Source organism: Capricornis sumatraensis, chromosome 3 (genome assembly GCF_032405125.1).
Source record: "Capricornis sumatraensis isolate serow.1 chromosome 3, serow.2, whole genome shotgun sequence".
NCBI classification, from domain to species: Eukaryota; Metazoa; Chordata; class Mammalia; order Artiodactyla; family Bovidae; genus Capricornis; species Capricornis sumatraensis.
The window spans coordinates 20,898,496-21,178,631 of NC_091071.1; the positions used below are offsets into that span (position 1 = coordinate 20,898,496).

Sequence of the window (280,136 nt, forward strand, 5' to 3'; positions counted from 1 at the left end):
TGCAAATTAACTCTGAGCTGCTTTTGTGTCTATTTGCATATCTGTTGCAACACTCCTTTATTCTGTATAAATTTGCCCATTTCCTGACTTCTCTTGAACAGATTATAATATCTGCTTGGTTCCCTCATTTAATTAGTGTTAAATACTTAACGTGTTCATTTTATAATGTGTGATAATCATGACTTTTTTTTTGTTGGGGGGTGGCGATTATCCTTTGACACAATGAGTAAGCGCCTAGCACCCTCATAGTGTAACGTATTATGGAGAAAATAGAGCAGAGTATAGAGGTAGGTGGTGGTCCGGAAAGCCCGTCCGGAATAAAAATGCTAGAGAATTCATTATCTGAGACTCAAATTAACGGGGCGTCGTCTATTTTATCTGGTAAGCCTTGTGAGGTTGACTTGACGAATGCTGACCTGGTTGCGGGTCTGGATGACCAGCCGCGAAGCCGCCTAGCGCTGAGTGGAAGGCTCTCGGCGAGGCTGAGCCCACCTGCCCGGGCCTGCGCGGAGGCGGGACGTGATCGGTGGGCGTGGCCACACCGGCCCCGCCCCGTCACGTGCCGGCCCTCGCCTGCCGCGTCGGCAGCCCAGGAACGCTGCAGACGCCGGCGGCTGAAGCGCAGGGGCGGCCGCGGCTTCGGCGGCGGGGGCTGGGCCATGGCGACGGCGACGGCGGTGGCGGCGGGGGCCGGCGCCGCGGCGGGCGCTGAGTCGGCCGAGGGCCCCCGGGTGCCGGCAGCGGCGCTGGAGCTGTGGCTCAGTGAGTAGCCGGGGCTGCCTCTCGGCTCGGGCGCAGCGCTCCACGTGAGGCCTCGCTTCCCGCCTCCCCGGGCCTTTCTTCTGAGGCTGGCGGGTGGGCAGGTGGCCGCGGGAAGGCTGGCGCCCGAGGAGGCAGGCAGGGCCCGGCACGGGTGGGAGGATCTCTTCGGCGGGCCTGGAGAGGAACCCCAGGAATCTGCCGCGGCTGCGGGCCCGAAGCTAGGCGCTCTGCGCCCCCCTGCCCGCATCGCGGTGCATAAACACTGTTAACAACATAATGGCTACGGTTTATTGAGCTTCGCTTATATGCCAAATACTGCTAAAGGGCATTTCAGCCGTTAATCCGTATTACGACCCCTAGAGACAGCTTCGGTTACTAAGCTCGTTTTGGAGAAGGGCACTTTTAGACTTAGCTGTGCAACACACCCATCCTCTGGGAAAGAACTCTTTCTGGCTCCCGACTTTAATGTCAAAAGAAGCCCTGTAAACCTTTTGTGCGAGTTCCTTCTATTGTCTCATGTAAGAGTCATGGCAGTCCTAGGGGTAGTTACGGTCCCTGCGTTACTGATTGGGGTCTTGAAATTCCAAGAGAACAAAGCATATACTCCTTGTATTGGGCTGTTGGGTGCTGGGAGTACTAAGATGCTCACAAAGATATATTTCAGTAGGTGATGGAAGCCGATAGGAGCAGCACTTTGCTACGTTAAGGCAAATGGGAGGGATACTGGGCTTGTTTAAGGTGCAGTGGTGGGAGTTGGTTTGTTTACGAGGGGATTGTCTCAGGGGACATAGCATTTGAGTGGACAATGGAGGCGACAACATTTCAGATGCAGGAAGCTGGGGGAAAGGAGAGTGTGGAGCATTCTGGGAGGAAGGAAGTCTGCCGCAGGAGTGCAAAGCCTAAAGAGACTGCATGGCTAACTGGGGCGAGATCCTACAGGGTCTTGTGGGCTGCAGAAAGGAGTTCAGAGTTTATCCTTGATGTAGTCGGGGAGATGTCAGGGCCTGGAACTCTGATCAAGTGTGCATGCGTGCTCAGTCTTGTCTCACTCTTTAGCGACCCCGTGGACTGTAGCCCGCTGGGCTCCTCTGTCCATGGGATTTCCCGGGCAAGAATACTGGAGTGGGTTGCTATTTCCTACTCCAGAGGATCTTCCTGACTGCCTCCTGCACAAGCAGGCGGATTCTTTACCGCTGTGCCCCCTGGGAAGCCACTCTGATCAAGTACCTCTGTTAAAAGCATCACCTGCAGCTGTGTGAAGAGCTGAATTGGTTCGGGATGGGAGAGTCCAGGCAGAGAGTAAATGAAAAGCTCTTCTGGTAGTGTGTCGGGACTGAAGTACAAAGGTATTGGGATGGAGAGTAGAAATAATTAGCTAATTCAATCAGCAGCCTTACTGCATGAGAATAGAGGCAGGGGACCAGAGGGATCAAGGTTAGATTGCAGGGTTCAGGCTCAGGTAACTGATCGGTTACAGATGCTTCACTTGTGGAGTTTGAGGTGCTTGTGGCACAAAGAAGCTCTCTGGGCAGTTGGTTGACTTCAGAGAGGGTAACAACTGGAGGTCAACTTGAGACCTTCAGTTCATTAGCAGTGAGCTTGTCTGTGCACATTAGGAAGAACAGAGTTTGCGCATGGAGCATCTCAACATGGAAGAAGCAGGGTTGGGGGGCGTGGGTGCTGAGGTGGCAGTGCTGAGAGAGAAGGTGGAGCCTACAGGCTGCTGGGAGGGGGTGAGCTGCAGGTCTGTAAGGAAGCTGTAGTTGGTAGGTTGTTTTGCTGCTGAGAAAGAGAGAAGGAGGATGGGGGAACTTTGCATTTGGCAACTGAAAGATTACTGAATTATCTCAGTGTCAAATGGTGGGGACAGAAAGAAGGTGGTTGACTAGAAGGCAGTGGAGTTGCAGAAGTCAAGTGGGCTGGGTTAGAGACCAGCTGACCGCTGACCCAGGTGGGGGAGAAAAAGGGAACCAAGGCTGTTTAGGAGGGGATCCTTAAGCTCCAGCTGTTTTAGGCCATTGTGGTCCTAAAGTTCTGAGATCTTCCAGTCGTTCGGGTAGGGCTAGAACCTATCCCAACAGCACAGACCCCCTTCCCAGTCCAGCAACCAAAAATGCCTCCAGATGTGCCCTGGGACAGAGGCCCCAGCTCTTCCCCTCTGCACCTGAGATCCTCTGAGTTTGGGCTTTGGAGTGTTGAGTGGACTGCAGAAATGTATCTTGTAGTCTTTGTGGTTGTGCGGTTTCCACCTCCCTGCCCCTGCCTGCCATAGGAGCAGAGAAAGTAACTGTTGAACCAGACTTGTGGGGGCTGGGGCCCAGTGGAGGTGGTACGTGGATGGACGTGCGCTGGAGAGGCTGGTGGTGGGGCAAGGCCTGGAGTGTAGTTGAAGAAAGTCCCTGAGTCTAGGCTGGATGGAGAAGGAAGTCACTCCAGGGGCACATGAAGACCCCAGAGCTCATCTAACTGACGGATCTTACCTCAGCAAGCAAGGCAGCTGTGTCCCTAAGGCTGGAATGTAATAGCCCCACTGGGGCTCAGATGGTAAAGAATCTGCCTGCAATGCATAAGACCCAGGTTCGACCCCTGGGTCAGAAATATCCCCTGGAAAAGGAAATGGCAACCCACTCCGGTATTCTTGCCTAGAGAACCCTATGGAGAGAGGACCCTGATGGGCTACAGTTCATGGGGTCTTAAAGAGTCAGACTCAACTGAGCGACTGGCGCCTTGGGGTTGTGAGGATCAGGGAAGTTCATGCGTCTCAAGCACATGGAACAGTGCCTGTGCACAGTGCTAGCTATTATCATCTCTAGTCTTCTTAGTAGAGAGTGGAAGAAACGAACTCATACTGTTTGCCAGAAAAGGAAAAACACTGGACCTAGAATTGGGAAGGAGTAGTTCCTGAAAGGAATGCCAGGAACCTGTTTCACCAGAAGCTCAAGCTTTAAAAATACAAGTAGCAGCTTCTGGGCGTTTTGCAGCTGACCCCACCACCGCCACCACCACTTAGTTTATTTTGGGTGTTGTTCCACATGACTGCATTTAGAGCTGCCTCCTCCTCCTTGTTAATGAAAAGCCTCCTGAGCCTGGTGGCATGGGGTGCTATACTCGATTTAACCAGTGGAGTCTTGACTATTAACAGCAGCGCTGGAGCCTCATGGTCTCAGCTCTGCTAGTGCTGCGAGGGAGGCATTGGCTTAGTTGGATGCTCTGTAATCTTTCTTCCATCTGCTTGGACCTACTCCCAGGTGATAAGTCCTGTCCTCCAGCCTCACTTTTCTGCCTCCCTTGGGGATGAGAGTGGTCTGGATTTCGATCTATTTATGTTCTCCCAGCTTCTCTAGAACTGAGCTGATTCTTTATCTTGGACCCATCACTCCTGTGGTGGATCTTGGCCTTTCAGCACTGCTTGCTGTCCGGGTTGGTGTGTGTCTGCCCCACGCAGTGCATACTCACTGCCGCAGGATTGAGTTCTAAGTGTTCTCACGGTGACTGCTTCCCCACAGCCCCAGGGCTCCCCTGACTAGCACTGGCTGCTCTTAATGTCAGGGTCATGGCCCTGGGGGTGGGGGTGGGGTGGCTGATGTGAGATGATTTGGCTTTTGAATTAGTCACTGTTAGATGAACCATTCAGGGAATTCCCTGGCAGTCCAGTGGTTGGGATTTAGTGCTTTCTCCGCTGTGACCTGGGTTCAGTCCCTGGTCGGGGAACTAAGATTCTGCAGACTCGCAGCAGGCCCCCTAAACACCCCCCACCGCCCCGGGGGAGAAAAAAGCTATTTCACTCACAGCGGGAGGGCTCGGCTGTGTTCTTTTTTTTTTTTAATTTAAAAAAATTTTCAAATTTTTAAAAATCCTCTGGGAGTTACTGTCTCTGGACCTGCTCAAGGCCACTGAAATAGCTTGGCAGGATGGGATTAGGTGTTTGGAGACCCAGTTATTTCAGAACTGGAGTAGCCATCTCCTGGTGTCATCAGTATGTCCAGCCAACTGGTCAGACTTTGAATAGTGAAAGATGAATCATTCATTCATTAGTAGGTATCCTTGCTGATGACTGTCTAGGTGCTGGAGGGTTTTGGAGGTGAATGAGAGACAGGCCTCCTTCCTGCTTAGGGAGCTGATAACTTAGTGGTAAAAAGGTCAAAGAACCTAGTTCCCGAAAGAGGCCCTGTCTTTGTCAGAGATCTGAAGACTGACATTTGGGCCGTGGAATTGGGCAGACCTGAGATTTTTTTTGTCATTTTCCAGTTTTGTGACTGGGCAGATTTCTTCATCTATAAAATGCTGAGCTAACATTAGTACCAGCTTCAGTTTTCTGAGGATTACAGGAAAGGGATGCTAGGAAGGCACCCAGCGTCATGTCTGACACAAAGCAAGTTCTTAAAAAACAAAGTTGGGGGGCCGGGCAGCAGCTATGACTATTATTGCAGTTATTTGGGAGCTGTGAAAAACCTTCAGGGAATCCTTATGATATAGATATAGCAAATTTTAAAACTTACTTACTTTTTAGATCTTTTTGCTGCTTTGCCCTGGTTATGGGTTTAGAACATTATTTAAGCTTGTAGAGTTTTTTTTTTCCCTTCCTTTCTTTGGAAAACCTGGTGACTTGGTGGTAGGGGAGGAGGGAGAGAGCTGGATTCTGCTTGATGAACAGGGTCCTACCTGCTCTTCTCTGCCTCTGGGTCACAGAGCACGGCTCCCCAAACCCCCGGGCCACAAACTGGTACTGGTCAGGTTGCAGCAAGTAAGGAATCAGGCTGCACAGCAGGAGGTGAGCGGCAGGTGAGCGAGCGAAGCTTCATCTGTTAATATATTTACAGCCGCTCCGCATCATCATTACTGCTTGAGCTCCACCTCCTGTTGGATTAGTGGTGGCATTAGATTCTCATATGAGAGCCGACGGTAAATGTAATGTGTTTGAATTATCCTGAAACCACCTCCCCCACGCCACCCCCTCCTCATCTGTGGAAAAATTATTTTCCATGAAACTGGCCCCTGGTGTCCAAAAGGTTGGAGAACTGCTGTCACACAGTCATGTGTTGAGGTCTGAAAGTCTTTTAGGTGTCAAGCTTGACCTTGTGAACTGAAGCTTTGTGAAGTTTTAATGATACAGAAAGAAGTAGTTCAGATGAGTCAGGTCTCCTTTTTTCATTAATTTTTATTGCAGTATCGTTGCTTTACAGTGTCGTGTTAGTTTCTGCTCTACAGCTACGTGAATCAGTTATGCATATACGTATATCCACTTCTTTTTGGATTTCCTTCCCCTTTAGGTCACCACGGAGCATTGAGTAGAGGTCCCTGTACAGTACAGTCAGATCTCCTTAATCAGACTCTCTTGAGTATTTCAGCTTTCAGTTTATTTCCTGAGTAATTATTTTGTGCCTGTGCCTAAGGCACTGTACCAAGCATTATAGGGAAAATAGTGGTTCTACCTTAGTTTTGAAGAGACTTTTGAAGTTTAAGTGTACTAAGTCGTGTACATATTTTTAAAGGAAAACACAAAGACGGTTACAAGATTGTCTGTCTTTTATTGATTACTGTTTGCTGCTATACTAAGTATTTCAGACACTGTCTTCTTCTAAGATTCATTCATTTGTTTGCAGTGGGTCTTCGTTGCTGCTTGCAGGCTGTCTCTAGTTGTGGCGAGCGGGAGCTACTCTGGTCGCGGTGCATGGACCTCTCACTGCAGTGGGTTCCCTTGTTGCGGGGCATGGACTCGAGGTGCACAGGCTTCGGTGGTTGCAGGACGTGGACTCTGTAGTTGTAGTTCACAGGCAGATGGAGTCCTAACCAGTAGACCACCAGGGAAGCCTTAGACAGTATCTTTTGAGAATCTCATGATATCCCACGAGGAAGGTACCATTTTCCTTATTTAATAGTTGAGGAAACTAGGGCTCTGAGAGTCCAATAACATGTAACTAATAAAGGATGGAGCTGGAGATTCCTGTCCTAGAAGAGCAGGTAGGATGTGGGTCTTCTGAGATGGAAGAGATGGCTTCTGTTTTGTGGGGGTGGGTGATAGATTAAGAAAGTCCTTATGAAGTGGCATTTGAATTGGGATTCGAAGGGTGAATAGCGTTTTGAAAGGTGGGACATAGAGAAAGAACTTTGAGGAGGAAAAAGGCGAGGAGCATGGGGAAACTGATAACCTGATTGCTTTGCTCTTCTTTGTTGTCTCTGTTCACTTAGGATGGGGCTGATGGGTGGGAAGGTGGGGGATTGAATACCTGTCCTTTGAATCTGATGGTGGAGCTAGGGGCACGCGACTTCCACGTGACATAAAAGTGACTGCCGTCTGGAAAGTTAAATTCTAGTTGACTGTGGAGTCTTTTTTGTTTTTAATTATTTATTAATTTTTGGCTGCGCTGGGTCTTCATTGCTGCATGAGCGCTTTTACTAGTTGCAATGAGTGGGGGCTGCGCTTCAGTTGCAGCGTGCAGACTTCTCATTGCGGTGACTTCTCTTGTTGTGGAGAACAGGCTTTAAGTACATGGGCTTCAGTAGCTGTGGTTCCTGGGCTCTAGAGCACAGGCTCAGTGGTTGCTAAGGCTTAGTTGCTTTGCAGCATGCGGAATCTTCCCGGACCAGGGATCGAACCTGTTTCCCCTCCACTGGGAGGTAGATTCTTAACCACTGGACCACCAGGAAAGCCCCTGTAGACTTTTAAGTGATCAGAAGGGAGGAGAATTAGTTGGGGCTGGAGCAGTGGAGGAGGCTTTTAGGAGCAGATGGAAATTCAGAATGACCTCGAGAATGGATAGAGAAGAGAGAAGTGGACATTCAGGCAAAAGGGATAGTGTCAGAAGTATGGCCATAAAAATTACTTACTTGCAGAATTTGAAAGAGCTTCTCTGTCAGGACCAATAGGAAGTTTCATTGGAGAGCTGGGTAGTCCAGGATAAGCTGGACAGTGGGGAGTAGGGGAAGTGTTATGAAAGGGCAGGACAAAGACAGTCTCGGCAACTACTTTATGAGAATGTGGCTTGTTTCAGTTGGAAAGCCGGGCCTGTGGAATGGGCATCCTTGCTGGGGCAGGGATTCTAGGCGGCCGCAGTGGGAAGGGAAGACGCTGCTACCATCTAGCACCAGGAAGGAGTCACACAAAGATTCCAGGAAGTCAGGGATGGCTCCACCCCTCAGTGGAGCGTGGGCTTACATTAGGCCTTCTGATAAGCCCCCTTTCTCCAGGTGTTTCCTGCTGTGGGCTGTGCCCTGGTCCCTTCATGCTGCATGTTCTCAGATTACATACAAATAAGAATGTTCGGGGCGGGGGGGGAGACCCTAGTGTGACTGGATCTGGGTTCCTTGGGCATATGTGTATGGTAGCAGAGAGAAACAGCATTCTGAGGAGTGAAGGCAAAGAGGTCCTCTTGTCAGACAGGATAAGCCACTGATGTGGAGAAGCTGCTTAGGTAGGACAGAGGATTTCAATAAGCGGAGGCTCAGGTTTCGGCCTGTTACTTCGGGGACATGCTGGGAGCTGCTCAGGGCTTCACTGTAAGTTCTAGTCTTCCTGTCACATGGCTGAGAAGCTTCCAGGTTCTTGGTGTGTTATGCCGAAGTCGCGAAATCTCCCAGTGACCACCAGGGAGCCGATATCCAATTCAAAAGCAAGAGAGTTTTTATTACCAAGTTCGAGCTGGAGCCCCACCGTTACTGACGCAGTGGCTATAGGGAGGAGCCCCGGGTTTTGGATTACATTGCTTATATAGGGAGTGTTCATGAAGAAAAGAATTTCTAGGTAGGGGGACGTCGGATTGGTCACTTTCTTTCGAAGGGTTGTGTGTTGGTCCCTATTACCTAGGTAGACCACAAGTTCCTGAACGTTAAGTCAGGAGATTCTGGTCTGGGGTCCGATTGGCTCGTGGGTGGTGGGGTGAGGTCAGGGGATTTCCAAAGGCTCTTTTCCCGGAACCTTACAAAATGGAGTTTTTCTGTTAACAAAATGGAGTAGCTTAGATACTTCAGGTGGTCCCTGGTGGTCCAGTGATTAAGAATCCGCCTGCCAGTACAGGGAACATGAGTTCAATCCTTGCTCCAGAAAGATTCCACGTGCTGTGGAGCAACCAAGCCTACACCCTGCATCTTGAGAAAGCCCAGTGCAGCCAAAAAAATAAAAATAAAAAAGAAGTTTGCAGGTTGTGACCTATGCATAGATGCTGGCCTGTACCCATCCTTGTTGCAGGGCCACGGTGGGGGGTCAGCATGGGGATGAAGAAGGTACACATAAGCCAAGCCTTGCCCTGGGAATGGAGCCCCTTTCAGGATAGCAGCTGGGGAACCAGTTTGCTCGTTCATGCAGTCAGCAGTCCCTGAGGCATGGGCCATACCCGTGCCTGAGTGATGAGCATGGTCGACCCCTGACCCCCCCAGCTGTCTGCTTGCCGGGTGCTGTCCTCGGGAGGTGTGATCCACACAGCCCTTGGCTGTTGTCCTATTTTGAGGGGTGGAGATATAGAGCGGTGTGTATGTTTCCCTTTATTATACTTCAATTTTACTTTTTATTTCCTTGACAGATAAAGCCACAGACCCAAGCATGTCAGAACAGGATTGGTCAGCTATCCAGAATTTCTGTGACCAAGTGAACACTGATCCCAATGGGTAAGGTGACGTCACACACATGCCCGACTTCTACAGGCACCTCAGACTGTGTGTGCCTGCCTGTGTGTCTCAGGATTGTTTTACGTAGCTTGGGCTTTGTTTCCTTTTTTCCTCCTTCCATGATCTACTGAGTATGTTATTTTTTTAAAAATAGCAAATTCATGTAGTTTTCTTAAAAAAAAAAAAAAAGTTTGTAACTGGCAATTATTTTAAAAATTTTAAATAATTTTTATGAAACACTACTGCTGAGGAGCTCTCTGAATGTTAGGGATAGAGTGTAACTAGGGTACATAGTAATATGAAAGATCAATGTGCTCCTATTAAAAAAAATTTTTTTATTTGCAGATTATATTATATTTAGCAGCATATTTCTGAATGTCCATTTCAGAGCCGCAGTAGATGCTTTTGTTGTTGTTTAGTCACTAGGTTGTGTCTGACTCTTTTTTGACCCCATGTAGCTCACCAGGCTCCTCTGTCTATAGGATTTCCCAGGCAAGAATACTGGAGTGGATTGCCATTTTTTTTCTCCAGGGAATCTTCCCAACCCACAGATTAAACCTGGGTCTCCTGCATTGGCACCCCACTCCAGTCCTCTTGCCTGGAAAATCCCATGGGTGGAGGAGCCTGGTAGGCTGCAGTCCATGGGGTCGCTAAGAGTCAGACACGACTGCGTGACTTTACTTTCTCTTTTCACTTTCCTGCATTGGAGAAGGAAATGGCAACCCATTCCAGTGTTCTTGCCTGGAGAATCCCAGGGACAGAGGAGCCTAGTGGGCTGCCGTCTATGGGGTCGCACAGAGTCAGACAAGACTGAAGCGACTTAGCAGCAGCAGCAGCTCCTGCATTGCACGCGAGTTCTTTACTACTGAGCCACCAGGGAAGCTTGTTAAGCTAATTTAAATACAGTCTTTTTTTTTGTTTTTTTTTTTTTTAAGAAAAAGCAGAGGAAGAGAGGTTAAGATTTTATTGCATTTGATTTCTGAAGTGTCTGAATGGGAACTTTTTTCCACACCTAATTTTTGGCCGTGAAGCACGGCCTGCAGGATCTCAGTTTCCCAACCAGGTATCAAACTGCCTCCTGCAGTGGAGGTGTGGTGTCTTAACCATTGGACCACCAGGGAAGTCCCCTGGATAGCAACTTGAGGAATGAGTCTGTTATCCAGATATTTTATCTCCATGTTGCTGAATATTCATTTTGAAAGGAACAAGAAGTTTGATTACATTTTCTGCTCCAAGGTTGACTGAGCAGTTCTCAGATAACAAATAAGATCTGTGCTGCTCTAGACCAAGTTACATACAGGTCTGGGAGCTGTAGGGGCGGGTGGACTGGGGAGAGGATGGTATGTTCTGGAAGCGTAGCTGTGAGACGTGGGGGTGTCTGGGAGCCGACCTCCTTCGGGGGCTCGTGCATGGTCGTGTGCAGTCACATCCGGCCTCTGCTCTGGGACCCAAGCTCCTGGGGGAGAGGGGACTTGACCGAGCATGCTCAGCCAGATCAGTTGGTGTGTTCCTCTCCGCCCAGAGTCTTTGTTTTCCCTTAGCTCAACCCATGCGCCCTGGCTGCTGGCCCACAAGATCCAGTCTCCGCAAGAGAAAGAAGCTCTTTATGCCTTAACGGTGAGTTTGGCTTACCCCTTAGCCTTAGCTCTCCTGTCCCAAGGCTAGCATTTCAGTGTGGGAAAGAGCCTCTGAGAGGTTCACCACCTCTGGCCTTCAGAACGCAGGCTAGAGGGAGTTCTGAGCTCAGATTGCCCCACTGTAGATCTGTTCCTGGAGAGTAGCATTGAGGCTGCCTTGCAGGAAGGAAAGGAAGGCTTTATTTCCTTTTGCCCTTGTTAGACCAGGACTGGCAAGGTCAAGTGTCCACAGGGCCAGACTGGTAACATAAGTGAGTGAGCCACCTACGGGCGGAACCAAAGAACTAGAGAGACCACGTCCAGTCTAAAGAGGGCCGCTACATAGCAGGACCCGCTGGCTATTGCCAGGGATGAGTGTGGGCCCAGTGTTGCTAGAACTTCCTGTTTAAGAGAAACGGGAAATCCAGATAAAGTCTCAGGATTTTTCAGTATTTGTGACTGATTTGAAATGTTAATGGTGTGGACCCAAGAAAACATTTACAGGCCCAGTTTGTCACTTGAATGCCAGCAGGTAACCCGTAGTTTGACACTTCTTGAATATTCCATGTCTGATTTCTGCCTCTGAGGAGAAAGAAGGAAGTGATTCTCTGACCAGTTTCATCTGCTCAGAGGGTCTCCATAACAGGTGGGGTGACCTCAGAGTCCCCCACCGAGCGGTTTCCTGGACACAAACTTGTCAGTTACAAGAGCAAACAAGTGCTTTTTTACTTAATCTGAAAGTCTCACCCTTTCTCCCAAACTTTGGTGACTGCAGTCTTGGGCCATGGTCCCAACCAATGCTTAACAGGTTTGGAGCGAGCTGTGGAGCCAGTGGCTTCACCTTCTCGTGGGGGTCCTGTGTCTGTGCAGGTGCTGGAGACGTGTGTGAACCACTGTGGGGAGAAGTTCCACAATGAGGTGGCCAAGTTCCGCTTCCTGAACGAGCTCATCAAAGTGCTGTCCCCAAAGGTGAGCGCCCGGGGCCTGGCCCCTCTCTGTGCCACTCGCTGTGGGTGTCACTAAGACCTTACAGGTTAAGAGCTCAGTTCTACCTAGACTACGTCCACTTCAGACACCCGTCATAAGTCTCGGGGATCCCCAAGCTACATGCACTTCTGCCCGACCAGCCACTAGTTCAGAGGTTCCTCTGACCCCCTCTGCCAGGTTGCCTAATTCACTGGATGGATTCACAGAACACAGAGAAGCACTATACTTAATAATATCCTTTTATTTTAAAGGGTGTAAATGAGATACATAGTTCCAGTCCTCTGATCACATGGTAAGCCCCTCCCTTGAAGCTAGGTGTCCACCAGCAATATTCAGCATAAACTGGGGTATGGTCCCTGGGGAGGACTTGTAAATAACAAAGACCTTCCTGTCACTTAGGAAATTCCAAAGGTCTTTGAAGTTCTGTGCCACGAGGAACTGAGGAGAAAGGTCAAATATTTTGGAAATTATATCTATCACATATATAATTTCCAAAATTCTTTTATTTATGAGGATTAATAAATCCTTTTATTTATTTTAAGAGGATCTTTTATTAGCAACTTCACTTTCACGCATTGGAGAAGGGAATGGCAACCCACCCCAGTGTTCTTGCCTGGAGAATCCCAGGGACGGGGGAGCCTGGTGGGCTGCCGTCTATGGGGTCGAACAGAGTCGGACACGACTGAAGCGACTTAGCAGCAGCAGCAGCAGCAGTATTGATTTCTGACCATGCTGTGTCTTGGTTGCGGCAAGCAGGGGCTCCTCTCTACTTCCAGTGTGTGCACGTCTCGTTGTGGGGCTTCTCTCATTGCAGACCACGGGCCCTAGGACACACAGACTTCAGTAGTTGCATCGTGTGAGCTCAGTCATTGGCGGCTCACAGGCTTAGTTGCCCCCACGGTATTTGGGATCTTCCCTGAGCAGGGATCAAACCTATGTCCCTGCATTGGCGGGCAGATTCTTAACCACTGGACCACCAGGGATTTCCTAAGAGGATCTTTTAAGAAATAATGATTTAAAACATTTGAGTTTCAGCAATTCCTTTCACTTTACCTTATTTTCGTTCCACACTAAAAAAAAAAAAAATGAGTGCCCCCAGCAGCTCTAACCTAGGCCAGTACATGGTGGGATTGAATTTTCATGGCTTTGGAGGTTGACTCCTTGAAACTCAGAAGGAGTGCTGGGATCGGATGCCAGATAATTTGTTCCCTCACTCAACCAACCTTGAGCAGCTTGCTTCTTAGCTGCCATCTCTTCAGTGATACTGTGGGCTGGGCCATCTACTAATGAAACTGCCCAACTCGGATGGGATTTGAACCCAGCCAAAACTTAGGTTGAGACTTGAACCTGTGGGCTGGGATTAACACCTACTATCTCTCTCTCTTTTTTTTTTTAATTTTTAAATTTGACTGCACCAGGTCTTAGTTGCAGCATGTGGGATCTAGTTCCCTGACTAGGGATCAAACTCAGGCCCCTCGCACTGGGAGCGTGGCGTCTTCACTGCTGGACCACCAAAGAAGTCCCCACTGTGTTTTAATTAAAAGCAGGACTTACTGAAGCTCAGGTTCTTTTGTTTTGTTTTGTTTTAATTTTTTATTAACACCTAAAACATTTTGTATTGAGGTATACCCAATTAACAATTTTGTGATAGTCTCAGGTGAATAGCAAAGGGGCTCAGCTATACATACACATACATCCACTCTCCCCCAAAACCCCACTCTCATCCGAGCTGCTACATGACATTGTGAAGCTCACGTTCTTTATGTCTCAGCACAGAAGGGATTCAGCAAGAGGCAGAATATAGATAAGTAGATTTATTAATACAGAATGCTTGTGAGGGTTGCAAGTGGGCTGGCAAGGGGGCTCTGTCCTGAGAACTAAGTGGGAAAACAGATTTGTTTGTAGAGGGATACATTGCATAGATGGAATGTAAGCTGTCTCAGAAGATGAGAGTGGCCCTGAAATACGGGGTAGTTTTTGTGGGCTCAGTAATTTCATAGGGTAACAAGTAGGAGGATTAGTCCAACTATTTTATGGAAGGCGGGGTGGAGATTTCCAGGAATCGGGCCACTGTTCTCTCTTTGGCCTCTCATGGTCAGACTTGGGACTGTCGTGGCTGTGTGTGTGTCTTTAGCTGATGTATTGCAGTGAGTGTGTAATGAGGCTCCAGGTCTACTAGAAATCGAATCGCACCACCATCTTGCACCTATTCGGTTCTGACTAGGTTATGTTGTATCCTCAACATCTGTGTCATTCTTTGAAGGTTATGTCCTCCAGCCCTTTCTCCTGTCTCGCTAAGGCCCTTCAGCTCAGTAATTCCCTTTCCTTTTTATCTTTAGTACCTAGGCTCCTGGAGTACAGAAAAAGTTAAGGGAAGAATCATTGAAATACTCTTCAGTTGGACAGTCTGGTTTCCAGAGGACATCAAGATCCGAGATGCTTATCAGATGCTAAAGAAACAAGGTCTGACTACATTGCATTCGCTTCCCACAGTGGCGGTTCCTTCTTGCTTTTCTGTACAGTTTGTCATTTTGGGGTGAAAGCTGGAGATCTTGTGTCCAGTAGACACCGTAATCGAGGCTGATGGAAGTAATTTCAGTCCCTGAAAGTGGGCAGACCTTTCCTTCTGGTTAGCAGGAATTGGGGCTTCCCTGATAGCTCAGTTGGTAAAGAATCTGCCTGCAGTGCAGGAGATCCCGGTTTGATTCCTAGGTCAGGAAGATCTGCTGGAGAAAGATAGTCTACCCACTCCAGTGTCCTTGGGCTTCCCTTGTCGCTCAGATGGTAAAGAATTCAGCAGGAATTGAGCAGGGTTTGAGATGGTTGTTGCTATAGTTACCCTTACTATACCAGGTTTCGGATTCCTCTGGTGTTGGCTTGTGTTTGAGGTGGGGGCTGATCGCCTAGAGAGTTTCTCGCAGTATCTACTCTGCTCTCAGCTTTGGGTCTTCCTCTTGCTCTACATCTCAGAAGAGTTCTTATTCCATTGCCTATGCTGACAGTAGACCCTTATTACTTGTTCCCTGATGCCCTTCGCCTGGCGCTAGTGGCGGTTCTATTCTGATTAAGCCTCGGTCGTAGGAAGGCATGTGTCCCTGGTCTTGGAGGGACCTGTTTGTGATCCTGTTCCACCCCATCTCGGGCTGGGGCCAGGACACATTGCAACCAGGGGTGCAGGCTTTTCTGTTCTTTTTTTCCAGCTGCCTTAGGTTTTCACCACTCTTCTAAGGACCGCAGGTACATTGTCCTTCCCCCAGCAGTGTGAGGCTTCTCTCTGGGGAGAGGAGTTCGGTGGACCATTGAGCCTTTCCCATTCTCTTTTTGTGAGGCCCTTGGAGAATGAGCCTGTTCCTCTTGTGAAGTGAGCTCCAGAGTGTGTCCTGTGTCGAAGCTGGGAGTCCATGTTCCTTTTCTCTCAGGCTCTGTGGGAGGAACCAGATTTAGGATGGGCTATTTTTTTTCCCTGTCACATGCACTCAGTATTTTTATGAGTATCAAAGATCCTACACTAATTTCTGGGCCCTGAGAGGTTGTGTACCTGCATAAAATGGTCAGTATTTGTATAGTGTAGGGACGGTAGGCTGCTACCGTCTTAGGGACTGCCTCTGCTCTGATTTAGTTGGCTCTGACCATCCCCGACTTGGGATTCTCCCAAGGGAGGATACAGAGCCTTGATCTTGCCCTGGGTGTTTCCCTTTAAGGTCGCTGACAGTGTCTTCCTGGTGGGAGATCAGGAACCAGGGGTTTCTGGACTTTATACTGGATCCTGCTGATGTCAGCAGGTATTTATATCAGCATATCCATGAATTGCATTTTTTAGGTATAATAAAGCAAGACCCTAAACTTCCAGTGGATAAAATCTTGCCCCCACCTTCTCCCTGGCCCAAGAGCTCCATCTTCGATGCTGATGAAGAAAAGTCAAAGGTAAGAAGCTTCTCCCTAACCGTGGAGGCCAACGTGGAGTCTGAGCCGACCTCTTCTTTGAGGGACTCCCCTCCAGTACCCTCTGATCTGAACTGGCACGTGGGGAGGTGGGGTGAGTTCTCTCTGGAGCAGAGAGAGGTGTCTTAGGGTCTGTATGTTGTCTTCGTGGAGAGGTCAAATAAGTGACCTATTCTTTGGGTCTTCCACCTTATCTGTTCGGTGTTCCCGGGGGAAAGAAGGTACAAAAGGCCAACCCTAGTGGGTAGTGTGGGGGGTCAGTCGTATCCAAAGTGTGTGCAGTGTTTGGGGAAGGAGAGTGGGGAGGAAAGCATGGGTTGCACATTGGTTCAGATCAAAAGAGAAAGTATCAGTAAGCCCGATCTTGCCCGTTTTCCTTCCTTTCCTGCCTCCAGTATTGCTGCTCCTCAGACATCATTAAGAAGAGGGGAGGGAGAAGCAAGGTGGTCCAAACCTAGGCCACGACTCGGGGATAACTCCAGGGTACCTCTGAAAGGTGGCAGTGCTTTTGGTCATTACTGTTCTCGGTTGCTCACAAGGTCTGATGAGTGTAGGACCAGGAAGACTCCAGTCCAAGGATGGGTCTCTTCTGGTGCCCTGTGCCTTCCAGCCGCACCTGTCAGCTGTCCTCCTCCCTTGGATCTGGGTGCTCGCTGTGGGCAGGATGAACAGAGCTGTGCTGGGCTCTGGGCGGCTTTCCCTCGGCTCCTCTCCTGCGGGGTCCTCAGGAGGAGCAGGGGAAGAGGTGTGGCATGGACTCCTGAGAAAGTCAGTCTGGTGTCAGCTTGGGCCAGCTGCTTAGACACTGCAGTGCTCAGAAAGATGGCTCTCCATCTTTCCTGCCATCTATCCAATGAAGAGTGAGTGACTGCACGTGTCAGGCATTCCACTAGGCATTGGGAACAAAGTGGACGAGATTCCCGAGGTCTCTCACATCAGAGTATGTGGTCTAAGACTGCCTCAGTACTGTTGACATTTTGGGCCAGTTAACTTCCTTGTTGAGGGCTGTCATGCACTGTGAGGTGGGGTGTATAGGTGTCCCTGACCTCTACCCACTGGATGTCAGTACTGCCCCCAGTTGTGACCACCGACAATGTCTCCAGACTTGGCTGGATGTCTCCTGGACATCCATCTCCATTCCCTGTTGAAACACCAGCGTTCTGTGGGGAATGTCATGATGGTCGCGATCGTTAAATTATTGCGTCATCGTGAGGATTTAGTAAGGTCATGCATTTAATGTGCGAGCTGTTGTGGCGGGTAATTCTGCTGTTGCTGGTGCTATTGCTCTGAGCCGCTTGACACAGGGAATTAGTTTCACTGAGTCATGTTCCCTTTCCAGCTTCTGACAAGGCTTCTGAAAAGCAACCATCCTGAGGATCTTCAGGCTGCAAACCGGCTGATCAAGAATTTGGTCAAGGAGGTGGGCATTTTCCAGGGGGTTCTGCAGAACCAGCATTTGACAGGGGCTGGACAGTGTAGGGAGATCCCCTGGAGGAGGGCATGGGAACCCACTCCAGTATTCTTGCCTGGACAGTTCCATGCGTGGACAGAGGAGCCTGATGGGCTATAGTCCATGGGGTTGTAAAGAGTTGGACACAACTGAAGCAAATTGGCAGCAGGGACAGTATGTGTGTGTGTGGGGAGGGTGGGTACAGTTAGCTGGAAGAAGAGACAGCCGCCTAGCCCTGAACCAGGGAACAGCTGTGATCTCCCTGAAGGGTAGCAAGGTGGTGCCTGGAAGCAGAAACTTCTGTGTGCTTCCAAGTACTTCTGTCCAAGAGCTCAAAGCATTTCACAGACCCCGGTTTCTGTCTCAGTGATCAGTGTTGGTGTGGGAATCCAGGTATGGGATTTTCCTTTCCAGAGGGATGGAGGCTGGTAATACAGTGGACACATGCTCCCCCTTGTCTGTCCCAGGAATTCCAGACCAGGAGCATCTTCTTGCCCGCTGAGTGAACACTCCACCCACTCAGTGTTTCAGTGGCTTCCCTGAGCTCTGCACAGCACAGCATGCCTCTCCCGGCGCACATTCAAGCTTTATCCACAGCGTCTGTCCCTCACTTCATCATCTTTCTCCCGAAAGGAACAAGAAAAATCGGAGAAGGTGTCCAAGAGGGTCAGTGCTGTGGAGGAAGTTCGGAGCCACGTGAAGGTGCTGCAGGAGATGCTGAGCACGTACCGCAAGCCGGGACAGGCCCCGCCAGACCAGGCGGCCTTGCAGGTACTCTTTTCAAAAACAAAGGCAGGAAGGACTCAGTATGACTGACATATTAAGAATATGCACAGGTTTCAAGAGGCCCTCACACAGTCAAAATAACAAGCATGTTCCTCACCCCCTCAAACTTCTCATTCTCCTCCTCCTGTTCCTCCCTCTCTCCCAAGCAACCACTGATAGGTGTTTCCCCTTCTAGTTAGTTTGGGGCTTCCCAGGTGGCACTAGTGGTGAAGAATCCCCCTACCAGTGCAAGAGATGCCAGGGACACATGCTCCGTCCCTAGGTCGGGAAGATCCCCTCGAGGAGGAAGTGGCAACCCACTCCAGTATTCTTACCTGGAACATTCCACAGACAGTAGAACCTGGCAGGCTGCAGGCTGTGGGGCTGCAAAGAGTTGGACATGACTGAGAAAGACTTCTGATTAATTTACGTTTCTTAGACTCTTTTATAAAGGGAATGATCCAGTATTCCTCCCCTGCCCTTTTTGGGGGGGATGATTAGGCTTCTCTCCTTTGGAGAAACTGTGGTGTGCATGTACCACAATATGCGTATCCGTTCGTCTGTTGATGGATATTTGGGTTGCTTGCAGCTTCAGGTGATTATGAAATACGCTGCTCTGAACACTTGTGTTCAGGACCGTTTTGTGTGAACATATTTTCTCTTGGGTAAACGCCTCAATGTGGGATTGCTAGGTCATATGCTGGGTGTATAGTCAACTTTTTAAAAAGTGCCAGAGTGATTGTATCATGTTATGTTTGTGATAGCAGTGTTTCAGAGTTCCCATTTCTCCACATTTACACATCTTGAGAGCTTTCTTTTTTTATAACGCACTTAGTGAGAATTTTATGTAACAAACTACTTTCTAGGTCGTGTATGAGAGGTGTGAAAAGCTGCGGCCCACCCTGTTCCGGCTGGCGAGTGACACCACCGACGACGATGAGGCACTCGGTATGGTCTTATTCTCCAGGTGTAGGCAGCGCACACCCCAGAGTGTAGGACCCGCATGGGGCTCTCTGCCTGCCGTGGGGCTTCCTCTGTGCTGCTGACACAGAAACTCGACGGTGGCTTCTAGGTGTTCCAGTGGTTGCACTTGGGGATGGCATTGATTGAGTTGATTCTTACAATTTTCAGAGAAATCTGGGCTTGAACAAGAAATGAGCAGCAGGTCTGCAAGCTTAGAAAAGGGTGGAGGTTTACCATGTGAGTTGGGTGTGAAGAGGGTAGATGGAAGAGCAGCTCCCACTGAAGACTTGCAGAAAAACTGAAGCTCTGAGAGGTCTGAGAAGCAGCTGCGAGGGGCACGTCTGGGAGGCCTCACACCCAGAGTGCCTTCAGGGGCTGGGTTGGGGAGCCTCGTCGAGGTGGCCAGTGTGGAGTGAAAGGCACATGGGAGAACTGAAATCCTGGACACAACTATAGAAATGGCTGAAGCTTTTTATCTTATGGAAGATCTCAAAACACGTAAAAGGGATTCTGTCTCTGTGTCCTCTTCACCTTCCGATCACAATTACCAGCTCACAGTCAGCCTTGATCGTGTTTTTCTTGTACCGCACAGTCCCTCTGTCCTCCCCCTCCCCACACTCCCGGTTCTGTTTTTAAGCAAATTCCAAACATTTCGGAGTAATCTATCAGTGTTCAGATTTCCTGGGCATTTCTCTCTCTAATCATCTCTTGCTGACCCTTTTTTTCTTTTTTAAAGTTTGTTATAAATCAGAACCAGAAAGGAAAACCATGCTTGGTGTTTAAGTCTCTTTTGGTGGCTAGCCTCCTGTTTTGTTTTATTTTTTTTTAATTTCATTCATGAAAAACGTGTCCTTTTTCTTGGTCTCACTTTTCTGATGGCATCTCCCCTGGTGTTTAATGTTTCTCTGTTCCTGATATTTCTGAAATTCTTGATTTCTTATAAATTGAATCAGGAAGGTTGTTCAGATTCAGGTTCAAATGAGGGTGTGTCAGGGAGGAACAAGAAGACATCATAGGTGATGTTACGAGGCCCCATGGTATCTGGTTTTCTGGGTTTTTTTTAATGACGTAATTATTCTAAGCCTGTTATTTTCTCTGGTTGCAGTGAAGTCAAAATGAATGAAATTTAAAACACCTTGCACATGCCAAATACAACATTCAACCTCTTGTTTGTTCACTTCCATTTAGTTTAAAAATTGACATTAAATTAATAGTTGGTCACTCTTGAAGGCTTCTCCTAGCACAGTGGCCTGCAGTGTTACATACAGCCCCTGCCCCTGTTGCTATTCTCTCTCTCCCAGGAGAGATTTTCTTGCAGGTAAACCAGACCATGAGATACCCTTGAAATTTTTGAAATCTACTACATTTTTTTATTTGGATATTTCAATTTGGATGTCCAGTTTTCATCAGGAATGCTTGATCTGTATTTAGATCTTATGAAATTTACAGATGAAAAAGTAGATTCATGTACCAAATTGTTCCTTACACACTTTCCAATGACTGAATAAAGTCCCAGAAATGTCTTTTAATATTTGCGCCCACATTGACGAAAAAGCTTTAAGTTTAAATTTTAATTAAAACTAAGTTAAAGATTTAGTTCCTCATTTGAAAGGACATATTTCAAGTGTTGGCCGTCATACTGGGCAGTGCAGACCAAGCAGGTGAAAAGATTTGGTTCCTCCAACCTGAGAAGGAAGTGTTGAGGTTCAGCGATTGAGTGACTGGGTCTGCCAGGGGCCTGATCTTGTGACCTGGGGGCAGGAGGCATGGCCATACTGAACATGGTAGAGCTGTGTGGTTGCTGCTTTGTGGATGGCTTTAAAAAGACTGAGAATGTTGGTTGCTAAACGGGGGATTCTGATTTTTCTCTCGTTCTTCAGCGGAGATTCTCCAGGCAAATGACCTCCTCACCCAGGGAGTTCTGCTGTACAAACAGGTGATGGAGGGCCGCGTCACCTTTGGGAACACAGTGGCCAGCTCTGTGGAAGACATACCTGTGTCCAGAGGTATGTGCAGAGAGCATCTTCCACTCCTTGTCGTGGGGCAGCCTGCAAATCCCGGGAAAGAACTGACTCCTCAGAACATTCTGGGTTATGGTATAGAAATGAGAGCACACACTCTCTTTTCCCTTTCCCTTGAGAATTGGTTTTATGTAGCCAGCCTCTGCCGCATGTGCCATCACGGATTGACTGCTGGGCAGCAGCTAGCTTTGTAAACAGAAGTGTGTGGCTATTCTGGTACCAGATTCAGATTGTGCCTCTTGTGAGTGCTTACTTAGGGGAGCTGTGCACCAAAGAAGATTGACCATCAGTGGTTCCTAGTGCCAGGCTAGCTAAATCAGAATCGGTCTAAAATAGTGCTTGAAATGCAGATTCTTAGACCTTTTTGGACCTAGATTACCTGGAGCTGGGCCCCAAATTTTTATCAAGCACTTGAGATGATTCTGATAAGCTGTGGTCAGAACCTCAAAGGCCTCTGAGCTGGAGCAATCTGCTCTGCTACTGTCCTGGTTGGATGGAGTGTAAGAGGATTCTGTGATGGCAGGGATGGGAAGGCAGTTCCTCTGGCTGCTTCGTATTTCAGATGCCACTCAAGGCTGTGAATCAAGCCAATCAACAGCAGTGGAAGGTTCTTCAGGGGTGTGCTAACGGGACCGTGTGATGTCTTTTGATTGGGAGGAGGCCTGAGGGAAGTGGAGCTTTCACTCATATTTACTTTCCTATCTGTTTTCTAGTCTTTCAGAATCCAACAGGCTGCGTGAAGAACTGCCCCCTGATTGACTTGGAGGACAGCGGGTCTGAGCAGGCTGGGGCTGTGACGCCGTCTTTACTGCATCAGGACCTGGCAGCCTTAGGTAAGGGTGGTGTCTGAGGGGAGCCAGCACAGAGCGGTCCTGACTTCCAGGGAGAAAGTAGGCCCATTCCCTTGGGGAGTGTGTGCCTGTTTTTAGAAAGAATCGGGTTATACTGGGAAATTCGGAGAGGTCTTCCTTGTCCCCAGTCTCAGATTTGCCAGGACGGAGTTGAATGAATTCCAGTAATTTGCTTTGTTTTTTTTTTTTTTTTCCGGTAATTTGCTTTGTCTAGGCTTTCCGAGGGCTCTAGAAAGGGTGGCATCAGTCTCCGGCTTGTATCAGGTAGTTACTGATGTGCACCTCCACTGTGTTCCTTCCTTGCAGGAATCAGTGATGCCCCAGTTCCCAGCAAGGTAAGGAGGCTCTTCCTGGGGGCTGGAGAGGAGAGGGGAGGTCCCTCAAACCTGCCTTCCTGAAGGCAGCACTGCCCCGGGGAGGGCGGAGGGTGACAGCATGGCCTGGTGGCTCTTGTGGACTTGGAGGTCCAAAGCCTTTTCTTTTCTTCCACTGTCTGGCTTGAACCCCTGAAGGGAGACGTGTTTTTGCTCTTCTATCCCTGCCCTCTTCCATTGTATCCAGACTCTTGCTTACTTACCAAAGGTCTGCTCAGGAGTCAGGCCCTCTCGCCCTTTCTCCACCTGCCCTAGGAAACGTGGTTAGCCTGCTCTGCGGTGGCTTTGGGGTCAGGAGAGCTGTGCCCTGGTGTGACCGCGGCTCTCATTCATACGCTGCCCTTACTTCAGCCATTCCTGGTTTGACAGGTTGCAGGTCAGAATTGCTGTCAGGAAAAGAAGAACCCCACCACCAGCACGCTGCCAGCTGCCGGTGCTCAGAGCCCTTCTACAGAAGGGAACTTGCTAGACCTCCTCTCCCCACAGCCGCCTCCAGGATCTCGGTGAGTCTTGTGGGCAGGGAGCCGAGAAGAGTCGCTCCTGTGTGCAGTTGCTGGGCTGCCACTCTCCCTGAAGGGCTGCACTGCATGCCGCCCCTTTATCTCCCCATCCACCCCGGGTCAGGAGAGCACACGTTTTGGCCAGGACCTCTGGAAAGGGGTTTCAGGAGTAACATCAGCGGTAGCTGATGATGATGTTCTTGGTCTTTATAGGTTGGTTTTCTGTTTTCCTGATTTCACTGTAGTTTGCAGCAATGTTTAATCGCTAGAGAAATAGATTGTATAGAAAATCCTAAATACCATTCCCTAAAGACGAAGTTGAATGCGCCTTCTTTGCTTTTTTCCTGCACATATAGTAATATGTGGCTTGTTTTACACAAGTGAGGTTATAATTTACAGATTGTACTCTGCTGTGGGTTTTTTTTTTTACTTTTTAAAAATAATTTTATTTTTGGCTGCGCTGGGTCTTCGTTGCTCCTCTGGTTTTTTTCTAGCTGCAGTGCACAGGCTTCTTGTGGTGGCTTCTCTTATTGCAGAGCATGGGCCCTAGGCCGAGAAGGCAGGTAGATTCTTTACCACTGAGCCACGAGGGGAACCCCACTCTGGTTTTTTATATCACACATCTTTGATACATTTTCATCAGTTTATGTAAATTTGCCTCATTCTGATAGTTGAATAATATTCATATGGGCTTCCCTGGTGGTTCAGAGGTTAGAGTCTGCCTCCAATGTGGGAAACCTGGGTTTGATCCCTGGGTCGGGAAGATCCCCTGGAGAAGGAAATGGCAACCCACTCCAGTATTCTTGCCTGGAGGATCCCATGGACAAAGGAGCTTGGTAGGCTACAGTCCACAGGGTCGCAAAGAGTCAGACACAACTGAGTGACTTTGCTTTCGCTTTCACGCTTTCATGTACATATAATGTATACTTAGTCATTTCCCTCTTGCGGATATTTACATAACTTCCAGTGTGGAGGCACCTGGAAAGTTTCTGTAGTACAGATTTATATAAAGAGAGGTGCTCTAAGGTGTGAATGTAAACACATTTTCATAGATCCTGTCCATTTGCCTCTGGCAAGGCTGGAGCACTTTACCTTCCCCAGACAGCTCCCTGAGAGCCTGTGTGCCTGGTGAAGGCCTCCGAACTGGGTGGAGATGGAGCTGTGCTGGGAGGTCATTCTTGTTTGTATCTAATGGATTTCTTCCCAGTTTGCTGTTTGTCACCGCTTGACATTCTAATTTTGGTGGGTCACTTCTCTCTGGACTTAGGTTTTACAAAAGTGTTTTTGATTTGTGTTCCAAAGGGACAAAATAATGAAGTATGAATGATGTGGCCAGTGTAACATGACTGCCTGACAACATTAATTAGTTTATTGGGTTCTTATTGTGTGCATGCAGATACACTTCATACACTTTCTCATTTAATTCTTGTTATAACCCTATGAGGTAAACATTAAGATGTCTCCATTTTGCAGATAAGAAAACTGAAGCATGGGTTATTTAGATTACTTTTCTAAACTCATACACCCTGAAAATATGTACATACACACATATGCACACACATTTACATTTATTTTTTCCCTTTTTCTTCAGAAAGTCTAATCAGATTCCCAGATTTCTCTACAGTTTTTTCCAGTCTTATTATTTCTTTGCAGGAATTATATTCCACAGAAAAGTATCCCCAAGGAAGTACCACCAGGTACCAAGTCCTCACCAGGTTGGTCCTGGGAGGCTGGCCCTTTGGCTCCTTCCCCATCTTCCCAGAACACTCCTCTGGCTCAAGTGTTTGTCCCTTTGGAGTCTGTTAAGCCCAGTAAGTACAGTTTCACTCTTTTTTCCCTCTCTATTAGACACCCAGCTTTATCCACTCTGGATTGATAGGAGTGGCTCTTAAATTGGGGAAGGTACATGGGGGTTTATACTGTTCTATATCCTGCTTTATTTACTATTAAAAGCCATAGCAGCCCTTAATCTTCAGAATCTCGCCTGCAGGCAAAGGATAAGGCAGGTGGCTTCATGGTCTCTTTGCTGATATTTTTCTTAGTTTTCTGTCATGGGGTTGACTCTGAAGCATATTGGCAGGCAGAATTTAATTAGGGATCTTGAGTCCACGTAGGGACATGATCTTCATTTGGAATTCAGGAAGGGAATGTTCAGTGTGACCTGAGATAAATAGGGAGAGCTGGAATTAGAAGGAAAGGAAGAATTTGACTGGTGAGCATCTTCCTCTAAGGATCCTCATTAAAGCAGGAAACATAGATATTAACCTCCCTTATTACAAAGGGAAGGAGACTGAAGGCCCAGCTAAGTAAGGTGACTCCCTGTGGTCAGCACCCTGATACATGAGCAGGAAACAGTGAACAACTCGTTGCAATAAATGGAGACCCATTTTTAAAACTTCCCTGATTATTTCATTAGGAAATATACTTAAAAGAGGAAATGTTGGGTGTAGACTTTTAAAATTTTGACCTTCACTACCAAGTTGCCTTCTAGAAAGGTTGCCTTTTGCCCATAACCTCACCACCATACCTCATGAATATTTTCAGTCTTTTAAATCTTTGGCAGTTTCATTGTTAAAGTATATTTTTATAATGTGCATTTTGATAAGTGATATTTGGCATGAGATAATGATCTTCATTAAATTTTTAAAAAGATGTTTAGCCATTTGTCTACCACTTACTGAATTAGCCAATGATTTTCAAAAGTACTTTCTTGACATGTTAAATTCTCAAGTTTGGGTCTGTTTTACTTGCTGTTTTGAGTTGCAGTTTTGTCCATATCTGAGTATTTGTTCATGCAGATAGCCCTACTCCCCCTCCTTTTCTTATAGTCTCATGTATCTTTCTCCCCAAATTAACTTTGAAATTATTTCTTAGCTAAATTAGGACAATCCCTTTAGTGTTTCCAATACCTGATTAATTTAGAAAGCTCTGCTGTCTTTACTGCTTTGTCAAATTAAATATAAGGGATGTGTATGTGTATATAGTCATACAAAGAGACCAGACGGACAGAGGCCCGGATGTTTGCGGTGCTTATTTCTGGGGAGCAGTAAAGGTGTTTTCTGTTTCATCCTTTATGATATCCTGTATTTTTTGTGGTGTTCACACATTATTTTTTAATATTTATTTACTTGGCTCTTTTGGATCTTAGTTTTGGCATGTGGCATACAGGATCTTTTTTCTTTTGATTAAGTTGCACCATATGAGATCTCTGGATCTCTGACTAGGGACCGAACGCACGCCTCCTGCATTGGGAGCATGGACTCTTGGCCACTGGACCACCAGGGAAGTCCCCATATGCTATTTTAATCATCCAATCATTTCTTGCTCAAAAAAAGTTATTTTCTGAATTTTTTTATTATTATTATTATTATTATTATTTTTTTTTTAACTGGTAATGGATGGTTGGATGGTGGGGAGAGATCAGTTTGGAATGTCACAGGAGTCCCCTGGAGCTAATGAGGACGTGGGTTATGGAGGTGCAGAGGGTTGAGCCCAGGAGCTGTGCTGAGTGGAGAAGAGGAGGATTTGGTGACAGGTGTGCGTCTGTTTCAAGCGTGGCCGCTCTTCAGGGGAGTTTGTAGTAGCACTGATCCTCTTGGTTGGGTCCTTCTCTGCCAGGCAGCCTGCCGCCTCTTATCGTGTACGACCGGAATGGATTCAGAATTCTGCTCCACTTTTCTCAGACTGGAGCTCCTGGCCACCCAGAGGTGCAGGTGCTCCTGTTGACCATGATGAGCACGGCCACCCAGCCAGTCTGGGACATCATGTTTCAAGTGGCTGTGCCAAAGGTGAGTCAGCGGCTGGCCCGCTCCCTGGAATTCTTCAATAAAGGCTGTCATTTTTGAGCATCAGGTCCTTTGTGGGGACATTATCTATGAGATGGAAAGGTCAGAATCTTCACTTAAAGTAGATTAAGATAAAACGGGAATTTTGTTGGCTCAGTTAACTGGGGATTCCTGAATGTGTGCCTTCACAGATGGCTGGATTCGGGTAGGTTCGTAAACAGTTCCTTAAGAGCCTGCCACTTTCCCTCTCTTGACTTTGATTTTCCCTTCTGGAGCCTGTTCTCTCACGGACAGTCTCCGCAAAGCAGGAAATGGCCGCCAGCAGCTCCAGAGTTACATGGGCCTTAACTCTTTTTATCTCAGAATAAACTGGCATGAGGCATTGTATATGTTACTGGTATACCTCAGGCCAGTAACTCGTGTTCAGGGATGTGAGGTACTCTGGCCAAGTAGGACATTACATCCCTTTCTCAAGGGAAGTCAGTACCCACAGGTTAACAGCCAGACTAGAATCACAAGAAATGGGCAAGGGCCCTGTCCTGAAAGGAAGGATTCAAGGCAGACAAAAATAAAACTCTGCATTTTCTTTTTTTTTTTTTAAGGTTTATTTATTTTTAGTTTATTATTATTTTGTAGTTTATTTATGGCTGCGCTGGGTCTTTGTTGCTCCACGCGGGCCTTCTCTAGTTGTGGCAAGTGGGGACTATTTTTTTTTAAACTTTTTATTTTGTATTGGGGTATAGCAGCGTAACAATGTTGTGATAGTTTCAGGTGAACAGCGAAGGGGCTCAGCCATACATACGCATGTATCCATTCTCCTCTAAACGGCCCTTCCATCCAGGCTGGCAGGGTGCACTCTCCAGCTGCAGTGTTTGGGCTTCTCGTTACTGTGACTTCTCTTGTTGGGGAGCTGGGGCTCAGCAGCTGTGGCACACGGGCTTAGTTGTTCCCTGCGTTGGCACTGCAATGGCAGGTGGATTCTTTACCACCCGGCCACCAGGGATGCCCCAAACCATGCACTTTCTAACACTGATGGTAATTTTGTAGGGCATGGACTCTCATTACCTCTATCTTAAAATTATCAGTCCAGGGTTCAGAAAGGTTAAGTATTTTGCCCAGAGTCACGGAGCTAGTGAGAGGCAGTTAGAATTCAGTGCAGGATGTGCTTGCTTTCATCATGTTCTGCCTCTCAGAAGCTGACCTTTGACCACACAACTACAGATACACTTTGTGTATGGGTGGGGTGGGAGGGTCTTCCATATTCTTTCAGCCATTGGTGGGGTGGAGGCCAGGCTCTGCTGTTCACCAGATATCCCTCATTAAAGCTGTAGTTTGTTAGGAATGAGTTATATGTTGGATTTCTTCCCCCAATAGTCAATGAGAGTGAAACTGCAGCCAGCGTCCAGCTCTAAGCTTCCTGCTTTCAGTCCTTTGACGCCTCCAGCTGTGATCTCTCAGATGCTGCTGCTGGACAATCCACACAAAGTATGTTCTGGTACTGGTGCTAGCAGGGAAATGGGGGCCCTTGAACTCCAGGGAGGCAGCCTGGCAGGTCAAGAGAACTGTATTGAGGTCTTAGTTTGTTTGGGATGCTGGTGGAATGTCCCTTGCTGGAGTCTGTTTTCCTCTGGGGCTGATTGGAAGATCTGTGTCCAGATTGTCATAGCTGTGGACCAAGGGAGTGGTCCATACACTCTCTAGCTCCATGGAATCCTCTGGAAAGGTGAGGCCAGCCTGTCGTCTTAGCTGGGCTCCACCTCAGGGCTGCTAAAGCGTGGGAAGACACCCAGGGTGTCTTCCTGGCTCCCCTTGTGTTTGTAGTCCCAGAGGGTCGAGGCCAGGGTATGCCTCACTTGGGTGGAGTTAACATATGCATACTGTTACTTGGTGACTACTGGGTGGGTAAAGGCTTTGACTCTGGGCCCATCTCTCTGTCACTCCCCACTAATTTAAGGTCTTTTATCTTTGCCCAGGAGCCCATTCGGTTACGGTATAAGCTGACATTCAACCAGGGTGGACAGCCTTTCAGCGAAGTAGGAGAAGTGAAAGACTTTCCCGACCTGGCAGTCTTGGGTGCAGCCTGACTCCTCCCAGGACAGATCCTGCCATTCAAGCTTAGGCCAATGTTCCTTTGCTGTCTAGATAAGACTGATCATGGTGATTTAGTGCAGAGTGCCAAGAGTTCTGTCCTGACATCAGGCTCTGGATGCCAGCCTCTGACTTATTCTGCAGGTGTATGTGTGTGTGTGTGTGTGTGTGTGTGTGTGTGTGTGTGTGTGTGTGTGTGTGTTTGTAGGGGGAGGGATGAAGGCAGTGTGGGAAATGCTAAAACATTTCTGATAACCATCTGCTACGGTCATGTCTGGTTCTGCATGTTGGTAGACACTGATGTCCCTGCCTCAGGTTGGAGGTTTTATAAGCCAAAGTTGTCACTGTTGTTTTCCATGTATTATTACCTTTTCATTCATCCACTCTGTGCCTTGTCAGCCTCTGAAAGTCTTGGTTGCTCCCAGGCTGCTGTTCTCAGGGACGCGTAAGGGACCTGGTTGGTTCTTGGGGCAGAGTGTCTTCTGGGATGCTCTCTTCCAAGAGGGACCTTGTCTCCACTTCCATTAGCGAATGCTGCTTGCATGTGTCCAGGAAGATCTTCTGAATGGGATGCTTGTTGCACTGTGTCCTAGGCGAGGGGTTGCCACTGGACCAGAGGACCGCGCTTGGTGGGCCAGTCATGTCCTTTACCACTGTGCCTTAGAATCGCCCATAGATGGACCCTTCAGGGCAGAGGGGAAAGCAGATCCCAGGCCTTCTTCAGGCCTCAGGTTCCATGGGCTGGGCAGCCTGTCTGGACCCTTCCTCAGGACCTTCATCTCCATCCTCCTCCTCTTTCTCTGCAACCATTTACCCGAAACTCTTTGATGGTGGCACCATGCCAGTCGTTGTAAGTCATAACTGACAGGTTCACCCTGGCCTGTTGACTTCACAATCCACGGTGAAGAGCTGTGATGCAGATGAGATACGAAAAGAGTTTAGCAATGATTCAAGTGGTGACTAAATCTAGAAAGTCGTTATTGAATAAATACCTGTGTAACAAATACACGTTGTGGAGTTTTGAGTAAGTAGGAGATGCGGTGCCCGTTGCACCTGGAGATGATAGGCCTGCAGGGATCGCTCGTCTGTTGAAGTGAGGAAGACTTCCCGAGGAATGTGGAGCCTTAAGAACTGCTTCAGGGAAGAGAAGCCCTGAAGGTCTGAATGAAGCTGAAAGAGATGGATTTTTGTTACAGTCATGGTGTGAAGGGAAAATTGCAGGCTTGTTATCAGTTACTCCTTAGCACCTACTAGGTTCTAGGCATTTGTGCATGTTTTCCAAGTCCTGCTTGGCCTGATGAGTGAAAAGAGCTCAGCCTGGCTGAGGTGGCCTGATGTAGGATATATGCTCACCTTTCTGGGCAGGAGTCCACCTCAGAAATTGCATGGCTTTCGGGGGCTCTTTGTCACAAAATCGGGTACTTTGTGGTCTGATCTTTTACTTCCTGCACATAACTGAAAATCTGCCCAGACTGTGTTGTGGATGGGAGCTGTTAAAAAAAAAAAAAAAGTATGCTTGATGTGAAAACTCATAACAGGTAAGTGATGGGGTGATTTCTTCATTTGTCATAACTCATAAGATTCATTTGACTCTAAAGTCTTGTGTTCAGATATTCTTTAGAGCCTTTATAGGCTCAAGTTTATTTTCATAAAGTCTTCTAGAGTGCCTGTTGTAAAGACGATGCCTGGCTATGAAGAACGTCCATCCAAAATGGGTAAATGAAACTGACGCGTGAAAAGACCTTTATCCCATAGTTAAAAGGTAGAGTCTGTGTGTGTGAACATACATCTGTTGTCTAGGAGACAGCTTGCCAGTAGTTCTCTGCTTGGGGAGAGTTGGACAGGGCATGGAGGTGGGGGATGGGTGTCCTGAAAGTGGCCAGCAGTGCCTTCTAATTCTAAGTTCAGTGACCACTTAAGACATAGCCCTTATCCTTTATTCACTCAAGTAGTAATCGACTATCTGCTGTGAGCCAGCCACGTTGTAGGCGCTGCAGACAAAGCAGTGATAGAAGGTCCCTGCCCTTGTGGGTCTTCCGTTCTGATGGGAAATCCATCATGTGTCTGGCGGAGGTTTGGCACTGATGACCCCGCGTTTCCCCTCTCCTGAATGCCTGCTCCAGGATCCTGCTCATCCCTGTCTTCCGGCCTACCTCTGACTGTTCCTTTTCGTCTTTTCTTTAAATGTGTTTTCAGAGGATTTAGTCCTGAGGGCTCTTCTAAGCGTTCTGGGCAGTTCACCACTAGGTGGGTGGTAGACTTCTTGCTGTCCTCAGGTCCGTATTTCAAGCCGCATAGAGGATGTCTTTATCTGGAGGTTCCCACTGTTGCCTCCAAGTGCGTAAAATGGAACACAGCCGCCTCCCTCTCTTTCTCTCTGTTCATTTATTTGAAAGCACCTTTCTAAGCCTTCATGGATCCTTGATTCCTACTGCATCTCCATTCCTTCAGTACTGTTTTCTCATCTAGTCTATTTCTTTTTTAAAAAATTTGGCCACACCATACAGCATGCAGGATCTTAGTTCCCTGACCAGGGATCGAACCAGTGCCCAGTGCATTGGAGGGTAAAGTCTTAACCACTGTACCGTCAGTCTGTTTCTAAATAGTACCACATTTTGGCCTCCCTGCTGCATTGTCACTGCCTTGGTTTAGCTTTTTTTTTTTTTGGACAGTGCAGTAGGCTGCCTCTCAGTTCTCTGAGCCATTATACATTATAGTTGGCCACCATCAGATTTCTGATCTGGGTACCTGATCCCTGCTGAAAAATTCCAAATGGGTCATTAATGCTCTAAAAGTGTACACAGCTGAATTCAGGTTGCTTACTTGGGGCATTGAGTGCCCTCTAACTGTGTGCTCCCTACCCTTCTGGCATCATCTGTCAAGAATAGAGCACACTTTGCCAGAGCCACAAGAAAGTCCCTTCATAATGCCATGTTTTCTCATAATCTCTGGCTACCACCTGCAGTTAACTCCTTTTATCTCCAGTGAATTTAAGTTTGGGCTAAAATGCTGCTCCATCTGCAAGCCACTCTGGGAGGGTAGATGGGCTGTGGAGATAGTAAAGGTTGAAAGAAGGATAAAAAACTTAACACCAAACACATGAATACTACTCATTAAAAATTAGATAGTGTAGATTGAGAGATCAAACATGAAAAGTTGAAAGCAAAGGTGATATTCTCATACAAATAGTGTTTACTAAAGTGTTTGTAAATCACAAATTCTTTAAATATATCTAATACAGAAGATGCTTACTCAATCCCAAAATATAAAATTCCGTCAACTAGTTTGTTTGGTTTTTACACTAAGAGCACGCACAATAGGGTGCTGGCCATGGTTTGTTTTGTGTTTTTTTAAGGTAACCCCTGACCTCTCACTGGGAAGAAGTGGAGTCAAGTAGATGAAGTAGGGTGAGCCCGAAGTCCAGAGAGTGTGCCACACGTTTAATTTCAGCTGGCATGAAAAACTCCAGGCCTTTCTGCCCCTTGCCCAACGCATTCCCAGGTATACCCTGTTCCCTCTGAGAAAGCTTGCATCTAAAAATATGTAAACATTCTGCTTCTTTGACTTTTATTTTTAAATACATTATTCCATGGCTAGAGGTAATACTTTTTATACTGTTGAAAATACATACATACATTACAAAATATATACATGTTGAAAATACATACATATATGCTGCATGGTGGCATGCTGCAGTCCATGGAGTCGCAAAGAGTCAGACACAGCTGACTGAACTAAAGTCAGGGGTAATACTATTATTTTAGAAGTTGAAAAACCTACCACAGTGTTACAGGCTCCAGGTAACATAGGTTTTTAAAGTTTGAGGTTTTCTGAAGCCCCAGCAGTTTAAAGTAATTAATCAACCCTTAGTTGTAATTCTGTTCTTCAGCTTCACACACTGCCTCTAGCCATGTGACCTGGGACAAGTAATTTGTCCTCTTCCCCTTCCTTGCTTGTAAAGAACACAACAGGATTGTTTTGAGAAGTGAGTTATATATGAAGTGACTCCAGTCCTGCATAGTAATAAGCTAAGACTCATTTCATTTACTGTATGTTTGTCCATCTGGTTTCCAGTACATGAACTGACTTGACTTACCCGTAACTTTTTGTTTTTTTTTGCTGCACCGTGGTATGCGGGATCTTAGTTCCCTAACCAGGGATTGAACCTGTGCTTCCTGCAGTGTAAGCTTGGAGTCTCAACCACTGGGCTGCCAGTGAAGTTCCCATAACTGAAATTTACCTCATGAGATAAATGTAAGCAAATATTTAAAATTTTGGCAGGGTTCAAATTAATACTGAGATGCAGTAAATATCAGGGATAGATAAAAATATTGGAAACCACACACCTAAATCTGGCCAAAAGCAGAAAGCCATAACAATATACTCGGAAACTAATGAACACACTTCCTATAAAATACTTAAATTTTGTAAACAGGCTATGTAATTCTAAAGTTTACAACCCTGAGACTCAAAGAACAAAGTTATGATTGCAGGCAGGGGGTATGGGGGAAGGGATAGTTAGGGAGTTTAGGATGGACTTGTACACACTGTTAAAAAAAATTCCTTAAACTGCCTCATAAATTGTGCATGTTTCAATAAAAATTTCAAAAATTAGAGAAAATTAAAATTTATAATCCTGTCTCCAAAATCTGAAACAGATAACTGTTATTAGTTTATTCTTGTTTTTTGAGTGCATAACCAAAATACTATCTTTAAAGCTAGTGGCATATTGATAGAATACACTCTGTAGAGCCTTTGGGAATGCACTTAGCCACGTTAATAACGCAAATGGACTGTTTGATCATCTGAGTAGATGAAGAAATGGCATTTTCTCTCATTCACTGTTTATTCCTAATAGAATCAAAGTACTAGCATCATGTTTAATAAGGAAATAACTACAGTGGCTTAAACACAGAGGCTTGTTTTCTTATTGAGGGCTTCCTTGGTGGTCCTGTGGTTAAGAATCAACCTTGCAAAGTAGGGAAAACCAGATTGATCCCTGGTCTAGGAGAATCCCACATGCCCTGCAGCAGCTAAGCCAGTGAGCCGCAACCCACATGCTGAGGGACTGTTGCTAAGCTAAGAGCCAGGATATGTAGGAGTTTCTGCTGCAAAAACAAAAACACCCCTCCCCTCCAAGTACATCAAGAGATTACTTCTAATCACAAAAGCAGACATCTCAAGTTAATGATTTTAGTGCTTTTCTATGTATGGGAAAGGTGCCAGAGTCTGGACTCTGAAATAATTCCTGATATACATCTTAAGTATCAAGGACCAGTATCCTGTGTTTTTTTTTCTTTTTCAACTTAGAATTCCCCTCACCATAGGGGCAGCTGCATTGGTTGATGGCTTTATCACTGCAACATCGTTTGTTTATGGAAGTGGCAAGTGACAGCCTTAGTCCACAGTGGTATAAGCATCACAAAGTTATTAGGGACCTAAGCTCCAACCAGTGCTAAGTCACCACCCAAGGATGTACTCAACATTATGTTATGAGCTTTAGGTGCTGAAGTTCTAGGCAACAGAAAGGGAGTGGGGGGAGGAAGGAATAAAGGAAAACTGCCGAGTTCTTAAGGTTTCCTGGAAGTTTTCTGTGATATTTTAATTCACATCCTATTGGCTATTTAGTAACATGGGCACACCTAGGCCACACCTAGGTGCAATTTATTTTAATTCTCAATGTTAGCTTTTCAGAATTCAAACAACAGAAGGTGGAAAGTCTTTCCACCAGCCCTTCTAAGAGATACTAGTTCCTTGGAGATACTCTAGACATTTTAAAGCAAATGAACAGTCCATACTTCCCTTTTTCATTGTTTAATGTAATTTGATGGCAAAAGGAGAAGCGGGTGATAGAGGATGAGATGGTTAGATAGCATCACTGACTCAAGGGACATGAATTTGAGCAAACTCTGGGAGATAGTGGAGGACAGAGCTAGTAAACAATAGATGACTTGGTGATAGTGCCATTATCAGTATGAACTGAACAGAAAAAAAGAACAGCCTCCGCTCGCCTCTCTGACAGCAGATGGTATCAATCACATGTTGAAAGTGCTTTGTATTAAAACTGACATGTGAACTTCCTGATGACTTCCATGTACCTCCAGCCTCTCCCTTCCACTGACCCCATTCCTGTGGGCAACAGAGGTTGAGATGGTTGGATGACATCACTGACTCAATGGACATGAGTCTGAGCAAACTCCAGGAGATAGTGAAGGACAGGAAGCCTGGTGTGCTGCAGTCCATGGGGTCGCAAATAGACGCGACTGAACAACAGACAGCAACAAAGACTGCTGAAGTCTTCCCTGCAGCTCTCCCTTGCATGGGAGAGAGAAACAAGGATGGGTTTTGGAGTCAGGTTCAGTTTCTAGTTTCTTGCCATCTTGGGCAAGTTACTTAACAACTAGGCCTCAGTTTTTATATTCTAAATGATAAAAATGTTAAAAATGTACTTCATAGTTTTTGGCGAGTATTTAATAACAAAATACCAGACCTGATAGGTACCCTTTATATGTGTGTATGTGGGCTCAGTCGAATCCGACTCTCTGCGACCGCATGGACTGTACCTGCTAGGGTCCTCTGTCCATGGAATTTTCCAGTCAAAAATACTGGAGCAGGTTGCCATTTCCTCCTCCCAAGGGATCTTCCCGACCCAGGGATCAAACTGGAGTCTCTAGTGCCTCCTGCATTTCACTTCAAATCGCCTCATCTAAGATTTCTCCTTTTTTAATTTACTACCTTAACTTGTGGTTACTTCCATTTTGTCACTATATTCATTTCAAAACCTCCCCTGCTCTTATGGAAACCAATGAAATTTTGCTAAGGATACTAATAACCTAATATTTGCAGAGACAGCAAAAAAAGATTGCATTTAATAAAAGCTGACCATCTCTATATCAAGATTATCAGCTGCAGGAAATCGAAAAAACTCAAAGTAACAGCGGCTTAAGCAATATTTAGATCTATTAGCTTCCTGACACCCTTGAACAAGGTTGGATGACTCAACAGAAATGTATTGTCTGGCGGTTCTGGAGGCTAGAAGTCTAAAATGAGGACCATGCTCTTTCTGAAACCAGTAGGAGAACCCTCGGGGTCTGTGACAGTCTTTGGCCTTCCCTAGCTTGTAGCTGCATCACTGCAGTCTCTGCCTTCATTGTCACTGTTCTCCCTGTGTGTGTCTCCCACGATTGTCCTGTAAGGATGCCGATCTTACTGGATTAAGGACTCACCCAACTTCAGTATGATCTCATCCTAACCTGTTACATCTGCAGTGATGCCATTGCCAATTAAAGTCACATTCAGAAGGACTAGGGGTTAGGATTTGTACCTCCCTTGGGGGGTGGGGGGTGGGGTGTGGGGGGAGACACAGTTCAATCCATACGACTTGCAAATTCAAGAACTGCAAAACTTGCAAATTCAAGAACCGCAAAGGTAGTGGACCTAGGACTGGTGTGCAGTCCATGGTCAGGTCCCTGCTGCTGCTGAGTCGCTTCAGTCGTGTCCGACTCTGCCACTCCAAGACGGCAGCCCACCAGGCTCCCCCGTCCCTGGGATTCCCCAGGCAAGAACACGAGTGGGTTGCCATTTCCTTCTCCCGTGCATGAAAGTGACAAGTGAAAGTGAAGTTGCTCAGTCATGTCCGACTCAGCGACCCCGTGGACTGCAGCCTACTCCTCCGTCCATGGGACTCTCCAGGCAAGAGTACTGGAGTGGGGTGCCATTGCCTTCTCCAGGTCAGGTACCTAGATGTCTTCAATCTTGTCCTGCCATGAGTGACTTCATTCCTAAGAACACTCAGTGAGCCTGAAGATAGGTCAATAGAAGTTACCCAATCTGAATAACAGAAAAAAACAAGAAAAATATAAAGCTGCAGAGATCTGTGAGACACAATTAGGTGTATGGTGACCAAACACACACCAACATATACATAATGGGAGTCCCCAAAGGACAAGTGGAAAAAAGGGGCAGAAAAGAAGTTGGTTGAAGAAATAATATCCAAAGCCTTCCCAAATTTGCTGAAAAACATTAATCTACACATCCATAAAACTCAACAAGCTTCACGTAGCATAAAGTCAAAGAAACCCAGACCTAGACACATTGTAGCCAAATTTAAAAGTCAAAGATAAAATTGTGAAAGCCTTTAGAGAAAAATGACTTACCACAGACAATAAGCTCATAATAGATTAAGAGCTGACTTCTCACTGGAGACAATAGAGAAGGCAGTGGGGTGACATTCAGTGGTCTGAGTAGGAAAGAATTCTCTATCCAGCATTACTGTCTTTCAGAACTGAAGGTATAATAAAGATATCCCCAACTAAAGGCAGGTAATTTGATGCAAGCAGATATGTCCTGTGAAAAAAAGCTTTCTTAAAGTTCAAGTTGCAATGAAGTGAACAATAATAAGTCTACATGAAGAAGCAAAAAATACTGGTGAAGGTACTTTTAATTAAGAGACAATTGCACAAAACAATAAGAAATGTGTTTACAACAAAGAAACATACTATGCATGATAACAGGAGCTCAACAGAGAGGGCAGGGAGTAGAACTATACTGAAGCAGGGTGGTGGTGGTTCATGTTGCTCACTAAGTCATGTCCGACTCTGTGACCCCATGAACTGCAGAAAAGACAAATATTGCCAAAGTCAAGAAATAAAGAGGGGCAATTACTACCAATTCTACAGAAGTTAAAAAGGATTATAAGGGAATGTTGTAATTTTTTGCCAACAAATTTCACAGATTAGATGAAATAGACAAATTTGTAGAATTTCTCAACATACCAACGGATTTAAGAAGAAACAAAATCTTAATAGAACTATAAGAAGTAAAGAAGTTGAATTAATAATTTAAAATCTTCGCACAAAGGAAAGTCCAGGCCTAGATGGCTTCACTTTGAATTCTGTCAGCTATTTAAAGAAGAGACGTTACAATCTTTACAAACTCAGAAAATGGAGAAGGAAGGATCACATCCCAGACCATTCTATGAGACCAGTGATACCCTTAAACCAAAATTAGACAAAGATCACAAAACGATATTACAGGCCAATTTCCCCCATGAACATAGACATGAAAATCCTCAACAAAATATTAGCAAAGCAAATCTGGTAACATATAGTAATACCCCATGACTAAGTAGAATTTATCCCAGGAATGCAAGATTGGTTTACCATCCAAAAAACTACTGCTGTATAGTTATACATCATATGAATAAAACAAAACCACACAATTTATAAAATACAATATTTTAACATACTGATAAAAGATAGGAACAGAACGAAACTTTCTCGACTTAAAAAAAGGGCAACTATGAAAAATGTACAACTAGTATTGTACTTCATGGTTAAAGACTGGATGCTAAAGACAGATCCTTAGAAGGATGTCTGTTGCCACTTCTATTCAACACTGCACTGAAGATTCTAACCAGCACATTTAGTAGTTGGAAAAAAGAAAGACATCCAACCTTGAGAGGAAAAAGGAAGATTTTTCATTTTTTCATGATTCTGTATGTAGACAAATCACACACACACATACAGAAAGACAAAAGAAAAGACAGTGCTAAGTCATGTCTGACTCACGCGACCCTGTGGACTGTAGCCTGCCAGGCTCCTCTGTCCATGGGATTCTTCAGGCAAGAATACTGCAGTGGGTTACCATTTCCGTCTCCAGGGGATCTTCCCAACCCAAGAATCGAACTCAGTTCTCCAGCATACATATAGACACACACATACAGACACACAAACTAGAACTGAATTTAGATGTTCAAGAGGTACAAGAGAATCATACAAAGATCAAGTGTGTTTCTAACACAAGAAACAATATGAAAATCAAATTAAGAAAATTTCATTCACGATAGTATTAAAATGAATACTTTGGAATACATTTAGCAAAAGAAGTAGAAGACATTTACAATGTACAATGTTTACTACTGTTCTTACTAGGGGACAGCTGTAATGTGGAGACATTTTTGGTTGTCACAGTTTGGGGGAGGGGATGCTATTGGCATTTAGTGAGTAAAGGCCAGGAATGCAGTTAAACATTTTACAATGCATCAGACAGCCCTCCACAGCAAAAATTATCTGGTGCCAAATGTCAATAGCACCAAGGTTGGAAATTCTGCTCTAAATAAATGGAGAGGCATTTCATGTTCATGGATTTGAAGACTCAACCCTGTCAAGATGCCAGTTCTCAAATGGATCTATAAATTCAATATGATCTCTATTCCAGCAACTTCTGCAGTAGAAATTGATAAGCTGACTATAAGATGTATATGGAAATGCAAAGGGTGTGGAGTAGCAAAACAATTTTTTACAAGAATAAAATGAGAGGACTTACATGACCAGATTTCAAAACTTACTGTAAACTACAGAATCAAGACAGTTTGGTATTGGTACAAGAATAGGAGTATAGATGATGGAACAGAATTAAAGTGCAGAAACCCTTATATTTATGTCATTTGATTTTGACGAAGATCTAAAGGCAATTCAGAGGAGAAAGAAAAGTCTATTCAACAAATGGTCCTGAGATAGTTGGAGTTGTATCTGTGTGTCAGTCACTCAGTTGTGTCCAACTCTTCGTAAACCTGTGGACTACAGCCCGCCAGGCTCCTCTGTCCGTGGGATTTTCCAGGCAAGAATACTGGAGTGGATTGCCGTTTCCTTTTCCAGGGAATCTTCCCAACTCAGGGATCAAACCTGGGTCTCCTGCATTGCAGGCAGGGAGAATTGTATATCTGCATGCAAAAAAAAAAAAAAAAAAGAACTTAGACCTTTACCTCATATCATACACAAAAAATGAATTCAAACTGGATCATAGATCTAAACGTAAGAGCTAAAATTTTTAAACTTCTAGAGAAAAATGTAAAAGTTTATGATTTCTGGTTAAGTGAAGATTTCTTACATATAATATCAAAAGTATAATTCATAAAATAGAAAAAGATAATGGAATTTATCAAAATTAAAAACGTATGCCCCTCAAAAGACATCATTAAGAAAATGAAAAGACAAGCTATAGATTGAGAGAAAATACTTACAAACCACACCTCTAATTCAAGAGTTACATACAGAATACATAAATAGCTTTGCAGTTCAATAATATGAAGACAGACCTTCCCCAGTGGCTCAGAGGTAAAGAATCTGCCTACAGTGCAGGAGACTCAGGAAGACAGGTTTCAATCCCCGGATTGGGAAGACCTCCTGGAGGAGGACATGGCAATCCCTCCAGTAGTCTTGCCGGGAAAAGCCCACGGACAGAGGAGCCTGGCAGGCTACTGTCCATTGGGTCACACACAGTCGGACACGACTGAAGCGACTGAGGATGCACACAATATGAAGATGCTGCTACTGCTGCTGCTAAGTCACTTCAGTCGTGTCTGACTCTGTGCGACCCCATAGATGGCAGCCCACCAGGCTCCCCTGACCCTGGGATTCTCCAGGCAAGAACACTGGAGTGGGTTGCCATTTCCTTCTCCAATGTATGAAAGTGAAAAGTGAAAGTGAAGTCACTCAGTCGTGTGCGACTCTTAGTGACCCCATGGACTGCAGCCTACCAGGCTCCTCCGTCCATGGGATTTTCCAGGCAAGAATACTAGAGTGAGATGCCATTGCCTTCTCTGAATAAGAAGATAAGCAATGCCAATTGAAAATGGGCAAAAATTTTGAAAAGATAGTTCACCAAAGAGGAGGTAAGAACCGCTAATAAGCACATGAAAATGTGTTCAATATCATTAGCTGTTAGGGAAATGCAAGTTAAGGCAACAATGACTTACTACTACATACCAAATGGAACTGGAACCCTCATACCTCATTGACTGTAATGTAAAGTGGTATGCGGGATAAGTTTGGCAGTTTCTTTAAAAATTAAACATAAATCTGTCTTATCATTTAGCAGTTCCACACCTAGGAATCTATTCAAAAGAAATGAAAACATGTCCACACAAAGACATGTAGTGAACGTTCGCAGCAGCATTATTTCTAATAGCCTTATTTAATTGGCTGCCAGGTCTTAGTTGTCATATATGGGATCTAGTTCCCTGACCAGGGATTGAACCCGGACCCCCTGCATTGGGAGCACAAAGTCTTAGCCACTGGACTGCCAGGAAAACTGCTCTAATAGCCTTAAACTGGAAACAGCATAAATGTCCATCTACTAGTGCATGAATAAGCAAAATATGTCATATCCACACAATGAAATACAACTCAGCAACATAAGGGGACAAATTTTATGCTTGGTGAAAGAAGCCAGATGCAGAAGACTACATAATGCATGATTTCACGTGTCTGAAATGTCCAGAAAAGGTAAAAATATAAAGACAGAAAGCACATCAGTGGCTTCCTAGGGCTTGGGGTGGGAGCAGAGATTAAACAAGCAGGGAGGAATTTTTTGGCTGATGGAAATGTCGTTGTGAAGGTAGCACACCTTGTTCAATTTGCTAAAAATCATTGGATTGTATATTTGAAGTGAGTGAACTGTATGCCCTCTAAGTTATTAAGCAATAAAGCTTTTTTTTTTTTTTTAACTTCATCTCCCTGGGGAGGAGAGGGGCATACGGCAATTACAGGCACCCAAGGCTTCTGAGCATGCCGCGGGACTAGATCAGTTTGCTTCAGGCGAGCGTATCACCTTTCCTATTAATAATTTGCAGATTTAGGTTCTTAGCTATATAGTCTTCAGGAACTACTGTATGCACTGAATTGGAGTATGCCTGGGTGAGAACAGATAAATGGCAAAATTAAGCACAGTGTGACCAAAGGATGCTTTTGTTTGTTTGCTTTTTAAATTTTGAATCCTATGACAAAGGAGGCCTTCCCAGATATCTCTTTTCCGAGGTATCACATTGCTTTAAGCTAGAGAAAACAGTACCGAATGGGGAATTCCAGACCTTTGTGTCTCAGGCCACGGACAGGAGGCCAGCGTGGCTAGAACAGTGAGACAGGAGCTGGAAGCGTGGTGGGGAGAGACCAGGTCATGTAAATTCGTCTGCCCGCTTTGGGAAGGCACTGATGGACGGCAAAGAATTCAGGTTTCAGTAGCAGGCTTCGGTTCGGTTCGGTTCACTCGCTCAGTCGTGTCCGACTCTTTGCGACCCCATGAATCGCAGCACGCCAAGCCTCCCTGTCCATCACCAACTCCCAGAGTTCACTCAGACTCGCGTTCATCGAGTCAGTGATGCCATCCAGCCATCTCATCCTCTGTCGTCCCCTTCTGCCCCCAATCCCTCCCAGCATCAAAGTCTTTTCCAATGAATCAACTCTTTGCCTGAGGTGACCAAAGTACTGGAGTTTCAGCTTTAGCATGAAACTTCCAAAGAAATCCCAGGGCTGATCTCCTTCAGAATGGACTGGTTGGATCTCCTTGCAGTTCAAGGGACCCACAAGAGTCTTCTCCAACACCACTTCGGCGCTCAGCCTTCTTCACAGTCCAACTCTCACATCCATACATGACTACTGGAAAAACTATAACCTTGACTTAAGTGAAGTGAAGCCACTCAGTCGTGTCCGACTCTTTGCGACTCCATGGACACCAGGCTCCTCCATCCATGGTATTTTCTAGGCAAGAGTACTGGAGAACTTCCCGACCCAAGGATCGAACCCAGGTCTCCCACATTATAGACAGACGCTTTACCGTCTGAGGCACCAGGGAAGCCTTGACTTGCCTGAATTCAAATCCCACTGCGCTACAATCTAGCTACGTGATACTGAACAACTTGCTTAAACTGCCTCAGTTCTTCCACTTTAAGTTGGGGGAGAACAATAGCACTGAAAGGATTGTGAGGACTAAGTGTGCTAATAAAAGTAAGGGCTTTAGAGTAAGCACGTATTTAAGCGCCCAGCTGGCATTTAAATTAGCAGAAGAAAAGGGACGCTCCTTCTGTTGAACGCTCTCAGCTCGCCGCGTTTCCCGGAATGCCTGCAATCACTATAGTAACGGCTACCTACTTCCGGAAGAAGTACGGCGCGCGGCGAGGGTCAATCCCGGGCGTACACATCAGCGCGCTGACCCAGGGGCTGTGGAGGGTTCTGTCTCCGGCGCTGTCGATCCCCGGCCGCTGCTTCCCAGGCTGCCGCGGGCGCTCTCGCAGGGCCACCCGCTTCTGCAGCCGAGTGGCCGTCCGGAGCCAGGTCTTCAGGCTTGGACGCCGAGCTGCGACGGTGCAGCCATGGACTTCTCCAAGTTCCTGGCGGAAGACTTCGACGTGAAGGAGTGGATCAATGCGGCCTTCAGGGCTGGCCCCAAGGAGGCGGCGGCCGGGAAGGCGGACAGCCACGCAGCCACCCTGGTGATGAAGCTGCAGCTGTTCATCCAAGAGGTGAACCACGCCGTGGAGGGTGAGCGGCCGGGCAGAGCTCCCAGACGGGCCCGGGGTCCGCGGGGGTGCACGTAGTGGGCAGTAAATGTCAGCGCCTCGCGTGGAGAGCGAGCGAGCGCGGGTCCGGTTCCCGCGCAGTCCTCGTGGGGACATCCAGGTCTCAGCCCGCTGCTCGTCTCTCTGCAACACTTGCAGATTTGGGATCTTGCTTTCCACTTCCGGCGGTTTAAAACTTACTGGACTGAATTTTAAGAATATGAAATAACTAGTCAACAGATTCTTACATTTGGCAAAAAGCATATAGAAGATGTATAGGAAAGACACAAATAGGGAAGACATTGTTTTAATGGATTTAAAAAAAAAGATCGTTACCTGTAGTTGATTTACAATGTTGTGTTAATTTCTACTGTACAGTAAAGTGATTCAGTTATATATGTTATATATATATGTATTCAGTAAGTTGAAACTCCCAATCCTTTGGCCACCTGATGCGAAGAGCTGACTCGTTTGAAAAGACCCTGATGCTGGGAAAGAATGAAGGCGGGAGGAGAAGGGGGCAACAGAGGATGAGATGGTTGGATGGCATCACCGACTCAGTGGACATGAGTTAGAGTAAACTCCAGGAGTTGGTGATGGACAGGGAGGCCTGGCTTATTGCAGTCAATGGGGTTGCAAAGAGTTGGACACGACTAAGTGACTGGACTGACAGACTGACTGTATATACTTACATATATACATTCTTTACCACATTCTTTTCCATTATGGTTTGTCACAGCATATTGAATATAGATCATTTCCTGTGCTGTACACCAAGTAGGAGCTTGTTTATCCATTCTATATATAATTGTCCGCGTCTGCTAACTTAAGACTCCCACTCCATCCTTCCCCCACACCCCTCTTATAGTGGATCTCTATGTCAGTGAGGAAGATGGGCTGTCTTGATTGGAGACTTTTTATTCCCCACATTTGTCTGTGCTGGGTCTTTATTGCTGCACTTGGACTTTCTCTAGTTGTAGAGAGTGGAGGGCTACTCTCTAGTTGCTGTTCGTGGTCTCATTGTGGTATTTCTCTTGCTTTAGAGCACAGGATCTAGGATTCATGGGCTCAGTAGTTGTGACATACGAGCTGAGTTGCTCTGCAGCCTGTGGGGATTTTCCTGGACCAGGGATTGAACCAGTGTCCTGTGCATTGGCAGGTGGATTCTTAACCACTGGACCACCAGGGAAGTACTAATGGGAGACTTTAAAGTATCAAATTAACTAACCAGAATAGTTGAGTTAATAATAATTTAATGTATCTACCGTGCACCTGTCAAGAAATGAGCACCGGGGGTGAAAAGTTTATCTTTCTGGAGTTTGCTGCCTTGTGGGGAAGACAGGTGAACAATTTAATTACAATGAGGGGTAGATTTACTGAGAACAGAACTGGAAGCTGAGAGTTAGATGAAGGCAGCAGTTGTCTCTTGTCTGGGAGGTTCATAAAGGGCTTTCCCTTTGTTAGGCCTTGAATGAAAGCTCCACAGGGCAGAGATGAGGAGGGCATTGTGTTTAGTCTCTCAGCCGTGTCTGACTCTCTGTGAGCCCATGGACTGTTATCGCCCACCAGGCTCCTCTGTCCATGGGATTCTCCAGGGAAGAATACTGGAGTGGGTTGCCATTCCTTTCTCCAGAGGATCTTCCTGACCCAGGGATCAAAGCCAGGTCTGCATTGCAAGCAGATTCTTTACTGTATGAGCTACAGGGAAGTTCAGGGAGAATTTTAATAATAATAATATGATGGCAAATATCTGAGTCCTTGATATACGTCAGGCACTGTTTTAAGGGCTTTGTATGTACTTTTGTAAAAAGAGCTACTTAATACTTAGTAATCCGTGGTCTTTTTAAAACAAATCATTTTAATTACTTTATTTGGCTGCACTGGGTGTTTAGCTGTGGCATAAGGGGTCTTCAGTCTTCATTAGGGCCTGTGGGATCTTCAGCTGTGGCATTCAAACTCTGTTATAGCATGCAGGATCTAGTTGCCTGACCAGGGATTGAACCTGGGCCCTGTGCATTGGGAGCACAGAGTCTTAGCAACTGAACCACCAGGGTATTGCCTTGGAGAGCCTTATGCTATCATAGACACAGCATAAATATCCATCAGCTGGTGAGTGGATAAACAAAATATGGAATACAACTCAGCAACATAAGGGAACAAGTGTTATCCTTGGTGAAAGAAGCAAAATGCAGAAGACTACATAATGCATGATTTCATGTGTCTGAAATGTCCAGAAAAGGTAAATTCTTAGAGACAGAAAGCAGATTAGTGGTTTCCCAGGGCTTGGGGTGGAAGCAGAGATTAAGTGCAAAGTGGCAGGAAGGAATTTTTTGGTTGATGTCAGTGTTCTTGTGGAGATAACACAGCTTGTTAAATTTGCTAAAAATCATTGAGTTGTATATTTGAAGTGAGTGAATTGTATGCCAGCTAAATTATTCATCAATAAAGCTGTTTTTAAAAAGCTTCAGCTTGTTGGGGAGGAGAGGGACATATCATAGAGGCTCCCAGACTTAATGTCCTACAGTTCTTGGGACAGCCCTGTGCAATGAAGAAGTGTCCTGGAGAAAATGTTAATAGTGCCGCCCCCTCCCCCAGCATGATTGTCTTATTTAGACATGGCAGTAATCCTTAGAGGTAGGCACAGTTATTATTCCCACTTTATAGTTGTAGAAACTGCAGCCAAAGGTAGTAACTTGCCCAGCATTGTGTTGCTAATGAATGGGGAGACTGGATTTGAACCCAAGCGACTGGTCCCAGATCCCAGGCTCTTATCCATTGTACTTTACTACCTTTCTGGTATTAAAGGGAGAGGGAACACTTGTAGAGGTAGGTGGGTATAAAGAGACCTACCCAGTCCAGAAGAAAAGTGAGAAGTTCAAATAGAGCTTCATCAATAGCATCAATACATATTAGTCCTTATTATTATTGGAGGATTACACTTCCATGAGGGGGAATTTCTGCTGGAAATAAGGTAGAAAAGTAGATGAGGATCAGACTGTGAAAGGCTTTTCTGGCCATCCTAAAGTTTTGATTTTCATCCTATAAGGCAGGGGTTCCCAAGCCCTGGGAACTATTAGGAACCAGGCCACAGTAGGTGAGCGGTGGGCAAGAGAGAGAAGTTTCATCTGTAATTTACAGCCACCTCCCATTGCTCACTTTTACAGGAAGCTCCACTTCTTGCTCAAGGAACTCAATAAATTCAATGCTCTTGAATCATCCCAAAACCATCCTCTGCCCCGCCCCTTTCCAGCTTCCCAGGTCCGTGGAAATTTTGGTCCCTGGTGCCAAAAATGTTGAGGACCGCTTCTGTAGGTAGTGAGAAGCCATAGAAGGTTTAAAGCTTTATTTTTAGGGACAGTGAGACAAGGTCCCAAGTCTGTGGTGAGAAGAAGTTACTGCAGAGGTTGAAACTGGAGTTGTTGAGGATCCCTAATAGGGTGGATTGATTCATTATTCATTCAGTCAGCAAATATTTTTTGGGCTCAGACTTCTTCAGGGTCCAGAGATGCAGTGTTAAACAAGGTCCGTTCTTAGGTTGGAAATGTTGGCAGGGTCCAGATCATGCAGGGAGGGATTTTACTGTCACATTAAAGAGTCTGGATTTGATTTAAAATGTGTATAGTGGGAAGGTACTGGAGGATTTTTAAGCAGGACAATGAGATGATTTAAGTCGCCATTCAGGAGACCATTGCTCTAGTCCAGAAGAGAGGTGACCGTGGCTTCACTTGGGTTTCTGGCAGTAGAGATGGGGAGAGAAGCGTAGCTTTAAGGTATTCTCAGGAGAAAGGGGAGAATTTGCTGATGGATTGGAATGAGGGATAAGGGGAGGAAATCAAGAAGGATGGCAGATCCTTGTTCTGAGCAACCGTGAATGGGGGTGCCAAACGTGCCACAATGCTGCGGGAATTTGTAGTGAAATTCCAAGCAGCCATTGCCTAGATTCTGCAGCGAGCAGTGGCTAGTCTTGCTTTATGGCAAGTCTGTCCATCCCTCTATCCATCCATCCATCTTATTTTTTGATGTGTTTAAAAATAAATCGCAGATAACAGTAGACTTCGCCCTTTAAACATTTCGTTTAGAACCCTAAACATTATAGAGTTCAGTTCGTGTTTATAGCTCTTGTTTTTCACTAGGTAAAATTTATGTAAGGTGGAATGGAGGGACCTTATCTGATCCGTTTGACGGGTTTTGACAGGTGTGTACGGCTAATACAACTCACCCCCCATCACCTTAGGTGTTCCCCTAGTCCCCCCTCCGATGGAGATTTGGCCCTTACCCTTCCAGAGGCATCCACGGGAGGTGACAGTTTTAAAATAGATTCTAGAAAGAACTAAATTTGAGGGTGCTGTGGAGTGGGGTGGGGGGGCGGGGGGGTGAAGAAGTTCACAAGGAACCAACCAGACCTGAAGAGTGACTCTGAGGTTTAGTAGGCAAGGGCCATAACAGCCTGTTAAAAATCAGGAAGCCTCTGTGCTTTGAAGAAATCTTTGTGTGTTCTGCCTTTGTTTCGTTAGTCATAAAACTTTACTTAAGGTCAGTGCTGGAGACAGAATGTTGTTTTATGGCAGAGCAGGGTGAACAGATTCTTTAAGTGTGTTTTCGATGTTAAAGTTCCATTCAATGTACTGGTACCAGGAGCAGAAGGCTCTGAACTTCTTTGGTTGATTCCCCGGTGAATTGCTCTTTAGAGGACAAAAGGATTATGCCTTTTCCAGATAACACCTCCTGATCTGCAAGGATTTTCAGATTTTATTGTACACTTAGGATGTCTGTTAAAAAAAAAAAAATACAAGTTCCTTGATCTCCTACTAGGATTCCTAAATAAGAATCTCTGGCAGGTGACCTGGGGACCTGCATTTTAACTGCATTCCAGCTGATACCAGTGGTCTGTGGACTGCATTTTGAAGACCATGGAAGCAGAGGTTGGGTCCAGACACTCCTTGGCTTCAGCTCTGTGAAATCTTGGGCAACTTACTTAACCTTTCTGAGCGTTAGTTTTCTCATCTGTAAGAGGCCGCTGCTAATGACTGCTGTGTATGCTAAGTGATGTATGGAAAGCTTGGGGTGCAGAGTTGGCATTCACCAGTGTCAGATTCCTCCCTTCTCCTTCCTGGAAAAGGGAGTTTCATGTGAATTCCCTGCCTGTCCAGTGGTTAGGACTCTTTTCTTTCACTACTAGGGGGGCCTGGGTTCGTCGGGGATCCTGCAAGCAGCGTGGCACAACCAAAAAAAAAAAGAAGTTGCGCTTCAGCTCAGTGGTGGTGGGTCAGGTTGATGGTTTATCAGGGCTTTCACCATCATCCTGGGGAAGACAGGGTCCCAGCAGAGACCAGCTCCCCCACCCTCCGCGCCCCCGCCCCCGCCCTCGCCCCCGCCCAACACAGGCTCAGAAAACTGCATGGTTCATAGAGCCTTAGGGAAGATTTGCTTCCTGTCGTCTGATTTTTCATATTGTTCACTGGTGAGTGGTCCAGTGTTCACCTTTGGTTCTTGGGTTCTTGCTGCAGAAACAAGTCACCAGGCCCTCCAGAACATGCCCAAAGTGCTCCGTGATGTCGAAGCCCTTAAACAGGAGGCGTCTTTTCTGAAAGAACAAATGATTCTTGTCAAGGAGGACATTAAAAAGTTTGAACAGGACACATCTCAGTCGATGCAGGTATCTTGGTTCCTAATTGTTGACTCTTGTTTTTGGAAGATGTTTGCCTTCCCAGCAGGAGGCCACCCCTCAGAATTCTGCCAAACACTCGAACTACTCTTTTGTTTAGTACTTTTAGCTTATTCATCTCTTCAGCGTCACTGAACGTTTAACCATGTGATCAGTGTTGTGCCGGGTACAGAGTTTCCTAAGGCAGGACCATATCATGATACTTATGTTTCGAGTTACTTGCGGAAGGCAGAGAAAATGGAACTGCCGCTTCCTTAGTGTCTGAGACCCTCATTTCTCTTCTAGGTGTTGGTAGAAATCGACCAGGTCAAGTCCAGAATGCAGCTTGCTGCAGAATCTCTTCAAGAAGCCGACAAATGGAGCACGTTGAGTGCTGATATCGAGGAAACTTTTAAGACTCAGGTAGGTTTCTTGTTTAGGGGATGGTGGATTGGTTTGTTGTTGTTAGGCTTCCCTGGTGCCTCAGATGGTAAAGAATCTGCCTGCCAAGCAGGAGACTTGGGTTCGATCCCTGGGTTAGGAAGATCCCCTGGAGAAGGGAATGGCAACCCGCTCCAGTATTCTTGCCTGGAGAAGTCCATGGACAGAGGAGCCTGGTGGGCTACAAAGAAGTTACAAAGAGTCAGACAGGATTTAGCAACTGAACAGCAGCAACAAAGCTAAAAGTTACATCTTGTTTTTTCTTTTCCCGACCCTCTTGATATTCAGAAATCACTGCCTACAAGATCCAAAGCATCTAGCTGAACTCTTCCAGGCTCATAAAAACAGAATTAACTATTTCTGACCAAAGCCCCTCTCCATTTGCTCCACTGCCTCCTCTCTTGGGTTAATGCATCCTTTTCCGTATAGGTTTACCTACCTGGAAACCTCAGCGGCCCTTCAGCGCCCCCTTCCCCCTGCCCCTCCCCTCTTTCTCCTCTGTTGGCTGTTCTTTCTGTCCCTCTGCCGCCCCCTGAGCTGGCTTTGTAGTCATTTTGCTCCTAGACCGTTTCAGCAGCCGTCCACTCGCCTCCTTGCCATCAAGGCCCTCCCCGATCCCAGGTTATGCCCACCCACCACGTGTCCAGGGCATCTTCTAAAGCACAGATTGGCATGTGGCATTTCCCTGTCCCTCGTACCCCCAGCCCAACCCCATCCTAACCTCTACCAGCTTCCCATTTTCCGTCTGATAAATTCTATGCTCCTTACAAGCCACAACCTGTCCTTCCGCACAGGGCTCTGGGCAGCCTGTGTTTACAGCTGTTTCTCCGGCCACTCCCTCTGTGTGATTTCAGCCTCTGCCTGCTCCAGACTGAGAACACCCCGTCCCTTTCATGCCTGTTCCCTGTTCCCTGCCTGAGCTGTCCCCCCTACTTTTCTTGATAGGACAGTAGCCTCCGCTTGTCCCTCAAGGCAGTTGAGTGTCACCTCTTTTTACATCTCTCCTTGCTGGCTCCTGGCCTCTCCAGTGCATGGAACTCATGGCCCCCTCCCCTCTGCTCCTGTGACCCTTGAGCCAACCTCTCTTTATTTTATCTAGTGGCCACCCCACGTGTGATGTGCGGTCTTAGTTCCCTGACCAAGGGTCAGACCTGCACCCCCTGCTTTGGAAGTATGGGGTCTTAACCACAGCACCACCAGGGCAGCCCATAAGCCATCCTCTTAAAGTGTCTCATAATCTTTCTCCCCCAAGTCATTCATGCACTGTGACCTTCATCATCTTTTTGTCTCAACTGTCTTTAAGATGGTGTCTGAGGCATCGCGGGCACCTGTCGAATACTGCAATGAGATACATTTCCTTACTCTCTTCATTCTTTCTTTAAATAGCGTTTAGTTTTTTCTATTTATAAACATAACTTATGTGTGTCTTACAAGATTTGGAAAATTGAGAAAAATGCAAGGAAGAAAACAAAATGATCCTATTCTGTGCCCTAATAGTATTTTTTTTTTATGTCTGTTAGGTATTTTTCTAGGTTTTTGTAAAAATTTATACTTTTGTATTATCTTATATGGATGCATATATTGTAGGCATATGTTGGGTTGGCCAGAAAGTTCATTTGGGTTTCCCATAAGATATTATGGGATATTATTGGGATATTATGGAATAACCCAAATGTGCTTTTTGGCCAACCCAGTGTATACATGTCTCTGTATATTCTAGTGTTTGTGTGTCCTTTTTGTGGTTTATTTCACCTAATGATACGTTGTAGAGACTGTGCTGTGTAATTAATACTTTTCAAAACGTGCTTTTTAAAAACATTTAAACCTATTTACATACTTTTGGCTGTGCTGGGTCTTTGCTGCTGCTTGGACTTTTCCCTGGTTGCGAGGAGCAGGGCCTCCTCTCTAGGTGCGGTGCACGGGCTTCTCATTGCAGTGGCTTCTCTTGCTGCGGAGCACGGGCTCGAGGGCATTCATGCTTCAGTAGTTGTGTCTCCTGGGCTCTAGAGCGCTGGCTCGGCAGCTGTGGTACCTGGGCCAAGCTGCTCTGTGGCGTGTGGGATCTTCCCAAACTGGAAATCGGACCCTTGTCTCCTGCATTGGCAGGTGGATTCTTTACCACTGAGCCAGCAAGGAAAACCCCAAACGTGATTTTTAACGACTGTGCGATATTTCACATGCCATTATGAGTCTCCTAATCTATATTTTATTTGTTATTATGGAAGATTTAGGTTCCTTCCAGGTCTTTGTTATTACAATTCTAAAATCACATTAATCAATTTTAATGCATTAATATTTCTTTGTCCCTCTGATTTTTTTCCATAGATTTCTAGAACAGAAAATACCAAGTTCTAAGGATGTAAATATTTTTAAGGCTCTTGATGCATATTGCGAATTTTCCCCCCAGAAAAAATATAATAAATTTAGACAAACTTTTTCTTTGCACCCTTCCCAAAGATAGCTGTTATAATTTTTCAGAAGTTTTTCCAGTTTGTTAGGAGGAAAATGGCACTTCCTTGTTTTAATTTGCTTTTATTTGAAGACTAGTAATACTGAACGTGAAGTGTTTATGAGCCATGTTCTCTTAATTGGAGAGTCTTAACATAAATATTCTCTTTTCTGGTCTTCTTATAGGATATAGCTGTGATTTCAGCCAAGCTCACAGGTATGCAGAACAGCCTAATGATGCTCGTTGATACACCAGACTACTCAGAAAAATGTGTTCACTTGGAGGCGTTGAAGAACCGGCTGGAGGCCTTGGCCAGCCCCCAGATTGTAGCAACATTCACATCTCAGTCTATAGGTGAGTGCTGGCTGCTTCCCATCTCTCTGTATACATCTTTAAACAGATAAGGCTTTCCACGTCTTCAGTCTTGAAAATGTCTTAATTTTGATTAAATTATGTACATTGGAAGTCAGTCTGTACCTTCATGGTGGTTGCCTTTTCTTCAACATTCTATATGAACTCTTTCAAAATACAGACAGGCTGTAGTAACACACCAGTGAGCGTATCATCTAGATCCTAGCGTTAGCATTTGCCACATTTGCTTTATCACATATCTGTTCACCTACCCACCTCTGTATCCATCCGTCTTATTTTTATCATGCAAGTCAAAGTAAGCTGCAGACATCGGTACGCTTCACTGCTAAACACTTCAGCATTCATGTAATAGCTAGAGTTCAGGGTTAGTTTAGGAGCCTTTCTTTTTGGGAGGTGAAATTTACATTTAGTGTTAGTTGCTCAGTCACGTCTGGCTCTTTGTGACCCCATGGTCTGTACCCCACCAGGCTCCTCTGTCCATGGAGTTCTCCAGGCAAGAATACTGGAGTGAGTAGTCATCCCCTTCTCCAGGGGATCTTCCTGACCCAGGGATCGAACCTGGGTCTCTTACATTGCAGGTGGATTCCTTACCACCTGAGCCACCAGGGAGACCATTTAGAAAAATGTACACATATTAAGCCATTTAGAAAAATGTACAAATCTTGAGTTTTGAGCCTGATCAAGACCATTATAATGCTATGTTATTTTCCAGTGATTTTTTTTAACACATAAGTTTACCTAGCTCTCCCTCTCCATTTCATCCACAAAACTATTGGTTAAACAGGAAGCAGCAGCCGCAGTAAAGCTGCTTTCTTACCTTGTTGTTGGTGATCAGTCTCCCAGTTGTGTTCGACTCTTTGCGACCCCATGGACCACAGTACGCCAGACCTCCCTGTCCCTCACCATCTCCTGGAGCTTGCCCAAGTTCATGTTCATTGCATCGGTGATGCCATCCAGCCATCTCATCCTCTGATGCCCTCTTCTGCCCTTGATCTTTCCCAGCTTCAGGGACTTTTCCCATGAGTCGTCTGTTCACATCAGATGACCAAAATACTGGAGCTTCACCTTCAGCATTAGTCCTTCCAGTGAATATTCAGGGTTGATCTCCCTTAAGATTGACTGGTTTGACCTCCTTGCTGTGCAAGGGACTTTCAGGATTCTTCTCCAGCACCACCAGTTCGAAAGCATCAGTTCTTTGGTGTTCTGCCTTCTCTACAGTCCAGCTCTTACAACTGTACATGATCACTGGGAAGACCATAGCTTTGACTGTAATACCTTTGTTGGCAGAGTAATGTCTCTGCTTTTCAACACACTCTCTAGGTTTGTCATAGCTTTCCTGCCAAGAAGCAGTTGTCTTCTGATTTCATGGTTAAAGTCACCGTTCGCAGTGATTTTAGAGCCCAAGAAGAGGAAATCTGTCACTACTTCCACCTTTTCCCCTTCTATTTGCCATGTAGTAATGGGGTTGGATGCCATGATCTTAGTTTTTTTAATATTTAGTCCTAAGCCTGCTCTTTCACTCTCTTTCTATACCCTCATCGAGAGGTTCTTTAGTTTCCTCTTCACTTTCTGCCATTATAGTAGTATCGTCTGCATGTCTGAAGTTGTTGATGTTTCTCCTGCCTATCCTGATTCCAGCTTTGTAACTCATCCAGCTGGGCATTTCTCATGATGTGCTCAGCATATAGGTTAAACAAACAGGGTGACAGCAGACAGCCCTGTCGTACTCCTTTCTCAAGCTTGAACCAATCTGTTGTTCCACACAGGGTTCTGCTGTTCTTACCTGAGCATCTGTTTATTGATATATTGGCAGAATGTAGTCTCTGTCCACTGCACTGCTTCCTGCACTCTTGGTCATACATCACGCAAGCCCTTCTGCTCTGGGGTTAGTGTTCTCCTAAACCTGTTCTGTTGAAGGTCACCAACAACCATGTCATCAGCAAACCTGAAAGCCTAATACCATTTTATACTTTTCTGTTTCTCATTGTCAACAACACTTAACGATGTTTTCTACTCCCTCCTGCTCTGAAAATGCTTTCTTCTTTTGACTCCTGAGATGTAGCACCAGTTTTATGTATGTGAAGTCTCTCAGTCGTATCTGACTGTTTGTGACCCCATGGACTGTAGCTCGCCAGGCTCCTCCATCCATGGGATTTTCCAGGCAAGAATACTGGAGTGGGTTGCCATTGCCTTCTCCAGGGCATCTTCCCCACCCAGGGATCAAACCTTGGTCTCCCGCACTGCAGGCAGACGCTTTACCATCTGAGCCACCAGGGAAGTTTTATGTATATGATGGTACATTTTCAGTGATGAAATGAAACCATAAATAGTTCTGATATATTTGTTCTGTTTGCTTTTTTTTAAGATTTATTTAATTTTTGGCTGCACTGGGTCATCATTGCTGCATGTGGGCTTTCTCTAGTTGTGGTGAGTGGGGTCTACCCTTCACTGCGCTCTGCAGACTTCTCATTGCGATGGCTTCTTTTGTTGCAAATACAGGCTCTAGGCACTGGGGCTCAGTACTTGTGGCATATGGACTTGGTTGCCCAATGGCATGTGGAATCTTCCTGGAACAGGGATTGAACAAGTGTCCCCTGCATTGACAGGTCAATTCTTAACTACTGGACCACCAGAGAAGTTCAAAATGTACTCTCTTTAAAAATATATATTTTTTAAAAAATTTCAAATTTAAATCCAAGGTCATGAGGCTTTCCCCGATATATATTTTTTTTTCTAAGAGTTTTATAGTTTTAGCTCTTACATTTAGGTCTTTGATACATTATAAGTTAATTTTTATATATGGTACAAGGTAAGCGTCCACTTTCTTTTGCATGTGGACATCCTGTTTTCTGAGCATCGTTGTTTCTGAGTGTAGTTGTTAAAGGACTCTCCTTTCCCCCAGTGAATGATCATGACTTCTTTGTTGAAAATCTTTTGACCATGTGTGTGAAGGTTTATTTCTGGGCTCTCTATTCTCTCTATATACAGAGGCATATCTTAATCCTTATGCCAGTACCACATTGCTTTGATTATTGTAGCTTTGTGGTAACTTTTGAAATCATGGATTGTGAACCCACCAATGTTGTCCTTCTTTTTCAAGATTGTTTTGGCTTTTTGGAGGTCCCTTGAAATTCCATATGAATTTTAGGGTGAATTTTTTCTGTTTTTCCAGAGAACACCTTTGAACACCATTTTGGAAGGGATAACTTTGAATCTGCAGGTGATTTGGGTAGTATTATCATCTTTTAAAACATTTTTATTAATTTTTTAATTGGTGGAAAATTGCTTTACAATTTTGTGTTGGTTTCTGCTGTACAACACGAATCAGTCATAATTTTAATTTTGTATATCAGTCATAATCAGAGATATATATATCTCCCTCTCTTCCCTCCCCCTGTCCCGCCCTCTAGGTCATCACAGAGTGCTAGGCTGGGCTTCCTGTGTTATTTAGCAACTTCCCACTAACCATCTGTTTCACACATGATAGTGGATATGTGTTAATGCTGCTTTCTCCATGCATCTTACCCTCACCTTCTCCCGTTGGAAATTTTCTAATTCATGAGCACAGTATACCTTTTCATTTATTTATATCTTTTAAAATTTCTTTCAGTGGTGTTTTTTGACTTTCAGTGTACAAGATTGTTCATTGTTACTGTATAGAAATGCAGGTGAGTTTTGGTGTGTTGATTTTGTATCCTGCTGCATTAACGTAATAGTTCTAACAGTTTTTGTGTGTGTGTGTGTGTGTGTGTGTGTGTGTGTAATCTTTAGCACTTTCTATATATGAGATCATATTATCTGCAAACAAAGATATTTTTACTTCTTCCTTCCCTTTTGGATGCTTTTTATGTGTGTGTGTGTGTGTGTGTGTGTGTGTAATCTTTAGCACTTTCTATATATGAGATCATATTATCTGCAAACAAAGATATTTTTACTTCTTCCTTCCCTTTTGGATGCTTTTTATATCTTCATCTTACATAATTGTTCTGACTGTAACTTCTAGTACTGAATTGAATAGAAGTTGCAAAAGTGGGCATCCTTGTCTCATTCCTGATCTCAGAGGAAAAGTTTGAAATGGTCTTTCATATCAAGTATTATGTTAGTTGGGGGCTTTTCATATATGACCTTTATTATGTTGAGGTTGTTTGCTTCTAGTCCTACTTTTTTGGAGTGTTTTTAATCATGAAAAAGTCTTACATTTTATCACATGGCTTTTTTGCATCAGTTGAAATGATCATGTGAACATTTTCCCTTTGTTAATGTGGTGTGTTACATTTATTGATTTTCATGTGTTGAGCCTTCTTTGTGTCCCAGAGTAAATCCCACGTGGTCAAGGTATATGATCCTTTTAATATGCTCTTGAATTTGGCTTGCTGGTATTTTGTTGATGATTTTTGCATCTATATTTATCAGGAATATTGATCTGTAGGTTTCTTTTCTTGCAGTGTCTTTGTTGGCTTTGGGATTAAGGTAATGCTGACCTCATAGAATAGGCTGGGAAGTCTTCAGCACTCTTCAGTTTGGAGGAGAGTTTGAGAAGTATTAGTATTAATTAAACTTTTTTTTTTTCCTTTTGTGCTTGGTCTTTGTTGCTGCACATGGGCTTTCTCTAGTTGTGGTGTGGGCTTTCTCACTGAGGTAGCTTCTCTTGCTGCAGAGCATTGGCTCTAGATATGTGGACTTCAGTAGTTGTGGGTTTAGTTGCCCTGAGGCATGTGGAATCTTCCTGGGCCGGACGGAGATTGAACTTGTGTCTCCTGCATTTGCAGGTGAATTCTTAATCACTGGGCCATCAGGGAAGTCCAAGTATTAATTCTTAATTAATCACTGAAGCCATCTGATATACTTTTCTTTGTTGAGAGGTTTTTGATTACAGATTCAGTAAATAGTTTTATGTCCATTCAGAGTTTCTATTTCTTCGTGATTTAGTCTTGGTACACTGACTATTTCTAGCAACTTGTTCATTTTACCTAGTGTATCCAATTTGTTAGCATATAATTATCCATAGTACTTTCTCATAATTCTGTTACCTTTAGTAAAATTGGTAGTGATGTCCTCCCTTTCATTTCTGATTTTATTTATTTGAGTCCTCTTCCTTTTCCTTGGTGAACCTAAGTAAAGGTATGTCAATTTTGTTCACTTTTTCAAAGACTTTTTTCAACCCTTCGTTTCATTGATTTTAATGTTTTGTTTCTGATATTCTCTGTTTTACTTATTTTTGCTCTTTATTATTGCTTCCCTTTTACTAACTTTGGGTTTAGCTTTCTTCCCCCTAGTTTTGTAAGATTAGAGTTTAGGTTGTTGATTTGAGATCTTTCTTCTTTTTTAACGTAAGCATGTACAGCTATAAACTAACTCTTAGGATTGCTTTTGTGGCATCTCCTAAGTTCTGGTCTGTTAGGTTTTTGTTTTCGTCATTTTTAAAATTTCTCTTGTGGTATCTTTTTGACTCATTTGTTGTTTTGGAGTCCACATTATTTGTGAATTTTTCAGTTTTCTTTTTTTTAGTTGATTTTCAGTTTTATTCCATGGTGATCAGAAAAGATATTAGATGATTTATATGACTGTAGTCTTTAGAAATTTAGCAAGACTGGTTTTGTGGCCTATGATATGGTCTGTCCTGGAGAGTGTTTTATGAGTACTTCAGAATGCGTATTCTGCCATTGTTGGATGTATTGTTTGTTAGGTCTAACTGGCTTGTGATGTTTGTTTAAGTCCCTGCTTCTTTTTTATCTTCTCTCTGGTTGTCTTAATGTGCTCTCTGAATGCACCTTCTGCAAGCTCTGTTCCTTTTCTTTTTTTTACCCCCTGTGGTGCTTTTGCAAAGGTCACATGGTAGAATTTTTTTTGTTTGTATTTATTTCTATTTATTCATATTTGTATGTGGGTGCTTTTTTTCTGGGTCCACTGTTTCACTGAAAAATAATGAGCGTGGGATCTCCATGGAAGCCCCTCCGTGTTTTGCTGTTGTTTGGTCGCTTAGTTGTGTCCAGCTCTTTGCAACCCTATGGACTATAGTACACCAGCCTTCCCTGTCCTTCACTATCTCCCAGAGTTTGTTTAAACTCATGTCCATTGAGTCGGTGATGCCATCCAGCCATCTCATCCTCTGTGATACCCTTCTCCTTCTGCCCTCAGTCTTTCCCAGCATCAGGGTCTTCCAATGAGTCAGCTGTTTGCATCAGGTGGCCAAAGTATTGGAGCTTCAGCTTCAGTATCAGTCCTTCCAATGAATATTCAGGGTTAATTTCCTTTGGGATTGACTAGTTTGATCTCGGAGTCCAAGCGACTCTCAAGAGTCTTTTAGGGCACCACAGTTCAAAAGCATCCGTTCTTTGGCATTCAGCCTTCATTATGGTCCAACTCTCACATCTGTGCATGATTACTGGAAAACGTAGGTTTGACTAGGTGGACCTTTGTTGGCAAAGTGATGTATCTGCTTTTTAATACACTGTCTAGGTTTGTCATAGCTTTTCTTCCCAGGATCAAGCCTCCTTGTTTACCTGGACTTAATTGAAAGCTTTCCTCTTGCCCTTGATTTAAAGGCTACATTCTCTGATGTGCCCAAAGAGAATGGATTCAGGACTCTTCTCCAGCCTCTTCATTCCATGTCCTCCCCATTTGTCAATTCTTTATTTTGCATCTTCTCTTCATTAGCATGATTCCAGGACGAGAGCTGGACCTTTGGAAAATCACCATCTGGCAGTTTTATTCCTCATGTTTTCTAGTGAATTTGGTGCAGCTGTTGACCACGGAGCTCACTTGTGTGGTTGGGGTATGCATCCATTTGATAGGGGATTAGTGAAGTAGGAGTGGGGACTGGGACTCCATGAATTTTAAGTTTTTTTCCTTTCCTTCTGTGTGAATTGGCTACTTGGTGCTGGAATCAGGTTTGAAGAATGCCCTGTGGATCAGGATCACAGGCTTTGGTTTTGGAGTAAGCTGTATTTGACAGCTTTCATTCACAAGTTTGAATCAGGGTTGATTCTAGATTCTGCTGTTTGTAGGCAGGATGCTGATTCAGAAGGGGGAAATGGGTCCTGCAGTTGTCCCACGGCCTAGCTGGGGTGGAAGCAGACCCTCTCCTGCCTGCCCAGGCCTCCTTGGCCCCTGGTGCTCCATGCTAATGTCCAGTTTTTCCCAGCATACCCACTCGTTGGCCAAAATGATTGAATATCTGATTGGTATTCTCTGAAGTGTGTAGTATGGATGTTTTCCTGGCATCAACACAGATGGATGAACTGTGTTTTTCTTTGGTGGTTAATTTTGGTGAACGTCGGGAAGGGTTTTTTCCTGCCACAAAAGTAATATGCTCTTTAATCAATTATCTTTCCAAGAAGGCAAAGGTGCTTCTTTATCTAACAGTTTTTAGAGGGAAATCTGATAAATTAGTACATCCCCGACATAATACCCACAATCTTCAAGTATACATGCCTCATTCATTTTATAAACTAGTGGATTCATTACATAAATTGAAGCAACTTTTTGGAGCCTAACTTTACATATGGCAGGGATATTCATTTATCTACGTGATCTTATGAAAATAATAAGCATTTTAAAAGCACATAGTTATTTTTAAACTCATGGAGTCCTGCCCATTACAATGAGAACTACTGTCTAGTCTCTGGAGTTTAGCTGAGTTATATCCACAGTGGTTGCTATTACAGCTTTTCCTTCTCAGCAGTTTATTGGACTTACAAGAAATGGAGGAAAACAGAACAGGTATAAAGAGGTTTTGCACCTGATAGCCCAGGGTTTTTTCCCCCATTCTTTCTTTTACATTTTATTCTAAGGCTGTGGCATCTGTGTTTTGCCCAGAAGGGGGCAGATGGGAGCTAGAGATGCTGCATGCATGGGAGGCCACTGAAACTGTATGTTTTTTCATCAGTAGACCTGGAACCAAGTGTTGTGTTTAGCACTTCCTCTGCCCTTAGCGAAAAATATAAGAAAGTACTTGATATTAGACCCATAGAGTCCATTGCTATCTGTTGAATGCTGGTGTTTACCAGATAATTTTCTTATTCCTCAAACCATTAAATATATGAAGTTCTAGGAGTTTAGTTTGTTTGCTTAGTTCCTGTCTAATATAATCAGAGTAGGAGTTTTCAGAGGGATTACTAACTTGTAAATAGTGTTTAAAATATTAATTACATGAGTAATGGCAGGGAATACAAAAATGAAAAAGACTGCTGTCCTTCAAGGACTTTATACCTTGGTTGAGGGTGAGGCTGGGAGAAAACAAGTACACAGATAATTTTATTACATAATGCAATGTGAAAACTGTCTTAGGCCTCCCCAAGACGAAGGAAAATTGAGGAAGCTTTTATGAAAGAGCTAGTATATGCACAGAACCTTGAAAGGGATGAATTTTTAAAAATTTAAATTGCTTCTGATTATAAAATAATACATATGCAAGTTATTAAAATTTGAAAAAGTAGAGAAAAATGTAAAAAAGAAAATGATATATCAGTAAACTCACCACCCAGAGATGACTGCTAGTATTTTTTTTAATTAAAAAATTTTTTTAAATTAATTTATTTTTTGGCTGTGCCCTGTGGCATGTGGGATCTTAGTTCCCTGACCAGGGATCAAACTCTCGCCTCCTACAGTGGAAGCACAGAGTCTTAACCACTGGACCACTAGGGAAGTCCCTTTACTATTATTACTGAAACATTTTTTGACCATTAGTATTTTTTCCAGTTTTTTTTTCCTTTGTGTACATAAATCTTTTAAGGAAAGTACATACATTGAGTATAGGCAATTTTGTATCTTTTTTGCTCCCTTTAGCAATATAGCATGAGCTTTTTCTCAGGGATATAGGGATTTGATAGGTGAGGAAAAGCATTTAGGGCAGAAGGAATAATGTATATTTGGATGGTATAGAAAGGAGAAAATTCAGGCTCTGTTTAGGGAGTAACAATTAAACCCATTTTAGTGGAATGAACATTGGGAAATGGTCAAAGGTGAGGCTGGAAAGGAAGGTGGGGACAGAGCATAGTTTGCCTTGAACAAATTAAGGAGCTTCTGTTGAGGGAATGACTTCATTGCTTCTGGCAATTTATTAGTCTGCTGAGGAATGTGGCAAGAATGGAAGGACTAATAAATTGTCAGCAGCAATGAAATCATTCCCTCAATAGAAACTCCTTAATTTGGAGATGGGCAGACCTAGTTTCAAATCTTTGGGCCGCCGCATATTAGCAGAGACCGCCACTTCCTGCTCAGTGAAATGAGTGTAGAATACGCACTATGTTCTTGGGAGGATTAAACAAGACAGGCGTGCGTGCAGCTCCTGATCCAGAGGAGGCCTCCAGGGAATATTGCTTCCTCTTTCTCTGGAACCTCTCATTCAAGACTTGTAGCCCTTAGCAGCCTAAAGGGAATAATTCCAAGAGGCCAGTAAAGAACTCCTGAGCACTCTCTTGGAATGAGAGGTGCTTCATTTCCAAAAAGCTGTGCAGCTCAGCAGATTTAACTAAACTGTCAATACATTTTGGAAGCCCAGGCCCACACATAAGTTAGTTGGGTTTTATTCTTGAATTTGGGCTTCCCTGGTGGCTCAGACAGTAAAGAATGTGCCTGCAGGGCCGGAAACCTGGCTTCAACCCCTGGGTCAGGAAGATCCCCTGGAGAAGGGAATGGCAACCCACTCTAGTATTCTTGCCTGGAGAATTCCATGGATAGAGGAGCCTGGCAGGCTCCATAGGGTTGCAAAGAGTTAGACACGACTGAGTGACTAACACTTTCTCTTCTACTTTCTTGAATTTAGTTAAATGTTTTCCCATCACCTACAGGGCTGAAAAATTAAGTAGTACTGAAAGGTCTAAAAGGGAAAAGTAACATCTTCTTTCTCTACCTAGTCCTTATCCAAGAAGGCCACCACTTTTAGAGCTGTTTTTCTGTGGTCTTTTACTTTATCTTTCTGCATGATAAATGTATTAGTTTATTTCTTCATGTTTCAATTTTAGCCATTGTCTGTTGACTTCTGTTGTTCCAGCTAAGGATTTAGCTTTCATACCACTCCTCTTTCTCTTTCCCATTATCCTCCTGTCTCCTTATTTTAATTGAATCAGTAAATAATATTTATATTATCACAACTTTATAAATTATTAATTTTTGCTGAGTCAAGCCCAGGTACTATGATTTCGTTCCCTTTCCTGCTCAGCTTCATGTTTATCCTGAAATTTCTGATCACCTTTTTATCCCCTTCTCATTCTTCCAGCCCTCCATACTCCCTGTTTTTTTCCAATTGGGTTCTTGGGGATAATGCTTTGTTTCAAGTACCCCCTGTTCCCCAGAAACTCTCCTTTTGGAATGCTGCCTCTGCTCTGGACATGCAAATCCCAGGATTCTTTACTGGTGCTCAGATTTAAAGTCTTGTTTCTGTCAGTTGTCAATCTGGACAAGTCATAGGAGTTAGATGATGTCTCAGGAACCTGGCCAAGACATATCTGGGCCCTTCTAGTTGTGTGATCTCGACGAACTTACTTATTTCAGTGTCTTACCTCATGCGGTTGCCTTGAGATTATAAGTGAGCTTGCATAAATGGAGAAGCTTTGGAAGTTCTGTGAATGAAAAGTAGACTAGCTTATCCACAGTGACTTTGTCTCAGTGTTACTACCTACTCTGCATTTCAAAGGGCTTAGATATTATCCTTGCTGCTGTTTATATTTGCCTGTACATTCAACCAGGTATCCTCTTTCTCCAGGAAAAATGAGCATCAGAGAGTGGGAGAAGTGAAGGACAGCTCTCAGCACATGCCTAGAAGGGTGGTGCTTGCTGTTTACACCTAGGCAGAAATGGGGGTGGGGTGGGATAAGTTCTGCAGACTGATATAGTGGGAGAACTATTTTAGGAAGAGATTTAAGAGCATAATTTCTATATATTTATTTTATTTAACATGTAATTATGACATATAGCCTATGTGAAAAGTACTTTCTTATGTTTAAATAGCATGCAAAATCATTTGCAGAAGCAACAATAAACGAATTTTGGGGGACTCTTTGCTTTTTAATGTCAGTGTCCAGGTTGCTTCCTATTGGTGCCATAAGGTTTTTCTACTGTTTGTTTATAATTAAAAGTCAATTACTGATGTGAAATGGTAACCCATTTACCATATATTATTACACTTTGGGTACGTGAGGTAGAGACTTGGGGACTGCGTGAATATTTTATTCACATGATACCTGCATCAGTATGAGATTCTCTTGGTATCAAGTGATGAAAACCTATTTCAAAGTGGCTTAAAGGAAAAAGAGATTGTATTGGTTTATGGAACTGAGAAGTTCAGGGATAAACTTGCTGCAGGCCTGGCTTGATTCAGGAGCACAAACTATGTCTTTAGAACCCAGAGTCTCTCTCTTGGCGTTTCTTGGCTCTGTCTTCCTATGTGTTGGCTTTACTTGCAGGCACATTCTTTGGGTGGTGGCCATTGCAGTTCTAGGCCTCCTTTCAGGCAGTTCAAGAAGGGGTGTCAGGATTAATCTTGATCTTGTTTCACATGCAGCTTTGGCACCTCTGAGTCAGTTACTTTGATTATGTGGACTCAAGACCCTGGTTGGCCAGGCCTGAGTATCATCCCAGAGCTGCGGGTGGAGTTGTTCCACTGGAAACATTTAGATCTTAGGAGAATGGGAGGCAGGGATATCGTTCCCCAGAGGAAGACCATAGTTGTTTCTTTTTTTAAAAATTTATTTATTTATTTTAATTGGAGGCTAATTACTTTACAATATTGTAGTGGTTTTTGCCATACATTGACATGAATCAGCCATGGGTGTACATGTGTCCCCATCCTGACCCCCCTCCCCTCTCCTTCCCCATCCCATCCCTCAGGGTCATGCCAGGTGCACCAGCCCTGAGCGCTCTGCCTCGTGCATTGAACCTGGACTGGCGGTCTGTTTCACATATGGTAATATACATGTTTCAATGCTATTCTCTCCAATCATCCCACCCTCACCTTCTCCCACAGAGTCCAAAAGTCTGTTCTTTGTCTCTGGGTCGCTTTTGCTGTGTCACGTATAGGGTCATTCATTACCATCTTTCTAAATTCCATATAAATGTGTTAATGTACTGTATTGGTGTTTTTCTTTCTGACTTACTTCACTCTGTATAATAGGCTCTGGTTCCGTCTACTTTATTAGAACTGATTCAAATGCATTCTTTTTAGTAGCTGAGTAATATTCCACTGTGTATATGTACCACAGCTTTCTTATCCATTCATCTGCCGATGAACATCTAGGTTGTTTCCATGTCCTAGCTCTTGTAAACAGTGCTGTGATGAACATTGGGGTACACGTGTGTCTTTCAGTTCTGGTTTCTTCCATATGTGTGCCCAGCAGTGGGATTGCTGGGTTGTATGGCAGTTCTATTTCCAGTTTTTTAAGGCATCTCCACACTGTCCTCCATAGTGGCTGTCAAAATATGCATAGAAACAAATGAAAATGAAAACACAACAATTCAAAACCTACGGGATTCAGTAAAAGCAGTGCCAAGCGGAGGGTTCATAGCAGTACAAGCTTACCTCAAGAAACAAGAGAAAAATAAAATAAATAACCTAGCTTTACACCTAAAACAACTAGAAAAAGAAGAAATGAAGAACCCTAGGGCTAATAGAAGGAAAGAAATCATAAAAATTAGGGCAGAAATAAATGAAAAAGAAACAAAGGAGACTATAGCAAAAGTCAACAAAACTAAAAGCTGGTTCTTTGAGAAGATAGACAAACGATTAGCCAGACTCATCAAGAAAAAAAGGGAGAAGAATCAAATCAACAAAATTAGAAATGAAATTGGAGAAATCACAACAGATAACACAGAAATGCAAAGAATCAATAGAGACTACTATCAGCAACTATATGACAATAAAATGAACAACTTGGAAGAAATGGATGAATTCTTAGAAAAGTATAACCTTCCAAAACTGAACCAGGAAGAAATAGAAAATCATAACAGACCCATCACAAGCACAGAAATCGAAACTGTAATAAAAAATCTTCCAACAAACAAAAGCCCAGGACCAGATGGCTTCACAGGTGAATTCTACCAAAAATTTAGAGAAGAGCTATTGAGTTGAACACCTATTCAACTTAAACTCTTCCAGAAAATTACAGAGGAAGGTAAACTGCCATACTCATTCTATGAGGCCACCATCACCCTAATTCCAAAACCAGACAAAGATGCCACAAAAAAAGAAAACTATAGGCCAATATCACTGATGAACGTAGATTATAAAATCCTCAACAAAATACTAGCAAACAGAATCAAACAATTTATTTAAAAGATCATACATCATGATCAAGTGGGCTTTATCCCAGGGATGCAAGGATTCTTCGATTCTTCTATATTTGCAAATCAATCAATGTGATACAACACATTAACAAATTAAAAGATAAAAACCTTTTGATTATCTCAATAGAGGCAGAGAAAGCTTTTGACAAAATTCAGCATCCATTTATGATAAAAAACCTTCCAGAAAGCAGGCATGGAAGGAACATACCTCAACATAATAAAAGCCATATATGATAAACCCACAGCAAACATTATCCTCAATGATGAAAAATTGAAAGCATTTTCTCTAAAGTCAGGAACAAGACAAGGGTGCCCACTCTCACCACTGCTGTTCAACATAGTTTTGAAAGTTTAGCCACAATAATCAGGGAAGAAAAAGAAATAAAAAGAATCCAGATTGGAAAAGAGGAAGTAAAACTCTCACTGTTTGCAGATGACATGATCCTCTACATAGAAAACCCTAAAGACACCACCAGAAAATTACTAGAGCTAATCAATGAATATAGTAAAGTTGCAGGATATAAAATTAATATACAGATATCCCTTGCATTCCTATACACTAACAATGAGAAAACAGAAAGAGAAATTGAGGAAACAATTCCATTCACCATTGCAACAAAAGAATAAAATACTTAGGAATAAATCTACCTAAACAAAAGACCTATATATAGAAAACTATAAGACACTCATGAAAGAAATCAAAGAGGACACAAATAGATGGAGAAATATACCATGTTCATGGATTGTAAGAATCAATATAGTGAAAATGAGTGTACTACCCAAAACAATCTATAGATTCAGTACAATCCCTATCAAGCTACCAACAGTATTTTTCACAGAATCAAATAATTTCACAATTTGTATGGAAATACAAAAAACCTCAAATAGCCTAAGCAATCTTGAGAAAGAAGAGTGGAACTGGAGGAATCAACCTGCCTGACTTCAGACTATACTACAAAGCTACAGTCATCAAGACAGTATGGTACTGGCACAAAGACAGAAATATAGATCAATGGAACAAAATAGAAAGCCCAGAGATAAATCCACACACCTATGGACACCTTATTTTTGACAAAGGAGGCAAGAATATACAATGGAGGAAAGGCAATCTCTTTAACAAGTGGTGCCAGGAAAACTGGTCAACCACTTTTTGTAAAAGAGGGAAACTAGAACACTTTCTAACACCATACCCAAAAATAAACTCAAAATGGATTGAAGATCTAAATGTAAGACCAGAAACGGTAAAACTCCTAGAGGAAAACGTAGGGAAAACACTCTGACAGAAATCACAGCAGGATCCTCTGTGACCCACCTCCTTGAGTAATGGAAATAAAAGCAAAAATAAACAAATGGGACCTAATTAAACTTAAAAGCTTTTGCACAATGAAGGAAACTATAAGCAAGCTGAAAAGAGCCTTCAGAATGGGAGAAAATAATAGCAAATGAAGCAACTGACAAAGAATTAATCTCAAAAATATACAAGCAGCTCATATAGCTCAATACCAGAAAAATAAACAACCCAATCAAAAAAATGGGCCAAAGAACAAAACAGACATTTCTCCAAAGAAGACATACAGATGGCTAACAAACACATGAAAAGATGCTCAACATCACTCATTATCAGAGAAATGCAAATCAAAACTACAGTGAGGTACCATCTCACGCCAGTCAGAATGGCTGCTATCAAAAAGTCTACAAACAATAAATGCTGGAGAGGGTGCAGAAAAAAGGGAATCTTGTTGCACTGTTGATGGGAATGCAAACTAGTCCAGCTGCTATGAAGACTATGGTTCTTTTAGAAGAAGGACAGTAGATGTGGGGTGGCTAGAATGTCAGGTCCACAAAGAGACCTGGCAGGGGCCCCTGCCAGCAGGTGCTCACTGGTCTTTTTGAATTGAATTGGTTATGTGCTAAGAGCCTAGAATTCCTCTGGTTGCCAAAGCAGACTTTCTTTTTCTCTCTGTTGTTCAAATCAGGAACTTGTTAAACTCAGGTTTACAAATTTGTCTGTTTAATGTATTGATCTTGAAAACTTGGATTCCTCTGTAAGGGCAAAGAAAGAAAGAAAGTGAAGTCGTGAAGTCACTCAGTCGTGTCTAGCTCTTTGCCACCTTGTGGACTTGTAGCCCGCCAGGCTCCTCCATCCATGGGATTTCTCAGGCAAGAATACTGGAATGGGTTGCCATTTCCTTCTCCGGGGGATCTTCCCAACTCAGGGATTGAACCCAGGTTTCCCGCAATGCAGACAGACTCCTTGCCATCTGAGCCACGGGCTTCCCCTTTATAAGGGCAAAAGACCCACATATTGTTAATTTTAAGGTTTTACAGTGCTTTTGCTAAATGGATTTTCTGTTGGCCAATTCTGCTTTATTATTTGTTTCAAGAAATAACAAATTCTACTCTGTTGGGTAGAAATTTCTTAACATTGGATTATATATTTAGACCAGTGCTCATTGTAGCATTTTCTTTCTAAAAATATTTTTTTTGACAGTCCACTAAAATGATGACAGTGTTTAACAGGAATGATAGGATTGCGGGCAGTTTCTCCTTCATACTTACAGTCAGTTGGGGCTTCCTGGGTGGCTCTAGTGGTAAAGAATCCACCTGCCAATGCAGGGGACACAAGAGACGTGGGTTTGATCCCTGGGTTGGAAAGATCCCCTGGAGGACGGCGTGGCAACCCTCTTTAGTATTCTTGTCTGGAGAACTCTGTGGACAGGGGAGCCTGGTGAGCTACAGTCCACGGGGCCACAAGAGTCAGACACGACTGAAGCAACGTAGCACAGATGGATGCACACACACTGTCAGTTGCTAACAGTGTTCTCAACAAGCCAGGGCTTGTGGTATCCGATTGAGTCACATGTTCTACCCTTAACTTGACTTGTTTTTCACGTGTGTGATCTCCACACATGAGTTGATTCATTGTCTGGGTAGGAACTTCTGAATATTAGCTCACAATTAATCTGCATTCATCCTGCTGAATTCTTGCTCTTGGCTGCAACAGAAAACCTGGTAACAGTATGTACCTGTTTTCTGTTGTTCCCTCCCCACAGAGGGAGGGCCAGCAGAGCATCCAGACACAGGAAGTACAGAGGCCCTGGAGCAGCAAAGAGCATGATTTCTTCCTGGCACCTGTCAGAAGGTCTGCTCGTGCCAGTAATTTTTAGATCCTGTGAATACTAGCTTGGGTCCCATGAAATGCCTGTTGTTGTAGGTCGGAAGTGGTTAAGTAGCAGCAGCAGCGTACGGTTCAGCCTGTCCCTCCATCAGCGGTCCTGCTGTTGACCTGCAGGCAGCTGAAGTTCTCTGGGCTGCAGTTTCCTCACCCCGATGTGGTTGGTTGATGGTTATTTTAGACAACTTTTTACCCCTGACATTTTACGGCTCTAGTCAGGGCCAGGACGAGGTGAGGCAGGTGAGATGCCAAAAACACCAAGTTGAAGGAGATACTCATCCTGCCCTTGTACAACCTGCAGAGTGAGAGCTCAGCCCCAGCCCCTAGTGCCAGCCCTGATTCTAATTCATTTTTCCATTCCATTCATTTTTCCACATGAGAGGTTTGCTTTGCTGTTGTATAACCTGAGCTCTATCAATGATGCCCTTTTTTTTTGTTTCTTTAAATGAGCAAGGTTGTGTTGTTTTTTAAATTTTTATCTCTGTATTTTTGACTGCAATGGATCTTCATTGCTGCGCCTGGGCTTTCTCTAGTTGCGGCAAGTGGGAGCTATCCTCTAGTTGTGGCGTGCAGGCTTCTCATTGCGGTGACTTCTCTAGTCGCAGAGCATGGGCTCTAAGGTACACAGGCTTAGTTGCCCCATGGCATGTGGAATCCTGCCAGACCAGGGATGGAACCCATGTCCTCTGCATTGGCAGGTGGATTCTTAGCCACCAGACCACCAGAAAAGTTCAGTGACGCTTACTGATGCACTGTTCTCAACAAACCAGGGCTTGTGGTATCTCGTTGAGTCACGTGTTCTACCCTTAATTTTACTTGTTTTTCACGTTTTTGATCTCAACGCATGAGTTAATTCATTGTCTAGGTAGAAACTTCACAATTAATCCACATTTATCCTGCTGAATTCTTGCTCTTGGCTGCAACTGAAAACTTAGTAACAGTATGTACACATTTTCCATTTTCCGTTGTTTTTCTTTAGATCAGTCCAAAATGTTTGTGAAGGTTTTTAGTGAAATTGACCGGATGCCCCAACTTCTTGCATACTACTACAAGTGCCACAAGGTGAGAAGCTGTGAGTGATTGCCCCTGTGGAATGTTTGTAGAACCGGGCCATGGAGTCCCAGTTTCAAATCTCAGATTCTTGCTTAAAGGTAAAAATGTTTGCCTCCATGCTTTCTGGCTTTTTTCTTTTAATTAGCCAGTAGGGGGTGCCCTTGGTCCAGCCTCTGGATTCATTTAATTGTAAGTTGGGAAAAAGAGTCATTGGTTTTCAGCCTTTGTTTTTGTAGCTGGATTTCCTTTACAATGGAGGAGTTTTTAGTTTTTCCCATTTTTGTGTTTTGAGATTCCTTTAAAGCTTAATCACTAAAGAATCTGCCTGCAATGCAGGAGACCCAGGTTTGATTCCTGGATGGGAAAGAGGCCCTGGAGAAGGAAATGGGAACCCACTGCAGTATTCTTGCCTGGAGAATCCCATGAACAGAGGAGCCTGGCAGGCTATACAGTCCATAGGGTTGCAAGAGTCAGACATGACTTAACGACTAAGCCGCCACATTTTTGCCTTTTAAGGGAGATTCTCATCATAAGGTTTATTATGCTTTCAGTAAACCTTGAGAATTTTATCTGCTGTCTAGGTTTGTTGAGATTAGTTTGCTGAAAATCTTGACAGCTTCCTGGGCTAACTTAATTCCTGCAAATCCAATGCTCACATGTCTTTTAAGCAGTGGAGTTAGGACATGAAGCTAAAATACATCTTCATGGCCACCCCTGAGGTCTATTCAGAAGAATGGGGGCATGCTGAGTACATTGGCATGCTTTGGGAGAAAGATAAAAGGAGAAAGGATCACTTAGAGGGCAACAGATTCAAGCTCTAGATGACAACAGAGCAGGTGTTTCTCCTGCCTTTTGAAAAAATTATTCATTTATTTATTTGGCTGCATTGGATCTTGGTTGCAGCATGTGGGGTCTTCATTATGACCCATGGGCTTAGTTGCCCCATGGCACGTGGGATATAAGGTCCCCAACCAAGGACTGAACCCACATCCCCTCCATTGGAAGGTGGATTCCTAACCGCTGGACCACCAGGGAAGTCCCTTTTCTGCCTTTTTTTAAGCCAGCGGTCATCCGTGGGTACCTGCTTGCCCAGGAGAGTGGGCAGTGGTGGATCTCTTGCCGAGGTCGGGGGGCAGGAGGGCAGCAGGCAGTGTATCCTGGCGGACCCAGTAAGGCCTCATTTCTTCTGCCTCCACAGGTGCAGCTTTTAGCGGCCTGGCAGGAGCTGTGCCAAACCGACCTGCCCCTGGACCGGCAGCTCGCTGGACTGTACGACGCCTTGCTCGGTGCTTGGCACACACAAATCCAGTGGGCTTCGCAGGTAACAGCTCATCTGGGTTTTCGGGAGGACAGAGCCCGTGGTGCCAAGGGAGAGGCTAATGACCTTGACACCCTCAGCTCCGCGTGAAGAACTTCCCCTTATGCTGCCGTCACCAGAAGGGTTAAAAGATAAGCTTTGAAACCCAAGGCAGGCAAAGCTTCAGGTCTCCATTCAAACTCTTCTTATCGCTCTTATCTGTATCTTAAATAGGATCTAATGTGACAGTGTTGCTTGTTGTTCAGCCAGGCAGCCCATGGAATTCCTGGAGGCCGTTATCTTCTGATCTAAAAGCAGGAGGCCCTTAGTCAGGTTGTGCTTGAGTGAACCAGACCTTTTTATCTTAACTTGGGGTAAAATTTTCCTGGTCTAAAGTGAGTTTCCCTTGTTTTCACAATACACCAGGAGTTACAGGAGCAGTATAGAGTTTTAAAGGTGCCCTCTGACTTAGGGCAGAGGTGAGGCAGAGGAACTGCATTTCGTTGACTTTCAGGAACTTTCCATCCTTTACCTTCTTGAATATTCAGCCTTAAAGGGTATAAATCACTGGTCCCACGTCTTCGTGCCAGGAAGTGCCCTGGATCTTCTTTTTTTGTCTGAGTAATGACTGACTGGGCCTGTTCATGGTGTGGCTTATTATATTTTTTTCAAAATTCATTGTGAATCACCCTTCAAGTGCTGGTCAGTCATTCGCAGGCATGAACTTGATGGTGGTTGGAGATGATTCCTCATACAGGGTCACGTCGCTCAAGATCGTTGAAGCAGTCTTCTCCATCCTTGTTTCTTTCTTCTTGAACCGTTCAGTCTTTTAAAAAAAAAAAAACAAGCAAAACAAAAAACAACCCCCTGTGGAAGTTTCATGGTTTTTATGTCATTGTCAGTTTTCAGTGACCCTGTCCATCCACACTCATTTCTGTGTCCTTGTCTGCTGCTTCTATCAGGAGGAGTACAACAGTTCATGCGCATATGTACAGATGCCACTCAGTGTCTGAGTAAAAGGACTTCGACTTCTCACACTTCTATTCAGGCCTCACCCCAAGTTTTGTAAGATGTGATGTGTGTCCTTGTGTGCATGCTCAGTCCTGTCTGACTCTTTGCGACTGTGTGGACTGTAGCCCGCCAGGCTCCTCTGTCCATGGAAAATTCCAGGTAAGAATACTGGAGTGGGTTGCCACTTCTACTCCAAGGGGTCTTTCCAACCAAGGGATCGAACCCTTGTCTCTTGGTCTCTTGTGTCTCCTACATTGACAGGTGGGTTCTTTACCACTGAGCCAGCTGGGAAGTCCCTGTAAGATACAAGTTTATGCTAATTTACACTTTTGTCCCAGGGGCCATTTTCTTTTCAAAATGTGAGCATGGTACGTGACTGTTACCTTCTAAAGCTCAGTATAGCACAGAAGAAAACCAAAGGTGCCGGGGTGAATATGTCTCTGAAGACTTTTTATCCTCAGTATTTTGATATGAAAATTTCCCAACGTACAAAAGATTTGAAAGAATTGTACAGTGAACACCCATGTACCCACACCTCCTGTGTTCTACAATGAACATTTTGCTGTTTGCTTTACCACAGAGCTAGCCATCTCTCCATGTGTCTATCTGTTCACCAACTCGTCTTAGTTTTTGACTCATTTCAAAGTAAGTTGCAAACATCATTCACTTCCACACATACATATCATTGACTAGAGTTCAATATTTGTTTACTGAGATTTTTTTAGGTAAATTGTGAACTGTGATGATCTTAAATATGCCATTTGATTAGTTTTGACAAATGTTGTTTAACCTAGTCCCCTACCAAGGTACAGAATGCAGCTGTCATCCTAGAAAGTTCTCTTGCATTCCTTCTCAGTTGGGCTTTGTGCCACCATCACCGAGGGCAACCGCTGTGCTGTTTTTTTCCACCATAAATCAGTTCAGCCCGTTGTAGAATTTCATGCAAATGGAATTTTACGGTGTATGTTCTTTTGTGGAGTGTTCTTTTATTCAGCCTGGTTTTGAAGCTTCATTCCTGTTGTCGTGTGCATCAGTAGTTCCTTTTCATTACTGAACGCTCTTACATGGTGTGAATATATCTCGGTTTTGTTTATTCAGCCTTTTCTTGATGGACACTTGGACTGTTTCTGGTTTGGTGCGATTGTAAGTGGAGCTGCTCTGAACCTTGTTCTAGAAGTCTTTTTGTGGAGACCACAGGTTCATGTCTCTTGGGTAAACACATGGGAGAGGTACTGCTGGGTTATAGAGTGGGTCTATATCTAGATATATAAGAAATGAGCACTTTGCAAAGTGGTTGTGCTTTTTCACACTCCCACACACAAGTACGCGAGAGTTCCGATTGCTCCACATCCTCGCCATCATTAGATGTTGTCAGTCTTTTTAATCTTAGCCATTCTGGTGGGTGTAGTATCTCACTGTGGTTTTAATTTGCATTTCCCTGATGACTAAGGGTGTTGAACTCCTTTTCTCATGCTTATCGGCCACTTGTATATCTTCCTTTGTGAAGTATCTGTTCTGGTGTTCTGCCTATTTAAAAAAACAATTGGGTAACTTGCTTTTTTAATTATTAAGTTATAGAAGTTCTTTGTATATTCTGGATATAAGTTCTTGATCAGATATATGCTGTAGATATTTCCTTCCAGTCTGAAAAGAAGTGTTGATTTTATCATAGTTTTCTTGTATGGTTATTCTTTCTTTGTCCTCAGAAACTATCACCAGCCCCCAAGCTGCAAAGACATTCTTCTGTGTTTTCTTCCAGATGCTTGTTGAGCTTTTACATTTAGTTCTATGGCCCATCTAGAATCAATTTTTGTATGTAGTGTAAGGTGGGGCTTCCCTGGTGGCTCAGACAGTAAAGAATAAAGAAGCTGCCTGCAATGCAGGAGACCTGGGTTCGATCCCTGGGTTGGGACGATCCCTTGGAGAAGGGAATGGCTGCCCACTCCAGTATTCTGGCCTGGAGAATTGCAGTGTAAGATAATGCCACATTGTTTCTGCATGTGTTGTTTGGGTTAATTCCATGCCCCTTGTTGTTAAGTCTGATCTTGTAGTCTTTTGAACCTTTTGGTGGTTCTTTAACCAATGGCCATCCCTTGTGCCAGATCACTCAAAAGGAAAAGGGACACCTTTGAGCGTGAGAGACCTGTTGGTTGGTCAGCTGAAACTGTCAGCTGTAAACATTATAGTTCCAGCTGCCCAACCAATTAGAAGGCTTTGGTTTAGAGTAGTTTAGTTTAATTCTTCCCCCGCCTCAAGTCATTTAAGTAGGAGATAAAAGTGAAGTAGATATTCATTGCCTAGTCCTTTCTCACAATACCAGGAGAAGAGCCAGGATTTCTTTTTCTAGATAAGAATACTTTTCATTGTCTCCATTGGTTCCATCCTTTCTTGTAGTAAAATGTTTCTTTTGTCAAATCAGGAAGTTGGACTGGGTGATATCTAAAGATCTCTGTGATTCTCTTATGTTTGGGGGATCGTGGAGGGAATATTAATACTTTGGATAGAGACAGAGGAGGGTGTGTATTGGTGCAGTTTTGTGTGGAGGCAGTGGGAATATATGATGGAGAAACACTGAATGCAAGACAGGAGTTTGGCTTTCTCTAGAAGGCAGTGAGCATCTGGAGTAGTAGTGTGAATGATGTTACTGTTCTAAGAATCACTTTGGTGTTGGACCATCACCTATGTAGTTCCTCTGCCAAAAAGTCTCACCAAGAGGAAGCATGCAGATAAATCGAAGACCATTTTTTGAAACAACTGTCCTGGGCTCTTCAAAAATGTCAGTGTCATGAAAGAAAAACAGTCAGGGAGTTAATAAGATTAAAGGAGACAAAAAGGCAACTGAATGTAATTTCATGATCTTGGATGGGATTCTGCATGATGACAAAAAAAGCTATTCAAAAGAACATTAAAAGGACAGTTGAGGAGATTTGAACATGGACAGGTATAAGTATTACATCAAAGTTAAGTTTGATTAGTTGCAGTGTTGTGGTGATAAGGCTGGCCTTACTCTTAGGCGATAATATGCCGAAGTATTTAGCGGTAACATGTCATGATACCTGTGATTACCTTTCCAATGGTTTAGGAAGTAAAGCATTTGTGGCAAAATATTAATTGTTGAATCTTGCAATATTTAAACATTTAAAGCATAAGAAAAATTCTAAATAACCTTTAAAAATAGTGAATTTGGTAATGGTAAATAGGGTGAATTGATGAAGAAAGACTGAAGACAGGTAGGAAGCTATGTTTGGTCTAGGATAGTGATGGTAACGTAACAAAGGCATCCAGTTAAAAAATGGGCAATTGTTAGAACCTGGTAAGTGACAAAGGACCTGAAAGAAAGGAAAGTGGAAAGAGAGATTTTTATTCTGGTCGAATGGAGATGCTACTGACAGAAATAAGAAAGTTGAGAGAAACAGGTCTGAGGAGGTCAGCAGGAAAAGAATGAATTCCAATCTGGGACACTTTAAAATTCCAAGAGAGAGTGGCTCAGCTCAATGGTGACACCTAGTAGATGGCTGGAAGCTGTCATTCAGGAAATATAAATTGGTTGTTTCGGTATTTGTTGGGTTAAATGCAAATTTCCTCTGTCTCTTTCTCTCAGACTCCAGCAATGATATTTATTAAACTAAATAGGTGCTCATTGAATTCGCTATGAGAATTAAAAAATTTGATCTTCTCTTTTCATAATAATCTAAGAAAGGATATTAGCATATTTTGGACGATGTGCATGACCACCTTATAACCAGTTGCGGCCGTATGATTTCAGTGGGTGCATTCGTGTTGGTAGACACGTTGGTACCCGTCTTCTCTTGCGGGCGAATGAAAAAAGAGGTAATACTTACATGACATAAGTGCTGGTGTCAAGTGAGTGCTGTTTTATGTACGTTGCATAATGTTTTCTAGGCTCCTTCCCTTTTTATGGCTGAATAATCTGTTGTGTGTATTTATCGAATTTTGTTTATCCATTCATTTGTAGATAAACACTTGAATTGCTTCTGACTTTTGGCTATTCGGAATAATGATGCTGTGAACAGGGGTGTACAAACATCTGTTTGGGTCCCTGTTTTCAATTTTTGGGGGTGTATACCTACAAGTGGAATTGCTGGATCATATAATCCTATGTTTAACATTTTGAGGAACTGCCAAATGTTTTCCATAGCAACTGCAACGTTTTACATTCCCATCAGCCATGCATAAGAATCCAAGATCATGAGAAATTTGCCCTATGTTTTCTTCTAAGAATTTTATAGTTCACTCTTTAACATGTAGGTCTTAACATTTGAGTTAATTTTTATATATGGTATAAGGTAAGGATCCAACTTTTTTTTTTTTGTCATGTGGATTTCCAGTTTTCTGAGTGCCATTTGTCAAAAAGACTGTCCTTTTTCGATTGAATGATTTTTGGCACCCTTGTTTAAAATCATTTAACCATGCATGTGTTTTTCTGGGCTCTCTTATTCTATGCCATTGGGCCATTTGTCTATTCTTACTCAGATGCCACACTGTTTTGACTATTATAGCTTTGTTGTAAATTTTGAAAATAGGAAGCATGAGATAGTCAGTGTTCTTCTTTTTCAATATTGTTTTTGCTATTTGAGGTTCCCTGAAATTCCATGTGAATTTTAGAATGAGTTTTCCTGTTTCTCCAGAAAATACTTTGGGGATTTTAATGGCGAGTACACTGAATATATAGATGGCCTTGGGTAGTATTATTATCTAGCTCAGTGGGTAAAGAATCTGCCTGCAATGCAGGAGATCCAGGTTTGATCCCTGGGTTGGGAAGATCCCTTGTAAAAGGAAATGACAACCCACTCCAGTATTCTTGCCTGGAGAATCCCATGGACAGAGGATTTGCAGGCTGGTCTACAAATGCGCTTCCAGATCCTCTAATTGATTCAGTGAATTGCTCTTCCTTAGTTCTGTTTGTTCCCTGCCACCCACACCCTCCCCGTTTCTGCATTTCATTTTCACAGTCCTGTCTCTAGCCAGTATCTAAATACTACATGTGATAGATTTGAAAATAGTTAGGCAGACATGAAGTAGCCAGTTGTCTTGGAGGCAAGGCACAAGTCTTGCTAGTTTACTTGGCTTCTGAGCACATCTACATGGGTGCTGAGCAAAGCCTGGACCCTGTAGCTCTTGATTGGACCACTTCCTGGCTCAGAGGGATTCCTGCAGGCCATCCAGGAGTCTGCTTCATTGGAAGGTTTGCTCCCATGTGATAACACGGACGCCTCTCTCCCCCTGCAGGTCTTCAAGAACCCCCACGACGTAGTAACTGTTCTGCTGATTCAGACCCTGGGGGCCTTGGTGCCCTCTCTACCCGTGTGCCTCAGTTCCGGTGTGGAGCGGGCAGGACCTGAGCTGGAGCTCGTCAAGCTGCTGGAGTTCTACGATGCCACCACCCACTTCGCCAAGGGGTTGGAGATGGCCCTGCTCCCCCACGCACGTAAACATGCTTCCTCCCAGCTCTCTGACTTGCCTTCACTCACTTTTTTTGGGTGGGGCGGGGGGCCTGGGTTTGTTTACCTTTTCCAGTGACTGATTTTACAGACATGGAAAGGAGCAGTGTTTTCCTTCTCAACAGAGAGGGAAACCTTTTCCATGAAAACATTGCCGTTATGGAAATAATTGTTGCCTAATATATTTGCCTAGCTCCAGTGCTGCCTAGGCGCTTCACCCATGCTGGGGAAGTAACAGGCACTTCTGCAGGGGCTTAGAGTGTAAGAGGCAGCTGGACGTCAGTGGCAGCGAGTGGGCAGCGAGTTAGGCTGGGAGGGTGGTATCCTCTTCCTCTTAAGTCATCACAGAACCTCGGACAAGTCAACCTAAAAAAGTAAGTTCAAGAGAACAAGTGGATTAGAGGAGGCTTTTGCAAGGGCAACAGCATATTTTTAAGGGCAGGGGTGCAGTATTAGGACCAAGGGCGGCTATAAGGTACCTGGGCTTTCCCCAGATGCCGTGTGAGAGCACAGCGCTTTTTATTCCCATTTGGGCAAACAATGCGTGGTGTGTTGCATTTCCCCAGCTGTTTCCCATCTATATTAAAAGCATCATAAAGCTTTAAGTCACACAGACCTCGTGAGGAATGCTGCTGTCAAATCAGGAAGTCGCCTCAGGAAGGCCTGCTTCTGCCATTGGGCTGCTGCGTGTCACTAACTTGGTTTATTTACTAGTTATTCTCTTTAATTGCCTTCATGTGTAATTACCTCGTACATTCCAGGGAGTGTGTTTGTTGTTCGAGTTCCTGATGACTCATCAGGGGTTTTTGGCACACTTGCTGGTCAGGCCTCGGCTGTGGGAGAGGCACCGTGGATGTGGACAGCTTCCAGGGATCTGGACAATCGTTGTCCTAGTGGTTGGAGAGTGTTTAGGCTGAGTGTCCTGCAGGGGCAGAGTGGAATGAAGGCAGGGCCAGAAGCAGGTTGCTTTCCTCCTACTGGTGATGGATATTGCTGAAGAAGAGAGAACCACCCTCTAAAGAACCAGATACAGAAAGTACTTTGTTAGTCAGCCATGGAAGTTTAGATTTTTCATGATTCCTATTGAGATTAAAAAAAAAAATTATATGTATTTTTTAGTTTAAAAGTACTTTGGAAACAGACATAAAAATAAAAGAGAATAAAAATGATCCATAATCTCTTCACTCAGAGAGGCATGGGAACATTTTATTTCCTCCCAGTAGTTCATATATAAATATACATGTTCATAAATGTATATGAAATAAAGGGCTTCCCAGGTAATTCAGTGGTAAAGAATCCACCTGCCAGTGCTCTAGATGTGGGTTCAGTCTCTGGGCTGGGAAGATCCCCTGGAGGAGGAAATTGGCAACCCAGTATTCTTGCCTGGGAAATCCCATGGACAGAGGAGCCTGGCGGGCTCTAGTCCATGGGGTCACAGAAGAGTTGGACATGACTTAGTGACTAAATAACAACAACGTATGAAATAGGTGCATATATAAATATATACATGTGCATGTATCTTGAAAAATAACTAGTTTATATGATCTTATGCTCTCTTTTTTGCTCACATTAATATAATGAGCATTTTTATGTCATTAAGTATCTTCCTAAGACATGGTTTTTAATGACCATTTGATAATGATGGCTTAATTTTTTAATCCACTATTTAGAAATAAAACTGTTATAAATAATCTTGTACATTAATTTTGGAGCCCACTTCTGATTATTCCTTGGAAGAAGTTTGAAAATTACAGTTGCTAATAAATGAAAAATTTAAAGATTTTGTCACATTTTGTTCTGTAGAAAGTTTCTGCCTCTTTACAGATTCATCTGTAGTAAATAAGGCTCCTTATTCCCCCATGCCCTAACCATCACTAGGCTCTATTGTTTTTCCCCTTGCCAGTTTCTTAGACAGTTAACAATATATTGTTTCAATTTTCATTTCTTTGATTACTAGCCAGTTTGAAAATTATAAAAAGTTATATTTTTTCTCTTAAATTGCTTATTCTTTTGCCTCTTTTTCTGTTTGAGAGTTTAATCTATTTCCGGTTAATTTATAAGGGCAATTTATTTAAAACAATGTTTTATCAAATATGTTATCAACAAAGCACTGTTATAAAAATTCATGATACAGTTATATCTATAACATAAGATGAAACTCTCCTATAATCTCACTAGCTGGAAATAACCACTGTTAAAAATTTGGTGTGTATTCCCAAAATATCTTACATAGTATGGATTTTTTCTCATTATCAGCTATGTTGCAGATACGTTTTCTAACTTTCTAGTTTACCTTTAAGATTTTTCTATTTTAATGTATATAGTGTAACTCTCTAAAAGGTTATGCAGTAGAAAATAAAAAAAAATAATTAGTTGACTTTATAGTTAACAAGCAATATGTTTGGAATAGGAAAGGACAACCCACTCCAGGATTCTTGCCTGGAGAATTCTGTGGACCGATGAGCCTGGTGGTACAGTCCATGGGGTCGTAAAGAGTTGGACACCACTGAACACATACACACTTATTGGGTTTAGAAAAACCCAGAAAATACAAGGAAGGAAAAAGAGCAAGCTCAATCAGCTGTCCGGAAACAATATTTTACATTATATACACATGCATATTTTGTATATGAGTGTGTGTATGTACTTAAATGCTTTTTATTTTTTTATTAGTTTTTATTGGAGTATAATTGCTTTACAACGTTGTTACCTTTTTTTTTTTTTAAGAACTACTGTCTTTTAAAATTAATTATTTATTTATTTATTTTTGATGGAGCTGGGTCTTTGTTGCTATGTGCAGACTTTCTCTACTTGCAGCAAGTGGGAGCTACTCTTCCTTGTGGTGGATGTGTGGGCTCATTGTAGCAGCTTCTCTTGTTGCAGAGCATGGGCTCTAGGGTGTGGGGGCTTCAGGAGTTGCAGTGTGTGGGCTCAGTAACTGTGGCACTTGGGCTTAGTTGCCGTGCAGCATATGGGATTTTCCTGGGCCAGGAGTCGAACCTGTGTCCCCTGCACTGGCAGGTGGATGCCTAACGGCTGGACCACCGAGGAAGTCCTTGTTAAATATTTTTAATACAATATTTTATTATCACCGTCACCCTCCCAGTTTTATATTGATGCAGTACTGTCATCCAGTACACAAATTTTCCTAGTTCCACAACAGTCTTTATAGCCGTTTCCCTACCTCTTACTAAAGTCTGCTCAGTGTACATGCATTATTTTTGGTTGTCCTTTCTCTTTAATCTCCTTTAAACTAAAAACAGTCATCTCATCTCTGGTCTTTCATGACACTGATGTCTTTGCAGAATACAGGGTAGTTTTCTTATAGAATGTCCTATAGCTTGGAATTATCTAGTTGTTTCCTTGTGTTTAGATTTAGATGAAACATTTTTAATAAGAATACCACACTGTTGATGATGTATACTTCTATGGCATCACATCAGGAGACACATAATGTCCAATTATTGGTGGTGGGTTGGATTAATCACTTGGTAGTTATACCTGCCAGGTCACTCCATTGTGAAGTTACCTTTTCCTCTTTGTAATTAATAATTATCTATGGGGTGATATTTTAGCCCATAGGAATATTCCGTTCCTTCAGAAACATTTACCTAATGACTTTAGCATCCGTTTGTAATTCCTACCTGAATAAGCCTTTACATTGCTGATTATAAAATGGTAATATTCTCATATTACCATTTTCTCTCATTTCTTTTACATACATTTGCAGGCATTCTTTTGTGAGGAGATTTTTCTTCCTTTATCTCTCTTTAATGTCACTATAAACTTACGGATTTTTAAATTCATTGTGTTATAATTATTTTCATTATTCATTTTGATGCTTAAGTTATTTCAGACTTGGTCGGTGATTGCCCCTTCAGGCTGGTGCCTGCATCATTTTGACTTGTCCCTATCAGCCTTTGAGTGTTTTATTGCTTTTTGGTACATACAGATCTGGGAACATTTTGTACTGCCTCAGACCTGGAATCAGCCGTTTTCTCAAGGAGCTTGGTTTCTTCTAGTGGGAAATGGTATTTAGGAACCAAGATGTGGCACCATGCATGCTTATTGTTGCTGGGTTGTTATTACTTCCTAGGCCCTTTGTGAACAGAGCTAGAAAATACATTTATTTTATTTGTTTATTTTTTAAAAATTTTTTTAAAAATTATTTTTTAATTGAAGGATACATGCTTTACAGGATTGTGTTGATTTCTCCCAAGCATCGACATGAATCAGCCATAGGTGTATGACTCAGGGAACTCAAACCCGGGCTCCTTAACAACCTAGAGGGGTGGGATGAGGAAGGAGGTGGGAAGGAGGTTCAAGAGGGAGGGGACATTTGTGTGCCTATTTATTTATCTTTGGTTGTACTGAGTCTGTTGCTACCTGGGCTCCTCTCTAGTTGCGGTGAGCAGGGGCTCCTCTCTAGTTGCGGTGAGCAGGGGCTTTTCTCTAGTTGTGGTGAGCAGGGCCTCCTCTCTAGTTGCGGTGAGCAGGGGCTTTTCTCTAGTTGTGGTGAGCAGGGCCTCCTCTCTAGTTGCGGTGAGCAGGGGCTTTTCTCTAGTTGCGGTGAGCAGGGGCTTTTCTCTAGTTGTGGTGAGCAGGGCCTCCTCTCTAGTTGCGGTGAGCAGGGGCTTTTCTCTAGTTGCGGTGAGCAGGGGCTTTTCTCTAGTTGTGGTGAGCAGGGCCTCCTCTCTAGTTGCGGTGAGCAGGGGCTTTTCTCTAGTTGCGGTGAGCAGGGCCTCCTCTCTAGTTGCGGTGAGCAGGGGCTTTTCTCTAGTTGTGGTGAGCAGGGCCTCCTCTGTAGTTGCGGTGAGCAGGGGCTTTTCTCTAGTTGCGGTGAGCAGGGCCTCCTCTCTAGTTGCGGTGAGCAGGGCCTCCTTTCTAGTTGCGGTGAGCAGGGGCTTTTCTCTAGTTGCGGTGAGCAGGGCCTCCTCTCTAGTTGCGGTGAGCAGGGGCTTTTCTCTAGTTGCGGTGAGCAGGGGCTTTTCTCTAGTTGCGGTGAGCAGAGCCTCCTCTCTAGTTGCGGTGAGCAGGGGCTTTTCTCTAGTTGCGGTGAGCAGGGCCTCCTCTCTAGTTGCGGTGAGCAGGGCCTCCTCTCTAGTTGCGGTGAGCAGGGCCTCCTCTCTAGTTGCGGTGAGCAGGGGCTTTTCTCTAGTTGCGGTGAGCAGGGCCTCCTCTCTAGTTGCGGTGAGCAGGGGCTTTTCTCTAGTTGCGGTGAGCAGGGGCTTTTCTCTAGTTGCGGTGAGCAGAGCCTCCTCTCTAGTTGCGGTGAGCAGGGGCTTTTCTCTAGTTGCGGTGAGCAGGGCCTCCTCTCTAGTTGCGGTGAGCAGGGGCTTTTCTCTAGTTGCAGTGAGCAGGGGCTTTTCTCTAGTTGCAAGGAGCGGGGCCTCCTCTCTAGTTGCGGTGAGCAGGGGCTTTTCTCTAGTTGCAGTGAGCCGGGCCTCCTCTCTAATTGTGGTGTGCAGGCTTCTCATTGCAGTGGCTTCTCTTGTTGCAGAGCACGGGCTCGAGGGCACTCAGCCGTCAGTAGCTGTGGGACTAGGGCTCAGTAGTTATGGCTTCTGGCCTCTGGAGCACAGACTCAGTAGTTGTAGTACACAGCTTATTGCCCTGCGGCATGTGGGATCCTTCCGGATCAGGGATTGAACTCATGTCTCCTGTAATGGCAGGCAGATTCTTTACAACTGAGCCACCAGGGAAACCCCATATTTTAAAAAATTACCAGTTTATACTGATATTTCCAAATCAAATCCAACACCAGTAGATTTTTACCTCTTGCCATTCTCTACTGCATCTGTTCTCTCCTACAGAGAGAATCATGGTTTCCATCAGCAGTGTGTGTGTGTGTGCGTGTGCATATGTGTGTCTCTGTGTTTTTTGTATACACATACAATTACTTTTCATGACCCTCTTACAGATAGGTCAAAAGGTATTTACTTATTCAACTATAAATGGGCCAGTTCTAGAGTGCTATATGCTGAGGATGCCATGCTAAGCAAAACCAGACAGAGTCCCTGCTCTCTTACAATATATATTCCAGTGGGAAATAGCCAAATAATCATACTGATGAGTGTATAATTACAAAGCGAGATGAGTACTTTGAATAGCAAAATGGTGCTAGGAGAAAAGTAGAATGGTCCTAAGCAGATAAAGATGATCGAGACCCTCAGACATGAACTGAGTGAGTCGTGAAGGAAGAATAGGAGCTAACCAGATGAAGAGGGTTAGGGAAGGACAAGGTCTTTCCAAACAGAAGTAGTAGCCGGTGGCCAGAGGGGAGCTTTTGAGAAACTGAGAGAAGGCTGGAGGCTAGGGAAGTTGTGAAAGAGACCAAGGCTGTAGAAGTAGTAACAAAAGTCAGTTCAGTTCAGTCGCTCAGTCGTGTCCGACTCTTTGCAGCTCCATGGACCGTAGCATGCCAGGCTGAGTACAACAAAAGTAGCTGGCATTATTGAGTGCTTACATGTGTTAGACACATACTATTTTGCCTAATCTCCAGTTAAGCCTATAAAATTGATGCCATTATTAACCTCATTTTACAGTTGAGGAAAGAGACATTGAAAAGTTACGTCATTTGTACCTAGTCCCCTAACAGAAAGCAAGAGAACTTCAGTTAGAAGAGCCTTCATCCTTAACTACCCCCTCTTTCACCTCCTGAGGTCAAGCAATGGTAGAACTTTGCAGGCTATGGAGAAGACTTTGGATCCCAGCTGAAGAGAGAATTCTTAGCGGTTGGATTACTGTGTCACAGAATATGCATGTTAAAATTTTCATGTAGTTGAATATAGGAATTTTGGTGCATATCCCGTTTCTGTAAAATCCTAGGAATGCTCCAAATGAAAATGTTCTTTGTGCAGAGCCTTTTCTCTGTAACAGTTCTTGAACTTGACCCTGGGGAGGGTTATCATTTGAAGAGGTTCTCAATTATGATGGGTTATAGGATTAAGGGGATCTATATCTTTATTATTATTTTAAAATTTTTTATTTATTTATTTTTGGCTGCATTGGGTCTTTGTTGCTGCCCAAGGGCTTTCTCTAGTTGCGGCAAGCCTGGGGTGGGGGGCTACTCTCTAGTTGCCCTAGGTGGGCTTCTCACTGTGGTGGATTCTCTTCCTGCAGAGCATGGACTCCAGAGCGCAGGCTCAGTAGTTGTGGCCCACAGGCTTAGTTGCTCCGAGGCACATGGGATCTTCCCGGACCAGTGATCAAACCTGTGACCCCTGCATTGGCAGGCCAATTCTTAACCACTGGAGCACCTTGTCATTCCAGAAATTCAGGGAAGCTCCCTGAATCAGTGTCTTTAATAGAACTTTAGGCAAATAGTACACAAAGCTCAAATTTATTGAAATATTTACTGACATGATTGTTACAGGTTCCATGAATGGTAAAAGCAGATGAACAGATAGTAGGCACCCCAAAGATGAAATAGGAAAAGTTCCAGTAGAGTTCCTTCCACGTATCATTTTTCACCAGTTAATTTCCAGTTCCTTGTTCACTATTGCTTTTCATTTCTGATTTCCTTGAAGATGAGCAAAACCTGGTGAAAGTCATGGAGCTGGTGGATGCTGTGTATGGTCCATACAAGCCCTACCAGCTGAAGTATGGCGACATGGAAGAGAAGTACCTCCTCATCCAGTTCAGCGAGGTGCCTCTGGTAAGGTCACAGCACTGCCGGGGCCAACTGGGCTTTGCTGTATCTGCCAGGCTAGGGTCAGGCTGGCTGGGATGCTTCAGAGAAGGTGGGAGCCAGCATATGGAATGCAGAGAGTGGGAACAGGTGTGTCAAACATGGGCTCTCAGCGCTTCCTGGGCTCTCGTAATCCAAATGAGACCACAGGTCTGCTACCTGGTTTTTATTTAAAATCCCCAGTGAGGACCTAACACCCCTCAGAGGCTTAAATCTTCTCAAGATTAAGTTGGTTATCTCCCTGAGTCAGTCATGATTATGCAGTCTTTTGTTCAAGGCAGATATGCAAACAGACACTGGAGCGGAGCACTCAAGCACAGTGCTCTCAGGCCAGGTTCACCAGGTGGACGCACCAGAGGGGAATTTCCATTGCAAATAATTAAGTCTGTCTAGCGGGAGAGGCGGACACGACTGAAGCGACTTAGCAGCAGCAGCAGCAGCAGCGGGAGGTGAGTTGACATTGAAGAATAGATCTTACAGTGTTCAAGCCGGCTGCCTCCTGCCATTTTCCTTCTGTTTTCTAAGGATGTCCCTAGAAAGTCTGTTCCACTCAGTTATGTTCTTGCCCCTGAAGGAAGCATGTGTTTTTTTCACTGCATTCTTTTGGAGTGTGTGATACGAAGAATTCAGACCCTCACTTGAGAGCCAGAGGGAGAGCTGCTGCTGCTGCTGCTGCTGCTGCTGCTGCTGCTGCTAAGTCACTTCAGTTGTGTCCGACTCTGTGCGACCCCATAGACGGCAGCCCACCAGGCTCCCCTGTCCCTGGGATTCTCCAGGCAAGAACACTGGAGTGGGTTGCCATTTCCTTCTCCAATGCATGAAAGTGAAAAGTGAAAGGGAAGTCGCTCAGTCGTGTCCGACTCTTCGCAACCCCATGGACTGCAGCCTACCAGGCTCCTCCGTCCATGGGACTTTCCAGGCAAGAGTACTGGAGTGGGTTGCCATTGCCTTCTCCACAGAGGGAAAGATACCATCTTAATCACAGAAAAAGAGGAAAGAGATAAAAAATACATATATAAGGATGACTATAAGGATTTGATCATGCTTTTTGGCCAGGAGTTTATTTCTGTGATCTCACTGGCCGCTTAGACTGTTCTTCCTTCAGTCAGGCTTTTAAAGAGCTCTCACAGTTTGGGACTACATTTCTGATGTTCGTAGTAAGTGGTTTGACCATGAATGAGGAGGTCTGGAGCTCCTCCCATCTGGATGTTGTCTATTCATTTGTTCTTCAGTCTGAAGCAGCTTTTTATTGTCTCTGCTGACCAGGAGCATGGGGAAGTCATTGACTGTGTGCAGGAGCTGAGCCACTCTGTGAACAAGCTCTTTGGCCTGTCTTCTGCAGCCGTTGACAGATGCATCAGATTCACCAGTGGCCTGGGGACCTGTGGCCTGCTGACAGCCCTGAAGTCTCTCTTTGCCAAGTAAGGCTGGGGAAGTGGCATCAGGGCCAGCTGCAGGGAGATAATGGCCTGCTGATGTCCCTGAAGTCCCTCTTTGCCGAGTAAGGCCGGGAGAATGGAGTCAGGGCCAGCCTCATGGGAGAGTGGTGTCTCCCAGTTAAAAATGCGGATGTCCGTATTCCTGCCATGAATCACTTGCACCTAAGCCTAAGGGGACGTCCTTAATGACGCTAAGAACATCACAGCACATTTATTATGGTGGAGCATTTAAAGCAACCAGAATGTCCATCAATTTGGAAATGGCCAAATAAGATATGGTATATTCATACTAAAGGAGTTCCTTATGAGGCAGTTAAGGTGTTAATTCTATCTACACATAACAGCAGGGACAGATGTCAAAACATACTGTTGAAGTGAATAAAAAGTTGCAGGATACTATGTAGAGTACATTTTCTGTAGCAGGGTTCAGCAAAGCTTTTCTGCCAAGGACCAGATCATAAGTATGGTGGGCCTTGAGGGCTTTGCAGTCAATAGAGACTTTCATGGAGAGTGCTTCCCCAGAAGCACAAAAGCAGCCAGAGAGAGCACATACCTGAGTGGATGTGGCCTTGTTCCAGTAAAACTTTGTTTACAAGAAACCAGGAGTGCCAATTCCTGTTCTGGATCCTCTTTGAAACTATAAGTGCTCTATATGTTCCTATAGGATACAGGTCACCAAACTCTAGCTCATGAGCCAAGTCTGTTTTTGTAAAAGTGTTATTGGAATTCCACTAAGCCCATTCACTTATCTGTGGCCTCTAAATCCTCCGAATGAAGTTAGAGTTGAGTAGTTAGAACAGAGACCTTGTGACTTGCAAAGCTTAATACCTGGACCTGAACAGACAAATTTTGCTAAGCCCTGATGCGGAAGGTTAGGCAAAACTGAAAACACTGATTATATTTGAGGAGAGGGAGGACTAAGTAGTCATAGGAGACTTAGCTTTGTTATTTTCTGATTCTTAAAAAGGAGACTAAATTAACACATTTCTTGTGTAATTAAAAATATAAAATAAAAAAATATATAAACATCATGCTCAGTAGAAGAAGCCAGTCAGACAGGACCTCACCTTATATGATTCCATCTATACAAAATGTCCAGAACAGGCAAATCTAAAGAGACAGACAGTAGGCTAGTGGCTGCCTAGGCAGGGCATGCAGGTTCCATCCTGGGTCAGGAAGATCCCCTGGAGGAAGAAATGGCAACCCAGTCCAGTATTCTTGCCTGGGAAATCCCATAGACAGAGGAACCTGGCAGGCTGCAGTCCATGGGGTCGCAAAAGAGTCAGACATGACTAAGCAACTAAACAAAAGGGCTGGGGAGGGGGGCATTTGGAGGAGATGCAGGATGTCCGCTAAAAGGTAACAGGGTGTCTTTTAAGGCTGATGAAGCTTGTTTTAAAGTTGATTGTGGTGATGGTTGCACAGCTCTGTGACTGCATAAAAACCTTTGACTTGTGTGATCTGTGAATTGCAAAGGCGATAAAGCCATTAGAAGAAAGAAAAGAGGGAAGACCAAAATTAAATTTACTTAGAGAAAAGAAGAGGTAAGAAATTTCAGTATAAGGCTGGATTCTCTGACCTGTGTGATTGAGGTGAAAGGGCCCTTGGGAGGTTAGATGCTTCAGTGTTTAGCTTATGGACAGATACATTCTCAGGCTCTGCAAGAGACTGTATTCTGAAATAAAGTTGCCTTGAGTCTCAAGAAACTCCTCGTACTGAACTGAATGCTCTTTTGCTGCCGTAAGTTTAGGGAGCCCTTGTCATTCCAGAAATTCTGAACATGCCCCGTGAGCTCTGTGCTGTTGGTCGCTGCCGCGGGCGGTCTGCACCTCCAAGGGCGGCTCACAGGAAGATACTGAGGGGACAGGGGCCCTGCTCGCAGAGGGAGCGGGAGCAGGTGAGCCCAGATGGCACCTCCAGAGAGAGAAACATCAGCAACAGGTTTAATCAAATAAAATTCACTTCTTTCTCTGCCACCAACCAGGATTTTATGGATGAAATAATTCTTTTTGAGACCTAAAAATTTTATTATAAAATAACAAAAGTAAAATGCTTTCAAAAATACAGATATATTTAAATATAAAAAAGTGTAAAAAAGCAAAAGTCTTCCTTCTTTCCTGCCCGTGTCCTTCTCCTCAGAAGTCACAAGTTTTAGTCTTTTATTTAAATATATTTAGCTGCGCTGGGCCTCAGTTTCGGCACGCGGGATCTTGGTTCACTGACCAGGGATCGAACCCAGGGCCCCTGCATTGGGCTCAAGGAGTCTTAGCCTTCTCACTCTTCTCTCCAGACTTTAAAGAAAATTTGTTCGTTTATCACCTTTAACTGTTATGTCTTGACTCTCAACCCTGAAAGGTGAGGAACTGGACCTCTTTGAGTCTGGTCCTCTCATATCCTCTCTCCTCCCAGTTGGTGATGTTTTCATTTTTGGTTCTTGTGTTGGTTACTTCAGTTCCTTCATTTTAAAAAGTAATGCAAATCCATATTAAAAATTCAAACTGGACCAAAGGATGTATGATGAAGCCAGATCACCTTCTCTAGAAGGGGAGGATTTGAAGATACCAAAGTAGCCGATATTTGTTTATGAAATTAGTCAGGGAAATAAGGGTGATACTGACTTGCCCAGGGTTCAAGTGGGACCTCGTTCAGTAGTGGGGAGGGCATGGGATGGTGTTCAGGAAGGAGGGGTAGGGAGGATGAAGAATGCAGGCAGGGCAGGAGGGTAGCCTAACCTGGATTTGGCCAAGGCTGTAGAATCCATAGTTAAAGATGGGGTGGTACAGAGTCAGGGGCGTTCTGGCTGTGAGGGAGCCTGGGCCCTGGAGGTGGAGCCCCCTGAGCTGAGATCCTGGCTCAGGCACTTAACTAGCTGGGACCTTGGGTGGGTTCATGCACCTTTCTGAGTCTTGTTATCTTTTAGTTGGGGAAACTGATGGTGATAATATCACCTTTCTGTGTGGATGTGAATATTGAGTGAGAAGTAAATGTGCTTAGTCGCTCAGTCAGTCTTTGCAACCCGATGGACTGTAGCCTGCCAGGCTCCTTTGTCAGTGGAATTCACCAGGCAAGAATACTACTGGAGTGGGGAGCCTTTCCCTTCTCCAGGGAATCTTCCCAACGCAGGGATCAAACCCAGATCTCCTGCAATGCAGGCAGATTCTTTACCATCTGAGCCGGCAGGGAAGCCCAGGGAATATTGAGTGAAAGCACATAATTACAGCACCTTGCATGGTAGAGACACTTGGAAATATTGTGAGAGAGCCGGAGTGTTTTGGTACGAATGCCATAAAAATGTGGTGTGATGCACACATCACCTGCGAGCCCCACTGGGGCTAAGCAGTCACCCACCTCCTCCTACCTCACGCCCCTGCCATGCTCCACAGCTGCTCACCATCCCAGGGACTCTGTCAGGAGCTTCTGCAGCGCAGTGGCACTGTTGGGCAGGGTGCTCTTCACGTACTTGTCACAGTTGCAGGGTGGTGATAGGTGTTTAACCTTCTTCAGCTAAAGCACAATTATGTCCTCCAAGAGCCCCCTCTGAATGTGTCCTGAGGCCCCTGCCCCTCCCCCAGGGGAAGCTGTCACGTCTCTGGGTGGGGTCCGTGGCGTTTTGGTTTCATAGCTTTCCAGCACTACATTTTGAGGCCTCCGTGAAGGCAGCAGCACCGGCGCTTGTCCTCAGCGCAGTGGCCTGCTGCAGTTTTGTCCACTTGCTTCTCTGAATGGCCTTTCTTTCCACCACACAGACTTACTCTTCAGGGCGGTGCCTGGGGTCCTCATAGTCCACCGTCCTCCCTAGAGCATGTGGTTTGGGAAGGGAGAGGAGCAAGATTTCCTGTGATGTGTGCAGGTGTTGTGGGTTTTAGGGAGCCTCTTGGCTTCCAGAGCACATGACCATCGACCCCAGTCCTCCTTACCATACTCTCCCAAAGGCATATGTTTATTGTTTACCTTCCAAGAACTGTACAGCCAGCCATCTGTAGCCAGCATCCCTTATCTGTGGCTTCAACTAACTGTGGATCAAAAATACTTGGGGAAAAAATGTGCAGAAAGTACCAAAAGGCAAAACTTGAATTTACCCGTGAGTTTGCCTCATGCTGGCAAGTATTTACATAGCATTTATATTGTATTTACAATTTACATAACATTTACCTTGTATTAGGTATTATAAGTAATCTAGAGATGATTTAAAGTATATAGGAGAATGTGCCTAAGTGAAGTGAAGTGAAGTCGCTCAGTTGTGCCTGACTCTTTGAGACCCCATGGACAGTAGCCTGTACCACGCTTCTCCGTCTGTGGGATTTTCTAGGCAAGAGTACTGGAGTGGGTTGCCGTTTCCTTCTCTAGGGGATCTTCCCTACCCAGGGATCGAACCTGGGTCTCCCACATTGTAGACAAATGTTTTACCATCTGAACTACCAGAAAAGTCCATATGCCTAATTATTATTATTAATTCGCTCAGTCATGTCCGACTCTTTGCTACCCCATGGACTATCAGGCTCCTCTGTCCATGGGATTTTCCAGGCAAGAGTGCTGGAGTGGATTGCCATTTCCTTCTCCAGGGGATCTTCCCGACCCAGGGATCGAACTCGGGTCTCCCACATTGCAGGCAGATGCTTTACCATCTGAGCCACCACGGAAGCCCTTCATATGCCTAGGTTATATGCAAATACTATAGACCATTTTGTATTTTTTTAAAAACTTGAACATCTGTGGATTTTGCTACTTTGGCTGGGGGCAGGATCCTGAAATCAGTCCCTCACGGATACCAAGGGAGTTACAATATATAAAAACAATACCACTGCACATCAGCTTTCATTTTATACTTTTCAGGGAACTTTTGTGTGTACTGTTTCATTCATTTCATTTTGTCATCATGACAACACTGTGGGAGCAGTACAGAAAGTGAAACTCGCTCAGTCATGTCTGATTCTTTGTGACCCATGGACTGTACAGTCCATGGAATTCTCCAGGCCGGAATACTGGAGTAGGTAGCCTCTCCCTTTTCCAGGGGATCCTCCCAAACCAGGGATCAAATCCAGGTCTCCCGCATGGCAGGCAGATTCCTTCCCAGCTGAGCCACAGTGGAAGCCCAGGAACACTGGAGTGGGTAGCCTATCCCTTCTCCAGCCGATCTTCTCCATCCAGGAATTGAACCAGGGTCTCCTGCATTGCAGGCGGATTCTTTACCAGCTAAGCTATCAGGGAAGGCAGTGCAGAAGACATCATCAAGTCCACTTTGAAGATGAGGAAACTGAGGCCCAAAGACACCTCGGTACTTGCCTAGCTACCGCAGTGCAGGTCTGTCATTGCCTCACAGCCTGTTTCTGGATGTCTCCCTAATGCCCAGTCCTGTGCTAATTCCCAGGGATACAATTATGAGCCACAGAGTGATAGTCCCTGTTCTCTCCCAGAGCTTCTAGTCTAGTGACAGCAATAAACATGCAACACATACATTAAATAAGCTATTTAGTGATACCTGGGGTTCCGTGATAAGTGGGATGTGATAAGCCATTTAGTGATAAATGGGGTGAAGAGAAGTAAGTGGTGTATGTGCGAGCAAACAGCACAGTCTGCGAGGGAGGGTTTTCAGTTTGGAATCCAGCTTCATGCTTCACTAAGGTTGGGCCCAAGCCATGGGCTTGGCTGTTTACTCTGAATTCAAGGATTGGAGTGGGCTTCCCTGGTAGCTCAGCTGGTAAAGAACCCGCCTGCAATGCAGGAGACCCTGGTTCGATTCCTGTGCCGGGAAGATCCCCTGGAGAAGAGATAGGCTACCCACTCCAGTATTCTTGGGCTTCCCTTGTGGCTCAACTGGTAAAGAATCTGCCTGCAATGTGGAGACCTGGGTTCGATCCCTGGGTTGGGAATATCCCCTGGAGAAGGGAATGGATATCCACTCCAGTATTCTGGCTTGGAGAATTCCATGGACTGACTGTATAGTCCATGGGGTCGCAAAGAGTTCGACACAACTGAGCGACTTTCACTTTCAAGGATTTCAATGCTGCAGAAGTACCTTGTGGTATCCTAGGTGTCAGTCAGGTATTATAGTGGGGCCGTGATGTTTTAAAACAGTCCTTTAAATTAGCTTCCAAAGAAATGCCTCTGTTAGGATGAAGGAGTGATTTGCCAGCATCATCTGTCACCTGGTGGGTCACAGAGTTGTGGTCTTAGTGGCCGTCCCCTTCCCCCTCATCGTGAACATCTCTTAAAGCTGCTCTGCAAGATGAAAAAGACCGTCTTGTTACATAGAGATTTGTTTGTGGTCAGAGCTTTATAAGTCTTGACAACGCTTTGCAGGATAGCCTCTGAAGATGCTCTCATTAGCGGTTTGTCCAAAGCTTTGTAATTCCTGGTGTCTCTAGGTCTGGAGAGTTTATGATGACACCACTGTTAATTTTTCTTTCCCCATAGGTATGTGTCTGACTTCACTAGTACTCTTCACTCAATACGAAAGAAGTACAGACTGGATGATATTCCCCTCAACTCTCTTTTTCAAGAAGATTGGACGGCTTTTCAGAATTCCATTAGGTAAAATGGGAGTAAACATATATAAACATATATATATAATAGTGTATAAAAATGATAAATGTGGGGTTTTTTCTCTTTCACTGTCTCCTCCACCTCCTGCCCCTTTTAAAGCAAATACTCTAGACGCTGCAAACAAGCCAATAAACAAAAAACAAACATCAAAGAGATCTGTCTTGCTCTTAAAATATTTTCAGAAATTCATTAGGAACTCATCTCCTTTGGTGATTTAAGTTTTTTGTCTGGCTTGAGATTTTTTTCCCCTCTTAGCCTATAGTTTTTGCAGTAAGTTAGAGCTTTTATATTTTAGAAAATGCACAGTTGATTATAGCCTGTTTCTGGATCTAAGTGCCACAGTACTAAATGGTAAAGCAGTAGTCTTTGGCCTGCAAAGAGCCGTATAAGAGTTCCATGAAAGGACTTGAGGTGACCCTCCTGAATTGTTGTGGACAGCCTCCAGGGTAGCCTTGTGTGACGTGTGGGCTGCTTGGTAGACACCCTGTTGCCCCAAACCCTGAGGTCTGATCTGAGTGTGACTGGCAGTGGCTTGAGGCATTTGGCCCTTGATATGTCCAGCCAGGGAATGCAAATGCTCGCCAGTGGCCAGATCTGACCTATGGACAAGTTTTGTTTGATCACAGGATTAAAAAAAATTTTTTTAGATTATTTGCCAGCATGTAAAACCAGATTTAACATAATCCAGCTTTCCAACATCATGTCAAAACTGGTCTCTCTGGAAGCACTGGGTCTGTGTCGCCCCAAGGCCTTGACCTCTACCTGGGGTTGGAAGCCGAAACCCCTGGTTGACGAGGTAAATGTCCTCTGTTCTGTTCTCCCACTCCTATGAGGCCTATCAGCTGTACTATTGGCCTGAGATAAAAAGCAATCCAGAAATTTCTTTTCCTTACAACCATTCTTCACAGACATGTGTTCTGGAAAGGCAAGCTGCTCTCCCCTCACTTACATTCCTTGCCTGACCCCCTGGGCTAGGTAGCATGTACAGGGTACCCATGGTGCACGTGGGTCCAAAGACCATCTTATCAGGGTAAACCCTGGACCTCCCAAGACCATCTGGAATATCTCCTCACGGGCTCTGGTCTGAACTTTTATTTTTTGATGAAATTTAATGTTCTTGATGCTAATATCCCTTATCAGCTGTGGCAGCTTGGTACACCAGAAAATATTACGCACGAAGTTGTTCTGTTGTACCTGATGTGAATGTAATATTTCACTTTCTCATAAACCTTTCTTATGATGGAATGCCTAGATATCTTGGTGATGATAGGCACTTTTAGAGAAAGTTAAAAGTTAACTAGCCCTAAGATGTTTTTAATCCTTGGATTTGTCCTGACATTATAGTTTGGTGTTGAAGGACTCAGTGGCTGGAGTTTGAGGCCTAGCATAAAATTACTCGGAAATTAAACAAATATTAAATTCAGACGTGATGATCATTCAGGCTTATCTCTCAGAAACAAATGGATTAAACTCATCTGCCTTTCATGTGATCAGAATGGAACATAATTCTAATATCAAAACAGTTTTCTCTTCTATGCCTGGCAAATAGCAGGCATCTCACAAGCATTAAATAATGAATTTTGGTTTTTAAATTTTAGAGACAAAAGATTTCCAACCCATTTTTGTTTGTTTCTGTTTTTTTTTTTTTTGTCACACTACAAAACTTGTGGGATCCTAGTTCCCTGACCAGGGATGGAACCCAGGCCCTCAGCAGTGGAAACTCGAGTCCTAACCACAGAGCCACCAGGGAATTTCCTCCAACCCATTTTCTCAGAGACAAAAACCAAGAGCAACTTCAGTATTTTCTGTGCGTGCTAAGTTGCTTCAGTTGTGTCCAACTCTTTGCAACCCTATGGACTGTAGCTGGCCAGACTCCTCTGTCCACGGGATTCTTCCCGTAAGAATACCAGAGTGGGTTGCCATGCCCGCCTCCAGGGAATCTTCCTGATCCAGGGATCAAACCTGGATCAGATCTTTGAGGTCCCCTGCATTGGCAGGTGGGCTCTTTATCTCTAGCACCACCGTGTATTCTGGGACATGTTAAATTATTTCAGATCACGTTGGATAGAGCTGTGATTCATAGCAGGGAGACCCATGACAGAGGAGTATCAGAAAGGACCGGAATCTCCCTTTTACGTGAACTACTAATGAATGAAACATTTCAGATCAGCCCTCTAAGTGGGCTTCCCTGGTGACTCAGACGGTAAAGGTAAAGAACCTGCCTGCAGTGCAGAAGACCCAGGTTTGATCCCTGAGTCGGGAAGATCCCCTGAAGAAGGAAATGGCAACCGAGTCCAGTATCCTTGCCTGGGAAATCCCATGGACAGAGGAGTCTGGCAGGCCTCCAGTCCATGGGGTTGTGAGGAGTCTGACACCACTGAGCTCAAAGGATTAACTGCTTTCCCACAACGCAGCACACAACAAAAAGGGTTGAATACTTAGAATTTTTATGAATGAGACAGTGTTTGTCCTGTAAATGTCAGCATTCCAGATGCTTAAACTTGAAGTGCTTTTTGTTTTGTTTAGGATAATAGCCACCTGTGGAGAGCTCTTAAGGCAATGTGGGGACTTTGAGCAGCAGCTGGCAAACAGGTAGGAGGGGCCTGGGGGTGGGTCCCTGGGCCCAGGTTTAGGGAAGAACTTGATTGAGTACACAGCACAGTCTGACGCCTCAGCGCTCCAGGGCTCTCTGTACCTAGGATACGACGCGTCAGTATTGTCACCATTCAGCATTTATTGAGCATCTAAAAGGAGCAAGGCCTGCTTGGCAGCGGGCACATAATTTTAGTTAGATATGAAAGTCTCAGCCTAATTGAGGAAAACAGTACATGCTATCTCCAAATTATCGGTGGGCTGGGTTCCTGCTGCAATTGTGAGTCAGTTATTGGAAATCGAAATAAATTTCGCCATAGAAATGGTGTTCAAAGCATGGTGAAGTCCCCAGGGCCAACCTACAGAATCGGGCTGAACCGGGCCAGCCTGCCGTCTGGGTTCTGCCCCAGGATTCTGTGTTGCAAAGTGGGTGTGTGGCAATGAGGATTTCTGGGCTGGGGTCTGGAAGGTCCCTTCTGTCCCTTTCTCCATTCTGATACCTGCCCCGAAGGGACCCCTCAGAGGGCTCCAGCTGCCCAGATGCTCTTGTTTCTTTCTTTCAGCAGAATCTCATTGTCTCAGTGCAGCTGAGTTCTCTGTTCTGCAGGAGTTCAGGGGAAGAAGTCTGAACTCAGGTGGTGTGAGGGCCTAGCATCTGTCCCTTCCCCTCTTTCTGGGATAATTCTTCATTGTCTTAAAGCCATCTCTGCAAGAGGGGCTTTCTGGCAGTGGTACAAAGTGAAAAGCAAGCCGAGACCTCGGACTGGGTGGACGGTAGGGGCGAACTGCTGGGGAAGGAAGTCAGACCACCCTTGGGGTCAGGGGCCTGAGCTGGTCATTTCTTCTCACAACTTTTGGTCTGCTTTCATTTCTGACCCCATGGATTGCCTTCAAGTCACAAGACTTTTCATGATGGCTCTCATTATGGGGAAAGTCTTGCTAGGGGTTGGGGGTGGGGTGGGGTGGAATGAGCAGCTATTGGGGTTCATGACTCCCAGACAGCCCAGCACAGAGGTTATGTGGCTTCCTGGAACAAATAAAACCAGGACATCACAGGCATACAATGGAGTGTGTGTAAATAGTGTAAATGATGAAGTGAACGCGCCCTTCCTCCCTACTCCCACGCACACTTACGCTCACATTCATATGCAGGTGTATACATACACACACACACACGTATACATGGTGAAGGGAGCTTATGGTGGAGGGTAATTAGGTCTGGGTTCACAAAGGGCCTGCACAAAAACGTGAACATTTTATATTTACATGTTTAAAAGAAAAACATGTAGCTTATTATTTTCTTAATTACAGTAGTAATTACATCCTGGGTCCAACTCATTGCACAAATTAAAAGTTCACAAGTATACAAAGTAAAAACTGAAAATCTCACCTTAAAAGTTCTTCAGAAGAAAACAATTACAGCCCTCCACCCCTGTCACATTTGTTGAGCTTCTGATATTAAGAACCTTATCACGTTAACTCATCAGTCATCCCGGGGGCTCAAAAAGATAGGTCCTCTTCTTATCCCCATTTTTACACGTGAAGAGACATTGAGGCCTAGAATTTGGCACAGGTAATAGCTTATTCTAGAAAAAGTTACTTGTTTTTGGCTGTGCTGGGTCTTCATGGCCGTGCGGGTTTTTCTCTAGTTGTGGCAAGTGGGGGCTCCTCCCTAGTTGCAGCGCTCAAGCTTCTCATTGCAGTGGTTTATTTTGTTGCAGGGCATATGGGCTCTAGAGCACAGGCTTAATAGTTGTGGCGAATGGGCTTAGTATTTCTGTCGTATATGGGATCTTCTTGAATCAGGGATCAAATCCGTGTCTCCTGCACTGGCGGGTGGATTCTTTACCCCTGAGCCACCGGGGAAGCCGCAGTAATAGCTTTTTAAGTAAAAGAAATTATTTGTGGAAAGAGCTGTGTCTGAGGTGATGCAAGTAAGAAGCAGTGTTTGAACAGGGATGTCCGCTGAGTCATCCTGAGTACATGTCACACCCACACCGTCCTTCCTCAGAGATGGTTGTCCGTCCTTAGACTTGTGTCTCTCTGCGTGCATATCAGAAGTCTTAACCATATCAGAACATACAGGCTTGCCTTAATCTTTTAATGAAGATGAATATTACATTCTAAAGGGCAAGGAAGGATCTGGTTAAGAAAATGCATGGGGCATTCATAGATAGGTAAAGAGCAAGCTCTTGTAACTGCACCCCAGCGAGGCTGAGTGCCTGGCCCAAGCTCTCTGGTGTGATGAGAACAGATTGAGTGTATCCATGGGAACCTTTTTAAGATGTGGCGTCATTCTGGAAGCACTGAGCCTGGAAAGGGAAACGAGTAACAGTCACCATCTGTATTCCAATCAGGGAGCCCAACTGTTTGGCCTGTAAAACTTATCTTATCTCCCCATCAATTTCACCTGCAGAGCCCAGACTATGACTTAGGACCACTCCCCCAGGGTGGCAGCCATGGTAGCTCGAAACACTCCAGATTACTTGAGCAACAGGAGAGACATTGGCTACTGGGCTTTAGAGATCACCTAGGCAGGTGAACATTTTGACAAAGATCATTTTGTGACTTATGGGCTGAGTGAAGCCAGGCCGAGTTGGGTGTCACCCGAGGGATTTCTCTTGAACTCGGGCGACACACAGGAAGGTTGCCATGGCTCCTCTATGCTTTTATGGTGCCCACTACCGATTTTTGGCACAGTGGCATTTTCACTGGGACACAGCTTTAGTAGGGCAGTTCAGTGGGGTGATGAGGTTTGGAGAATCCAGAATAAATGTATACATTTCCCTGGCTGAGGCGTGAGCAGCAGCTTTTCAAGAAAAGGAGATGTGTTGAGGAAATAGGTGGAATTGGGATGTTCGTCCCTCCCTCCTTATCATGTGTGGACTTAACTGCCTTCTCCTGGCCCGGCAGGTAGCCCAGCACTGGCACATATTGGGCTTTCCTGTTAATCTCTGAGCTTCTGGGCAGGCTCTGTTGTATTTAATCATCTGAAAGCACCGAAGCCTAGCTTAGAGCCCATCACAACATGAGAAAATATTTCTTTTTTTAAAAAATGTATTTGCTTTTGGCTTCACTGGGTCTTTGTTGCTGTGCAAGGTCTTTCTCCAGTTGTGGAGAACGTGGGGCTTCTCTTGTCGCAGAGCATGGACTCTAGGGCACGTGGGCTCTATAGTTATGGCCAGCAGGCTTCCACTCCCTGGCATGTGGAATCTTCCTGGATCAGGGATTAAACCCGTCTCCTACACTGGCAGGTGGATTCTTAACCACTGGACCACCAGGGAAGTCTGAAAATGCTTCTTAATGAATAAGGAAATCAAGTTTTCATTTTTGCATTGTTTAGTTCACAATACTGGGAAATACAGATAACAGGACATCAGAGTCTAATGATGAGATCATCTCATGGTGACTGGTTGAAGTGGAGGCTAGGGAAGAATGCCATTATTGCCTTAGGGCTGGAGCTGTGTTTATTCCAACATTTAAAAATGTTGGATTTGGTTTCTATTGTAGAGCACACTATTCAGACATTTTAAACTGTTATCTGTAGTATTTGAAACATTCCCAGTGTAACTGCTCTTCTTCACCTTGGATGGCAGAATGATGCCACTCGCTAGCTGCCTGAGACTGAAGCATGAGCTGCAGTGACCCTGAGAAGGAGAGCTGACTTCCTGGAGGGAAGAGATGAAAGCTCAGCTCTCAGCTCCCTGCTCACCAAATCCAGGGCCACCTGGGATTCACAGAGTAATTATGGAATGCCTGTTCTGTGCCCAGCACTGTGCTTCGGTGGTTCAGTTGCTCAGCCATGTCCTACTCTTTGCGACCCCATGGACTGCAGCATGCCAGGCTCCCCGGTCCTTCACCGTCTCCTGGAGCTTGCTCAAACTCAGGTCCGTTGAGTCGGTGATGCCGTCCAACTATCTCATCCTCTGTCGTTCCCTTCTCCTCCTGCCATCGATCTTTCCCAGCACCAGGATCTTTTCTAATGAATCGGCTCTTCCCATCATGTGGCCAAAGTATTGGAGCTTCAGCTTCAGCATCAGTCCTTCCAATGAATATTCAGAACTGATTTCCTTTAGGATTGACTGATTTGTTCTCCTTGTAGCCAAGGGACTCTCGAGTCTTCTCCAACACCACAGTTCAAAAGCATCAATTCTTTGATGCTCAGCCTTCTTTGTTGATATATGACTACTGGAAAACTCATAGCATTGACTGTACAGACCTTTGTCGGTAAAGTAATGTCTCTGTTTTTTAATATGCTAAGTTTGTCATAGTTTTTCTTCTTTTAATTTCATGGCTGCAGTCACCATTTGCAGTGTCTTTGGAGCCAAAGAAAATCAAGTCTATCACTGTTTCCATTGTTTCCACATCTGTTTGCCATGAAGTGATGATGGGTGCCATGATCTTAGTTTTTTGAATGTTGAGTTTTAAGCCAGCTTTTTCACTGTGCTCTTTCACTTTCATCAAGAGGCTCCTCAGTTCCCCTTCAGTTCAGTTCAGTTCAGTTCAGTCGCTCAATCGTGTCCGACTCTTTGCGCCCCCATGAATTGCAGCACGCCAGGCCTCCCTGTCCATCACCAACTCCCAGAGTTCACTCAGACTCAATGTCCATCGAGTCAGTGATGGCATCCAGCCATCTCATCCTCGGTCGTCCCCTTCTCCTCCTGCCCCCAATCCCTCCCAGCATCAGAGTCTTTTCCAATGAGTCAACTCTTCGCATGAGGTGGCCAAAGTACTGGAGCTTCAGCTTTAGCATCATTCCTTCCAAAGACAACCCAGGGTTGACCTCCTTCAGAATGGACTGGTTGGATCTCCTTGCAGTCCAAGGGACTCTCGAGTCTTCTCCAACACCACAGTTCAAAAGCATCAATTCTTCGGCGCTCTGCCTTCTTCACAGTTCAACTCTCACATCCATACATGACCACAGGAAAAACCATAGCCTTGACTAGACGGACCTTAGTCGGCAAAGTAATGTCTCTGCTTTTGAATATGCTATCTAGGTTGGTTTTAACTTTTCTTCCAAGGAGTAAATGTCTTTTAATTTCATGGCTGCAGTCACCATCTGCAGTGATTCTGGAGCCCCCCAAAATAAAGTCTGACACTGTTTCCATTGTTTCCCCATCTATTTACCATGAAGTGATGGGACGGGATGCCATGATCTTCATTTTCTGAATGTTGAGCTTTAAGCCAACTTTTTCACTCTCCTCTTTCACTTTCATCAAGAGGCTTTTTAGCTCCTCTTCACTTTCTGCCATAAGGGTGGTATCGTCTGTGTATCTGGGTTATTGATATTTCTCCCGGCAATCTTGATTCCAGCTTGTGCCTCATCCAGCCCGGCATCTTGCATGATGTACTCTGCATAGAAGTTAAATAAACAAGGTGACAGTATATAGCCTTGACGTACTCCTTTCCCAATTTGGAATAGGTCCATTGTTCCATGTCTGGTTCTAACTGTTGCTTCTTGACCTACATACACATTTGGCAGGAGACAGGTAAGGTGGTCTGGTATTCCTAGCTCTTTAAGAATTTTCCAGTTTGTTGTGATCCACACAGTGAAAGGTTTTAGTGTTGTTGATGAAACATAAGTAGATGTTTTTCTGGAATTCTCTTGCTTTTTCTATGATCCAGTAGATGTTGGCAATTTGATCTCTGGTTCCTCTGCCTTTTCTAAATCCAGCTTGAACATCTATCTGAAAGTTCTTGGTTCACATACTGTTGAAGCCTCGCTTGGAGAATTTTGAGCATTATTTTGCTAGTGTGTGAAATGAGTGCAATTGTGTGGTAGTTTGAACATTTCTTTGGCATTGCCTTTGTTTGGGATTGGAATGAAAACTGACCTTTTCCAGTCCTGTGGCCATTGCTAAGTTTTCCAAATTTGCTGGCATATTGAGTGCAGCACTTTCACAGCATCATCTTTTAGGATTTGAGGTAGCTCAGCTGGAATTTCATCACCTCCACTAGCTTGTTCGTAGTGATACGTTCTAAGGCCCACTTGACTTCACATTCCAGGATGTCTGGCTCTAGGTGTGTGATCACACCATCGTGATTATCTGGGTCATGAAGCTCTTTTTTGTACAGTTCTTCTGTGTATTTTTGCCACCTCTTCTTAATATCTTCTGCTTCTGTTAGGTCCCTACTGTTTCTGTCCTTTATCGAGCTCATCTTTGCATGATATGTTCCCTTGGTATCTCTAATTTTCTTGAAGAGATCTCTAGTCTTTCCCATTCTGTTGTTTTCCTCCATTTCTTTGCATTGATCTGAGGAAGGCTTTCTTATCTCTCCTTGCTATTCTTTGGAACTCTGCATTCAGATGGGTATATCTTTCCTTTTCTCCTTTGCTTTTTGCTTCTCTTCTTTTCTCAGCCATTTGTAAGGCCTCCTCAGACAGCCAGTTTGCTTTTCTTCATTTCTTTTTCTTGTGGATGGTCTTGATCACTGTCTCCTGTACAGTGTCACAAACCTCTGTCCATTATTCATCAGGCACTCTATCCATCAGATCTAGTCCCTTAAATCTATTACTCACTTCCTCTGTATAATCATAAGGGATTTGATTTAGTTCGTACCTGAATGGTCTAGTGGTTTTCCCTGCTTTTTTCAATTTAAGTCTGATTTGGCAATAAAGAGTTCATGATCTGAGCCTCAGTCAGCTCCCAGTCTTGTTTTTTCTGACCATATAGAGCTTCTCCATCTTCAACTGCAAAGAATATAATCAATCTGATTTCGGTGTTGACCATCTGGTGATGTCCATGTGTAGAGTCTTCTCTTGTGTTGTTGGAAGAGGGTGTTTGCTATGACCAGTATGTTCTCTTGGCAAAACTCTGTTAGCCTTTGCCCTGATTCATTTTGTACTCCAAGAGCAAACTCGTCTATTTGCATTCCAGTCCCCTGTGATTAAAAGGACATTTTTTTTGGTGTTCTAGAAGGTCTTGTAGGGCTTCATAGAACCATTCAACTTCAGCTTCTTCAGCATTACTGATCAGGGCATAGACTTGGATTACTGTGATATTGAATGACTTGCCTTGGAAACGGACAGAGATTGTTCTGTTGCTTTTGAGACTGCACCCAAGTACTGCATTTTAGACTCTTTTGTTGACTGTGAGGGCTCCTCCATTTCTTCTAAGGGATTCTTGCCCACGGTGGTAGACATAACTTCTTGGCTAAGTGCTGGGAATTCAGAGATGAAGAACACTTGGTGTGTTTCAGCCTCACCATCTGATGGAGAGGAATGGGAGAGCATGTGCTAAATGTATAAGAGGTGAGAGGCTGGTGAGGTCAGAGGACTGAGGCCTGAGGGGTACGATTGGGCACAGGAGAGCAGTCCCTGTAGAAGGGGTAGGATCTTTCCAGGGGCACCAGGGAGAGGAGAGCATTTCAGATCACAGCAGCCTGTGAGCAAGACATGCAAGGGCCTGAAGCATGCTGGGTGGGCTGAGCTGGGGGTGGTTGGCATGGGAACAGGAATGTCTGTAAGCCTATAGGGGCTCCAGTGATGGAGGGCCCTGGGTATCATGCCAGGCATGTTTAGTTTTATCCTGTGGGACACTGGCATGTCTTTAGGAAAAAGATAAAATCAGATTTGTATTTAGAAAAGATCATTCCAGTAACCCTCAAGGACAGATTAAATGAAGCAAGGAAGGGATGGCCACTGTGGTCCAGGCAAGAAACAGTGAAGACTTGAAAGTAAGGCAGTGGCAGGGACAGGCCATGGTTCCATGGAAAAAGATCCGACCAGAATGACCTGTGGGCATAAGAGACAGGGAAAACTGACTTGACCTGAATGGCAGAGGAAGATAGCTGCTTGTGTCAGCTCTGGTTCCTGAGGAGGATCCTGTCCCCAGCATTTGTTTGCAGATTCAGGCATTTCTTGATGAAGTCATGGGATTTGTTTTTGAAGAAGTACCTAAAAGCTGCTGTGTCCAAAGTTATGCTTTTCATAAGAAATCACGGTGAAGGAGGGGTTGGGGAATTAGGCATGGTTGAGATGTACAACAGTGTCTAGTCTCCTGGCCCCACAGGTTCGTATAATCCTTTACACATATAAATGTGTGAGCCAAGTAGTGAAGTTGGGCTCAGGAGGAATGGAGCGAAGGTTTTCAGCGTCCATCAAGGGAGGTCATCTTCAATAGAGACAGGGAGTCTACTCCCCAAGCCACGCTAGAGGTTGATCTTCCCTTAGAACCTCCCCGCAGTCTTTGTTCCTTCTCAGGAAAGCGCCAACTTCCCTCAATATGTCTCTCTGAACTGCAGAGTAAGCTTTTTGGTGCTGATGGGCACAACAGTGCAGAAGCCCAGTATGTATGAGAGCGTGAGTCCCGTGGGTAGAGTTGTGCAGGGAGCTCCAGGGACGAGCTGTCCCACTGCCAAGTCCAGTGCCTCTGTGACCATTGGCCTGGTGGCTCCCTTGGCTTTGACCATTCCAAAGAGATGCTCACAGAACTCATATGTAGAAAGTGCACAGTGTTCCGGATTGCAGTGAATTGACAGCTGCCCTGAGGCTGGGCGTCATATTAGGACGATGGCATATTCTGTTAAAGCGTGTTAAAACAGGAAATGAAAACGTCTGGTGTTCATCGTGCACCTGACGTCCACCTCCCTCCCGAAGGATGAATGGCATCTGTGTGCCTCATGAGGAGGTCCTGGGATTCAGGGAGGAGCGTGAATGCTCCAAGAAGGAAGTTCCATACACGTGGCTCAGGACATAATGCCCATCGCTTTCATTACAGGATTTTGTCCACAGCTGGGAAGTATCTCTCTGACTCCTTCAGCCCTCGGAGCCTGACCGGTTTTCAAGATAGCATCTTGACAGACAAGAAGAGCTCTGCCAAGAACCCATGGCAAGAATATAATTACCTCCAGAAAGATAGCCCTGCTGAATATGGCAGTTTAATGGAAATACTTTATACCCTCAAGGTATGAGACCAGACTGATGGCATTCTTGTGCTCTTGAAAGCTTTTCCCTTGTCACTCACCCTTTCCCTAACCCGGCTGCTCTGCCCCCTGTGTGTGGGCCCTGAGCTGTGGCAAAGCCTGCTCCTGCGTCTCTGTCTCAGTTTTGTTGGGGTTTTAAGAAGCCGAGCCACTAAACCGGAGTCGAACCAACTGAAGCACAGTTGTAGGAGTCAGATTAACAAAGCTTTATTACTGAAAGATAGGTTGGAAAATGCAGCTCTAGGTCTGTAGCCAAATGAGCTTGCCATTCTTCCCCCAGAGTTAACTTGTCAGCAGGGTGGGCTGAGCTGGACGGCCCTGGACTCCCACACAGGGACAGAACCTGGGAAGGTGGCCCCCAGCCCAGCAGCCAGGGGAGGAGCAAGGGTAGAGAGAAGCCAAGCACGAACACCTCCTCCCCCAGCGCAAGCTTCTCCATGTGGCAGCACAGGGACGTGGGAATCAGCGTTAGATTTGTTTGTCTGCAATAAAACTGACCTTGACTTTGAGCTTTGGGCCCCCTTGGGTTCCAGGGGCAGAGCAACCTCCTGACAAATGGAATGAGCCATAGGCTCCCTGAGAATAACCCGAGGTTCTTAGCGGTCCATGGCATCCTTTCCAGAAACTTCCTCCCCACCACCCCCAGTCTGATTTGAATCTCAGTCTCTTGGTGATAAGTAGAGGAGATAGTACTGTTCCCAGAGCACCACATTCAATCTGAAATTGTCTGTTTGGGCCTCACGCTCTGGAGGTGAGCGCACAATGGCCCTCAGGATGTGTCTGAGGCTTCAGCGTTGCCCTCGCAAGGGTCTCCCCCACCCCTCTGCACCTTCACCTACCACCTGGCTGCGTTTGAGCTTGGCAAACACTTCTCAGAGCCATTCTGCAAGTTCGCTCATCCATGCTCTGCGATTAGGTTAAAGCAACTCCGTTTATCTTTATTGCTGATCTGATTTATGTCTGTTTGTCGTTATCGGTTCACTAATAATAGCAAAACGAAGGTTACATTTTCCACCTCTGTATTTTCTCAGGCTATTTGGAATACCTTGGGACTCACACGGCGGGGTGCATGCTCTGGTGTACGGCCGAGAGTTATTGACCTCCCTGTGAATCAGGGCTCTGCCTGTCACTCTTGTTTCTACTTGACACATCTCAATTTTTTTTCCTTTCTTCTGTACCCTTGAGGGACAGTCACAGGTTAATTTTTCGTAAACTGTCACTCCATGAGCTGATATTAGTTTAAGTGCATCAGAATCACCTGGGAAAGTGAATACAATACCCAGACTTGGTGGTTCAAGCAGATCCTGGGTGTCTGTGACTCAGCGTGTCCCCACGGGGTCCCGAGCACAGCCAGGATCAGAAACCATCACTGTCGAGAACCCTCTTGCTGTTTTCCTTTCAGTGGCTTTTCAAAACGTTTAGCTCATCCCTCGGTTGCATTCAGGGCCTAACAACCTGCCTTCTGCATTTTCTTGTCATAGGAAAAAGGGTCGAGTAACCACCACCTGCTGTCCGCGTCGCGATCGGCTCTGACTCGGCTTAACCAGCAGGCCCACCAGCTGGCTTTCGATTCGGTCTTCCTGCGCATCAAACAGCAGCTGCTCCTCATTCCCAAGATGGATGTGAGTTTCCCACCAGTCAGCCAATGCGCCTGCTCACCCCCTGTGCTGGACCTATCATCCCTTTCCTGGGCATTAGGAGGGGCCCGCTTTGACGCTCCTGGGCTAGAAGCCTCACTGCAGAGTCACTGTTCCCTTATAATTCATTGTTTAGCATGACTGTCTTGTATATATATATATATCTATATATTTTTTTTTTCTGTTCCCAAGCAATTTATTCTTCTTAAAGGTTACATAACAGATCATCACTAACCCCTGCCAAGGGGCTGTCTCATCTTAATAGTGGTCACTGCGACGCTGTGGTTTCAGATTGTTTTTTGGGATTATTCCTCTTGCTTGATTAACTTTCACCATTTGGAGAAGCTTACCTGTGGCCTCTCAGGGGGAAGCAAGGGAGCTTATGTGCCATTGGATAGGCTACGGCTACTCAGAGGAGCTAGCTGTCTGATGAGGTCGAGCTGTTCTCCTGCCAGATGTTTGTGGAGACTTGGTTCTGGAACTTGACCCAGGAGAGTGCCTTACCGGGTGTGGTCTGGTGTTTTTGAGGGGAGTTTGAAGGGTAATGCTCTTTTCTATCTTTGATACTCTTGCTGTTTGGTTATTCTTGGAATGCCTTGCTCCCTTTTCTCTTCTCTGCTTGTCCTTATTGCTTTTCAAGGAATTGCCCCCCCAGTCCTCTGTTTTCTCTACTGGCTCTTGACTTTCTCTGGGTCCAGATCTCAGGTTTCCTTTCAGATTTCTGAGACAGTCCCCTGATTAATTTTTCTTACGGACTTCTCAAGTCTATTTGGATTTGGCTTTTTATCATTCTTTGTTCTCTTTTTGGAAATTAGGATTTTTTTAAAAGATAATTTTGGGGGGCACTTCCCTGATGGCTAAGACTCCTCACTCCCTTTGCAAGGGGCCTGGGTTTGATCCCTGGTGAGGGAATTAGATTCCACATGCTGCACCTCAGACCTGGCACAGCCAAAATAAGTAATGGATGAAAGAAAGAGAGAAAGATAATTTTGGGGGGAAGGACCCATTTATGGGCTTTTGCTCACCAATAGGTCCTTTGCTTTCTGCTGTCCCCTGGAAAATATACTAGATCGGGAGCTGAGGGCCACTCTCTCATCCACTGTACGATTTGGTCAAGTCTTGTGCAAAATGCTGTGAGGTCTTCTCTAACCAGATCTTACGTTGCAACCATGGGTGGGTGGTGTGGTGGCTATTGCTGTCACATCCTAGCAGAAGCGATGTCACCATAGCTACACCCAGACAGCCATATGTGGTCTTGCTGGGTCACGTGGCCGAGGCTGTTAGAGCATTTCCTTATCCTTAAAATGGGGATACAGTGATGGTCATCATATGAATATGTGAAGATTAAGTGAGGTTTCGTATATGATAGAATTTAGCACAATCCCAGCCCAGAGTAGTTGCTGAATAAGTAGTGGTTTTCTTTTTTTCTGTGATTATTAGTTTTTAAGAGTAATGATAGTTTTTAAACATAAAAATTACTCATTTTTCAGAAATTCAAACAATACAGGAAAGTACAAGGAATAGAAGCAGTAAGCCCCTTCAAGGTACCTCCATCCAGAAATCATCAAGCCAGATATATCTTCCTGTCCATTCACATGCTGAGGGCTGGGTGGGCATTGGTAGATAGATAGTCCACAGGAAGAAATGGAATTGTACTACTCATGCTGATTTTTAAAAAAATCAAATGTGTGCAACATAGATTTTATTTGACTTTAGAAAACAAATGAACCAAAGGAATGGTTGAACTTGAGATAATAGTTTCTTCACCATGAAAGGTATCAGTTCCCAGAAGATCTTTGCAAGATCAAGAAAGAAAGATTATAAAAATTCCTGGTAGATGGAGTCACTGTTTTTGTTAGTCACGTTTCCATTTTAGATAGATACTAGCATTGATTCCGGAGAAGGCAATTGCACCCCACTCCAGTACTCTTGCCTGGAAAATCCCATGGGTGGAGGAGCCTGGTAGGCTGCAGTCCATGGGGTCTCTAGGAGTTGGACACGACTGAGCGACTTCACTTTCACCTTTCACTTGCATGCATTGGAGGAGGAAATGGCAGCCCACTCCAGTGTTCTTGCCTGGAGAATCCCAGGGACGGGGGAGCCTGGTGGGCTGCCACCTATGGGGTCGCACAGAGTTGGGACATGACTGAAGTGACTTAGCAGCAGCAGCAGCAGCAGCAGCAGCATTGATTCACCTGCCCTGAAAGCCGATGGGATTAGCATTCCTTCTGTCTCTCATCTCCCTTCCCCAGCCTCCCAGGTTTGGTTGTTTTTATCATTTTTATTTTGTCAGAGGTTGAAAATCTCAGCCTCCTGTTCTGAAACCTCAGTTCTGCCAGTTATTTCGTCTTCTTCGCCATTGAGCTGGGCTTGGTGCCTCCACTGTCCTTTCCCCTCTACTTCTGTGGTCCATGCTCACTGCTCTGCCCCGTCCTCGGTTGCCTGATCTCACCTGCTCATTCAGGCCTCACCGCAAGGGCTCGGGCGCTGGGAATGGACGCGGGCAGCTCTGGAGATTAGGGGGAATTCTCCCAGTGCGCCCGTGCAAAAGCACACAATACAAAGGCAAACACTTTTGGCCTCAAGGATTTGAAAATTAAACCCTGCTCATTAAATGTTTGTTTTTAATGTTTGCTGGTAAATAGTGTTGCCCTTGTCCATTACAAGAATATAAACCAACACCATATTCCCTTTCAAGGTAGGCTGTTGAAGTTTACTTACGTTACCTGGTGACAGACGGTTAGAAAAATCCCTTTGAAGGAAATTTTGAGTTGAAAAATAATCTGCACCATTTCCTTGTTGACCTCTTCAGGTCCACCCCTTCTGCCCACCGTTTCAGGCCCTCCCACATCAGTCCACCCCGTCTCGCCCTTACCCCCAAGTACTTTTCCACTCTGGCTCTTCTTCCCCTCCACCCTCATCTTAGCCAGCCCCCTCCTCTGTGAAGCCCTCCCAGGGCCTGCAGCCCACGGTGCTTGTGCCTTAGATGCTGTGCCCTTTCCCCACGACTCAGCCCTGGCCCCTGGCTGCCCCCCTCTCTGCCTGCCCTGGCCTTCACCACCTCTGCTCCCTCGCTGAGCCCCTCTTTGCCAAGACTGTACCACCAGGTTGCACGGTTGCTTCTTTCTAGATCCGTCTCCATCTGTTTCCATGGCCACTGCCCTGGTTTGGGTTCTCGTCGTCTCTGAATTGTTTCTTGAGCCTCTCCACCCGCAGTCCTTCTGAGAATTGCTGCATCCATCTTCATAAAGCACCACTCTGATTTTTGTCTCTGCACATTCAGATCCCTTCTCTGGCTCCTCACAGTCAATATGATAGTCTATTTTTAAAACTTTTTATTATGGGAAAATTTCCTACATACATGCAAGAGTAGAGGGAAGAGTAGAATAAACTGTGCATCTTCATCACCCTGCTTTGACACTGATCAACTCTTGGCTGTCCTGGGTCATATATACCCCCTTATCTAAAATAAGAGCTCTAGGGGCTTCCCTGGTGTCACAGTGGATAGGAAGCCACCTGCCAGTGCAGGGGACACGGGTTTGATCCCTGGTCCGGGAAGATCCCACATGCCACAGGGCGATGAAGCCTGTGCGCCACAACTGCTGAGCCCGCGCTCTAGACCCTGTGCTCCGCACCAAGAGAAACCGCCTCAGTGAGAAGCCTGCACTCCACAACACAGAGTAGACCCTGCTTGCCACAGCCGGAGAAAGCAAAGTAACAAGGACCCCGCGTAGCCAAAAATAAATAAATAGAACTCTCAAAATAATCACAGTACCATAAGCACCCCTAAAAGGAAAATTAAAAATAATTCCTTAATGTCATCAATTAATGTTCAAATTCCTAATTGTCTTATAAATGTCATGATTTGAATCAGGATCCAGACTAGCTCTGCACATTGGTGGGTATGTCTTTTACATCTCTTTTGAGACGTAACAGGGTACCTTCCCATCTTTCTCTCTCCCTCCCTTCCTCCTTCCCTGCCTCTTTCTCTTTTCTCTCTCTTTCTCGTTACCCCTTTTCTTGGCCTGGTGTTCACACTGTGCATTCTCTTTCCAGCCTTTCCTCTCTGCACCTCATGCGTCCTCTGGCCAGCCCCTTCTCTAGCCACCTTGGGCTCCTGTTCCTCTGTACTCTTATTGTATAAAATCCACCACTGAGAACTCCTGAAGTGGAAGCCTGTGTGTGTGTGTGTGTGTGTGTGTGTGTGTGTGTGTAGGGGTAGGGGTTGGGGGTCTAGGCTAGGAATGTGTCAGGGGGTCTCGGTTCCCTAGGGAGAGCAAGAACTAAGATCAGCCATTTCTTTGTCTCTCCCTTCAAAGCCTGGCACAGGACAAGCACTCAGTGTGTGTGTCTGATCCTTGTGTCCCTCCCTGTGGGGGAGGGGGGGAGTTAATTGAAAAAAAGTAGGATATTTTGAAATGAAAGGATTCTCAGAAAAGAACAAGAAGTTTAGAAAACTGTAGGGGCAGGGCTGGGGAAGAAAAGACTTTGTTTAGAGCAGGCAAATTAAGAGTTGAGTTGGTGCTCAAGAGCGTGGGGAGGAGAGCTGCAGCTTGGCCTGGGCTGGGAGCCCAGGGGCGGACATGGTCACACCATTCCCGGAAAGCTACTTAGAGGATCAAGCAACCAGATCGGTCTCAGGTGGCTGCAGAGAGCAGCTACCATGTGACCTCAGGAGTCCCTCCAGGAGTCCAGCCAGCAAGGGCCTTGCTTTCCAGGCTGGCTCTAGGGTGGCTTGGGTAAGAATTAAGAAACTAGACTTCTGTGTGAAGGTGTGCCGGGCTGACCTCTGTAACCATGTGTGTACCGGTAACTGGCCTGACTCTATAGAGGAGCCCAGGAAGGCTCCACAGTGATGTCGTGGTTCCACTAAATGCCAAAAGGAGACATGTCAGTGCTGCAGGTCTCCAGACGGGCGTTCAGGAGAGGACAGAGGGGCTGCCGGTGGGGTCTGGAGCATCCTTCTCATCCCTTTCCCACTGAGTTCTGAGTCAGCTGAGACCTAGATCCAGGAAGCAGGTGGATCAAAAGCAGCAGTTTTACCTTAGTGGCAGCAGTGTTGGTGAACACGGTTTGGATATTCCTGTAACCAGACAGGGCTTCCGACTCAGATATGGTCTCTGGAGAGGATTTTAGAGGGGAGTCCTGGTCTCTACAGAGTGCAGGCTGACGACCCCAGAGTTAGTGAGGCTACCTGTGCCTGGCAGAGAAACCCAGAACAAGAATAACCAGCTCTTTCTCTCACCTTCCAAGAAAGGTGAACAGAGAGTGTCGGTTCCCATTGAATAGTTGAGTTGAGAAGGTGGGACTTCCTGCTTTGTAGATTTTTATGGATCAGAAAGGATGCAGAGAGAAAGAAAGGATTGCTTCCTCTGTGGCGGGCTTCCCTGTGATGACTGGAGGAAGAGAAACCCCTGCTCTACCACGTGGCGATGACGCCAGAGGCCTGCGCCAGCGCCTGCGGTGGGTGCCGCGTTCTTTGTGTGCTTTCCCGTGCTGCCTGGGCGCTGTGACCCTGACTGCTTGCTCTCCTTCCTTCTTTAGAGCTGGAACACTGCTGGCATTGGAGAAACCCTGACCGATGACCTGCCCACCTTCAGTCTCACCCCACTCGAGTACATCAGCAACGTAAGAGCCTCTGCACACTTCGCTCTGTGCTGATCACAGCATCTGAGACCACTTCTTGTCTGACCCTTCCAGGTGCAGTGGTCCTGGCTGCCCCGGTGCTGTCTGGACCTGTGCTTTGGGACAGTCTCCATCCATAGCCAGGAGTTTAAGGAAATGCAGCTGACTTCCTTAAGTCAGCTGATGAAACACATGTGGATTTTGGAGCCTAACACATTCCTGCCCCTGCCCCATCCCTCTCAATGTGAGATGTAGCCAAAACCTGAGGGCTTCAAAGTGTGAGTCCAGTAGGACAGGGGTCCCCAACCTTTAGGATCTAGTGCTTAATGATCTGAGGTGGAGCTGATGTAATAATCAGGAGTAAAGTACACAATAAATGTAATGCACCTGAATTATCCGCAAACCCCAGCCATGGAAAAGTTGTCTTCCATGAAACTGGTCCCTGGATCAAAGATGTGGGAGACCATTGCAGTAGGAGATTCAGAACTTGGGAAGATGGGAAGCATGGTGGTCAGATTCTTCATGACTTTTCAGAAGAACAGTGTATCGTAGTTCTGAGTTCAAATCCAAAGAAACATGTTGTGAGCACCTACCTTATACCAGGCCCGTGTGCTCATGTTTAATTTCATAGCAGCAGGTACATCTCTTCCCTGGTGGCTCAGCCGGTGAAGAATCTGCCTGCAATATGGAAGACCTGGGTTTGATCCCTTGGTTGGGGAGATCCCCTGGAGGACGGAATGGCTACCCACTCCAGTATTATTGCTGGGAGAATTCCATGGACACAGGAGCCTGTCCATGGGGTTGCAAATAGTCGGACACAACTGAGCGACTTAATACTTTCACTTTCAAGTAAATCTCTACAAGAATTTTAGTTATACAGGCTTAATGTTAACAAAGAGCAGAGTGAGCCTTGCAGGGGTACAGGGGCACCTCAAGGCCTTTGCCCCTTCACCTTTCACCCTTGGGAGCTGATTGTCTCCCAGACATCTGCATGTGGCCTCTCCTTTCATTGCCCTTCCTGCAGTCTAGCTCCGTTGTTTTTTTTTTTTTAATAGTTAAATCTGAAAAAGTTTTATTTTTTTAAATTTTTTTTAATTGAAGTATACACCAGTTGCTTTTTTTTTTTTTCATTTCATATATGATATTATACATGTTTCAATGCCATTCTCCCAAATCATCCCATCCTCTCCCTCTCCCACAGAGTCCAAAAGACTGTTCTATATATCTTTGTCTCTTTTGCTGTCTCGCATACAGGTACTAATGCGTATGTATGGAATTTAGAAAGATGGTAACGATAACCCTGTATGCAACACAGCTCCGTTGTTTTTAAATGTCAGCGAACCTAAGAAATACCATCCGGGAGCAGCAGATCCCAATCATGTCTTCCCCACACTGTGGGAGAGTTCTGTGATTTTTTCAGGGGTGATTTTGAGGTGGGTGATCTCTGCCATGAGCATTCACTTTAGGACCCACCCCTTTGTAAGTCATGACTACTGAAAAGATGGGAAAGAATTTTAAAAGTAAACACGGTACAGTTAGAGGAAGCCTGTGTGATCGCACTGGTGAGTAGCAAAGAGAATGACCTTCCACACTCTTCACTGAGCAGTGTCACTGTGCACAAGGCAGTTGTTTTCCTGTTTTCAGGGCATTATCCAATATCCTGGACTGAGGGAGCAAAAAAATGTGAGCAGTCTTTACAGCCAATGAGAAGACTCTCATTTTTAGGATTGAGATTTGTGTCGCAGTGGTGGTTTAGCCGCTAAGTCATGTCTGACTTTTGCGACCCCATGGACGGTAGCCTGCCAGGCTCCTCTGTCCATGGGATTCTCCGGGCAAGAATACTGGAGTGGGTTGCCATTTCCTTCTCCAGACTTGTGTGTTGCACTGTAAATTGATTCCAGAAATGATGTTGCTTTCCAGAAGGGACTCGAAAGGTTTTCAGATTGACTTTTAAAAATCATGTAGCTATCCTTTTTGGTCCTGCTGGATCTTTGTTGCTGTGCTTGGGCTTTCTCTAGACACAGTGGCTTCTCCTGTGGTGGAGCACAGGCTCTGGGGTGTGAGGGCTTCAGTAGTCGAGGAGCATAGGGTGAGGTGCCCTGAGGCATGTGGGATCTTCCCAGACTGGGGATCGAACCAGTGTTGCCCTGCATTGGCAGGCGGATTCTTAACCACCAGACCACCAGGGAAGTCCTAGGCCAAGGTTTATCTTCACAGCAACTTGGTGAGCCGGTTGGTGGCAGCCATGTTTTCACATCAGCAGCACCGAGGCTCTGGGGGATGGGAGTGGGGCGGGGAAGCCATTTATCTGGCAGCCGCTCTCTTAGGATGCCAGGATGCTATATGTGTGTCTCACACAGGATTAATTTCATCCTTGCCACAGCCCTTCGAAGTAAGTGTGAGATCACCCTCATTTCAGAGATGATGAAACCAAGGCCCCGGCTGGTAAAGTAAGGTGCCCAACGTCACACAGTGGGAGAGCCAGAACTCAAACCCTGGTCCTCCGGCCACAGAGGGTTTCATGTTTCCTGAGTCACTGTGCTTACCTAGACAGGATATTGGCGAGTATTTATTGAATATGTGAGAATAGTAGACAAACCTCTAGAGGTCTGATGAGAAACATCTTTTCCCACATTGAATTCTAAAAAATAAATGTAGAACTCCCGAGAGAAACCTGGTATCATGGAATCTCTCTAGGAATCACAGTGATCCCCACAATCTGAGGCCCATTAATTGAAGTTCGAGGTGTCAGATGGTTGAAAATTTGTACCTGACACTTTGCCTTGTTGGTGGGTGCTCTCACCCACACAGAACTGTGTGAGCATTATGAGGGGATGAAACAGAATGTCCTTGGAAAAAATGAAACAGCATAGATGCAAGGCATAATGATGACGATTCTTTATTTCAAGTAAAACTGGCTACAGGTGAAAGAGGTACCAAATACAAGAATATGCCTGTGATCTCTGCACATAGTAGGTATTCAGGAAGTACTGGCTGAGTGGAACTGAAACGAAGAAATTCTAACCCCAAAAGTCAGCATCCTTCTCTTCCTCCAGCCTTGGGGGAAAATGATGATTTTGTTGCCATTTCAAGCTGTAATGTACAGTGGTTGTGGTTATTAGCAAGGTACGCGACCACTTGTCTAGTTTGAAAGAAAGATTGTGGTAAGTAAATGAAAGGAAAAGGTGCTGATTTCATTTATTTTACCATCTGTGTATGGACCTCTTTAAAAGGACACCAAACTAACAATTTCTTATTCGCACAGTGGACTGCATTAAATATTTGGAAATGAAGGCGTTATTCTGGGCTGGTAGCTTTTGGGAGTCTGCCTTAACTTCTGGACACCTGCCACAGTATGAGCGTATGTAAGGCCAGATTGAGAAGATCTTTCTCAGATAGTCCTGGGACGTTAGCTGGCAGACTCAGTATCAACTCTTAAGTGGGAATGAATGTATAGAATCAATATGAAGACCAAAAAAAAAAAAAAAGCAACAGGCTCCAGTGCTTTTTTAAGAAAATAGATATCACATTGTCATAACCTGAAAATCAATTTCATTTTGGAACGAAACATATCTTATGCGTACCTTTACTTTGTACTAAACAATTGTGAGTTGTAATAGAAATAGGTGTCTAAAATGTATCCATGATGACACACACATGACTAACCCTGAGTTACTTTATGGCTCATCTCTAATGTCTTGTAACCCTACCTTTGCGATTCCTCACCAACCAAGAAGGTTTTCTAGAGTTTGTATTATGAAAACGCACAATTTCCCCTCCAAATTAACTTATAAACTGCTTTTTTTCCTCCCTCCCCCAACAAAATTTCTTCCTTCACCCGTTTCAGTAACCTGGAAGGAAGAGACACAGATCCAAACCCAGAAGACACGATTGAAATTCTTGCTTGACCGTGCACTTGTTGACATTAGCATCTTACCGGTTTTTTTCATCCATGAACAATAATAATAACATATTTACACAAGCGCTTTAAGTTTTACAAAGCACTCTGGTAATCCATTACTCATTTGCGGTAGAGCTCACATTGAATGCATTCCAGAAATATTGAGGCCATTAGTGAGAAGGATGAAATCTATGGTCTACATGCAGACTGGCAGTGCTCTTATTTTTCAGACGTTGCCTAACCCATATTACCACACACTGGGCAGATCAGGCCTGGGGCTGCCAACAGGTCTCGCGCAGTTTCGTCTGCCCACCGTTTGCCTTCGCATCAACGTCCTGCATGCAGTCGTTACACGCATGCGTCAGCGCCGGGCTGACCGCGCTCTCTTTTGTTTCAGATCGGGCAGTATATCATGTCCCTCCCCCTGAACCTGGAGCCGTTTGTGACTCAGGAGGACTCAGCCTTAGAGCTGGCCTTGCATGCCGGGAAGCTGCCATTTCCTCCTGAGCAAGGTGAGAGAGACGTGCGGGACAGGGAGCAGCGGGCTGGAATGTGATCGCAGGCTCCTCGCAGCCTCACCCGCATCACACACATGTCCTCCACACTCCCAGTGAAATAGGTGTCAGAGTGCGCAGGAGTGACTGGGACAGATTGGGGTTCTCTTATTGTACCTGCCGAGGGACTTCTGCAGGACGGAGTGGGAAAGGGAAGGCTCACTGTGCAGGGTGTCCCTGGGTGAACGCCCCCAGTGCCCTCAGTGGGAAGGTGTGGGAAGGTGGTGGCAAGTGGGCCTGGGCTCATAGGCACTCAGCGATGACAGAAGGGAGCTCACGGGGCGAGGCGTTTGCTAGATGCACTCACTTTGCTCCCCCTCTCTGTGGGCCACGTGCGGAGTAAAGTGGACCCTTTTAAGAACAGTTCTTGTCAGAACAAAAATAAACTGTCCAGCACAGAGGTTTGCATTTCCTGTCCAATTGCCTCTGACTGCAGCAAGCTCCCAACTCCCCAAGGCTCCTGGGTCTATAAACTGACAAGGTAAAAATACAACACATGAACACATTTCCTTTTCCTCATTATCTTGGCCTGACAGATTTGAACAGGGGCCACGTACTCTGTGATCAAAAAATCATCTTATTTCTAAATTGGGCATGATAGGCCTCCCTCTTTAAGGCTGAACAGACAGAAAAAAAGAACCACTTGGTGTATAAAGGATTCAGCAGCTCAAGAAAAGGCACCACACTGAAAATAAAATCACATTGAAAGATTATAAATTAAGGGTTGCTAAAAGGGATCTCATACAGATTTAAAAAAATACAGATTAAAAAAAAAGATGACTGCATCACTGTTAGAAGAAGTTGAATCAAATTGGAAGATAATAACTAGGACTAAATGATTCTTTATGTGGGTAATAGGTGGATTCCATAGTGGACCTGTAGTAGCCAGGTACCCTAGTGTGTCCAGTAGCGCAGCACCAATATATATAAAGAAGAAGCTGATAGACATGTAATGGCAAAACTACATGAGTACTGAGAAAATCCCGTACCTCTCATTTAGGCTTTCACAGAAAGATTAATGAGAAAAGAGAAATTGTTCCGAATAATCAGTGCATTTGACTGAATCAATACATCAAGCTTTTTATCCCACAGAGAATTAGGATTGTTGTCAAATTTCCACAAACTGTTTGTAAAAGTAATACAAATAAAATCTGTAAGTTTCATAGGATTTTAAATATTGATGATATTCATATAATTTTTTGGCTACGCCACTTGGCATATCTCAGTTCCCTGACCAGGCTCCTTGCAGTGGAAGCGTGGCGTCTTAACCATTGGACTGCCAGGGAAGTCCCTGATACTCATATAATTTTTGAAAAAAAGAATAATTCTGTTTAAAACTCAGATTTAAAATGTGAAACCTGCTAAGCTAATCTATGAGTGAGAATTAATCTTAGGGATAAGGAAGAGAAGACTTTGAAATAAAAGAAATTGTAAAAAATATAAATGGTAAGCTGGAAAAAATAGCAACATATATGATAGATGATGGTTAATATCCTCATTTTATAAAAGTTCTTACGAATCAGTAAGAAAAAAGTGAACACCCACAGAAAAATAAGTACATAACCTGAAGGCATTCAAATAAGCTAAAATATATAAAGAAATGTTTAACCTCAGTAATTCTCAAAGAGCTGCAAATGAAAGTAACATAGTTCATTTTTTATAACTTATCAAATTGACTGCATTTATATCCATAGATTTTAAGTGTTTATTTAATATTTGGCAAGGTGGAGGAAAACAGTTTAAATTGTACAGTTTGAATTCCTGAAGGACTATTTGACATAAGGTCAAAGGCCTTAGAAATGTGTATACCTTTTAGATCAGGAATTCTGCTATATAAGTGTGCTAATAAAATAATCACGAGTATAACACTATGAATGTGTGTCCCAGCATTGTTTATAAAAGCAAAGCATCAGAAAGAAAAATAAATGTGAAACTGTAGAAATTTTGATTAGAAATTTTTTGGTATATCCATATAACTAAATGCTATACAGCTGTTAACACATTCAGTTCAGTTCAGTCTCTCAGTTGTGTCCAACTCTTTGCAACCTCATGGACTGCAGCATGCCAGGCTTTTCTGTCCATCACCAACTCCCGGAGCTTGCTCAAACTCATGTCCATTGAGTCGGTGATGCCATCCAACCATCTCATCCTCTGTCGTCTGCTTCTCCTCCTGCCTTCCATCTTTCCCAGCATCAGGGTCTTTTCCAATGAGTCAGTTCTTTGAATCAGGTGGCCAAAGTATTGGAGCTTCAGCTTCAGCATCAGTCCTTCCAATGAATATTTCAGGACTGATTTCCTTTAGGATGGACTGATCTCCTTGGAGTCCAAGAGAGTCTCAAGAGTCTTCTCCAGCACCACAGTTTAAAGCATCAGTTCTTTGGCTCTCAGCTTTCTTTATGATCCAACGCTCACATCCATCCATGACTACTGGAAAAACCATAGCTTGGACCATATGGACCTTTGTCGGCAAAGTAATGTCTCTGCTTTTTAATATGCTGTCTAGGTTGGTCATAGCTTTTCTTCCAAGGAGCAAGTGTCTTTTAATTTCATGGCTACAGTCACCATCTGCAGTGATTTTGGAGCCCCCCAAAAATAATCTGTCACTGTTTCCATTGTTTCCCCATCTATTTGCCATGAAGTGATGGGACCACATGCCATGATCTTCGTTTTCTGAATGTTGAGCTTTAAGCCAGCTTGTTCACTCTCCTCTTTCACTTTCATCAAGAAGCTCTTCAGTTCCTCTTCTCTTTCTGCCGTAAGGATGGTGTCATCTGCGTATCTGAGGTTATTGATATTTCTCCCAGCAATCTTGATTCCCGCTTGTGCTTCATCCAGTCTGGCATTTCGCATGATGTACTCTGCATATAAGTTAAATAAACATGACAGTATACAGCGTTGATGTACTCCTTTCCTAATTTGAAACTAGTCTGTTGTTCCATGTCCATTTCTAATGGTTGCTTCTTGACCTACACACAGATGTCTCAGGAGGCAGGTAGGGCGGTCTGGTATTGCCATCTCTCTAAGAATTTTCCATAGTTTGTTGTGACCCACACAGTCAAAGGCTTTGGCATAGTCAATAAAGCAGAAGTAGGTGTTTTTCTGGAGCTCTCTTGCTTTTTCAGTGATCTAACGGATGTTGGCAATTTGATCTCTGGTTCCTCTGCCTTTTCTAAATCCAGCTTGAACATCTGGAAGTTCTCAGTTCACTTACTGCTGAAGCCTCACTGGGAGAATTTTCAGCATAACTTTGCTAGTGTGTGAGATGAGTGCAATTGTGCAGTATTTGAATAGTCTTTGACATTGCCTTTCTTTGGGACTGGAATGAAAACTGACCTTTTCCAGTCCTGTGGCCACTGCTGAGTTTTCCAAGTTTCCTGGCATATTGAGTGCAGCACTTCACAGTGTCATCTTTCAGGATTTGAAATAGCTCAGCTGGAATTTGTCTCCTCCACTAGTTTTGTTCGTAGTGATGCTTCCTAAGGCCCACTTGACTTCACATTCCAGGATGTCTGGCCTAGGTGAGTGATCACACCATCATGGTTATCTGAGTCATGAAGATCTTCTTTGTATAGTTCTTCTGTGTATTTTTGCCACCTCTTCTTAATATCTTCTGCATCTATTAGGTCCCTTCACTTTGTCATTTATTGAGCCCATCTTTGCATGAAAAGTTCCCTTGGTATCTCTGATTTTCTTGAAGAGATCTCTAGTCTTTCCCATTCTATTGTCTTCCTCTATTTCTTTGCACTGATCACTAAGGAAGGCTTTCTTATCTCTCCTTGCTACTCTTTGGAACTCTGCATTCAGATGGGTATATCTTTCCTTTTCTACTTTGCCTTTCACTTCTCTTCTTTTCTCAGCTATTTGTAAGGCCTCAGACAACCATTTTGCCTTTTTGCATTTCTTTTTATTGGGGGTGGTCTTGATCACTGCCTCCTGTATAAGGTCATGAACCTCTGTCCATAGCTCTTCAGGCACTCTATCAGATCCCTTGAATCTATTTGTCGCTTCCACTGTATAATCATAAGGGATGTGATTTAGGTCATACCTGAATGGTCTAGTGGTCTTCCCTACTTTCTTCAATTTAAGTCTGAATTTGGCAATAAGGAGTTCATGATCTGAGCCACTCAATATGCCAGCAAATTTGGAAAACTCAGCAGTGGCCAGAGGACTTAAGGTCAGTTTTCATTACAATTCCAAAGAAAGGCAATGCCAAAGAATGTTCAAACTCCTGCACAATTGCACTCATCTCACATGCTAGTAAAGTAATGCTCAAAATTTTCCAAGCCAGGCTTCAGCAATACGTGAACCGTGAATTCCCTGACGTTCAAGCTGGTTTTAGAAAAGGCAGAGGAACCAGAGATCAAATTGCCAACATCCGCTGGATCATCGAAAAAGCAAGAGAGTTCCAGAAAAACATCTATTTCTGCTTTATTGACTATGCCAAAGCCTTTGACTGTGTGGATTACAAGAAACTGTGGAAAATTCTGAAAGAGATGGGAATACCAGACCACCTGACCTGCCTCTTGAGAAATCTGTATGCAGGTCAGGAAGCAACACTCAGAACTGGACATGGAACAACAGACTGGTTCCAAATGGGAAAAGGAGTACGTCAAGGCTGTATATTGTCACCCTGCTTATTTAACTTCTATGCAGAGTACATCATGAGAAACGCTGGACTGGAAGAAACACAAGCTGAAATCAAGATTGCCGGGAGAAATATCAATAAACTCAGATATGCAGATGATACCACCCTTATGGCAGAAAGTGAAGAGCAGCTAAAAAGCCTCTTGATGAGAGTGAAAGAGCAGAGTGAAAAAGTTGGCCTAAAGCTCAACATTCAGAAAACAAAGATCATGGCATCCGGTCCCATCACTTCATGGGAAATAGATGGGGAAACAGTGGAAACAGTGTCAGACTTTATTTTTGGGGGGCTCCAGAATCACTGCAGATGGTGACTCCAGCCATGAAATTAAAAGACGCTTACTCCTTGGAAGAAAAGTTATGACCAACCTAGATAGCATATTCAAAAGCAGAGACATTACTTTGCCAACTAAGGTCAGTCTAGTCAAGGCTATGGTTTTTCCTGTGGTCATGTATGGATGTGAGAGTTGGACTGTGAAGAAGGCTGAGCGCCGAAGAATTGATGCTTTTGAACTGTGGTGTTGGAGAAGACTCTTGAGAGTCCCTAGGACTGCAAGGAGATCCAACCAGTCCATTCTGAAGGAGATCAGCCCTGGGATTTCTTTGGAAGGAATGATGCTAAAGCTGAAACTCCAGTACTTTGGCCACCTCATGCAAAGAGTTGACTCATTGGAAAAGACTCTGATGCTGGGAGGGATTGGGGGCAGGAGAAGAAGGGGACGACAGAGGATGAGATGGCTGGATGGCATCACGGACTTGATGGACATGAGTCTGAGTGAACTCCGGGAGATGGTGATGAACAGGGAGGCCTGGCGTGCTGCGATTCATGGGGTCGCAAACAGTCGGACACGACTGAGCAACTGAACTGAACTGAACTGAACTGTGAGCTACAGTCAGCTCCCAATCTTGTTTTTGCTGACTGTATAGAGCTTCTCTGTCTTCAACTGCAAAGAATATAATCAATCTGATTTCACAATTAACCATCTGGTGATGTCCACGTGTAGAATCGTCTCTTGTGTTGTTGGAAAAGGATGTTTGCTATGACCATTTTGTTCTCTTGGCAAAACTCTGTTAGCCTTTGCCCTTCATTTTGTACTCCAAGGCCAAACTTGGCTGTCACTCCAGGTATCTCTTGACTTCCTTCTTTTACATTCCAGTCCCCTGTGATGAAAAGGACATCTCTTTTTTTGGTGTTGATTCTAGAATGTTTTGTAGGGTTAGCATAAAACCATTCAACTTCAGCTTCTTCTGCGTTAGTGGTTGGGGCATAGACTTGGATTACTGTGATATTGAATGGTTTGCTTGGCAATGAACAGAGGTCATTCTGTCATTTTTGAGATTACAAAAATATTGAATGCAGTATACAGTATGAGTCCATTAAAAAAAAACTTCTGTGTATACAAATGCAAGAAGAAAAGACTAGGGGACTTTCCTGGCTATCCAGTGGTTAGGACTCTGCACTTTCACTGCTGAGGATATTGGTTCGATCCCTGGTCGGGGAACTAGGGTCTGTTAAGCTCTATGGTGAGGCCAGAAAAGAAAAGACTGGAGAACACTCACCACCACTATCAGTCGGTGTATCCACTTTGAAAACAGTTTGGCATTTTCTAATAGGAGTGACAGTGTGCATACCCTCAGCCTGTCAGGTTTACTCCTAGATGTATGTCCTAGAACCTCTTCCACAGGCGCCCCCATACATATCTGTGAGGATATTTGTGGTGACTTGGTAATAGCCACAGACCAGAAGCCACAAACAGAATATCCATCGACGGTCAGTGGACACCTACAGTATGGTGCAGTCATGGAATGGAATAGTTTGCAGTATTAAAGGTGAACAAGCTACATACTGACATGGATGATTCTCACAAACATATTATCGAGCCAAAGAGGTGAGGCAGAATGTGAACAGCCACAGCTCGAAGGCTTGCTGGGGGATGCCTATCATGGCACCTGGGATCCTGCTACGTGTGACTGGAGAGGCATGGGGGGATTTCATGCCCTGGCAGGGGCCTCTGTCTTGAGCATAGAAGTGGTTGCACTGGCATTGGCTTTATGGTTGTTCTGTAAGACATGTAATTTTTTTAATATGTTCTACCACATGTATGATCTATCTCATGACTTGTACAAGAAGAAAACCAAAGATGAGACCCTAGGAGTATAAATTGATAAAGGTTGTCTGGAGGGTGATTTCCATCAACAGCTAAAGGACACCCATCCTTTTTGACCCAACAGCTCTTCTTCTGCATGCCCATCCTAGAGGATTCCATGTTTATGTGCCCACAGAGGTGCATATGAGGCAGTTCATTGGACAAAATTAGAAAACCCAAATGTCTATTACTCAGTGAGTAGATAAGTATATTGTGACATATCCATAATGTTGAAAAATTCTTTTTGATTTTCTTTATGAGAGGTAGAACTATTTGTACCTAGAGATAAGGTCTTCAAAAATACGGATTTTATATATTGTTAAGACAGAAAAGATGTGTTATTGTTAAGACAAAAAAGCAGATACAAAATAATTCATACAGTATTATTTCTGTTTTGAAAATACCCCACCTTGTCTGTTTCTGCATGCATGTTTGCATGTAAAAGTATTGAATATAGATTGGGCAGAATATGAACCAAACTCTCTTCCATGGTGGTTTGATGAATTTCTTTAGTATTATGTTTCAGTTCCTTTCTAATTATCTTTTGTGTATCTACTGTAGGTTTTCGCTTTGTGGTTGCCATGAGGTTCACATATAATAGTCTCACACACACATGCTTCAGTATATTTTAAATTGGTAGAAACTTAAACTTGAATGCATTGGTAGAAACTTAAACTTGAATGCATATTGAAAAACGCTACATTTTTACCTTTCCCATCACATTAAATTTTTTATGTCATATATCTTTTTGAGTATCCCTTGACTAATTTTTTTAGTTAATTTTACCTCTTTTGTGTTTTAACTTTCATACTAGCATATACTGCCTTAACCATATATTTACCTTTTACCAGAGAGATTTTTATTTTCATGTTTTCTTGTTATTAGTTAGTGCCTTTTCTTTTCAGCTTAAACAAGACCCTTTAATATTTCTTACAAGGCTGATTTAGTAGTGATGAACTCCTTTAACTGTTACTTGTCTTGAAAACTATCTCTCTTTCAGTTCTGAATGATAACCTGAGTGATAGACTGTTCTTGGTTGGAAGGTTTTTCCTTTCAGCACTTTGAATATAACATGCCAGTCCCCCTGACTTGAAGAGTTTCTGTTGAAATATCAGCTGATTAAAAAAAAAAAATTAGCTGATCATCTTATGGGGTTTCCTTGCATATAGCAAGGTTTTGTGTTTTCTCCCCCTATTGCATTTAAGATTCTCTTTGACTTTTGAGATCTCACTTACAAAGTCTGTTGGTGTGGTTCTCTTTGGGTTCATCTTGTTTGGAACTCTGTGTCCTGGATCTTGATTTCTGCTTCCTCAGGTTAGGGAAGTTTTCAGCCATTAATTCTTCAAGTAAATTTTCTGCTTGTTTCTCTCTTCTCCTTCTGGGACCCCTATAATGCAAACGTTATTCTGCTCAATGTTGTCCAATAAGTCTCTTAAGTTATCCTCACTTTTTAAAATCCTTCTTTCTCTTTGCTGATCTGTTTGCATGAGTTCCTCTCTCTGTCTTCCAGGGTCAGTGATTCATTCTTCTGATTCATCTAGTCTGCTGTTGAACTGATGTGTTTTTCAGCTCATATTCTTGAGCTCTGTTATTTCTGTTTGATACTTTTTTATATTTTTCTCTCTTTTTGTTGATATTCTCACCATTCATCCATTCTTTGCCCAAGCTGGGTGACCATCTTTACAACCATGAGTTTGAACTCTTTTTCAGGTAGATGACTTATGTCTGTTTCACTAAGGCATTTTGCTCAGGTTCAGTCTCTTTCTTTCATTTGGAAACTATTCGTCTGTTTCCGCATTTTGCTCGACTGTCTGTGTTGGCCTCTGTGTAACAAGCGAAAGAGCCCCCTCTCCCAGGCTTGAAGGAATGGCTTTGTGTAGGAAATGAACCTTATCACTCAGCTTCACCTTAGCTCTCAGTTGTGTCTTAAACCTTTGTGATTGTCCAGGAAGCCTGGTTTGTTTCTTGATGGGCCCCAGGATGTGCCAAGACCTGTCTGTTCCTAAGAGGGTGGTTACATTGAGTGCCCAGATTCAGGCTGATTGGAAGCCAGATCCGCAGGTAACAGCTTTTAAAGTATGCAGGGGCTGCAGTCATGGACCCTGCTGCCCTCCAGACTGGAAGATTTGGTCTGGAGGTGTCTCGTGGGCGACAGCTGCAAGAATAGGGACTTCAGAGGAGTGTGGAAGCTCCTTCTGGGAGGCACCAGTGAGCAGGGGTGAAGCCAAGGGGAGGGGCAAGAGTGATGTCTCCCTGCCTGCTTTCCCAGAGGACACCTCTGTAGCCCATAGGTGTGTGGCAAACCTAAGGCCAGTGCCGCAGGTTGAAGCTTCAGGACAATTAAATGGGCCTTTTTCTCCTGCAGACCGGTTGTGTTACAGTCTCCCGTGTGGTGTCCTGGGTGTGGTATCTTGCCCAGAATACCACAGCATTTTCTGATAGAAAAATGTTCAGCATGTTCTGAGGAAAAAACTCAGTGTTTTCTGATAGAAAAAGGTTTTTTGTCATGATGCGTCAGAGTCTACGCCTTACAATTGATGTGTTTTGTATTAGTGTCACAGCATAAAAGCTTATCATAAGGCTGAAGGAGTCAAGGTCTCTATAGAGTTACCATTGCTCTACGCTGAATGAAAGCCACCGTGCTTGTGTTTGATTGGGCATCCCTTTGGTGTCAGTTGTTTGGAAGTCAGTGATATTTGCCACTGAAATTCACATCCATAGACTTAGTATATACTTCCATGGAACTTTGTTTTTAAGTGACACTAGCATACAGACTTCATTTCTATGTCTATCAAGAGATGTACTTAATTCTCCGTGTTATCCTTGACTCTTTAAGGGCTGTGCTATAATGAGAATATGTTCTATCTTGCTGTTAAACTCTAATTACATATACTTTCTAAGACAGTCCTTTGAATCCTATAAATGTGAATTTTGATGTAATAACTGCTAATAAAATTATACTGAAACAGTAAAAAAAAAAAAGTTAGAATGTTAAAATGACTTTCTGATTGCCATGGTCCTGCAGGGCCCAGGAGCATCAGCCCCTCTGGTCATCAGAGTCAGGCGAGGCATTCCCTGTGGGGAACCAGGGTTGGGAAAGAGTGCGGGGGGCAGGGCATACCTGCTTTTAGTGGTGCAGAAGGAGAGCATGGGGGGGGCCCACACCCTCAGCTTTCAGGAAGCCGTGTCTCGCATGCCCCTCTGTGCCCCGAGGGAGGGGGAGAATGCAGAATGGCGTTTTCCAGTGCCTCTCCCGCCCCAGGATAACCCTGGGATATTCCCCGTGCCTCTGGCTGAAGCTTTAAGACTAGCAGCTGAATTTCCTTCATGTATAATCTGGTCACCTCTCAAACTGCTGCCTTTGCTCTGGTTTCCAGGATGAGTCTCTGTGTTCAAGCTCCTCAACAGGGGTATCTCAGATCCCCACAGCACCCCCGGGTCCCACTGGTTTCAGAGCTGGATGTTTTGGGGACCTCATCTGACTGGTGCAGGTCCCAGGGTTGGGGCGCCGGATGTGGGGCACAGACAGACCCTTTGCTCCTCAGGGAGGGCCTCTGTCCATGAGATCCCTCCCTGCTGTGTGGGGGTTTTGGTGAGGCTGTTTCTCTGCCTCTCCGGGGGCGGGGGGGGAGGCGGGGGGAAGAGGTGAGTTCAGGGTCTTCGTGTGTCACCATCTTGATCCAAGGGCTCTAAGTGATTTTTATTTTCATCTAATGCTAATGGCTAATAAACTTTATTTTTAAGAGGAAGATCTCTTGTTGCCTTCCCCTTTTATTTTTTAATTAAAAGAATTTTTTTATTTCTGTCTGCACAGCGTCTTTGTTGCTGCCTGTGGGCTTTCTCTAGTTGCAGTGAGCAGGGGCTGCTCTCTGGCTGCATTGCTCTAGCTTCTCATTGAGGGGGCTTCTTGCAGAGCGCAGGCTCTAGAGCGCGCACAGGCTTAGTTGCCCTGTGGCATGTGGAATCTTCCCAGATCAGGGATCAGACTGTGTCCCCTATATGGGCAGGCAGAGTCTTAACCACTGGACCACCGGGGCAATCCACTAATATGCTTTTTAAGTTTAAAGAAAAATGTTAGGGGCTTCCCTGGTGGTCTAGTGGTTAAGAATCTGCCTTGCAATGCAAAGGATGCTGGTTTGACTCCTGGTCCGGGAAGATCCCACATGCGTCAGGGCAGCTGAGCCCGTGCGCCGCGACTGCTGAAGCCTGTGTGCCCTAGAGCCTGTGTTCCTCAACAAGAGAGGCCACTGCGGTGAGAAGTCCTAGCATCGCACCTTGAGAGTAGACCCTGCTACCTGCGAATGGAGAAAGCTCGTGCAGCAGCAGAGACAAAGCACCACCGAAAGTAAATAAGTGCTTTGTTTTAAAATGCTCCCAATATAAAACAAAAAAAGGACAACCTGAAAAAGAAATTTTTTTTTAACTATGTTTCATGGAATTTTCCACACACACACCCAAGTCTTGAGACCAGTACAGTGAAACCCCAGACACTTATGCCATGGGTTTAAGAATGGCTTCTTCTTGTTTCATATATTCTGCTTGCATTTTTTGCTAGATGATTTAAATCAAAGCCCAGGCATCATGTTATTTCATTTAGAAATACTTCAGTTTGTATCTTTTACTGATAAGGATTAAATTCAGGTTCACATTCTTTGGCAAGAGAATGTAGTGCTGTATTTACCGTCTGTTGCCTTACATCAGGAAGAGCATAATAGCTTATTGTTTCACTGCAGATACATATGGAGAAGGCGATGGCACCCCACTCCAGTACTCCTGCCTGGAAAATCCCATGGACGGAGGAGCCTGGTGGGCTGCAGTCCATGGGGTCGCAAAGAGTCGGACATGACTGAGCCGACTTCCCTTTCACTTTTCACTTTCATGCATTGGAGAAGGAAATGGCAGCCCAGTCCAGTGTTCTTGCCTGGAGAATCCCAGGGACGGGGGAGCCTGGTGGGCTGCCGTCTCTGGGGTCGCACAGAGTCGGACACAGCTGAAGCACCTTAGCAGCAGCAGATACAGATATAGAGATGTAGTGAGTATGTGGTTGGTTTCCATTCACTCACTTAAATGTTTATTAATTGTTTACCATGTGCTAGGCTCTGGGTTGAACATTATTAAGAAGGAAAAAAAAAAACCTTCCAGCCATAAAATAACATTGTAATAATGGTTGAAACCATAACAAAAAAAACGAAGCCGACCTGGGTAATTTTTTGTTTTTAGTTTTTCATTCAATATGTTATTATGAAAATTTTCAAGCATACAAAAAATTGGGAAGAATTACCCAATGAACTAGCATTCCAGTCCTCCTATTTTTTCTTTTTTAAAGATTTTATTGAGGTACAGTTGATTTACAGTGTTGTGTTAGCTTCTCATTTACAGCAAACTAATTCAGTTACACATGTATATAAATTCTTCTTCATATTCTTTTCCAGCATTTTAACAGTGAAAGTTTTATGAAGCAGATGGTTAAACAGCCAATAGGAACTTTTTGGCTTAGATACGGGCTTTCCTGGTGGCTCAGACGGTAAATGCGGGCAACCTGGGTTCGATCCCTGGGGCAGGAAGATCCCCTGAAGAAGGGAATGGCTATCCACTCCCGTATTCTGGCCTGGAGATTTCCACGGACAGAGGAGCCTGACGGGCTAGAGGCTTAGATACATGATAAGTAGGAGGGAGATTTAAAAATCGTTCCCGTGAGGAAATTGAACTTCAGGAACTATGAAGTGATGTGTGCAAGGGTCCTGCCCAGTGGGCTGGAGCAGACACCTGCAAGAAGGTTGCAGGCTCCCCATGTCACGGTCCTCTTCCCTGGTGGAGGTACCTGCTTTGGCCACAGGGAATTGGGAGATCTTTGGAGGCAGCTGGAGCTGCCGTGGGGTCATGATTCTGGGCAGAGGAGGCAAGTGCTGCCCAGGTGTGAGTGCTGGGCCCTAGGAGGCTCCCCCACTCCCTCTGACCTGGGTTACAGACAGGGCAGTCAGCTCCTGGTCTGCTAGTCAGTCTCTGGGCGGGCCATCTGATGGGGAGGTGCAGAACTCCTCCTGGCCTGTGTGGCTGCATCGGCCCCCAGACTTTGAGACCGCTAAGGTTGTTCCACCTCACCTGACTGCTCTCTCTTCTGAATCCTCCTTAGACTAAGTCAATACCAGTTGATCTAAGATGTAACTGTCTTCTGTTTCCTGTGTTGCCCACCGAGACTGTAGCTTTGTGTATACGTGCAGCACCTATCATGGCCCTGGTCACTCAGGACAGCCCTGTACAAGCTGGTGAAAGTGAACGTGTTAGTCACTCAGTCATGTCTGACTGTTTGCAACCCCATGGACTGCCACCCATCAGGCTCCTCTGTCCATGGGAATCTCCAGGCAGGAATACTAGAGTGGGTTACCATTTCCTTCCCCAGGGGATCTTCCCGACCCCGGGATCAAACCTGGATATCCTGCATTGCCTGCGGATTTTTTACTGTCTGAGCTACCAAGGAAACCTGTGCAAGCTGTCAGTGGGCAGTTTTTCCTGACCAGGCTCTGTTTCTTTGGTGACGACCGTCTTTCCCTCTCCAGGGGATGAGCTGCCGGAGCTGGACAACATGGCCGACAACTGGCTGGGCTCCATCGCCAGAGCCACGATGCAGACCTACTGTGACGCCATCCTGCAGATTCCCGAGCTCACCCCACACTCCACCAAGCAGTTGGCCACTGACATCGGTGGGTCCCTGCAGTGGATGGGGGAGGGCCAGCTCTCCAAGAAGGTTGTCCCAGGTCTCCTCTCAGCTTCAGCTCGGGGTTGGTCTAGGAAGCTTTGTTAAAAATGTGGATTCTCCAGTCCCCGCCCCCAGAGGTTCTGACATGACAAGTCTGGGTGGAAGCCTGGGCACCAGTAGTTTGCCAGATGTCCCCGGGGATTCTCATAGCTGCCAGGGCCGAGAGCCGTTCAGGGGCGCCTTGGCGAGACAGGGTGAGATGGGTGAGGCAGACTGGTGTGATGCTGCCCTGCCCTGCCTTGCCTTCTGCTCATCCATATAATCATCATCCAAACCGACAGTGATTAAGTGCTCACTACAGGCAGGCATGCAGGTCCTGAGCCAAGCTCTCGCTCCCATTGTCTTACGCAATCTTCAAAACTCCCCTGTGAGGTCGGCGCTCCTGCCTTCAGCGCTCTGATAAGAAAACGGGGGCACAGAGCACTTGTGTCACAAGGCCACCCCACCAGGGTCACCCCACCGTCTCCACCCGAGTACCTGCCTGATTCCCAGGTCAAGGGGCGTGTACCCATCTCCTCCTGCTGGCACACGTTCCTGGAGGTGATGCCACCCAGTGGGAGGTGCTCTGAGGTTGGGGTGCTGCAGGCAGGCGGTCAGAGCATCTCCCCACCTTCTTGGTATCATTCTATTGACTTGACGGCTCTTTTGGTGGAGGCAGCTCTTGGAATGGTCAGGGGAGGGGGTGATGTGAGCCTTGAAGAGTAGCAGCCTGGGGACCCAGCCAGGGCTTTGACCCAAGTGAGCACAGGGGCAAGCCAGCCTCTGGTTTTGCCAAAGCAGAAATAGAAGTGAGATGCTTTCCCCCAGGTCATGGGGCAGTGAGCGATGGAGCCAGGCCTCGAACTCAGCTGCATGACTCCCCTCGCTATGCTCATTCATGGTCAGCTCTCAGCAGTTACAGAGCAGTGGCCAGCTGTCATTATCTCACAGGGCACGTGTTCAGAGGAGAGATGAAGAGGCTCCCGTGTTCATCAGTGGTCCCTGTTAGTACAGGCGGGAGCACTGAGAGGAGAACCGGCAGAACTAGCAAGTGAGATTTGGGGGCGGCCCCTAGAGTTCACTTGTCCACATGTCGTCTGCCCCCGCTGTTCAGCTCCCATCCAGATCCACCTCTTCACTCGCTCAGCAGTGACTGAGCATCTGTTGCCTAGCAGCCATCGTGCTAGGAGATAGGATAGAACCAGAGTGGTCTGGACAGTTCCTGTGCTCACTGAGCTTCCACCAGGAGGGAGTGAGTGTGGGCTTAGGGCCCAGGAAGCTGCCCGGTGGTAACACAGTAGGGAGCGGTGAGGTCTGTGGCAGCGCACGGACACCTTAAAGACACAAACACTGAAACAAAAGCACTCTTGCTGTCTGGACAGAAGTGGTAGATTGTGGGCTGCCACTTTGCAGGTCCTGGCCTGCAGTCGAGGGGAGCCCACAGTTTTATGGGTGCACATGGGCCGGAGGCAGGTGCCTGACAGGTTGGTGGTGCCCTTCCTGGGAAGTGGCTTGTCTGAGGGGGACGTGGGGTCAGGCATCCAGGACAGAGCAGGCACCAACTACAGGCTGTGCGCTGAGCCGGGTCTCAGAAAGAAGACGCAGGGGAGACAGAGCCACGCTGGAGCTCCAGCCTAGTCGGGGAGGAGAGATTGATGCAGGCAGTGATCAGAAAGTAGGGAGGAACTTGCTAGGTGATGTGTCTCCCAGCCCCTGGGAGCAGGAAGAGAGGGAGGAGATGGAGAGGGCTGGCCGCGCTGCCCAGGAAGGACGAAGGGAAAGAACACCCAGCCATTGACCACCTGCATCACATGGGACGTGTTCACGGTCCTTGTCCCTCTTCACCCCCTGAGCTATGCTACCTAGGGTGCTGACTGCCTCCACAGGTGGAAGTAGAGACACGAGAGGTCAAAGGAGTCACTGAGGTCACCCCAACCTTGGAAACCCCGTTTTCTCCTCCACTCTGCCTGTGCTGCCTGAGCTCGCCTGCCAGCTAGGATGGGGGGTGCTCCTTTTCAGGACAGGCCCCTCACACCCCTCTCTTGGAGACTCTCATCGACTGGGCCTGGGGGTAGGCTCAGGAATCTGTCCTCACTTGTCCCCCAAGCGGTTATATCTGGAAGTTGGGGAACCACATTACACCAGGGATTGCCCCCAGCACCATCTGCATCCCCCCTGTAGGGGCTCTGCTGGGGGGTCTTTGGGAGCTGCTTAGATAAACTCTCTGTCTCCTGACCCTTGGATTTTCTATGTGGTCAGTGGGGGCCACTGGGGAGCAGGGCTGGGAACCCAGGAGTTCTCAGTATAGAGCTTCAGCTGAGGTCGGCTGATGGGGCTGCAGAGATGAGTGTGTGGTGGCGATGTTGGCAACTCCTTCATTTATTTAGAATGGAGAAGGAAATGGCAACCCACTCTAGTATTCTTGCCTGGAGAATCCCAGGGACGGGGGAGCCTGGTGGGCTGCCGTCTATGGGGTTGCACAGAGTTGGACAGGACTGAAGTGACTTAGCAGCAGCAGCAGCAGACCTGGGCCTGGGCCGAGCTCACAGTCATATTTGACCGTCCTGTAAAACGCCCTCAGTGAAGGCCGGCAGGCTGAGAGCAGACCTGGCAGCCAGCATCAGGGAGCTTGGGGGTGCGTCTTGTTTCTTACTACTGGGAGGCCCTTGGGGCTCATCCACTTGGTGCTGAGTCTGTTGGTCTGTGTCCGTCTGCTCCCACCCCACAGACTACCTGATCAACGTGATGGACGCCCTGGGCCTGCAGCCGTCCCGCACCCTCCAGAATATCGTGATGCTCTTGAAGGCCAAGCCCGAGGACTACAGACAGGTCAGCAAAGGCCTGCCCCGTCGCCTTGCCACCACAGTGGCCACCATGCGGAGTGTGGACTACTGACCCCCATGCCCCTGCTGACAGGAGTGTCGGGGCCACAGAACTCTCCAGAATGGTCTTGCTCTAAAAATCCACCTGGGATTGGCCAGAACTTGTTTTGAAAGGACTTGGTTCATCTGTATAATCAAAAAGAAGCCTGTAAATTAGAGGTAAATTATTTATTAGGAATTTTCAGATAATTTTTAAAAATGATTCCATCTTGAAAGTGCAATTAATAAATACCATGAAATGAAAGAAGGACATTTTCTTTCCATTTTTACTCAGTGAATATTTGGGTGCTCCCCACGTGCTGTGCTGTCCACACTGGGGATTCGGCCGGGAAGGAGCCCAAAGCAGGGAGGGAGAGAGAATTGGCAGGTAAACTGACTAAGGTCTGGCTTCCTTGGAGGCTCAGTGGTAAAGAATCTGCCTGCAATGTGGGAGACCCAGGTTTGATCCCTGGGTTGGGAACATTCTCTGGAGAGCAGCATGGCAATCCACTCCTGTATTCTTACCTGGGGAATTCTATGGACAGAAGAGCCTGGTGGGCTACAGTCCATGGGGTCGCAGAGTTGGACACAATTGGGCAACTAACACTTTTACTTTCCTTTCTGACTCAGATCATCTAGGATGTTAGTGCTGGGGGCCCAGAGGGCGTAAGGGGCAGTGGCCTGGGAAAAGCTGGGCGGGCAACCTCAGGACCTAAAGGATGAGGGTTGTGCATAGTGACGAGCTCTGAGGAGTGCTCAGGCTGAGGGCAAAGGCAGACCAGGCCCTGGGCATGTCCATGGTCAGCAGTGGAAGTGGGAAGCCGGAGACAAGGTCAGGGAGGAAAGAGGTGCAGATCATAGCAGGTCCTGCAAGCCATGGTAAGGACTTTGACTTTCCCTTTTTTAAAAAACCCGCCAGGCGATGCAGATTCTGTCAGGTTTTTTTCTTTTTCTTTGAATTAACTTTTGACTGAAAAGCCCCGTTGCTGCACGCAGCCTTTTCTCCAGTTGCAGCAAGCAGGGCTTACTCTTTGCTGTGGTGCTCGGGCTTCTCACTGCAGTGGCTTCTCTCTGCAGAGCACAGGCTCTAGAGCACGGGGCTTTAGTAGCTGCTGCACGTAGGTTCAGTAGTGGTGGTTGCTGGGTTTTCGAGCACAGGCTCCGTAGTTGTGGCTCGCAGGCTTAGTTGCCATGTGGCGTGTGGGAACTTCCTGGCCCAGGGATTAGACTCCAGTCTTCTGCACTAGAAGACATATTCCTGCTGAGCCACAGGAAGCCCTCTATCAGGTGTTGTTGTTTTTTTTCTTTTTTTTTGTCAATAGTTTCCGTATCTGTTAAGATTTTAGTTGGCTATAAGTAACAGAATAATGTAATTTGAGTGACTTAAATAAGAATTGATTTTTGCTAGTAACAGAGAGTCAAATGGTAGTGGCTGTGGGCACTGATTTAGTGGCTGGGCCGAGTCAGGACCAGCCAGCCTCTCTGTGATCTTGACGTTCCCCTATGGGCTTGGTGCCTCATCCTCCCGCAACTAGGTACAGCATGCACATCCAGAGAGGAAGCAGCCAGAGAGGGGGTGGCCGAGCAGCAGTTCCATCCCTTCCACTGGGGAGGCAAAGGCCTTCCCAGAGCCCCACCCGTGACTTCCTCCGAGGCCTCATGGCCATGTTGGCTCGCCAGCCGTCTCCCCAGCTGCAAGCGAGGCTGGGAGCACAGGAGCAGGACTGACGTCCGCCAGGCTGGACAGCTCTGTCGTGGGGTGTCCTGTGCACTGTGGGATGTTGGGTAGCATCACTGGCCTCCACCCACTGGATCCCCGAGTTGTGACAACCAACAGAGTCTCCAGACATGGTCCAGGAGGCAAAACCACCTCTGGTAGAGAAACCCTGACTTAGACCATGCAGGATTTCTTGCCGCCTGAAAATTGGGATAAGGGCAGGCAGCCGAGTCCCTCACAGGCTCCTTTTGAATTGAACTGCACCATGTTCTAAGCCTGGGTGGGCTTTCCTTGTCTCCTACCCATTGCCTCACATTCCTGGAACATGGAGCCTGGGAATATTTCACAAACAAAGGAACTGAGGCTTGGAGAGATCTAAGGGGCTTGCCGAGAGTCACTCAGTGGCCATGTGCAGGGTTGGGAGCCCAGAGGCATTGGCTCCACCTAATCCCACCCAGGTCAGCCTGCCTGTGCCAGCCCCCTGGGAGGGGCACCACTGTGACCTCAGCCTCTGAAACAGCCCCACCGGGCTGCGAGGGCCGTGTCTCCCTCTGGTTCTGTCTCCCAGGGAATTCACACACCTTCTGTCCCCATACCTTTGGAAACAGTTTGGCTGGCCCTGAAAGAGCATTAGCTGCAAACTTGCACCAAGAAAAATATTTTGGTTTCTCACGTGGTGGATCAGCCATCCGTGGCGGGGATCAAGCTTGGCTCCTCCCTCAAAATGGGAGCTGGAGACCTGGAAGGTGGAAAGTGCTGCTTTGAAGTGGAAACCTCTTTGCACTGACCTCTGCCAGTGTCAGGGAGTGCCACTAAGACAGGCTCAGGCTTGATTCCAGCTTTGCTACCGTCCAGCTGTGTGACCCTGGGAAAGTCATTCACCTCTCTGAGCCTTGTTTCCAAATCTGGAAAACAAGAGTCATCATGGTACCTAACTCATAGGGTTATTTGAAGGGTGCTTGAGATGAGATGAGATGAAGAGCTTCCCTGTGGCTCAGAAGTGAAGAATCTGCCTGCAATGTGGGAGACTGGGGTTGGATGCCTAGGTGGGGAAGATCCTCTGGAGAAGGGAATGGCAACCCACTCCAGAATTCTTGCCTAAAGAGTTTCATGGACAGAGGAGCCTGGTGGGCTGCAGTCCATGGGGTCCCAAAGAGACACGACTGAGGGACTAACACTTAACAGCAGATGGAAGGTGTATCGTAGATGTTACCTTCATAGTCCTCAGCACCTGTAATTTACCTTCCCGCTCGAGAGAGTGGTGGGAATGACAGAGCGCCGTTCCTGGGCAATTTTGGAACTGCTAGTTTTTCAGGCTCTGATAAGTCCCCAGGGTAGAATAGGATACCCCTTCTCCCCTCTAGATCCGGAGGGGAGAGTAATGACCATCTGCCTGGCTCAGACCTGCTCTCAGAGGTGGGACCATCATCCATCTTTAAGGCCCACATCAGCCTGGTCCTTTTATCCTGTCTATAAGCAGCCCTGGGGGCTGGAAGCTCCTCCCACTCCTGCTTCCGTGTCTCTGAGCAAAACCTTTCACCGGAGTCTGTAAGGGGCTATCTGCCATAGACCCCACCCCCCTGGGCAGGCTGGGCAGCATCTCCCATCCTCAGTCGCAGTGATTGGTTCAGGATTAGCATGTGGCCCAGGCTGATCCAAATGAGCCTCATTCTCAAAATTTTTGCTAGGAAGTTTTCTTCCTATTGTGTTGCTGAGCTGAGGGAATGGATTCTGGGACTAAAAGGGAAAGAAAAGCTCATGGAGAGAAAGTATGTAAGACAGATGTCAACATAGAAGATAATAAAGCCAGCAGCTGGAGAAATCACTAGATTGAGCTGAACCCCTGGATACAGCCTTGCCTGCAATCCCTGGACTTTAATTAAAGAACCAATGAATTCCCTTTTTAACTCAAATTCAAGTTAACTTGTGACCAAAAGACTGGTAAAAAGAGTTAGATAATAATCATTGCTTTGCCCCATAGCCTCAGATGAGATAATAAATATGAAAGTCCTGGGCTCCTCTGAGGAACTGCTATTCTAATGATCACTGGTCTTCTTATGGCAGCAAGAGGATGAGGCTGGAGTCTTGCCCTTGTCACTTACGGTAACAGCAATCTAGTCTAGTACCTTACCTCCCCAAGCCTCAATTTATTTACTTGTAAAATGGGATGATCATATTTCTCAGTGGTTATGAGAATTCAATGAAATAAAGACTTACAAAGTATACACTTGGCCTGGTGCCTGGCATGCGGTAAGTGTTTGATACAATACAGTCATTGTTTAAAGACAACAACAAATAATAGTGAGTGTGGTGACAACTACCACTGCTAATAATAACAGCCCTAGTCATGGTAGTAAGTGTGATAATTACCAAGAATTGTTGACTCCAGCCTGCAGACTCGGTCTGGCTCTGAGCTGGGAAACCTGGCTTCCCCCAGACTCGCCCCTCTCAGTCCTTAGCAATGCTGCCTTTGGCTGGAGTGGTGCGGCCCTCGTCTACAGGTGCCATTGAATGGGCACCGAAAGGGAGCACAGCTTGCCTTTCAGGCCAAGGACTCAGGTGTTCTAGGCCAGCAGGGCGGGGACGCCCTGGTCCCAGACTCTGAAGCCAGCACTCATTCACCACTAGGGCTGGCAGGTGACAGCAGGGCCCTGCAGTGGTCAACTGTCTGCAGCTGCCAGATCCCATTCGTTGATAATGCCTCCTGTTTCCTCTCTGGGAGGCCGATAGTATTGCCATGTTGTTGTTTAGTCGCTAAGTCATGTCTGACTCTTTTGCGATCCAATGGGCTGTAGCGCACCAGGCTATGGGTTGCCATCTTTAGCAATGAAAAACACAGGAAGCTCAGTTAAATTTGAATTTCAGAAAAACAATGATTTATTAGTATAATGTTGTTGCTCAGCTGCTAAGGCATGTCCGACTTTTTGCAACCCCCTGGATTGCAGCATGCCAGGCCTCCCTGTCCATATCTCCCAGAGTTTGCTCAAGTTCATGTCCAACGAATTGGTGATGCTATCCAACCATCTCATCCTCTGCCACCCTCTTCTCCTTTTGCCTGCAATCTTTCCCAGAATCAGAGTGTTTTCCAATGAGTCGTCTGTTTGCATCAGGAGGCCAAGATATTGGAGATTCAGCATCAGTCCTTCCAATAAGTATTCAGGGTTGACTTCCTTTAAGATTGACTGGGTTGTTTTCTTGATTATATTAGTACAATATGCCCTCAATATTACATGGATGTCTACTAAAAAGTTAATTTCCCTATCTAAATTTCCAGTTTTGGGCTTCTCTGGTGGTTCATTGTTTAAGAATCTGCTTGTAATGCAGGGACACCAGTGTGATCCCTGGTCCGGGAAGATCCCACACACCACAGGGTAGCTAAGCTAGTGCACCACAACTACACTGCCTGTGCTCTGGAGCCCTCGAGCTGCAACTGCTGAAGCCTGCTTGCCCTAGAGCCCATGCTCCACAGCAAGAGAAGCCACTGCAATGGGAAGCCCATGCACCATAATGAGGAGTAGCCCCTGCTTGCCCAAACTAGAGCAAGCCTGTGTGCACAGCAAAGACCCAGGCAGCCAAAAGTAAGTAAATATTTTTTTTAAAAAGTTCCAATTTTACTTATTTTCTCTGGAGCCCCTAGGAAGCATGTCCCCATCACCCTCAGACCATGTGATTCTGCGGAGGGGCCAAGGGGCCTTAGGTATGGGCAGGGTCTGATCAATTCCGGCAGCCTACCAACGGGGCACACTGATTGGTTCAGAGGCAGGCATGTGACTCAGTGACCAATGAGAGTCAGCCTGGGAGCTTGCTGAGACAATTGGGAAAGAGAGGCTCTCTCCTAGCTGGGTTTGCTAAGCTGGAGATGAGAGTTTGCAGTTGCAAATGGCCCTTTGCTGCTATAATGTAAGGTGAGCCTGCCTGGGAAGGCAGAGAGAACAGACATCATTTGAGCTGCTGGAGACGCTTGTGCTTAAGCCAGTTTTAAGATTTATCCCACCTTACCTCCTTCCCTTGCTCTCTTGGTTCTGGAAACCCAAAGAAATAAGTTGGACAACGTTGAAAAAGGCATAAAGCCACTTAAAGCTACTGTTGTGGCTTTCAGGGACAACTTGTCTTTCAGGGTCAAATTGTCTTTCAGGAACAACTTGAAGGAAACTTAATCACCAGCTTGGGCCTCTCCTTGGCCATGTCTGTGCTCTCAAGTCAGCACTGATGCCCTTCTGCCCCCCAGAGATGGATCAGGGCGCTCTGGATGCTCAGCCAGACTAAGAAGAAAACTAGACTCTATGTTTTCCACTTTTATTTTCCAGAACAAAACATGTGCCACCTGGCAAGACCCTGATGCCTGCTCTCCAGCAACTCTGCCCTCACTCAACCCATTCACTAGGTCAGCCGAGGCAGGAAGGAAAAGAAGGCTCCTTCTGGGGTCAGAGGGCACAGTGTGCCCACCTGCCTTCAACTTTGGGGCAGATGGTGACTGGCGCTGGGAGAGAAGTAGCCTGGCTCCAGGGGACGGTGCTTTGGGTCTCGGATCCCAGGCCAAGGGTCAGGTCAGGTTGGGGGTGTGGGCAGGAACACAGTTCCCATATCCATACCAGCACCGTGACCCCTTGGAGCCCTCAGCCTGGGGCTGGCCAAGAGCTGCCAGCCTCTCTGTAGAGGGACCTGGACCCTGGCCTTGGGCGATGTCTCAGCTGCTCAGGTCCGAATTCTTGGCCTGCCAGGAGGGGCAGGGCAGGCTCTAGATGGCATCCCCCTCGCTGTCAGACTCAATGACGTCCAGCGGCTGCAGGCGCAGGGAATCATAGTTGGGGGGTGGTGTGCCCGGGATGGGCGGGTTCTGCTCACGGCGGTAGGCCCCCGCGTCAGGGCCGGGCATGGCTGAGTCTAGCTGGAAGCCAAAGTTGGTGTGGGCCTCCACCAGCTCGGCCACAGTGGGCGGTGGGCCGTCGTAGCGAGCCTGGGCCCGCTTCTGCCGCACACTCTTGGCGAGGGCCACCAGCTTGATGATGGTGATCCACACGAAGTCGATGATGATCTCCCCGAACTCGATGAGGCAGAGCACCGAGCCCCCCATCCAGAAGCCGAACTGTCCGCCCAGGTTCGAGAGCAGCCAGACGATCTGCAGGGAGCAGGAGGTGAGGGCCTGGCCACAGATCTCTGCCTCAAGCCCAACCTCCGGCTTCCTGTGGGGTGAGTTGGTGGCCGGAAGGGGAGAAGAGGTGATCATCTCAGCCCAGGGAAGTAATCGGGGAGTGCCTATGGGACCTTCCTGCTTCCCTGGTGGCTCAGCAGTAAAGAATCCGCCTGCCAGTATTGTGTCCCAGTCCACCGGGTTGCAAAAAAGTTGAACACGACTGAGCAACTAAACAAGTAAGCAAGTGTTAATCTCTCAGTCATGCCCGACTCTTTGTGACCCCATTGACCGTAGCTTGCCAGGCTCCTCTGTCCATGGGATTTTCCAAGCAAGAATCCTGGAGTGGGTTGCCAGTTCCCTCTCCAGGGGATCTTCCAGACCCAGGGATCAAACCCAGGTCTCTCGCATTGCAGGCAGACGCTTTACCATCTGAGCCACCAGGGAAACCCATAAACAACGAGTTCAGTTCAGTTCAGTTGCTCAGTTGTGTCCAACTCTTCGCGACCCCATGAACCACAGCACGCCAGGCCTCCCTGTCTATCACCAACTCCCGGAGTCCACCCAGACCATTGAGTTGGTGATGCAAACAACAAGGGACCTTCCTAATTCCTCCGCTGGGCTCTGGATCCTCCCCACCCTCAGGCTGCAGGGTGGAGGGGCCGAAGGCAGGGCTGAGGTGTCAGGAGTCCCCCAGACTCACGTTGTTGGCTGCGGACTCTTCAATGGTGCGATAGTTGAATTCTTGGAAGTAGATATGGAGCTTGACAATCCCCTTCCTGCAGGAGGCAGCAAAGGGAACTGGTGCCCTCTCCCCAGCACACACACACACACACACACACACAGGAAAGGCACCCTCCTCTGGCCCAAGCTTCCCATGTGCCCACTCCCAGGAGTGGAGAGTCCAAACAAGAACCAGGAAGGGCCACGCTAGGCCTTGGGGCCACAAAAGGCATCTCTTCCCAGCACCCATTCCAGGCACCCCTTTCTGAACCAGTTCTCCAAAGGACCTGGGGGCCAAGACAGTGCTAAGGATCAGCTTGGGGCTCCCCTCACCCACTCCCAGTACAGTAGACTTGACATAGAGTCCTAGGCCTTGGCCCGCTGTCAGGGGACTCGGGGCAGGGAAGTGTGGCCAAGAGGGCTTTCCCCTTACACCTGATGGTCCTCAGAAAGGTTATTCTCTCTCATACCTCCAGCCTTCTGCCGGGACATCAGCGCCTCTTCCTATTTGTCTAAACAGTTACTACTCCTCCTTAGGGGATTAGCTCAAGGGTCACCTCCCTATACAGATCTCCCTTATCTCTCAGGAAGAAGGGGCCTCCTTCTCGGCTGGGCTCCCTGAGAAAGGGTACTGTGCAGACTCCCACCACCAAAGCCCTGTTCATGTATTTCTGTCCTCTAGACTCGAAGTTCTGGATAGAATGAAAGTTCCTGTCTTTCTTGTGCTCCATGCCTGGTTGTGTTGAATGGATGGAAAGATGCATGAATGGATGGAGGTTGGGTGGGTGGATCGATGAGTGGAAGAATGGAAGGATGGATGATGGAGGGTAAACGGATGGATGGATGCGAGTGGATAGATGGATGGGGAGACGATTGGAAGGATGGATGATGGACATATGGGTGGACAGGTTCAAGGATGAAAGGACCAGAGGGATGGATGGAAATGAACAGGTTGTCCTTTAGGAAATGGTAGGCTCTGAGCCCCCCTGGCTGGCCTCTCTCTCACTCCCAGTACTTCCTGCTCCAGGCTTGTTTCTGGATCTGACCAGTGTGAGAAGGTGTCTGAGCAGCTGCCCTGTGTCCAAGCCCCTCCCGCAAGGCTCTGGTTTCTCCTCTTTCCTGCCCTCCCTGGCCAGTCCAGACTCTGAGCTCACCTGCTCAAGGTGATATTGCTGCTTTGGTCCCGCTCCTGAGACAAGACGTGGAAAATCCAGTCCTGGAACCCAAAAAGGCAGCTGAGAACAACGGTGCCTGCAGCATCCCCTCCCAGGCATGGGCCCTGCTACCCGTGGGAGGCAGACCACAGCCCTGGGGACTGTGTGTGCACACAGGGAGAAAGGGGAAAGGCACTGGGTCTCCAGGCTCTTCCCCATAGGCCCGGCCTCCCTGCTTCAGTTCTTTCCCACCGCAGGCCCTTGCACTTGCTGTTCCCTCCGCCCAGGTCCTCCCCAGACCTGCGCAAAGGACGGTCTGTCCCATTCACTGCCGTGTCCTCCGCACAGTCCTTGGGGGACACGGGTGGAAGGAGGCGGGGCGGGAGTGGAGGAGAGGTTCCCAACAGCCTGCAGACCGCCGGCCACATCTGCCTCCCATCCGAAGCCGGGCGGCCAGGAGCTTGGCCGCCCCCCTGACTCACCTCGGAGGCCTCGGAAGGCCAGACGGCCATGGAGATGGTCATCTTGTACTGAGTGTCACTGGAAGACAGACGGCAGCCCATCGTCACTGTGCCCGCCCGCTGCGCCCCCCACACCCGCCCCCGCCCATCCCGTCTCGGTGGACTCACTTGCAGGACTCCTTACAGGCGTAGATGCAGGTCTCCCTCTGTGCCATGCTGATGCGCAGGGCCGAGTAGCAATGGGCTGGGTGGGAGGGGTGGGGGAGAGATTTTGAGCCAGGTTTTCTGCTTTGAGCCCCTGGCCACCCTCTGATCTCCTGGCCCTGAGCCACCCAAGGCCTGTGGTTAAGTTGAGTGGGGAGCGTTGTCTCGATCCAAACTCCCCTTGTCACAGAAAATCACCCACCCTAGGTGCCCCCTCTCCAGCCATTTGGCCCCAGCCTGGCCAGAGGGACCCCCTCCCCAGCGCCCCAGCCCCAGCCCAGGAGGATCAGAGCAGCTTTCCCTCCACCTGTCACCCTTGAGCCTGGCGGGGGTGGGCTAGGGCCAGCGGGTCACGTGCGGAGGGATGGGTATTGGAAGGGATAAAGTTCTCCCCTCCTGTCCATACATGTTGTTAGTTTTAAGAGGTGGTAGGACTCCCTCTGCCACTGACAACATCCATTGGTGTTTGGATGACACTGGCCCTGTGTGAGCCAGTAGGGGCTCCCCTTCTGGTGACTTCAGGTCTCAAGGACAAACTCTCTCCCGAATGTACATGTTTCACGCCTACACTTGAAGGCATCGGGGAGCTGCGCGTGGGGAGAACCAGGGCGAGAGGGGCCGTGGACGGTGAGGACTCATGGAGCCCCCCAGCCCCACTTGCAGTCACAGCCTTTTGTGGGCAGAGGCCCAGTGGGCTGGGGGGCCAGTCCCCGGGGGGCTCCCCGCTCACCCCAGTCTGGGAACTCCTGGTTGTTGCAGTATTTCCTCTTGTCGGGCAGCGGGTACAGGTAGTGGCCACAACCACATTCCTGAATCATGTGCTCCTGGAAGCAGGAACGAATGCAGGCCTGGGGGGTGGGAAGGGGCAGAGAGGGGGCAGACGTGAAGGTGACGTCCCCACCTCTGCCCAGGGGGACGGGGCCCAGGGGGACGGGGCCCAGGGGGCTGGGGCCCAGGGGGACGGGGCCCAGGGGGCTGGATGCCCAGGCCGGGGGGGTGGGAAGCGGCAGAGAGGGGGCAGACGTGAAGGTGACGTCCCCACCTCCGCCCAGGGGAACGGGGCCCAGGGGGCTGGATGCCCAGGCCGGGAGGGTGGGAAGCGGCAGAGAGGGGGCAGACGTGAAGGTGATGTCCCCACCTCCACCCAGGGGGACGGGGCCCAGGGGGCTGGATGCCCAGGCCGGGGGGGTGGGAAGGGGCAGAGAGGGGGCAGACGTGAAGGTGACGTCCCCACCTCCGCCCAGGGGGATGGGGCCCAGGGGGACGGGGCCCAAGGAGCTGGATGCCCAGGCCGGGAGGGTGGGAAGGGGCAGAGAGAGGGCAGACGTGAAGGTGACGTCCCCACCTCCGCCCAGGGGAACGGGGCCCAGGGGGCTGGATGCCCAAGCCGGGGGCTGGGGGAGCCGAGGAGGTGCCCCTCCCGTGGAGAAGGGTGGCGAGGTGACTAAGCTTCCTCCCCACTGCCCCCGAGGTGGGAGGTGGCTGTCCTTCCTTGCCTCTGTCCCCACAGAAGGACTCAAGCCAGAACCCGGCTCTCTGAGGCTGGCCCCACAGATGACACACAGAGAGGAGGCTTGTTCCAACCCTAAAGCTATCTCTCAGGGACTTCCCTCAATGGTTAGGACTCCATGATTTCACAGCAGGGAGCATGGGTTTGATCCCTGGTCAGGGAACTAAGATCCCAAATGTGTCCACCGTCTCCCCTCGACAACAAAAAATGGCTAACTCTTAAGAAAGCTCTTGTTACAAGGCTGCCAGCAGCCTTCCAAGCCATTTACATGGAAGGACCCAGAAGAGAAAGCAAGCAAGCTCGCTCTACGCTCCTTCATCTTGGAGGGAAACCCTCAAGGAAGGTGAGAAGGGTGATCCGAGTCCTCAGTGCAAAGGAGAGGAGGTGACCTTCTTTGGAATGTCCCCTGGTGGAGGCTGAGGGAAGCGGGGGAGTGGACCAGTCCCCTCTAGGCTGGATGAGATGAATCTATAATTTCTGGGTTTTCAGGTCAGACCTGGTTTCAGTCCACTCAGAAACGAGCTACGTGTTCCAGGGCCAGCCCTCCCCTCCAAGCCTCAGTTTATCCCTGTTGCTCCTCTAAGGCGGGGAGGTCAGCATGCCGTTGGGCACTTGGAGAATGGAAGCAGCCGCTCATCACAGCTCTCCTGCCCGGCTTCCCAAGTCCACCTCTGGAGGGCTTCCTGCTCCCACCCTTGCCCAGGAGCTCGCATCCTCTCCCCTGCTCTCCTGCCTGCTGCTTTCCAGGCCGTTGCATCCGGTGCTCCGTTCTCCCCTGTGAACCTGCAGGTTCCTCGTGGGAGGAAGTAGGGGTGGGCAGGGGGGTGGGTGGCAGAGGAAATGGCACAGCCAGGAGGAGGGGGTCTGGGGTGAGATCGGGGGCAGTGGGTCAGCAGGGAGCTCTGGGCCAAGTGTCCGACATTCACCCAGACCTCACTGTCTTACCTGGAAGGTAGGGGCCCTCTCCAGGGTGGGCTAGGGCAGGCCCAGGGCTGGCAGGCAGAGCGCCCGACCAGGGCCTGGGGCTTTGCCAAGGTCTCTGTCCAGACTGGTGATGGCACTGGACAAAATGAGATCTGAGGTTTCTCTGGAATGGGGTTTCCAGGGCTGGGGCCTGATGCCTTTGTGGCCTCCTTCTCTGTGTTCCCACCAGCCCCCACACCCCCGGCTGCCTTATCTGTCCATCTGTCCCTCCAGAGGCTTGAAGACTCCTCAAGCTCTCCATCGCAGGCAGAAGCCCCCCAAGACAGGAGGGTCAGAGTGAGCGGTGCCTGGGGTCAACTGGATAGAGTGGGCAGCGGGGATGGTGGATTTCCGTGACTAAGACGAAAGGGAAAACCACACCCTGCTTGGGGCTCTCAGACATGGAGCCAGGCACTGGGCTGCCCCGCAGCCATCCTGTGTCCTCATCCACCAAGGCAGACTGGACTGGGAGAGAAAAGTGTCATTGTGAGCGGTCACTTTGGTCACCTTTGCAAAAAGTCAGTCTATCCTCTCCTCTGGGGCCAGGTCTGAGGCCAGGCCTTGTGGGCTGACCTTGCAGATCAGGATAAGAGGTAAGTAAGCCCCAGCTGCAGCAGAGGGGATTAAGGCCAGATACAAAGAGGGACTTAGGAACACTGATGAGGCATTTGGACTAGGGTCTATAAACCCCAATTTCCTCATTCTTAATAATAGCATCTACATCTTGGTATTGTTATGAGGATTAAATTATTTATATATATATAATGTATATATAGGATATACATATGTAAAATATATATATATGTAAAGCACCTGGAACAGATAGCACATGATAACCCTGCTATTATTAGTATACTATAATAATAATGGTATAGTATAATAAATGCTGCTGCTGCTGCTAAGTCACTTCAATTGTGTCTGACTCTGTGTGACCCCATAGATGGCAGCCCACCAGGCTTCCCCATCCCTGGGATTCTCCAGGCAAGAACACTAGAGTGGGTTGCCATTTCCTTCTCCAATGCAGGAAAGTGAAAAGTGAAAGGGAAGTCGCTCAGTCGTGTCTGACTCTTCGCAACCCCATGGACTGCAGCCTACCAGGCTCCTCCGTCCATGGGATTTTCCGGGCAAGGGTACTGGAGTGGGGTGCCACTGCCTTCTCCAAGTATAATAAATAGCATATACAATAAATGCTGTTAATACCATATTAATATATACTAACAATAATTAATAATTATTATTAGAATATTATTGCTTCATATGGGTACTGAAAGGATCAAATGATGGTTTAATCCATGTAAATCCTTAGTACACACAAGAGTTCTTTTTGGGAAACCCCAGAGCAAGATCCCCAAGGCCACACCTGCCAAGCAAGGACAAGAAGTGGCCAGCCCCAGGCCCTGGTGAGAACCAGGACTAGACTGGCTCCCTAGCCTCCAGGGAACCCTGTGGTCCCAAAGACCCAGCAGAGCCAGCCTTGCTGGGACCAGCTTTCCCAGACACCTCAGGCCTCAGGCCACCGCTGTCCCACCTGGATGGAGTAGGTCGTGTTGTAGCTGCTGTAGAGGTTTTGGATGGGGACGTCAGAGCCGTTCTTGGTGCACTGGCTGTAGGGCTCGCCCTTGCGCTGCAGCTTGTCCTGTGTGAGAGGTTGTTTGTGGGGACCCCTGATCACCCCTAGGGACCCCCCTCTGTTCCTCCCTCCCATCCAGCAAGCGGGCCTAGGGGATGCTCAGAGGGGCTGGAGGGCTGACACCCCAGCAGGGGCCAGGGGTGCGGGGCACTCATCTTCCCCCAAGTGTGGGGCCCACTGGGGTTCCAGGCAGAAGGTGAGGAGGTGGGGGGTTCCAGGGCTTGGGGAGGCATGGAGCTCCTCTCAGGCCCCGGGAGGTGGGCGCTGGGCAGACAGCCTGCAGGCATACCACGAGCACCCCGATGGATGTCTCCATCCCCGCCATGGCGTAGATGCCCTCTTCCTTGATGAAGGGGTATGACCTCTGCTCATGAAGCATCAGCCGGGCACCGGCCGTAGATGTGAGGAAGGGGACATAGTCTTCCTGGCCCATGTCCAGGATCAGTTTTAGGCCTGAGGGGAAGATGAGGCGGAGGGCAGCCTGAGCTGGCTCCCCAAGGCTGAGGGCAGACCCGCCACCCACTGGTCCCAGCTCCCACTAGCCAAGGGAAGGCCAGGGTCTACGCAGGAAGCTGGCTCCACTTTACGAAAACCCGGACTTCTTGCCTTCTCTGAGGCCCACTTCCTAGTCTGAGCCAGCACGGTCTCCACTCTGGGCTCCGCCTGCCCCATCTCTACTCCATGGCCTCTTCCACAGGGCAGGTAGATCTAAGGCTGCAGCCCAAGCGGCCTTGCCTCTCGTCTCCAGGATCCTCATTCTCTCTGCTCATCCCCTCAGCTGCCATGCTCCTTCTTACTGCTGGGCCTTCATCAGGCTGTCTTCTCTTTGGAAGGCTGTCTCCAGCCTCACCTTGCACCTAGAAACTCCTGCTCTTCCTTCAGGCCTCAGTCCAAGTATCACTTCCTCCAGAAGCCTTCCCTGACTATCTAGACTGGGTCTCGGGATCTCTGTCATATTCTCTCCTTGTCCTGGAACTCGCCTTCCAAGTACCTGTCTCATTTTTGAAATTTTTCTTTTATTATCTGTCTTCCTTCCCCACTCCACTGTTCTCTTCTTGAAGGTGGAGACAAGACCCAATATTTTATGAATCATGGCAGGGGGTGCTTCCCAGGTGGTGCCAGTGGTAAAGAACCTGTCTGCCAATGCAGGAGATGCAAGAGATGTGGGTTTGATCCCTGTGTTGGGAAGATCCCCAGGGGAAGGAAATGGCAACCCACTCCAGTATTCTTACTTGGAAGTTTCCATGGACAGGGGACCCTGGCAAGCTACTGTCCATGGGGTCACAGAGAATTGGACACAACTGAGACAAGCAAGAAGAAAGGACTGGGCAGGACAAGAAGCCTAGCATTTATTGAGCGTTTGCTGCATACTGAGTGCTAGGCTCAGGGCTTTATATTCATGATCTCAATGAGGCTTATAAGAGGCATATGAGATAGGTACAATTATTGTCCCCATTTTACAGATGAGGAAACTGAGCCCCAAAGAGAGTAAGGGACCTTGTCATAGGTCACTCAATGAGGAAGTGGAAGTAGCCTTGATCTTAATCATCAGTCATCACTAGAGAGTGAGCTAGCTGGCATCTCTGTGATGCCGTGTCCTTAGGGGCTCAGGGGTGGGTGAAGTGTTGGCAGCCCACCCACACCCCTCTAGACCAGTAGCTCTGACAGTTGCTGAATGACACCTACCTTTGGATGCCTGGGGAGCTCAGAACCTAAGGGTGGGGAGGAAGGATTTGCTCCCCAAGGCCTGGCGCACATACTGAGTCCACCAGCTGCTCCCAGGATGAGCAGCTTCTGCCATCCACCGCTTCCCTCTTCCTCACTTCTGTTTACTACTTCACCTTTTCTCTGTCTCTCACGAACTGCACAGAAACGAGGCTGACAATAAGGGCTCTGCCCCAGGCTAAGTATGTGATCATGGGAAAGTCACTTAAAACGTCTCAGAACATCTGCATTTAGTGAGAGTTTGCTGCCGGCCAGGCTCAGAGGCAAGGCCACTTGCTCTGTGCTCCGAGGTCTACCTGCCTTAGGCCAGGATGATGCGATGGGGTCTGCACCATATGCTCTGCTGTGTGCAATATGGGGAAACGAGAGCTTCAAGAAGTTAAGTCTCGGTTCAGCATCACCCGGGGGTAAATGGTGGGGCTGGGACTCCCCCTGGCCACGGAAGCCTGTGCTCTCAGCCACTGCTTCCTCGCTTTGCTCATCAGCAGAAGGGGCGCACCAGTCACTCAGTACCCAGGGATTTTTGCACATTGGGTTGGGGGACAGCTGAGAAGGCACCTGGCCCTGCCCTGGGGTACCCCGTAGACGCTGCTCCTCTGCATGCCGGCCCCTGGCTAAACTCGGTCCTGTCCCTCAACAGCTGATGGTGTGTGTGCTTGGTGATCACTCAATCATGTCTGACTCTTTGCAACCCCATGGACTGTAGCCCACCAGGCTCCTCTGTCCATGGGATCCTCCAGGCAAAATAGTAGAGTGAGTTGCCATTTCCTACTCCAGGGGATCCTCCCAACCCAGGGATTGAACCCACAAGCCTCCTACATCTCCTGCACTGGACAGGTGGATTCTTTACCACTGCGCCACCTGGCTGATGGCAATTTGGTCTTTCATCCTCACATGATAGGATTTAAAACCTCATGGCTCTGGCTCCAGGACAGACTTACCAAACTCAGTTCCAGGGTTGGCTGAAGGGAGGGCCTTCTCCGTCATGCCCCAGTTGAAGATGTAACAGTTGCCATAATCAGGATGGAAGATGGGTGTGAAGTTCCTGAAAAAAATACCGTCAGCTGGAGGCCAGGGCCCATCCCCATCCCAACTGATGTCACCCCAACTGCCACCCCCGGGTGTGCTCAGAGAGGCTCAGGAACGGAGAGGTGAGCGATAGGTCATTCTGTCCATTCCCCTGTATCTATGCACCCACCAGAGAGGAGATTCCCAGACTCTCTTGGGAAAGAGGGGGTTCTCTGGGGGTAGGAGCCAGGCTCTCTGGCTTAGTCATGAAGTATGAAAAAGAAGTTGCTTTTTGTTTCTTTCTTTTTTTTTTTTTTTTGAGGTTAATTTGTGCTTTTATCTGCCAGTATAATTTAACTACAGTGGCCTGTGAACTTTTTTGATCTAAAAATATATTTTACATCACAATCCAACAAACATATACACATACATAAGATGTATACATATATAAAAGTGAAACAAAAGTTTTGTCAAAAACATCTGCCCTGAGGGTTATTTATTTATTTATTTTTTGAGACCCGGAAAAGAAAGCTTCTTTGATGTTTTCAGCTGCCTCATCTACAGGGTCTTGTAAGCCATGTGGTCATTTAAATGGTGACCCCCGAAAAGAGATGTCCACATCCTAACCCCAGGGACCTGTGAATGTGACCTTAATTGGAGAAGGGATCTTCGCAGGCACAGTTAAGGATTTTGAGGTGAGATTAACTGGTTTTATCACGTGGGCCCTAAATCTACCCACAAGTGTCCTTAAAGAGTCAGCAGAGGAGTCACAGAGAAGGTCACATGAAGACAGAGGCTGAGACTGAAAGGTAGAAAGACGGAAGTCAAGGAATGCTGGAGCGCACCGGCCCCCCCCTCCCCGCCATACCGCCACACCGCCACGCCGCCCCCTGCCCCCCCCCGCCCCGACATGCTAGAAGCGGCAAGAAAGGCTTGTCCCCTGGAGACTTGGGAGGGAGCCTGGTCCTGCTAACACCTTGATTTCTGACTTCAAGCTTCCTCTGTGAAAGCATACACTTCTGTTGCTTTAAACCATCCACTTTGTGGTCATTCGTTGCAGCAGCCACAAGAAACTAATACAGACAACGTGAGTGAGTGGGCCGCTCCAGGCAACGTTTGCTCCAAGGAGCTGGCCGAATCCGGACGGGTGGGCTTGTCTGGAAGCCCTGGGAACTCAGGCAAGGAGGGAAGAAGATGGAGATGGGGGGTTAGAGGGGGATGTGAATCAGGACGGGGTGCAAGCAGAGGTCAGGAAAGAGAGAACTTCACAGTGAGGCGTGAGCCTATCTAGGGTCCTGTTTTACATCAGGGGAATGTTTCCAAGAAACTATTCGATAACTGAACAATAGCACAAAATATTATTATAAAGATACGGAAAAGTGACAGAATAATATCAGTTTCAAATAATTTGGTTCAGTTTTTTTCTATATGGAACTTTTCAAACATAAAAAGTTGAGAGAACAAAGCCCACTACCAGCTTCAACAATCCCCTAGTCAGCTGTTTCATCTCTCCCTATCCCTATTCAAGGTAATCTCAGATGTTATAATTTTATCTGTAAACATTTCTATATGTCTATAAGTAAGAACGCTTTGTGTGTGTGTGTGTGTGTGTGTGTGTGTGTGTGTGTGTGTGTGCAGGCCTCTCTACTTATGCATAGGCTCTCTAGTTGAGATCTTAGTTCCCCTCTAGAGAACCCATACCCCCTGCATTGGAAGATGGATGCTTAACCACTGGACTTCCAGGGGAGTCCCCATAAGAACTGCTAAAACACCACTACTACCAGGTTAAACATAACTGATAAAAATTCCTTAATATTATTATACATTCAATTTATATTGTCTCATAGAGGTCAATTTTGGTTTTACAATTTATTGGTTTAAATTAGGATCCAAACGACATTGACATGTGATTGGTTGATATGCCTTTTAAATCTCCTTTAATCTATGGCTTCCTTCAACTGACTTTTTTGGTTGTAAAATAGCTGTTAAGTTCGGGTTTCATCAAGCTAGTAACTGAAGAGAGAGTGATACAATTAGAGGGTCATCATTTTGTTCCCTGATTTTGGGGGTTTTGGGCAACATGCACCGGTGGTGACCAATGCTGTGTGTCCTGATGGAAGGGCACAGGCTGCCCAGGAAGTGGCCTTGCCAAAAACAAAACAACCACAACACCCAGCTCTTAACAGGATCGAACATCTGTCTCTAACTACCGTTTACAGCAAATACTGGAGACAGAGGACCAAGTTCAAAGATACCACAAAAAGTCAATCTGCAAAATCCAGACTCCAAAAAATAAATAACCCAGTGTTTTCAACAAATAAATTATGAGACAGGGAAAGGGAGGTAACCTTCAGATTGAAAGCAACTTCAAAGACTTGGTTCTATTCCCAACCTGTGGACTTTAATTGGATCCTCATTCAAACAAGCAAACCCAAAGTCTGACACTGACGGGACTGAACACCACTGGATAGATGAAGTAATGAGGAATCACCCATCGTTTCTCTTTTAAGGTGGCGAAACGGTATTGTGCCTCTGCCAAAAGTCTTTCTCTTTGAAGTTACATTCTACACACCATGTAGATGAAAAGGATATGATGTCTTGGATTTGCTTTAACCACAGGATGAGAATCACACTTATTGGATCTGGGTGGTGGGTCCACGTGAGTTCCTCACATCCTGTCCTATGTGTATGTTCTCAAGTCCCCATGTGTGCCAAGTCACTTCAGTTGTGTTCAACTCTGTGCTGCCCCATGGACTGCAGCCTGCCAGCCTCCTCTGTCCTTGGAATTGTCCAGGCAAGAATACTGGGGCGGGTTGCCATTCCCTTCTCCAGGGGATCTTCCCAACCCAGGGACTGGGATGGAACCCACGCCCCTTAAGTCTCCTGCATTGGCAGGTGGGTTCTTTACCAGTAGCACCACCTGGGAAGCCCAATTTCAAGTCTGCATAGAAAATAGCATTTAAGGGGACTTCCCTTGTGGTCCAGTGATTAAAACTCCACACTCCCAATGCAGGGAGCCTGGGTTCAAACCCTGGTCAAGGACCTAGATCTCACATGATGCAACTAAGAGTTTGCATGCCACAATGAAGAGACCCGGCATGCCGAGACTAAGGATCCCACATGCAGCACCAAAGATCTAAGATCCTGAGTGCCACAAACTAAGACCCATGGAGCTAAATATATATATATACATTTTAAATGGAACTAGCATTTAAAATGTCTTCGGATGTTTTTACATGGTTTTCTGTTGTTTTATTAAAAACAGGAGGGAATGGGGCTTGGTACATCAGATACTGCAGAAACATACCTGAAATGCTACACTTTCTAAGCTTTCTGTTCCACAGCATTTACTGAGCAAATTTCCCCAGACCATGCTGAAGATTTCTGTGTATGTTCTTTCGTTTAGTTCTTGCAATAACTCCATGAGGTCAGCAGGTATTTGTCCCCATGTTCGGATTAGGAAGCCATTTCCTGTCTCTTTGGTCTCACCCTCTGTGCCAGCCAAATCAGGTGGGTCCAGGGCAGGTGGTGAAACCCGATCCAGGAGCTGACTGTGCCTGACATGCACGTGAGAGGCTTCCTCAGCCTCTGAGCTGAGGTGTCCTCCACCGTGAAAGACAATCTGCATTTCTCATCCAACACTTATTGAGTCATGCACTGGGCTCGGGACACGGAGGCCAGCAAGACAGTCCTGCACTTGAAGCTCATGGCGTGGGAGAGACCACAGACTGGGGTCGTGGCAATTCTCTTTCCTGCCCGTCTCCTCCACCTCTAAGGCGCCCACCCTGGTCCAGGGCCGCCAGCTCCCCCCATCCCGATTCCTGCAGGAGCCTCTGCCTCCACTCTTGCTGTCTTACAATCTTCCTCCTGCACAGCGGTCAGGGCAACTGCTTAAACTGTGAATCACAGGCTTCCCTTTGGTTCAGTGGCCAGGACTCTGCCTTCCGATGGAAGGGGTGTGGGCTCTATCGCTGGTTGAAGAGCTAAGATCCCACATAGCTTGCAGCCAAAAAAAGCAATACTGTAACAAATTCAATAAAAACTTAAAAAATAGTCCACATCCAAAAAAAAAAAAAAAAAAAACAATTGTGAATCAGCCTGTAGCACGCCCCTCTTAGAACCTTCCAGAAGCTCCTTGCTGCTCTCAGAATAAAATGCAAATGCCCCACTTGGCTTCCTCCCCCTTGTTCATTATACTCCAGAGACACTCCATGTTGTCTTCAAATTCAAGGCCCACTGCTCCTTGTGCCTGGAATATTCTCTGAGCAGATCTTCAAGTGTCTGGTTTCTTCTCCTCCTTCAGGTTTCATCTGCTCAGAGATGTCCCCTGACCTCCCTATGCAAAGTCACCTCCCAGTCACTTGACCATTTCCACCTGCTTATTTCCCTGGTGGCTCAGTGGTAAAGAATCCACCTGCCAATGCAGGAGATGTGGGTTGGGAAGATCCCCTGGAGAAGGAAATGGCAACCCACTCCAGCATTCTTGCCTGGGAAATCCCATGGACAGAGGAGCCTGGCAGGCTACAGTCCATGGGGTTGCAAAGAGTTGGACACAACTTAGCAACTCAACAACAACAACAACATTCCCATGCTGGCATGCATCAGAAGCTGAACTCATCTTCTTGACTTAATTGCTTATCAGTGGCCTCTTGCTTTAGAAAATAATCCCAGGGAGGACAGCTGTCTGTCTGGAGGGAGAAAGAACCTAAAAGCTAGGAGCTCAGGCTTGGGAACCAGCCTGCCTGAATCTGACTTCTGGCTCTGCCAGTTACTCACTGGTGAGCTTGGGGGAAGTCACTTCACTTCCCTGTGCCTTGTTTCTCCCGCCCTAACACCAGGGCAACAACAGCACCCACCCAAAAGGACTAAGGTGGGGGCTGGAAGCTGAGCACACTGAATTGCTGGACAAATTCGCCCCCGATCCTCAGAGCCTGGCACTCGGTAGACAGACACTCAGTAAATATTTGTTGGATAAATTATAATACATGATAAGAGTAGCAGCAGAGATAAGCCTGGAAGAGTGGATGTGGGGGTGGGGAGTGGGTTGGGGGAGGGTTCCTGGAGGAAATGAGGCCTGAGCTGAGACTTGAAGGATGAGTAAGAGGTAGCCGAGCTTTGCAGGTGCAGGGTGGACGAAGGGCACCCCAGGCTGGGGGTGGGAGTGAGGGTGGGGAGGACACTGAAGGCCCAGAGGGAAGAAACCGCTCTGGGCGGGCACCGTGGAGTCTCTCTCCCAGGGGGGATCAGGGCTGCGGCCACAAGGGAGGAAATGAGTGGGGAAAACCAGTTGCAGCTGGGCGCCGGCTCTGGAAGGAGAGACCCCGCCCTGGGACATGGGCACGCGATGTTCCCAAGGAGCTGTCTCGGACACCTACCGCCCAGGAGCGGGAGGTGGCTCTGGGCGCGGCCAGATCCCCTCCTGTCCTAGGTTGCACTCTGAGGCTTGCCAACTATTTGCTTGTTGATAAATGTTCTTTACCTGGAGAGGCTGCTCCCAGCACTGGCTGACTCTGGCTCCAGCTAAGCGTTTCCCTCCCCAAACCTTCCCTGGAACAGAGGCGAGGCATAAAGACAGAGACCAGCCAGCTTCCCGCAAAGACTGGGAGATGGAGCACCCTAGTTGGGGGCCGTACAACGACAGTGGCACTGGGTAGCAGGGTTTGGGGAAGGGAGAAACTGGAGGACCAACCCTTGAAGCAACAACGACACACATGTGCCTGAAAAAGTGAACGTGAAAGTCGCTCAGTTGTGTCCAACTCTTTGCAACCCCATGGACTGTATAGTCCATGGGATTCTCCAGGCCAGAATACTGAAGTGGGTAGCTTATCCCTTCTCCAGGGGATCTTCCTGACCCAGGGATCAAAATGAGGTCTCCCTCATTGCGGGCAGATTCTTTACCAGCTGAGCCACCAGGGTAGCCCAAGAATACTGGAGTGGGTAACCAATCCATTCTCCAGGGGATCTTCCTGACCCAGGAATCGAACCAGGGTCTCCTGCACTGCAGGCGGATTCTTTACCAATTGAGCTATGAGGGAAGCCATATGTGCCTAAAGCTTGGTTTCTAAATCCCATTCTCCAATAAAAGGACTGGAGCTTCTCAGAGAAATGGCTGATTCTAGGACTGGGGCATCTTTTAGTGCGAGAAAGTAAGGAAATACTAAAACAATAAATAAATGGATGAGGACACGTTGAAGGGACACAGGAGCCAACTGAAGGAGTTCTCAGTGGCCAACGCTGGAACATTTTGAGTAATAAAATAAATAGTGTGGTATTGGATTACAACCCAAATATACTAGAGTCCATACTAGTATAAATAAATGATTGAATAAATAAACAAAAGGAGAAGACATTCTGTAGAGAAGAATTCCGAATAGTGTCTGCCCCCCTCTCCAGGAGAAGTGGAGTTTAATCTCCCTCCCCGTGCTGCTTCCCCGCCCCCACCCCGCAGAGTACAGGCTGAACTTAGAGCTCATGATACAGAGCGTGGCCGGAGAAGCTGAACACAGCCCACCTTAACCGAGGGAGGAGGGTCAACATCACGGGTGGTACTGAGTGGCTGACACGTACCCCCCTGATAGGATGTGACAAGGAAGCCCTCCACCTCTGTGGTCTTCTTCCTCCAAACCCATCTTATCTGTATAAACCCAGATCAACGGCTTGCTATAAAACACCTGACCAGCACCCCGAAACGGTCACGGTCATCCAGAAGAAGGAAGTCTGAGAAAGTGTCACAGTCGGAGGGGACAAAGGAGAATAACAACCGACAGCAATGTGGTCTCTTGGATGGAAGCCTGAGCAGGAAAAGATCATCAGGAAAAACCGAAAAATCCAAATAAAGTGTTGGGTTTGTTTACAAGTGATGTGGCCATGTTGGCTTCTTACTTTTGATAGATTACGTGGTGACTTAACATGTTATGGATAGGGGAAGCTGGGGGAGGAGTACCAGGGAACTCTGCACTCCTGAAACTCTTCTATAAATCCAAAACTACTCCACAGTAAAAAGTTAATCTTTAAATTGCTCCTATAATTCTTAGCACTTGCTTAGCACTGTTCTAAGCACTTTATCTGTGTAAACTCACTTAATCCCCATGATAGCCTTATGAGGTCATTTCACTATCCCTATTTTCCAGATGAGAAAACTGAGACCCAGAGAAGCTAGGCAGTATGCCCCCAAACAGAAAAGGTGAAAGTATTAGTCGCTCAGTCCTGTCCGACTCTGCAACCCCATGGATGGTATGTAGCCCATCAGGCTCCTCTGTCCATGAGATTCTCCAGGCAAAAATACTGGAGTGGGTAGCCATTCCATTCTCCAGGGGATTGTCCCAACCCAGGGATCGAACCCGGGTCTCCTGCATTGCAGGTGAGTTCTTTACCATCTGAGCCACCAGGAAAGCCCAGCTGGTATTCAAATCCAGGTGGTTTGGTGTCAGGGTCCAAACGTGGCTCATACTTTCCTAGAACTCCAGTGGCTGCACCTTCAGCATTTGCTAATACGAGGCAGAGAGGATGGAGACCAGGACAGAGTAAGGGAGCCAAAGTGTCTGGGGCCCAACACTGGGAGGGCAGAGAGAGGCACGTGTCCTCTGGCACTGAGTCGGGGGCTAATTCAGGAAGATGGGCAACCAGTAGGCTGTGGGACCGAGAAGCAGCATGGAGGTGGGTAGACCAGGGTCTCCGTGCCAAGGAACCGCCGAGGGCTGAAGAAACAGGCTTGGGAAGGGTAGGCGGGGAAGGAAAACGATCTCGATTTCTGATGAGCGATGAAGTGACGCCAGGTGGGCGTGGCTCAGACTGCCACCTCGGCTACTCACCAGGTGTGTGACCTCAGAGCTGTTGCTTAACCTCGCTGAGCAGCGCTGTATCACATAAAACAAGGGCTTGTTGCCAGAGTTAGACTGACTGATTTTATACATGTAAAGTGCTAAGAATAGTGCCTGGACATAAGAAGGGCGCAATAAGTGTTAGCATCATTACTGAAGAATGAGTTCCTTGTGAAATGTGGGTTTAATGAGAGTAATACTGAGTTCATCGCTACTGTCAGCCTGTCACGCACATTAACTTATTTAATATTCCAAAGAACCCAGGAGAGTAGGCACGGGCTTCCCAGGGGTGTCAGTGGTAAAGAACCTGCCTGCCAGTGTAGGAGACACAAGAGACATGGGTTCGATCCCTGGGTCGGGAGGATCCCCTGGAGGAGGAAATGGCACCCACTCCAGTATTCTTGCCTGGGAAATCCCAAGGACAGAGGAGCCTGGCGGGCTACAGTCCATGGGGTCTCAGAGTCAGACATGACTGGGCACGCACATGCACGCAGAGTAGGCACTGTTGTTGCCTATTTTATGCGGGAGGAAAATGGAGGCATATCAAGGTTAAGACACTTGCTTGAAGCCACACAGTTGGAAAGACAGAGCAAGGATTTGAACCCAGTGGTCTAACTGCAGAGTCCAGCCTTGACCGCCTCACTAGATTTATTCCCCAGGCACAGCCACACCACAAAGTTATGCGGCCAACACCGGGTGCTGCCTGCCCATCAGCCATCTTCTAGTCACCTGACCCAAACAGGGCTGGCTTTGGAGGGCGCCATCTTGGCAACATGCATGCCATCCCCAGGCTGCCTCAGGTCCTGGATCAGGCCAGGAAGTCGCTCAGGGCTCTGTTTAGGGACCGCGCTGTGTGCAGAACACACATCTTTGAGCCCTGGGATCCCACTAAGGGTTGCTCACACAAAGCGCCAGGAATCGGGCAGGAGGTCCCAGTGGATCCTAACAGATCCCACTTTTTCAACTCACTTGCACTTCAGGGCATATTCTGACTGAGCAGACAAGCCATATGTTTTAAATTACCATATTACACCTCTCTCTTTTAGCTGTGAGGGTAAAGATGAACTTATAGGCACAGATCTCGTTTACTGGGTACCCACAACCTTAAGGCAGGCTGCCAGGAGTGGTGGGGCAGGTAGGCTCTGAAGCAAGTCCCCCCCGAGAGAGGGGTTGGAACCCAGCCTGCAACCAGCCAGCAAGGACGTGTGCCATCGGTGGGGGGCTGGCACGCAGCTCTTCCACCTGTAGCTCCCTCCTTCTCAGATTCTCACAAAGGGCCAGGTGGGCAGCTCTGCCCGCTCAGGGGGCCTTGACTCCTTGACACGACCTACACCTGCCCTGAGCCTGTGCTTTCCGGGGGACAGAATCAGCAGATTCTGGACAGAGGTTCCTGAGGATTCATGAGCTGACTGATGCGGGCTGAGGCCACAGTCCCTGGGAGTTTGAAACTGGTATCCTGTCACTCGTCCAAAGCGGCAAGACTTGGCAAAAAGTCCCTTTCTCCAGAGACCTGAAGTGTAGGAAATCTGAAGCCCCAGGCCAGGAGGACACTAGTGCCTCGGGGAAATGGGACCGGCCAAAGCCCGGGGCCGGACTCGGGGGGGCGGCCGCTACACCAGGAGGCCTGCCACGAGGCCCGGAGGGGCCACTGGGGCCTCAGCAGCTCGCCTGCCTGTGCCCAGCCTCCCTTCCCGAGTGACTCGCCCGTCGAGTCTGTCTGACAGCTGGGGACAGAGCTGGGCTCTCAGACCCAGGGTCTGGATGGTCAGAAGCTGGAGGTGGCGGTGCGGGGAAGGAGGTGGAGATCTGTGGACCACGTGTAAGAGGACCCAGGCTTTCGGAGTTAACACTGCCCTCATCCTGCCATCTTCTCAACCCTGGGGTTGTTTGGGAAAATGGTGTTTATGCCAAAGGCTTCTAGGGCTCTGTTCTAAGTGCTGACCTGAGCTGATTCATTTACTCTACATGAGACACAGATATGGTTATTGTCCCATCTTAGGGATGAGAAAACTGGGGGCAGTAGATGCTGGGCATTGGAGGATAACAGCTCATGGCTGCCCCTTCTCCCGCCTCCTTGCCTGGGAGGTTAGGAGACCCCCAGCCCATGTTCCTGGGGGTGGCACACATGCAGGGAGTGACTGATGGGGCCATGTGCAAGGGGCCAGACCCCCACTTAAGGGAGGACAGCTCTGTGGTGCAGTTTACAGGGATGACGCCTGGGTTAGACGCTACCTGAGGCCACATCCTCCCTTAGCGCCATCCTCTTTCCCTACAGACTTTCCCTAAAGCGATGCCCTCAGGACGTGATGGGGCTGTCAACGCATCCTCTTCTCAGATTCCCTCTAAGAAGGAGGCAGCAGGGTACAGACAACTGGGGTGCATGCTGAGTGGCCGAGCTGGGGTGTGGACCCAGGATGGGGACCCCGGCCTCGGGAGGCCCACTGGCTCTCACCTGTAGTTGCAGGGCTCTGCCCCGAAAAGGCAGGCCAGGATCAGCCGCTCGGCGGGGTAGCCCATGGCCACCAGCTCCTGGTTTGGAACCTGTGCGAAGATGTTGGTGGCCTGCAGGGTGTACCACTCCGTCACGGCCTGGGTGGCGCTGCTGAAGTTCCGGAAGGTGCATGTGGTTCCATTGTGGCTGCACTGCAGTGGGGGGGGGGGGGGGTGCAGCGAGAGGAGTTCCTGTGGGTGGGGGCTGCTGGAGGGCCCCCCCACCCTGAAAGTCAGGGCAGCGAGGGTGCTGCTAGCTGCCCTTCCTTGGGTGACACCTTGGTGCTGGGGTGGCCAGCGGCTGGGCTGGTGGGCAGTGTGTTGGCACTCACAGTCACAAGGCTTAGGTTGTCCACTCACACACACAAAGCACCAGCCACCCCCATATAACATTGCCTCAGGCCTGAGCCAACTCACTTGCACACACATCCACACAGTCACGTCCACACAGACATCTTTCTAACACCTGCAGTCACATGATGTCCTGGCGTCACAACCACATACACACGTGTCCACATGCCTAGAGTCACACAAGTGGCCCCACACTCATGCTCACATGGACACGTGAGCAGCAGACACATTTGACCCTCCGCTCCCCCAATTCCACTCCCAGCCCCCTCCCAGACATCCAGAGGCAGCCCCCTGGAGGCCGGGTGGACCATGAAGGACTCGAGACTTCAGGTTCTGACCCTCTCTCTGATGGGGGAAGATATTGACCACCTATGGGGTATGGGAGACAGTGAGGAGTGTATAGCCCCAGCCTGGGTCCCCAACCAGGGCGAATCATCAGAATCACCAGGAAGCCCATTAACAAGACAGATTCGTGAGTCTGGGCCCAGAACTGCCCTTTCAGATTCTCCAAGAGTTGGGCCCAGGGCTCTGTGTAGATCCCCCAGGGATCCTGGGCACAGACAGGGAACCTTCTTCCCACCTGCAGGCTTGCAGGCATCCCAACAGTCCAGTTTTGCTTTGGCAATGACTGTACAGCATAGCTGTGGTTTTCTACCTGCCCAATATTTATGCCCCTGTCTTCTGATAACAAGACTTAATTCCTTCTTCAGGAAGCCACCCACCCCTTCCCCTTCGCTCAGTCCACGTAGTCTGATAGAGGCTGACTTCACCCTCAGCTCTCCCCTAGCCAAGACCCAGATTAGTTAGGGAAAGAGACTCCCATCGGACTCACTGGAGAGGGCCCACTGTTTGAGCTGTGCCTGGGGAAGGGGACCCACTTACTAGTCTAATGGCTACTTTGCACCTGTGGGCACTGCAGGGCCTTCCTGGTGCTGGGCTGCTGCTTGCTGAGTCATTGAAGTTGTCCTCAAACAGGTCCAGAACCACTGGGTGGTGGGGGTTCTGCTCGTTGATAAAGACCAGGGGCGTGTGGTGCCAGATAGACAGGTTCAGGGCCTTGGTGGCATTGACCTGGCTGAGCTCAGGACCCAGGATCCTCCCCAGGACTGCCTCCATCAGTGCGTCCAGGTCCTTCAGCAAATGCTGGACTTTGGAGTACCTAGGTGGCGGAGAGGGCCAGTCAGAGGGGCAAGGAGGGCAGCTGCAGAGCAGAGCGGCCGTAGTCCAGTCCCCTCCTACTCCAGCGTGGCTGCCGCCACGTGTGGAAGGCTGCTCCTCCCCACGCCCAGCACCCACCCATGCATCTATGCCTCCTTCCACCACCTGCTCACTCATTCTTCACCCAGTATTTGGTGAGTATCTACCATGTGCCAAGTACACAGAGGCTATTATAGCAAACAAGACAGAAACGAGACAAGATGAAATTCTCATGCTACTGAGACAGAATCCTCTGGTTATTGATCCCTCACCATGAGTCAGGTGCTAGGTGTTCCCTGCATCTTCTTTGAGTTAATTTATAAATAAAATTATACAATGACCCCCCACATGTGGATAAAGAAACTCTGGGAGTTGCTGTGATTTCCTGAGCTCACCCCACTGAAGAAGGTGCAGAGCTGAGAACCTGGGTTTGGTGGGCCCCAGTTGGTATCTGTGGGTGCACAGGGTTTGGACTTCTTCCTAGGAGGGGTATAATATTGGAAGAGGGGCAGGTCTGTGACCTTAAAGTCCTAAATCTCCAGCAGCAATTTGGGGCATAGGAGCCAGTTTCAGCAGGGAGAAGACTGTGGGGTTGGGATCCAGGATCTTCTCAGTCCTGGAGGTTCCCATACTGGAAATGGTGACCAGTCAGTCTGGCAGAAATGTGTCCACCCCTTTCCACCAGGCCCTAGGTTGGGGGGCTCCAAGCCCTGCACTCCTGTCACTACAGAGCCCAATTTATCCAAGACCCTTCCCAGAGTGTGGTCTGCAGGGTGGTGTGTGTCAGCTCTGGCTGGAGGACTTCCTGTAGGAGAGGGCACTAAACCCTGGATATAGGCCCAAGTGCTAGTATGCAGGCGGCCAGCGGCCAGAGCTAACATCAGTCACAGATGCTGACACCGCCTGTCCCCTGATCACCAAACCAGCCACCTCTGTGTGCACAGGGAGGGGAGGACTGGGAATGTGCTGGGTGGGGGCTGCTATTATAGCCTGGATGTCTACAGCTGCTGTCAAGCTTGGTAAGATCTGGGTTTGAATTCCAGCATGCCACTTAATGGGCTTCCCTGGTAGCTCAGCTGGTAAAGAATCTGCCTGCAAAGCAGGAGACCCTGGTTTGATTCCTGGGTCAGCAAGATCCCCTGCAGAAGGCATAGGCTATGCACACTCCAGTATTCTTAGGCTTCCTTGGTGGCTTAGATGTTAAAGAATCTGCCTGCAATGCGGGACACCTGGGTTTGATCCATGGGTTAGGAAGATTCCCTGGAGAAGGGCCGCCAACCCACTCCAGTATTCTTGCCTGGAGAATCCCCGTGGACAGGGGAGCCTGGTGGGCTACAGTCCATGGGGTTGCAGAGTCGGACACGACTGAGTGACTAAACGCAGCACAGCATGCCACTTAATATCTGTGTGACCGTGGGTAGGGTAACCTCTCTGAGGCTCTCTTCTCTCATCTGTGAAATAGTGGGGGGTTAAAACATTTACTCTAGAGGATTTTTGGAGGATTCAATAGGGTGATGCTTATAAGCAGGGTCTGTTATTATAACTATTAAGAGTTTTCTTGAGTAGCTTCAAAGACCCACTCAAGCAAGGAAGAACAGCCCTATGACCAGAATGAGGTGACTTTCTGATAACTGGAAATGTAACCAGGAAGGATGATTTTCCTTCCAGGACCTCCTTTTGGACAAGAACGTTTCCTGTGACTCAGACAGGCTGGCTCATTTTTCAGCCCCTTGAATGCACCAGGCTCTGTCTCACCCCAGGACCTTTGCACGTACTATGTCCTCCACTTGGAGCACTCTCTTCATTCCACCTGGCTAACGTCTACTCATTTCCTGGGGCATTTTTCTGTGACCCCCTGCCTTTCATCAACCGACTAGGCTGGGTCTCCTTGGGTGTCTCCTTCCTAGGCCTTGCCATCCAGTGGTTAAACAGTGGCAGCTCTGGAGTCAGATAAGACCTAGATTCGAATCCCACAGTTGCCCACTGTGTGTCTCTGGGCAAGTTCCCTTGCCACTCTGAATCTCCATTTCCTGACCTGTGCACTGGGGCTACTAGAGTAGTGCCCCCCCCGCCACCCCAGAGTGGTTGTGTGGATTAGAATGACACGAATTATCCAAAGAACACTCAACATATTGCCTGGCATTTAGGCAATATTATGAAATGCACTCAATGCATGGTTGCTATAGATGGCTGGAAGATTTCCTGTAGGAGAGGGCACTAAACCCTGGATACAGGTCCAGTTTAATCCTCACGATGAGAATGATTTCAATATTTATGGAAGAAAAGATGAATGTCTGTTTTCTCTGGGAGGCTGTGATGAGGACAGGAGGAACTTTGTTTAAGTTACAGATGTATTTCTGGTGCCCTGTAACAGTGCCTGGCAATAGTAGTGTTAGTTGCTCATTTGTGTTATTCTTTATGACCCCATGGACCGTAGCCTGCCAGGCTTCTCTGTCCATGGAATTCTCCAGGCAAGAATACTGGAGTGGGTAAGCCATTCCCTTCTCCAGGAGTTCTTCCCGACCAAGGAATCAAACCTGCATTGCAGGTGGATTCTTTACCAGCTGGGCCACAAGGGCAGCCCCAGTAGTAGGTGGCAATAGTAGGTGCTCAATAAATACACATTGAATCAATAAATAGGCTCAGTGTGACTGAGCCTGGCGTGCTGCAATTCATAGGGTCGCAAAGAGTTGGACACGACTGAGCGACTGAACTGAACTGAGGTGTGACTGAAGGGACTACCAGGTATTTTTGGAGGTTCTGTTTAAGCTGAGGAGGTTTATGAATTTTGAATCTTACTTGCTGCAAAGAGGCAAAGAGACAGAGAGAGAGAAAGAAAAAGGAGGAAATGGGAAAGAAGGATGGAAAATGAAGGGAAGCAGCCCTGCTGAGACCAGCCGTGCTCCAGGGACCACCTACTGGAAGGGGCTGGCGTTGCAGATGGTGACGGCGGGGAAGTCCATGGTCTTGAAGCCGATGGAGAGGGAGACGCTGACCTCCCAGTTCAGGTAGGTCTTGATGAAGAGGCCCCACTGCCAGCAGACGAGGGAGGTGAAGAGCAAGGTGAGCACGAACCACATGGCCTTCTTCTTGGGCCCCTCGCAGATGATGCGCTTGGGGCCATGGGTGTTGGTGTTGTCACAGTACCACACCAGCAGCTCCTTGTATGTGTAGCCGGGGCCCTTCTGCAGCCGATGCAGGCCCTTGAGCAGGTACTTCTTCAAGTGCATCGTGGCTCCTGCAGAGACAGCCGCGAGAGCCACGTCAGATACCACGCCAGCCTCACGTCCCAGGATCTCCCAGCTGTGACCAGAGCATGGGCACTGGAGACAGGCAGGCTGGCCCTCTCTCCATTCCTCCCCACCTCCCTCCCTTCCATCTTGCCATTTATCATCCAGCCAGCTGGGTGCTAAGTCACTAAAGTCATGTCTGATTCGGTGTGACCCTATGGATTGTAGCCTACCAGGCTCTTCTGCCCATGGGATTCTCCAGGCAAGAATACTGGAGTGGGTTGCCATGGCCTCCTCTAGGGGATTTCCCCGACCCAGGGATCCAACCTCAATCTCTTACAACTCCTGCATTGGTAGGTGAGTTTTTTTACCACTAGTGCCCACCCCAAAACCTTTATTAAGGGCCTACTGTATGCCAGGCACTTAATTAGCCCCTCTGAACTCAGTGATGCGCAAAATGGACATGGTTTCTTCCCTCTGGGAATTTCCAGCTTAGTGGACAAGTTGGTTAAACTCTCAACTTCTTAGGTTCTCTGTGTGCAAAACAGGGACAACTGTACCTAGTTTTTACACAATTGTGAGAGGGTGAAATTGACTGATGCCTAAAAGGTGCTAAACACAGTGCCCAGCACAGACTAAGTGTTGGCTGCCTTTACAGCAGCTGTTAGTGCTGAGACAGACATCAATCATATAACCCATCAGAATGAGTAGTTAGGAAATGTGACAGGAAGGATGAGGACCCTGAGCGCCCAGAGGCAGGAGACAGTGGTGGTTAAGAACGAGGACTCTGGAGCAAAATGCCTGGCTTTGAATCTTGGCTCTGCTACTTTCTAGCTGGGTGACTTTGAGCAAATCACTTTCTCAGTGGCTCAGTTTCTTCATCTTATAAAATGGAGATAATAACGGTCCCCACCTCACAAGGTTGCTGTGAAGACTGAAATGAATGAAAATACAGAGTGTCGATTAAGGCCTGGCACCTAAGCGTCAGCTACCATTGTTACAAATAAATATCACTCCTCCTAAATCTGGGAGTGAGCTCTTGGAGGAGTTGAAGGGGAGGGCAGGAGAGGAGTGGTGGTGGGCAGCGGGCAAGGCCTTGTGGGCCAGGCTTAGGATCGGGGTTTCAGTGGCGGTGAGACGCTGTCAACTCTGCGGTGTGAAAAGATCACCCAGCTGCTTGGTGGAGACGGACCGGAGTTGGTGAGGGTGGTCCAGGAGCCCTGGGAGCTAGCTGAGGTTCATCCAGCAATGGGAAACCTTCCGAGACTATTTCCCACCAGACAGGGCAGACAGGGCTCTTGGGATGTTAACCAACAAACTTGTCAAAGAGCCTGGCAGATGATGGTGTCTCAGGAAATACCTGCTCCCTCCTTCCTTCTCCCCAGATACAGAGCTGGAACCTGCTGCAGGAGTACCCCAGCCCCATCCCTGGAGCCCCAAAAGGCCAAACTTCCTTTGCGAAGTTGTCCTGACTCCCTGGCTGGAATGACCCCTGCCTTCCTCTCAGAGCCTCTGTCTCTCTGGGGGCTCTGCGGTGGGCAGGGTGGTGCCTGCTTCCCAGAACCCCCTTCCCCGGCTCTGATGTTCCCACATGAACCCCTCCCCCAAGTTCAGTGGGTGTGGGTGGCCAGGCCACCATGCCTAGCTCTGGGGCAGGGGTCTCGCATCACCCCAGTTTGGACCATTGGAATTCAGTTCTGTTACTTTATACTGGAGTAACTGAGGAAGTGTGGGCTTGCCAGGTGGCTCAGTGGGTAAAGAATCTGCCTGCAATACAGGAGATAAAGGAGACATGGGGTCAGTCCCTGAGTCAGGGAGATCCCCTAGAAGAGGGCATGGCAACCCACTCCAGTATTCCTGCCTGGAGAATCCTCCCCACAGACAGGAGAGCCTGGTGGGCTACAGTCCACGGGGTCACAAAGAGTCAGACACAACTGAAGCGACTGAGCCACATGCATCCAACTGAGGCACCAACCTCCCTTTCAGCTAAGACTACTAAGCCGGTGGCGTCTGGCATCACAGATGGGGAGAGACTGCCTGAAAGGAAAGCCAACACAGAGGAAAGCAGAGCCATGAGACCGAGGTTTCTGACAACATCACGTGAACACCTGGATCCAGCCATTGCGGAAGCCATTTATTCCATTTATTTACTCAGCAGATATGGGAACCAGTAAATTTTCTTTCTTACTCACGCTGATACAAACTGGATGTCTGTCATTTGCAACCAATGAGAAGGAAATTCTCCCCGTTCTACTCTGTGTCATATTTACTTGTCCTGTGCTTTGTCACTCTCCTGACGTCATAAGCCCCCCAAGGGTAGCAATACGGTGTTCCTGACAAGCCCAGCACAATGCCTGGGACACCACTGAATAATGAAATGAATGACGCCAGACCTTGATATCTAAACAGAGATCTTAAACTTACCCAAGCATGCTCACTGCTGACCTAATTTTCTGACACAGTAACACTTCTCACCTTCCTGGTCAAAGCACTAAGGGCTGTACTCGCTAACTCCACTGTCTCTGCTCTCTGATGGGAGGCAAGCCCCATGTGCCTCTCCAGCCTATCATGGCCGGTGGACAGATGTTCACAGACTAACCCAAGCCCTCTTTTTCCCAGAGAGCCCATTCCCTGCTCTGGCATAATAAAGTAATAATAATTATAATAACAACTACGAGAATAACATCAAAGTACTGAGTATTTACCATGATCCAGGCACTGTGATGTGCTTCTCATGTTACTTCATTCCTTATGTTACTTCAATCCACAACCCTAAACCTGGAAAGAACTGGGGCTTCATCTGTCTTGTATGGTCCAGCACCCCAAGGCCCAAGAGGTGAAGAATACATTCAGTTCAGTTCAGTCACTCAGTCGTGTCCAACACTTTGCGACCCCATGAATCGCAGCACGCCAGGCCTCCCTGTCCATCACCAACTCCCGGAGTTAACTCAGACTCACGTCCATCCAGTCGGTGATGCCATCCAGCCATCTCATCCTCTGTCGTGCCCTTCTCCTCCTGCCCCCAATCCCTCCCAGGATCAGAGTCTTTTCCAATGAGTCAACTCTTCGCATGAGGTGGCCAAAGTACTGGAGTTTCAGCTTTAGCATCATTCCTTCCAAAGAAATCCCAGGGTTGATCTCCTTCAGAATGGACTGTTTGGATCTCCTTGCAGTCCAAGGGACTCTCAAGAGTCTTCTCCAACACCACACTTCAAAAGCATCAATTCTTCAGCACTCAGCCTTCTTCACAGTCCAACTCTCACATCCATACATGACTACTGGAAAAACCGTAGCCTTGACTAGACGGACCTTAGTCGGCAAAGTAATGTCTCTGCTTTTGAATATGCTATCTAGGTTGGTCATAACTTTTCTTCCAAGGAGTAAGTGTCTTTTAATTTCATCACTGCAGTCACCATCTGCAGTGATTTTGGAGCCCCCCCCAAAATAAAGTTTGACACTGTTTCTACTGTTTCCCCATCTATTTCCCATGAAGTGATGGGACCAGATGCCATGATCTTTGTTTTCTGAATGCTGAGCTTTAAGCCACTTTTTCACTCTCCTCTTTCACTTTCTTCAAGAGGCTCTTTAGTTCCTCTTCACTTTCTGCCATAAGGGTGGTGTCATCTACATATCTGAGGTTATTAATATTTCTCCCAGCAATCTCGATTCTAGCTTGTGTTTCTTCCAGCCCAGCACTTCTCATGATGTACTCTGCATAGAAGTTAAATAAGCAGGGTGACAATATACAGCCTTGACATACTCCTTTTCCTATTTGGAACCAGTCTGTTGTTCCATGTCCAGTTCTGAGTGTTGCTTCCTGACCTGCATACAGATTTCTCAAGAGGCAGGTCAGGTGGTCTGGTATTCCCATCTCTTTCAGAATTTTCCACAGTTTATTGTGATCCACACAGTCAAAGGCCTTGGCATAGTCAATAAAGCAGAAATAGATGTTTTTCTGGAACTCTCTTGCTTTTTCAATGATCCAGTGGATGTTGGCAATTTGATCTCTGGTTCCTCTGCCTTTTCAAAAACCAGCTTGAACATCAGGAAGTTCATGGCTCCAATAAAAAGTTGTGGAAGAAATTGATCCAGGGTCTCTCTGATATATACTCTCATGCATTCTCCTTTAACCATTCTGATTCAGTCAAGAAGAAAGTCTTAGGTCACTAACATCGGTCTGAAAGTGAAAGTGTTAGTTGCTCAGTAGTGTCCAACTCTGTGTCCCCATGGACTAAAGCCCACCAGGCTCTTCTGTCCATGGAATTCTTCAGGCAAGAATACTGGAGTGGGTTGCCATTCCCTTCTCCAGGGGATCTTCCTGACCCAGGGATCGAACCTGGCTCTCCCACCTTGCACGCAGATTCTTTACCCTCTGAGCCACCAGGGAAGCCCATCCATCTAAGCCCCTCTAATCTCCCAGCTTAACAATGAGACGTCAAGCTCAGAGCCTTGTCAGGCAATGGTGGTTGTTGAGTCGTTAAGTCGTGTCCTACTCTTTAACCCCCTATGGACTGTGGCTGCCTGGCTCCTGTGTCCTCCACTATCTATCTGGTATCAACAACCTTCTGTTTTCACTGGGCTTCTTTTTTTTTTAATTTAAATTTATTTTAATTGGAGGCTAATTACTTTACAATATTGTATTGGTTTTGCCATACATCAGCATGAATCCACCACGGGTGTACAGGTGTTCCCCATCCTGAACCCCCCTCCCACATCCCTCCCCGTACCATCCCTCTGGGTCATCGTAGTGCACCAGCCCCAAGCATCCTGTATCCCACATTGAACCTGGACTGGCGATTCGTTTCACATATGATATTATACATGTTTCAATGCCATTCTCCCAAATCATCCCACCCTCTCCCTCTCCCACAGGGTCCAAAAGACTGTTCTATACATCTGTGTCTCTTTTGCTGTCTCGCATACAGGGTTATTGTTACCATCTTTCTGAATTCCATATATATGCGTTAGTATACTGTATTGGTGTTTTTCTTTCTGGCTTACTTCACTCTGTATAATAGGCTCCAGTTTCATCCACCCCATTAGAAATGATTCAAATGTATTCCCTTTTAATGGCTGAGTAATACTCCATTGTGTATATATACCACAGCTTTCTTATCCATTCATCTGCTGATGGACATCTAGGTTGCTTCCATGTCCTGGCTATTACAAACAGTGCTGCGATGAACATTGGGGTACAACATCACTCATTATCAGAGAAATGCAAATCAAAACCACAATGAGGTACTATTTCACACCAGTCAGAATGGCTGTGATCCAGAAGTCTACAAGCAATAAATGCTGGAGAGGGTGTGGAGTAAAGGGAACCCTCTTACACTGTTGGTGGGAATGCAAACTAGTACAGCCACTATGGAGAAACAGTGTGGAGATTCCTTAAAAAACTGGAAATAGAACTGCCTTATGACCCAGCAATCCCACTGCAGGGCATACACACCAAGGAAACCAGAATTGAAAGAGGCACGTGTACCACTGGGCTTCCTTTTAAGAGGGATCTTCTGTTAATAAACAAGAGACACTGGCTTTTGCTTTAGGTTCATAGATACATGTAAGTTAAAAAAAAGAGAAATTGATTTAAAAATATTGATTAAACAATAGTATTACATGCAACAAGAACTGTGAATGGTAGGTAAATAACAGAAGTTTGTTGAGTACTGTCTTATCACCTAACTAGTCTGGGACATTAGCCAAGTTAAAATCAATAAATGCTATAAACAACTTTATGTTGTTCTTGTCAGATTTCACCTCCCGGGCGATAGGTAGCCTGTGTTTGGAATGTATACACACCTTGTGTAGAAAGGTTTGAATTAGCTTACAGCTTAAACCAACCCAAACAAGCCAAGTGGAGACCAAGTCCAGGTATGAACTCGGGAAGAGCGGATGCAGTCGGTCATACTTCAAGAGTCACAGATTATTATCTATACCTTGTCCCTGAACTTGTGGTAACATTCCTGGCAGCAAATGAAGAAACAATAAATGCTGTGTACAGCCATTTCTGTTTTCTTCTAAGAGAAAACATCTGCTCACTTTCAGACAAAAATTGCACTTGAGATTTGACTCAGTGTCCTAGGGGATGGATAATGAGAAACCCAGTGTGTGTCTCTACTTATTATTTTGACAAAAGACACATAAATATTGATACTATTTAATATGGTCAGTTCTTCTGAACCCTCTATTCGATGTTGCAAATGGATGACCCATGAGCCGTATTGTGTTTGCAAAAGTTTTTGTTGTTGTTAGCATATGTGTCCATGCTTAGTCACTCAGTCGTGTCCAAATCTCTGCAACCTCATGGACTGTAGCCCACCAGGCTGCTCTTTCCATGGGGATTCTGCAGGCAAGCATACTGGAGTGGGTTGCCATGCCCTCCTCCAGGGGATCTTTCCTACCCAGGCATTGAACCCAGGTCTCCTGCATTGCAGGAGGATTTTTTTATCATCAGAGCCACCAGGGAAGCTGCATAGTATTTTAACAAATATATAATTTCCTTTTGTAAATAACAGTTTTGTTGAGATAGAATTCACATACTATATAACTCACCCATTTAAAGTGTAGATTCAGCAGGTTTTCGTATATTCACAGAGTTGTTCATCCATCACCACAATATATTTTAAAACATTTTCATCTCCCCCTGAAAGAAACTGTACCCATCACCAGTCACTCCCCACTCCTTCCTCTACCCTACCCCACCTCCAGGCAACCACTAATCTATGTTCTGTCTCTATAGATTGCCTATTCTGGACATTTCATATAAATGGAACTATATATTATCTGGTATTTTGTGACTGGTCTTTCACTTAGCATCAGTCAGAACAGTCGCTCAGTCGTGTCCGACTCTTTGCGACCCCATGGACTGTAGCCTGCCAGGCACCTCTGTCCATGGGATTTTCCAGGCAATAGTCCTGGAGTGGATTGCCATTTCCTTCTCCAGGGGATCTTCCCAACTGAGGGATCGAACCCAGGTCTCCTGCATTGTAGACAGACGCTTTACCGTCTGAGCCACCCGGGAAGTCTTCACTTAGCACAAGGTTTTAATTTTCATGATGCCCAACTTGTCCATATTTCCTTTATTGTTTATGCTTTGGAATGGTATCTAAGAGTTCATTGCCTAACTCAAGGTCATAAAGAATCATTCCTATGATTTATTCTAAGAGTTTTATAGTTTTAGATCTTACTTTGAGGTCTTTGACCCAGTTTGAATTAATTTTTGTATATGGTGTGAGGTAGGGGTTCAGTTTCATTCTTTCACATGAGGATAACCACTTACGCCAACACCAAGACTATTCTTTCCCCTATTTAACTGTCTCAGTGCCCTTAGTGTTTTTTTTTTAAATTATTTAATTTAAAGAAAACTTATTGGGAGGTGGGAGGGAGGCTTAAAGTGGGAGGGGACACATGTATACTTATAGCTGATTCATGTTGATGTATGGCAGAAACCAACACAATATTGTAAAGCAATTATCTTCCAATTAAAAATAAATTTTCAGAAATAAATAAATGAAAAATAAAGAAAATCTCAATAAGTGGAGATATTCATGGATCAGAAGTCACAATGTTGATAAGATGTCAATTAACCTCAAATCAATCTCTAGAATTAATTCAATTTAAATCAAAATCCCAGCAGACATGATATAGAAATTAACAAGTGATTCCAAACATTACATGCAAAAGTAAAAACACTAAAATAGAAAAAAAAAAAAACTTTTGAAAAAGAACAAAGTTGAAGGACTTAACTTACTATAAAGTACAGTCATCAAAACAGTGCAATATTGGTGTGATGATAGGCATACTAATAGAGATATTAGTCAATGGGATGGAATAAACTGTAGAAATAGACCTAGAAAGGTGCCAAGGTAATTCATGCAGAATGGATAATCTTTTCAACAAAATATGCTGCAATAATGGATATCTTTATAAGAAAAAGGAATCTCAACTCCTCCTTCACACTTAAGATTGACTGGAAATGGATCTGAGACCTAAATACATGTGCTAAAACTGTAAAACATCCAGAAGAAAGTATAAGAGAAAAACCGGGGCAATCCTGCAGTAGGCAAAAGACCTTTTAGATAGAACACTAATATTATGAATGATAAAAGAAAAAAAATTGTCCTTTATTAACTAATTAATTCTTCTGCTTCTCAAAACACTTTCAAGGATATGCAAGAGTAAGTCACCGGGAGAAAATCCTTGTATGTCTGACAAGGAATTTGGATGCAGAATGTGTAAACAACCCCTACAACTCAACAATAAGACAACCCCTCCCCTCCAAAAGGGAAAAAGATTTTAAAAAAACCTTTCATAAAAGAAGATATGTGAATGGCTCATAAGGGCCTGAAAAGATGCCTAACATCATTAGTCACTGGGGAAATGCAAATCAAAACCACGGTGGGACACCATTTCCCACCCACTAGAAGGACTGACAGTATCTAGTGTTAGGGAAGATGTGGGGGGATCACACTCTCCTACATGATTGGCTGGAATGCAAAATGGTATAGTCACTCTGGAAAACTTTGGCAGTTCTCATAAAGTTAAACAGGCACTGATCATACGACCTTGCAGGGTCCCTCTTATTTGTCCAAGAGAACCAAAAACATAGGCTCACCCATGATGTGCACATATATACTCACAGCAGCCTTGTTCATTAATAATAGCAGCCTTATTCATTAATAATCCCAAACTGGAAACAAGCAACTGTCCACCAACAGGTGAGTGAATAACCTGTTTCATGTCTATACAATGGAATACTATTCAGTAATAAAAGGAACCAACTACTGATATATACAATGACATGGATGGATATTTTTTTTAAAAGCTATTATGCTGAGAAAAAGAAGCTAGACACAAAAAGGGTACATACCGTACAATTCTATTTATATGAAGCCCTGGAAAAGACACAACTAATCTACAGTGATAGAAAGCAGAACAGTGATTTTCTGGGCCTGATGTGAACAGTGGATCCACCCAAAGTGTAAACCAGGGAGCCTTTTGGAGGTGATGCAAGTATTCTATATCTTGAGTGAGATGGTGGTTAATTAGATGATGCATTTGTAATAACTTATCAAATGCTCGGAGAAGGCGATGGCACCCCTCTCCAGTACTCTTGCCTGGGAAATCCCATGGGCGGAGGAGCCTGGTAGGCTGCAGTCCATGGGGTCACTAAGAGTCGGACGTGACTGAGCGACTTCACTTTCACTTTTCACTTTCATGCATTGGAGAAGGAAATGGCAACCCACTCCAGTGTTCTTGCGCGGAGAATCCCAGGGACAGGGGAGCCCGGTGGGCTGCCGTCTATGGGGTCGCACTGAGTCGGACACGACTGAAGTGACTTAGCAGCAGCAGCAGCATCAAATGCTATACTTAAAATTGAAGTATTTTGTCTGTAAATTACATCTAAATAAAGTTTTAACAAAACATTTAAATCCATGCCATCTCAAAATTATGCAAGTTCACATTTTAAAGAAATAAAGATTTTCTTCAACTTTTAAAAAATCAGAAAGATTTGATAATTGTCCCCACATGGCAGTTTCTTCTAGAAAAGCCCTCCTTAGCCTGTGCTTCCCAGTTCACCCCAATTGTCCCCATTTTTCTATTTTCTTAGCTCAGCTCACTTCACTCTTTTTTTAATTCCCTGCCTTGGCTTATGTGGACATCTGACTCTGTGACCCCTATAAATTGTAGGTCAGATGCTATCATTAAAATCCCCTGTACTTAATTTTGCAGCAAAACCTCAATTATCCAAGATTATCAGGGAATAAGATTTCTGGGTAGCTGGATTTTTATAGTTAATTGAAGGTTAACCTGAAAATGGACTGGACTCGATATTGAAAAAAATCTTTCATGTTTCTGCCTCTTGAGCCCCAGGGCATGACTGACTCTTTGTTCTTGAGAACTTAGCCAGGTCAGAGCGATTGATGGGGCTAACTGTACCAGGCTGGAGAGGGTGAAGGAGAGCTTTAGAGGGGCAGTTGGAATTGCTCCAAGGACCAGGACATTCCCTGGATGTCATTTTTGTTCATAAATGCAAATATGCCCATTCCAGACACCTAGATTTTGGTCTCTAAATACCATTCTCGACTAAAATGAACCAGGGCTTCTCAGAAAAACTGCTGATACAAGTTTTGATGCAGGAAATGTACAAGATGAGCCTGAGATCTCTTACCATACCAGAAAACAAAGGAAGCTATCAAAGACTACTTGTTGCTGTTGTTTAGTCGCTAAGTTGTATCCATTCTTTTGTGACCCTGTGGACTGTAGCCCACCAGGCTCCTCTGTCTATGGCATTCTCCAGGCAAGAATACTGGTGTGGGTTCCCATTTCCTTCTCCAGGGGATCTTTCCGACCCAGGGATCGAACCCATGTCTCCTGAATTGGCAGGTGAACTTTTTACTACTGAGCCATCAGGGAAACCCCATCAAAGACTATTCGGGTGGGTCAAAGGACTCTTTGAAGGGATTTTTACTGGCAAAGATGGGACAATTTGAACATCTTTATAAAGAAAGTATGGGATTAATTGAAATATATTAAATGCATAAAAACCCATGAGTTCATAATAATATTGAAAAAAAGAGGGAGTAAGTAGAACATTAATGTTATTTATAAATTCATTAATAAATAGGTCCCCTACAGGTTGTTACACCTACATTAGGGGCACTAGCAGATATTATATGTTCAATAAATTCCTTAATTTTCTGCAAGGATCTGTAAAGTTGAAAACCCAGCCTGTTTCTGTATGGTCCTCAGTCTCAGAATACTATTTATGTTTTCAGTGCATGCATGCATGCTAAGTCGCTTCAGTCGTGTCCAACACTGTGTGACCCCATAGACAGCAACCCACCAGGCTCCTCTGTCCACAGGATTCTCTAGGCAAGAATACTGGAGTGAGTTGCCATTTCCTTCTCCGATGTTTTCAAAGAGTTAAAAAAAAAGAACACGCAGTGTCTGTGGCCCACAAAGCCTTAACTATTAACTATATCTGGCCCTTTACAGAAAAAAATTTGTCAAAATCTGATTTACTGTGTCCTATATATTTGCATTAAATAAGAGGAAATTCTTAAACTGGGTTTTCATATAAGTATTTGTAAGTTTGATTTCATTATTTGCCCCCCACATACCTGCTAATTCAATGTTTCCCAAATGTCAATCATTTGCATACCACCCGAACGGTTTTCACTAAATCCCTATAGCACTTGTATCATTAGTCACTTAATATATAACATCATCTGAATTCACCTGTTTTCCTCGAAAAAATTCACCTTCATCCTAAGCAACACTATGCCTGTGGATGTTTGATGTGCTAAGCCATTTTTTTCTTAATGCATGTTAGAATAGTTCTATGATTTTAAAAAGGGTTCCTGTCAAAAGACTGGCTTCCCTGGTGGGTCAGATGGTAAAGCGTCTGCCTGCAATGCGGGAGACCCAGGTTTGATCCCTGGGTTGGGAAGATCCCCTGGAGAAGGAAATGGCAATCCACTCCAGTATCCTTGCCTGAAAAATCTCATGGATGGAGGAGCCCGGTAGGCTACAGTGCATGTGGTCGCAAAGAGTCAGACACGACTGAGCGACTTCACTTTCACTCAAAAGATTAAAACCATCTTCCTCACGACTCTGGAGGAAATGCTCTGTTGACTGTTTTCTGCCCACTTGAAGCATACCCTCTCTCTCAAGCACTTCCTCCTGTGTCTTTCAGGGATGTTGGGGTAGCCAGAGTTATGCCCATTTCACAGAGACGGTAGCCAGAGTACAGAGGCACAGTGAGTCGGGCAGATCTGGAAATAGAAGCCTGGTTACCTGCCTTCCAGGCACCTCTCACCACACGCTTGATGGGATCTCTTGCTTCTGTTCTGGTGGGTGTCGGGAAAGTCTGCAATGTAGCAATAGGCTGTCTCCTCTGTATGCACTTATGGACCTCCTTCACCCAAGGCTGTAGTTCACAGGCCTCTAGGGGTCCTTCCATAAAACCAAATAAAGCAGTGTGGTTTAAAACCTTAAAACAGTGGCTCCGGGGTGGGATGGGGTGGGGGGAGCTGTGGGTGGGGGTGGGGGTAGAAACGAGGGAGGGGAAGAGAGGGGAAGAGGATTAACAGGAACCAACTACTAGGTATAAAATAGATGAGATACAAGGATGGGAGTATAGTCGATATTTTATAATAGCTTTAAGCCAGAAAGAAAAACACCAATACAGTATACTAACACATATAGATGGAATTTAGAAAGATGGCAATGACGACCCTGTATGCAAGACAGCAAAAAAGACACAGCTGTGTATAACGGACTTTTGGACTCAGAGGGAGAGGGAGAGGGTGGGATGATTTGGGAGAATGGCATTCTAACATGTATACTATCATGTAAGAATCGAATCGCCAGTCTATGTCTGACGCAGGATACAGCATGCTTGGGGCTGGTGCATGGGGATGACCCAGAGAGATGTTATGGGGAGGGAGATGGGAGGGGGGTGTTCATGTTTGGGAACGCATGTAAGAATTAAAGATTTTAAAATTAAAAAAAAAATTCAATCACTATGCTGTATACTTGAACCTAGTCTAATAATGTAAGTCAACTGTACTTCAATAAAAAAAAAAAATGTGGCCCCTCCAGTCCTCCAGAAGAGAAGGATGCAATGGTCCTATTTGAGCTGCTCAGAGATGGAGAATGCTGCCAAGGTCTGTCATTAAGTGAGAGATAAGAAAGGGCAGAGCCATATATAAAGCAGGGGTGCATTTGTGTAGAAAAAAGAGAACTCGCATAGAGATATTTAGTTGTGTGCGCGCAATCCACCTCCAAGGGGATATGCAACGAAGTCCTGACATAAACTGCCTTCAAGAAGGGGAACTGGGGGCTTCCCTGGTAGTCCAGTGGTTAAGAAACTGTCTTGCAATGTAGGGGACACCAGATCAACCCCTGGTCTGGGAAGATCCCACATGCCCTGGGGCAGCTAAGCCCGGGGGCCACAACTACTGAGCCCACGTGCAGCAACTACTGAAGCTCCTGGGCTCTAGAGTCCGGGCTCTGCAACAAGGGAGGCCGCAGCAATGAGAAGCCTGCACACCACAAGCTGAGAGTAGCTCCCGCTCTCTGCAACTAGAGCAAGCCCGCACATGGCAAGGAAGACCCAGCACAATCAAAACTAAAGATATTAATTACTTAATGAAAGAAAAGAAGGGGAACTGCATGGTTGGGGGCACAGGCAGGGAAGGAGGTTTTTAAAAATGGACACAGAGGGGGAAGGTGAGGGTGGCATTAATTGAGAAAGTAGCGTTGACATGTATACACTATCCTGTGTCAAATAGTTAGTGGGGAGTTGCTAACACAGGAAGCCCAGGCTGGAATTCTGGGATGACCTGGAGGGGCAGGGTTGGGGAAGGAGGAGGAGGCTCAGCAGGGAAGGGATATATATATGTGTATATAAATAAATAAATAAATAAATATATATATATGTGTGTGTGTATGTGTGTGATTATGACTGATTCTAGTTGTACAGCAGAAATCAACACAAAATTGTAAAGTAACTTTCCACCATTAAAAATAAACAAAATTAAATAAAAATGAGTTACTTCTTTGGCACCTTTTATAAAACTTAACATTCAAAAAACTAAGATCATGGCATCCAGTCCCATCACTTCATGACAAATGATGGGGAAACAATGGAAACAGTGACAGACTTAATTTTCTTGGGCTCCAAAATCACTGCAGATGGTGACTGCAGCCATGAAATTAAAAGACGCTTGCTCCTTGGAAGAAAATCCATGAACAACCTAGACAGCATATTAAAAAGCAGAGACATTACTTTGCCAACAAAAGTCTGTTGGCAAATGTTTTTTCCAGTAGTCATGTATGGAATGAGAGTTAGACTATAAAGAAAGCTGAGCACTGAAGAATTGATGCTTTTGAACTGTGGTGTTGGACAAGACTCTTGAGAGTCCCTTGGACTGCAAGGAGATCAAACCTGTCAATCCTACAGGAAATCAGTACTGAATATTCACTGGAAGGACTGATGTGGAAGCTGAAGCTCCAATACTTTGGCCTCCTGATGTGAAGAACTGACTCACTGGGAAAGACCCTGAAGCTGGACAAGACTGAAGGCAGAAGCAGAAGGGGATGACAGAGGATCAGAGGGTTGGATGGCATCACTGACTCTACATGAGTTTGAGCAAGCTCAGGGAGTTGGTGATGGACAGGGAAGCCTGGCGTGCTACAGTCCATGGGATTGCAAAGAGTCGGACACAACTGAGTGACTGAACTGAACTGATATTTTGGATCATATCAATGTGTAATCTATTCATTTATTCAGTCAGGAAATATTTATTAAGCACCTATTGTGTGCTCAGCACTGTTCTAGGCATCCAGAATCCATCAGTAAACAAACAGTAAGAAATCCCTAACTTTGTGTACCCTACATGCTCCCAGGAGTCAGAAAAAAAATTTAAAGAAGCAACTTTAAAAGTTATGCTAATCGGAGTTAAGCATAAAAAAGTCAATATGTCACCATTCCATTCACAAAGATGTAAATGTTTCATAATACCAAGTATTGACTAAGCCTACAGGCCGATGGGGTCTAAGCTGGCACAGTCACTAGCGAGTAGTCTGGCAGTCTCTATTACATTTAAAATGTGATAGCCAGGACACAACAGTTGCACTTCTTGTGTAGGTGTCTCTATGCACTTATATGCATGGGTGCTTGCGTGTGTGTGTGCATGTATGTGCATGCGTGCACATACACACAGGAAGGACAGCGATTGCAACACTGCAATACCCTCAAACGAGAAACAACCTAACCTCCAGAATGAAAAGCTGCTGGAGGGTGGATGGGGTGCCAGCTGCTAACCACAAGAGCTTTGGGAGCAAAGCAAGAAAGAACAGGCTTATTATGGGATTTGGGTGCAGAAAAAGGCTGGATTAGAGCAGTTCCGACAGGTGTGCCTGGAGTAAGTGCTTCAGGTGAGCTTAAGTGTTGATGTTCTTGGTCATTGGATGATGGGTCTGGCCTGGAGCTGCAGGAGTATCCACTGCCATCACCAGCAGGCATAAGACACCTCGGCCCTTTACCTTTGTGCTGGATACAAACATGTTCGTTCTCTGTTCCATGAGAAGTTGGAAGGCCCTGATTTAGAAGCACTTTCATTTCATTCTAGCCCTGAAATGCTAAGAATGTAAGGCTCTGTCGTGCTGAGGTCACGTCTGAGTCCTCGATCTCCTCTGCTATGGTGTTGAGGCAGTGACCATACTCCTGCACCCTGTGGAGATGTCCTTTGGGGGGGTCGCTGCCCCACACTTTGGGGAGGTGTCTGCGGTGGTGTGGGGGTGCTGTAGGTGTCCCACTGTTTCACTCCATGGTGGGGTGATGGTGGAGTCACCCTCTCATCCTACAGGGCAGGGCAATGACAGATTCCCACCCCCAACGCAGCATGCAAGGAGCAAACCCTGGGGCTTTGACAGGCCACCAACTGCCCAGTGTTAAGGACCCAGAAAGGGCTTACTTTCTCATCACGGTCAGAAGGGGGAGGGCTTGCGAGTCAGTTCCCACTTAGGGTCTGGCTCTGTTACTTCCTCTAGTGGGCAGGGGCTCAATGAATGGCAACAAGAGGTTGGCCTTTCAGAGTCTTAATTTTCTCATCTGTGAGTGAAAGTATTAGTTGCTCAGTTGTGCCTGACCCTTTGCAACCCCATGGACTGCAGCCCACAGGCTCCTCTATCCATGGAATTCTCCAGGCAAGAATACTGGAGTGGGTTGCCATTCCCTTCTCCAGGGGATCTTCCCAACTCAGGGATCAAACCTGGGTCTCCTGCAGTGCAGGCAGATTCTTCACTGTCTGAGCCGCCAGGGAAGCCCATTTCTCATCTGTTAAGTGCGGATAATAGTACTTGTGCTTTCTAGATTGTTGTCAGGATTCAATGAGATCATATGTGGGAAGCACTTTGCACAGTGCCTGCACATAATAAGTCTTGATAAATGGTAAATGTTATTATTATTATTATTTTATGCAAGGAGCCGGAAAAAGAAATTGCATCCCACTCCAGTATCCTTGTCAAGAGAATTCCGTGGACAGAGGAGCCTGGTGGGCTGCTGTCCATAGAGTCGCAGAGTCGGACGCGACTGAAGTAATTTAGCAGCAGCAGCAGCAGCATGCAAGGAGCAGAATTATTCAGAATTAACCAAAGTATTCAGCCTGAGTTGTTGAGACTGTCTTTTGTAGGGAAATGGCCAGCCTAGAAGGGGCTCCCAGGCTCTGTGGCACTGAGTCCTTTCCTGACAGGGAAATCCTATGGTCCCCAAGATCTCTGCTGCTGCTGCTGCTAAGTCGCTTCAGTCGTGTCCGACTCTGTGCGACCCCATAGACGGCAGCCCACCAGGCTCCCCCATCCCTGGGATTCTCTAGGCAAGAATACTGGAGTGGGTTGCCATTTCCTTCTCCAATGCATGAAAGTGAAAAATTCAAAGTGAAGTTGCTACTGATCCCCAAACACCCCACAGTTGGCAGCGGGCCTTCCCAGACAATTCCTATGAACAGGGGCACCTAAACCCAGGCTGCCTGGCACTGGCAGCCATGCACATGGCTCGTGTACACAGACCATGAATACTGACTGGCCACTGAGACCACTTTCTATGCTTGTCCCATATGAAAAAAGATCCATGGAGCTGGGGGTCCCTCCCTGAAATAGAGCCTTCATCTCCTCAGCAGGTGCTAGTCCTGGCATGCCTCTCTGAGGGACAATGAGAAATCTGAGAGATCAAAAACGTTTCTGTGAGGTACTTCCCTGGTGGCACAGTGGATAGGAATCTGGCTGCCAATGCAGGGGACACGGGTTTGATCCCTGATCTGGCAAGATTGCCCATGCTGCAGAGCAACTGAGTCCGTGCACCACAACTACTGAGCCGGTGTGCCTAGAGCACGTGCTCTGCAACAAGAGAAGCCACTGCAATGAGAAGCCCCACACACAGCAACGAAGAGTAGCCCCTGCCCCCACAACTCGAGGAAGCCCGCACCAAGCGATAAAGATCTCACACCAATGAGAAGCCCACACACAGCAATGGAGAGTAGCCCCTGTCCCCACAACTCGAGAAAGCCCGCACAAAGCAATAAAGATCTCACACGGAAAAAAATTAATTAAAAAAAAAAAACACAGCTCCTTAAAAAAAAAAATCTCTGTGCCTCTGACTCTGAACTTACGGGTTACCCTTAATTCACACCTGCAGTGGTGTAGATTCATCCTATCCCACTGCGTGCCCATGGGCAACCCACAAGGCTGCAGTGGCAAGGCGGAACCCAGAGCTGGAGCCCAGCATCCCTTCCTCCTGTGCTAGCTCTAAGCTATCCTGGGAAGTAACTGGCAAGGGGGTCCCTGCTGTGTCGAGCTGGGGGGCAGGCGGTCCCCAGCCCATGCACCTCCCTCCCTGCACCTTCTTTAAAAACCTGGGACATCCTGCAATGACTCAGGTGCCAGCACTCTCTCTCTGTCCCCAAGCCAAATCAACCCATCGTTCCGGAAGAGGCCATTTAAAACCAGGACTTTGTCATGTGGGGTGTTGGGAAGGGAAGGGAGCCCGTTAAGCACTGAACACAGCCCAGGAGGAACAGGGATAGCGCGGTGACCCTGACAGAGCCAGGGTGGCAAAGCGTGCGGTCAGAGGCTGTCGTCATCTTCACTCCAACCCCACACCAGGCTCCATCATGCCCACCTCCTAGTTCAAAGCAGCCCTGCTGTGCCAGTCTGGCTGGTCCTGGGCTGAAGATGAGTAATCATGTCAGATTAGCCCTCAGAGCAGGTGAAGAACACTGGCCACACCCTGCAGGGACCAGGGTCCTTGGAAAACCTGGCCTGGTCTCCAGATGTGAATCCATGATTGAGGTCCCCCACCCCAGCCAGCTCTATGGAGGTTCCAGAGCACAGCAGACCTCACTGCGCAGAGCTCAGCCCGACCACACACCCTTGCCCCTCAGGGATCACGTGAAAAGCAGGTTGCAGGATCCAAAAGCAAGAAGGGCATTTGGGAGGAAACACTTACTCAATGGCTCAAGGTGGACTGATGCTCCTGATGGAAACGAGGCATCTATGGCCTCAAGAATGGCTGCTGATACCTGCTTTTCTCCCTAACCACCAGGGGAGCCAGCGGGATTCAACAGGTTGGGCCTGTTCACTTTGGAGAATGGGTTAAGAGTCGCTGAAGTCAATTGTGAGCCCCTAGGAGCTGCATCTTTCAGTGTCCGATCTTTTTGCCTTTTCATACTATTCATGGGGTTCTCAAGGTAAGAATACTTAAACGGTTTGCCATTCCCTTCTCCAGTGGACCACGTTTTGTTGGAACTCTCCACCATGACCCGTCCGTCTTGGGTGGCCCTACACGGCATGGCTCATAGTTTCATCGAGTTAGACAAGGCTAAGATTGGTTAGTTTTCTGGGACTAACAGAAAACCAAGGCTAAGATTGATTAGATTGGTTAGTTTTCTGTGACTGTAGTTTTCAGTTTGTCTGCCCTCTGATGGAGAAGGAATAAGAGGCTTATGGAAGCCTCCTGATGGGAGAGACTGGGAAACTGGGTCTTGTTCTGATGGGCGGGGCCATGCTTAGTAAATCTTTAATCCAATTTTCTGTTGATGGGTGGAGCTGTGTTCCCTCCCTGCTATTTACCTGGGGCCAAACTATGGTGGAGGTAATGAAGACAATGGTGACTTCCTTCAAAAGGTCCCACACATATGGAGGAGACTGGTGATGGAGGCAAGGTCCGATGCTGCAAAAGGCAATATTGCATAGGAACCTGGAATGTTAGGTCCATGAATCAAGGCACATTGGAAGTGGTCAAACAGGAGATGGCAAGAGTGACATTTTAGAAATCAGTGAACTAAAATGGACTGGAACGGGTGAATTCAACTCAGATGGCCATTATGTCTACTACTGTGGGCAAGAATCCCTTAGAAGAAATGGACTAGCCATCACAGAGTCTGAAATGCAGTACTTGGATGCAATCTGAAAAGTGACAGAATGATCTCTATTCAAGGCAAACCATTCAATATTATGGTAACCCAAGTCTATGCCCCAACCAGTAATGCTGGAGAAGCTGAATGGTTCTATGAAGATCTACAAGACCTTCTAGAACTAACACCCAAAAAAGATGTTCTTTTCATTATAGGGGACTGGACTGCGTAAGTAGAAAGTCAAGAAACACCTGGAGTAACAGGAAAATTTGGCCTTGGAGTCTAGAATGAAACAGGGCAAAGCTAATAGAGTTTTGCCAAGAGAATGCACTGGGCATAGCAAACACCCTTCCAACAACACAAGAGAAGACTCTACACATGGACATCACCAGATGGTCAACACCAAAACCAGACTGATTATATTCTCTGCAGCCAAAGATGGAGAAGCTCTCTATACGGTCAGCAAAAACAAGACTTGGAGCTGACTGTGGCTCAGATCATGAACTCCTTATTGGCAAATTCAGACTTAAATTGAAGAAAGTAGGGAAAACGACTAGACCATTCAGGTATGACCTAAATCAAATCCCTTATGATTATACAGTAGAAGCGAGTAATAGATTTAAAGGACTAGATATGATAGACAGAGTGCCTGATGAATTATGGACGGAGGTTCGTGACATTGTATAGGAGGCAGGGAGCAAGACCATCCCCAAGAAAAAGAAATGTAAAAAAACAAAATGGCTGTCCGAGAAGGCCTTACAAATAGCTGTGAAAAGAAGAGAAGCAAAAAGCAAAGGAGAAAAGGAAAGATATTCCCATCTGAATGCAGAGTTCCAAAGAATAGCAAGGAGAGGTAAGAAAGCCTTCCTCAGAGATCAGTGCAAAGAAATAGAGGGAAATAATAAAATGGGAAAGACCAGAGACCTCGTCAAGAAAATTAGAGAGACCAAGGGAACATTGCATGCAAAGATGGGCTCGATAAAGGACAGGAATGGTATGGACCTAACAGAAGCAGAAGATATTAAGAAGAGGTAGCAAGAATACACAGAAGAACTGTACAAAAAAGATCTTTACGATCCAGGTAATCACGATGGTGTAATCACTCACCTAGAGCCAGACATCCTGGAATGTGAAGTCAAGTGGGCCTTAGAAAGTATCACGATGAACAAAGCTAGTGGAGCTGATGGAATTCCAGTTGAACTATTTCAAATTCTAAAAGATGATGCTGTGAAAGTGCTGCACTCAATATGCCAGCAAATTTAGAAAACTCAGCAGTGGCCACAAGACTGGAAATGGTCAATTTTCATTCCAATCCTAAAGAAAGGCAATGCCAAAGAATGCTCAAACTACCACACAATTGCACTCATCTCACATGCTAGTAAAGTAATGCTCAAAATTCTCCAAGCCAGGCTTCAGCAGTACATGAACTGTGAACTTACAGATTTTCAATCTGGTTTTAGAAAAGGCAAAGGAACCAGAGATCAAATTGCCAACATCTGCTGGATCATTGAAAGAGCAAGAGAGTTCCAGAAAAACATCTATTTCTGCTTTATTGACTATGCCAAAGCCTTTGACTGTGTGGATCACAATAAACTGTGGAAAATTCTGAAAGAGATGGGAATACCAGACCACCTGACCTGCCTCTTGAGAAACCTATATGCAGGTCAGGAAGCAACAGTTAGAACTAGACGTGGAACAACAGACTGGTTCCAAATAGGAAAAAGAATACATCAAGACTGTATATTGTCACCCTGCTTATTTAACTGCTATGCAGAGTACATCATGAGAAATGCTGGGGTGGATGAAGCACAAGCTGGAATCAAGATTGCCGGGAGAAATATCAATAACCTCAGATATGCAGATGACACCACCCTTTGGCAGAAAGTGAAGAAGAATTAAAGAGGCTCTTGATGAAAGTGAAAGAGGAGAGTGAAAAAGTTGGCTTAAAGCTCAACATTTAGAAAACTAAGATCATGGCATCCAGTCCCATCACTTCATGGCAAATAGATGGGGAAACAGTGGAAACAGTGGCAGACTTTATTTTTTTGGGCTCCAAAATCACTGCAGATGGTGACTGCAGTGATGAAATTAAGACGGTTACTCCTTGGAAGGAAAGTTATGACCAACCTAGATAGCATATTCAAAAGCAGAGACCTTACTTTGCCAACAACGGTCCGTCTAGTCAAGGCTATGGTTTTTCCAGTGTCATGTATGGATGTGAGAGTTGGACTGTGAAGAAAGCTGAGCACCGAAGAATTGATGCTTTTGAACTGTGGTATTGGAGAAGAGTTTTGAGAGTCCCTTGGACTGCAAGGAGATCCAACCAGTCCATCCTAAAGGAAATCAGTCCTGAATATTCATTGGAATGACTGATGTTGAAGCTGAAACTCCAATCCTTTGGCCACCTGATGCGAAGAGCTGACTCATTTGAAAAGACCCTGATGCTGGGAAAGATTGAAGGCGGGAGGAGAAGGGGACGACAGAGGATGAGATAGTTGGATGGCATTACCAACTCAATGGACATGAGTCTGAGTAAACTCCAGGAGTTGGTGATGGACAGGGAGGCCTGGCTTGCTGCAATCCATGGGGCTGCAAAGAGTTGGACATGACTGAGTGAACTGAACTGAAATGAAGGAGCTTCATCTGGGCACTTTTTTCTAATTTACTTGGAGGCATCATATGAGCTCAAAGGGGAGGTCCTGCCAAACATTCGTTTCTGCCCAGAGCCACAGTCATCACCATTTGGCTAAGCTTGGCCATGCATGTTTTCAGACTTCCCTGGTGCCCTACAATGTGGTAGACCCAGGTTCGATCCCTGGGTCAGGAAGATCCCCTGGAGAAGGAAATGGCAACCCACTCCAGTATTATTGCCTGGAAAATCCCTTGGAGAGAGGAACCTGGTAGGCTACAGTCCATGGGGTCCCAGAGTCAGACATATCTGAGTGACTTCACTTTCACTTTGGCCATATTTTCAAAAGAAGAGTCTCTGATACATTGGCTGGAATGTGAGGGTGAATTTCCTCCAATACAGGGAAAAATCTAATAAAGAGAGAGTTTTCAGTAAAGTACTCACAACTCCCCATATAGTAGAGCAGCTCAGGACTTACGAGCTGAAGCCGAGCTCCGGGTTTGAATCCAGGTGTGCTGTGCAACCTTGGGCAAGCTACATGGTGTCTCTGTGTCTCCATTCCCTCACTGAATACCAGAGACAATATTGCACCTACCTCTGAGGGTGCTTAGAAAAATGCCTGGTTCACAGCAATATAATGATATTAAGCACATTAGCACTTAATAGCTTTATTCAAGGATCTATGCAAGTGAAAAAAAAAGATTGTTTTCCAAATACAAAAAGAAAATTGCAGCATTTAAAACAAATGGAACGGTTAAACAAATGTTTGCAACATGGAGGTCAATCAGGGAAATGCCATTCAACTCTTAGGTGAAAGTGAAGCTGCTCAGTTGTGTCTGACTCTTTGCAACCCCATGGACTATAGCCTACCAGACTCCTCAGTGCATGGAATTTTCCAGGCAAGAATATTGGAGTGGGTTGCCATTTCCTTCTCCAGGGGATCTTCCCCTTAGGTAGTGATATGCAAATAATATGGGAACTTTTTTTTTTGATAGTGAAAGAAATAAAAATCACAAAAGAAAATGACCACAAGTATGAGGAACCTTGGTCTTCACTTATTCTTTAAGTTTTGGTACATCCCGAGGGCACAGACTGAGGGCCCCCTCTCCTGGTGATGATCCACTACCTACTTCCTAGGAGTCACTAATACTAACCCTAGCCAAGAGCTTAGAGTCAAAAGCCTAGAACCACTCTATTAGGGAAAAAAAATAAAAACACATACATAAATAGGATCATCAACAATAGTTGGGAAGCGTCTTGGATCACTTCACATGCCAACATGATGATCCAACATATTAATATGAAGAATATCTCAATACACAAATCTTTTAAAAAAATCTCCCTTCAAAGATAAACGCTCAAATCACGGCATGCATGATGAAACCAGAGGCCACAGTTCCAAGGCATTTACCACAATCTTGCAGGACAGGACTACTATGTTCAAAAGTGACTGGACCAGACCAGCTTCCAGGGTGTAGGAACTCAGATGATGCGTTTGTGCTAACTGCCTGTTTCCAGCACCTTCTGGATTCTTAATCCAAATCACACTGGAAGGGTGAAGAAGCTCCAATAAGCTGCCTCTGAAGATAGGCCTCTTGTGGCAAAGGCAGGTCAATGACTGGAGCTGAAGACGCTGGCTGTCTTTTTGTTCTCCAGGACTGACCATCGGATGCACAAGGGTCAACCTTGAGTGCTGTCTTCATGATCTGAGCTGCAACTGGGTACCAATTATACTTTCATCAACTTAATATCTTTCTTTACATTGACTCACTCTTGTTTTCACTTAAATACCTACTTCAGCTCTGTACTAAGCAAGAATGTCCACAAAATCACAAGCTTGATGTTACTAATTATATATTAATATGTTTCCTAATACACCTCAACATAAATAATTACTAATGAGATGAAAGACATTTGTGCACCACCTAAAAACTATCTCCACATGCCACGCTACATAGGGAAACAGATTCAGCAAAGATCTTCCTTTGTTTCACAAACTCACCAGATTAGATAAAATACCTTGGTACTTACAACTCTAAGAAAACCTGCCATACTGACCCCTTGGCCCTGAGCTGCTGCAAACATCGGGGTTCTTACGAAAACCCGTTCTGTAGGTTTCTCTGCTCCTGGGTGTAGGATTATATCAGCCTCTATCCTAGGAGTCGCCTGACACACGTCCTGCCACCACAGCCAGAAGATCCTAAAGTCCGAGGCAGCAGATGTGGCTTCAGCTGCCAGAAAAAAACATGGTTTTTTTTGTATGAACTTTAAAAGAGAAATGTGCATTCATGTGGGCTTCAGCCTATATGCTAAATCCGGGAGGACCCATCTTGTCTTGAGGTCAGAGTACTCCTGGTTTGTCATTTCCTTGTCCATCTGTTGACCAAGTACCACAGGTGGTTTTGAAAGGTGACCACACCTTGTAGCTATTCAACCCTCACTGCCTGGCTTCCCCACATGGATACAGATGCTCATGGCAAGAAAATATAAATGTACAACAGACAAACCATGACAGAGGCACATGAGAGAATATTGGGGAAGGTTAATTATTTTTGTTTTCTTTAAAAAAAACGATCAATTTCTAAGTATCTATATGCATAGGGGAAAAATTGGGTGAAATTAATCAGGATGTTGAGAGTAATGATGTTTGGCTGGAAGGATCTTTCTTGGGTTATTTTTAATAAATTATTTTTACTTTATCTGTGCTTTGGAACATTCCTACAATGAACACATATTGTTTGTATAATAAAAAAATTATTATTATAGCAAATGGGAAAAGCTTATGATAGAATATTACATGAGCAAAGTGAGATTACAGCTTTATGGGAAATCAATTGTCAGGAAAAATGTTAGAGCACTGGGAATTATAGAATAATTCTTTTTTTTAATGTAGATTTCCAGGGCTTCCCTGGTGGTCCAGTGGTTAAGAGTCTGCCTTAAAATGTAGGGGACACCTGTTCGATTACTGGTTCGGGAAGATCCCACATGGTGCAGAGCAACTAAGCTCACGCGCCACAACTGCTGAGCCCATGTGCACCAACTGCTGAAGCCTGTGTGTGTATAGCCCGTGCTCTGCAAGGAGAGAAGCCACCACCGCAATGAGAAGCCCTCGGACCGCAACTAGAGAGGAGCTCCTGCTCAGCACAGCTAGAGAAACCCTACACACGGCAATGAGGACCTACTGTAGCCAAAAATAAATACGTAGATTAAAAAAAAATTTTAATATAGGCTTCTGAGGATTTACAGAAAAATCTGAGGAAAGTGACATGGAAGATGCTGGACCGATGGGGATTCAGTGTCTACTCTTTGGCAGAAAGAGGACTTGTCAGAGAATTCAGATTAGATGTATACTTTGGTGATGGACAGGGAGGCCTGGCGTGCTGTGGTTCATGGGGTTGCAAAGAGTTGGACACGACTGAGCACCTGAACTGAACTGAACTGAACTTAGCTTGTGTTCTAGTATTGTTTTTGTAACTACTTTCCAAGCATTTCTACTACTTTTATACTTTAAAAAATTTTTTTAAAAACAAGCAAACAAACAACCCCAAGCCAAATCAAAGGGAGAGGTATTCAGCCAACTAGGGAAATCTGCTGGGGTCTCCAACAGGCAGACCACCCTGTCTGTCATTTACACAGGATGATCTTTCTTTTCCTCTTGGGGACAGGTGAGCCCAAGATGGGTCTCAGAGGAGGTGGCAGCATTAGAACCCGTGTTTCCTGGATGGCTCCCATCTTCCAAATCCTTGTTGACAGAGTCTCAATGTCGTGTTTGCTTCCTTATTGCTGAGGACTCTGCTATGCCAGGCTTCATCCTGTACAAGCACAATTACATGGGAAAACACCTTGCCCACCAGGCCCGCTGCCAGAAGCAGAGTCATCGCGTCCTGATGGACAGATGACTCGGGGACTCAGGGGTGCCCATGGCGCACACGCAAGCCCAAGGCTCTGCCCCTACCCATCCATGCAAGTGGCCACTTGCCCAGGGTGGGTGGTGTGTGTTGACAGCTGGCAGGGAAGAATGTGGCCATTTCATCTGCTCCATACCTCTCTCCCTGCCAAGGGCTGGAGGCAACTTTGCAGTGGAGAGTATCTGTTGAGCCTTGGAAGATGCCAGGGGTGTGTGGGGTACAGGTGGAGAAGGCAGGCAGTTAGAGAATTGGGAATAAAGTGCAGTGTCTCTGACCAAAGTCAGAAAAACAAGGTCAACCTGGTAACATTTTGAGGCTCACGAAGTAGGTCTAGCCTCTCTCTTTCTCTGTTTCTCACTGGGAAGCATAAACTATTCTATTATCATTAAAAATGAGAGCCTTGGAGTCAGACAGACTTGAGTGGAGTCTTGGAACCATCACGTCACCTCTCTGAGCCTCAGTTGTCTTACCTGTAAATGGGCACCATGATGGCATCTCCCTTCCTGGGCTTTTTTTTCCCCCAGTGAAGACTAAAATGAGATGATGCATATAAAGCACTTACGTAGGGTTGGACAAACACTGGCTGTTATTAGCTTTACTAAGAGAAAGAATGATGACAATATGTAGGTGGCCGCTAAGTTTCCATACTTACCTGCAAGGCTGCTTTAGAAAGGACAGGTGCTGGAAAGGGAGTTTCCCAACTCGATAAAAGAATGATTTGGTTTTGGGACAGCACTTCCCAGAGGCTTAGCTGTTACTGTGTCCCATGTCTGTCGGAAACTTTCAATGGCTCTGAGTATCTGCAGAATAAAGGCCTTATAGTATGTCGGACACGACTGAGCGACTTCACTTTCACTTTTCACTTTCATTCATTGAAGAAGGAAATGGCAACCCACTCCAGGGTTCTTGCCTGGAGAATCCCAGGGAGGGGGAGCCTGGTGGGCTGCCGTCTATGGGGTCACACAGAGTCGGACACGACTGAAACGCCTTAGCAGCAGCAGCAGTATGGCCCCACTCTCCATGTCTCTCTTTATTCCCCTCTTTTTTCCTTTCTTTGTGTCTTTAGTTGCTTAGTTGTGTCCAACTCTTTGCGACCCCATGGACTGTAGCCCGCCTGGCTCCTCTGTCCATGGGGTTTCCCTGGCAAGGATACTGGAGTGGGTTGCCATTTCCTCCTCCAGGGGATCTTCCCGACCCAGGGACTGAACTCACATCTCCTGTGTCTCCTGCATTGCAGGGGGATTCTTTACCCAAGAGCCATGAGGGAAGCCCTCACTTCCCTTCAAAATGACTGATGGGTAAGAACCTAGGTTCGAATCCTAGTTCTGTCACTTACTTGCTGTGTGACTGTGACCTATCCTCTCTGTGTCCTGGTTTTCCCATCTGTAAAATGAGAGGGAGACAGTCCCTCCTTCATGGAGCTGGTGTTGAAGATTCAATGGTAAATGTGAAGGACAGGGCACTCTGGAGGGCAGAGAGGGATCAGTGTCTGCAGCAGCTTCTGAGCCTCTCATACCAGGCCCCTTGGGCCACCTGCTGGAGCCCCTGGCACCCTGGACAAGCCCACGAGCTCGCTCCATCTCACACTGTTTCTCTCCTGGAGTGCCGTTCCCCCAGGCCCAGATCCCGTGCTGCCTCTTTCAAGAAGCTCCCAGTGCTCACTGAATGGACATCATTTCCCCTCCTCCTCAGCCCCGTAATACTTTCCGTGGGCCAAGCGCTCCTATTTCGCTTGTTCCCAGCTACTTCGTATCATGGCTATTTATGCCCCTTTCTAATCTCTCTTACGTGGTGAGGAGGGCCCTGGTCAGATTTCCCGACACTTGAAATTGCATGTGATAGTTGCTCAGTAAATATGTCTGGACTTCTGCGCTGGGAGGCAGGGTTGACATTCAGCAGCTATGACCCAGAGTGGTTTGCCAGAATGGTTTATGCTGGCAACTCCTGGCTGGAAGGCACCCTTCTCCTAAACATTCCAGTTATTGCCATTGCTTACGTGCATGGGGTGGGGGCGGGGAGCACCTGGCTCCCCTCCATCCACCTGCTACCTGGAGCTGTGTGATGGTGGCACTGAGGTAGAGTCTGCCTGCCAATGCAGGAGATCGTGGGTTCGATCCCTGAGCTGGGAAGATCTGAAACGGCAACCCATTCCAGTATTCTTGCCTGGAAAAATCCCATGGACACAGGGGCCGGATGGGCTACAGTCCACAGGGCTGCGAAGAATCGGACATGACTCAGCACTACTACCATCGCCATTCATATATCGAAGCTATAAAGTTCCTAAGAATGGGACTTGGAGACAGGATCTTTAAAGGGGAGACTAAGTGAAAATGAAGCCCATAGGGTGGCCTAATTCAATCTTACCCACATCTTATAAGAAGAGGATGTTTGGACATCCAAAGAGACACCAGGGAAGGGCATGCACAGAGGAAGGGCCATGTGGAGACACAGTGAGAAGGCGGCCATATGCAGGCCAAGGAGGCAGGCTTCTGCAAAACCAGCCTGGTGGACACCTAGAACTTAGACTTCCAGCCTCCAAAACTGTGAGAAAAGAAATGTTTGTTGTTTAAGTCACCTAGTCTGTACTCGTTGGTCTAACAGCCCAGGCAGATTTGGAAAAGCTGTACAGGGAGAAGGAACCAGTAGGCAAGGGAATGAGTGGGGTCAGGAGAGAGGACTCTGGAGAGCTCCCCACTGACTGTCTAGGATCTGGATGATGGGGTCAGTAAGTCCCTCCCCCTGCCCTCAGCTAGGAATGATTTCGGCTTAGAGGTGACTGCTGCTGCTGCTGCTGCTGCTGCTAAGTCGCTTCAGTTTTTCCAGACTCTCCTCCTGCCCTTCTCACACTTCCCCACATCTGCTCCTCCAATTTGCCAAGATCAGGCCACCTCAGGTCCTTTGCACCTACTATTCCTGCTGAATCAGCCATCCTTAGCAGCTTCCACAGCCCCCTTGGGCCAGCATCAGCATCACTCAGCGAGCCCTTCAAAGACCCACACGCGAGAGCCTCATGCACAGCAGCTCTGACCCCGCAGGTCGGGGTATCTGTATTCTTTAAACTCCCACACAAAGCCTGATGCACAGGCAGGGTTGGGGACCATCGCCCTATATCTTCATCTCTGAGGCTTCAGCTCAGATGCCACCTCTGAGACACCCACCCTGACCCCCAAGCCCCTCAGGACACTCCAGCCCACTGCCTTGTTTATTCTTTCCGCAGAACCCGACACCATTACAACTGTCTACTCTCTTCATTTCCTGTCTGTCTCCCTCTACCGGGGTTTGAACCTCCCTGTGAAGGCGACTGGGCCTCTGTCTTCCTAGCTTCGCCCCAGTGCAGAGCTGTTTTGGCCGACACAGGAGCCACATGAGTGGCGAATACTGGGCACTGCAAACTCCATTGAACTGAGATGTGGTTCCATGTGGAACACTACCTGCATTTGGAAGAAACCATTTGAAGGTCTTCCCTGGGGGTCCAGTGGCTAAGGTTCTGTGCTCCCAATGTAGAAGGCCTGGGTTCGGTTCCTCGTCTGGGAACTAGATCCCACAGCAGCAACTAAGACCCAGTGCAGTCAAAAAATAAATAAATGTTTTTTAAAAATCACTTCTTTTTAAAAAAAATCCAAAGCAAAGAAACTGTAGAAAAAAGAGAGACATAAAATACTAGTATTCTGCAAGATGAAAAGTGTTCTGGAGAAGAACTGTACATTAATGTGAGTAACACTACTATACCACACACTTAGAAGTGGTTAAGATGATCAATTTCAGGTTGTGTGTGTTTTAGTAAAATTAAAACTTTAAGGACTTCCCTGGTAGTCCAGTGGTTGAGAGTTCACCTGCCAAGGCTGGGGACATGAGTTCAATCTCTGGTCCAGGAAGATTCCACATGCTCCAGGGTAACTAGGCCCATGACCCACAACCTACTGAGACCACGCACCTAGAGCCTGCACCAAGAGAAGCGACTGCAACAAGAAGCCCACGCACCACAACCAGACAATAGCCTTGGCTCGCCACAACTAGAGAAAGGAAGACCCAGCGCAGCCAAAAATAAGTGACTGCTGCTGCTAAGTCACTTCAGTTGTGTCCAACTCTGTGCAACCCCATAGACGGCAGCCCACCAGGCTCCCCCATCCCTGGGACTCTCCAGGCAAGAACACTGGAGTGGGTTGCCATTTCCTTCTCCAATGCATGCAAGTGAAAGGTGGAAGTGAAGTTGCTCACTTGTATCCGACTCTTAGCGACCCCATGGACTGCAGCCTTCCAGGCTCCTCCATCCATAGGATTTTCCAGGAATACATAAATAAATGAATAAATATCATCTCTCTATATATGTGTGTGTGTTAACTGCTCAGTTGTGTCCAATATGGGCTGCAGCCCACCAGGCTCCTCTGTCCATGAAATTCTCCAGGCAAGAATACTGAAGTGGGTTGCCAGTCCCTGCTCCAAAATGAATAAATAAATAATTAAAAATTATTTATCTGTATAGGTTAGGAAGAAAACTATGTTAAAAAACTTTTAAAAGGTATATATTGAACATAGAAAATCTCAATAATTTTTAATATTGACTACCTGTTAATGGGTCAATAAAATATATTATTAAAACCAATTTCACTTATTTCTTTGTCTTTACTTATTTTTTTCAATGTGGTTATTAGAAAACTTTAAGTTGTTATGTGGTTCAGCTTTGTGACTTGTGTTATATTTTTACTGATCCGTGCTGACCTAGAACCACAGCTGGCACACAGTAGGCACTTCAGTATGAATTGAGTATCAAAATGAATACAGCTGCTGCCAAAGAGGTGCTATTCTGGGACTTCTCTGGTGGTCCAGTCGTTAAGACTCTGCACTCCCACTTCAGGGGGAGCAGGTTCGATCCCAGGTCGGGGAACTAAGATCCCACATCCTGTCCACTGTGCATTGCAGCAAAAAAAAAAAAAAAAAGTGCTGTTTTGAGTGTAAGGGCAATGTTCTGTCTGCCAGGAGAGAATGGCGGTGCACTTACATAATGAAATCATCAACATTAATAATTAATACCTATTGTTATGATGATATCAGCTGCAGTTGTGGAATACCTAATATGCACCAGGGATTGTCACGGCACTTTGCCCACATTATCTCATTCCATTCTCAAGTCAGTCCTTCAAGGGACCACTGCCTCCATAGGATAACCAGCTGCCCAAGGGCATCCAGCTGGTGAGGAGAGAGGGTTGGCCCAGCCTCTCCAGAACACCTGCCCATTCCAGGCCAGGCCCCATGTGCCATCCTATTACGAAGGACTTGCAGACCCTTCTTAAGCCAGACAGTAAGCAGGGGCTTCTGGCTTCCAGAGTCTAGAGAAAACCCCCAGGAGGTATTGAGTCCCTGTCCTCTGGGTCCAGGAAGAAAATGAAACCATTCATAAGCCCTGATCTCCTCGAGCTCATCCACTCAGATCTGGCTGCCGGGCCTCTCCATTTCAAGGACTCCAGGAACCGGTCCTGGCCCAGGTGGTCATTCTTGCTCAAGGCGGTTGTGGTGGATGGCCCTGGGCCCAGCCTGACCCCCTCGAGGGCCCTGCCCCGTGCCTGAGGCCGCAGGGTCTGCGGTGCGGCTGCTCCCCTCCTGCCCTGTGGCTTTCAGGCCCAGAGTCAGCTGAGACTCCATCTCTGGGGCTCAGATCGCTTGAGCAGGTGGTGTCAAGATCTAACGTGAGACCTTTCTGGAGGGGTCTTCGATCCTAAGATGCATGGATCAGGACCCTCTGGAATGGGGATGGGGTGCAACACATGGTCAGAAAATTCTCCCATCTTTGGGATCCAACTCCATCTTTAAACTGTCAGTGTGAACTCAAGGAAACTGCTCAGGTCTGGTCAGAGAGACAGTGACTGAGGAGGCCAACGAAGACCTGGTTCCCCTGGCGACAGCTGGGTGTCAGGGAGCTTGACCTCAGAGGGAATAAAGATCCTGCTGTCTGGGGAACCTCAGAGCCCCAGCCTGCGAGCCAGTCAGTGGGTCAACCAGAACCTAGAGCAATGGTTCTCAAAGTCTGGCCCCAGACTGGCTGCTGCAACGTCACCTGGAACTTGCTAGAAGGCAACTCCTCTGACCCCACTCCAGACCTCCCGAATTGGAAACTCTGGGTTTGAACAAACACTCGATTTTCACAGCCCCCAGAGATTCTGGGCCATGCTAAACTTGAGAACCAAGGCCTACACCCTACCGCCTCACTTCTCGAGTACCAAGACCAGCAGATCAGCATCACCCAGCAGCTTGTTAGAGACACAATATTTAGGCCCCACTTCAGTTACAGAGTCAGAATGTGCACTCAGCAGGACACCCTGGGCCTCATGTATCTGCTAAGATTGAGGACACGCTGGCCTAGAGCTCCTTGCCATGAAGTCAGGGGTCTCAAACTCAAATGTTTCCAGGGACCAAGCAGGTGATGTTAAAAAATATTGAAGTCAGGGACTTCCCTGGGGGTCCAGTGGTTAAAACTCCGCCTTCTAATGCAGGGCACATGGGTTTACTTCCTGGTTAGGGAACCAAGATCCCACATGCGTGTGTCTGTGCTCAGTCATGTCCGATTCTTTGTGACCTCATGGACTATAGCCGCCAGGCTCCTCTGTCCATGGGATTTTACAGGTAAGAATACTGGAGTGGGTTGCCATTTCCTCCTCCAGGGGGTCTTCCCGATCCCGGAATTGAACCCTCATCTCTTGCATCTCCTGCACTGCAGGCGGATGCTTAACCACTAGCCACAGGCCATGGAGCAACTAAGCCTGAGCCCCGAGAGAAGCCCGGGCACCACATAAAGAGCCCTTGGCGCTGCATCAAAAGGTCCCGGCTGCCACAACTGAGACCCAATGCAGCCAAAAACAAACAAATAAATATTTTAAAAAATGAAGCCAGGTGAGATCCAGCTGATTACTGCTCTTTGGAAATGTGAGCCCAGGATGTCTAGATCTTTTCATTTTTTTTCAAGAAAATCTAGAAACCCAGATGCCAAAGTGAACATTTCCTGATTTAAAAAAAAATGGCTAGACTTGGACTCCCCTGGTGGCGCAGTGGCTAGGAGTCCACCGGCTAAGGCAGGGGACTCGAGTTCAATCCCTGGTCCAGGAAGGTTCTACGTGCCTCAGAGCAACTAAGCCCGTGAGCCACAACTACAGAAGCCCGCGTGACCAGAGCCTGTGCTCCGCAACAACAGAAGCCACTGCAGTGAGAGGCCCACACACCACAACGAGGAGGAGCCCCTGCTCGCTGCAACTGGAGAAAGCTCGTGCACAGCATTGAAGACCCAGCATAGCCACCGCCACAACAAAACTGCTGGACTTCCCTGGAGGTCAGTGGCTAAGGCTCCGTGCTCCCAATGCAGAGAGCCCAGATTGGAGTCCCAGTCAGAGAACGAGAACCCACATGCCAGAACTACAGACTTCTGAACGCTGCAACTAAAAAATCCTGCATGCTGCAACTAAGATCGAAGATGCCATGTGCTGCAACAAAGATCTGGTGCAGTCAAATAAATTAAAAAAAAATTACTGTGTAGATAATATAAAACCAGACCTATGGGGCACCAGCACGTAGGTGTTGCGGCAGGAGAGCTGTCTCCTCCCTGGGTGAGCTATCTGAGCTTGGGACAGCCCTGCCAGGCATGGCAAGAGGCGTGCAGCAGGGCCTCTAGAAGGGCTGGGAGAGAGCTTCTCGGACTCGGCTGCATAATGGAATTGCTTGCAGATCTTTGAAATACTGATACCTGGCTCCCGCCTCCAAACAGTCTGATTTACTTGGTCTTGAACATTCTCTGGGTAATTCCAAACTGCAGCAGTTTGAGAACCATTGGCCTGATAGAGCAGGCATTGGCAAACAGGACAGACAGGAATAGTTTAGGCTTTTCATGTCACAGAGTCTCTGCTGCAGCTGCTCAGTTCTGCCGTGGGAGCGTGAAAGCAGCCGGAGATAATATTAAATGACTGAGCACGGTGTGTGTGTGTGTGCCACTGGCCCGCCAGGGAATTCCCAGCATGGCTGTGTGTTCACTTTTGGTTTTGTTGCTGTTTTTTCCTTTTTTTTTTTTAGTTTTATTTATTTATTTGGCTGTACCCAGTCTTAGGCTTCCCAGGTGGCTCTAGTGGTAAAGAATCCGTCTGTCAATACAGGAGACGAAAGAGATGCAAGTTCGATCTGTGGGTTGGGAAGATCCCCCGGAGGAGGGCATGGCAACCCACTCCAAACTCCACAGACAGAGGAGCCTAGTGGGCTACAGTCTATGAGGTTGTAAAGAGTCGGACACAACTGAAGCAGCTTAGCACGCACACACACACACACCAGGTCTTAGATGGGGCATGCAAGATCTCTGACCTTTTTATTTTGGCATATGTGATCTTGCTCCCCAACCAGAGATCAAACCTGGGCCCCCTGCATTGGAAGCATGGAGTCTTAGCCACTGGCCCACCAGAGCAGTCCCACAGCTGTGTTTTAATAATACTTTCTTTATGAATCCTGAATTTTGAACTTCATGTAGTTTGCATGTGTCACAGAATATGATATTTTTCTCTGGATTTTTTTTTTTCCAACCACAGGAAACTCATGGACTACATAGACTTGGCCTTTGGGCCATAGTTTGCAAACCTCTGGGCTGGAGGAATGAATTGAGGGCATGGAGGTCTGGACTGCAGGCCTCCTTCTTCTTCCTGGTATTTACCCACACAATCTCTGAAACCTTAGCAGCACTGGATTATGAAAAGGTTATGTTGACAAGGCCGGATCAAGTATTGACTTGGTCTGGCTCTGGGCCAACAATGTCAGGTTAGAACCTAAGTCCTTCATTACCCTGGCAGGATTTCAGGGAGCTGCCTTCCAGTGGGTTGCCAACCTCCCTGGCTGGAGATGTCATTGACCACATGTAGTGACCATTTAGCCTGACCTGCATCATCTTATTTCCTTCTCACTCCTCAAGAGAGAGAGGACTAGTATATGCTCATGTGTATTATTATATACCCATTTTTTAGATGAGAAAACTGAGGCACAACGAGGTCAGGTGATTTTCCTAAAGTCACAGAGTGAGAGAAATAGAACAGAATTGAATCCATGTCAGCTTGACTCTAGAGGCTGCTCTCATAACCGCCCTGCCATATCACCTCTCAATAATCCATCACATCACCAGTCAATGTGACAGTCAGAGACAGCCTTCTCAAGCACAAGCTTTGGGCAGCACAGCTGGGCTCTCTGCATCTCACCTGGCATCCAGACACCAACCAACCTTCTCTGCTTTGAGCTGCAGTCAGATCTGGGGCATCCAAAATAGACTCTGTGTCCACTCCAGGAAGAGGGAGGCTAGCACAGCGGCCCCGTACAACTGTGCAGGCTGTATACTGGGGGTATTGTTCACAACGTATTCTGTGTGAATAGCACCCATGGGTCTGTGGAGCCGGAGGCTGGAGGTGAGATGCTCAGAGCTGCCTAGCATAAGAGTGGCCTTGGGTGCCCACCATTACTGCCGTTCAGAAACAATTCATCCAAAAAAGAGGCAGCCCCAAGGGAATGCCATCATAGATGGTGAAGGTTTAGGTGGGCAGTTTTGGGGAGTCCTTTGGGTCTGGGGCAGGGAGCAGCTGGCACTTACTGGAACCTCCTCTATCCAGTTCGGAAAACTGGATCTTGCTCCCTGATCTCTCTCGAATTGGACTGACCACAGCTCCAGCTCTGAACTCTCAGCCTCGCTCCAGGTGAAAGGTCCCCAGCTCTTTCCTCCACACCCTGCCTCCTTGGAAAGAAAGAAGGGCCCTTGAGTGTTCTCTCCAGTCCTGACCCCAAACTGCCCCACATCAGCCCTCCAGTGCCCGTTCTCACACACACTGCCCCTGGCTACGCAGGGCTGCAGGAAACTCCCAGCCCAATGCCCCCAGCTCTCCCCTTCACTGCTGCCCTTGCCAGAGTGTTTTCCTGTGTTTGCTTTGCTTTTATGATTTGAGCCAGGCCCTGTGCCAGCTCATGTGACCCTCATCAGATTCCCAGGAGGCAGGAACTATGATTACTCTCATTTTACAGACAAGGGCTTGGAGAGGTTCAGAGAGGTTAAATCAATTACCCAGAGTCACACAGTTAGAAAGTGTCAGAGGCAGGAATCAGATTTGTGTCTTTCCGCCTTTAGAGTCTACTTCTTTATCTTTCTGGGGGATGAATGTGTCACGTCCTCCAGGTCTGTTTCCCTGTGAGCAGGCTGGGTCATGGGGCTGGGAAGCCATGTGGGTGAGCATGATGTTGCTGTTGGTGATGATGGTGGTGAAGGAGACGATGAGAATAATGGGGATGATGGTGATGATGATGAAGATGAAGCTGATGGGATAAGAGGATGGGATGATAATGATGAGGATGGTGGTGACGAGGACCACGATGTAGCCACTTGACAGGGGGATGGTGCAGACCGCATGATGTAACTCAGGTCAAACATTGCTCACCATGCCGGTTCTATAATCAGCACTCTATAAGCGTTGCATCAGCTGAGGTCTCTGTGCTCTAGACCTCCAGAGTGGGTTCCACTGCCTTTTTAAACAAACACCCTCCTCCTCAAACACTAGGTGAAAGGCATGAATCAGAGACAAGAAAGGGGGAAAAGGGTAACATTTTTCTCTGTTGGTCCCTCCTGTTTCCTGCTAAGTCTCCATTCTTGCCAACCTCTGAAATCTAGCTTGGCTTTGGAACCGAGTCCCTGGGAGGGAGGCCTGGCCTTGGCCGGTTTCCTGGGCCCCGGGTGGCCATCTCCCCCAGCCTCTAGGGAGATCTGGAGGCTGAGAAAGTGGTGCCCAGGAAGGGGCTGCTGCCCCAGGAATCACAGCCACATGCAAGCCAGGCTCTGGTCTGCCCACTCTCTGTTGGGGGAGATTAGGATCTTCACCCCTACAGTGACCCAGGGGAGGCCTGCAGGAGTGACCCCTGAACCCTTATACTCCACTGCTGGTGAGCCAACAGCTTTGAGAGCCATTGTCACGGAGTAAACATTTCTATTCCTCCTCCACACCCATCTGGAAGCCGAGGAGAGGCAGGGTGAGCTCTGTGATCAGACTGCTTGAGTTCGAATCCCAGTCCAACCATTTGTTAGCTCTGTGTGACCTTGGGCAAATGACTTAACCTCTCTGAGCCTATTTTCTGATCTGCAAAGTGCAGACAACATCACTTGTTTCACTGGACTGTTGGAAGAGTACGATGAGATCACACGGTGAGAGAACTCAGTGTCTCCAAAGGTCAAGTGAGGGAGAGGGTACCTTTATGGTCACTGAACAAATTCTATGCTGTAACCCGGCACGTAGAGCACACTTTAAAGTGCCACCTATTATTACTGTAGAGGGGAAAGCCACATTGGCCCCACCAACATGTATCTGATGAGCCGTATCTTGTGTTGAGAAACTAAAGTCAGCCCATCCCTGTGCACAAGGCAAGCAAACCACATGGATCCCAGACAGAGCACCTGCACCTCCTCCAGTGACTGAGATGGTTTGGGGGCTGACTGCAGGGAGGTTTTTTCTAGCCCATTAGATTCTAAGATCCAATAAGAACACAGCCCTTCCATCCCAAGCCCAGGCATCAGGGACCCTAGTGGGAGTTCAAGAGTGGGGGTGAGGATGGAGGGGGCCTCCCAGGATGGGGTGGGGGTCGAGGAGTCTCCTGGGGGCTGAGAGATGTGGCTCACTCAGCTCTGGATCGCCAGGGCCTAGTCCATCACTGGCACTCATCCAGCCACCTGTCATTTATTCACTCAACCAATATCATTATCATGCAAGGAGATCAAACCAGTCAATCCTAAAGGAAATCAATCCTGAATATTCATTGGAAGGATTGATGCTGAAGTTGAAACTCCAATACTTGGGCCACCTGATGCGAAGAACTGACTCATTGGAAAAGACCCTGATGCTGGGAAAGTTTGAAGGCAGGAGGAGAAGGCGATGACAGAGGATGAGATGGTTGGATGGCATCCCTGACCCGATGGACATGAGTTTGAGCAAACTCTGGGAGTTAGTGATGGACAGGGAAGTCTGGTGCGTTGCAGTCCATGGGGTCCCAGAATTGGACACGACTTAGCGATTGAACAATAACAAAATATCATTGAGAGTCTACAGAGAGCTGGGGCTATAGCAGTGAAGCAGTAAAAACAAAACAAAACAAAAAAAACAGACAAAAATCTGTCCCCTGAAGTTTAAATCCCTGCGAACTAGTGTCTAGGCTTCAGGAAACACTCCTGAAATTATCCCCCAGTGCTGGGAAATGGGTCTGATTCCTCCCTCCCCTTGCCCCACCCTTTCCCTCCAGGTTCTGCCTTCTACTGGGGGCAAGGTGGAGATTTGCCCAAAGGGTAGGTCGTCCTGTGGCCAGACTGCCACCCTCTGTCATCAGGTGTCTGAGGGGTCAGAGAGGGTGAGGCCCAGCTGGGCTCCCGCTCCTCCAGCCAGCAAGGTGCAACCATCCCGTCCATCCTCCACTGGAATATCACCCCTCCCTGGACACACACACCCAGGCCCAATTCTGATCTTTCAACTTGCCCTGAATTCTATAGGAGTTTCAGACCTTTCAGCCCAGAACTCTCCTCCTTTTGCCCCCACCCTCATCTCTTTCCAATGCGGGGCTCGAACAGCATTTCTGGAGTTAACTGGAGCAGTAAGAAGGGTGGGGCCCGGGAATGAGGGTCAATTATCTGCTGGCCACAGAGCTAAGGTGCTGGGCTTGCTTAATGATGCCCCTGCAGGAGGCCCTATTGTCCCCATTCCACAGGCCAGAGCTGGGACTCAGAGGTTAAGTACCTCACCCGCAAGGTCACACGTAACTGAGCTGCAACTCCAGCACATTGAACTCCCAAATCCTTAATGGTTACATAAGTGAAAGTCGCTCAGTCGTATCCGACTCTTTGCCACCCCATGGACTATGCTGTCTGTGGAATTCTCCAGGCCAGAATACTGGAGTGGGTTAGCCGTTCCTTCTCCAGGGGATCTTCCCAACATAAATGAGTGTCCAAAGAAGAGAATTAAAGTGTCTGGGGGATTTTAATACTTAAAACATGGCAGCAAGGCTCTGGGGGACAGGAGCTGTCTCCCCAGACAGCCTGTGGTAAATTAGGACCTCCAAGACCCTCCTTCCACCTGGGAGCACCCAGCACGGGGCAAAGGCATGTCTAACCATTTCGCATTCCTCCCAGTCTCTAAAACAGCCCTTCCAAGGCTGCCTTCAGGCCCACAGCCTCAGACCCTGAAGGTTCTCTGTGGTCTCTCTCACCAGCCAAACTCCTCCTCCCCATGGTGCAAACCCGCTAAGAAACACGAATAGTGATCCCCCTTAGGGTGCGGGGTAGGGCCTTTCAACCAGGGAAATCAACCAACTCCACACACAGACACAGGTAAGAGCGGAATTTCAGGAATCAGCTTGTTTGGGGAGGTTGTACTCCAGCTCCGGCTTAAGGGCCTTGATGTAACAGGTGCAGGTGTGGCTCCTGAAGGAGGTGTGCCAGGCTTCTCAGGCCTCAGTCCAGGCCTTGGTTTGGAAATGAGCTCCCTGGCACATCAGGAGGAAGCAAGGCAGAGGGCCTCCGATCGTCAGGACTCTCGCCATCAGGAGGCACTGTGGGGGGAGGGGAAGTTTGGGCTGAACTGGGGCTCTGTTGTTATCTCTGCGGGGCCTCTTGGGAAAATCCCTGAACCCCCTGGAGCCCCTTACTGCCCCATCCTTCATCAGCTGGGCTCCTGTCACCTTATCTTGGTCTCCCCAGCTCACTCCCCACAACCACCCAGGGAAGTCCTCCAGATTAAGCTCCAGATTCTGAATCTTTGCTGCTTTGTTAAGAGACTATTCCCTTTGTGTAAAAAAAAAAAAAAAAAATTTCCTCTTTTAAAAACAAAAATGCTCAGACTTTCAGGTTTATTTCAAGTCTATTTTCTTAACAATTACTTAGGATTTACTGTGGGCCAGGCAATGCTCTAAGCACTTGACCCCTTTAATCCTAGTAACATCCCTTATGGGATGAGAATTATTATTACCTTCAGTTTACAGATAAGAAAACTGAAGCACAGAGAGGTTAGACTAACTTGACTGAAGTCACACAGCTAATAAGTGACAGAGCCAGGATTCAAATCTGTGTAGGTAAGGAGGCCACAGGTTTAGAACTGCTTCATCTTTGTGGCTTCCCACCAGCCAAGATGATTTGTCTGACTATTCTGTAATTTCACACTATGGAAATGCACTAAAACTTTTTTCTTTTTTTTTTTTTTGCAAATACAAAGTGACAGAAAAATACAGATGGAGCTTTTACAAACTCCTTATATATAAACTCACTCCACTTGAATCTGCTGATTTTATATTTAATATTCCTTATCCTCCTAAACCTGAACTCCTACCTCCTACATTCAAGAGATGCAGAGCAAGCACTTTATATGGATAAAGTCTTTTAGTTCTTGCAGGGTTTCTGTGAGCCAGGTACTCTCTGACAACTCATTTTGCAGGTGAGGAAACCAATGCTTTAAAGTACACACCCTGGAATCAAGGACTAGAACCAAAGCAATCTGATATCAAAGCCCCTGTTTTTTTTTTTTATCATCCCTAAATTTTTTTCACTGTGACAAAATGCACAACATAAAATTTACCATTTTAACCTTTCTTTTGGTAAAGATACACATTAACATCAGCATTCAGGTTGAAACATAATTGTCTTACAAAGACTGTAAATTGAAATGTCATCATTGACTTGCAAGGTGCCACACCAGTCCCCCTTGAGCCTTTCCTGCCTGTTTCTTACATCAAAGGAGTCATATCCATTCCACAAAATAAAAATTGAAGTAGCCTTGGCTTACCAGCAATTACACTTTCACTTCTCCCACCCAGCTAATTGTTTTAAAACTAACTTGCTAATATGCTGTTGGTATAGAAAGAAAGTGAAGCTGCTTAGTCGTGTCCAATTCTTTGCAACCCCATGGACTATAGCCCATCAGGCTCCTTTGACCATGGGATTTTCCAGGCAAGAATACTGGAGTGGGTTGCCATTTCCTTCTCCAGGGGATCTTCCCGACCCAGGGATCGAACTCAGGTCTCCTGCATTGCAGGTAGACACTTTACTGTCTGAGCCACCAGGGAAAATTTATTCATAATAGACGTGAGATAAAGGATAACCATTTTAACCATTTTTAAGTGTACATTTCAGTTACATTATGTATTTCCACTATCGTGCAACCATCACCATTTGTCTGTCTTCAGAAAAATTTCATCATCCCAACCAGAATGAAACTGTACCCATTAAACACGAACACCCCATCCACTCTTCCTCCTCTGCCCCGGGTAACATCTTTTCTACTTTCTCTCTGCACTTGCCTATTTCAGGCACTTCATATAAGTGAAATCATGCAATATTTGTTCTTTTGTGACAAAGGCCCTGCCTGAAACAGTTAATTTCATTTTTATTTGAACACATATTATATAATTTGGATCACAGTCAAAGGGGGAATTAACCTTATCTCTAGCATCATGCTTGTTTTAAATAAGGAGAAGGAAGATACATGTGGCTGGATTTTATAATACTAGCAACTGTACAAGGGGAAAAAACATCTAATGGGTACCAAATTGTATGCTTCCTATTCATCAGTTTCCTTCCCCAAATCAATCAGTATCACCAGCTTCTAGTGTGCCCTCCAAATCCTAATGTGTGTATACAAATCTACGCATATATATGCACATGAGTCCCCTTTTTAAATTATCTACTTTTACTTTAAACTTTGTTTTTGTATTGGAATATAGCCAATTAACAAATAATGTGATAGTTTCCAATGAACGGTGAAGGGACTCAGACATACATATACATGTATCCATTCTCTTAAACTCCCTTTTTAAAATACATACAAATGCGCGGGCGCACACACACACCCACACACCTGGTAGAACACTATACGCTGTTCTATACCTTGCATTTTTCTTTTAACAGTACATCCAGGAGACGGTTTCACATTTATTCATGAAGAGCGACTGCTGTCTTTTGACCGACTGCCTCATATTCTCTTGCATGGCTGTACTGACATGTACAGCACTTAGTTCCCCTCTGGTGGCTGTTCAGCTAATTTCCAATCACTTGCTCTCACACAACACTGAGTCTCTTTGTTCTAAAAGAATGTGTTCAATGCAACGATATCCACGGGATACATTTCAAGAGGTGAAGTGGTAGAGACAGAGGTTGTGAGCATCATAAATATCAACAGTTTTCCTAACTCCTGCCCCACCACCCCTGCCAAGATTGCTCAGTATGTGCTCCCACCAAGGAAGTCTGAGAATCCTGGTGTCTCCACCAGCACTGGGTGTTACCTAGCAATCCCGCAGGTGGAAAATAGAATTGATGTGGTTTTGTTGTGTGCTTTTGTTTTCAGAGTTGGGCATCTTTTCATCTGTTTGAATTCCATTTGTATTTCTTTTAATGTAAACAGCTGAATCATATCCTCTGTTCCTTTTTCCTTCCATTTTTGAAACAAGCAGTTGATCTTTAATTTGTAAGAGCTCTCTATGAAATTAACTCTCTGTCATAAAAGTGGCATATATTTTTATTAGTTGGACATGCCTGGGCTTATGGATTTTTGTTTGTTATGGTCATATCAGTTCAGTTCAGTTGCTCAGTCATGTCTGACTCTTTGTGACCCTATGGACTGCAGTATGCCAGGCTTCCCTGTCCATCACCAACTCCCCAAGCTAGCTCAAGTCGGGAATGCCATCCAACCATCTCAACCTCTATCGTCCCTTTCTCCTCCTACCTTCAGTCTTTCCCAGTATCAGGGTCTTTTCCAAGGAGTCAGTTCTTTGCATCAGGTGGCCAAAGTATTGGAGCTTCAGCTTCAGCATCAGTCCTTCCAATGAATATTCAGGATTGATTTACTTTAGGATTGACTGGTTTGATTTCCTTGCAGAGGTCATGTAGAAATAATTAATTTTTATGTAGGCAGACTTAACAACTTTTATCTTTAAGGCAAGGCCCCTGCTTCTACCCATTAGGCTGTCTGGCCTCTCTGCTCTGATCAGTGATTTGAAGATGACATGTAGAGTGGGTCTGTTTCTCCCTAAGAGGTCCGCTACAAAACATGATTGTCCAACCTGGACTTGGGCCTGGACATGTGATCTCAAGGCTCTGAGGGAGAAGAGACAGCCCACGAAGGCCCCCAGGCACAGGGAGTCTGTAATTGAGGGCTTTCATAATGGAGGGGGATAGCTCCTCAGCTGCCTGGGGTATCCTGCCCTGGAGAACAACTCCTCTGCAAGTCAAATCTTGCCCCTAGATTCTCAAGGTGGGCCCCCTGGAGGCTGTGAGACTAGAAGGGAGAGCAAGCTGTCAAGAATAAAAACCCCGGGACTTCCCTGGTGGTGGTCCAGTGGTTAAAAATCCACCTTGCAATGCAGGGGATGTGAGTTTGATCCCTGGTCAGGGAACTAAGATCCCACATGCCTTGGGGCAGCTAAGGCCTTGAGCCACAACTCCTGAGCCCACACACCACAACTAGAGAGTCTGTGTGCCAGAAGGGTGCAACGAGGATCCCGAGGGCTGCTACTAAGACCGAATGCAGTCATATAAATAAATATAAAAAAGTAAAAACCCCACAAGGCCTTGGCAACTTTCTTATCTGTAAAGAAATGGTTCTTTCCAGCCTCCCATGCTGAAGGGGATGTTCTGTTGCTTGCTCTTGGTGAGGACAGAATTCTCGCCACCTACCCATTCTTCCAGCTGGAGGTGGAGGCAGGTGGCCAAGGAGGATCTCATTTGAAGGCTTTCTCCAGGTCAGTGGTTCTGAAATTTCAGCATTCATGAGAATCATCCAAAGAGCTTGTTAAAATACAGGTTGCTGGGCCACCCCTCAGGGTCTCCAATTTAGAAGGTCTAGATTGGGTCTGAGAATCTGCATTTTGACAAAAGCTCCAGGTGATGCTGATGTTTCTGGCCCAGAGAGATTGACTAGCCCCGGAGATTCTCTCCCTGGGGACCCCCATTTCAGGCTGGGCAGTGGTGTGAGTTCAGGCGAGAAACCTACAGCCACATATTCCATCACAACAACAACAGCAACTGCTCTGTGCCAGGGACTGTGCTAAGGGCCGCATGTTCAATCTCATCTCATCCTCACGCCAAGCCCACTCAGTAGGCTTCACTAGTACTACCTCCACTTTCCAATGAGAAAACAGGAGGCTCAGAGAGGGAACATGGGCTTTAGAATCAGACAGATCTGGGGTCTGATTTCAGTTCTGTCACTGAACCATAGTCTGAGCTCTTGAGCAAGTGGCTTACCTTCCTGAGCCTCTAATTCATCAGTAAATGGAGACCAAAAAACCTGATTCCTGGGGTACTATGAGGATGAGGGGGAGTGGGGATTACAAGGGCACCTGCACACAGTAGATGCAGAAGAAATGTACATCCCCTTTCCTGAAAGCCTCATCCTTTTATGTCTTCCCAGATTCATCGTCCTGCCACTCCCTATACTCTGAGATACCTTACCTAAAGTAACACTGGATATTGTCACTTCCTAATCATGGTCTCCCTGGTCATGCTCCCAGGGCTTTGGAAAGGCTATTTCCTTTGTGTGGAAATGCTTTTCTTACTCTATTGCTCCAGAGAAACTCCTATTCATCCTTTAAAACCCATCTTAGAAGTCCCCTCCTTTTGTCACTTTCCTTGTAATGTTGTCCTCTTCCTGACCTTGGGCAGAATATCCAGGATTTTGCAGCATCTTCTTTGAAGAAAGAGCTTAAAGTGTTACTTTCATTCCTTCCTTCCTCTTTCACTTGTGCTCCCCCAACATTTTACGTGGAGTACAATTTGGAATACAAACTGCACTCTTTCAGGGATCAGACAGCTTACACCGCCAGCAGCGAGCATCACCATCACCAACGCTTAGTCTATTCCATGCTCCTGGCACTGTGGTAAGAGACTGAGGTTTGTTGATTCATTTAATGCTGAAAATAATGTTTGAGGGAAGTGCTACTTATTATCCCTCTTTTCCATATGAGGAAATTGAATCACAGAAGTGCTAAATTGGAATTCCCTGGTGGCAGTGGATAGGAATCCGATTGCGCATACAGGGGACATGGGTTTGATTCCTGGTCCAGGAAGATTCCACATGCTGCAGGGGAGCTGAGCTCGTGCGTCACAACTACTGAGCCTGAGCTCTAGAGCCCGTGAGCAGCAACTACTGAAGCCCAATTGCCTGAAAAGTCTGTGCTCCACAACAAGAGAGGCCACCGCGATAAGAAGCCCATGCGCAGCAACTCAAGAGCAGCCCCTTGCTCTCTGCAGCTAGAGAAGGTCTGCATAGCAACAAAGATCCAGCACAGCCAAAAATAAATAAATAAATAAATAGAGCAGTGCACGCATGTGAAGAAAATGTAAAATTTTCAAAAAGATCAAAAAACTGTCTCCCAAAAAGTGCTAGATAATTTGCTTTGATCACACAACTAATCCACGCCAGAGCTGGGATGCAGAAGCTGGCTATGGAGTCTGAGTTACTAACTTTGATAGTATGCTGCTCTTTATGTTTAAGGGGTGGGCCAGCTGGGGACTGTGCCATGCTCGAGGGTGCCTGCCCCATGCCAGGGGGCAGCCGAAAGTTAGGGATGGAATTGTCAGCTTTTCTGACCCTCTCTTCTCAGGAGGATCCCCAAATCCTAATCTCCCACCTTTTAAAATCTTGGGAGTAAATTAGAATTTCAAAAGGAGCATGGGCCTCACAAAAGCTGCGCACAGGTGTGCTCTGTGGGGACCGTGGCTCAGTTTGTTTCTGTATCTTAGCTCAGGGCCAGGTGCACAGTAGGTCCTTTGTAGGTGTCATGATACTTCTGGACCCCACTGTGAGCTGGGCGTGGCTCCCATAAGCTGAGGTCTCACCCTCCATCCCACTCAGCGCTGGGATTCTCTGCCCTGCCCTGGGATGTAGATGAGGTCCTAAATGGTGGCCCTGAGTGTCACCCCCTCCCTGGGGCCATCACTGGGTCTTCTCTGTCCAAGATAAGACTTGCTGCTTTCTGAGTGCTGACAATGTGCTAAGTGCTTGGTTTTGTCATCCCACTGACCCACTCAACAGTTCTGGGAGGCTGCCTTTGTCATCATCCCATGTTACAGATGTGAAACTGTGGCTCAGACACTGGAAGGGAATTATTGCCCAAGCTAGGAAGAGGTGGAGCTGGGACTGTAATGCAAAGAGCTGGGATTCCAGCTTCCCTCAGCCAGCTGTCATCAGAGCTTCCACCAAACTTTTGACAGTCCCAGCCCACAGTCTAGGCTAAGGACACTCCCACGGCACAGCCTGGACCTGGAAAGTCTGTGGTACACTAGGAAGACCCTAGACACTCTAGTCTGTCAGACATGGTTTCTAAGTCCTTCCATATCCTACTGAATGGTGGGGATGGCATTGCGAGTATGTCTAGAGGAAACTCCTGGTCACGGTCCCTTATGGGAATTCTGCCCACTAGGGCCTGGACAATCAGGGCTTGTGGCCTGGCTCAGTCCCAGGCCTTTTGGCTCAGCAACGACCGCAGATAGGGGGTTCAGGGTTTGTTCTTGTCCAAAGACAGAAGGACAGAGATGTGTATACGTACACCTGTGCATGGGTGTGTGCCTTGTGTATGTGTGCATGGCACGTGTGTGTGCAATGGGGAACAGGGGAACTTGTTCCCCAAATTCAGATCCTGTGAAGTTAGTATAGAACAAAGAAATCTTATTTCACCCAGAAATGTCAATTTATAGAAGAGGTTGAAATAGAAAACAGTCATCTAATGTTACAACTTAAATACTCAGCAATAGGCATATCCACGGAGAAGGCAATAGCACCCCACTCCAGTACTCTTGCCTGGAAAATCCCATGGATGGAGGAACCTGGTGGGCTGCAGTCCATGGGGTCGCGAAGAGTCGGACACGACTGAGCGACTTCACTTTCACTTTTCACTTTTGTGCATTGGAGAAGGAAATGGCAACCCACTCTAGTATTCTTGCCTGGAGAATCCCAGGGACGGGGGAGCCTGGCGGGCTGCCGTCTATAGGGTGGCGCAGAGTCGGACACGACTGAAGCGACTTAGCAGTATCAGCAGCAGCAGGCATATCCATGGGCTTTCCTGCGGCTCATATGGTAAAGAATCCGCCTGCAATGCAGGAGACCTGGGTTTTATCCCTGGGCCGGGAAGACCCCTTGGAGAAGGGAATGGCTATCCACTCCAGTATTCTTGCCTGGAGAATTCCATGGACAGAGGAGCCTGGCGGACTACAGTCCATGGGATTGTGAAGAGGTGGACACCACTGGGGGACTAACAGCACTATCACCTGGCATATCCATGGTGGAAGACAAGGCAGCAGTTTAAATGAGCTGGCTTTATATGCAGCCACTTGGACAACTTTCAAAGCAACGATAACTGAGTGGAGAGGGGTGGCAAGTTGCAGAAGGATGCCGGATGTACTGTACCATTTCTAGGAAACATCCACCCTCGTTACTATGCTGCTTACATACTTTCTATGGATACGCATCTATATGACTGCATGGGTGTAGGAAAGACCTAAAAGGAACACCCCAAAATATGAAGGTGGTAACCTTTGAGGGGGGCAGGGGTTACAGGCAAAGGAGATCGGATGAGTGTATATTCCTTCTTGGATCGCACAGTTCAGTGGGCAGGCAGGTGGGGTCATTGGTCATGCAGGGGATGCTTAGGTTCAGGGAACTAGCCACACAAGCCTCCCATGGACTGAGGACTGAGCTGTCGGGGTCAATCCATTGCTTTGGCTGTTCTGCCCTCACTCCAGTGCAGATGGGCGGGTGTCTGAGTGTGTGTGTGTGGGGGGGGTGTGGTAGGGGGAGCTGTCCTGCCCCCTGTGGATGGAGAAGCTCTGCGACTTCCTCTCTAAACCTCCCCCTGCCTCAGTTTCTCCCTCCAGACTAGACGACAAGGTCCCGCTTCAGCTGCACACGTTCTGCCCCCAACCCCGCCCCCACCCCGCCCAGCCCACCCAGGTGTTGACTTATGCTTCTCTGGGAAACAGAGAGCAGGGCCTTCGGAGCTGGTCTCCCCGCGCTGGGCAGTCTCAAGGGGCACACTCATTGAAGACACCCCCGTTCCCCAGAGGGAGGCTGGTCGAGGAGGCTAAGGTGAGTGAGCTCTGTGGTCAAAATCTGGCCTCAGCAACTTGTCCCAAGGACCCAGGGAAGCTGCTGCGGCCTCTGGCCCTCAGTTTTCCCCTTTGTTAAATGGAAACACCGTGAAGACTACCTAATTTCAGCAACGCGTTGTGCGTCCAGGCGCCTAGCTCTCAGGTGTCGCTGTTGTCACCCTCCCAGAGGACCTCGCATCCCGCCCCTTCGGTGCCGAGGACGCCGCCGCCCTCTCGGCCGCCCCCGACGGCGCACTCGTCCGAAACCTCGGCTCGCGTCCGGGGGTCTTCCCCTCCCCGTCCTCCCGGGCGGTCGCCCTGCGCCGGAGGCCGGATCCCAGCAGTGCCGCCGGCGCGAGCGCCGAGCGCCCTCGGGTGGGAAACGGCGGGGCGGGCGGCGGGGAAAGCGCGGAGCCCGGCGTCGCGGTCATACCTGCTTCCCGCGGCGGCTCGGGATGCGTGCGGCGGCGGCGGCGGCGGCGGCGGCGGCCGGGCGGCTCTGGCGGCGGTGCCGCGAGCGCAGGGAGACACGGACGGGGAGGGAGCGGGCAGCGGGGCGGGGAAGCCCGGGAGCGCGGCGGGCGGGGCTTGGCGGGGCCGACGGCCGGGCCACCGCACCGCCCGGCTCCCCGCGGCCCTTCTTTCTCCCTCTGCCCCCAAACGAGCTCTGGCCTCGCGCGCTCCCTTGTTCCCGCGTCCACAGCCGCGTCTCCCCAGCTCATCCACCCAGACCCTTGCGCACACACCCCCGCATTTTCCCTCCGCACATCCCGATGCGTGGCACAGATCCGTACACACAGACCCCGTCATCCGTCATCCTCGTGTTCCCAGAAAGACCACGGTCCCAGCAGCACACACACGCCCTGCGCAGTGCCCCATCCTGCCCCGGGCGCGCCTGGACTCTGGGCGCACACCTGTCCAATCACGCCCATCGCAACCCTAACCCGCCGCAGGCAGTGTCCTCGGGCGGCGTGAGGACTTCCAGGAGTTTGCATAGGAACCGGCTTCTGCAGCTGATTTCCCTGCCCCTCACCGGAGCTCTGGACTCCCTCACCCGCACCTTTGCTTCCTCAGTGATCTTCCGCTTCCTGTCCTTGGCCACCTGCTCCAAGGTCACTCTCAGATTCCTGTCAGCCCATGAGGGCCCCATCTGTTTGGACCTCTGGCTTCCTCCCAGTGACACCCGCTACACCTGTGCTGCAGCCTCAGCAGCTGCCAGGCTCCCTTCTCTAATCCTCCCTTCCTTCCCTCTTCCCCCCCGGTGGAAGTTCCAAGGACTATCATTTCATATATCCATTTCACGTGTGCATGGCAAACCCCAAATGTCAGCCCTGCTCTGTCCGGCGGTGCTTGGATGCTCATTTGCTCAGTGGTGTCCAACTCTTTGCGATCCCATGGACTGTAGCCCTCCAGGCTCCTCTGTGTATGGGATTCTCCAGGCAAGAATACTGGAGTGGGCTGCTATTTCCTTCTCCAGGGGATCTTCCCGATCAAACCCACATCTTCTGCATTGGCAGACGGATTCTTTACCACAGAGCCACCATTTAGAGCCCGTTTCTTTTCTCTTGCTGCTATAATAAATGAGCACAGGAGTGCTAGCTTAATACGTCCGAATGTATTATCTTAGCATCCTTTAGTGCGACACCACTAAAATCAAGAAGTGGTATGACTGTGTTCCTTCTGGAGGAACTAGGGGAGAATCTATTTTCTTGCCTTTTCTAGCTTCTGAATACTGACTGTCTTTCTTGTCTTGTGGGCCCTTTCTCTATCTTAAAAGCCAGCAGTGCCAGGCCAAGTCTTCCGTATACACCGCATCTGTAGTTCTCTCTCTCCTCTACCTCCCTCTTCCACTTAAAAGGACTCTTGTGATTATGTTCGGTTTACCTGGATGGATTGTTGTTGTAGTTGTTTAGTTGCTAGTTGGATCCAACTCTTTTGAGACCCCATGGACTGTAGCCTACCAGGTTTCTCTGTCTATGAGATTTCCCAGGCAAGAATGCTGGAGTAGTTTGCCATTTCCTTCTCCAGGGGATCTTCCTGACCCAGGGATCAAACCCACATCTCCTCCATTGGCAGAGGGATTCTTCACCACTCAGCCACCACGGAAGCCCATCTGGATGGACAATCCAGGATAATGTCTCCATTTCTAATTCTAACCAATCGTAATTCTATCTGCAATCTTACTTACCCTTTGTTACATAATTTAACATATTAACAGGTACTAGGAATGAGGACTGAGACATCTTTTTTTTTTTTTCTGAGACATCTTTTAACTGTTATTCTGCCTACCACAGAGGCGAGCCTTACTGGAGAAAATTAGTTATCTGAGAAGATTTTTGATGTTATAAACTTATGAATATCTATAAGTAGAAAGAAGCTTATCATTGTCAGTATTTGCAGCAGAGACATAATAAAATGTGGAATGTTTGGGGACCTCCCCAGTGGCACAGTGGATAAGAATCCGCCTGCCAATGCAGGGGACATAGGTTCTATCTCTGGTCCAGGAAGATTCCACATACCAAGGAGCAACTGAGACACAACTACTGGGCCTGTGTGCTGCAACTACTGAAGCCTGGTCACCTAGAGCCTGTGCTGCACAGTAACAGAAGCCACTAAAATAAGAAGCCCTGGCACTGCAACAAAGAGTAGCCCTCGCTCATTGCAACTAGAGAAAGTTCACACAAAAGCAATGAAAGCTCAATGTGACCATGAATAGATAAAAAGATAATGTGGAATGTTTGTTTATGTGATGGAATACTATACAGCCCCGAACAAGAACCTATTCCGTCTAGGCATATGAAGGTTCAAAATCATGAGTGAAGGGATTTCCCTGCTGGTCCTGTGGTTAAGAATCCACCTTGCAATGCAAGGGATGTGGGTTTGATCCCTTGTCGAGGAACAAAGATCCCACATGCTAAGGAGCAACTAAGTCTGAGTTACAACTAGAGAGTCAGCATGCTGCAACAGAAGTCCTGCCTGACTCAACTAAGATCTGACACAAACACGTAAAAAAAAATCCTGAGTGAAAAAAGCAAGCGGACTGACATAATAATGAGAGCAAACACTTTTATGGTGCTTACTCTGTGCCAGATGCTGTTCCTAGGAACTTGTATAGTATATTAACACTCAGAGCAATCCCGTGGGATACGTACAAGTATTATTCCTGGAGGAAAGTATGGTACAGGCAGTTGAATAACGTGCCCAAGGTCACACAACTAGGAATCATCAGTCAAGATTTGAATCCAGAGTCAGTCTTAATCCAGAGCCTGTGCACGTCACTGTAGCAGATCAATTTTTACAGTATGAATTACTTCAAGTAAAAATTTTAGAGCACACAAAACAATATATACATAGGTATTTAGAGGACATAAAACTACCTATCTACAAATCACTTTGCTGAATACCTGAAATGAGCACAATATTATAAATCAACTATACTTCAATTTACTTCAACTATATATAAATCAACTACACTTCAAGTGTACATCAACCCCCTGGTCAAATCTTTGGTTTTCCCAGTGGTCATGTACGCATGTGAAAGCTGGACCATAAAGAAAACTGAGCACTGAAGAACTGATGCTTTTGAACTGTGCTGTTGGAGAAGACCCTTGAGAGTCCTTTGGACTGCAAGGAGATCAAACCAGTCAATCCTAAAGGAAATCAATCCTGAATATTCATTGGAAGGACTGATGCTGACTTTGAAGCTCCAATACTTTGGCCACCTGATGCGAAGAACTGACTCATTGGAAAAGACCCTGATGCTGGAAAAGATTGAAGGCAGGAGGAGAAAAGGATGACAGAGGATGAGATGGTTGGATGGCATCACTGAGTCGACGCACGTGAGTTTGAGCAAGCTCTGGGATTTGGTGAAGGACAGGGAAGGCTGGTGTGCTGCAGTCCATGGGGGTCACAAAGAGTCAGACACGACTGAGCAACTGAACTGAACTGATACTTCAATTAAAATTTTAAAAGGATAGGTGGATTCATAATCTGCCTCTAAACTCAATCTGTTGCATTATGTTGTTTAGTTGAAATGAATAAAGGAAGGAAATTCAGCTTCTTGTAATTTTACTCACCATTGCTTTTCTCGGGGGTTTCCCTGATAGCTTTGTTGGTAAAGAATCCGCCTGCAATGTAGCAGACCTGGGTTTGATCTCTGGGTTGGGAAGATCCCCTGAAGAAGAGAAAGGCTACTACCCACTCCAGTATTCTGGCCTGGAGAATTCCATATAGACCATGGGGTTGCAAAGAGTCGGACATGACTGAGCGACTTTCACTTACATTGCTTTTCTCAGGGCAAATGTCAATATGGTGAAAAGGCAAATAACATTTATGACAACAATTTTGACTTCACGTTCTTCTTGAAAGGATCTTTGGGACACATTCCTACTCCCCACCCCAACCTCCCCTGAAGTCTGTAAATCGCACTTTGAAAACCACTGCCCTAATACATATAGCCGTGATCATTAACATTGTTGATACAAAAATGGCAATTTCATATTGTTCCAGCGAATACATGTTATTTTGGAAGGTTTTCTGTTTGGTTCACACTCTGCTTTCCTAGCCAGGCCCAGGAAAACATCATTCGGTGTGTCTCCGCTGGGACTGTGTTGCTGTGGGCAGCTTTGCACCAATGTTATGTCTTTCTTTATGTCATGATTTCCAATGTGGAGGAGGTGGCATTTGAGGGGTGCATAGGAACTACGAACTCAGTGATATTAGGCTGACAAAATTTGAAGTATGTATTTTAAACAGTTGTGAACACGGAGAGTGGTGTTCTCAGAGTTGATTGAAGGACATAAGAGAGTCTGTGTGGACTTTTGCCAGGTGTTTAGAACCATGGATCACTTGGCAAGAAAACAAAAATCTTTTTCTAGACAAAGATATGTGGGGTGAGTTTTGGCACAGTTGGGACAAATTTAGGCCTGGATAGATTCATGGCTGGTTTGAAAAGTAAGTGCCCCCTAAATATCTTATTCTATATTATTGTGGAAGAATAGTCCTCCTGCTTTCTTTAGACAAGGTAGTGCAATTCTAGGAGATGATAAATATAAAAAGGAATCCAAGATCAGCCAAGCCAGCCCTGGGGACCCGTAGAGTGTTAAATGCTGTTCTTTGTGTTAAATGTTGTTCTTTGTAATGACTATTTTAAAAATACATTGCACAAAAGATAAGGTGACTATTTTTTTCCCCTAAGGAGAGGGGGGTCACTGAGCACCCATTCATTCTACTTTAGGTAAGTGCACATGATTTAGTTCTTGGGTCAGCCTCCTTTTCTTACCCCTCATCCATATTTTGATCCTGGTGATGCTGATTTCAGGTATCACCACCCCCATCCAAGTTGATGTTGCCCTGGCCTAGAAATCACACAATGTATTCCTCCTAAGTGATTCTGGTGAAAATTTTATCCAAACTACAAAAGAAGGAAGTCAGGAGGGACAGTTGCAGAATCTTGACATCTGAAATGTCAGGTCCCAAACTAAGAAGATTAACTCCCACAAGCACAGATGTAAAGTCCTACAGTTGGGTCATTCAGACAAATTCTGGCTTGGGACCTGTGCCACCCTCTGAGATAGAGAGCCTTTTAGAGATGCAGTGCCACCCACAGGCCTGGAAGACCTGGGTGGTGCTGGTCTCTGGCGTGGTTGGCAGAATCCTTGTGTGCTGTGCTTAGTCGCTCAGTCATGTTGGACTCTTTGCAAACCCATGGACTGTAGCCAGCCAGATTCCTCTGTCCATGGGGATTCTCCAGGCAAGAATACTGGAGTGGGTTGCCATGCCCTCCTCCAGCGGATCTTCCCAACCCAGGGTTCGAACCCAGGTCTCCCACATTGCAGGCGGATTCTTTACCGTCTGAGCCACCAGGCAGAATCTTTACCTGAGTCTTTTGCTTATGGTGGGTCTTGGATCTTCAGTCTCATTCCCTCAGGCCATAGCAAGCAAGCTTGGATGTTCCTCTGCCTCTGACTACATCACACCAGCTCATACCATGCACGACCTTTCTATTATTCCACTTTCTCTCCCTAGTAGTACCCTTTGGCTCCCCCTTCCCCCAATTACTACTGCCAAGTCACTTCAGTCGTGTCTGACTCTGTGCGACCCCATAGACGGCAGCCCACCAGGCTCCCCCGTCCCTGGGATTCTCCAAGCAAGAACACTGGAGTGGGTTGCCATTTCCTTCTCCAATGCATGAAAGTGAAAAGTGAAAGTGAAGTCGCTCAGTCGTGTCCGACTCTTAGCGACCCCATGGACTGCAGCCCACCAGGCTCCTCCGTCCATGAGATTTTCCAGGCAGGAGTACTGGAGTGGGTTGCCATTGCCTTCTCCAATTACTACTACTCATATTGAATTGTGATACTATTTGCCAGGCACCTTGCTAAGTCTCCTTTATCCTCCCAAACAATCTTATGAGGTAGGTTCTAGTTTTGTTCCCATTTTACAGATAAAGAAACAGACTTGCAGATGTCAAGGAACTTGGCCCAAATAGCAGCGAAGCCAGGTCTCTCTGGAGCTAAAGTCCATGTTCTTAAGTGTTTTCCTAAACTGCAGATTTGTAAACAATGGAGGGTGTGTATGGGAGGGAATGGGGATGGAAGAGTTCCAGTTTTCAAACATGTTTTGTAAGATCATGTGGTATTTAAAAAAATTTTTTTTAACCAATGTTTAAAAGTGAGGAAATAGCTCATAAAAATCAACTTCCTGATTCTCTGGAAAATAAGCAGTCAGGAGGTCTGGCAACAAGAATGCTTTCATTCCTGCTTGGTCCGAGTCACCTGGAGCTGAGTGGCAGCTGAATGGGTCCTGATTTCCCGTGATTCTCCATTTCCAAGTTGTCCAGTGTCCCCGTGCCCAGCTTGCCTGTGCATTGATGACTGATAGATGTTTGAGTACGGAGCCTCTGCTCCCATCACGTCCAGGCCATCTCTGCTTCTTCTTCTTCACCACTGGCCAGTCTGCCACAAAAGCTCCCAGCTACTGCCAAGCCTGGCAGTTTTCACTTTGTTCCCAGAAATCCAGCCGCAGAGTCTAAATCACACAGGGAACAGCCAGGCTGGCGCTCAGGGCTCACCTGGTCACTCAGAGCGCATACCTTTCCATTTGTCTCCCCTTCCTGGCCTAGAGGAAAAATTTAATCAGCTTCTGGGGCTGTGACCCAAGGAAAAGGAAGATCTGAGAACAAACTTTGCAACTTTGCTATTGAGGTTATCAGTGGCATCCAGGAACCTTGAGAAAGGTCAGGTTGCTGCTTGGAGACTTTAAAACATTCGAACACTCATACATTCTAGTGAGGCAAGACAGACAATAAATAAGACAAAGAAGCTTTTAGATGGTTTAACTGCTGTGGAGAAGAAGAATGCAGGCCAAAAGGGGTGGGGTGAAAGTTGAGTTTTAAAAAGTAGGGTCAGCTGGCAGTTCAGAAATTAGGACTCTGTGATTCCACTGCTGGGGCATGAGTTCAACCCTTGGTCAGGGAACTAAGATCCATAAGCCTAAAGGAGGAGAAGAAGCCAGCCCTGCAGATACCTGGGAGAAAAATGTACCAGGCAGAGGAATAGAAACTGCAAAGGCCCTGAGGCAAAGCATGCCTGGCGTGTTTGAAAAGCAGTAAAGGTGCCAGCATGTCTGTAGTGGAAGTGAACAAGAAGACCATGAGAGGGAGATTCAGAAAGTTCGCACAGGGCGTGGAAACAACCCAGGACAGGCCCTTGTAGGCCAGGGTAGGGACTTTGGTCTTGAAGTCCTGAGATGTGGGCTTGTAGAGGTTTTGGGGTGATATAACCCCATCAAAGGCGCTTTCCTGATGGCTCAGCAGGTAAAGAATCCGCCTGTAATGCAGGAGACACAGGTTCAATCCCAGGGTCAGGCAGATCCCCTGGAGAAGGAAATGGCAGTCCACTTCAGTATTCTTACCTGAAAAATCCCACGGACAGAGGAACCTGGTGGGCTACAGTCCATGGGGTCACAAAGAGTTGGACACGACTGAGCAACTAAGCATGCAAACAAGCAACCTGATCAAAACTTTCTGATGTGTTTTTTATTGTGATAAAATACACATAACAATACCATTTTAAAGTATAAGTACAGTAGCATTAAGTACACTCACGTTGTTGTTCAACCATCGCCATCACCTGTCTCCAGTACTTTCAGAGGCTCCCAGACTGGAATTCTGTACCCATTGAATAGTAACTATCCAGTTTCCTCTCCTTCCAGCTCCTGGTAGAATACTAATTATTCTACTCTTGTCTCTATCAGTTTAACTCAGCTAGATACTCCATTTAAGTGAAATCATACAATATTTGCCTTTTTGTATCTGATTATCTCGTGTCTTCAAGACTCATTCATGCTGTAGCATGTGACACAATTTCCTTCCTTTTAAACACTGAATAATAGCCCAGTGTAATGTGTATGACATTTTATCCCCCCATCCACTGGACATTTGGATTAGTTCCATCTTTGGGCCATTGTGAAGACTGCTACGATGAACATAGGTAGCACTGAGTAATTATTATTCAAAGGTAAAAATACCTTTTCAAGAACTTGCTTTCAAATTTTTTAGGTGTATCTGATAGAAAGTTGAAATGGAAGCTGGAGCAGGGTCCAGGGTCAGAGCTGTGGAGGGGGTGAGAAGTGGTTAGATTCTGGATGTATTTTTCAAGGATAGCTGACATAATTTGCTGGAGGATCTGGTGTGGGGTATGAGACAATTTAAGACCAAACCTTCCCAGATAACTTGGTGTTTAATGAGTCATTTGCGGCTATTTAAGAAAGTTGCAGAATAATGCTTGCCAAACAACATTATTTACATAAAAACATATAAAACAATGTAAGCGCAAAGATAGAGCTCTCCAAGACTACGTATCAGATTATTAACCATGGTTACCTCTAGAATGAAAGGGAGGAAGCAGAGGTGAGAGTCCTCAAGCAGAATCTTGTCTCTCTCTGTTTTTTAGGCTGTGCTGGGTTGAAACTCCAGTACTTTGGCCACCTCATGCGAAGAGTTGACTCATTGGAAAAGACTCTGATGCTGGGAGGGACTGGGGGCAGGAGGAGAAGGGGACGACAGAGGATGAGATGGCTGGATGGCATCACGGACTCGATGGACGTGAGTCTGAGTGAACTCCGGGAGATGGTGATGGACAGGGAGGCCTGGCGTGCTGCGATTCATGGGGTCGCAAAGAGTCGGACACAACTGAGCGCCTGAACTGAACTGGGTCTTCGTTGGTGCTAATGGTCCTTCTCTAGCTGTGGCGAGCTGGGACTGCTCTCTCGTTGTGGTGCCCTGGCTTCTCATTGGGGTGGCTTCTCTTCGTTGCGGAGCGCAGGCTCTAGAGCACAGACCCAGCAGCTGTGGGTCACAAGCTTAGTTGCCCCATGGCATGTGGAATCTTCCCAGAGCAGGATCAAACTCATGTCTCTTGCATTGGCAGGCAGATTCTTAACCACTGGATCACTAGGGAAGTCCGGAGAATCTTATCTTTAGGTGTGTTCATCATTTAAAATAAAAGAGTATATTCATATACCACTTGTGTAATTAAAACTTTTAAAAAATCCCTAGTGAATAGTGTTCACCTTTTAAAAAGACTAGAAGGGGCTTGGTTTAATTTAGGACCAAGTTCTCCCAGCCAACTGGGTATTTAATGAGTCAGATTCACTTCTGAAGCTATTTAATTGCTACTGAAGTGGCTTGAATCACTCATTCATGCTGGGAAGAAAAATAGGAGACTTTCATTTGGCTCTGTCTACTGAAAGCAAAAGCCTTTCCAGCTAGCATGGGCACATAGCCCAGGACCAACCAGGCAGCCTTAGAGAAGTCAGCAAATATTAACATGTAATCACATAAGTGACAATAATCATTTCAACAACGATAAAATAGCAGCAGCAACCACTTACACCTAGGTGGCACTTGCAGTGCCAGCTCTATTTTTTAAAATTCATTTATTTATTTATTTGGCTGGGCCTTACTTGCCGCACATGGGATCTTTGATCTTCACTGTGCATGTGGAACCTTGAGTTACAGCATGTGGGAAATAATTCCCTGACCAGGGATTGAACCTGGGCCCCTTGCATTGTGAGTGCAGAGTCTTAGCCACTGGACCACCAGAGAACTCCTCTGCCAACCAATGCTCTAAACATTTCACATGTACTAACTAACAATAGCCCAGGGAGGTAGAGACTATTAGCCTAAATGTACAGGAAGGAAATAGAGGCACACAGATTTCCACTCATTGCACATTCTGGGGATAAATTCCATCTCCTATTGTTTCCTCCTTGCCTGTTTCTTGTCTTTTTACTTCACTTATGAGGTTTGGATCATGTTGCAAGGCTTAATGGTGACGCGGCAAACAATGAGGCTATGGGGATGTTGACAGCAGGTGTTTCATTCTCGCTCCCCTGGCATACTGGCACATAGTCTCCACGCAGCTGACAGGATAATCCTTTTATCTTTTAATAATCCAGGTCATACTAAACAAACAAAAGATGAAACTTAGTAGTCACCTTGGAACATAGTGGTTGTGGCAGCGTTATCCTGAGGTGGCCCTTGAGGTTCCCTCCTAGCGTCGACACCCTGATGTAGTCCCCTCCCCCACTACGTAAGTGAGGTCAGAGTCAAATCCCTCCCCAGCTGAGCCTTCCAGTGAGACCACCGCCCCCGCCAGTACCTCCACGGTAGCTTCATGGGTGACCCTGCAGCAGAGGACCCAGCTAAGCCATGCTGGGACCCCTGACCCACAGGAACTGAAAGAGAAGAAATGTGTGCTGTGTTAAGCCACTAAATGTGGTGATTTGTTCTGTGGTATTAGAGAACAGACAGCCAATTAGATCAGACAGCCAGTTCATTGTTTTGACCTGGGTTTGATCCCTGGGTTGGGAAGATGCCCTGGAGAAGGGAAAGGCTACCCACTCCAGAATTCTGGCCTGGAGAATTCCCCAGGGACTGTATAGTCCATGGGGTCACAAAGAGTTGGACACGACTGAGTGGCTTTCACTTTCACTTTCGAATAAAGGAAAAGAGTCAAGCGTGTATTCTGCCTGTGCTATGCAGGGTAACCAGATAGTTGCTGTGAGGAAATGTTCTGTACGTATATATACCATCTAACTAAAGAAAGAAAAAATAAAATGTCAGCACTTTGAAACTTCTAATGAATTAGTGAACCTGGGCAAAGGTCATTCGTGGCTGCTTATATCATGATGTGAGCGGCAATCACACAGAATACATCCCTTGATGAAAGTCCCTAACTTCATTTATGAAGTATTCTTGCCAAAAAACAAACACAACCCCCCCCCCCCTTGATTCTGATTAGGTCTGTCTGAACAAGAACTAAAAAGACTCTTGATGAGGGTGAAAGAGGAGAGTGAAAGAGCCGGCTCAAGACTAAACATTAAAAAAACTAAGATCATGGCATCCAACCCCATTACTACACGGCAAATAGAAGGGGAAAAGGTGGAAGTGGTGACAGATGTCCTCTCTTGGGCTCCAAAATCATTGTGGATGGTGACTGCAGCCATGAATTCAGAAGACAATTTCTTTTTGGAAGGAAAGCAATGACAAAGCTAGACAGTGTACTGAAAAGCAGAGACATTACTGACAAAGGTCTGCATAGCCAAGGCTATGGTCTTCCCAGTGGTCATGCATGGTTGTGAGAGCTGGACAATAAAGAAGGCAGAATGCCAAAGAATTGATGCCTTCAAACTGTGGTGCTGGGGAAGAATCCTGAAAGTCGCTTGGACAGCAAGGAGATCAAACCAGTCAATCTTAAGGGAGATCAACCCTGAATATTCACTGGAAGGACTGATGCTGAAGCTGAAGCTTCAGTATTTTGGTCATCTGATGCAAACAGATGGTTCAATGGAAAAGTCTCTGATGCTGGGAAAGATTGAGGGCAGAAGAAGCGGGCATCAGAGGAAGAGATGGCTGGAAGGTATCACAGATGCAATGAACATGAACTTGGGCAAAGTCCAGGAGATGATGAGGGACAGAGAGGCGTGGCATGCTGCAGTCCATGGGGTCGCAAAGAATTGGACACGACTGGGCAACTGGATAACAACAACAACATGTAACTACAAGTTTATGAGAAATCCAGGGAACAGAGGAACTTGTTAAATAACACCATGGGGATATACCCAGTGAAATTCAGATGGTGGGAAACTATAAGACAAAGGACCAGTTTCAACAGATTGAAAGAAACTGATAGAGATTGAGGAGAATCCTAGAGATTAAAAGAGGTTTAAGAGCTATTTCAACAATTGCAATTCATGACTTACTTGGATGCTGATTCATACAAACTCTGTGAAAATTATCAGTAAAACGGCACATTTGAACACGTTTGTGGTATATAGAACTTATTCTTACATTTTTAAGTATAGCAATGGTTTTTTGTGAGTTTTCTAAAAGAGACCTTATATTTTAAAGATATAAAGGCAGGCTTCACTTTATGGTGCTTTGCAGATATTGCAGGTTTTACAAACTGAAGGTTTGTGGCAGTGCTGTGTTGAGCAAATCTATTGTCACCATTTTTTCTTTTCCAACAGCATTTGCTCACTTCGTGTCTCTGTCATATTTTACTTAATTCTTGCAATAGTTCAAACTTATCATTATTATATTTTTATATTATTATTACTACTACTATTATATGTTATTATGATGATCTGTGATCAGTGATTGATCTTGGATGTTACTACAAATCACTGAAGGCTCAAATTGATGGTAAGCATATTTTTAACAAGAAAATATTTTTAAATTAAGCTATTAGCCTTGTTTTATTAGATATAATGCTATTGCATACTTAATAGGCTGTGGTAAAGTATAAACATAACTTTCATATGCACTGAGAAACCAAAATGTTTATGACTTGCTTTATTGTGACATTTACTTTGTATTCACAGTGATCTGGAATCAAACCTGCGATATTTCCAAGGCATGCTTATGTGCAGAAATATTTAGAGGTGAAATGGGAAGATGTCTGGGATCCACTTCAAAACGATGCATTAGGACGGTGTGGAAGATACAGATGAGGTAAGATTGGTTATGAACTGATAATGTCGAAACTGCATAATGAGTACTTGTGTGTTCGTTATTCTATTCTCTCTACTTTTCGTATATTTAGAAATTTCCATAAAAACCATTTTCAAAAAAAAAAATCTAAGTAAAATCTAATGTTTTCCTTCTCACTTAGTGAGAATAAGAGCTGAAATGGCCTGTAAGTTTCCCCTTTATCTGAAACCCCCCATCGCCTTTGTTACTTTCTCTGAGCTTATCTCCTAACATTCTCCCATTGTTCTTCCATGTGACTTTAACTGGCCTCCTTGTTGCCTCTTGAATGCCCCCTCCTGCTCCTACCCCCAGAGAAGGCAGTGGCACCCCACTCTAGTACTCTTGCCTGGAAAATCTCATGGACGGAGGAGCCTGGTGGGCTGCAGTCCATGGGGTTGCAAAGAGTCTGACACGACTGAGCAACTTCACTTGCACTTTTCACTTTCACGCATTGGAGAAGGAAACGGCAACCCACTCCAGTGTTCTTGCCTGGAGAATCCCGGGGGGGGGGAGCCTGGTGGGCTGCTGTCTATGGGGTCACACAGAGTCGGACACGACTGAAGCGACTTAGCAGCAGCTCCTACCCCAGGGCCTTTGCGCTTGCCAGTCCCTCTTGCTCCTCTGTCAGTTCCCAGGGACTGTTTTTCTTACTTCTCTCAGGTAGGGACTCTGCCAGTCCTCGGAGAGGTCTTCCTTGATTATCCCATATGAAATAGCAATATATGCCACATACAGAAATTCTTGTCCTTATTTGCATGCCCTGTTTTTCTCTGTGGCACTTGACATACATTACACTTTATCTATTTGGTTCCTTGATTGTCTTCTTTCTTTTTTTTTCCCCCTCCCCCCTCCCTCCCCATACCATCCCTCTGGGTGATCCCAGTGCACCAGCCCCAAGCATCCTGTATCCTGCATTGAACCTGGACTGGTGATTCATTTCTTATATGATATTATACATGTTTCAATGCCATTCTCCCAAATCATCCCACCCTCTCCCTCTCCCACAGAGTCAAAAAGTCTGTTCTGTACATCTACGTCTCTTTTGCTGTCTTGCATACAGGGTTATCATTACCATTTCTCTAAATTTCATATATATGCGTTGGTGTACTGTATTGGTGTTTTTCTTTCTGGCTTACTTCACTCTGTATAATCGGCTCCAGTTTCATCCACCTCATTAGAACTGATTCAAATGTATTCTTTTTGATGGCCGAGTAATACTCCATTGTGTATATGTACCACAGCTTTCTTATCCATTCATCTGCTGATGGACATCTAGGTTGCTTCCATGTCCTGGCTATTATAAACATTGCTGCGATGAACATTGGGGTACACGTGTCTCTTTCAATTCTAGTTTCCTTGGTGTGTATGCCCAGCAGTGGGATTGCTGGGTCATAAGGCAGTTCTATTTCCAGTTTTTTAAGGAATCTCCACACTGTTCTCCATAGTGGCTGTACTAGTTTGCATTCCCACCAACAGTGTAAGAGGATTCCCTTTTCTCCACACCCTCTCCAGCATTTATTGCTTGTAGACTTTTGAATTGCAGCCATTCTGACTGGTGTGAAATGGTACCTCATTGTGGCCTTGATTTGCATTTCTCTGATAATGAGTGATGTTGAGCATTGATTGTCTTCTTTCTCCAACCAGATGTAATTTCAGGAAAGTGAGGACTTAAATCATGGACTTCCCTGGTGGTACAGGGGATAGGAATTCGCCTGCCAATGCAGGGGATGTGGGTTCAGTCACTGGTCTGGAAAGATTCCACATGCTGTGAGGAAGCTAAAGCCTGTGCCACACAACTGAGCCTGAGTGCCTCAACTACCGAAGCCCGCGTGCCTCGAGCCTGTGCTCCACAACAAGAGAAACCCACACACCACAGCTAGAGAGCAGCCCCCACTCTTGGCAACTGCAGCGGCCTGTGCACAGCAACGAAGACAGGGGAGCCAAAAATAAAATAATGAATAAAAAAATTAATGACCAAAACTCTAATGCCTAAATCAGTGCTTGGCATATTACTATTTGTGCAGTTAATGAGTGCTTGTTTAAACTCCACTTTTCTTTTGTCATTTATTTTGAGTAATTTCAAATGCACAGAAGAGTAAAGAGACTTGTAAGTAAGGAACATCTCCTAGATATAACTTGTGAACATTGGCCATATTTGCTTCATCTCTTTCCTTTTTTGGCCTGAGTATTTTAAAGTATTTATAGTCAACATGACATTTCATCCTAAATAATGATCTCTAGGATTCTCTCTAGGATTCTCCTTAATCTCTATCAGTTCCTTTCAATCTGTTAAAAATGAAACACTACTTAGCCACAATACCATTATAACACCTAACAAAATGAACCCCAAATCCATAGTGCCATTAAATTTCTCCTTATACACATTTCCCCACTTGCCCCCAAAATGCCTTTTACATTGCTTCAAACCAGGACTCAGTCAAGATCCTCAAATTGCATTTGATCACATCTCATAAGTGTCTGCGTCTAGAATCTCTCTCGCGTCTCCTCCCTTTTTTCCAGGTCACTGAAGAAACCGGGTTCATAGTCCTTTTGGTGGAATGCCCTACTTCTTGTATTTGATTGCTTCCTCATGAAGCATTTAATTTTTCCCTCAACACCCTGTATTTCTGGTAAACTAGCAGCAGATTTAAAGACATCATCAGATTTTAGCTGAACATTTTAGCAATAATTCTTCCCAGGTGGTGCTACGAGCACCCTCTGTTGACTCACACCAGCAGGCTCATGACTGGGTATCTCATGAGTGAAGCTAAGATTGATCACTGGGTTCAGGTGGTGACAGCCTGATCCCACCATTGTGACGTTATATATTCTTGGCACCTTGTGAATATCCAGTCTCCCTTGAACCTTTCACCCCATGGTTTCAGCATCCATTGCTACGCATTGCCTGAGTCAAGTATTTCATTCAGGGTTGCAAAATCTAATGCAATCCCTCCTTCAACAATTATGAGCTGTCGTTCTCCTGTAAAGAAGAGCTTCTTTCCCTCATTGACTAGGGCAGAATAAATTATTTCCCTCTTGAGTGTGTGTGTGCTCGATCAGTTCAGTAGTGTCTGACTCTTGCAACCTTATGGACTGTACCTGCCAAGTTCCTCTGTTCATGGGATTCTCCAGGCAAGAACACTGGAGTGGACTACCAATGCCCTCCTCCAGGGAATCTTCCCAACTCAGGGACTGAACCCAAGTCTCACGTTCCCTGCATTTCAGGTGGATTTTTACCGCTGAGCCACCGGGGAAGCCCTATTTCCCTCTTACTGCTACTTTTTAAGGGTAAGGATTTGATGCAATAGCTACCTCCAATGGTGACAAATTAGTCCGCTCTATTCTGTTTTTTTTTTTCTTTGTTTTTGTTTATTTGGGTATCATTGTAAACTCATTGACCCTTAAAAATAGAGCTCAGATGTTTCATTCAAGTGCACTCATTAATTTAAAAAAAGAACTTTTAATTTGGAATAATTTTAGATTTACAGAAAAGTTGCGAAGATAGTATGGAGAATTCCCACAAGCAGTTTCCCCATAAAGTAATTCAATGTTATAATAACATTTTACATTCCCATGATTCCTTTGACAAGCTGAGAAATCAACATTGGTATACTGCTATTAATAAAACTCCAGACTTTATTCATATTTTACTAGGTTTTCCATGGACGTCCCTTTTCTGTTTCAGGATTCAGTCTAGGGTCATTCATTCATTCTTTCTTTTTGATGCTTAAAACTGACCTAACAGAACTAAATGGGAGCCTAGTGAGGCTGGGCCCAGATCCTCTTGACATGACCATGACCCCAGCTAGTTTTGTTAAACTTCTTTCTGGACCGTCAAGATGTCCCAAGCTCATCTGGATTTGACTTCCTTGACAACATTTAAAAAGTAGTTGATTTAAAGTGAAGGCTTCCCTGGTAGCTCAGCTGGTAAAGAATCCACCTGCAATGCAAGAGACCTGGGTTCGATCCCTGGTGTTGGGAAGATCCCCTGGAGAAGGATGTGGCAACCCACTCCAGTATTCTTGCCTGGATAATCCCATGGACAGAGGAGCCTGGCGGGCTACAGTCCATGGGGTCTCAAAGAGTTGGACACGACTGAGTGACTAAGCACAGCACAGATTTAAAGTGAAAGTCGGGATTTTCAGTTTTCCTTCTGAAGTCAGCAGATCTGGCAACTTGCCTTCCTGCTTGGCAGAAACTGGCCCAAGCTTAGTAGGGCTGCCCCATTTAGACAGGGCGTGTACCTGTGAGCTTGACAAGCCCCACCACTCCCCAGGACCGGTTTGTACCATGCCTTTATGTAAGCTGCCCTGCTTCTGCAGCCCTTTGGGTTAAGAACTTAACACAGACTCTGCCTCCCTCCCATCTTTCCTGCGTATGAAGTGGCGTCTAGGTGCCAAGCACTGATGTGAAATGCTGGGCTTCTAAAGGCAGACGAGGCAAATATTGAGGTCATTGGCTTGTTTGATCTTAGAGCCAGGCCTTGACCTTCTTCTACAAAGTACATTTCCCAGGCACCACTGCCACTGGCTGGCTGGTTTCCAGCCATGTGTGTGTGTGCGTGCGTGTGTGTGTGTGTGTGTCTGTGTGTGTGTGTGTGCGCATGCTCAGTTGCTCAGTCTTGTCCAACCCTCTGCAACTCCATGGACTCTAGCCCACCATCCAGGCAAGACTACTGGAGTGCGTTGCCTTTTCTTTCTCCAGGGGATCTTTCAGACTCAGGGACTGAACTCGTGTCTCTTGTGTTTCCTGCATTGGCAGGTGGATTCTTTCACTGCACCACCTGGGAAGCCCTCGTTTCCAGCTAAACTGAGCCAAAAACTGGCAGGAGATGGCATGGTGGGCTGAAAGGAGGAGCCAGAGCTCCTTCCCAACCTCAGAGAGTGTTTTCCAGCAGAGGCTGCGTCTCCTCCACGGTTTAGCTTTTCACTGGGCAGCCCCTGCTGTGAATCTAGCTCCTCCTGGATGGCCCCAGAGATGGACACACCTGCCCTCCGAGTATCCCAGCAGTGACAGCAGCTTCTTGCCATTGCTCAGCCCAAGGTGGTTTCACCATCTCCTCTTCTCAGCTCTTAACTCATTTGTGGAATCAATTCCTTGATGAAGTTCGCCCTGTGTGAAATACCTGGACTGGTTTCGATTTTTCTCATAAAACATACCTGGCCCCTGACCTCAGGGAACATGTACTGGTTCTTTATCTGCGTTTACTTGCTTTGTGACTCTTGGCAAATTACTCAATCTCTCTTAACTTTGTTCTGTCTTCCTGTCAGGAAAATAGGACGAAAATGGTATTTCCCTCATATTCCTGCTGTGAGGATGAAATGCAATGATGCATATAAGGTGGTTAGCTCATTTCCTGGAACCTAACAGTAAGTGTTCAAAAATGTGACCTATTATTCTAGGCCACAGTCTACAGACTGTACCCGACACTCCCCTCTCCCCTCCACCGACCAGGGGACACCAAGTGACTTCTTTGTCTATGACTCCATAGACAACGCAGCTTGTGTTCACTGAGCACCTACTATTTCCAAGGTCTTAACTTATTTACTCTTGATAAATGTATCTAAGCCATAGATCTTGCTCTTCTCCCTATTTTCCCGATGAGGTTGAGTAACTTGCTCAAGGTCTCATGGCAGAGGAGGCGTGATATGAACCTGTGTGGACCGCCTCTGGAGCCCGTGTCCTTTAACCTACACCGTGAACCCTCAATATGCTGCCCTCCATTGTTGCGGCAGGTAAGAAAGGGTCTCTTCCCTCAAACAGTGCACAGTCTAGCTGGAGAGACAGGTTTGTTCATTATTAAGCACAACGCAGTGCTGCACATGCCAATCATTCTTTGCGTGCCTGTGCGTTCAATCATTCATTCATTCAGCAAACTCTTGGTATCCATTATGCACCAATCTGTGCAAAAGGCTGGTGAGGACGTTCAAGGTGGCTTGGGGACCCAGACTTACCTTCTGTAGCCATGGAGTGCAGAGTGGTAACGTGGGAGGCTTCTGACATTTCCTCTTTTCATTCCTCCAAAGTACTGCCCTTTATTTTTCTTTCTTTAAAAAAATTATTTTTTTAATTGGTGGGAAATTGCTTTATGATTTTGTGTTGTACACCAACTCAAATCAGTCATAATTACGTATCCCTTCCTTCTCTCCCTTCCCTCCCTCACCCCCCACCATCACACCTTACTAGGTCATCATGGAACGCCAGGCAGCACAGCACTTTAGAATCAGACATAAGTAAGCTTTCCTCCTGCTTCTTGCTTTACTTGCTGTGTGACCTCAAACAGATGACTTAACCTCTCTGGGCTGGTTTATATACATAAAACTGGGGCTAATAAATAATAATAGTGATACCTGCCTCACGCGCTTAATGTTAAGGCAAGAAGATACAATAAAAGCAAAGGTCTCTTGGTTGAGTGCTGGGCACACAAAGACGGCTCAGTTATCTGTGGTTACTATTACCTGTTGATGATGATTGTTAATTGCCTGTAGCCAACAATAGAAGGCTGTTGCTCTAAATACTACACCCTTCAGCTTGGCAAAGTTCTGCTGGTCTAACAAACCAGATGCGTTCTTTCTGGCTTTCCAACTGACAAGTCTCAGCAGGATGAGAACAATGCTAGTAGGCAAGACAGACAGATACTTAGTGAAGACTGAAAGTCAGCTGTTGTTTTCCAGGTGCTGCGTAGAAGCAGTGAAGAAGCGAGCCAGAAGCTTTGTAGCCTTCCTCCTCCCTGCCAGAGAGCCCAGCCCTGCCTGGCTCCAGATCAGTCATGCCTAGATGGGTTTAAAGAGCTATAACCCGTAGAAGGTATGAATTTCACTCCACAAACTTGTATGTGTAATACATAAAATTGTTTACTTTTCTGTAACAATGTCATTCCTATTTCTGACTTCTTCTAGGAAACAGAAACTTTATCAGTAGGTTCTAAGTCTAAAGGTGAGCTACATGCTGAAGACGCTCAAATTATCTCCAGCATCTTCCCTGAAATCCAAGCACACATCTGTCTATTGACAATCTCACGTCAATAGGCATCTTTAAATGAATAATCATTCAAAACTGAACACTGACATTTTCTTCCCAGCACTGTTGCTCCTACAGTCTTCTCCATCTCAGTGAGGGCAACCCCATTCTTCAAGTTTTCAGATAGAAGACATTGGAGTCATTTAAAAAAACACTTTAAAAAAAAATTGGGGTGAAATTCACATGGCATAAAATTAACCATTTAATTAAATTATTATTATTAAAAGATGTTTTTGATGTGGACCATTTTTGAAGTCTTTATTGAACTTGTTACAATACTGCTTCTTTTTAAAATTTTTTTATTTTTTGGCTGTTTGGACTCTCTGATGGTGCACGTGGGCTTTCTTTAGCTGCGATAGGAGGCGGATACTCTTCCTTGTGGTGCACAGGCTTCTCACTGTGAAGCCCTCTCACGCTTCACGGGCTATAGGGTGTATGTGTTCAGTAGGTTGCAGTTTGTGGGCTCAGTAGTTGCGGTGCACAGGTTTAGTTGCCCCTCAGTGTCTGAAATCTTCCTGGGCCACGAATCGAACCTGTCTTCCCTGCAATGGCAGGCAGATTCTTATCCACTGTACCACCAGGAAAATATTCCTCTTTTTCTCCTTTTTTTAAAAAATGTTTTGGGGTTTTGGCCAAGGCCAGTTCCCTGACCAGGGATTGAACCCAGCACACCCAGGATCAGAAAATGAAGATGTTTTTGGACTGCTACTGTACTGCCAGGGAAAACCCGAAACTGACCATTTTAGAGCGAACAATTTCATGGCATTAAGTTCATTCGCAGTGTCCAGGAACCACTGAAATGAAGTGAAGTGAAAGTCGCTCAGTCATGTCCAACTCTTTGCCACCCCATGGACTATACCCTGCAGGCAGATTCTATACCAGCTGAACCACAGGGGAAGCCCACCTCTATCTAATTCCAAATATCTTTTATCACCCTGTGAGAAAACCCATACCCATTAAGCAGTCATTTCCCTTTCTCCATCTTCCTCTAATCCCTGGCAATTACTAGTCTACTTTCCGTCTTTATGGATTTACCTATTCTGAGTATTTTGTATAAATGAAACCATAATATGTGGCCTCTCCTGTCTGGCTTCTTTCACTAACAAAATGCTTTTGAGGTTCAGGCTTCCCTGATGGCTCAGACGGTAAAGAATTTGCCTGAAATGTGGGAGAGACCTGAGTTCGATCCCTGGGTTGGGAAGATCCCCTGGAGAAGGGAATGGCAACCCACTCCAGTATTCTTGCCTGGAGAATCCCATGGACAGAGGAGCCTGGTGGGCTATACTGTCCATGGGGCTGCAAAGAGTTGGATGTGACTGAGCAACTAACACTTTCTCTTTCATGTTGCAGCATGTGTCAGCACTTCATTCCATTTCATAGCTGAAGAATACTCTGGAGATAGTCTCGATTACTCTGTCTTTATACTCCACAATCAGCCAGCTAAATAAGCCAGTTGGCTACCTTCAAAATATTTCTTTTCTCTCTCTTGTTTTTGACCCCACCACTCGGCTTGGCTTGCAGCATCTTAGTTCCCCAATGAGGGACTGAACACATGCCCCTGCAATGGAAGAGTGGAGTCCTAACCGCTGGACTGCCAAGGAATTCCTCAAAATATTTCTAGAATGGATTCACTGCTTGTCATCTCTATTGCACCTCCTTGTCCCATCCAGACCATCGCCTCTCACCTGGATTATCACATTTTCTTGTTTCTGTTCTTCTTATCCCCAGACCCTAACCTTTCTGTCCAGTTTTCCTCTCCACGCAGAATCCAGAGTGATTCAGTTAAAGCTTAAGGCACATCATGCCCCTCCTGTGATCAAAACCCTCCAGTGCCCACGCCCTCATCTCATTCACGATCAAAGTTGACATCTCCCAGCCTCTGATCACATCTCTGAGTTCAACTCTGCCATCATCAGTGTTGCCGTCCCACTCGGGCCAGCATCCTGGCTCTCAACACACATGACCACATCTCTCCTACCTCAGGCCCTTTGTACTCAGGCTCTTTCTAGAATATGCAATTGATGGCTTTGGGCCCCTGATTTCCTTTACCTTTCTGCACGTTTCACCCTGTGGACCACTCACACCTTCATGAAATGGTTTCTGTTCTTGCATTTCTTGATGCCATGTGCTCATTTTTTTTTTTTTGTCCCTGCGTACCTGGCCGTTTCCTCTCAGATGGCTGTGTGAGCTCCATTTCCTCTGTGCATCCCTTACATGTTGGCATTTCACAAGTTTTCATGAAAGTCCTCTTCTCTCCTTTCTCCTCTCCCTGCAGTGAGCTCACCGACTCTCATGAATACATCAGCCTAAGTCCTTTCCTTAATCTTCAGACTCTGGAATACGAACGTGATCCTCGGTTGCTACACCTGCCATGGCTTTGTTGACCCTTGGGAGAAATTCCCTAAACCAGCTTATGATACTGTGCCTGTTCCCCCAACCTCACCCCTCACGATGGCTCCACTGCCAGGCTTGCCTTCCGCCCTCTGCAGAGCTGATTCTCCTCAGTGTACCGTGGTTGTCAAGGCTTTGCAGTTTTTGCTTATATTAATGTCTGTCTGCAATACAGCCCTTCCCACTCTCTCCTGCCTCTCTTCATCCTGTAACTCATAATATATCCCCTAGGTATATTTCTATATACAGAAACCACCCCTCCAGAAGTTTCCCCCGTTTTCCCAAGTCTGGGGCAGTGTAGACTGCGATATGTTCACCAAACTCTGGTTCTTTTTCTCCTTGGGCTCACAGTTGAATGTTTCCCAGGCTCCCATGCCTGGGATGGGTGGGGTCATGTGACTGAGTTCCGGTCAATGAAAAGTTTCTCAAAGAGTGAGGAACATTTGTTCAAGGCTTAAGGGCTTCCTCGGTGGTTCAGACGGTAAAGAATTTGCCTGCAACGAGGGAGAACTGGGTTCAATCGCTGGGTTGGGAAGATCTCCTGGAGGAGCACATGGCAACCCACTCTAGTATTCTTGCCTGAAGAATCCCCATGGATAGAGGAGCCTGGTGGGGTACAGTCCATGGGGTCACAAAGAGTCATACATGACTGAGGGACTAAGCACAGCACAGCATTCAAGGCTTAAAGCATATCCCAAAACCTCTCATGTCATTCTCCACAGTTTCTATTTCCCTGCTGTGCCTGGTGGATGCAAGGAACCCTATGGAGAACTCTGACACCCTGGGAGAGGGCAGTGGAGCCATTAGATAGAAAGAACCTGGGTCCCTGAATGACTGTGTGGAGCAGAGTCCCACTAGCCTTCTCCCCAACCAGCATGGGATTATAACATGAGAAATCAACTTTGTTGGGTTAAGTCACTGAGACTTGCTGGTTTGTTAAATAGCAGTTAGCCTGCCCTGACAAATATATTTAAATGAACTGTTCTCCCCTACCCTACCCCACCCCCATTCTCCCATATCATTTTTTTACCTCCCACCACAGCACTTATCATATTAAATAACAACAGCCTCTCACCTGTCTGTGTCTTCACCCGTGGGAGAATAGGGATGGATCAGGGCTGTCTTAAGTGTGAATGGGCATTCAGCTCAGCACCTGGAGTGTCACAGCCACTAAATAAATATTTGTGGAATTGCTTTGTGGCTGTTGAATTCTCTTTCCCTGGGTGCCTATTTTGGTAACTTGCCCACGACTGGGATTCCTCCTTCACCTCCCCAGTCCTTTCCTATTACTCAGGACCTGCCTTTGAACCAGCCCAATAGCTGGGACTCCCTGATGACACAGCTCCTGAAGCGAACCGCCCGCTCCCCCTCCGATTTCCCAATATTGCCACAGCTCCCAAGCCTGGATCTCCACCCACCTGTCAGGATCCTGGACACTGTTTGATTTTCTCATGCCTGCTGTCTGCCTTCTGGATGTCACCTTTGCGTCTGCTGGACTGGATTTCTTCTCAAGCCCTGGAACTTTCTTTGCGACAAGCTGAGGCTCTGGCAGTGGGGCAATCACCAAGCTATGTTGTTAGCAAAAAGAAGTTGGGGATAGAAAACAGGGTATATGAAAAAATAAAAAAAGATATAGGTACACTGGAGTTTGCATGAAAACATTTTTATAAGAACACTTCAGAAACTGGAAATAGCACAGTGTGGGGTGGGAGGAGAGTAGAGTCCTGGCTAGAGTCGGGACGGGGGGGGGAGAGGGATTTAACTTTTAATCCCTCTACTGCGGAGCAGGCTACATAATGGCTCCCTACCCTCCTCTCCAGCAAAGATGTTCACATCCTAACTCCCAGAATCCATGAACCTTGCCTTATGTGGCAAAAGGGATTTTGCAGATGTGATTAAGTTAAGGACCTTGACAGGGAGCGATTATCCTGGATTATCTGGGTGGGCTTAACGTAATCAATCACAAAAGGCCTGCTTACAAGAGGAATGCCGGAGAGTCAGATAGAGGAGCAGATGCGATGTTGGAAGCAGAGCCGGGGAGGGAGGGGCGAGGTGAGAAAAGAGAGAAATGGACAGACAGGCATTAAGCTGTTCCTCTGCTGGCTTTTGGTGCTTGTTTGGTTGCGTGCCTGTTCACATTTTCAGGTTCAAGACTCCTCAGCTTCAAGTCTTGGATGTAGGAGGCAGAAAGAAAACCCAAGGATTTCAACACTGTGCCTCCTGATCCCAGCATCCCTCTGTCTGCTTCCTTCTTTCCACCTGGCAGTCTTCCGGTATTTGTATTATATATAATGTCCAGAGTCTTTAATTACACTTTGTGGGAGGAATAGAGAGAAGGACTTCACTCTGAAAGTAAGTCACCAGTATCTTTAAAAAAATATATTTATTTAACTAAATTTATTTGACTGTTCTGAGTCTTGGTTGCGGCATGTGGGATCTAGTTCCCTGACCAGGGATCCATCCTGAGCCCCCTGCATTGTGGGTGTGAAGTCTTAGCCATTGGACCGCCAGGCAAGTCCCCACCAGTATCTTTTTAAGTTTTACCAGGTGACTGTAATATGCAACCAGAGTTAAGAATCACTGTGATCAAAGAGGGTATGGAGGTGAGGAACAGCACGATCAAATATAATTTACAAAGCACAAATACATATGCATAAAAAGCATCTGGAAGAAAAAGTAACAAAATGTTAATGTCATTGTCTTTGGGTGGTAGGATTACAAGTGATTTTTAATTATAACTTTTTATTTTGAAATAGTTTTAAGACTCACACAGGGAGACCCCATGTGCCCTTCACCCAGCTTCCCCCACGATAACATCTTACTCACTGTTATAACACTATTAATTCAGGAACAGCCATTACTCAGATGTCTCCAGTTGTTAAATTACATACAACTTTAGTATTCTCTATTTTGTTAATCTGAACATATCACCTGTGTAACAGCAAAGAATTTTGAAAACACTCAATTCTTCCTTTAGTGGATCTGAACCTTTTGCTTCCTAGGGTCTTTCCTATGTTTTCTCTTCTGAATTCATTTCTCCATCCAGGTCAGGGACACCCTCCACAGGACAACCAAGGGAAGGAAGGTAAATGGGACAGACCTTCACAGTCCTGAAAATCCATTCATTCAATAAATCTCTTTGACATGCCTGCTGTGGGCCAGGAATCAATGGAAAGTAACCTCTAATACAGATTTCATTGTCTATATTTAAATTTTTCTGTATATTATGATGTTTTGACATCTTAGAAGAAGTCTGGGACTTCCCTGGTGGTCCAGTGGCTAAGACTCCTCGCTCCCAATGCAGGGGGTCTGGGTTTGATCCCTGGTCAGGGAACTAGATCCCACATGCCGCAATGAAGATCAAAGACCCCACATGCTGCAATTAAAGACCTGGCACTGCCAAATAAATAAACATTAAAAAAAAAAAAAGAGAGGGAGAGAGTCTGGCTGAGGAGAGATTGCCGTTTCTGGGCAGAGCCAATTAGAGACAGGAAGAGACTCAGTCTTTCATATACAAGCGAACCCATCGAGAGCCTGGCTGCTCTCTCTGGCCCCCACACCATGTAATATTCCAGATATTATTATTCCAGATCTTAATCATCCCAGAGTCAGATACCAGGTAACTCAGGGCCACCCCTATAGCTAAGAGCCTGCTGAAATTATTTTATATTCAGACTAGATCATCCCAGTCATGCTTTCTCCTTGCTCCTGCTTTCTGCCTGCTGACCATACTGGGCTTTCCCCAGTGGCCCTGTTTCTAGGATCAGTTATAGAATAACCTGTTTTCCTGAGCCTCTCCTGTGTTCCCTCTTGTGGCCACAGCTGATTGGCCATCACAGAAGAGAACCTGGAACAAGCTTCCTCCACCATCGTGCACACTCTAGTGTATGAGACAGACATTAGTATTATACCCACGAGTGTAAAACTATAACCATGTGGAAATTCTATGAGGGAGACGTTTGCGGTGCTCAGAGTATTTTAACAGGGAGATGTGGGCCAGGCTTGGGGGTCTGAGGCAGTCTCCTTGAGGAAATGACATGCGGGTGAGATCTGAAAGGGTGATCAGTAGAAATTAACCAGGAACTGGGGGAAGGCTTTCCAGGCAGAAGGACCAGTTGGTGTAGAGGCTTCACTTCTGGAGCCCATGCGTACTGTTATCGGCTATCCCCTGCTTGCTCAAGATTGAGTGGGTAGGGTGGGTTTTAGGCACCAGATTTTCAGTTTTAAAACTGCAACAGTCTTGGGGGACCTGTTCTAGTTCACCAGGGAAGGGGGAGTCCTGAGACACAGGATTTCAGTGTTAGTCCTGAGAAAGTCCTGGGCAAACTAGAACAGTTTGGTCACCCTGTGTGACACCTTCAAGAAACTGAAAAAAGTTCTTAGAGTGAGTGTCCTCAGAAGTAGGCCCTGAGAAGAGGATTCCTGTGCAAGGTATTTATTTGGAAGAGTAGGGAAAGTGGAAAATGAGATGGGACAGCCAATTAAGGGGACAGTCTTGCTCCAGGGTAGGGTCTCCAGAGAAATTGGACATGCAGGGGATAGGTCAGTAGATAGATAGACATGGACGGGTAAATAGATAAATAGAGAGATATGGATGGGTAGTCAAATGCATGCATAGATGGATGCATAGATATATTGAGATATTTATATTAAGGAATTAACCCACATGAACATGAGGGCTGGCAAATCTGAAACCTGTAGAGTAGGCTGGCAGGTTGGAGACTCAGGCTAGAGCTGATGTAATCTTAAGGCAGAATTTCTCCTTTGAGAAACTCAGATTTTACTCCAGGCCTTGAACTGATGGAAGCCCATCCATATTACTGACTGTAATCTCCTTTCAGTTCAGTTCAGGCGCTCAGTCATGTCCGACTCTTTGCGACCCCATGAATCGCAGCACGCCAGGCCTCCCTGTCCATCACCAACTCCCAGAGTTCACTCAGACTCACGTCCATCGAGTCAGTGATGCCATCCAGCCATCTCATCCTCTGTCGTGCCCTTCTCCTCCTGCTCCCAATCCATCCAAGCATCCGAGTCTTTTCCAATGAGTCAACTCTTCGCATGAGGTGGCCAAAGTACTGAAGTTTCAGCTTTAGCATCCTTCCTTCCAAAGAAATCCCAGGGCAGATCTCCTTCAGAATGCACTGGTTGGATCTCCTTGCAGTCCTAGGGACTCTCAAGAGTCTTCTCCAACACCACAGTTCAAAAGCATCAATTCTTCAGCACTCAGCCTTCTTCACAGTCCAACTCTCACATCCATACATGACTAATGGAAAAACCGTAGCCTTGACTAGACGGACCTTAGTCGGCAAAGTAATGTCTCTGCTTTTGAATATACTATCTAGATTGGTCATAACTTTTCTTCCAAGAGTAAGCGTCTTTTAATTTCATGGCTGCAGTCACCATCTGCAGTGATTTTGGAGCCCCCCAAAATAAAGTCTGACACTGTTTCCACTGTTTCCCCATCTATTTCCCATGAAATGATGGGACCGGATGCCATGATCTTGGTTTTCTGAATGTTGAGCTTTAAGCCAACTTTTTCACTCTCCTCTTTCATGTTCATCAAGAGGCTTTTGAGTTCCTCTTCACTTTCTGCCATAAGGGTGGTGTCATCTGCATGTCTGAGGTTATTGATATTTCTCCCAGCAATCTTGATTCCAGCTTGTGCTTCCTCCAGCCCAGCATTTCTCATGATGTACTCTGCATAGAAGTTAAATAAGCAGGGTGACAATATACAGCCTTGACATACTCCTTTTCCTATTTGGAACCAGTCTGTTGTTCCATGTCCAGTTCTAACTGTTGCTTCCTGACCTGCATACAGATTTCTCAAGAGGCAGTTCAGGTGGTCTGGTATTCCCATCTCTTTCAGAATTTTCCACAGTAATCTCCTTTACTTAAAGTCAACTGACTATAGATGTTAATCACATCTACCAAATACAGGCACATTTTAGTTAGTATTTGATGGAATAACTGGGTAATACTGTTACCAAATCTAAGCTTGCTCTGCCAGCAAGACCCTATGAACTGCAGCATGCCAGGCTTCCCTGTCCTTCACTATCTCCAGGAGCTTGCCCAAACTCATGTCCATGGAGTCGATGATGTCATCCAACCAACTCATTCTTTGTCACCCTCTTCTCCTCCTGCCCTCAATCTTTGCCAGCATCAGGTTTTGTTCCAATTAGTCAGCTCTTTGCATCAGGCAGCCAAAGTACTGGAGCTTCAGCTTCAGAATCAATCCTTCTAATGAATATTCAGAGTTGATTTCCTTTAGGATTGACTGGTTTGATCTCCTTGCAGTCCAAGGGACTCTCAAGAGCCTTCTCCAGCACCAGTTTGAAGGCATCAACTCTTCAGTGCTCAGCCTTTTTTATTGTCCAACTCTCACATCTGTACATGACTATTGGAAAAACCATAGCTTAGAGTATACAAAAATTGTTGGCAAAATGATGTCTTTGCTTTCTAGTACACTGTCTAGGTTTCACATAGCTTTTCTTCCAAGGAGCAAGTGTTTCTGAATTCCATGGCTATCATCACTATCCACAGTGATTTTGGAGCCCAGGAAAATAAAGTCTGTGTCTGTTTACATTTTTCCCCCATTTGTTTGCCACGAAGCAATGGGACCAGATGCCATGATCTTAGTTTTTTTGAATGTTGAGTTTTAAGCCAACTTTTTCACTCTCCTCTTTTACCTTTGTCAAGAGGCTCTTTAGTTCCTTTTTGCTTTCTGCCATTAGGGTGGTATCATCTGTATATCCGAGGTTATTGATGTTTCTCCTGGAAATCTTGATTCCAGCTTGTGATTCATCCAGCCTGGTGTTTTACATGATATTTTCTGCATAGAAGTTAAATAAACAAGGTGACAGTATACAGCCTTGATGTACTCCTTTCCCAATTTTGAACCAGTCCATCGTTCCATGTGAAGTTCTAACTGTTGCTTCTTGACTTACATACATGGTTGAGACAGGTCATTATGTATGATTATAATATCAACAGCAACAAAAAAGCAAGTCAAAGAAACTTTGGAAAGTTCCCAAGCATGGAATTAGAATTGGCTTTTCCCTGCCATGGTAACCCCTAGCCAAATAGACATAGAAAACTAACACTCAAGTCGGTGCCTCCTGTGGGTTTAATCGTGCTGGGGCACACTAGGAGACAGCGACACACCAGAGACATGTCGGAGTGATTCACTCAGGCGAGGAACACTGGGTATTTACACTCAGACTCTCATCACTCATTGTCTGATAACTGCTGAGGGGTGGGGGAAAGGGGAGGGAGGGAAGTAGGAGAGGAGTTTCAGAGGCCAGAGGAAGAACTCAGGCAAGACAGAGTCCTGAGGTGGTTTGGAAGAGGGAAAGGGTGGAATGCCCACTACACAGAAGGCCCCTGCAAATCAAGTACAGAGAGTACAGTAAAAAGGGTTCCAGCTATACAGAGTCTCATAAGGCCGGGAGAGGATTTAGGCTTTAAATCAAGAACAATGGAAAGGCATTATGTTTGGGGGGGTAGGAGGGGTAAGGAGAGGCATAATGGCCAGTGGAAAGATCAAAGGATCTTTCTATTGATTCTGATCCATAAGCATCAATGGAACATAATAGCCCAAAATAAACCAACACACCCTGGTCTATCAAAGATTTTTTGAAAACACAGATCTGGTCATTATGCCTCTTCTTAGCCCCACCCCTCTTTGACAAAGGAGGCAAAAATACAAAAATGGGACAGAGCAACCTCTTCAGTAAATGGTACTGGGAAAGTTGGACAGCTGCAGGTAAATCCATGAAGTCAGACCACATCCTCACGCAATGCACAAGAAGAAACTCCAAATGGCTTAAACCTAAGAGATGACACTATAAAACTCCTAGAAGAGAGCATAGACAAACCATTTTCTGACATAAAGCCTACCAATGTTTCCTTAGGTCAATCTCCCAAAGCAGCAGAAATCAAAACAAAAATAAACAAATGGAATATAATCAAACATTCAAGATTTTGCCCACCAAAGGAAACCATTAAAAAAAGGACAACCTACAAAATGGGAGAAAATATTTGTAAATGATATGACTGATACAGGTTTATTTGTAAAACACAAAAACAACTCATTCAACTCAACAACAACAAAAACAAACAACACAATTTAAAAAAGGGCATAAGACCTTAATGGACATTTCTCCAAAGAAGGCATACAGATGGCCAGTAGGCACATTAAAAGATGGTTAACGTCACTAATTATTAGAGAAATGCAAATCAAAACTACAATGAGGTACCACCTCACGCTGGTCAGAAGACTATCATTAAAAAAATATACAAATAACAAATGCTGGAGAGTGTGGGGAAGAAGGAACCCTCCCATACTCATGGTAGGAGTATAAATTGGTGCACCCACTTTGGAAACTAGTATGGTGTCTCCTCAGAAAACTAACAATAGAGCTACCATATGATTCAGCAATTCTAATCCTGGGCATATATCGAGACAAAATTGTAATTCAAAAGGATACATGCGCCCCTCTACTACTCACAATAGCCAAGATATGGAAACAGCCTTATGGTGAATGGATAAAGAAGATGTAGTACAGGACCTCCCTGGTGGTCTGGGGGTTAAGAATCTGCCTGCCAATGCAGGGGACACGGGTTCAATCCCTGTTCCAGGAAGATTCCACAAGCCATGGGGCAACTAAGCCCATGTGCCACAGCTACTGAAGCTCATGCCCCCTAGAGCCTGTGCTCAGCGACAAAAGAGGCCACTGCAATGAGAAGCCCATGCACCATAGCTAGAGGGTAGGTCTCACTCACCACAACCAGAGAAAGCCCATGCACAGCAACGAAGACCCAGCATGGCTGCAAATAAAAAAAACAAAGTTGTGGTACGTATATACAGTGGAATACCACTCAGCCATGAAAAACAACATGTGCAGCAACATGGATGCAACTAGAGATTCATACTAAGTGAAGTAAGTCAGAAAGAGAAAGACAAATGCCACATGACATTACTTGCATGTGCAGTCTAAAATGTGGGATAAATGGGGCCTGCTGAGTTGAGGTGTTGAAACAGCCTCTTCATAGTAGGAGGTCTGGTCTGAAATCCTGGGAGAAAGGCCTCTGCATGAGGCTCACTTTGAGGAAGTGAAAACAGACTAAGCAAAAGGGAAAAAAGTTCTCAGAGTTCTGAACCTGAGAGTTGCCACCCCTGGGACAGAATTCCTATGAAGCCTCCAGGCACCCAGTAAATGCTGTAGGGCTAAGGTGATAAGAGATGTTCAACAGACAACTTAGGAGCAGGAGCCCAGAAGAAGATCCTTAGAGCAGATGTCGGGAACTTGGAAAAACTCCCCAGAAATACCTGGGAAGGGCAGGCTGGTATAAGGCTGCAACTCCAGTGGATCAGCTAGAAGAGCTCGAACAATTGTAATGCAACTATTAATGGAAGGTGGAGAATGCCAGGACAGTTCAGTTCAGTTCAGTCACTCAATCGTGTCCGACTCTTTGCGACCCCATGAACCGCAGCACACCAGGCCTCCCTGTCCGTCACCAACTCCTGGAGTCCACCCAAACCCATGTCCATTGAGTCACTGATGCCATCCAACCATCTCATCCTCCGTCATCCCCTTCTGCTCCTGCCCTCAATCTTTCCCAGCATCAGGGTCTTTTCCAATGAGTCAGCTCTTCGCATCAGGTGGCCAAAGTATTGGAGTTTCAGCTTCAGCATCAGTTCTCCCAATGAACACCCAGAACTGATCTCCTTTAGGATGGACTGGTTGTGCCTCCTTGAAGTCCAAGGGACTCTCAAGAGTCTTCTCCAACACCACCCCATCTATTTCCCATGAAGTGCTGGGACCAGATACCATGATCTTAGTTTTCTAAAAGTTGAGCTTTAAGCCAACTTTTTCACTCTCCTCTTTCACTTTCATCAAGAGGCTCTTTAGTTCCTCTTCAATTTCTGCCATAAGGGTGGTATCATCTGCATATCTGAGGTTATCAATATTTCTCCCAGCAATCTTGATTCCAGCTTGTGCTTCTTCCAGCCCAGCGTTTCTCATGATGTACTCTGCATATAAGTTAAATAAGCAGGGTGACAATATACAGCCTTGACACACTCCTTTTCCTGTTTGGAAACCAGTCTGTTGTTCCATGTCCAGTTCTAACTGTTGCTTCCTGACCTGCATATAGGTTTCTCAAGAGGCAGGTCAGGTGGTCTGGTATTCCCATCTCTTTCAGAATTTTCCACGGTTTATTGTGACCCACACAGCCAAAGGCTTTGGCATAGTCAATAAAGCAGGAATAGATGTTTTTCTAGAACTCCCTTGCTTTTTCGATGATCCAGCGGATTTTGGCAATTTGATCTCTGGTTCCTCTGCTTTTTCTAAAACCAGCCTGAACATCTGGATGTTCACGGTTCATGTATTGCTGAAGCCTGGCTTGGAGAATTTTGAGCATTACTTTGCTAGCGTATGAGATGAGTGCAACTGTGTGGTAGTTTGAGCATTCTTTGGCATTGCCTTTCTTTAGGATTGGAATAAAAACTGATCTTTTCCTGTCCTGTGGCCACTGCTGAGTTTTCCAAATTTGCTGGCATATTGAGTGCAGCACTTTCACAGCATCATCTTTCAGGACATGAAATAGCTCAACTGGAATTCCATCACCTCCACTAGCTTTGTTCATAGTGACGCTTTCTAAGGCCCACTTGACTTCACATTCCAGGATGTCTGGCCCTAGGTGAGTATTATCACCACTGTGATTATCTGGGTCATAAAGATCTTTTTTGTATAGTTATTCTGTGTATTCTTGCCATCTCTTCTTAATTTCTTCTGCTTCTGTTAGGTCCATACCATTTCTGTTCTTTATTGAGCCCATCTTTGCATGAAATGTTCCCTTTGTATCTCTAATTTTCTTGAAGAGATCTCTAGTCTTTCCCATTCTATTGTTTTCCTCTATTTCTTTGCATTGATCACTGAGGAAGGCTTTCTTATCTCTCCTTGCTATTCCTTGAATGCTAACTCTGCATTCAAATGGGTATATCTTTCCTTTTCTCCTTTGCTTTTTGCTTCCCTTGTTTTGACAGCTATTTGCCAGGACAGGTGGGTTACAATCAGTTCAACAGCCTTGACCATGAGGAAAACAGACATGGTCTTGAACCTCACAGATACAGCACCTGTGTACAAACATAAAGTTGATTCTAACAGAGATTAGAGTCTGTGAAAGTGTCAGCAAACTTTTTCTGTAAATGACCAGACAAATAGTATTTTAGGTTTTGGGTCACACTGCCACTGCAGTGTGAAAGCCATTGCAGTGTGAAAGCAGTCAGTCACAGAGAATGCATAAGCAAATGAGTATTATTGTATTCCCAACAGAGCTTTATTTATGGGAAAAAATAGCGCAAAATGAACCCGCCTGCAAAACATTCACAGACATAGATGACAGACTTGTGGTTGGGAGGAGAGGGAGGGATGGAGTGGGAGTTTGGGATTAGCAGATGCAAACTATTATCTATAGAATGGATAAGCAACAAGGTCCTACTGTATTGCACGGGGAGCTATATCCAATCTCCTGGGATAAACCATAATGGAAAAAAAATAATAAAAATGAATGCATACATGTGTATGACTGAGTCGCTTTGCTGTACAGCAGAAATTAGTACAACATTGTACATCAGCTATTCTTCACGGGCTTCCCTGGTGGCTCAGCAGTAAAGAATCTTCCTGCCAATGCAGGGGATAAGGGTTTGATCCCTGGTCTGGGAAGATCCCACATGCCACGGAGCAACAAAGCCCACCCACCGTCACTACTGAGCCTGAGTGCTACAACTACTGCAGCCCGCATGCCTAGAGACATGGCTCCACAACAAGAGAAAACATTGCAATGAAGAGCCTGCATGCACATCACAACTAGAGAGTAGCTGCCTCTCTCTGCAAATAGAGAAAGTCCGGCATAACCATGAAGACCCAGCACAGCCAAGATAAACCACTATACTTCAATAAAAAGAGAATTTAAAAAATCGATATCTTTAGGCTGTGAAGAGAAAAATGGATTGAGAAGGGGTAAAGAGGATGCGGAAGCAGTGATGAGGAAGATCTTGCTGGAGTCCAGGGGCCAGACAGTGGCGTCTCGGAGGGGGTGGTAACCCTGAGGATGGAGAGAAGACAGATTCTAGGGCTGTCCAGGGAACTCAAGCAACAGGTCTTGGTTATTGATGTAGGGTCAGTTGGAGGGTATTGAAAGGAGAGTATCAATAAGTCCAGGATGGACTTATTTTAGGTTTTTTTTTTTTTTTTGGAACGGAGACGATACCTGGGGCCCAGGTACGGACCACACAGCCCAGAAGCTGCCTGCAACTAGTTTTAGCATGAGAATCACCTTCGGATGACCTTGCCTGCTGCCTGAGCTGTTTCCATATCCTACAATGCTTATTGCATAATCAGAAACTTCCTGCTGAAAATACAGCTGGATGGTATGGTGTAAATGGAGGGTGACCATGGAAAACATTGCTTTAGTCTCTTAGCATGAGGACAGATCTCATAATGATACCAGGGATGGAATGAAGTTGAGAAATCAGACACCCAGAGCACGTCACCTTGAAATGAGCACCCTTAACCCTCACTCTTTGGTTGTCCAAACACTGATGCTCCTTGCTTTCTGTGTTATATTTTGTTTTGTCCACTCTGTGGAACAAAGGTTGGATTTACCTGCTTTGTGGGAGAGGGGATTAAGAGGAGATGGGAACAGCAATGTCACCTTAGGACTTTTCCTGTTGTCTTTGACTTTAAGAAGCCAGGTGTAATGAGAGTGACAGATGAACATGGGGCAATTTGATAAAATGGGAATCGCACACCCCCCGCCCCTCCGCCTCCATATTCCCAGCGCCTTGAGAATCTTTCTCTGAAAGGAAACTTGGCCCAGCTGCTGAACAAGAAGATAGGGACTCATCATTGTGACATGACCATACAAATGACTAGAAAACAAATCGAGCTTTAATTTCCAATGGTGTCTGAGGCCAGGCTATAGTGTTTATCATCTGTTCAACCAATGGTTCAAACTGGAAATCCACAGGGCATTGTGGAAGGCCCCCAGTTATCCATGCCTCCTGCTATTCCTGTCCTTGGGGGATTTTCTCCCATATTTACCGTGACTGGTCTGAGTGGTTGGCAGAATAACGGCCTCCAAAGATTTCATGTCCTAACCCCTGCAACCTGTGAATATGTTATTGTTTAGTCACTAAATTGTGTCCAACTCTCTGCGACTCCATGGACTATAGCACATCAGGCTCCTCCGTCCTCCACTATCTCCTGGAGTTTGCTCAGATTCATGTTCATTGAGTCAGTGATGCTATCTAACCATCTCATCCTCTGCTGTCTGCTTCTCTTGTCCTTAGTCTTTCCCAGTATCCGGGTTTTTTCCCAGTGAGTCATCTCTTCACATAAAGTGGCCACAGTATTGGAGTTTCAGCTTCAGTATCAGTCTTTCCAATGAATATTCAGGTTGGTTTCCTTTAGGATTGACTGTTTTGATCTCCTTGCAGTCCAAAGGACTCTGAAGAGTTTTCTCCAGCACCACAATTTGAAAACATCAATTCTTTAGTTCTCAGCCTTCTTTATGGTCCAGCTCTCACATCTGTACATGACTACTGGAAAAATCATAGCTTTGACTACATGGACCTTTGTTGGCAAAGCGATGTCTCTGCTTTTAAATATGCTGAGTTTGTCACAGCTTTTCTTCCAAGGTGCAAGTGTCTTTTAATTTCATGACTGCTGCCACTACCTGCAGTGATTTTGGAGCCCTCAAAATAAAATCTTTCACTGCTTTCACTTTTCCCCTTTCTATTGGCCATGAAGTGATGGGACGGGATGCCATGATCTTAGTTTTGTAAATGTTGAGTTTTAAGCCAGCTCTTTAGTTCCTCTTCACTTTCTGCCATTAGAATGGATGCAGATTATCTGAGATTGTTGATATTTCTCGTGGCAATCTTGATTTCAGTTTGTGATTCATCTAGCCTGGCATTTCACATGATATAGTCTGCCCATAAGTTAAATAAGTGGGATGACAATATGCAGCCTTGTTGTATATTTCCCAATATCCTTTCCCAATTTGGAATCCGTTGTTCCATGTAAGGTTCTAACTGTTGTGTCTTGACCTGCATACAAGCTTCTCATGAGACAGGTAAAGTGGTCTGGTACTCTCACCTCCTTAAGAATTTTCCACAATTTTTTGTGATCCACACAGTCAAAGGCTTTAGGTTACATGGAAAGGGAAAGTTAAGGTTGTAAATGGAATTAAGGTTATTAATTAACTGACGTAGAGATGGGGAGATTATCCTGGAGTATCTGGATGGGCCCAATGTAATCATGTGCGGGCATGTGTACTAAGTCACTTCAGTCATGTCTGACTCTTTGTGACCCTATGGGGCATAGCCCACCAGACTCTTCTGTCCATGGGATTCTCCAGACAAGAATACTGGAGTGGGTTACCATGCCCTCCTCCAAGGGGTCTTCCTGACCCAGGGATTGAACCTGCCTCTCATATGTCTCTTTCATTGGCAGACGGGTTCTTTACCACTAGCCCCACCTGGAAAGCCCCCAGTGTAACCACAGGTGTTCTTTTTTTCCAATCAATTAATTTATTTTGATTGGAGGATAATTGCTTTATAATATCATGATGGATTTTGCCATATATCAACATGAATTTAAATGCAGAAGAAGAATGCAGAAGAGTCAGAACTAGAGGAATGGCTTCAACCAGGCATTGCTGGATTTGAAAATGGAAGGAAGCAGGAGCCAAGGAATGCAGGTGTCTCTGGAGACTGAGAAAGGCAGGCAAATGGACTCTCCCCTAAAGTCTCGGAAAGGAACCCTGCCTTCTTGACGCATCTTAAATAGTAGCCAAGTGAGACCCATTTCAGACTTCTGATCTGGAGAATGGTAAGATAATAAATCTGTACTGTTTAAAGCCATGAAGCTTGTAGCAGCTTGTTGCAGCATCAATAGGAACACAGCTCTGTAGGTAATTGCATATGGCAGAATGTGATAGCGCATCATTTCTGGGATAGGTTCAAAGGACTGAGGCTTCCATTCTGAGCTCTCATTCACCCTCTTGCTCTCATTATTTGCTCTGAGGGAAGACATGCTGTGAACAGACCTACAGAGCCCCCCAAAATAAAGTCTGACACTGTTTCCACTGTTTCCCCATCCATTTCCCATGAAGTGCTGGGACCAGACTCCATGATCTTAGTTTTCTGAATATTGAGCTTTAAGCCAACTTTTTCACTCTCCTCTTTCATCAAGAGGCTTTTTAGTTCTTCTTCACTTTCTTCCATAAGGATGGTGTCATCTGCATATCTGAGGTTATTGATAATTCTCCTGGCAATCTTGATTCCAGCTTGTGCTTCTTCCAGCCCAGCGTTTCTCATGATGTACTCTGCATATAAATTACATAAACAGGGTGACAATATACAGCCTTGACGTACTCCTTTTCCTACTTGGAACCAGTCTGTTGTTCCATGTCCAGTTCTAACTGTTGCTTCCTGACCTGCATACAGATTTCTTACAAGGCAGGTCAGGTGATCTGGTATTCTCATCTCTTTCAGAATTTTCCACAGTTTATTGTGACCCACACAGTCAAAGGCTTTGGCATAGTCAATAAAGCAGAAATAGATGTTTTTCTGGAACTCTCTTGCTTTTTCCACGATCCAGCAGATGTTGGCAATTTGATCTCTGGTTCTTCCGCCTTTCCTAAAACCAGCTTGAACATCTGGAAGTTCACAGTTCACTTATTGTTAAAGCCTGATTTGGAGAATTTTGAGCATTACTTTACTAGCATGCGAGATGAGTGCAATTGTGTGGTAGTTTGAGCTTTCTTTGGCATTGCCTTTCATAAATTGAAGAAAGTAGGGAAAACCACTAGACCATTCAGGTATAACCTAAATCAAATCCCTTACGATTATACAGTGGAAGTGAGAAATAGATTTAAGGGACTAGATCTGATAGACAGAGTACCTGATTATGGATGGAGGTTCATGACATTGTACAGGAGACAGAAATCAAGACCATCCCCATGGAAAAGAAATGCAAAAAAGCAAAATGGCTGTCTGGGGAGGCCTTACAAATAGCTGTGAAAAGAAGAGAAGCAAAAAGCAAAGGAGAAAAGGAAAGATATTCCTGTTTGAATGCAGAGTTCCAAAGAATAGAGTTCCAAAGGAGAGATAAGAAACCCTTCCTCAGCGATCAATGCAAAGAAATAGAGGAAAAGAACAGAATGGGAAAGACTAGAGATCTCTTCAAGAAAATTAGAGATACCAAGGGAACATTTCATGCAAAGACGGGCTCGATAAAGGACAGAAATGGTATGGACCTAACAGAAGCAGAAGATCTTAAGAAGAGATGGCAAGAATACACAAAAGAACTATACAAAAAAGATCTTCACGACCCAGATACTCACAATGGTGTGATCACTGACCTAGAGCCAGACATCCTGGAATGTGAAGTCAAGTGGGCCTTAGAAACCATCACTATGAACAAAGTTAGTGGAGGTGATGGCATTCCAGTTGAGCTATTTCAAATCCTGAAAGATGATGCTGAGAAAGTGCTGCACTCAATATGCCAGCAAATTTGGAAAACTCAGCAGTGGCCACAGGACTGGAAAAAGTCAGTTTTCATTCCAATCTCCAAAACCTAACACACCTCTAATACATAGAGAGCGTGGTTGGCAGAATAATGCACCCCCTGCAAAGACATCAACATCCCAACCTGCAGAACCTGTGACTACATTAGCTTATAAGGCAAAGGGTAGTTAATACTGCATATGGAATTAAGTTTACCAATTCATTGATCTTGAGATGGAAAGATTGTTCTGAATTATCTGGATAGACACAATGGGATCACAAGGACCTTGAAGGGGGAGAGAGAGGCAAGAGAAAGGGAGTCAAAGAGAAGAACTCGGGTTGATGATGCTGGTTGTGAAGATGGAGAAAGGAGCCAGGAGTAGAGCGCCTCTAGATATTGGAAAGGCAAGGAAATGGATTCTCCTCAAGCACCCCCTGCCCTCATCCTGATTTTAGATATTTCAGACCCGATTGCAACCTACTTCAAATTTCTGACATCTAGAACTGTAAAATAAGAAATCTGTATGGATGTGAGAGTTGGACTGTGAAGAAAGCTGAGCGCCGAAGAATTGATGTGGTGTTGGAGAAGACTCTTGAGAGTCCCTTGGACTGCAAAGAGACCCAACCAATCCGTTCTGAAGGAGATCAGCCCTGGGATTTCTTTGGAGAGAATGATGCTGAGGCTGAAACTCCAGTACTTTGGCCACCTCATGTGAAGAGTTGACTCATTGGAAAATACTCTGAAGCTGGGAGGGATTGGGGGCAGGAGGAGAAGGGATGACAGAGGATGAGGTGGCTGGGTGGCATCACTGACTCAATGGATGTGGGTCTGAGTGAACTCCGGGAGTTGGTGATGGACAGGGAGGCCTGGCGTGCTGCGATTCATGGGGTTGCAAAGAGACACGACTGAGCGACTGAACTGAACTGATTATCTTAAGCCACTGAGTTTGTGATAGTTGCTTACAGGAGCAATAGGAAACAAATACCAGGTGATCTCAACAGATATTTATGGAATTGAATGAATGAAAGTTCACTTTGCTCCAATCCCTCCCTGCTCTGTTTCAGTGTTCTTATGTTTTTACCTAAAATGAGGATCTGATCTCATCATCTCTGCCCATCTGCCTATCGTCTCCCTCTGGCTGTAGGATGACTTCACTCTCCTTCAGGAACTTGACAACCCTCAGCTGACCATTCCAGCTTTCTGGCCCTCCTACTCATGGAAAAATCATCTGGACATCTTGCTTCACCCAACTCCTCATGCCCTTCCATGCCTGTATGCATTTTCAGATGTGTTCCCTCTTCTGAGACCCTCAACCCCCATACTTAGTGAAATCTGCTCACTCAATTAGGCTCACATGTCACCTCTAGCTACTCAGGTCATAATTAGCATCTACCGTAACTTTCTGTACTTGCTTGCATCCTAATGATCACCCCGTGCTGTTTTAAACTTTCTGCCCATCTTTACTTAACATCATGTAGAGCCACTCACAGGGAGGACTGGTGTCAGGGTCATCCTTGCATCCGCTTGGCATAAGAATTTGGGGAGAGGACTTCCCTGGCAGCTCAGTGGTAAAGAATCCATCTACCAATACAGGGGACATGGGTTCGATCCCTGATCTAGGAGGATCCCACACGCCAGGGAGCAACGAAGCTGAGCACTACAACTATTGAGCTTGTGGTCTAGAGCCAGGAAACCACAACTGCTGAGCCCATGTGTTACAGCTACTGAGCTCTCATGCCCTAGAGCCCCTTCTCTGCAACAAGAGACGCTACCTCAATGAGAAGCCAGTGCACTGCAAAGAAGGGCAGCCCCTGCTCACAGTAACTAGTGAAAAACCCACACAGCAACAAAGACCCAACACAGTCAAAATAAAGAAATAAGTAAAATTATATATACAAAAAAATAATAATTTGGGGAGGGAACATCACTCTCAAAGATTAAGGACTAGCATAAGCATCCTAAGGTCTTCCTTGATCTCTCCTCCAGAGATTAGTTAAACCTCAACATCACCTCTTTAAAAAAAAAAAAAAGACAAAATGTAAATGACCTCTTCTTGATTATAACAGTAGCACCTAGTTGGTGTCCAGTCTTTAAGAAGCACCAGAGTGTCCACAGAAGAAAATAGACTGCTACACAGATCATCCATAAACCTGTCACACATCATAATGAATAACTAACATTTCCTTAGTTCTTGCCATGTTGGCAGCCATCAGAGTAATCCTCTAATGGGAAGGTTTCATCATCAACTCCATTAACAGATGGGGAAATTGGGGCTCAGGGAGGTTGAGCAGGGTAGCCCAAGTTTAGGGACGTTTTTGTTCTTCTGGGTCCAAGCTCAATAATGAATGGGCAACTGGGTATCTCTCTCTGATAGCCACAAACTATATCTGTTTTTTTCCCAATCCCCTAATTATCAACTTCCCTGGTGGCTCAGACGGTAAAGCGTCTGCCTACAATGCGGGAGACCCGGGTTCAGTCCCTGGGTTGGGAAGATCTCCCGGAGAAGGCAATGGCAACCCACTCCAGTATTCTTGCCTGGAAAATCCCATAGATGGAGGAGTCTGGTAGGCTACAGTCCATGGTGTCACAAAGAGTCGAGTGACTTCACAATTATCATTAACTCTCTTATCTCTTAAATTAGAAGGTTGAAAAGCAAAGATAAAGGCTTGAAAAGAAAGACTTACTTCACAGGAAGCAAACTCAGAGGCCCCCGGGCCAGGCAGCGTCCTTAACTGGATGATGAGCCTGAGGGGACAGGGGTTCTGTGACAAATCACCTTTTCAAGTTTACAGTTTAACTTCTAATAACTTTATGGTGTTTTCTTTAGTTTGGGGTCTTTTTTTTTTTAACTACATCTAAGTTTGAATTTTTATGCTACCAAATCCATTGCTCTTTTTCCTCCTTTATGTTGTCTGGGTTTTCTTTGAGGTTTTGCAAGGCTTTCCCCACACCAGGGTTGTAATCTCACTCTCCTGACTTTTCTCTAGTTCTTATATGTTTTTATTTTTCTTATACAAAAATTTCAATATAACCGATGTTTTAAAATATGGATTGTTGTTGTTCAGGCTTTCAGTCGTGTCTGACTCTGCAACCCCATGGACTGTAGCATGCCAGGCTTTCCTGTCCATCACCAACTCCCAGAGCTTGCTTAAACTCATGTCCATTGGTTGCCATCCAACCATCTCATCCTCTGTTGTCCCCTTCTCCTCCTGCCCTCAATCTTCCCCAGCAACAGGGTCTTTTCTAATGAATCAGCTCTTCCCATCAGGTGGCCAAAGTACTGGAGTTTCAGCTTCAGCATCAGTCCTTCCAATGAATATTCAGGATTGGTTTCCTTTAGGATTGACTGGTTGGATTTCCTTGCAGTCCAAGGGACTCTCAAGAGTCTTCTCTAACACTACAGTTCAAAAGCTGTGTAAAACATATGGGTAAGATCTAATTTTTTCTAGAAACAAAAGACCAAATGTGGCTTAGATGGGAAAGAAGCCAATCTGCAATGGGGGAGACCCCCTGGCTTGGGAAGATCCCCTGGAGAAGAAAATGGCAACCCACTCCAACATTCTTGCCTGGAGAATTCCATGGACAGAGGAGCCTGGCAGGCTAAAGAGAGGGACACAACTGAATGACTTTTACTCACTCAAATGTCTCCACGGTTTTATTAGTATTTCATCACTAATTTGAAAAGAAATGTTTAAAGAAAGAAAAATCTGGGACTTCCCTGGTGGTCCAGTTGTTAAGAATCTGTCTTCCAATGCAGGGGATGTGGGTTCAATCCCTGGTTGGGGAACTAAGGTCCCAAATGCCTTGGTGTGCCACGTCGAGAGCAGCCCTCTCGCCTCATTGAAGACTGAGTGCCACAGCTAAGACCTGATGCAGCCAAACAAATAAATATTTTGTTATAGAAAATGTCAAAGTATACAAAAGTAGTACATGGTAAAAAGTGAAATGGTTAGTCGCTCAGTCATGGCCGACCCCATGGGTTGTAGCCTGCCAGGCTCCTCTGTCCATGGGATTCTCCAGACAGGAATACTGGAGTGGGTTGCCATTTCCTTCTCCAGGGGATCTTCCTGACCCACAGACTGAACCTGGGTCTCCTCCACTGCAGGCAGATTCTTTATCATCTGAGCCCTCAGGGAAGCACAAAATGGTACAAGCGAAATACTTATCTTCCATCGACATAGTTATCAATTTAGGGCTAATTTTTAAAAATGATGGTAAGATACTCATAGCATAAAGTTGACTGTCGTCACATTTTAAAATGTACAGTTCAGTAGTGTTAAGTACATTCACACAGCTGTGCAACCCATGTCTCCACAAGCTCTTTTTACATAATAACAGTCTTACATAATACTTAGACAGGGTTTGGTTTCATTCGTCTCTTTATTAAAACAATACTACCCACTCTATATACTGCTTTGCTTATTTTAGTTTTAAAATAATCTATAGTAAAATTTCCCTTTTCTGGATGCACGGTTCTGTGAATTTTAACATACGTTTATATTTTTGCAACCATCACCATCACCAAGATATGAAATTGGGAAACACTTCCACCACCCTGAATAACTCCCTTCCGCATGTCACCCCCTTCATAATCACCCCCATTTAATTGAATGGCAACTGGTCTGTTCTTTATCGCAACTTTTTCTTCTCCAGAATGTCATGTAAGTGGAATCCCATAGCTAGGAACGTTTTGTTGTTATTGTTGTTCAGTTGCTAAGTCATGTCTGACTCTTTGTGACCCAATGGACTGCAGCGTGTTCGGGCTTCCCTGTCTTTCACTATCTCTTGGAGTTTGAGATTGGCTTTAATCACTCAGCAAAATGTCTCTGTGTTTTATCCAAGTTGTTGCCTCTATCTGTTGTGTGTTCCCTGTTTTCTGTTTTTTTTTTTTTTTTCAATTTAATTTTACTTATTTAGTTTTGTCTGCTCTGGTCTTTGTTGCTGTGTGGGGGCTTTCTCTAGCTGTTCTATGCAAGCCTCTCATTGTGGTGGCCTCTCTCATTATAGAGCGTGGGCTCCAGGACGCATGAGCTTCAGCAGTTGTGGCACACAGGCTTAATTGCCCTGTGACATGTAGAATCTGCCCAGAACAGGGCTCAAACCCATGTTCCCTGCATTGGCAGGTAGATCTTTTACGACTGGGTAAAGTCCTGTACCAGGGAAGTCCTGTAGTGTGTTCCCTGTTATTGCAAGTGTTCCGTTGCTCCTTAAGGAGCTGCAATTCCACACTTTTAAGAATTGTTGCTTTATAATGATTTTGATATCTGATTGGTAAGCTTCCTGCCCACCGACAATGCTCCCATTCTCTTTGTTTCCCAAGAGTGTCTTGGCTATTCTAGTAAACTAATCTGTAGGTATTTGGTAGTTTTGGTTGCTATTGTGAGTGATCCCTTCAACCACTCGATTATCCGAACTTAAAGATATCCCAGAATAGAATTAAAATTGTGCAAGACCCTTCTGAAGAAAACTATCAAACTAGATAGATGGGGCTGAAGAAAACCTTAAATGCATGCAAAGATGCGAAGACTCAAAATGGAATGGGTGTTCGGATTCAAATCCGTTCGTATTCATTGAGCTATTTCGTAGCTTTAATTGGTTTTAATCTTTTTCATCAGTCTTTTCAAATTAATGGGATAAAATTGGTGAATTTTTAAAAATTGTATTAATCTCTGCCCCTTCACTGTTCATGTTCCTTTTCTCTTTCTAAAACTTGTGTGTTGTGTTTTCTGTGTTTTGGCATGCCTTAACTGTAATCTAAGTATGCCTGGAAGCCCACGTGGCCAGTCGTGGAGTAGATTCCAGTTCCGGAGGTGTACCCTGGCAGCTGAAAAGGCTGTGCCTCTCTATCCCCCATCTCATGAAATATCTTGAAGAGGCAGTAAGTGGGTTTTAACAATGTTGCTTAGTCTAAGGGATCCACTTCTGCCTCAGTTGTCTCCGGTGACCCCTCCAAGCTCAGCCTTCACTCCTATTCCACAGGCTTGTTACTCTTCATCCTCAGCCTTTACTCCCCATCCAGCATCTCATATTTAGACTGGTTGTAATAATTATGTTAACTGTCATATTACTGCTACTGCTACTGCTGCTAAGTCGCTTTAGTCGTGTCCGACTCTGTGCGACCCCATAGACGGCAGCCCACCAGGCTCCCCCGTCCCTGGGATTCTCCAGGCAAGAACACTGGAGTGGGTTGCCATTTCCTTCTCCATCATATTACTAGCAAGTTTGTAACGGGGAGAAGAAGTTAGATGGGAAATACAAAAATACAGGATTTTTAAAAGTGGGTCAGAAAGAAAGAAGCTTGTAAACATAATCACACACACACAAATACTCACATGATTTTATTGTCTAGATTTTTTTTATACAAGCTTCTTTTGGTTTCATCAATTCTGCCCTTTTTTTCCCTTCCCTCCCCCAACTTTCCTTTTGTAAATTCATACATTTTCTCTTGCTTTCTCTTGATTTATTTTGTTTCACTTTTCCTTATTTTTTTAGAAAAATATTTATTTCTTTTGACCACACTGGGTCTTTGGTGCTGTGCTCGGCTTTCTCTAGTTGCAGCAAGTGGGTGGGAACTCTCCAGCGGTGGTGAGTGGGCCTTTCATTGCAATGGCTTCTCTTGTTGCAGAGCACGGGCCCCAGGGCACAGGCTTATGGAATCTTCCTGGACCAGGGATCGAACCTGTGACCCCTGCATCGCAAGGCAGATTCTTAACCAGTGGACCATCGGGGAAGTGTTTTCCTTATTTCTTGAGCTGAACTCACACTGACTTCTTTTAGAATTAGCTTTGCTTATTTATTAATAAAAGCACTTACGGCTAGGAGTTTTCCTCTGAATACCACCTTGGAAGCATTCTCCAAAGTTGATGGCAGTATGGGCACTTAGATGGTGAAGTCTCCTTCACATAGAAAGCCATCTGTGCTACGTGAATTCTGGGGTAACTAGGGCCCTGGAGGCTGAGTCATTCCCCTAAAGTTCCCACTGTGTTGGACCATACCTCCTCCAGGGACACGAGGGGTACAGAGCCTCAGAACAGCTTTGGTAGAACTTCTAATCCAAACACCACTGATGAATGTTGTAAGGAACAGATATCAGATGGTATGTTTCCTGTCTTTCCCAAGCTTCTTTGTATGTCCATCTTCTTCCCAATAAGCCCAGGGAAGTAATGGGCCCTTTGGGAATTATTTCAGTTTGTATGGAGCTTGGGATGGACAGGGAGGCCTGGCGTGCTGCAGTCCATGGGATCACAAAGAGTAGGACACAACTGAACTGATGGAGCTTGGGAGCGCGAAATACAGATTTTACCTGGCATTCCTTTCAAACTGTCCGGAGTTTTGTGTTATGATGTCATAGTTTTTTCCCTTCTATAATAAAGTATTTTTCCTCTATTATGTAAAAAAAATTTTTTTTTTTTGCTACATATCTAGAAGGGTTTGGGTTTTGAAACACTTTCTGTATTAATGGGGCCTCTTGATGTGACAAAAACCTGATTCAAACTGGCTTTTAGGAAAAGGGGATTTATGGAAACTGGTTGATATTCACGTTCACAGAGACTATTGATATTCACATGTCCTGCTGGATCAGGTGCTGAGCCATGTCCTCAGAAACCCTCCTCCCCTTCTCCATCTCCCGGCTCTTTTCTGTGTTGGTCTCCACCTGCCCCGGGCCTCGCTCCGCCCCGCGTGCAGCTCCAGACCAGACTCACTCATCTCCCTGACCAATCACCGTGACGAGAGAGCTAGATCATCTGGTAGAGGCCACCGATGCTCGGCTGGCAGGACACCTGCTGTACAGTGTACAGTTTATATGGCGCCCTCTTCCTAAACTACCTCTCTATTCAAGCCCAGACTTCTCTTAAATTTTTACTGTTTCCTTTGCAGGCCAGAAGAACTCTTCCCCACCTCAAGCTGCCCTCTTTACAGCTCCCAGCCCGCTTCCTTACTCCCACACCCCGTGTTCCAGCCTTGGCAAACTACTCCCCATTTCCAAACAAACATGTACTTTTGTTTCTCTACCTTTGGACATGCTGTGCCCTTTTCTAGGAATTCCCTCTTTCCTCATTCATTTTTTAAGAGCCTAGGTCACGCCCGGAAATCACTTGGGCAGTTTGACCATCTCCTCCCTGGGCTCTCCTCTACCTCTGCTCTCGCTCTGTTCCTCCTGGACCTGGACAAGACTGAATCCGGTGTGACTGTCTCTCCTGCAAGGCATCAGGACTGGACCCTATGGGCTAAGGCTGCGATGATTTCCCTGCGGTGTCTGCCGTGTAATAGATATCAAGTAAATGTCAGTGGAAAGAAAGTGCAGATGGGGTCAGCTGTCCACACACTGGTTGTTTGACTATTTTTGTGTAGTACAGGCTCCTGTGGGTTTTCAGTGCAGCAGCCTGTACCTTCCTGCCAGAACCTGCTTCTACCACTGCCCCACCCTATCCTAGACTATAGAGCCTGGATACCTGAAAGATTATGCCCTGGGGACAGCCCTAATCAGTGACTAACAGTGCAGGTGAAGGGTGAGTGCTCCAGTGCCTTTGCCCTAATGGAACAACTCTAGGTGTCCATTACCTAGACAATAAAAACCTGTTGTTTTTATTGTTCAGTTGCTAAGTTGTGTTCGACTCTTTGTGACTCCATGGACTACAGCACACCAGACTCTTCTGTCCACTATCTCCCAGATTTGCTCAAATTCATGCCCATTGAGTTGGTGGTGCCATCTAACCATCTCATCCTCTGTCGCCCCCTTCTCTTTTTGCCTTCAATCTTTCCCAGCATCAGGGTCTTTTCCAATAAGTCAGCTCTTCACATTAGGTGGTCAAATATTCCATGACCTGCATTGCCCCCAAAGCTCCCCAGAGAGTTAGGTTCCCATTACCCTCTGTGACTTGCATTGATAACCCATCCTTACTTGACCTCCTTCTCCTCCCCACCCTACTGCCTCATTCTCTTACCCATTTTTCTGGAAGACTATCTAATGAGTCACTTTCTCCAAAATCCTGGTCTCAGGTCCTCAGACTGGCTTCTGGGGAACCCAGCCTAAGACAGAGTTGATGATTCAATGAACCGAAGAAGAATAATGGATTCAGGAATCAACAACTATTAATATTTATTGGTCACTAATTACAGGGAAGAAACAGGAGCAGGAGAGGACCTTCCTCCTGGGATGTATCTTGTTAAGGAGACAAGGTTTACAAGTGTAGGAAAAGAACTCATATGTGACATGAAATGTGATGAAGAGTAAGCAGATTCAAAGCTCAAGGAAGGAGGGATGACTGTGGACACAGGGTTGTCAAGGTGGAAGTGAGCCTTGAAGTGAGGATGAGATGAAGCAGGCAAAGGCCCAGTGAATACAGCAGTGTGGCTAGAGTAAAACCATGCAAGTTTAAGGCCAGGATGTGAAGACTTGGAATCCATTCAAATGAGTTTGGACTTTATCTCATAAGGTAGTGGGGGGGGGTCAACATTAATTTATTCATTCAACAAACATTTATTGAGTGCCTGTAATGTGTGGCACACCCAGACAGGAACAAGATGTACTCTAGGAGGGGTGTTCCTTAACTTAACTGCCTGTTCTGGCCACCAGAATTTGACTATATGTGTTATTTGGATCCACCTATAATTCCTGGATATATTTTTTTTCCTATGTACTTTTATCATGTGTGTATATGTTTTTCTGATCATAAAGTGAAATATTATCCTCATAAAAATTCAAACATTTGGAGAACTGTGCACAGTAGGAAAAGTAATGTCTTCTAGTCAATGGAGAAGACTGGAAATCTTTTTTTTTTAATATAAGTTTATTTATTTTAGTTGGAGGCTAATTACAATATTGTTGGTTTTGCCATACATCAACGTGAAGACTGGAAATCTTGAACGGGAGTTGGGCTGTAGAAATTAGAAAGTCCCCAGGGGTTGGGCTGAGCTTGTGGTTCCCAGGAACAATTACTTGGAGGAGCAGTGTCACGCAGTTTCTGATTTTCCTCAATCACTCAGTTACATCTGGCTCAACACTCTCATGCTTTGAGGGGAGATTAAAGTCAGGGTTAAGTTTAAGTCTGTGTCTCTGATTGGAATGAAATAGGGGCCACAAAATAGAGAGTTCAAGATGAGCTACAAAGTTTTGAGTGGCAGCAGTTCGAAACAAGCTGAGCTGGTGGAAATGTCATGGAATGGAACTTCTAAGCTTTCCTTGGAGAGCCAAAAATGGGGGCGGGGAAGCTTGCACTTTCTGCTATCTGGGAAAGTGGGGAATTGTAGTCATCACAGGATGAACATTTTAAAAAATGCAACCTTGTTTGGTAGGCGTGGGCTGGTGATGTCAGGGACGCTTTTTGCTTCATGTATTTTGTATTTTAATAGAGAACGTGAGGGGCTGTCTGCAAGACTGTGCCTATTTACAGAACCAGTAGACAGAGTGTTTGTTCCTTTCCAACCTGTCAAAACTCTTATTACCAAATTTTATTCTTTGACAACTGATAAGGTGAAATTGAATAAAAAATGTTGTTTAACTTGCATACATTTAACCATTTGTACTAAGGTTGAGCCTCTTTGATTTGTTTTCTTTCTGGAATGGTCTCATTTGTTTATACATTTCTCATTGGTTTGTAAATACAGACAACGTTATCTATTTTGTTTGACTCATCCTGTAAGTACCATTCTCAGTTGACTGTAATTTAAAAAATTATCATAGGGATGTTTCTTTCAATGTGAACTATTGCACTTCATTTCTTGTAGCTATAGTTATTAGGTCCTGACCTTGATTCTCTCTGGATTGAGTTCTTTGATCACTGGGGTCTAGTACTCACCAGCAGGGCTTTCTTCCTAGACCTTCTCCATGCCTTTGTTTGTATCCTCAAATTGATTTTCCCAGAATGAGTAAATAGTGCTCTAATTTTTTAGTTCTTCTGTATCTGAGAATTTCTTTAGATTCTCTTTACATATGAACAACATCCCAACTGAATATAAAACTCGGCACTCTGTTGACATTGCCCTTGGCATTCCAGGTAGGAATTGTGCGAATCAGAAATGAATGGAAGACAGATTTGAAGACAGAAGCTGTGATCTTGGAGGCCCTTGAAAGCCAGGATGCAGGGCTCTAAAGGTATCAGATCAGAAGGAGGACATGCAAACAGCTAGATTTTAGGAGGATTAGCCTGGCAAATACAATGGGAAGAACAAGAGGGGGAGATGGAGGATGGTTTTGTTAGAAATGAAATTGACTGCAAGTCACAGAAAACAATGAATAAAGATTCACTTATATCATATACAAAAAGTCCAGAAGAGCAAAGGAACATGTGTGTGTTTGTGTCTTTTTATGTGTTTATTTTTTATCTTGGTTTAGCTGCTCATTGATATTGGGCTAAAGTCATTGCAGTTCTCTTGACCTTTCCTTCATAGTTGCAAAATGGCTCCTGCAGCTCCAAACATCATATTTGTATTCCAGGGACAAGATGGAGGGTAATGGAGATATAGTCAGAGTTGACTCATTTTACTAGGAAAGCAAAAACTCTCCAGAACTTTCCACTTCCCAGCAGAGTTCTCTCTCTATCTAATTGACCAGAGCTGTATCATATTGTTACTGAACCAGATTTGTTTGCCAAAAATGCAGCAAGCTAAACCCCTGAGGTCTGCAGCAGAGAAGGAGTTTATTCACAAGGGAGCCAAGTGAGGAAATGGGAGAGCAAATCTCAGATCTGCCTCCCAGAATGCAATAGGCTTGAGATATTTATAGAATAAAGAAGTAAGGTGGTCTGTTTTTTGTTTATTAATTTATTTTAATTGGAGAATAATTACACTTTTGTGATGGTTCTTGCCATACGTCAACATGAATTGGCCACAGGCATACATGTGTCCACACCATCCTGAACCCCCATCCCACCTCCCTCTCCACTCTGTTCATCTGGATTGTCCCAGAGCACCGACTTTGGGTCCTCTGCCTCATGCGTGCAACTTGCACTGGCCATCTATTTTATATAAGGTAACATGTATGTTTATACATGTTTCAGTGATATTCCTGAAGAAAGAAATGGCAACCCACTCCAGTATTCTTGCCTGGATTATTCCATGGACAGAGGAGCTTGGCAGGCTACAGTCCATGGGGTCGCAAAGAGTCCGACATGACTGAGCAACTATCACTCACTCACTCTCAAATCATCCTACCCTTGCTTTCTTCCACTGAATCCAAAAGTCTGTTCTTTATAGATCTTTGTCTCCTGTGCTGCCCTGCATGTGGGATCGTTGGTACCATCTTTCTAAATTCCATATATATGCATTAATATACAGTATTTGTCTTTCTTTCTGACTTACTTCACTCTGTATAATAGGCTCCAGGTTCATCCTGTAAGGTGGTCTTAAGGTGTGGGGAAAGGAGTTTGGAAGCAGGGAAATGGTGAAGTAATCGATGTTCTGAGCAGGCCCAGTTTTAGAGTTCGTGGTCCTCTCCAGTCTTAGCCAGCCTGAATTGGACAGAAGCCTACTCCAAATTTCTGGAAAATAACTTAAACCCCTGTTACTATAGTGATCCATATGTCAGAGGCATTATCTATAGGGGTGGTTAAGAAGCCTGGTGATATATTACCCAAGCTACGTGAAACTTGGAGCTGGGAGAGTATGCGACTAGAGAATGAAAAACAAACAAACAAAAAAAAAAAACAAAAAAAACCCTAAAGCAGGCTTAATCAGTAAAGGCAGGTTACAAACAACAAGTTGTTTCCTTATCTACTGTTCTGTAAGACACACTCAAGGATTTCTGTTAAGGTTCCAGCTTCTGTTAACCCTATGGGGCATGGTTTCAAAATGGCCATCCTATCTGCAAGGGAGGCTGGGAAGGCAAATTATTCAGCTAGGCACATTTCAAAGAAAAAGTAGGGAATCTACATTTGTAGACAACTGAAAATGTCTGCCAGAACCCCAAAAGTACCACCACCTCCACTGCACAAAATACACAAAAGATAAACTGGACATATTGAAATGAAGAAGGTCTGTCTGTTCATCAAATTAACTCCATAAAGAGAGCGAAAAGAAAAACAGCCCTGGGGTGGGGCAGGAGGAAGATGCTGAAAAGGAAATAAGCGCACAATACACAAAAATGTATTCTGAAGATGAGCACAGAAGAATTGATACTTTCTAACTGTGGTGTTGTAGAAGACTCTTGAGAGTCCCTTGGACTGCAAGGTGATCAAACCAGTCAATCCTAAAGGAAACCAATCCTGAATATTCATTGGAAGGACTGATGCTGAAACTGAAGCTGAAGCTCCAATACTTTGGCTACCTGATGCAAAGAGCTGATTCATTGGAAAAGACCCTGATGCTGGGAAAGATGGAAGGCGGGAGGAGAAGGGGACGGCAGAGGATGAGCTGGTTGGGTGGTATCACCAACTCAACGCATGTAAATTTGAGCAAGCTCTGGGAGTTGGTGATGGACATGGAAGCCTGGTGTGCTGCAGTCCATGGGGTCGCAAAGAGTTGGACACGACTGGGCGACTGAACTGAACTGACACAAAGATGTACAAATCAATAAGAAAAAGACAGACAAGCCATTAAAGAAGGGAAAGACAATAGAAAAATAATAACTCCACAAAAGAGAGTATCCAAATGGTCTATAGACACTTAAAAATGTACTCACCATCATCAGTCATCAGCGGAATATACATTAAAACCACAATGAGTTATCACTACACATCGGCCTATTAATAGATGGCTAAAATGAAGGATGGAAAAATGGGCGTGTTGAGGATATGGAGCAACTGGAACACTCACACTCTACTGGTAGGAGTGAAGAATTGGTACAGTCGCTTTGGAAAACACTTTAGCTTCCTAAAGCTGGCATTATCATACCCTGCATGCATGGATGCTAAGTCGCTTCAGTCATGTCTGACACTTTGTGACCTTATGGACTGAAACCCACCAGGTTCCTCTGTCCATGGGGATTCTCCAGGCAAGAATACTGGAGTGGGTTGCTATGCCCTCCTCCAGGGAATCTTCCCAACTCAGGGATCAAACCCGTGCCTCCTGTTGCTCCTGCATTGTAGGCAGATTCCTTACTGCTGAACCACTGGGGAAGCTAGCAATTCCATACTCAAAAGAAATATCCAATAAAGGAGAAATATACATATAAATATACTTGTGTGTGGTTACTTATTTATTCAACAAGGGTATGTACTAGAATGAGGCTTCCCTTGTAGCTCAGCTGGTAAAGAATCCACCTACAGTGCAGGAGACCCCGGTTCAATTCCTAGGGAGAAGATCCCCTGGAGAAGAGATAGGCTACTCATTCCAGTACTCACGGCTTCCCTGGTGGTTTAAACAGCAAAGAATCTGCCTGCAATGTGGGAGACCTGGGTTCTATCCCTGGGTTGGGAAGATTCTCTGGAGGAGGGCATGGCAACCCACTCCAGTGTTCTGGCTTGGAGAATCCCCATGGACAGAGGAGCCAGGCGGGGTCACAAAGAGTCGACATGACTGAGTGACTAAGCACAGCACAGCACAGAGCATGTACTAGAATATTCATAGCAGCACTATTTGTCGTAACTCCAAGCTGGAAGCTACCAAGTGCCTATCAACAGTAGAATGGACAAATAAATTGTGGTATATTCATCCACGAGAACCCTGTCAACAGTGATAATGAACTCATTAAAAATATATGCAATAATGTATATAAATTTTAAACCTAATGTTGAGCAAAAGAAACCATGCAGCATATACGGCATGTTTGCATTTAAATAAAATACAGAAATGGGAGAAACCAGTCTATGTTGTTAAAAGCCAGGATGGTGGTTGCTCTTTGTGGGGGAAGAGTGAGGAGGAGGCAGTGTTCCTGACTGAATGGGGACATGAAGCAGACATCTGGGGAGCGCTGGTAATGTTCCCTTTCGTTTTTATTATTGCTTTACATTTATTACTTAATGTCTCATGATTACATAGAATACTATAGTCATTGTAAAGTTTAAATTCTAAATAAAGGTGTATGATACAAAATATTGAGTTTAGTTGCCTGTGCTATACAGTAGTCTTGTCGGTTATCTATTTTATATACAGTGGTGTGTAACTGCTAATCCCAACCTCCTAATCTGTCTCTCCCCTTACCTCTTTTTCCAGTTTGGTCACCATAAGTTTGTTTTCTATGTCTGTGAGTGTCTTCCTGTTTTGTAAATAAGTTTACTTGTATCTTTTTTTTTTTTTTTTAGATTCCACAGTCAGCGACGTCATATGATTGACCTTCTCTTTCTTGGAGGTCACACAGTTGTGTGTGGCCTGTGGCAAGCTGTCACACTATCTATTTACGCTATTTGTGCTTTTTCTTTGTGTATAGGTTGCACCTCAGTGAGGAAAACTAAAATTTTTCAAAAGTGACTGCCACACCAGATATGAGATAACTGTGAGAGGCTCTGCCTACTGTACAAGGACTATTCAGGTATATGGTTCAGCTGCAAGACACAGCAGAACCACTCACCCCAAGTCACCAAATTGGCTCCTAGATCAACTGAAAGAACAGAAGTACATGGCAGTTACCCAATAACTACTATTTCTTGCTAAGGTCCCGCAGTCAAATGCCTCCAGGGGCCCAGTGGGTTCATGAATGAGACGCTAGGTTATCACAGTAAGAATGATGGGGGGCTTCCCCGGTGGCTCAGTGGTAAAGAATCTGTCTGCCAATGCAGGAGACATGTGTTCCAGCCCTAGTCTGGGAGATCCCACATGCGGCAGAGCAATTAAGCTCCTGTGCCACAACTATTTAGCCTGTGCTCTGGAGCCTGGGAACTGCAACTTCTAAAGCCTGTGAGCCTGTGCTTTGCAACAAGAGAAGTCACAGTTTTGAAAAGCCTGCACACTGCAACTAGAGAGTAGCCCCCACTTGCTGCAACCAGAAAGCCCCCACACAGCAAGAAAAACCCAGTGCAGCTGAAAATAAATATATAAAATTAAAAAGACATAAATGAAAGTGGTGTTGTCTGTAGCTCCAGCTAATGAATGCTGTCAGAGAATGCAGGCCAGTGAAGTTTCCAAAATTTTGAAAAAGAAGCTGAGAATCCAGTTTTCTCCATGAAGCCTCTCAGTTTTCAGATTTTGGTAATTCTTTCAAATAAAATGGACGCATCAAAACATACCCCGGGGCCAGATTTGGCCAATGGACATCCTGTTTGCAACCTCTGGTTTAATGGTTGGTTGAATGAATCACTCTGAAAGTCTGGCAGAGCTACAATGATACAAACAGTATCTACTCTTTATTAGGAACTTAATGGGACCTTTACCTCCCAACATATTTCCTTGCTTCTAAGATGCCTCATACACCATTTTATATAACAACAGCTTTCCAGGAAATGAATTTAAAAAAAAATAAAAAGGAAACAGTACCATATAAAATTTATTATTAAAAGACACACCTAGATTTCAGAAACATTGCAATGTAAAAGAAAAGTATGCTTGAAAAATGAGTGAATATGAGACATTTTCTCATTTTATTCTTACAAAAACTTTATGTGGTGTGCATGGTTGTTAGCCACAGTATGAGGCTCAGTTAGATTGACTAACTGTCCCAAGTTTATGCATCTAGTAAGTGGCAGGGCCAGAACTTAAATCTAGATTCATTTCACATCCAACACCATACCCCTGATCATTGCCATACATTGGTTTCTTTTGTGGAATAAGTGTCAGCAAGAGCAAAGGTTGCAGGTTTGGGCGAGTGTTACAGTAGTCTAAGTGGCTGTAACAAATACCCAAACATGGTATGCATGCATGAAATAAAAATGCATTTCTTGGGACTTCCCTGGTGGTCCTGGTGGCTAAGACTCCAGGCTCCTAATTCAGGGGAGCTGGATTTGAGCCCTGGTTGGGGAACTAGTTCCCATACATTGCAACTAAGAGTTCATATACTGCAACTAAAAGATTCTGTGTGATGCAACTAAGACCAGGCACAGCCAAATAAATAATAAAGTAAATAAAAATAAATATTAAAAATTGCATTCCTGACTCATTTAACAGCCTTTGGTGTACTCTTCCACGTAGTCCTTCCCATGGTGACTAGTTCAGTGAACTGGGAGGAGAAAGAACACAGACAAGGCTCCTGCAGTCTTGTTGTTCAGTTGCTAAGTCGTGTCCACCTCTTTGTAACCCCATGGACTGCAGCATGCCAGGCTTCCCTGTCCTTCATCATCTCCCAGAGTTTGTTCAAACTCATGCCCATTGAGTTGGTGGTGCCATCCAACCATCTCATCCTCTACCATTCCCTTCTCCTTTTGCCTTCAATCTTTCCCAGCAGCAGGGTCTTTTCCAGTGAGTTGGCTCTTTGCATCAGGTGGCTCTTTGCATCATATCGGAGCTTCAGCTTTAGCATCAGTCCTTCCAATGAATACGCAGGATTGATTTCCTTTAGGATTGACTAATTTGATTTCCTTGCTGTCCAAGGGACTCTCAAGAGTCTTTTCTAGCACCACAATTAGAAAGCATTAATTCTTTGGTGCTCATTCTTCTTTATTGTCCAACTCTCTCATCTGTTTTTGACTCATGGGAAAACCATAACTTTGATTATATGGACCTTTGTCAGCAAAGTGATGTCTCTGCTTTTTAATATGCTGTCTAGTTTTGTCATAGCTTTTCTTCCTAGGAATGAGCTTCTTTTAATTTCATGGCTGCAGTCACTGTCCACAGTGATTTTGGAGCCCAAGAAAAGAAACTGTCACTGTTTCCATTGTTTCCCTATCCGTTTGCCATGATGTAATGGGACCAGATGCCATGATCTTTGTTTTTTTGATGTTGAGTTTTAAGCCAGTTTGTTCACTCTCCTTTTACCTTCATCAAAAGGCTCTTTAGTTCCACTTCACTTTCTGCCTTTTGGGTGGTGTCATCTGCATATCTGAGGTTATTGATATTTCTCCTATCAATCCTGAGTCTAGCTTGTGACTCATCCAGCCAGCATTTTGCATGATGGACTCTGCATATAAGGTAGATAATCAGGGTGACAATATACAGCCTTGATGCACTCCTTTCTCCATTTTGATCCAGTCAGTTTTTTCATGTCTGGTTCTAACCATTGCTTCTTGACCTGCATATAGGTTTCTCAGGAAGCAGGTAAGGTGGTCTGGTATTCCCATCTCTTTAAGAATTTTCCACAGTTTATTGTGCTCCACACAGGCTTTAGTATAGTCAATGAGGCAGGAGATGTTTTTCTGGAATTCCCTTGCTTTTTCTATGACCCAACTTGATGTTAGCAAGTTGGTCTCTGGTTCCTCTGTCTTGGTAGCTAGAGTAGGATGACTCAGGATGAGGATAGACTCTGCTTGAGGCCTGGGCTGGTCCTCAGGGCCTATGAGAACAGCCCAGTTCTGAGCCAAATCCGGGCCATGTCCCTGTTCCTGGGCCCCCACTGGCTAGGTCCTCAGGGATAAGCAGGGCTGTGTAGACTCAGCCTGGTGCCTGAAGCTCCAGCAGGTAGCTTGCTGATGTCTGCTTCCCCTGTTTTCGCCTTTGCTCCATTGGGCCGCCCTCCAGAGGGCAAAATTCTTGGATGCTTTTTATGGAAGACTCTACACGCTGGCTCACAGCCTGGTTGGCTGCTGCCCCTTCCCGTAGGGGAAGGTAGCGGGTAGAGCTGGCCCCCAGGCCTGGAACGGGGTAAGTCCTGACCCCAGTCTGCAGCCTGCATCCTCCCTAGCAATGGCTGGCTGGCTGAGGTGTTTCCAGCTATTCCATCAGGCAGGGGATGGATGATCATGGGCAATTCCTTGGGAAATGAACATCCACTGGAGTATTCAGATGAACAGTGTGTTCTGAGTCACTGAGGACTCTGGCCCCAGGTACATTTCCTGAGTCCTGGGAGAGGGTGGCCAGATAGCAGGAGGCTCTGAGTGGGCATGGTCACACGTCATCAGGGAAGTGAAGATTAGAACAATGAGAGTCTTGCCACTTCTCAGAGTGACAGCATTAATGACACTGGGCACTTAGAGGTGGGGGGCTGGGGAGTGGTCCTCAGACTCTGCAAGTGGAAGATCATCGAGGGATATTTACTCTGGAGAACAAATTGGCACTCTCCAGAAGAATTTTAGAGTTGGTTGTCTTTCTACAAGGAAGCATGTACAAGTACAAGACCATACTCATCATAGTATGGTTTGTAAAAAAAAAATCACAACAACAGAAAACAGGGAATTCCCTGGGACCCAGTGGTTAGGACTTTGGGCTTCCATGGCAGGGGGCATAGGTTCAATACTTGGTTGGGGAACTGAGATACCACAAGCTGTGGCAAGGAGAAAAAATATCCCCAAACCGAAAGCAACAAACAAAGCAGAAACAACTTAAGAAGCTTAGCAATAAGGAAATGGCTGAATGCAATGTGGTTGCAGCAACCAAAAGAAATAACCTACCTGCATCCATGCCTCTAGAGCTAACAACACAATATTGAGTGAACTCATGCTGCACAATGATATGTATGTTAGCTCTCTTTTGTCATAGAACAAGTTATTCCCAAGCTCACTGGCTTTAAACAGCAACACATCCTTTTTATCTTCAGAGTTTGTGTGAGTCATGAATTCAAGTGTGGTTTAGCTGGAAGGTTCCAGGGTTTCTCATGATGTTGATGGTCAACATGTCATCTGGGACAACAGTCATCTGAAGACTTGGTTAGGACCTGGAGGATTCGTTTCTAAGGCAACTCACACATATGGCTGTCAAATTTGTGCTGCTTGTTTGTGAGAGGTCTGAGGTCCTCCTCCATGTGGATGTCTCCACAGGACTGCTTGAGGATCCTTACAACATGACTGACTTCCTCCAGAGCAAGCAACCCAAGAGACTGCAAGGTGAAAGGAGCAGTGTCTTTCACAATCTAGGCTTGGCAGTCACATACCATCACTTCTGCCACATTCTATCCATTAAGAAGAAGTCACTAAGTTTGGTCCACATTTAAGGAAAGAATTAAATTGTCCCTTTCAAAGTAAGTAAGTGAGGTCGCTCTGTTGTGTCCGACTCTTTGCGACCCCATGGACTCTAGCCTACCAGGCTTCTCCATTCATGGGATTCTCCAGGCAAGAATACTGGAGTGGGTTACCATTTCCCGCTCCAGGGGATCTTCCCGACCCAGGGATTGAACCCGGGTCTCCCGCACTGGAGGCAGACTCTTTAACCTCTGAGCCACCAGGGAGTCAAATAATTTGTGAATATTATGATTGACATGATATGATTGACACCATTTACTTAGTTTACACTGATATATTACACAAATAGTGCTGGCCAGTTGGAGCTCCCTACTACTCTGGCTATAATGATTGCTTCCTGGATGACTATGTGACACAATGTAGGCCAATCAGAATTTTCCCCAGCACTTGTGTACTAAAAATCTCTTCTGGAGTTGCTAAACTTTTAGGATATGAGTCTTGGGCTGTTTGATCCCACTTTGTCCACCAGAATTGAGAGAGTCTTTCTAAAGAACTGAGAGTGAGAGAGAGAGAGAGACATCCAAATGAGACCATTTGAGTCCCTGGACCAAGACATGCCTGAAGCCTTCATGATTATCTCTGTCCTTTCACTTATGTAAAACAATAAATCCCCCCTTTCGCTTATGCTGACTTGAATGGGTTTCTGTTCCTTGCCACCACCACACTTTGATGAATATGGTAGCTATGGTGTTTCTGTAACTAGTCAGAGTTCTTCAGAGAAACAGAATGGCTCAGCGGGTAAAGAATCTGCTTGCAATGTAGGCGATTCGAGAGAGGCAGGCTTGATCCCTGGGTCAGGAATATCCCCTGGAGAAGGAAATGGCAACACACTCCAGTATTCTTGCTTGGAAATACCCCATGAACTGAGGATCCTGGTGGGCTACCATTCAAAGGGTCGCAAAGAGCTGGACACGACTGAGTGACTAAGCATATATATAGACTGCAAGAATTGGCTCATTTGATTTTGGAGGCTGAAATGTCCCACCATCTGCTGTCTGCAAGCTAGTGACCTAGGAAAGTTAGTAGGGTAGTTCCCATTTGAGTTCAAAGGCCTGAGAACTGGGCAGAACTGATGATGTAGGTTCTAGTTCAAGTCCAAAGGCCCAAGGACCAGAGAGTCAATGATGTGTGTCCCAGTCCAACAGTGAGAGAGGGGCAATGTCTCAGCTCAATCAGGCAGAGAGAACAAATTTTCCCTTCCTCCACCCTTCTGTTCCTTGTAGGTCCTCACTGGATTAGATGAGGCCCACCCACATTGGGGAGGTCAATCTGCTTTACCAAGCCACTTGTTTTAAGGTAATTTGTTAAGTGGCAATAGATAATTAATAAAGCTTAGAATCATTATTGCTATTCTCAGAGTGAACTGAGATGTTTAGATCCAGATTGCTTACCTCTCTTTTACTAGGGCTTTTGTTTTTTGCCATTCCTGTCCCTGAGATTTTTACCTGAAATTGTTTCCTAGGCTAGAGAAATTCTTTGGACTTTGTTTTGGAAAATTATATAGGTTGTATCTTTTCTGAACTCTTGCATGCCAGACTTTTTTTCTGTTTCACTTGCATGTAAGTAGAGCACAATCTTTCCCACTAAAAATCATACTTGACTCTCTAGTGTATTATCTAAATATTAGAAATCTGCTGGCATAACTAGTTTTTCTGCCTGGGTTTTTGTAGGACTTTTCCTGGATGTTTGACATTTTAAAATGTCAGGGAGTTTTGAGTGTTCATATTAATTTTTTTCCAGATTATCAGGGAATTGTTTTACTTCATGATATCAAATTTCTTCTGTTATTCCTTGCAACCTTTCTTCTCCTTTGTTATTCCTTTGTTCTTTTCTTCTGGGGATCTGATTACACTCACGTTTATTCCTTGAATCTTTTCTCCAATTGGCTTATCTCTTTCTTGCTCAATCCCTTCTCTCTGAGTTTTTAGAACCTTTTAATCTATTCTTCAGATTCACTGACTTTATCTGTTGCAACATATAATCTTCTGTGAACTGCCTCTGTGACTTTTCAAAAGTCAGTAATACAGTTTTCATCTTCAGAATAGATTTACATTCTATGATTATTTTCTTAGCAAGAATTATTTTAGAAATTCAGTAGCCTCTAAAATTGGTAAGCCTACAAATTAGCAATTTTTTCCCTTATGTTTTGCCCTTAGGGGCATAAAGGTGATTTATGCATCAACATTTGCTCTAATTCCTCATCTCAGTATCCTTTTGACCTGCTAAATCTTTGTATGTGTCCAGTCATTATTCTGTGTTTGCTCATTCTTACAGAAGGATGCCTGTGTTTGTTCAACAGTGACCATTAAGATGAGTTAAACAGTCTGTTTAAATATTTTTGGTCCTTTTCTTCATCCTGTTAAAGAGTTAGCAATCTGTGGCCATCTCCTGGGCTTTCCTGGCTTCCCTGGTGGCTCAGACAGTAAAGAATCTATCTGCCTGCAGTGCAGGAGACCTGGGTTTGATCCTTGAGTTGGGAAGATCCCCTGGAAAAGGGAACAGCTACCCACTCCAGTATTCTGACCTGAAGAGTTCCATGGACAGAGAATCCTGGTGGGCTACAGTCCAGGGGGTCTCAAAGAGTTGGACACGACTGAACTACTTCACGTCTTTCACTTTTACTTTGTCCTACTAAAGAGTCAGCAATCTGTGAAGACACAGAGGCAGCTTCAGCCCAGGGCAGAAGGCCGAGGGGGTTTTGGCTCTGTTGGGGGTGCCCCTCTTTAACTGAGCGTATCTCCTGGTTTGGGAGACATTGGCAGACAACTCAGAAGAACCAGATTTTGCTCCTTTCGATCCCCTTAGCTGCACCCTTCGTCTACTGTTGTCTCAAGTCCCTGTGTGCTCAGAGCCAGCAGGGGTCATGGGGCTTTTTTGTCCCTTCTAACCTCCCCCTGGAATGGCTTTTCTTTTGCCTGGAATGAATCAAGGCTTGGCAGTGCTCACCCTCAATCTGGCACTTAAGCCCGGTGTATTTTGCAGAAATCCCTTGATGTTTCAGCTGTAAGGGGCACCCTTCCCTGTTTTTCCTTCTCTGGGTAGAGATTTTCCTCTTATTCTCCCTTTGCCTGTCTTCCTTCACTTGGCTAACCAAATCATGCCTCCAGCCTCAGCTTAAGCCCCACTTCCTTTAGGAAATGCGTCCGGAAGTTCTCTCAAGGAGATGCCCTATGCTGTGCTCTTAGAAATTCTCACATTCTGCCTGTCATAGAACTCACACCTAGAATTCTACTTCTGTTATATTTACTGATCTATCTTCCCCTGTAGACTGTAGGCCAAAGAGCACTGGGAAGTGCCTATTCATTCATTTATGGAAATGAACAAACATTGTAAATAACTATACTCCAATAAAAAAATTTTAAAAATTAAAAAAATCACTTAAAATTTTTTTATAAAATTATTGTCAAGTGGAAATGTGCTAAGCACTATTTTTGTCTCCTGCTCAATTGTTCTTGTTCAGTTGCTCAGTTGTGTCTGACTATTTGTGACCCCATGGACTGCAGCATGCAGGCTTCCCTGTCCTTCACTATCTCTCAGAGTTTGTGCAGACTCATGTCTGTTGAATTGGTGATGCTATCCAAACATCTCATCCTGTCACTCCCTTCTCTTCTTGCCCTCAATCTTTCCCAGCATCAAGGTCTTTCTCAAAGAGTCAGCTGCTTGCATCAGGTGGCCAAAGTATTAGAGCTTCAGCATCAGTGCTTCCAATGAGTATTCAGGGTTGATTTCCTTTAGGATTGACTGATTTGATCTCCTTGCTGAAGACTCTCAAGAGTCTTCTCCAGCACAGTGCCTGCCCCAAATTATATATTCCAGGAACCGGGCCTGAGATGGTAGCTGGTGATCAGAAAGAATGTTGGAAGGTTGGTGGGTGGAGTCTTGCCACAGCTCCAGGGAGCAAGATAAGTCCAGGGTAGAGGGAATGGAGCTCTCCTAACCTGGGCTGATGCCCTGAGGTCAGCCTGAAGCGCAAACCACCTGACGGCAGCCAACAGGAATTTATTCTACAGGGCTCAGGTGAGGAGCCAGTGGCGCTGGGAACTGGGCAGTCCCTCCAATGTTGTGCTAAGCCATCATGAGTGTGTCTGTGGCTAATTCCTCCTTGGCTAGAGTTCTGTGCCAACAAGCTACTATGCTGGAGTGTAGTGAAGTCTGTATGTCTAGGGTCTTTGCATCAGAGAAAGTTACTTAAGCTCTCAGAGCCTGTTTCCTTTTCTGTAAAATGAGAATAAGACTGGTACCTATTTTGTAGGCCCTTGCAAGGATTAAATGAGATCATGTGTATAACACATCAGGCTAAGGTCTAGCAAATATTAAAACATGCAACCAGTATTACAGTTATAATCAATGTTGCAATGCATTGTTGTCTAGGCTTCCTTTTTAAATTTTATTTTTAAAAACTTAATTTTGTATTGGGATGTGCTGCTAAGTCACTTCAGTCGTGTCCGACTCTGTGCGACCCCACAGACAGCAGCCCACCAGGCTCCCCCATCCCTGGGATTCTCCAGGCAAGAACACTGGAGAGGGTTGCCATTTCCTTCTCCAATGCATGAAAGTGAAAAGTGAAAGTGAAGTCGCTCAGTCATGTCCGACTCTTAGCGACTCCATGGACTGCAGCCTACCAGGCTCCTCCGTCCATGGGATTTTCCAGGCAAGAGAACTGGAGTGGGGTGCCATTGCCTTCTCTAGTATTGGGGTATAGCTTATTAACAATGTTGTGATAGTTTCAGGTGAACAGCAAGGAGACTCAGCTTACGTATATATGTATTATACAGTCTCCCTCAAACTGCCCTCCCATCCAAGCTGTCACATAACATTGTAGGCTTACTTTTTAAATTTGCAGTATGTCTCGGGGAGGGGGATAGGAGGAGCAGAACTTTTGTCCGAGTTTGAAAGTATATTTTTAGCTGTCTCTTAGAGCCGCAGGTATATAGCAGCCACAGGCAGATGAAAGGCCTCTGCATGGACCTGTGCCTCCCCAGGTTTCCCTGTGACTGGGATATACCACAGAACAGCTGAGTCTTCCCCTACATGCTGAACTTGCAGGTGAGGCCTAAGGCCACCTCAACAAGGTAAAAAGTCTCAACACGCACTGACCATACCTAACCACGGGGAAAAGTCCAACAATAAAAGGAGTTACTTTGATATCATTGAAAAATCTAGATTTAGCAATAAAACAGTTATCATGGATCAAGCGGAGAAGAATGTAGGCCAAAGGCAGTTTGAAAAGGCCATAGATAAAGTCCTCTGTCTCAAAATGTAGATGTTTAAATTATGGCTCTGGTTCAGTGTATTGGAGCAACTCTCTTTTTAAGCCTGCCCGACATCTAGGGCTAGTTGGATTGACGGTGAAGACAAAATAACGTCCAACTTTTTTGCCTGACTAACTGCATAGACGGAGGTGCCACTAGTTGACATTTGGAGAAGACAAACATATTTGGGGAGGGAAGGGGCCAAGTCCAGTTTTGAACAGAGAGACTCTGGAGGTGTTTGAAGGGTAATGAGGTAGATATGTCTAGAAGGCAGTTGAAAATGCGGATCTGGAGGTCACAGAGTGTTATATAAAGATGGAAAATGAAGGAATTCTCTGGTGGTCCACTGGTTAAGACACCATGATTTCACTGCTGAGGGCCCAAGTTCAATCCCTCATCAGGGAACTAAGATTCCACAAGCCACATGGGGCAACAAAAAAAAGAAAGAAAGAAAGAAAGAAAGATGGAAAATAAGAATTGTAAATAAGAAGGAGATAATGTCCACTGTGGGCAAGAACAAGATATCCCAGAGTTTAAAGTAGACCAAGAAAAGGGCTAAGGAGAATGCCATAGAGAATTGCCATTTGGAGAGGGAAAGTGGAGGAAGGAAAGCCAGCAGAGAAAATGGAGAAAGAAAAAGAAATTGGAGAAGTGAGAGGAAAGGTAGGGCCCAGATGTGAGACCACCACACATTTTAAGAAGACTTTGGAATCACAAGAAATGCAGTTGAATTTTAAGGGCATGAAAACACACTCATCTTCACTCATAATGAAAAAATGCACCATAAAACAGTGGAGAGTGGACTTTCCCGGCGGTCCTGTGGTTAAGAATCCACCTTCCAAATGAGGGGGTGAATGTTCAATCCCTGGTTGGGGAAATAAGATACCACGTGCTGCAGGGCAACTAAGCTGGTGTGCCACAACCACCAAGTCCAACTACTGAGCCCAGGAGCCTCAGCTGGAGAGCGGTCCACGTGCCACAATGAAAGATCACATATGCTGCAACAAAGAAGCTTCATGCTGCAATGAGGACCCAACACAGCCAAAAATAAAAAAGTAAATAAATATAAAAACTGAATAAAACAATGAAGAGGTAGCACTAAAAAAAAAAAAAATCTACCAGACTGGCAAGAATGGCAAAGTTTAATGACATATTGGAGAGGACGTGGGGATATAGACACTCTAAAATAGTAAAGACATACACATTTTGGCCTAGTAATTCCATTTCTAGGAGTCCACTGGATGGATATGCTTATTTATGTGTACGGAGAGGTTTGTACAAGGATATTCACTGCAGCGTTATTTGTTGTAGCAAAGGCTTGCAAACAACCTCAATATCCATCAATAGAGGACTTGCAAAATTAATAATGACACATCATTAGTGGAATTTATGCATTTCAGTGGACTATATGGGGTTATTAAACAAGGAAGATCAATAAGTACTCATTTGGAACAATATCTAACAATATCTTTCGATGTGAAAAGGTCAGAAGCAGAATAGAACAGGATGTGATATCATTTATGCAAAAGTGGGTAAGGGTGGCTTTGGAGCCAGACTGCCTTGGTATAATTCCCAGCCCCACCCTTGTCTAGGTATGTAACTGAGGGAAGGCGACCTGTGCTTCAGTTTCCTCACCTGTCTCCACAGCATTATTAGAAATGTAAAGGGGACTGACTTTTCCCTTTTGTACTTTTTGAATTATTTTAAAACCATGGGCATTTGTTACCCTAATTTTCATCTAATTAAAAAAATTTAAGAAAGGACATGAGTAGCAAATGAGCAAGTGGAAAAGAGGCTCCATTCATTAGGGAAATGCAATTTAAATCACAATGAGATATGACCTTGAGTCTATTCATACAGCTAGAATTATAAAGACTGAAAATACCAAGCATACCACCCCAAGCCCACATTGCTTTGGTGTCTCATTTATGTCAAAGAAAATGAGATCCTCCCTAACCTATACCAAACTCACCTAGGGATTCTAATTGATCCTCCCTGGGTCACATGTTCAGCTCTGAACCAGTCACTGTAGGGCTGTGAATCACCCTAGGTGCTGGTGAAGACGTGTCCAGCTGAAGTTTTCTTACGCTGCTGGTGGGAATAGCTACTCGGAAAACAGCAAGGCAGTTTAATACGTCTCACAGTAACTCAGAATTCCACTCTTAGGGATTTACCAAAGAAACTTTATGTTCACAGAAAAATTTGTACTTGAATAATCTTAGCAGCTTGAATCAAAATAGCCCCAAACTGGAAACACCCCAGAAGTCTATCAGCTTGGAAATGAATAGACAAGCTGTGGTATATCCATACAGGGAAGTAAAAAGGAACAAACTATTACGTGCAGCAGTACTGGCGCATCGTAATGGCACTATGCTAAGTAAAAGAATCCAGAAACAAAACCTCCAATACTGTATGATTCCGTTTATTTAAGATTCAAGAAAAGGCAGACTACAGGGATGAAAAGCAGAGCAGTGGCTGCCAGGGATTGGGGTTGGAGAGGAGTTAACTATAAAGAAGCAGAGAGGAATTTTTTGGCTTGATGGAAACATTCTATGGTATGTTCTTGGTGGTGGTTACATGACTGTCTATGTTTGTCAAAACTCAAACTAGAGGGCTTCCCTGGGGGCTCAGTGGTTAAGAATCTGCCTGACAATGTAGGAGACATGGGTTCGATCCCTAATCTGGAACGAACCCACATGCCTTGGAGCAACTAAGCCTGTGCACCATAACTATTGAGCCTGCATTCTACAGCCCATGCTCCACAGCAAGAGAAGCCACTGCAATGAGGAGCCCTTAACACAGCTAGAGAGTAGCCCCCGCTTGCCGCAACTAGAGAAAAGCTCGTGCAGCAGTGAATCCTAGCACAGTCACAAATAAATAAACAAAACTTTAGAAACTCAAATTAGCTACATAAGATTGTGAATTCTATAAACAAAGCTGGATTTTAAAAAAAAAAGAGTCTAACAACCCCAATTTTTTTTTTAAAGATAGCCTCTTCTGTAATGTTCAGTAACAGGGAAATTAAATGGAATGAAGATGGGAAGAAACTGATTGGATGCTTATGTGCCATGCTGTCCTGGAGAATCTTGGTAGGTCGGGGGATGAAGTTGGACACCAGATTGTCAGGAGTCAATGGGGAGGGAAGAAGTGGGAGTGTTAGCTATCTGAGGACATCTTCCAAGAAATTCATCTGCACACAGATACCAAATAAACATGACTCAACCTTTCTATTTCATTCCAATTCCAAAGAAAGGCAACGCCAAAGAATGTTCAAACTACCGCACAATTGCACTCATCTCACATGCTAGTAAAGTAATGCTCAAAATTCTCCAAGCCAGGCTTTAGCAATACGTGAACTGTGAACTCCCTGATGTTCAAGCTGGTTTTTGAAAAGGCAGAGGAACCAGAGATCAAATTGCCAACGTCCACTGGATCATGGAAAAAGCAAGAGAGTTCCAGAAAAACATCTATTTCTGCTTTATTGACTATGCCAAAGTCTTTGACTGTGTGGGTCACAATAAACTGTGGAAAATTCTGAAAGAGATGGGAATACCAGACCACCTAACCTGCCTCTTGAGAAATCTGTATGCAGGTCAGGAAGCAACAGTTAGAACTGGACATGGAACAACAGACTGGTTCCAAATGGGAAAAGGAGTACTTCAAGGCTGTATATTGTCACCCTGCTTATTTAACTTCTATGCAGAGTACATCATGAGAAACGCTGGACTGGAAGAAGCACAAGCTGGAATCAAGATTGCCTAGAGAAATATCAATAACCTCAGATATGCAGATGACACCACCCTTATGGCAGAAAGTGAAGAGGAGCTAAAAAGCCTCTTGAAGAAAGTGAAAGAGGAGAGTGAAAAAGTTGGCCTAAAGCTCAACATTCAGAAAACAAAGATCATGGCATCTGGTCCCATCACTTCATGGCAAATAGATGGGGAAACAGTGGAAACAGTGTCAGACTTTATTTTGGGGGGCTCCAGAATCACTGCAGATGGTGATTGCAGCCATGAAATTAAAAGACGCTTACTCCTTGGAAGAAAAGTTATGACCAACCTACATAGCATATTCAAAAGCAGAGACATTACTTTGCCGACTAAAGTCCATCTAGTCAAGGCTATGGTTTTTCCTGTGGTCATGTATGGATGTGAGAGTTGGACTGTGAAGAAGGCTGAGAGCCGAAGAATTGATGCTTTTGAACTGTGGTGTTGGAGAAGACTCTTGAGAGTCCGTTGGACTGAAAGGAGATCCAACCAGTCCATTCTAAAGGAGATCAGTCCTGGGTGTTCTTTGGAAGGAATGATGCTAAAGCTGAAACTCCAGTACTTTGGTCACCTCATGCAAAGAGTTGACTCATTGGAAAAGACTCTGATGCTGGGAGGGATTGGGGGCAGGAGGAGAAGGGCACAACAGAGGATGAGATGGCTGGATGGCCTCATGGACTCGATGGACGTGAGTCTGAGTGAACTCTGGGAGATGGTGATGGACAGGGAGGCCTGGCGTGCTGCGACTCATGGGGTCACAAAGAGTCGACACAACTGAGCGACTGAACTGAACT

At 45.9% G+C, this 280,136-nt stretch overlaps 3 protein-coding genes and 1 non-coding gene across 4 annotated transcripts; 2 read left to right on the forward strand and 2 right to left on the reverse strand.

Annotated features, from left to right (window-relative positions):
- The first annotated feature begins 700 nt into the window (after positions 1 to 700).
- On the forward strand, positions 701 to 29,660 carry GGA2 (golgi associated, gamma adaptin ear containing, ARF binding protein 2). Its single transcript, XM_068967746.1, has 17 exons — positions 701 to 762; positions 9,279 to 9,363; positions 10,905 to 10,980; positions 11,850 to 11,948; positions 14,306 to 14,429; positions 15,787 to 15,890; positions 17,248 to 17,328; positions 17,992 to 18,129; positions 18,990 to 19,071; positions 20,967 to 21,092; positions 21,821 to 21,940; positions 22,265 to 22,293; positions 22,702 to 22,835; positions 24,486 to 24,643; positions 26,451 to 26,620; positions 27,992 to 28,102; positions 28,591 to 29,660. The coding sequence occupies exons 2-17, from the start codon at positions 9,299 to 9,301 to the stop codon at positions 28,699 to 28,701; spliced, it is 1,728 nt and encodes a 575-aa protein (XP_068823847.1). The 5' UTR covers positions 701 to 762; positions 9,279 to 9,298; the 3' UTR covers positions 28,702 to 29,660.
- A 13,194-nt stretch (positions 29,661 to 42,854) lies between these two features.
- COG7 (component of oligomeric golgi complex 7) lies at positions 42,855 to 132,752 on the forward strand. Its single transcript, XM_068968792.1, has 17 exons — positions 42,855 to 43,023; positions 48,548 to 48,696; positions 48,991 to 49,107; positions 51,760 to 51,928; positions 69,382 to 69,464; positions 70,654 to 70,776; positions 77,014 to 77,212; positions 84,755 to 84,882; positions 86,182 to 86,336; positions 92,769 to 92,885; positions 95,424 to 95,489; positions 104,210 to 104,396; positions 105,896 to 106,036; positions 111,596 to 111,679; positions 115,975 to 116,089; positions 129,477 to 129,620; positions 132,384 to 132,752. The coding sequence occupies exons 1-17, from the start codon at positions 42,855 to 42,857 to the stop codon at positions 132,548 to 132,550; spliced, it is 2,313 nt and encodes a 770-aa protein (XP_068824893.1). The 3' UTR covers positions 132,551 to 132,752.
- Positions 132,753 to 138,727: 5,975 nt separating this feature from the next.
- On the reverse strand, positions 138,728 to 211,857 carry SCNN1B (sodium channel epithelial 1 subunit beta). The gene is made up of 13 exons (XM_068967921.1): positions 211,820 to 211,857; positions 163,520 to 163,838; positions 160,286 to 160,562; positions 159,015 to 159,205; positions 148,676 to 148,779; positions 146,299 to 146,462; positions 145,908 to 146,015; positions 142,637 to 142,754; positions 141,871 to 141,946; positions 141,724 to 141,781; positions 141,242 to 141,303; positions 140,068 to 140,143; positions 138,728 to 139,352 (listed from the first exon to the last, which is right to left on the reverse strand). Exons 2-13 carry the CDS (start codon positions 163,828 to 163,830, stop codon positions 138,972 to 138,974), a joined length of 1,926 nt encoding a protein of 641 aa, XP_068824022.1. The 5' UTR covers positions 163,831 to 163,838; positions 211,820 to 211,857; the 3' UTR covers positions 138,728 to 138,971.
- Positions 211,858 to 221,418: 9,561 nt separating this feature from the next.
- TRNAV-CAC (transfer RNA valine (anticodon CAC)) lies at positions 221,419 to 221,491 on the reverse strand. Its single transcript has one exon. It is a non-coding gene; the product is annotated as a tRNA-Val (tRNA).
- Positions 221,492 to 280,136: the final 58,645 nt, after the last annotated feature.

Excerpts from the sequence above, each read along its gene's own strand:
- GGA2 (XM_068967746.1), top strand. The coding sequence starts at position 9,299 with ATGTCAGAACAGGATTGGTCAGCTATCCAGAATTTCTGTGACCAAGTG. Across the intron at positions 9,364-10,904 it reads GTGAACACTGATCCCAATGG|CTCAACCCATGCGCCCTGGC; the intron begins GTAAGGTGACGT and ends GTTTTCCCTTAG. Across the intron at positions 18,130-18,989 it reads CAGACCAGGCGGCCTTGCAG|GTCGTGTATGAGAGGTGTGA; the intron begins GTACTCTTTTCA and ends ACTACTTTCTAG.
- COG7 (XM_068968792.1), top strand. The coding sequence starts at position 42,855 with ATGGACTTCTCCAAGTTCCTGGCGGAAGACTTCGACGTGAAGGAGTGG. Across the intron at positions 92,886-95,423 it reads GCTTTTCAGAATTCCATTAG|GATAATAGCCACCTGTGGAG; the intron begins GTAAAATGGGAG and ends TGTTTTGTTTAG. Across the intron at positions 106,037-111,595 it reads TCCTCATTCCCAAGATGGAT|AGCTGGAACACTGCTGGCAT; the intron begins GTGAGTTTCCCA and ends TTCCTTCTTTAG.
- SCNN1B (XM_068967921.1), bottom strand. The coding sequence starts at position 163,830 with ATGCACTTGAAGAAGTACCTGCTCAAGGGCCTGCATCGGCTGCAGAAG. Across the intron at positions 159,206-160,285 it reads GCAAAGTAGCCATTAGACTA|TGCAGCCACAATGGAACCAC; the intron begins GTAAGTGGGTCC and ends CCCCCACTGCAG. Across the intron at positions 146,016-146,298 it reads CATCCATCGGGGTGCTCGTG|GACAAGCTGCAGCGCAAGGG; the intron begins GTATGCCTGCAG and ends CCTCTCACACAG.